The sequence below is a fragment of the Cetorhinus maximus genome, chromosome 9, assembly GCF_964194155.1.
Source record: "Cetorhinus maximus chromosome 9, sCetMax3.hap1.1, whole genome shotgun sequence".
Lineage (NCBI taxonomy): Eukaryota > Metazoa > Chordata > Chondrichthyes > Lamniformes > Cetorhinidae > Cetorhinus > Cetorhinus maximus.
The window spans coordinates 61,932,591-62,214,590 of NC_135887.1; the positions used below are offsets into that span (position 1 = coordinate 61,932,591).

The following is a 282,000-nucleotide window of genomic DNA, read 5'->3' on the forward strand; positions in this document are numbered from 1 at the left end:
AGAGAGAGAGAGAGTCAAATGGAGAGAGAGAGAGTGTTAAATGGAGACAGAGAGAGAGTCAAATGGAGAGAGAGAGAGAGTCTAATGGAGAGAGAGAGAGAGTCAAATGGAGAGAGAGAGAGTCAAATGGCGAGAGAGAGAGAGTCAAATGGTGAGAGAGAGAGAGTGAATTGGAGATAGAGAGAGAGTCAAATGGAGAGAGAGAGAGAGTCAAATGGAGAGAGAGATATTCAAATGGAGAGAGAGAGAGTCAAATGGAGAGAGATAGATTCAAATGGAGAGAGAGAGAGAGTCAAATGGAGAGAGAGAGAGTCAAATGGAGAGAAAGAGAGTCAAATGGAGAGAGAGAGATTCAAATGGAGAGAGAGAGAGAGTCAAATGGAGAGAGAGATAGTTTCAAATAGAGAGAGAGAGTCAAATGGAGAGAGAGAGAGAGTAAATTTGGAGAGAGAGAGAGTCAAATGGAGAGAGAGAGAGTCAAATGGAGAGAGAGAGAGTCAAATGGAGATAGAGAGTCAAATGGAGAGATACAGAGTCAAATGGAGAGAGAGAGAGAGTCAAATGGAGAGAGAGAGAGAGTCAAATGGAGAGAGAGAGAGAGTCAAATGGGGACAGAGAGAGAGTCAAAAGGATAGAGAGAAAGAGTCAAATGGGGAGAGAGAGAGAGAGAGAGTCAAATGGAGAGAGAGAGAGAGAGAGTCAAATGGAGAGAGAGAGAGAGAGAGAGAGAGTCTAATGGAGAGAGAGAGAGAGTCAAATGGAGAGAGAGAGATAGAGTCAAATGGAGAGAGAGAGAGAGAGAGAGTCAAATGGAGAGAGAGATAGAGAGAGTCAAATGGAGAGAGAGAGAGAGAGTTAAATGGAGAGACAGAGAGTCAAATAGAGAGAGAGAGAGTCAAACAGAGAGATGCAAACAGAGAGAGAGAGATTCAAATAGAGAGAGAGAGAGTCAAATAGAGAGAGAATGTGTCAAATAGAGAGAGAGAGAGAGTCAAACAGATAGAGAGAGAGTCAAACAGAGATAGAGAGAGAGTCAAATAGAGAGAAAGACAAATAGAGAGAGAAAGAGAGACAAAAAGAGAGAGAGAGAGTCAAATAGAGAGAGAGAGAGAGAGTCAAATAGAGAGAGAGACAAATAGAGAGAAAAATAGAGACAAATAGAGAGTGAGAGTCAAATGGAGAGATAGAGAGAGAGTCCAATAGAGAGAGAGATAGAGAGTGAAATAGAGAGAGAGAGTGTCAAATAGAGAGAGAGAGAGTCAGATAGAGAGAGAGAGTCAAACAGAGAGAGAGAGTGAAATAGAGAGAGAGAGAGAGAGTCAAATAGATAGAGAGAGAGAGAGTGAAATAGAGAGAGAGTGTGTCAAATAGAGAGAGAGAGAGTCAAATATAGAGAGAGAGAGTCAAATAGAGAGAGAGAGAGTGTCAAATGGAGTGACAGAGAGAGTCAAATGGAGAGAGAGAGAGTCAAATGGAGAGAGTGAGAGTCAAATGGAGAGAGAGAGTGAGTCAAATGGAGAGAGAGAGAGAGTCAAATGGAGAGAGAGAGTCAAATGGAGAGAGAGGGAGAGTCAAATGGAGAGAGAGAGAGTGTCAAATGGAGAGAGAGATAGTCAAATGGAGAGAGAGAGATAGTCAAATGGAGGGAAAGAGAGATTCAAATCGAGAGAGAGAGAGAGAGTCAAATGGATAGAGAGAGAGAGTCAAATGGAGAGAGAGAGAGAGAGTCAAATGGAGAGAGAGAGTGAGAGAAATGGAGAGAGAGAGAGGGAGAGTCAAATGGAGAGAGAGAGAGAAATGAAGAGACGAGAGAGAGTCAAATAGAGAGAGAGTCAAATAGAGAGAGAGAGAGTCAAATGGAGAGAGAGAGAGTCAAATGGAGAGAGAGTCAAATGGCGAGAGAGAGTCAAATGGAGAGAGTGAGAGACAAATGGAGAGAGAGAGAGTCAAATGGAGAGAGAGAGAGAGTCAAATGGAGAGAGAGAGAGTCAAATGGAGAGAGAGAGAGTGTTAAATGGAGACAGAGAGAGAGTCAAATGGAGAGAGAGAGAGTCTAATGCAGAGAGAGAGAGTCAAATGGAGAGAGAGAGAGAGTCAAATGGCGAGAGAGAGAGAGTCAAATGGTGAGAGAGAGAGAGTGAATTGGAGATAGAGAGAGAGTCAAATGGAGAGAGAGAGAGAGTCAAATGGAGAGAGAGAGATTCAAATGGAGAGAGAGAGAGTCAAATGGAGAGAGATAGATTCAAATGGAGAGAGAGAGAGAGTCAAATGGAGAGAGAGATAGTGTCAAATAGAGAGAGAGAGTCAAATGGAGAGAGAGAGAGTAAATTTGGAGAGAGAGAGAGTCAAATGGAGAGAGAGAGAGTCAAATGGAGAGAGAGAGAGTCAAATGGAGAGAGGGTCAAATGGAGAGATACAGAGTCAAATGGAGAGAGAGAGAGAGTCAAATGGAGAGAGAGAGAGAGTCAAATGGAGAGAGAGAGAGAGTCAAATGGGGACAGAGAGAGAGTCAAAAGGATAGAGAGAAAGAGTCAAATGGGGAGAGAGAGAGAGAGAGTCAAATGGAGAGAGAGAGAGAGAGAGTCAAATGGAGAGAGAGAGAGAGAGAGTCTAATGGAGAGAGAGAGAGAGTCAAATGGAGAGAGAGAAAGAGAGAGAGTCAAATGGAGAGAGAGAGAGAGAGAGTCAAATGGAGAGACAGAGAGTCAAATAGAGAGAGAGAGAGTCAAACAGAGAGATGCAAACAGAGAGAGAGAGAGTCAAATAGAGAGAGAGAGAGTCAAATAGAGAGAGAATGTGTCAAATAGAGAGAGAGAGAGAGTCAAACAGATAGAGAGAGAGAGAGTCAAACAGAGAGAGAGAGAGTCAAACAGAGATAGAGAGAGAGTCAAATAGAGAGAGAGAGAGAGTCAAATAGAGAGAGAGACAAATAGAGAGAGAAAGAGAGACAAAAGAGAGAGAGAGAGTCAAATAGAGAGAGAGACAAATAGAGAGAAAAATAGAGACAAATAGAGAGTGAGAGTCAAATGGAGAGATAGAGAGAGAGAGAGTCCAATAGAGAGAGAGATAGAGAGTGAAATAGAGAGAGAGAGTGTCAAATAGAGAGAGAGAGAGTCAGATAGAGAGAGAGAGTCAAACAGAGAGAGAGAGTGAAATAGAGAGAGAGAGAGAGAGTCAAATAGATAGAGAGAGAGAGAGTGAAATAGAGAGAGAGTGTGTCAAATAGAGAGAGAGAGAGTCAAATATAGAGAGAGAGAGTCAAATAGAGAGAGAGAGAGTGTCAAATGGAGAGACAGAGAGAGTCAAATGAAGAGAGAGAGAGTCAAATGGAGAGAGAGAGAGTCAAATGGAGAGAGAGAGTGAGTCAAATGGAGAGAGAGAGAGAGTCAAATGGAGAGAGAGAGTCAAATGGAGAGAGAGAGAGTCAGATAGAGAGAGAGAGTCAAACAGAGAGAGAGAGTGAAATAGAGAGAGAGAGAGAGTCAAATAAATAGAGAGAGAGAGAGTGAAATAGAGAGAGAGTGTGTCAAATAGAGAGAGAGAGAGTCAAATATAGAGAGAGAGAGTCAAATGGAGAGAGAGAGAGTCAAATGGAGAGAGAGAGTGAGTCAAATGGAGAGAGAGAGAGAGTCAAATGGAGAGAGAGAGTCAAATGGAGAAAGAGGGAGAGTCAAATGGAGAGAGAGAGAGTGTCAAATGGAGAGAGAGATAGTCAAATGGAGAGAGAGAGATAGTCAAATGGAGGGAAAGAGAGATTCAAATCGAGAGGGAGAGAGAGAGTCAAATGGATAGAGAGAGAGAGTCAAAGGAGAGAGAGAGAGAGAGAGTCAAATGGAGAGAGAGAGTGAGAGAAATGGAGAGACGAGAGAGAGTCAAATAGAGAGAGAGTCAAATAGAGAGAGAGAGAGTCAAATGGAGAGAGAGAGAGTCAAATGGAGAGAGAGTCAAATGGCGAGGAGAGAGTCAAATGGAGAGAGTGAGAGACAAATGTAGAGAGAGAGAGTCAAATGGAGAGAGAGAGAGAGTCAAATGGAGAGAGAGAGAGTCAAATGGAGAGAGAGAGAGTGTTAAATGGAGACAGAGAGAGAGTCAAATGGAGAGAGAGAGACAGTCTAATGCAGAGAGAGAGAGTCAAATGGAGAGAGAGAGAGAGTCAAATGGCGAGAGAGAGAGAGTCAAATGGTGAGAGAGAGAGAGTGAATTGGAGATAGAGAGAGAGTCAAATGGAGAGAGAGAGAGAGTCAAATGGAGAGAGAGAGATTCAAATGGAGAGAGAGAGAGTCAAATGGAGAGAGATAGATTCAAATGGAGAGAGAGAGAGAGTCAAATGGAGAGAGAGAGAGTCAAATGGAGAGAAAGAGAGTCAAATGGAGAGAGAGAGATTCAAATGGAGAGAGAGAGAGAGTCAAATGGAGAGAGAGATAGTGTCAAATAGAGAGAGAGAGTCAAATGGAGAGAGAGAGAGTAAATATGGAGAGAGAGAGAGAGTCAAATGGAGAGAGAGAGAGTCAAATGGAGATAGAGAGTCAAATGGAGAGATACAGAGTCAAATGGAGAGAGAGAGAGTCAAATGGAGAGAGAGAGAGAGTCAAATGGAGAGAGAGAGAGAGTCAAATGGGGAGAGAGAGAGAGAGTCAAATGGAGAGAGAGAGAGAGAGAGAGTCAAATGGAGAGAGAGAGAGAGTCAAATGGAGAGAGAGAGAGAGTCAAATGGAGAGAGAGAGTGAGAGAGAGTCAAATGGAGAGAGAGAAAGAGAGAGAGTCAAATGGAGAGAGAGAGAGAGAGAGTCAAATGGAGAGAGAGATAGAGAGAGTCAAATGGAGAAAGAGAGAGAGAGAGTTAAATGGAGAGACGGAGAGTCAAATAGAGAGTGAGAGAGTCAAACAGAGAGATGCAAACAGAGAGAGAGAGAGTCAAATGGAGAGAGAGAGAGTCAAATAGAGAGAGAATGTGTGAAATAGAGAGAGAGAGAGAGTCAAATAGAGAGAGAGACAAATAGAGAGAGAAAGAGAGTCAAAAAGAGAGAGAGAGAGTCAAATAGAGAGAGAGAGAGAGAGAGAGTGAAATAGAGAGAGAGACAAATAGAGAGAAAAATAGAGACAAATAGAGAGTGAGAGTCAAATGGAGAGATAGAGAGAGAGAGAGTCCAATAGAGAGAGAGATAGAGAGTGAAATAGAGAGAGAGAGTGTGTCAAATAGAGAGAGAGAGAGTCAGATAGAGAGAGAGAGTCAAATAGAGAGAGAGAGTGAAATAGAGAGAGAGAGAGAGAGTCAAATAGATAGAGAGAGAGAGAGTGAAATAGAGAGAGAGTGTGTCAAATAGAGAGAGAGAGAGTCAAATATAGAGAGAGAGAGTCAAATAGAGAGAGAGAGAGTGTCAAATAGAGAGAGAGAGTCAAATAGAGAGAGAGAATCAAATAGAGAGTGAGAGTCAAATAGAAAGAGAGAGAGAGAGTCAAATAGAGAGAGAGAATCAAATAGAGAGTGAGAGTCAAATAGAAAGAGAGAGAGAGAGTCAAATAGAGAGAGGGAGAGTCAAATGGGGAGAGAGAGAGTCAAATGGAGAGAGAGAGAGTCAAATGGAGAGAGAGAGAGTCAAATATTGAGAGAGAGAGTCAAATGATGGGAGAGAGAGTCAAATGGATAGAGAGAGAGAGTCAAATGGAGAGAGAGAAAGAGAGAGAGTCAAATGGAGAGAGAGAGAGAGAGAGTCAAATGGAGAGACAGAGAGTCAAATAGAGAGAGAGAGAGTCAAACAGAGAGATGCAAACAGAGAGAGAGAGAGTCAAATAGAGAGAGAGAGAGTCAAATAGAGAGAGAATGTGTCAAATAGAGAGAGAGAGAGAGTCAAACAGATAGAGAGAGAGAGAGTCAAACAGAGAGAGAGAGAGTCAAACAGAGATAGAGAGAGAGTCAAATAGAGAGAGAGAGAGAGTCAAATAGAGAGAGAGACAAATAGAGAGAGAAAGAGAGACAAAAAGAGAGAGAGAGAGTCAAATAGAGAGAGAGACAAATAGAGAGAAAAATAGAGACAAATAGAGAGTGAGAGTCAAATGGAGAGATAGAGAGAGAGAGAGTCCAATAGAGAGAGAGATAGAGAGTGAAATAGAGAGAGAGAGTGTCAAATAGAGAGAGAGAGAGTCAGATAGAGAGAGAGAGTCAAACAGAGAGAGAGAGTGAAATAGAGAGAGAGAGAGAGAGTCAAATAGATAGAGAGAGAGAGAGTGAAATAGAGAGAGAGTGTGTCAAATAGAGAGAGAGAGAGTCAAATATAGAGAGAGAGAGTCAAATAGAGAGAGAGAGAGTGTCAAATGGAGAGACAGAGAGAGTCAAATGAAGAGAGAGAGAGTCAAATGGAGAGAGAGAGAGTCAAATGGAGAGAGAGAGTGAGTCAAATGGAGAGAGAGAGAGAGTCAAATGGAGAGAGAGAGTCAAATGGAGAGAGAGAGAGTCAGATAGAGAGAGAGAGTCAAACAGAGAGAGAGAGTGAAATAGAGAGAGAGAGAGAGTCAAATAAATAGAGAGAGAGAGAGTGAAATAGAGAGAGAGTGTGTCAAATAGAGAGAGAGAGAGTCAAATATAGAGAGAGAGAGTCAAATGGAGAGAGAGAGAGTCAAATGGAGAGAGAGAGTGAGTCAAATGGAGAGAGAGAGAGAGTCAAATGGAGAGAGAGAGTCAAATGGAGAAAGAGGGAGAGTCAAATGGAGAGAGAGAGAGTGTCAAATGGAGAGAGAGATAGTCAAATGGAGAGAGAGAGATAGTCAAATGGAGGGAAAGAGAGATTCAAATCGAGAGGGAGAGAGAGAGTCAAATGGATAGAGAGAGAGAGTCAAATGGAGAGAGAGAGAGAGAGAGTCAAATGGAGAGAGAGAGTGAGAGAAATGGAGAGACGAGAGAGAGTCAAATAGAGAGAGAGTCAAATAGAGAGAGAGAGAGTCAAATGGAGAGAGAGAGAGTCAAATGGAGAGAGAGTCAAATGGCGAGAGAGAGTCAAATGGAGAGAGTGAGAGACAAATGTAGAGAGAGAGAGTCAAATGGAGAGAGAGAGAGAGTCAAATGGAGAGAGAGAGAGTCAAATGGAGAGAGAGAGAGTGTTAAATGGAGACAGAGAGAGAGTCAAATGGAGAGAGAGAGACAGTCTAATGCAGAGAGAGAGAGTCAAATGGAGAGAGAGAGAGAGTCAAATGGCGAGAGAGAGAGAGTCAAATGGTGAGAGAGAGAGAGTGAATTGGAGATAGAGAGAGAGTCAAATGGAGAGAGAGAGAGAGTCAAATGGAGAGAGAGAGATTCAAATGGAGAGAGAGAGAGTCAAATGGAGAGAGATAGATTCAAATGGAGAGAGAGAGAGAGTCAAATGGAGAGAGAGAGAGTCAAATGGAGAGAAAGAGAGTCAAATGGAGAGAGAGAGATTCAAATGGAGAGAGAGAGAGAGTCAAATGGAGAGAGAGATAGTGTCAAATAGAGAGAGAGAGTCAAATGGAGAGAGAGAGAGCAAATATGGAGAGAGAGAGAGAGTCAAATGGAGAGAGAGAGAGTCAAATGGAGATAGAGAGTCAAATGGAGAGATACAGAGTCAAATGGAGAGAGAGAGAGTCAAATGGAGAGAGAGAGAGAGTCAAATGGAGAGAGAGAGAGAGTCAAATGGGGAGAGAGAGAGAGAGTCAAATGGAGAGAGAGAGAGAGAGAGAGTCAAATGGAGAGAGAGAGAGAGTCAAATGGAGAGAGAGAGAGAGTCAAATGGAGAGAGAGAGTGAGAGAGAGTCAAATGGAGAGAGAGAAAGAGAGAGAGTCAAATGGAGAGAGAGAGAGAGAGAGTCAAATGGAGAGAGAGATAGAGAGAGTCAAATGGAGAAAGAGAGAGAGAGAGTTAAATGGAGAGACGGAGAGTCAAATAGAGAGTGAGAGAGTCAAACAGAGAGATGCAAACAGAGAGAGAGAGAGTCAAATGGAGAGAGAGAGAGTCAAATAGAGAGAGAATGTGTGAAATAGAGAGAGAGAGAGAGTCAAATAGAGAGAGAGACAAATAGAGAGAGAAAGAGAGTCAAAAAGAGAGAGAGAGAGTCAAATAGAGAGAGAGAGAGAGAGAGAGTGAAATAGAGAGAGAGACAAATAGAGAGAAAAATAGAGACAAATAGAGAGTGAGAGTCAAATGGAGAGATAGAGAGAGAGAGAGTCCAATAGAGAGAGAGATAGAGAGTGAAATAGAGAGAGAGAGTGTGTCAAATAGAGAGAGAGAGAGTCAGATAGAGAGAGAGAGTCAAATAGAGAGAGAGAGTGAAATAGAGAGAGAGAGAGAGAGTCAAATAGATAGAGAGAGAGAGAGTGAAATAGAGAGAGAGTGTGTCAAATAGAGAGAGAGAGAGTCAAATATAGAGAGAGAGAGTCAAATAGAGAGAGAGAGAGTGTCAAATAGAGAGAGAGAGTCAAATAGAGAGAGAGAATCAAATAGAGAGTGAGAGTCAAATAGAAAGAGAGAGAGAGAGTCAAATAGAGAGAGAGAATCAAATAGAGAGTGAGAGTCAAATAGAAAGAGAGAGAGAGAGTCAAATAGAGAGAGGGAGAGTCAAATGGGGAGAGAGAGAGTCAAATGGAGAGAGAGAGAGTCAAATGGAGAGAGAGAGAGTCAAATATTGAGAGAGAGAGTCAAATGATGGGAGAGAGAGTCAAATGGATAGAGAGAGAGAGTCAAATGGAGAGAGAGAGATTCAAATGGAGAGAGAGAGAGTCAAATGGAGAGAGATAGATTCAAATGGAGAGAGAGAGAGAGTCAAATGGAGAGAGAGAGAGTCAAATGGAGAGAAAGAGAGTCAAATGGAGAGAGAGAGATTCAAATGGAGAGAGAGAGAGAGTCAAATGGAGAGAGAGATAGTGTCAAATAGAGAGAGAGAGTCAAATGGAGAGAGAGAGAGTAAATATGGAGAGAGAGAGAGAGTCAAATGGAGAGAGAGAGAGTCAAATGGAGATAGAGAGTCAAATGGAGAGATACAGAGTCAAATGGAGAGAGAGAGAGAGTCAAATGGAGAGAGAGAGAGTCAAATGGAGAGAGAGAGAGAGTCAAATGGGGAGAGAGAGAGAGAGTCAAATGGAGAGAGAGAGAGAGAGAGAGTCAAATGGAGAGAGAGAGAGAGTCAAATGGAGAGAGAGAGAGAGTCAAATGGAGAGAGAGAGTGAGAGAGAGTCAAATGGAGAGAGAGAAAGAGAGAGAGTCAAATGGAGAGAGAGAGAGAGAGAGTCAAATGGAGAGAGAGATAGAGAGAGTCAAATGGAGAGAGAGAGAGAGAGAGTTAAATGGAGAGACGGAGAGTCAAATAGAGAGTGAGAGAGTCAAACAGAGAGATGCAAACAGAGAGAGAGAGAGTCAAATGGAGAGAGAGAGAGTCAAATAGAGAGAGAATGTGTGAAATAGAGAGAGAGAGAGAGTCAAATAGAGAGAGAGACAAATAGAGAGAGAAAGAGAGTCAAAAAGAGAGAGAGAGTCAAATAGAGAGAGAGAGAGAGAGTGAAATAGAGAGAGAGACAAATAGAGAGAAAAATAGAGACAAATAGAGAGTGAGAGTCAAATGGAGAGATAGAGAGAGAGAGAGTCCAATAGAGAGAGAGATAGAGAGTGAAATAGAGAGAGAGAGTGTCAAATAGAGAGAGAGAGAGTCAGATAGAGAGAGAGAGTCAAATAGAGAGAGAGAGTGAAATAGAGAGAGAGAGAGAGAGTCAAATAGATAGAGAGAGAGAGAGTGAAATAGAGAGAGAGTGTGTAAAATAGAGAGAGAGAGAGTCAAATATAGAGAGAGAGAGTCAAATAGAGAGAGAGAGAGTGTCAAATAGAGAGAGAGAGTCAAATAGAGAGAGAGAATCAAATAGAGAGTGAGAGTCAAATAGAAAGAGAGAGAGAGAGTCAAATAGAGAGAGAGAATCAAATAGAGAGTGAGAGTCAAATAGAAAGAGAGAGAGAGAGTAAAATAGAGAGAGGGAGAGTCAAATGGGGAGAGAGAGAGTCAAATGGAGAGAGAGAGAGTCAAATGGAGAGAGAGAGAGTCAAATATTGAGAGAGAGAGTCAAATGATGGGAGAGAGAGTCAAATGGATAGAGAGAGAGTCAAATGGAGAGAGACAGAGTCAAATGGAGAGAGACAGAGTCAAATGGAGAGAGAGTCAAATGGAGAGAGAGAGAGTGTCAAATGGAGAGAGAGAGAGTCAAATGGAGAGAGAGAGAATCAATAGGGAGAGAGAGATAGTCAAATGGAGAGAGAGAGAGTCAAATGGAGAGAGAGAGAGTCAAATGGAGAGAGATAGATTCAAATGGAGAGAGAGAGAGAGTCAAATGGAGAGAGAGAGAGTCAAATGGAGAGAAAGAGAGTCAAATGGAGAGAGAGAGAGAGTCAATTGGAGAGAGAGAGAGAGTCAAATGGAGAGAGAGCGAGAGTCAAATGGAGAGAGAGAGAGAGTCAAATGGGGACAGAGAGAGAGTCAAATGGATAGAGAGAGAGAGTCAAATGGGGAGAGAGAGAGAGAGAGTCAAATGGAGAGAGAGAGGGTCAAATGGAGAGACAGAGAGAGTCAAATGGAGAGAGAGAGAGTCAAATGGAGAGAGAGAGAGTCAAATGGAGAGAGAGAGTGAGTCAAATGGAGAGAGAGAGAGAGTCAAATGGAGAGAGAGAGTCAAATGGAGAGAGAGGGAGAGTCAAATGGAGAGAGAGAGAGTGTCAAATGGAGAGAGAGATAGTCAAATGGAGAGAGAGAGATAGTCAAATGGAGGGAAAGAGAGAGTCAAATCGAGAGAGAGAGAGAGAGTCAAATGGATAGAGAGAGAGAGTCAAATGGAGAGAGAGAGTGAGAGAAATGGAGAGAGAGAGAGGGAGAGTGAAATGGAGAGAGAGAGAGAGAGAGAAATGAAGAGACGAGAGAGAGTCAAATAGAGAGAGAGAGAGTCAAATGGAGAGTGAGAGAGTCAAATGGAGAGAGAGTCAAATGGCGAGAGAGAGTCAAATGGAGAGAGTGAGAGACAAATGGAGAGAGAGAGAGTCAAATGGAGAGAGAGAGAGAGTCAAATGGAGAGAGAGAGAGAGTCAAATGGAGAGAGAGAGAGTGTTAAATGGAGACAGAGAGAGAGTCAAATGGAGAGAGAGAGAGAGTCTAATGGAGAGAGAGAGAGAGTCAAATGGAGAGAGAGAGAGAGTCAAATGGCGAGAGAGAGAGAGTCAAATGGTGAGAGAGAGAGAGTGAATTGGAGATAGAGAGAGAGTCAAATGGAGATAGAGAGTCAAATGGAGAGATACAGAGTCAAATGGAGAGAGAGAGAGAGTCAAATGGAGAGAGAGAGAGAGTCAAATGGAGAGAGAGAGAGAGTCAAATGGGGACAGAGAGAGAGTCAAATGGAGAGAAAGAGAGTCAAATGGAGAGAGAGAGATTCAAATGGAGAGAGAGAGAGAGTCAAATGGAGAGAGAGATAGTGTCAAATAGAGAGAGAGAGTCAAATGGAGAGAGAGAGAGTAAATATGGAGAGAGAGACAGAGTCAAATGGAGAGAGAGAGAGTCAAATGGAGAGAGAGAGAGTCAAATGGAGATAGAGAGTCAAATGGAGAGATACAGAGTCAAATGGAGAGAGAGAGAGAGTCAAATGGGGACAGAGAGAGAGTCAAATGGATAGAGAGAAAGAGTCAAATGGGGAGAGAGAGAGAGAGAGAGTCAAATGGAGAGAGAGAGAGAGTCAAATGGAGAGAGAGAGAGAGAGAGACAGAGTCAAATGGAGAGAGAGAGAGAGTCAAATGGAGAGAGAGAGAGAGAGAGTCAAATGGAGAGAGAGAGTGAGAGAGAGTCAAATGGAGAGAGAGAAAGAGAGAGAGTCAAATGGAGAGAGAGAGCGAGAGAGTCAAATGGAGAGAGAGATAGAGAGAGTCAAATGGAGAGAGAGAGAGATAGTTAAATGGAGAGACAGAGAGTCAAATAGAGAGAGAGAGAGTCAAACAGAGAGATGCAAACAGAGAGAGAGAGAGTCAAATAGAGAGAGAATGTGTCAAATAGAGAGAGAGAGAGAGTCAAACAGATAGAGAGAGAGAGAGTCAAACAGAGAGAGAGAGAGTCAAACAGAGATAGAGAGAGAGTCAAATAGAGAGAGAGAGAGAGTCAAATAGAGAGAGAGACAAATAGAGAGAGAAAGAGAGACAAAAAGAGAGAGAGAGAGTCAAATAGAGAGAGAGAGAGTCAGATAGAGAGAGAGAGTCAAATAGAGAGAGAGAGTGAAATAGAGTGGGAGAGAGAGAGTCAAATAGATAGAGAGAGATAGAGAGTGAAATAGAGAGAGAGTGTGTCAAATAGAGAGAGAGAGAGTCAAATATAGAGAGAGAGAGTCAAATAGAGAGAGAGAGTGTGTCAAATGGAGAGACAGAGAGAGTCAAATGGAGAGAGAGAGAGTCAAATGGAGAGAGAGAGAGTCAAATGGAGAGAGAGAGTGAGTCAAATGGAGAGAGAGAGAGAGTCAAATGGAGAGAGAGAGTCAAATGGAGAGACAGGGAGAGTCAAATGGAGAGAGAGAGAGTGTCAAATGGAGAGAGAGATAGTCAAATGGAGAGAGAGAGATAGTCAAATGGAGGGAAAGAGAGATTCAAATCGAGAGAGAGAGAGAGAGTCAAATGGATAGAGAGAGAGAGTCAAATGGAGAGAGAGAGAGAGTCAAATGGAGAGAGAGAGTGAGAGAAATGGAGAGAGAGAGAGGGAGAGTCAAATGGAGAGAGAGAGAGAGAGAGAAATGAAGAGACGAGAGAGAGAAATAGAGAGAGAGTCAAATAGAGAGAGAGAGAGTCAAATGGAGAGAGAGAGAGTCAAATGGAGAGAGAGTCAAATGGCGAGAGAGAGTCTAATGGAGAGAGTGAGAGACAAATGGAGAGAGAGAGAGTCAAATGGAGAGAGAGAGAGTCAGATAGAGAGAGAGAGTCAAATAGAGAGAGAGAGTGAAATAGAGAGAGAGAGAGAGAGAGTCAAATAGATAGAGAGAGAGAGAGAGTGAAATAGAGAGAGAGTGTGTCAAATAGAGAGAGAGAGAGTCAAATATAGAGAGAGAGAGTCAAATAGAGAGAGAGAGTGTGTCAAATGGAGAGACAGAGAGAGTCAAATGGAGAGAGAGAGAGTCAAATGGAGAGAGAGAGAGTCAAATGGAGAGAGAGAGTGAGTCAAATGGAGAGAGAGAGAGAGTCAAATGGAGAGAGAGAGTCAAATGGAGAGACAGGGAGAGTCAAATGGAGAGAGAGAGAGTGTCAAATGGAGAGAGAGATAGTCAAATGGAGAGAGAGAGATAGTCAAATGGAGGGAAAGAGAGATTCAAATCGAGAGAGAGAGAGAGAGTCAAATGGATAGAGAGAGAGAGTCAAATGGAGAGAGAGAGAGAGAGAGTCAAATGGAGAGAGAGAGTGAGAGAAATGGAGAGAGAGAGAGGGAGAGTCAAATGGAGAGAGAGAGAGAGAGAGAAATGAAGAGACGAGAGAGAGTCAAATAGAGAGAGAGTCAAATAGAGAGAGAGAGAGTCAAATGGAGAGAGAGAGAGTCAAATGGAGAGAGAGTCAAATGGCGAGAGAGAGTCTAATGGAGAGAGTGAGAGACAAATGGAGAGAGAGAGAGTCAAATGGAGAGAGAGAGAGAGTCAAATGGAGAGAGAGAGTCAAATGGAGAGACAGGGAGAGTCAAATGGAGAGAGAGAGAGTGTCAAATGGAGAGAGAGATAGTCAAATGGAGAGAGAGAGATAGTCAAATGGAGGGAAAGAGAGATTCAAATCGAGAGAGAGAGAGAGAGTCAAATGGATAGAGAGAGAGAGTCAAATGGAGAGAGAGAGAGAGTCAAATGGAGAGAGAGAGTGAGAGAAATGGAGAGAGAGAGAGGGAGAGTCAAATGGAGAGAGAGAGAGAGAGAGAAATGAAGAGACGAGAGAGAGAAATAGAGAGAGAGTCAAATAGAGAGAGAGAGAGTCAAATGGAGAGTGAGAGAGTCAAATGGAGAGAGAGTCAAATGGCGAGAGAGAGTCAAATGGAGAGAGTGAGAGACAAATGGAGAGAGAGAGAGTCAAATGGAGAGAGAGAGAGAGTCAAATGGAGAGAGAGAGAGAGTCAAATGGAGAGAGAGAGAGTGTTAAATGGAGACAGAGAGAGAGTCAAATGGAGAGAGAGAGAGAGTCTAATGGAGAGAGAGAGAGAGTCAAATGGAGAGAGAGAGAGAGTCAAATGGCGAGAGAGAGAGAGTCAAATGGTGAGAGAGAGAGAGTGAATTGGAGATAGAGAGAGAGTCAAATGGAGATAGAGAGTCAAATGGAGAGATACAGAGTCAAATGGAGAGAGAGAGAGAGTCAAATGGAGAGAGAGAGAGAGTCAAATGGAGAGAGAGAGAGAGTCAAATGGGGACAGAGAGAGAGTCAAATGGAGAGAAAGAGAGTCAAATGGAGAGAGAGAGATTCAAATGGAGAGAGAGAGAGAGTCAAATGGAGAGAGAGATAGTGTCAAATAGAGAGAGAGAGTCAAATGGAGAGAGAGAGAGTAAATATGGAGAGAGAGACAGAGTCAAATGGAGAGAGAGAGAGTCAAATGGAGAGAGAGAGAGTCAAATGGAGATAGAGAGTCAAATGGAGAGATACAGAGTCAAATGGAGAGAGAGAGAGAGTCAAATGGGGACAGAGAGAGAGTCAAATGGATAGAGAGAAAGAGTCAAATGGGGAGAGAGAGAGAGAGAGAGTCAAATGGAGAGAGAGAGAGAGAGAGTCAAATGGAGAGAGAGAGAGAGAGAGACAGAGTCAAATGGAGAGAGAGAGAGAGTCAAATGGAGAGAGAGAGAGAGAGAGTCAAATGGAGAGAGAGAGTGAGAGAGAGTCAAATGGAGAGAGAGAAAGAGAGAGAGTCAAATGGAGAGAGAGAGCGACAGAGTCTAATGGAGAGAGAGATAGAGAGAGTGAAATAGAGAGAGAGAGAGAGAGTCAAATAGATAGAGAGAGAGAGAGAGTGAAATAGAGAGAGAGTGTGTCAAATAGAGAGAGAGAGAGTCAAATATAGAGAGAGAGAGTCAAATAGAGAGAGAGAGTGTGTCAAATGGAGAGACAGAGAGAGTCAAATGGAGAGAGAGAGAGTCAAATGGAGAGAGAGAGAGTCAAATGGAGAGAGAGAGTGAGTCAAATGGAGAGAGAGAGAGAGTCAAATGGAGAGAGAGAGTCAAATGGAGAGACAGGGAGAGTCAAATGGAGAGAGAGAGAGTGTCAAATGGAGAGAGAGATAGTCAAATGGAGAGTCAGAGTCAAATGGAGGGAGAGAGAGAGTCAAATGGATAGAGAGAGAGAGTCAAATGGAGAGAGAGAGAGAGTCAAATGGAGAGAGAGTGAGTGAGAGAAATGGAGAGAGAGAGAGGGAGAGTCAAATGGAGAGAGAGAGAGAGTCAAATGAAGAGGGAGAGAGAGAGTCAAATGGAGAGAGAGAGAGAGAGTCAAATAGAGAGAGAGAGAGAGGGAGAGTCAAATGGAGAGAGAAAGAGAGAGAGAGTCAAATGGAGAGAGAGAGTCAAATAGAGTGAGAGAGTCAAATAGAGAGAGAGAGTCAAATAGAGAGAGAGATTCAAATAGAGAGAGTGAGTCAAGAGTCAAATGGAGAGAGAGTCAAATAGAGAGAGAGAGAGAGAGTCAAACCGAGAGAGATGAAAACAGAGAGTGAGAGAGAGTCAAATAGAGAGAGAGAGTCAAATAGAGAGAGAGAGTCAAACAGAGATAGATGCAAACAGAGAGAGAGAGAGTCAGAGAGAGAGAGTCAAATAGAGAGAGAGAGAGTCAAATAGAGAGAGAGAGAGTCAAATAGAGAGAGAGAGAGAGAGAGAGGAGAGAGTCAAATAGATAGAGAGAGAGAGTGAAATAGAGAGAGAGTGTGTCAAATAGAGAGAGAGAGAGTCAAATATAGAGAGAGAGAGTCAAATAGAGAGAGTGAGAAAGTCAAATAGAGAGAGAGAGTCAAATAGAGAGAGAGAGTCAAATAGACAGAGAGCATCTAATAGAGAGAGAGAGTCAAATAGAGAGGGAGAGTCAAACAGAGAGAGAGAGTCAAATAGAGAGAGTGAGTCAAGAGTCAAATGGAGAGAGAGTCAAATAGAGAGAGATAGAGAGAGAGAGTAAAACCGAGAGAGATAAAAACAGAGAGAGAGAGAGAGTCAAATAGAGAGAGAGAGTCAAATAGAGAGAGATAGTCAAACAGAGATAGATGCAAACAGAGAGAGAGAGAGAGGGAGTCAGAGAGAAAGTGTCAAATAGTGAGAGAGAGAGTCAAATAGAGAGAGAGAGAGTCAAATAGAGAGAGAGAGAGTAAAATGGGGAGAGAGAGAGTCAAATAGAGAGAGAGAGAGTCAAATGGAGAGAGAGAGAGTCAAATGGAGAGAGTGAGAGTCAAATGGAGAGAGTGAGAGTCAAATGGAGAGAGAGAGAGTCAAATGGAGAGAGAGAGAGTCAAATGGAGAGAGAGAGAGTCAAATATTGAGAGAGAGTCAAATAGTGGGAGAGAGAGTCAAATGGAGAGAGAGAGAGAGTCAAATGGAGAGAGAGAGAGTCAAATGGAGAGAGACAGAGTCAAATGGAAAGAGAGAGAGACTCAAATGGAGAGAGAGAGAGTGTCAAATGGAGAGAGAGAGAGTCAAATGGAGAGAGAGAGAGTCAAATGGAGAGAGAGAGAATCAATAGGGAGAGAGAGAGAGTCAAATGGAGAGAGAGAGAGAGTCAAATGGAGAGAGAGAGAGTCAAATGGAGAGAGAGAGAGACAAATGGAGAGAGAGAGAGTCAAATGGAGAGAGAGAGAGTCAAATATTGAGAGAGAGTCAAATAGTGGGAGAGAGAGTCAAATGGAGAGAGAGAGAGCCAAATGGAGAGAGAGAGAGAGTCAAATGGAGAGAGAGAGAGTCAAATGGAGAGAGACAGAGTCAAATGGAAAGAGAGAGAGACTCAAATGGAGAGAGAGTGTCAAATGGAGAGAGAGAGAGTCAAATGGAGAGAGAGAGAGTCAAATGGAGAGAGAGAGAATCAATAGGGAGAGAGAGACAGTCAAATGGAGAGAGAGAGAGAGTCAAATGGAGAGAGAGAGTCAAATGGAGAGAGAGAGAGAGTCAAATGGAGAGAGACAGAGCGTCAAATGGAGAGAGAGAGAGTCAAATGGAGAGAGAGAGAGGGTCAAATGGAGAGAGAGAGAGAGTCAAATGGAGAGAGAAAGAATCAATAGGGAGAGAGAGAGAGTCAAATGGAGAGAGAGAGAGAGTCAAATGGAGAGAGAGAGAGAATCAAATGGAGAGAGAGAGAGAGTCAAATGGAGAGAGAGAGTCAAATGGAGAGAGAGAGAGGGTCAAATGGAGAGAGAGAGAGAGTCAAATGGAGAGAGATAGTCAAATGGAGAGAGAGAGAGAATCAAATGGAGAGAGAGAGAGAGGCAAATGGAGAGCGAGAGAGCCAAATGGAGAGAGAGAGAGTCAAATGGAGAGAGAGTGAGACAAATTGAGAGAGAGAGTCAAATGGAGAGAGAGAGAGAGTCAAATGGAGAGAGTCAAATGGAGAGAGAGAGAGAGAGTCAAATGGAGAGAGAGAGAGAGTCAAATGGAGAGAGAGAGAGAGTCAAATGGAGAGAGACAGAGTGTCAAATGGAGAGAGAGAGAGACAAATGGAGAGAGAGAGAGAGTCAAATGGAGAGAGAGAGAGAGTCAAATGGAGAGAGAGAGAGAGTCAAATGGAGAGAGAGAGTCAAATGGAGGGAGAGAGAGAGTCAAATGGATAGAGAGAGAGTCAAATGGAGAGAGAGAGAGAGAGTCAAATGGAGAGAGAGAGAGACTCAAATGGAGAGAGAGAGAGTGTCAAATGGAGAGAGAGAGTCAAATGGAGAGAGAGAGAGTCAAATGGAGAGAGAGAGAATCAATAGGGAGAGAGAGAGATTCAAATGGAGAGAGAGAGAGAGTCAAATGGAGAGAGAGAGAGAGTCAAATGGAGAGAGACAGAGCGTCAAATGGAGAGAGAGAGAGTCAAATGGAGAGAGAGAGAGGGTCAAATGGAGAGAGAGAGAGAGTCAAATGGAGAGAGAAAGAATCAATAGGGAGAGAGAGAGAGTCAAATGGAGAGAGAGAGAGAGTCAAATGGAGAGAGAGAGAGAGTCAAATGGAGAGAGAGAGTCAAATGGAGAGAGAGAGAGGGTCAAATGGAGAGAGAGAGAGAGTCAAATGGAGAGAGATAGTCAAATGGAGAGAGAGAGAGAATCAAATGGAGAGAGAGAGAGAGGCAAATGGAGAGCGAGAGAGCCAAATGGAGAGAGAGAGAGTCAAATGGAGAGAGAGTGAGTCAAATTGAGAGAGAGATTCAAATGGAGAGAGAGAGAGAGTCAAATGGAGAGAGTCAAATGGAGAGAGAGAGAGAGTCAAATGGAGAGAGAGAGAGAGTCAAATGGAGAGAGAGAGAGTGTCAAATGGAGAGAGAGAGAGACAAATGGAGAGAGAGAGAGAGTCAAATGGAGAGAGAGAGAGAGTCAAATGGAGAGAGAGAGAGAGTCAAATGGAGAGAGAGAGTCAAATGGAGGGAGAGAGAGAGTCAAATGGATAGAGAGAGAGTCAAATGGAGAGAGAGAGAGAGAGTCAAATGGAGAGAGAGAGTGAGAGAAATGGAGAGAGAGAGAGGGAGAGTCAAATGGAGAGAGAGAGAGAGAGTCAAATGAAGAGAGAGAGAGAGAGTCAAATGGAGAAAGAGAGAGAGAGTCAAATAGAGAGAGAGAGAGAGGGAGAGTCAAATGGAGAGAGAAAGAGAGAGAGAGTCAAATGGAGAGAGAGAGAGAGAGAGTCAAGTGGATAGAGAGAGAGAGAGAGTCAAATGGAGAGTGAGAGAGAGAGAGTCAAATGAAGAGAGAGAGTGTCAAATGGAGAGAGAGTGAGTCAAATGGAGAGAGAGAGAGAGTCAAATGGAGAGAGAGAGAGAGAGTCAAATGGAGAGAGAGAGAGAGTCAAATGGAGAGAGAGAGTGTGTCAAATGGAGAGAGAGAGCGAGTCAAATGGAGAGAGAGAAAGAGAGTCAAATGGAGAGAGAGTGAGTCAAATGGAGAGAGAGAGAGTCAAATGGAAAGAGAGAGAGAGTCAAATGGAGAGAGAGAGAGAGAGAGAGTCAAATGGAGATAGAGAGAGAGAGAGTTAAATGGAGAGAGAGAGAGAGAGAGTCAAATGGAGAGAGAGAGAGAGAGAGAGTCAAATGGAGAGAGAGAGAGAGAGAGTCAAGTGGATAGAGAGGGAGAGAGAGAGTCAAATGGAGAGAGAGAGAGTCAAATGGAGCGAGAGAGTCTAATGGAGAGAGAGAGAGAGTCTAATGGAGAGAGAGAGAGAGTCAAATGAAGAGAGGGAGAGTCAAAGTGACAGAGAGTGAGTCAAATGGAGAAAGAGAGAGAGTCAAATGGAGAGAGAGAGAGTCAAATGAAGAGAGAGAGTGAGTCAAATGGAGAGAGAGAGAGAGAGTCAAATGGAGAGAGAGAGAGAGAGTCAAATGGAGAGAGAGAGAGAGAGAGAGTCAAATGGAGAGAGAGAGAGAGAGTCAAATGGAGAGAGAGAGAGTCAAATGGAGCGAGAGAGACTAATGGAGAGAGAGAGAGAGTCTAATGGAGAGAGAGAGAGTCAAATGGAGCGAGAGAGTCGAATGGAGAGAGAGAGAAAGTCTAATGGAGAGAGAGAGAGAGTCAAATGAAGAGAGGGAGAGTCAAAGTGACAGAGAGTGAGTCAAATGGAGAGAGAGAGAGAGTCAAATGGAGAGAGAGAGAGAGTCAAATGGAGAGAGAGAGTGAGAGAGTCAAATGGGGAGAGAGAGCGTCAAATGGAGAGAGAGAGAGAGAGAGAGAGTCAAATGGAGAGAGAGAGAGAGAGAGTCAAGTGGATAGAGAGAGAGAGAGAGTCAAATGGAGAGTGAGAGAGAGAGAGTCAAATGAAGAGAGAGAGTGTCAAATGGAGAGAGAGTGAGTCAAATGGAGAGAGAGAGAGAGTCAAATGGAGAGAGAGAGAGAGAGTCAAATGGAGAGAGAGAGAGAGTCAAATGGAGAGAGAGAGTGTGTCAAATGGAGAGAGAGAGCGAGTCAAATGGAGAGAGAGAAAGAGAGTCAAATGGAGAGAGAGTGAGTCAAATGGAGAGAGAGAGAGTCAAATGGAAAGAGAGAGAGAGTCAAATGGAGAGAGAGAGAGAGAGAGAGTCAAATGGAGATAGAGAGAGAGAGAGTTAAATGGAGAGAGAGAGAGAGAGAGTCAAATGGAGAGAGAGAGAGAGAGAGAGTCAAATGGAGAGAGAGAGAGAGAGAGTCAAGTGGATAGAGAGGGAGAGAGAGAGTCAAATGGAGAGAGAGAGAGTCAAATGGAGCGAGAGAGTCTAATGGAGAGAGAGAGAGAGTCTAATGGAGAGAGAGAGAGAGTCAAATGAAGAGAGGGAGAGTCAAAGTGACAGAGAGTGAGTCAAATGGAGAAAGAGAGAGAGTCAAATGGAGAGAGAGAGAGTCAAATGAAGAGAGAGAGTGAGTCAAATGGAGAGAGAGAGAGAGAGTCAAATGGAGAGAGAGAGAGAGAGTCAAATGGAGAGAGAGAGAGAGAGAGTCAAATGGAGAGAGAGAGAGTCAAATGGAGCGAGAGAGACTAATGGAGAGAGAGAGAGAGTCTAATGGAGAGAGAGAGAGTCAAATGGAGCGAGAGAGTCGAATGGAGAGAGAGAGAAAGTCTAATGGAGAGAGAGAGAGAGTCAAATGAAGAGAGGGAGAGTCAAAGTGACAGAGAGTGAGTCAAATGGAGAGAGAGAGAGAGTCAAATGGAGAGAGAGAGAGAGTCAAATGGAGAGAGAGAGTGAGAGAGTCAAATGGGGAGAGAGAGCGTCAAATGGAGAGAGAGAGAGAGAGAGAGAGTCAAATGGAGAGAGAGAGAGAGAGTTAAATGGAGAGAGAGAGAGAGTCAAATGGAGAGAGTCAAATGTAGAGAGAGAGAGAGAGTCAAATGGGGAGAGAGAGAGAGTGAGAGAGAGAGTTAAATGGAGAGAGAGAGAGAGAGAGAGAGAGTCAAATGGAGAGAGTGAGAGTGAGTCAAATGGAGAGAGAGAGAGAGTGAGTCAAATTCAGAGAGAGAGAGAGAGAGTCAAATGGAGAGAGAGAGAGAGTCAAATGGAGAGAGAGAGAGTCAAATGGAGAGAGAGAGAGAGAGAGTCAAATGGAGAGAGGGAGAGAGAGAGTCAAATGGAGAGAGAGAGAGAGTCAAATGGAGAGAGAGAGAGTCCAATGGAGAGAGAGAGTCTAATGGAGAGAGAGAGAGAGTCTAATGGAGAGAGAGAGAGAGTCAAATGGAGAGAGGGAGAGTCAAATGGACAGAGAGTGAGTCAAATGGAGAGAGAGAGAGAGTCGAATGGAGAGAGAGAGAGAGAGAGAGTCAAATGGAGAGAGAGAGAGAGAGAGTTAAATGGAGGGAGAGAGAGGGTGAGCCTCAAATGGAGAGAGAGAGTCAAATGTAGAGAGAGAGAGAGAGAGAGTCAAATGGGGAGAGAGAGAGAGAGAGTGAGTCAAATGGAGAGAGAGAGAGAGTGAGTCAAATGGAGAGAGAGTGAGAGAGAGTCAAATGGAGAGAGAGGGAGTCAAATGGAGAGAGAGAGAGTCAAATGGGGAGAGAGAGAGAGAGAGTGAGTCAAATGGAGAGAGAGAGAGAGTGAGTCAAATGGAGAGAGAGTGAGAGAGATTCAAATGGACAGAGAGGGAGTCAAATGGAGAGAGAGTGAGTCAAATGGAGAGAGAGAGAGAGAGATTCAAATGGAGAGAGAGAGAGGGAGAGTCAAATGGAGAGAGAGAGAGAGTCAAATGGAGAGAGAGAGAGTGAAATGGAGAGAGAGAGAGAGTGAAATGGAGAGAGAGAGAGAGTTAAATGGAGAGAGAGAGAGAGAGATTCAAATGGAGAGAGATAGAGAGTCAAATGCAGAGAGAGAGAGAGTGAGTCAAATGGAGAGAGAGAGAGATTCAAATGGAGAGAGAGAGTCAAATGGAGAGAACAAGAGAGAGTGAAATGGAGAGAGAGAGAGAGAGTCAAATGGAGAGAGAGAGAGAGTCAAATACAGAGAGAGAGAGAGTCAAACAGAGAGATGCAAACAGAGAGAGAGAGAGTCAAATAGAGAGAGAGAGAGAGAGAGAGAGAGTCAAATAGATAGAGAGAATGAGTCAAATAGAGAGAGAGAGAGAGTCAAACAGAGAGAGAGAGAGAGAGAGTCAAACAGAGAGAGAGTCAAATAGAGAGAGAGTCAAATAGAGAGATAGAGAGTCAAATAGAGAGAGTGACAAATAGAGAGAGACAGAGAGACAAATAGTGAGAGAGAGAGAGTCAAATAGAGAGAGAGAGTCAAATAGAGCGAGAGTCAAATAGAGAGAGAGAGTCAAATAGAGAGAGAGAGTCAAATAGCGAGAGTGAGTCAAATGGAGAGAGAGTCAAATAGAGATAGAGAGAGAGAGAGAGTCAAACCGAGAGAGATGAAAACAGAGAGTGAGAGAGAGTCAAATAGAGAGAGAGAGTCAAATAGAGAGAGAGAGTCACACAGAGATAGATGCAAACAGAGAGAGAGAGAGTCAGAGAGAGAGAGTCAAATAGAGAGAGAGAGAGTCAAATAGAGAGAGAGAGGGTCAAATAGAGAGAGAGAGAATCAAATAGAGAGAGAGAGAGAGAGCGTCAAATAGATAGAGAGAGAGAGAGTGAAATAGAGAGAGAGTGTGTCAAATAGAGAGAGAGAGAGTCAAATAGAGAGAGAGAGTCAAATAGACAGAGAGAGTCTAATAGAGAGAGAGAGTCAAATAGAGAGAGAGAGTCAAACAGAGAGAGAGAGTCAAATAGAGAGAGTGAGTCAAGAGTCAAATGGAGAGAGAGTCAAATAGAGAGAGATAGAGAGAGAGAGTCAAACCGAGAGAGATGAAAACAGAGAGAGAGAGAGAGACAAATAGAGAGAGAGAGTCAAATAGAGAGAGATAGTCAAACAGAGATAGATGCAAACAGAGAGAGAGAGAGGGAGTCAGAGAGAAAGTGTCAAATAGAGAGAGAGAGAGTCAAATGGAGAGAGAGAGAGTCAAATGGAGAGAGAGAGAGTCAAATGAAGAGAGAGAGTCAAATGGAGAGAGAGAGAGTCAAATGAAGAGAGAGAGTCAAATGGAGAGAGTGAGAGTCAAATGGAGAGAGAGAGAGTCAAATGGAGAGAGAGAGAGAGTCAAATGGAGAGAGAGAGAGAATCAAATGGAGAGAGAGAGAGAGTCAAATGGAGAGAGACAGAGAGTCAAATGGATACAGAGAGCCAAATGGAGAGAGAGAGAGGGTCAAATGGAGAGAGAGAGAGAGTCAAATGGAGAGAGATAGAGTCAAATGGAGAGAGAGAGAGAATCAAATGGAGAAAGAGAGAGAGTCAAATGGAGAGCGAGAGAGCCAAATGGAGAGAGAGAGAGAGTCAAATGGAGAGAGAGTGAGTCAAATTGAGAGAGAGAGTCAAATGGAGAGAGAGAGAGAGTCAAATGGAGAGAGTCAAATGGAGAGAGAGAGAGAGTCAAATGGAGAGAGAGAGAGAGTCAAATGGAGAGAGAGAGAGTGTCAAATGGAGAGAGAGTGAGACAAATGGAGAGAGAGAGAGAGTCAAATGGAGAGAGAGAGAGAGTCAAATGGAGAGAGAGAGAGTGTCAAATGGAGAGACAGAGTCAAATGGAGGGAGAGAGAGAGTCAAATGAATAGAGAGAGAGAGTCAAATGGAGAGAGAGAGAGAGAGTCAAATGGAGAGAGAGTGAGTGAGAGAAATGGAGAGAGAGAGAGGGAGAGTCAAATGGAGAGAGAGAGAGAGTCAAATGAAGAGGGAGAGAGAGAGTCAAATGGAGAGAGAGAGAGAGGGAGAGTCAAATGGAGAGAGAAAGAGAGAGAGATTCAAATGGAGAGAGAGAGTCAAATAGAGTGAGAGAGTCAAATAGAGAGAGAGAGTCAAATAGAGAGAGAGATTCAAATAGAGAGAGTGAGTCAAGAGTCAAATGGAGAGAGAGTCAAATAGAGAGAGAGAGAGAGAGTCAAACCGAGAGAGATGAAAACAGAGAGTGAGAGAGAGTCAAATAGAGAGAGAGAGTCAAATAGAGAGAGAGAGTCAAACAGAGATAGATGCAAACAGAGAGAGAGAGAGTCAGAGAGAGAGAGTCAAATAGAGAGAGAGAGAGTCAAATAGAGAGAGAGAGAGTCAAATAGAGAGAGAGAGAGAGAGAGAGGGAGAGAGTCAAATAGATAGAGAGAGAGAGTGAAATAGAGAGAGAGTGTGTCAAATAGAGAGAGAGAGAGTCAAATATAGAGAGAGAGAGTCAAATAGAGAGAGTGAGAAAGTCAAATAGAGAGAGAGAGTCAAATAGAGAGAGAGAGTCAAATAGACAGAGAGCGTCTAATAGAGAGAGAGAGTCAAATAGAGAGGGAGAGTCAAACAGAGAGAGAGAGTCAAATAGAGAGAGTGAGTCAAGAGTCAAATGGAGAGAGAGTCAAATAGAGAGAGATAGAGAGAGAGAGTAAAACCGAGAGAGATAAAAACAGAGAGAGAGAGAGAGTCAAATAGAGAGAGAGAGTCAAATAGAGAGAGATAGTCAAACAGAGATAGATGCAAACAGAGAGAGAGAGAGAGGGAGTCAGAGAGAAAGTGTCAAATAGTGAGAGAGAGAGTCAAATAGAGAGAGAGAGAGTCAAATAGAGAGAGAGAGAGTCAAATGGAGAGAGAGAGAGTCAAATGGAGAGAGTGAGAGTCAAATGGAGAGAGTGAGAGTCAAATGGAGAGAGAGAGAGTCAAATGGAGAGAGAGAGAGTCAAATGGAGAGAGAGAGAGTCAAATATTGAGAGAGAGTCAAATAGTGGGAGAGAGAGTCAAATGGAGAGAGAGAGAGCCAAATGGAGAGAGAGAGAGAGTCAAATGGAGAGAGAGAGAGTCAAATGGAGAGAGACAGAGTCAAATGGAAAGAGAGAGAGACTCAAATGGAGAGAGAGAGAGTGTCAAATGGAGAGAGAGAGAGTCAAATGGAGAGAGAGAGAGTCAAATGGAGAGAGAGAGAATCAATAGGGAGAGAGAGAGAGTCAAATGGAAAGAGAGAGAGAGTCAAATGGAGAGAGAGAGAGAGTCAAATGGAGAGAGAGAGAGAGTCAAATGGAGAGAGACAGAGCGTCAAATGGAGAGAGAGAGAGTCAAATGGAGAGAGAGAGAGGGTCAAATGGAGAGAGAGAGAGAGTCAAATGGAGAGAGAAAGAATCAATAGGGAGAGAGAGAGAGTCAAATGGAGAGAGAGAGAGAGTCAAATGGAGAGAGAGAGAGAATCAAATGGAGAGAGAGAGAGAGTCAAATGGAGAGAGAGAGTCAAATGGAGAGAGAGAGAGGGTCAAATGGAGAGAGAGAGAGAGTCAAATGGAGAGAGATAGTCAAATGGAGAGAGAGAGAGAATCAAATGGAGAGAGAGAGAGAGGCAAATGGAGAGCGAGAGAGCCAAATGGAGAGAGAAAGAGTCAAATGGAGAGAGAGTGAGTCAAATTGAGAGAGAGTCAAATGGAGAGAGAGAGAGAGTCAAATGGAGAGAGTCAAATGGAGAGAGAGAGAGAGAGTCAAATGGAGAGAGAGAGAGAGTCAAATGGAGAGAGAGAGAGAGTCAAATGGAGAGAGAGAGAGTGTCAAATGGAGAGAGAGAGAGACAAATGGAGAGAGAGAGAGAGTCAAATGGAGAGAGAGAGAGAGTCAAATGGAGAGAGAGAGAGAGTCAAATGGAGAGAGAGAGTCAAATGGAGGGAGAGAGAGAGTCAAATGGATAGAGAGAGAGTCAAATGGAGAGAGAGAGAGAGAGTCAAATGGAGAGAGAGAGAGTGAGAGAAATGGAGAGAGAGAGAGGGAGAGTCAAATGGAGAGAGAGAGAGAGTCAAATGGAGAGAGAGAGAGTCAAATGGAGAGAGAGAGAGTCAAATATTGAGAGAGAGTCAAATAGTGGGAGAGAGAGTCAAATGGAGAGATAGAGAGCCAAATGGAGAGAGAGAGAGAGTCAAATGGAGAGAGAGAGAGTCAAATGGAGAGAGACAGAGTCAAATGGAAAGAGAGAGAGACTCAAATGGAGAGAGAGAGAGTGTCAAATGGAGAGAGAGAGTCAAATGGAGAGAGAGAGAGTCAAATGGAGAGAGAGAGAATCAATAGGGAGAGAGAGAGATTCAAATGGAGAGAGAGAGAGAGTCAAATGGAGAGAGAGAGAGAGTCAAATGGAGAGAGAGAGTCAAATGGAGAGAGACAGAGCGTCAAATGGAGAGAGAGAGAGTCAAATGGAGAGAGAGAGAGAGTCAAATGGAGAGAGAAAGAATCAATAGGGAGAGAGAGAGAGTCAAATGGAGAGAGAGAGAGAGTCAAATGGAGAGAGAGAGAGAATCAAATGGAGAGAGAGAGAGAGTCAAATGGAGAGAGAGAGTCAAATGGAGAGAGAGAGAGGGTCAAATGGAGAGAGAGAGAGAGTCAAATGGAGAGAGATAGTCAAATGGAGAGAGAGAGAGAATCAAATGGAGAGAGAGAGAGAGGCAAATGGAGAGCGAGAGAGCCAAATGGAGAGAGAGAGAGTCAAATGGAGAGAGAGTGAGTCAAATTGAGAGAGAGAGTCAAATGGAGAGAGAGAGAGTCAAATGGAGAGAGTCAAATGGAGAGAGAGAGAGAGTCAAATGGAGAGAGAGAGAGAGTCAAATGGAGAGAGAGAGAGTGTCAAATGGAGAGAGAGAGAGACAAATGGAGAGAGAGAGAGAGTCAAATGGAGAGAGAGAGAGAGTCAAATGGAGAGAGAGAGAGAGTCAAATGGAGAGAGACGCTGAAATGGAGGGAGAGAGAGAGTCAAATGGATAGAGAGAGAGTCAAATGGAGAGAGAGAGAGAGAGTCAAATGGAGAGAGAGAGAGTGAGAGAAATGGAGAGAGAGAGAGGGAGAGTCAAATGGAGAGAGAGAGAGAGAGTCAAATGAAGAGAGAGAGAGAGAGTCAAATGGAGAAAGAGAGAGAGAGTCAAATAGAGAGAGAGAGAGAGGGAGAGTCAAATGGAGAGAGAAAGAGAGAGAGAGTCAAATGGAGAGAGAGAGAGAGAGTCAAGTGGATAGAGAGAGAGAGAGAGTCAAATGGAGAGTGAGAGAGAGAGAGTCAAATGAAGAGAGAGAGTGTCAAATGGAGAGAGAGTGAGTCAAATGGAGAGAGAGAGAGAGTCAAATGGAGAGAGAGAGAGAGAGTCAAATGGAGAGAGAGAGAGAGTCAAATGGAGAGAGAGAGTGTGTCAAATGGAGAGAGAGAGCGAGTCAAATGGAGAGAGAGAAAGAGAGTCAAATGGAGAGAGAGTGAGTCAAATGGAGAGAGAGAGAGTCAAATGGAAAGAGAGAGAGAGTCAAATGGAGAGAGAGAGAGAGAGTCAAATGGAGATAGAGAGAGAGAGAGTTAAATGGAGAGAGAGAGAGAGAGAGTCAAATGGAGAGAGAGAGAGAGAGAGTCAAATGGAGAGAGAGAGAGAGAGAGTCAAGTGGATAGAGAGGGATAGAGAGAGTCAAATGGAGAGAGAGAGAGTCAAATGGAGCGAGAGAGTCTAATGGAGAGAGAGAGAGAGTCTAATGGAGAGAGAGAGAGAGTCAAATGAAGAGAGGGAGAGTCAAAGTGACAGAGAGTGAGTCAAATGGAGAAAGAGAGAGAGTCAAATGGAGAGAGAGAGAGTCAAATGAAGAGAGAGAGTGAGTCAAATGGAGAGAGAGAGAGAGAGTCAAATGGAGAGAGAGAGAGAGAGTCAAATGGAGAGAGAGAGAGAGAGAGAGTCAAATGGAGAGAGAGAGAGAGAGAGTCAAATGGAGAGAGAGAGAGAGAGTCAAATGGAGAGAGAGAGAGTCAAATGGAGCGAGAGAGACTAATGGAGAGAGAGAGAGAGTCTAATGGAGAGAGAGAGAGTCAAATGGAGCGAGAGAGTCTAATGGAGAGAGAGAGAAAGTCTAATGGAGAGAGAGAGAGAGTCAAATGAAGAGAGGGAGAGTCAAAGTGACAGAGAGTGAGTCAAATGGAGAGAGAGAGAGAGTCAAATGGAGAGAGAGAGAGAGTCAAATGGAGAGAGAGAGTGAGAGAGTCAAATGGGGAGAGAGAGCGTCAAATGGAGAGAGAGAGAGAGAGAGAGAGTCAAATGGAGAGAGAGAGAGAGAGTTAAATGGAGAGAGAGAGAGAGTCAAATGGAGAGAGTCAAATGTAGAGAGAGAGAGAGAGTCAAATGGGGAGAGAGAGAGAGTGAGAGAGAGAGTTAAATGGAGAGAGAGAGAGAGAGAGAGAGAGTCAAATGGAGAGAGTGAGAGTGAGTCAAATGGAGAGAGAGAGAGAGTGAGTCAAATTCAGAGAGAGAGAGAGAGAGTCAAATGGAGAGAGAGAGAGAGTCAAATGGAGAGAGAGAGAGTCAAATGGAGAGAGAGAGAGAGAGAGTCAAATGGAGAGAGGGAGAGAGAGAGTCAAATGGAGAGAGAGAGAGAGTCAAATGGAGAGAGAGAGAGTCCAATGGAGAGAGAGAGTCTAATGGAGAGAGAGAGAGAGTCTAATGGAGAGAGAGAGAGAGTCAAATGGAGAGAGGGAGAGTCAAATGGACAGAGAGTGAGTCAAATGGAGAGAGAGAGAGAGTCGAATGGAGAGAGAGAGAGAGAGAGAGTCAAATGGAGAGAGAGAGAGAGAGAGTTAAATGGAGGGAGAGAGAGGGTGAGCCTCAAATGGAGAGAGAGAGTCAAATGTAGAGAGAGAGAGAGAGAGAGTCAAATGGGGAGAGAGAGAGAGAGAGTGAGTCAAATGGAGAGAGAGAGAGAGTCAAATGGAGAGAGAGTCAAATGGAGAGAGAGAGAGAGAGAGTCAAATGGAGAGAGGGAGAGAGAGAGTCAAATGGAGAGAGAGAGAGAGTCAAATGGAGAGAGAGAGAGTCCAATGGAGAGAGAGAGTCTAATGGAGAGAGAGAGAGAGTCTAATGGAGAGAGAGAGAGAGTCAAATGGAGAGAGGGAGAGTCAAATGGACAGAGAGTGAGTCAAATGGAGAGAGAGAGAGAGTCGAATGGAGAGAGAGAGAGAGAGAGAGTCAAATGGAGAGAGAGAGAGAGAGAGTTAAATGGAGGGAGAGAGAGGGTGAGCCTCAAATGGAGAGAGAGAGTCAAATGTAGAGAGAGAGAGAGAGAGAGTCTAATGGAGAGAGAGAGAGAGTCTAATGGAGAGAGAGAGAGAGTCAAATGGAGAGAGGGAGAGTCAAATGGACAGAGAGTGAGTCAAATGGAGAGAGAGAGTCAAATGGAGAGAGAGAGAGAGTCAAATGGAGAGAGAGAGAGAGTCAAATGGAGAGGGAGAGAGAGTCAAATGGAGAGAGAGATTCATTTGGAGAGAGAGAGATAGTCAAATGGAGAGAGAGAGAGAGTCCAATAGAGAGAGAGAGAGAGTCCAATAGAGAGAGAGAGAGAGAGAGTCCAATAGTGATAAAGAGAGAGTCCAATAGAGAGAGAGAGAGAGTCCAATAGAGAGAGAGAGAGAGAGTGTCCAATAGAGAGAGAGAGAGTGTCCAATAGAGAGAGAGAGTGAGTCCAATACAGAGAGAGAGAGAGTCCAATAGATAGAGAGAGAGAGTCCAATAGAGAGAGAGAGAGAGTCCAATAGAGAGAGAGAGAGAGTCGAATAGTGAGAGATAGATAGAGTCCAATAGTGAGAGAGAGAGAGAGAGAGTCCAATAGAGAAAGAGAGAGAGTCCATAAGAGAGAGAGAGAGAGTCAAAGAGAGAGAGAGTCAGAGTCCAAGAGAGAGAGAGAGACAGAGTCCAATAGAGAGAGAGAGAGAGTCATAGAGAGAAAGAGACAGAGTCCAAGAGAGAGAGAGAGAGAGAGTCCAATAGAGAGAGAGAGAGAGTCCAATAGAGAGAGAGACAGAGTCCAATACAGAGAGTCAAATACAGAGAGATAGAGAGAGTCAAATTCAGAGAGATAGAGTGAGTCAAAGAGAGAGAGAGAGAGAGTCAAAGAGAGAGAGAGAGAGAGAGAGTCAAACAGAAAGAGGTACGGAAAGTCAGAGAGAGGTACGAAGAGTCAGAGAGAGAAATTCAGAGAGTCAGAGAGAGGGATTGAGAGAGTCAGAGAGAGGGATTGAGAGAGTCAGAGAGAGGGATTGAGAGAGTCAGAGAGAGGGATTGAGAGAGTCAGAGAGTGGGATTGAGAGAGTCAGAGAGAGGGATTGAGAGAGTCAGAGAGAGGGATTGAGAGAGTCAGAGAGAGGGATTGAGAGAGTCAGAGAGAGGGATTGAGAGAGTCAGAGAGAGGGATTGAAAGAGTCAGAGAGAGGGATTGAAAGAGTCAGAGAGAGGGATTGAGAGAGTCAGAGAGAGGGATTCAGAGAGTGCGATTCAGAGCATCAGAGAGAGGGAGATACAGTGAGTCAGAGAGAGAGAAGCCAGATAGAGAGATACAGTGAGTCAGAGAGCGAGAAGCCAGATAGAGAGATACAGAGAGCCAGAGCGAGAGAGAGATACAGAGGGATACAGAGAGTCTGAGAGAGAGATACGGAGAGATTCAGAGAGTCGGGGAGAGAGATACAGAGAGATTCAGAGAGTCGGGGAGAGAGATACAGATAGATTCAGAGAGTCGGGGAGAGGGAGATTCAGAGAGTCGGGGAGAGGGAGATTCAGAGAGATTCAGAGAGTCGGGGAGAGGGAGATTCAGAGAGATTCAGAGAGTCGGGGAGAGAGATACAGAGAGATTCAGAGAGTCGGGGAGAGAGATACAGATAGATTCAGAGAGTCGGGGAGAGGGAGATTCAGAGAGTCAGGGAGAGGGAGATTCAGAGAGATTCAGAGAGTCGGGGAGAGGGAGATTCAGAGAGATTCAGAGAGTCGGGGAGAGGGAGATTCAGAGAGATTCAGAGAGTCGGGGAGAGGGAGATTCAGAGAGATTCAGAGAGTCGGGGAGAGGGAGATACAGAGAGATTCAGAGAGTCGGGGAGAGGGAGATACAGAGAGATTCAGAGAGTCGGGGAGAAGGAGATACAGAGAGATTCAGAGAGTCGGGGAGAGGGAGATTCAGAGAGTCGGGGAGAGGGAGATACAGAGAGATTCAGAGAGTCGGGGAGAGGGAGATTCAGAGAGATTCAGAGAGTCGGGGAGAGGGAGATTCAGAGAGATTCAGAGAGTCGGGGAGAGGGAGATACAGAGAGTCGGGGAGAGGGAGATACAGAGAGTCGGGGAGAGGGAGATACAGAGAGTCGGGGAGAGGGAGATACAGAGAGTCGGGGAGAGGGAGATACAGAGAGTCGGGGAGAGGGAGATACAGAGAGTCGGGGAGAGGGAGATACAGAGTGTCGGGGAGAGGGAGTGTCGGGGAGAGGGAGTGTCGGGGAGAGGCAGTGTCGGGGAGAGGGAGTGTCGGGGAGAGGGAGTGTCGGGGAGGGGGAGATTCGGAGAGTCGGGGAGGGGGAGATTCGGAGAGTCGGGGAGGGGGAGATTCGGAGAGTCGGGGAGGGGGAGATTCAGAGAGACAGAGAGTCGGGGAGAGGGAGTCAGAGAGAAAGAGAGAGAATCAGGGGGAGAGAGAGTCAGGGAGAGGTACAGAGAGAAATAGAGAGAGCCAGTAAATACAGAGGAAGTCAGAGATAGATGCAGAGAAAAATCCACAGTCAGAGAGAGATACAGAGATGCAGAGAGAGTCAGAGAGCGATACAGAGAGAAATACAGAGAGAGCGAGTCAGAGTGAGATACAGAGAGCGCAGGGAAACTGACACAGACAGAGGGGCACAGAGACAGAGACTCCAAGAGACAGAGGGACACAGGCAGAGACAGAGACAGAGACAGAAGGACACAAACAGAGATACCGAGAGACAGAAGGACACAGACAGAGACACCAAGAGACAGAAGGACACAGACAGAGGCACCGAGAGACAGAGACACACAGTGACAGAGGGACACAGACAGAGACACTGAGAGACAGAGGGGCACAGATACAGAGGGGCATAGAGACACAGAGACAGAGGGGCACAGAGACAGAGGGGCACAGAGAGAGACAGAAGGACACAGACAGAGACATACAGAGACAGAGACATACAGAGACGTACAGACCAAGTCACACACAGACCGAGTCACACACAGACCGAGTCACACAGAGACAGAGCCACACAGAGACAGAAGGACACAGACAGAGATACCGAGAGACAGAGTGACACAGACAGAGACACCGAGAGACAGAAGGACAAAGACAAAGACACACAGAGACAGAGCGACACAGGCAGAGACACAGTGACGCAGGCAGAGACACTGAGAAAGAGAGGGACACAGACAGAGACACCGAGAGACAGAGGGACACAGACAGGCACCAAGAGACAGAGGCACACAGGGACACACAGTGACAGAGGGGCACAGAGACACTGAGGGACAGAGGGACACAGACAGAGTCACACAGAGACAGAGACACACACAGACAGAGGGACATGGCAGAGGTACAGAGAGACAGAGGGACACAGGCAGAAACACCGAGAAACAGAGCGACACAGACAGAGTCACAGAGATACAAAGTGTCACAGAGACGCCGAGAGATAGAGGGACACAGACAGTCACACAGAGACAGAGGGACACAGACAGAGACACCAAGAGACAGTGGAACACAGACAGAGACACCAAGAGACAAAGGGACACTGACAGAGATATAGAGACAGAGGGGCATAAACAGAGACACTGAGAAACAGAGATACAGAGGCAGATGTATACGTGCAGAGAATCAGAGGTAGAGACAAGCAGGCAGAGACACAGAGACAGAGGTACACAGACACAGAGAGACAAAGGCACACAGGCAGAGTTGGAGGCACACAGAGAAGGAGGTATATAGGCAGAGACTGTTATGGCACAGTGGATGGTAAATGCTGAGCTGCTCAAATCCCAGAGGGAAACTTGAAACAGCTGTTTGCAATTTGTACTATATTTTGAGATGTATTGAATTCAGTAGTAATGAACTCACCAAGACTTCGAGGTTTTTTACAAAACTAATTTAAACATTTATTTATAAAAGAAAAGATTTTAAGAACATACATAGGTCTACAAATTACTACTATGATAACTTCCAACTCTCCTAATTAACCTAGCTCCCAGTTACACCTCCGTTAAGGCAACAGTAAAAACAAGATAGGTTTCAACAGACCCAGGCAAACGCACAATACCCTGGACAGGGATATTCACAATGAGTTTTCTCAGCTTCAGTTCCTGTAGACAGCAGTTTGATGTATAGAAGCTGGAGGCTTTTCACACTTGTTAGATCTTAGAATGCCTTCCCCTTTTACACATAATCTCATCTCCTTTATATACGTTTCTCCCTTTTAATGTAAAGTCCATTGCTCCAATATGCTTTTGCAACTTTCCATTTCTCATGATATAAATCTTTTCATAGAACTAATTTTATCAGTAACCTTTGGGAAAAATAAACACACTGTTTGGCTTAGCTCCTTACGGCTATGTGTAACATCTCATCATTTCTTTGAAATTCAAACTTCTCTGGTTTATCTAAAAATGCAAATGTTCTTCACACCTCACATTCTAAAACTTCAGCCATGTTTACATATTTAGCATTTCAAACCTAGCTTCCCTTTTGATAACTCAAAAGCTCCAGACCAGCCGTCTGCAATTCAATTAACCCCTCCCCCCCCACCCCCAACACACACACACAGAAACTAATCCAAACACCACTATTAACCTATCTTTACCATAAATCACAATATTATGAAAATTATTATATTTTCATGACAGACACAGAGACAGAGGTACACAGAAATAGAGGTACACAGGCGGAGACACAAAGAGGCAGAGGTACACAGAAAGAGGTACACAGACAGAGCCAAAGGTACACAAACAGAGACACACAGAGACAGAGGTACACAAACATAGATTCATGGAGTCAAAGGTACACGGGCAGAGACACAGAGGTAGAGACATGCAGGCAAAGACACACAGGTAGAGACCTGCAGAGACAGAGGTACACAGACACAGACAAAGACACACAGGCAGAGAGAGACAGAGACACAGGCAGAGACACAAAGAGACAGAAGTACACAGACATAGGCACAGAGACAGGGGTACACAGAGATAGAGAGACAGAGGTACACATACATAGAGAGACAGAGGTACAGAGACAGAGAGATGGAGACACACAGGCGGAGAACACAGAGATGGAGGTACACAGGCAGAGACACAGAGACAGAGGTACACAGGCAGCCTCAAAAATTCGATGGGTTTTCCTTTCAATGCCTCCTTGTTTTCATTCAACTGCTTCTTCAGCTCTTCAGTATGTTTCTTGTAGCTTTCAGCTTCCTCCTAGAATATTGAACATTGCTGAGTCTCCTCTGCCAATTAGTTCTTCAGTTTGTTCAGAGTGACATTAAATTCATTTTGCCTCTCTTTGTAATTTTCCAGAAGAATAAACTTTGTACTGTGGGATTCTTAGGGTTCTTGTAACATGTAAAGATTCTTCAACAGGTTTTCTTTGTGAAGCTTGCTTGCTTCACCTCGAGCTTTCCTGTAATTCAGCAGCCTCCTCGAGTTTTTTCTGCCATGTTTCCACTCTGCTGTTTAAGACAGTCTTCATTTCTTCATGTTGCTGAATGGTCACGCATTCCTTTTGCATGTGATCTTGAAGGACAGTCTATTGTTCTCTCAACTGTTTATTTTCTTGTTGACTTCGGGCAAACTCACTCTGGGCTTCAGTGCATTGTTTCATTGCTCCTCATAGTTCCAAAGCAGCTTTTTTCTGAAGTAATATTCAGCGTCTTTTTTAGCTCCTCGTGTTTTTCCATGGCTACATATTGATTCTCCAAAGGGTCTTTCAGGGTCACAACTTCTTTGCATGCCTTTTCTGTTTGGCTGTACATCTGGTTGAGTTTTCCCAACTCCTGCTTTGATTTGCCAACTGTGGATTTGAGAGTCATTATTTCCTCCTGGTACCTTTGTGTCATCTGTTTGTCCAGCTCTTGAACAGCTTAGTTCATTGAAGACTTCAGTTTATCGTGCATTTTCAGAGGTATATACTCAACTTGAATCTTGCACTTCAAATCTTCCAGTTCACCTATGATGCCAACGTTTTCCTGTAGGACAGCTTCATTTACTTTTTGCACATTTTGCTTCTTTTGAGTTACCTCAGATAGCTTTCTTTCATTCACAGCCATCTGCTCACTCCACACTGCTATCTATGTCCCTCACTCCAGGGTCATTTGGCTCCCTCTCCCTGGAGTCATTTGTTGCCCTCAGTGTGATGTTTTTTTTGCCCACAGTGCCTTATTGGGTGTTGTGCCCTATATACCATGCCCCAGTCAGAAGTAAGTAAAGCTTTCTGTAATTCATGTTTTTATAGACTTGAATTAAATAATTAAGCTGTTGCATAATGGAATTCTAGCTATGCTAATGATTCAAAATACCACCTAATTCGAAATAAATTGCCTACCAGCACAAATATTTTTCACTTAAACATAGTTTTAATGATACAGATAAAGAAAATGCTGGAAAAACTCAACAGGTTTGTCAGCATCTGTGCAGAGGGAAACCGAGTTAACGTTTTGAGTCTATATGACTCTTCAGTGCTCTGAAGAAGAGCCATATGGACTCGAAACAGTAACTCGGTTTCTCTCTCCACAGATTCTGCCAGGCTTGCTGAGTTTTTCCAGCATTTTCTGTTTTTATTTCAGATTTCCAGCATCTGCAGTATTTTGATTTTATCATAATTTTATTGACATGATATTTCCTTTACAACTGACTGACAGACACACACACTGACTAACATGTGCACTGATTGACACACACAACTGACTGACACACGCTGACTGACACACACACTAACACATGTACTGATTGACACATATTGAGTGACACACAAAATGACAGACACACACATACACACACACTGACTCCACACACAATCTGATGCACATGCTGACACACACACACTGACTGACATGCACACTGACTGACACACACACACTGACTGACACATGGACTGACACACACAGACACACACACTGGGCTGAATTTTACGCTGATCTGGCAGGCACGCGCCCAACCCAATCGGACATGAAATCACATGATATTTCAGTCAGCGGGCACGCATGGGTATCAGAGCTGCACCAGCCATCAATTAAAAGGCCATTAAAAAGGCAATTGTCCAAGATGTGTGATTTTTTTCAGGCAAAACGGGCAGGCAGGCAGCTGACATTTTCACACACCTCATCCAAGAGCAGGATAAAAATGGTCAGCAGCATTGCCAGGGTGAGCAGTGAGCAGTTTTGCAGATAGTTTGCAGCTGGTTGCTTATTGGTATTTGGTAGCTTCATCTCTATCTGGAGCTTCATTCTTAGCATTTCCAGGCTTCATTTCAGGCTCATTAATGTCTGCCAGGCCCCCGGAGGATTCAGGCCATGTGGACCCTTCCAGGTATCAGACAATCTTCCCTTACCCTGGTAATGGGGATTGTGGTCTCTGCTGGAGGCACCTCCTCTGAGGGGGAAGAGAGGGACAGGAGGGAGAGAAGGTCAGGTGTCCCAATGCAGCTTCCAGGGAAGTGACCTGTGGGTGGAGAGACGCAGGCACAAGAGGGGCAGGGCCAGCAGGTAGTCCAAGGCAGAAGGAACTGCAGAAGATGCCACTATTCTGCTGCCAGGGTTTACAGGCAGCAATGCAGCTACCTCAATATGTCCGACATGCAGTGCCGAAGGAGGCTCTGCCTCTTAAGGGAGACTGTGACCTCCATTTGTCAGATGATCAGGCCTGAGATCAGCTCCGACTGTGTGGGTGGACACCCCATGCCAGTGGCTCTGAAGGTCACAGCTGCCCTCAGCTTCTATGCTTCTGGCTCCTTCCAGGGCTCGGTGGGTGATCTTTGCGGTGTCTCCCAATCAGCTGTCCACACTTGTGTCAAGCAGGTCACAGACGCTCTGTTCAGACAGGCATTGACCTTCATCCACTTCCGCTGCGATCAGGCAAGTCAGTCACAGCGAGCCAGAGGCTTTGCAGCCATTGCTGGCTTCCCCCGTGTCCAGGGTGCAATAGACTGCACACACGTGGCCATCAAGGCGTCAACAGGAAGGGCTTCCACTCCATAAACGTGCAGATAGTGTGTGATCACAGGATGCTGATTCTACAAGTCTGTGCAAGGTACCCAGGCAGCTCCCACAATGCCCACATCCTCAGACACTCCCAGGTGCCGGAGCTCTTCAGTGCTCCAGCCCGGCTGGATGGATGGCTGCTGGGTGACAAGGGCTATCCCCTCAGAAGGTGGCTCATGATGCCTCTCCGCCATCAAAGAACAGAGGCAGAGCAGTGTAATATTATGAATCATGCCACCACACAAGGGGGTGATAGAGAGGACCATAGGTCTTCTGAAAATGTGCTTGTGATGCCTGGACTATTCAGGTGGAGCACTACAATATCCCCCAGAGTGGGTGTCACTGAGTGGTTGCATGCTGCACTGTCTACAATCTGGCACTGGCAAGGGGGGGACCTACTGGAGGAAGAGGATCCTGACGCAGCTGCACAGGCCACAGATAATGAATCCAGTAGTGAGTCAGAAAAGGAGAACGGTGAGGAGAACGCTGAGGGCATGGAGCCGGACCTCAGTAACCTCCAGGGAGGCAGGGACACCAGGGATGCCTTGATCCAACACTCTTTCAGCCAAGCTACCAAAGATCATCTTCAAACTCATGTCAGGGCTGCTGCCTCCACCCCAAATGTCTGAAAGGACCCTTTCATTTGAACCCAAAGAACACTCAGTGCCTGTGCAGCAAAGTTCAGAGCCACATACGTCCAGCATTACATATTGGCGTTCCCCACACCAAAAGTAAAAAGTGAAGCATGCTCAGGCCATCACAAGCAAATTTAATATTATTGTCACATTGAAATCACATTGACATGACCATTACTGGTGTTGATGTCCACACCAGCAGACATATAAAACAAACATGATTAAACAGAAGATCTCCTGTGACCTATCCCTCTTGTGGTCATGGTGCCTTAAACTTATGTTTGCGGGTGCTACATCTAGGTGCTCCCCCCTCGCTGGCACCGGCAATGGAGACAGCCTGCTGTCCTGTTGGCCCTGATGACCTTGACGGGTATCCTCTGGCCATTGGAGTCTGTGCTGGCCCCGCCTGGAAGGGAGTGGCCAGTGCCACAGCTGGCATCTCCCCAGTCACCACAGCCTCATCAGATGCCACGGTTACTGGCAGAGGGACGGAGGAGCTGCTGCAGTCATCCAGAGTGCCCTGAGAGGAGCCCACAGAGACAACAAGCAGCTCGTGTGCCAACGTGAGGTCACTTCAGACCTCCCTGCTCACCACTGATGGATGGGCACCGAGCTGGGATACTGGGTACCACAACCATCTCACACACTGGGGACAGTGCTTGTGTGAGGGCTTGTAAGTCCGAGCACAACCCCAGGAACCCCTGATTCTGTCCTTGGAGCTGCCTCTCCATGAGAGTCGACACTCTCTCAATGGATGAGGCAGTGCGCTCTCCCATGAGGGTCAACGCAGTGCTCACAATCCGCATGGACTCCCCCATCACAAGGACCATGGCACGCACACCCTCATGAATCTCCACCAGATCCTCCCGCACGTCACGCTGGACATCAGCATCTGCCGCCTAATGGACGACTCCACAGGCTCATCAGCCTTAGACTGAGCATCGTCCTGGTCTCCAGCAGTCCTCTGACTGCCGGTGCCCTAGGCACTCTCTGCCTCCACCTGCTCCTCAAGCGAGTGTGAAGTGCCCTCACCGCTGTGTTCCGACATTCTAGCCAAAGATCTAATGCCCACCCGAGGTGCTGGTATCTGCGCTGGTGCCTGGTTCAGAGAGTGGGTGTGATGCAGGTGCATGTGAAGCCTGACGGCCCTCTGGCGTCAGGGGTGGCCCTTCAGGATCCTGCGATTGAGTGTGTGCTAGTGAAGCTAAGGGAGGACAAGGACATGTTATTCGTTTAAGTCATCACACTCTCACTGTGCATACCAGGCACCCTGGTGAGACAATGGAGATCTGCATCATGGTGCTATCTTCTTTCAATAATCAATGGAGACTCTAGTTTTGAGGCTCCCACCAATGATGAGACTGCACAATGTTTGCACAGTCTGACACACTCTTACCTCTGTGCACTCTTGCCTTCGTCTGACACCCCAGCCTCTCCGCGGCCGGTTGACCGAGGTGCGTGGCGGCTCTCCAGCTCCAAGGTGCCTTGCTTGAATCTGGTTAGGATTAGGAGGCTTGGGGGGGCCTCCGTCTGTCCGTGAACTTTCAGTGTTATGGGTCGTCTTCTCCTGAAAAGACAGAGGAGCATTGATTAGCCCACTCTCTACCTGCAGTGCCATTGCAGCCTGGCCAACCCCAGCTGAGGAACAGCTTGCAGGGCATACCCGAGTTGTGGCCCTTGAGCTGCAAGGCACTCAGTCCAAGCAGCCATGGCTCACCCCCTTGGCCAGCTCCGGTGCCATTAACAGATGGCACTCAGACTCCAACACCTCTGAGCTCCATGGGGGTGTGGACAGAGCTTAACACTTCACCACACTGACCCCATTCCAACATGATACTCATTCTTCCTGGGTGCAGCAGGTCATTGAAGCACTTCTGGCACTGTACCCATGTGCATTGCACCACATCATGGCTGCTCACCCAGGCTGCCACCTCCTCCTGTGCCCACTTGGTGAGGTGCAGTGGCCTCCTCCTCCCATCCTTGGGGACAAGGGTGTCCTTCCTGGCAGCCACCCCCTCCAGCAGAACCGTGAGACACTCATCCAAAAAGCAGGGGACAAAGTGCCCACAGGACCTGCCCTCGTGCCTAGTGTATCCAGCCACTACCGAGGCTGAAAGTACCATCTCCGCAATGCAGACTGTATGCTTCTTCACTGGCAGAATTCACCCGTGTCATTTTTAAACTTTCCGCCGGCTCACCATTCGTCCCGGCGGCCGAGGGGCCCACGCCAGCTCAGACTTGCCTGACCAATGGGAAGCTGCGCTTCACGCCGGGCTGGCATTAGTTAACCAGCCAGCATGAAACCGTGGTCATAGGTGATCGCATGTTTCACAGCCGCTCCAGGGCATGCCAATCACACAGGCCTGGCAAGCTGAAATTTCAGCTCACTGACTGAAACACACACACTGACTGAAAAACACACACTGATTGACACACACACTGACTGACACACACATGTTGACTGACACACACACGTTGAATGACATAGACACGTTGACTGACACACACACGTTGACTGACACACACACACTGACTGACACACACACACTGACTGACACACACACACACTGACTGAAAAACACACACTGGCTGAAACACACACACTGACTGACACACACACTGACTGACACACACACTGACTGACACACACATGTTGACAGACACACACATGTTGACTGACACACACACGTTGACTGACACACACACGTTGACTGACACACACATGTTGACTGACACACACACACTGACTGACACACACACACTGACTGACACACACACACTGACTGAAAAACACACACTGGCTGAAACAAACACTGGCTGACACACACACTGACTGAAACACACCCTAAATGACACACATTGAATGAAACACACTGACTGAAAAACACACTGACTGAAAAACACACTGACTGAAACACACACTGACTGAAACACACACTGACTGACACACACACTGACTGACACACACACTGACTGAAACACACACACACACTGACTGAAACACACACACACACTGACTGAAACACACACTGACTGACACACACACTGACTAACACACACATACTGACTGAAACACACACACTGACTGAAACACAAACACTGGCTGAAACGCAAACTGACAGACACACACACTGACTGAAACACACCCTAACTGACACACATTGAATGAAACACACACTGACTGAAACACACACTGACTGAATAACACATGATTCGTATTATAACGCTGCTCTGCCTCGGTTCCTGACTGGCTGAGAGGCGTCATGAGCCACCTCTTCAACAGATAACCCTTGTCACCCAGCAGCCATCCAGCTGGGCTGGAGCACTGAAAGCCCCGGTACCTGGGAGTGTCTGAGGATGTAGGCGTTGTGAGAGTTGCCTGGGTACTTTGCACAAAATGATAGAATCAGCATCCTGTGGTCACACACAATCTGCACATTCATGGAGTGGAAGCCCTTCCTGTTGACGAAGGCACTGGGCTCACCTACTGGCGCCTTGATGGCCACGTGTGTGCAGTCTATAGCACCCTGGACGCGGGGGAAGCCAGCAATGGCCGCGAAGCCCCTGGCTCACTCAGCCTGGCTGGCCTCGTCCGTACGGTAAAGAATAAAGGTCAGGACCCGCCTGAACAGAGCTTCTGTCACCAGCTTGACACAACTGTGGACAGCTGATTGGGAGACTCTACACAGATCTCCCACTGACCCCTGGAAAGAGCCGGAGGTATAAAAGTTGAGGACCACTGTGACCTTCAGGGCCATTGGCATGGGGTATCCACCTATACAGTTGGTGGTGATCTCAGGCCCAGTCATCTGACAGATTGAGATCACTGTCTCCCCTGAGAGTCAGAGCCACCTTTGGCACTCCATGTCGGACATATTGAGGTAGCTGCATCGCCGCCTGTAAACCCTGGCAGCAGAATAGTGGCATCTTCTGTGGCTCCTTCTGCCTTGGACTACCTGCTGGCCCTGCCCCTCTTGTGCCAGCGTCTCTCCACCCACAGGTCACTTCCCTGGAAGCTGCATTGGGACACCTGGCCTTCTCTCCCTCCTGCCCCTCTCTTCCTCCTCAGAGGAGGTGCCTCCAGCGGAGAGCACAATCCCATTACCAGGATAAGGGAAGACTGTCTGATACCTGGAAGGGTCCACATGGTCTGAATCATCCAGGGGCCTGGCAGACAGCAATGAGCCTGATTTGAAGCCTAGAAATGCTAAGAATGAAGCCCCAGACAGAGATGAAGCTGCCAAATACCAATAAGCAACCAGCTGCAAACTATCTCCAAAACTGCTCACTGCTCACCCTGGCAATGCTGCTGACCATTTTCAGCCCACCCTTGGATGAGGTGTGTGAAAATGTCAGCTGCCTGCCTGCCCGTTTTACCCGTGCAACGAGCATAAAATTGCACGGGTAAGGAAAAATCACATTCAATTGGACTGTTAAGGGCCTTAAGTGGCCTGTTAACTAATGATGGCGCCGCTCCGGCACCTGCGCGCACCTGCTGAACGAAATATCGCACGAGTGTGTGATGACATTGTGATGCTCACCCGCGCATCGCTCACTATTTTATTCCTGTTCGGGCCAGGCACACACCCGCTCGGTCTGTGCTGGCACCCGCCCGGTCTGTGCTGGTACCCGCCCAGTCTGTGCTGGTACCCGCCCGGTCTGTGCTGGTACCCGCCCGGTCTGTGCTGGTACCTGCCCGGTCTGTGCTGGTACCCGCCCGGTCTGTGCTGGCACCCGCCCGGTCTGTGCTGGTACTGGCCCGGTCTGTGCTGGTACTGGCCCGGTCTGAGATGGTAATGACCCGGTCTGTGCTGGTACCGGCCCGGTCTGTGCTGGTACTGGCCCAGTCTGTACTGGTACTGGCCCAGTCTGAGATGGTAATGACCCGGTCTGTGCTGGTACTGGCCCGGTCTGTGCTGGTAATGACACGGTCTGTGCTGGTACTGGCCCGGTCTGTGCTGGTACTGGCCCAGTCTGAGATGGTAATGACCCGGTCTGTGCTGGTAATGACCCGGTCTGTGCTGGTACTGGCCCAGTCTGAGTTGGTAATGGCCCGGTCTGTGCTGGTAATGACCCGGTCTGTGCTGGTACTGGCCCAGTCTGAGTTGGTAATGACCCGGTCTGTGCTGGTACTGGCCCGGTCTGTGCTGGTACTGGCCCAGTCTGAGTTGGTAATGACCCGGTCTGTGCTGGTACTGGCCCAGTCTGAGATGGTAATGACTCGGTCTGTGCTGGTACTGGCCCGGTCTGTGCTGGTACTGGCCCAGTCTGAATTGGTAATGACCCGGTCTGTGCTGGTACTGGCCCGGTCTGTGCTGGTACTGGCCCAGTCTGAGTTGGTAATGACCCGGTCTGTGCTGGTACTGGCCCAGTCTGAGATGGTAATGACTCGGTCTGTGCTGGTACTGGCCCGGTCTGTGCTGGTACTGGCCCAGTCTGAGATGGTAATGACCCGGTCTGTGCTGGTACTGGCCCGGTCTGTGCTGGTACTGGCCCAGTCTGAGATGGTAATGACCCGGTCTGTGCTGGTACCAGAAGTGTATGCGGTGATATCTCTTTAAGAGAATATGTAAATGATCAGGGAGCCGGGGTATAAAGCAGCTTGAGAGCAACAGCCAGTTAGGAATGTAAGAGTTGCAGCTGTTGCTGACATACCTGTTTGTTGAGCTGTCCTGTAATGCGTGTATAAATAATATACATTGGAGTCTTCCAAAACACTGAACTCATTGATAATTTACCAATCTCTGTGTTTGCATAAAGGAGTCAGAAATACACGAGTAAAGTCGAGGTGGCTGTGGGAGTCAGTGGGCTTACAGTGAATATTAGTTGATACCCTAGTTCCAGGAATGGAGACAGGGAAGCTCAGGAAAGGAAGGGAAGAATCTGAGATGGACCAGGTGGGGGTGATTCACACCGACCTCAGGTGGGAATTGCAACTCGCAATGGGGACCGGGAGCGGAAGATCCCGCTGTCATTTTCCACCAATGGGAAACTGGCTTTTCAGCTGGCACTGCACTGTCCACACCCAAACTCCCCGGGGCACTGGAAAATTCCCCCATGGTCTGCTGCACTCCCACTCCATTTAGCCCTCCCCCATTAACTCTTCAATCATTCAATCTCTCCAGCCTTCCACCCTATCACCCACCCTGCCTTTGTGTCCTTTCTCCTCTCCTGCCTATTCCACTTCTTTAAAACTGGTCACATTTCAAATCTATTCCTGTTTTGATGGACGATCACAGAACTGAAATGTCGGCCTAGATTCGATGGGCCACCTGTGGGCCGGGAAGCAGGCCATTGGTGTCTGCCTGCCCCCACCCTGCCATGATTTTACGAGCAGTGGGGTGGCATTAGGTGGGAAGCCTGCCCATGGCTCAGTCAAGCCGTTAAGTGGGCAATTAATCCCTGATTTAATGGGTGACGAGAGAGCCTGCTGCCCAATGTGCAGCCTGCCCAGTTTGACCCTGCGGGCTAGCGGTCACTTTAAGGGGGTGGGTAGCTGCTTTTGGGCCCCTGGTGCCAATCAGAGGAATCCCCCTTCCCCCTTTCCTGTCCAACAGCCCCTCACAGTCGTCCTGGCAAGATCTAGGACTTAGCCGGGGAACCCATCGTTCCCTCTTCATCCCGGGCCCCCCGCAGTACCAGCCTTGGCCACCACTCCCAGTGACGCTGCTGCTCCTACAGAGCTGCCAGCTTCTGATTGGCCAGCAGTTCTATGAGGTGGGACTTCCTTCTGGAGATGGGCAGAGGTCTCACCTCATAATAATTAAAAGCCCATCTGCCAAAAATTAAACTGGGGTGAACCAGCCAGGCAGAAGCGGGCTTGACCCCAACATTTACACTGGAGTACGGGAGTCCACACTCACCATATAGCCCAGTCCAATAACTCTCTCTCTCCACAGATGCTGTCAGACCTGCTGAGATTTTCCAGCATTTTCTGTTTTTGTTTCAGATTTCCAGCATCTGCAGGATTTTGCTCTGGTCTCTCTGTTATAAAAACTAGGAGCAGGAGCAGACCACTCGGCCCATCAATCCTGCACTGCCATTCAATACCATCATGGCTGATCATGGGCTTCACTCCACTTTCCCACCCACTCCCCAAGTCCCTTAATTCCCTGAAGCACCAAAAATCTGTCTATCCCTAAATGTATTCAACAATGAAGCATCCACAACTCTCTGGGGTAGAGAATTCCAAAGATTCACCAGCCTTTGATTGAAGTAATTTCTCCTCATCTCAGTCCTAAATGATTGGCCCTTAATCCTGAGACTGTGCCTCCGTGTTTTAGATTCCCTGACCAGCAGAAATAATCTCTCAGCGTCCACCCCATTAAAGCCCCTTCAGAATAGAGATCGCTTCTCATTCTTCAAAACTCCAGAGAATATAAGCCCATTTCTTCAGCCTCTCATCATAGGACAACCCTCTCATCCCAGGGGCCAGTTTAGTGAACCTTCGCTGTACCACCTCCAATGCAAGTATATCCTTTCTTAAATGTGGAGACAAAACTGCACAGTGGGCAGAATCTCCTGCCCTCTCCAGTGGTGTGCTTGGGGGTGGGAGGTGAACGCCCCACTGCCTTCTGCCTCCACCGCGATTAAGATGCCAATTGAGGCCCTTAAGTGGACAGTTATTGAGCAGCTGAGGGCCTCAGCCCATCCCCGCTGGTATTAACCCAGCTTTGGGTGACCTGTCGCCTTGTGGCCTGCACAATAAGTAAAGCTGTGTGGGCTGCTTGTTGCCTCCAGTGGGGAAAGATGTGGGGCGGGGGGGGAGGTAAATGTCTGATTGAGGGACCCAGCCTCGGGAAGGGGGTGCGCTGAGAGCCACTTCTCTGCCCTTGCTGCCTACCTCCTCCTACACCCCTACCTCACAATCCCCACCCCATGAAGCCTCTCCTCCGTAACTCAGCAGTGGTCTGCTCATGATCCTGGGTCACCAGCCGGCTGCCCCTGTGACACTGCACAGCACAAGAACTGCTGGTCTCTGATCTTCTGTCAGCTCTCCGGGGCTGATCATTACTCTGATATTGTCTCCCATTGCACCACTACCTTGGTTTGGAAATCCTTCCAGGCTCTCCCTATCTCTGGAATCTCTTTCAGCTCTAAACACATTTTGAAAGATCTTCCCGTTCAAGTCTGGCACTTTGAGCATCCTCAATTTTCATCACAACACCATTAGTGGGCGTGCCTTCATTGTATCCCTCTGTCTCTCTTACTCGTTTTCTCCTGTAAGATGCCCCTGAAAACCTATCTCTGTGACCAAGCTTTTGGTATTTGCTCACATATTTCATGTAGTTGGTTCAATATTTTCTTTGCTCTCTGTGATGGATCCTCCTCTTGGTGGGGAGGGGTTCGTATTCCATTTTCAAAGTGAAAGTGGTGATTGTCTTCAGGTTTTTTCTTCGAGTTAACTTGAGCTCCTGTGTAAGAGTGTGTTTCACAGCAAGGACAGGGAAAGATGTCAACCCATTTCACACATTGGAAAGAGAGAGCAAGTGAAAATGGAGATGGAGCCATTCCCAGACACACCACCAGAGAGCAGCAGACACCAACACTCACAATCATTGAGTCCAAACAGCAGGGCCTGGTCAGAGCTTGCAAAGAACCCAAAGTAGGTGCTAATTGGTCAGTTTAATAAGGGGAAAACCTCCCAAAACTATGCAAGAAAATGGCCTTATCATGTTGACTCACTCCCTCATGGAAAGGAAAGGGACCGTGTAGAGGGAGTTTTACTCTGTATCTAAGCCCGTGCTGTACTTGGCCTGGGAGTGTTTGATGGGGACAGTGTAGAGGGAGCTTTACTCTGTATCTAACCCCGTGCTGTACCTGTCCTGGGAGTGTTTGATGGGGACAGTGTAGAGGGAGCTTTACTCTGTATCTAACCCCGTGCTGTACCTGTCCTGGGAGTGTTTGATGGGGGCAGTGTAGAGGGAGCTTTACTCTGCATCTAACCCCGTGCTGTACCTGTCCTGGGAGTGTTTGATGGGGACAGTGTAGAGGGAGCTTTACTCTGCATCTAACCCCGTGCTGTACCTGTCCTGGGAGGATTTGAGGTGGGCAGTGTAGAGGGAGCTTTACTCTGCATCTAACCCCGTGCTGTACCTGTCCTGGGAGTGTTTGATGGGACAGTGTGGAGGGAGCTTTACTCTGTATCTAACCCCATGCTGTACCTGTCCTGGGAGTGTTTGATGGGGACAGTGTAGAGGGAGCTTTACTCTGTATCTAACCCCGTGCTCTTCCTGTCCTGGGAGTGTTTGATGGGGACAGTGTAGAGGGAGCTTTACTCTGTATCTAACCCTGTGCTGTAACCATCCTGGGAGTGTTTGAGGTGGGCAGTGTAGTGGGAGCTTTACTCTGTATCTAACCCCGTGCTGTACCTGTCCTGAGAGTGTTTGATGGGGACAGTGTAGAGGGAGCTTTACTCTGTATCTAACCCCGTGCTGTACCTGTCCTGGGAGTGTTTGATGGGGGCAGTGTAGCGGGAGCTTTACTCTGTATCTAACCCCGTGCTGTACCTGTCCTGGGAGTGTTTGAGGGGGGCAGTGTAGAGGGAGCTTTACTCTGCATCTAACCCCGTGCTGTACCTGTCCTGGGAGTGTTTGATGGGGACAGTGTAGAGGGAGCTTTACTCTGTATCTAACCCCGTGATGTACCTGTCCTGGGAGTGTTTGAGGGGGGCAGTGTAGAGGGAGCTTTACTCTGCATCTAACCCCGTGCTGTACCTGTCCTGGGAGTGTTTGATGGGGACAGTGTAGAGGGAGCCTTACTCTGCATCTAACCCCGTGCTGTACCTGTCCTGGGAGGATTTGAGGTGGGCAGTGTAGAGGGAGCTTTACTCTGCATCTAACCCCGTGCTGTACCTGTCCTGGGAGTGTTTGATGGGACAGTGTGGAGGGAGCTTTACTCTGTATCTAACCCCATGCTGTACCTGTCCTGGGAGTGTTTGATGGGGACAGTGTAGAGGGAGCTTTACTCTGTATCTAACCCCGTGCTCTTCCTGTCCTGGGAGTGTTTGATGGGGACAGTGTAGAGGGAGCTTTACTCTGTATCTAACCCTGTGCTGTAACCATCCTGGGAGTGTTTGAGGTGGGCAGTGTAGTGGGAGCTTTACTCTGTATCTAACCCCGTGCTGTACCTGTCCTGAGAGTGTTTGATGGGGACAGTGTAGAGGGAGCTTTACTCTGTATCTAACCCCGTGCTGTACCTGTCCTGGGAGTGTTTGATGGGGGCAGTGTAGCGGGAGCTTTACTCTGTATCTAACCCCGTGCTGTACCTGTCCTGGGAGTGTTTGAGGGGGGCAGTGTAGGGGGAGCTTTACTCTGCATCTAACCCCGTGCTGTACCGGTCCTGGGAGTGTTTGATGGGGACAGTGTAGAGGGAGCTTTACTCTGTATCTAACCCCGTGATGTACCTGTCCTGGGAGTGTTTGAGGGGGGCAGTGTAGAGGGAGCTTTACTCTGCATCTAACCCCGTGCTGTACCTGTCCTGGGAGTGTTTGATGGGGACAGTGTAGAGGGAGTTTTACTCTGCATCTAACCCCGTGCTGTACCTGTCCTGGGAGGATTTGAGGTGGGCAGTGTAGAGGGAGCTTTACTCTGCATCTAACCCCGTGCTGTACCTGTCCTGGGAGTGTTTGATGGGACAGTGTAGAGGGAGCTTTACTCTGTATCTAACCCCATGCTGTACCTGTCCTGGGAGTGTTTGATGGGGACAGTGTCGAGGGAGCTTTACTCTGTATCTAACCCCGTGTTGTACCTGTCCTGGGAGTGTTTGATGGGGACAGTGTGGAGGGAGCTTTACTCTGTATCTAACCCCATGCTGTACCTGTCCTGGGAGTGTTTGATGGGGACAGTGTCGAGGGAGCTTTACTCTGTATCTAACCCCGTGTTGTACCTGTCCTGGGAGTGTTTGATGGGGACAGTGTAGAGGGAGCTTTACTCTGTATCTAACCCCATGCTGTACCTGTCCTGGGAGTGTTTGATGGGGACAGTGTAGAGGGAGCTTTACTCTGTATCTAACCCCGTGTTGTACCTGTCCTGGGAGTGTTTGAGGTGGGCAGTGTAGTGGGAGCTTTACTCTGTATCTAACCCCGTGCTGTACCTGTCCTGAGAGTGTTTGATGGGGACAGTGTAGAGGGAGCTTTACTCTGTATCTAACCCCGTGCTGTACCTGTCCTGGGAGTGTTTGAGGGGGGCAGTGTAGTGGGAGCTTTACTCTGTATCTAACCCCGTGCTGTACCTGTCCTGGGAGTGTTTGATGGGGGCAGTGTAGAGGGAGCTTTACTCTGTATCTAACCCCGTGCTGTACCTGTCCTGGGAGTTTTTGAGGGGGGCAGTGTAGCGGGAGCTGTATTATTCTCGATATAAATCAGCGGATCCTCACAGTGAGATTCCAGATGGTCTCTTTGTTCCAGTGCCTGTGAGTGTCTCTATAAGCAAATGAAGCAGATTCACAAGATTGGAAGAGTTTATAGCCTCCACCCGTATCTTTTTGCTTCGAAAGTTCCCGAAAAATAACTGCGCTAAATATGGATGTGAACTGAAATAACTATGCCTGCCTTGTTTAATTTTTGCAGACTCCTCCTTTCAGGAGGAAGTGAGTGAACATTTCTCAAATGGCTCCTTCAGAAACTTTTCCTCTGACTGTGCATAGTGTGCCTCAGCGATTAAAAGAGGAACTCTCTGTCATTCCAATACCAGGGGAAGGAATGACCTCAGACACTCTAATAAACGAAGGGAAAAAATGGAACTAAGGTAGGAAAGGAATAAAAAAAAAGGACTTGCTTTTACCTATCTTTCATAGGAAAGAGGAGCAGTAGGCCATTCAGGCCATCAAGCCTTTTCCACAATTCAGTGAGATTATGGCTGATCTTCTCCCTCAACACCATCTTCCCGCACTATCCCCACATCCCTCTATGTCATTAGTATCTAGAACTCTATCGATCTTTGTCCCGAACATTCTCAATGACTGATACTCCACAACCCTCTGGGGTAGAGAATTCCGAAGATTCACCACCCTCCAAGTGGAGAAATTCCTCCTCATCTCAGTCTTCAATGGCCTTCCCCTTATTCTGAGACTGTCCCCCGGCCCTAGATCCCCCCAGCCAGGGGAAACATCTTATCCACATCTACCCTGTCGAGCCCTGTAAGTATTTTGTAAGTTTCAATGAGATCACCTCTCATTCTTTGAAACTCTAGAGAATACAGGCCCAGTCTCCTCAATCTCTCCTCATAGGACAATCCTGCCATTCCATGAATCAGTCTGGTGAACCTTCGTTGCACTCTGTCTATGGCATATATACCCTTCCTTAGGTAAGGAGACCAAAACAGTACACAATACTCCAAGTGTGGTCTCACCAAGACTCCATACAATTGCAGCATGACTTCCTTACCCCTGTACTCAAATCCTCTTATAAGAAAGGCCAAACACCATTAGCCTTCCTAATAGCTTGCTGCACCTGCATGTTAGCTTTCAGTGACTCATGAACATGGACACCCAGGTCCCTTCGGACATCAACAGTTCCAAATCTCTCACCATTTAATACTCTGCATTTCTGTTTTACTTACTCCACATTTTTCCATATTATATTCCATTGACATGTTCTTGCCCACTCATTTTGCCTGTCTAAATCCCCTTGAAGGCTCTTTGCATCTCCTCACAACTCACATTCTCACCTAGTTTTGTGTCATCAGCAAACTTGAAAATATTACATTTAATCCCCACATCCAAATCATTGATATAGATTGTGAGTAGCTGGGGCCCAAGCACTGATCCTTGCAGTACCCCACTAGTCACAGCCCGCCAACCCAAGAATGATCTGTTTATTCCTACTCTCTGTTTTCTGCCTGTAAACATATCCTCAATCCCATGGGACCTCATTTTGTTTACTAACCTCCTGTGTGGGACACCCTATGTAGATCCAAGTATACTCTGGTTCTCCATTATCTATGCTACAAGTAACATCCTGAAAAAACTCCAACTGGTTTTTTGAGCATGATTTCCCTTTCACAAATCCATGTCGACTCTGCCCAATCATATCATTATTTTCCAAGTGTCCAGTTATCAAATTCTTTATAATCAACATTTTCCCTACTACTTATGTCAAACTAACAGATCTGTAGTTCCCCATTTTCTCTCTCCCTCCCTTCTTAACAAGGTAGACTCAGGGGATTCCTGCACTACCTGCCTGGTCCTCCTAGACTTTCTTGTGGTTTTTCATTCCCACTCTGCTTGCATGCTCCTAAGCTGCAATGTGACCACCTCCCTGAACATGCTGTCCATGTCACCCTCCACCTCAGCAATGCCCCACAGTGACTCCAGCTACCACTTGAGTTCTGAAACCTGGAGCTCTAGCTTCTGCAATCAGTAACACTTCATGCATATGTGTTTGTCTCGGACATATGGTGTGCCCTTGACTTCCCACATGCCATAGGATGCACATTCCACTCGGCCAAGCTGCCCTGCCATACTTTAACTTTACAAGTTATTTATTATAAGTAAAATAAGTATCTTACCAGTTACTCACCAATGAGATTCTTCCCTTGTACTGGAGGTGGAAAAAGAAGAGAGCACCTCCTTCCCCTAACTCACTCACTTACCAAACTCCCAGCTGCTCACTCTGTCCAAGCCAGACTCCATTTGCAAGCTGAGACTCAGATGAGTCAATTTTGCTATAGCTACAGGAACCAGATTAAACTAGTTATCTAATTAACTAAATACAGCTCCTCTCTGGTACAGAGCTTGTTTATCCCTGCTTAAGACTGGATTTAGAAATTTAAACTGAACTTAAACAGTAATTTTTAATTAAATGCTATATGCAAACAAAACTAGATTTTTTAGAAAGATCTTAAGTGCCATGTTCCCTCAGCACTATGCCTCCAACAGTACTGTAGTACTGCACTCCCCCCTCAGTAGTACTGCAGCACTCCCTCAGTACTGCGCCTCTGACAGTGCAAGATGCCCTCAGTAGTGTATCAGAGTGTTGGCCTGTGTTCTGTGCTCTAGTCTGTGGAGTGGATGTTGAATCCAGAACTTTCTGATTCAGAGATGACAATGATACCACTGGGGGGATTGCTACCTCTGGCAGAGAGTGGGTGGGAAGTGTGGAGTCTGACCCACATCGATTGTAATTCTCTCAATCCTGACCTGTAAAAAATTGTAAGCTTCTCAGTTCTAACTTACACCAGAGAACTTGAATGTTTTGATGTTCCTTTAAATGTCAGTTCAGTGGTCAAGTTCAGAGTTCATCTAGTAGTTCCATTGTATCATTTAAAAATTATTGCTTGGGCTCCATGTAATGGGCCAGAGTCTCACCAAACCATATCGAGGAATAATATTATCACGTCTGCAATAAATTGTTTCTAATACAAACTAGACATCTGAAAGAAGTGTATAAGAAAGCAGTTTCAAAGTTAATTGAATGGTCTATGGACTGTTTTTTTTAGTCTTTACTGTACTTTAAGCAGGTGCCCTATCTTATTCATGAATCATCTTAATTTTTATGTGTAATTTTCTTACATATAAATAAATCTAGTTATTTGTTTTAACCTGCAAAGAACAGTCTGATATTATGATATCTCTTGTCTTTTAGAGCAGACAGGTTACAGACAGGCCTCCTAATTTAAAATATTAGTTGATCACACAATTGCTTTTTAAAAAATTTATTTTAATCTGAAGTTACTGCTGGGACAGGTACCTCTGATTAACAACGATCTCACATGAACACACATGGTCACATCTCGATTTACAGCAATTTCTTTCAAACAGAAAACATCTATTATTACAGTGAAAAAGCTAAAGCACTTCCTACGTCCAGACTTCACACACCTCTCTGAGGGGATTATTAAACCAGGCGAGGTTTACTGTCTCCAGGCTGCGCACAGGGTTGTTCTCCTCAGCAGGTGAAATACAGTCTTTGGCTCCAGTGGATTTTGATCCCAGTTGCTGAGGTTTCCACCCAGTGGAACATTGTGACATAACCACTGGTCCTGGAAGAAGCCAGTCCACCATCTACAAGGCACAAGTCAGAAGTGTGATGGAATACTCCCCACTTGCCTGGGTGAGTGCAGCTTCTGCAACACCCGAGAAGCTGGACACCATCCATTGAGGTGTACAAGATTATGAGGGGCATGGACAGGGTGGATAGGGAGCAGCTGTTCCCCTTAGTCGAAGGGTCAGTCACATGGGGGCATAAGTTCAAGGTGAGGGGCAGGAGGTTTAGGGGGAATGTGAGGAAAAACTTTTTGACCCAGAGGGTGGTGACGGTCTGGAATGCACTGCCTGGGAGGGTAGTGGAGGCGGGATGCCTTACATCCTTTAAAAAGTACCTGGATGAGCACTTGGCACGTCATAACATTCAAGGCTATGGGCCAAGTGCTGGTAAATGGAATTAGGTAGGAAGGTCAGGTGTTTCTCACGTGTTGGTGCAGACTCGATGGGCCGAAGGGCCTCTTCTGCACTCTGTGATTCTGTGAAGAGCTGTAAAATGGAAAATCATAACCTTTCCCCCTGCTCTTTCATCTTTCAATCTCTGAAATGAATCTGCTGCTGTGAAGCAACCCCTGTGGAGGGAGCTACATAAAAGTGAAAGAACTTATATTCTCTCTCGACCCTGAGACCAGTAGTGTTCAGATCTTGGCTAGGAGTCACAAACTGCCCCATCTTCATATCATGGTTCAGAAACAGAAGTTATTTTTTATTAATTCATGTGATGTGGACGTTGCTGGCTGGGCCAGCATTTATTGCCCATCCCTAATTGCCCTTGAGAAGGTGGTGGTGAGCTGCCTTCTTGAACCACTGCGGTCCTTGTGGTGTAGGTACACCCACAGTGCTGTTAGGGAGGGAGTTCCAGGATTTTGACCCAGTGACAGTGAAGGAACAGCAATATATTTCCAAGTCAGGATGGTGAGTGGCTTGGAGGGGAACTTCCAGGTGGTGGTGTTCCCATCTATCTGCTGCCCTTGTCCTTCTAGATGGTGGTGGCCGTGGGTTTGGAAGGTGCTGTCTAAGGAGCCTTGGTGAATTCCTGCAGCGCATCTTGTAGATGGTGCACACTGATGCCACTGTGTGTCAGTGTTGGAGGGAGTGAATGTTTGTGGATGTGGTGCCAATCAAGCAGGCTTCTTTGTCCTGGATGGTGTCAAGCTTCTCAAGTGTTGTTGGAGCTACACTCACCCAAGCAAGTGGAGAGTATTCCATCACACTCCTGACTTGTGCTTTGTAGATGGTGGACTGGCTTTGGGGAGTCAGGAGGCGAGTTACTCGCTGCAGGATTCCTAGCCTCTGACCTGCTCTTGTAGCCACAGTATTTATATGGCTAGCCCAGTTCAGTTTCTGGTCAATGGTAACCCCCAGGATGTTGATGGTGGGGGATTCAGTGATGGTAATGCCATTGAACATCAAGGGGCGATGGTTAGATTCTTTCTATTTGGAGATGGTCACTGCCTGACACTTTAGGAGGGTGTTGGTGCCACAAGGAAGAGGTTCCTGGCCTGTAGGCCCTTTGCAATGTTCCTAGAGTCAGGTGCCTCTGGGCCTTGTTGGGAGACTGATCGAAGAACTGGGTCAGAATCAGAGAGCTTTCCCTGCGGAGAGAGAGAAGTGGATGACACTCAGCAATGGATTGTGCCAAGATTAAAACTACGTAACGAGGGTTCTATTCCAGAGTAACATTCAGACACAATGTAGAACTGAAAGCAAAACACAGAGACAAGAGACAATGTCCTGCTCCCACTGCACCCTCCTGCCCAACCCCTATAGGAACACCTCAGTAATTGGGGAGCTCCCCTACCCACCCCACCAACCACAGCTATGAGCAAGCGTGTTGTGTCTGCAGGAAGTGGGAGGGGTAGACGAGGGGAGTGGAGCAGAGGTGAATGGCGAAGGAAGAGGAGGGAGGAGGGAGCAGAGAGATATGGGGAGAGGGAGGGCAAAGGGGGGAGTGGGGAAGGGAGGGTAGGTGAAAGAGGGAGGGGAAGGAGTGGAGGAGCTGTGAAGGGGAAGGAGAGGAGGAGGTGGAGGGGAGAGGAGGGACCGAAGAGGAGAGGAGGAGGTGGGAGGGAGGGAAGGGGAGAGGAGGAGGAGAGGTGGTGGGGATGGAGGGGAGGGGAGAGGATGAGGAGGTGGGGAGGGAGGGAGGGATGGGGAGAAGAGGTGGTGGGGAGGGAGGCATGGGGCGAGGAGGCAGTGGGGAGGGAGTGATGGGGAGAGGAGGTGGTGGGGAGGGAGGCATGGGGCGAGGAGGCGGTGGGGAGAGAGGGATGGGGAGAGGAGGCGGTGGGGTGGGAGGGATGGGGAGAGGAGGCGGTGGGGGGGGAGGGATGGGTCGAGGAGGCGGTGGTGGGGAGGGATGGGGAGAGGAGGAGGTGGTGGGGAGGGAGGGAGGGATGCGGAGAGGAGGCGGTGGGGAGGGAGGGAGGGAGGGATGCGGAGAGGAGGAGGTGGTGGGGAGGGAGGGAGGGATGCGGAGAGGAGGCGGTGGGGAGGGAGGGATGGGGAGAGGAGGAGGTGGTGGGGAGGGAGGGATGAGGAGAGGAGGCGGTGGGGAGGGTGGGATGGGGAGAGGAGGAGGTGGTGGGGAGGGAGGGAGGGATGCGGAGAGGAGGCGGTGGGGAGGGAGGGATGGGGAGAGGAGGAGGTGGTGGGGAGGGAGGGATGAGGAGAGGAGGCGGTGGGGAGGGAGGGATGGGGAGAGGAGGAGGTGGTGGGGAGGGAGGGAGGGATGCAGAGAGGAGGCGGTGGGGAGGGAGGGATGGGGAGAGGAGGAGGTGGTGGGGAGGGAGGGATGAGGAGAGGAGGCGGTGGGGAGGGTGGGATGGGGAGAGGAGGAGGTGGTGGGGAGGGAGGGAGGGATGCGGAGAGGAGGCGGTGGGGAGGGAAGGATGGGGAGAGGAGGAGGTGGTGGGGAGGGAGGGATGAGGAGAGGAGGCAGTGGGGAGGGAGGGATGGGGAGAGGAGGAGGTGATGAGGAGGGAGGTGGGGAGGGGGTGTTTGGTCAATATGATGTATTTCTGTTCCTGGGCAGTTCCGGCCGGTCCAGCCTTTTGCCTGGCTTGTCATGCTTCTCATTGCCTCTGAATGGTGGGGGGGCCACCCGTTCCTCATGAAAATGTCCAGACAGAGGGATGGAGAGTTGATCCTGCGAGAGTGACGGGGAGGTAGGGGGGAGATGGGGGTGGGGGGGCGGGGGGGGGTGGTGTGCGGGTAACCTTTCATTGCGTATAATGTTTCCACTCCCCTCTCCCCATCACCTCGCCACTGAATTGGTATGTGAGTTTCTTCTTGACCTTTCGCACCTCGCCCGTCTTGCCATAGTTTCTGAGAGCTCTGGCCATTTTCTGGTATGTCATCTTCTTGCGATTGCCTTTCTGTACCCCCCAGCGATTTGCTAATATCTCCTTGTGTTTGGAGGAGAATTGGAATGTCCCCTTGTCCTTATCCACCCACCAAATACTCTCCTTCATATCTCCACTTCGCAAGAGGTCCAGCAGAAACTGGTAGAGTCGGATTTTCTTCTTGTTCCCTGTTAGGGGAAATTAGCACAAGATAATTGTCAATGTCGGAATGGCAGCTAAACCACAACCCTCTTTCCCCACTGTTGTGTATAGCACTGAGTCAGACTAACACATGCTGAACTGCAGGCAGCCACTCTTGAACTAACTTTACTTACACCTCCCAAACTAAGAGGGCAGTATAACAAAATGCTCAGCTCTTACAATGTACTACACTTCCTCCCCACTTCAAATAATTTATATACTAAAATGTAAAATGGTGTATCTACATAATTTTTCAGAATACAACATGACTAAACCAATATCAAAAATACTCGAAAATTTAAGGTTTTAGCTGTTTATCTGTTTTTACTGTAATCATGACCAAAGCATACATGACTGATGCTGCCAAATTAATTAAAACATTAAAAAAATGCATTTGACAAAGAAGATGTTGCAAATCATGCGGTAGAGTCAAAGCAGGACAGCAAAACAGTAATATGGGAAATGAGGGTCAGAGAATGGCAGGAAAGGACAGAGTTAAAACCTAAGAATTCACCAATAGTCAAGGCTAGATGTTACAAACGTAACAAAAAGGCAAAACTAAAGGCTCTGTGTCTGAATGCGCATAGCATTCATAAAGTAAGTGAATTGATAGCGCACATTGAAGTAAATAAGTATGATCTGATATCTATTACGGAGACATGGCTGCAGGATGACAAGGATTGGGTCCTGAATATTGAGGGGTATATGACATTCAAGAAGAATAGGAAGCTAGGTAAAGGTGGAGGGGTAGCACTGTTAATTAAAGATGGCATTGGTACAATAGTTAGAGATGCCCTTGGTTCAGGAGATCAGGATGTAGAATCGGTTTGGGTGGAGATGAGGAGTAGTAAGGGAAAGAAGTCGCTAGTGGGAGTAGTCCACAGCCTCCCTAACAGTACCCATAACGTAGGTCAAAGAATGCAAGAAGAAATATTGTGTGCTTGTGATAAAGGGATGGCAATAATCATGGGTGATGTTAATCTACATATAAACTGGAAAAACCAGATTGGCAGTAGTAGCCTGGATGAGGAGTTCATAGAATTCTTTCGAGACAGTTTCTTGGAACAGCATGTCTTGGGACCAACCAGAGAGCAGGTTGAGTATAAAAGCTGGGAAGTCATGCTGCAGCTGTATAGAACCTTGGTTAGGCCACACTTGGAATATTGCATGCAATTCTGGTCGCCACATTACCAGAAGGATATGGAAGCATTGGAGAGGGTGCAGAGGAGGTTTACCAGGATGCTGCCTGGCCTGGAGGTTATTAGCTATGAGGAGAGGTTTGAGAAACTCGGATTGTTCTCACTAGAGCGACGGAGATTGAGGGGCGACTTGATAGAAGTTTACAAAATTATGAGTGGCATGGACAGAGTAGATAGTCAGAAGCTTTTTCCCAGGGTGGAAGAGTCAATTACCAGGGGACATAGATTTAAGGTGAGAGGAGAAAACTTTAGAGGAGATGTGTGGGGCAAGTTTTTTATGCAGAGGGTAGTGAGTGTCTGGAATTCGCTGCCAGAGGAGGTGGTGGAAGCAGGTACGATAGTGGTGTTTAAGAGGCAGCTTGACAAATACATGAATAGGATGGGAATAGAGGGATAGGAATCCCGGAAGTGCAAAATGTTTTAGTTTGACAGGCAATATGATTGGCGCAGGCTTGGAGGGCTGAAGGGTCTGTTCCTGTGCTGTGCTTTTCTTTGTATTCTTTGTAGGTTATATTAGACCTGGTATTGTGCAATCTGACAGGATTAATTAATGACCTCAGAGTAAAGGCACCCCTAGGTAGCAGCGACCACAATATGATTGAATTTTACATCCAGTTTGAAGGAGAAAAGAGTGGGTCTAAGACTAGTATCTTAAACTTAAATAAAGGCAACTATGTGGGCATGAAAGCTGAGCTAGCTGAAGTGAACTGGGTTACTAGGTTAGGGGATAGATCAATAGAGAGGCAGTGGCAGACATTTAAGGGGATATTTCAGAATATCCAGAATAAGTATATTCCTATTACAAAGAAATAATCCAAGGGGAGGACCCACCATTCTTGATTAACTAAAGAAGTTAAGGAAAAAGCATAAAACTGCGCAAAGTTGAGTGGCAGGTCAGACGGTTGGTCAGAATATAAAGAATGGCAGAAAACGACTAGAAGGTTAATCAGGAGAAAGAAATTAGAGTATGAGAGGAAGGTAGCTAGAAATGTAAAAGTAGATAGCAAGAGTTTCTACAGGTATTTAATATGGAAAAGAGGAAGTAAAGTGAGTGTTGGTCCTCTAGAGAGTGACAGTGGGGAGTTAATAGTAGATAATAAAGAAATGGTGGATGAAATGAACAAGTATTTTGCTTCTGTCTTTACTATAGAGGATACAAAAACATTCCAGTAAATCAGGAGGTGGAAGGGAGAGGGGAACTTGGTGAAATTATAATCACTAGGGAAACAGTATTGAGTAAACTGATGGAATTGCAGGCTGACAAGTCTCTGGGTCCTGAAGGACCTCATCCTAGGGTCTTAAAAGAGGTGGCTAATGAGGTAGTAGATACATTGATGTTAATTTTCCAAAATTCCCTAGATTCTGGAAAGGTTCCATCAGACCGGAAAGTAACAAATATAACCCCCCTGTTCAAGGAGGCAGGAAACTATTGGCCAGTTAGCCTGATGTCTGTTGTGGGCAAGTTGTTAGAATCGATCATTAAAGGTTATGGCTGGGCACTTAAAGAAACTCAAGGTCATCGGGAAGAGTCAGCATGGTTTTGTGAAAGGGAAATCATGTTTAACCAATTTATTGGAGTTTTTTGAAGGAGTAACGTGCATTGTGGATAAATGGGAACCTGTAGATATAATGTACTTGGATTTCCAGAAGGCATTTGATCAGGTGCCATATCAAAATTTATTGTGGAAAATAAAAGCTCACGGTGTGGGGCTGGGGTAACATATTAACGTGGATAGAAGATTGGCAGGCTGGCAGAAAACAGCGTATGCATAAATGGGCGTTTTTCTGATTGGCAGGATGTGACGAGTGGAGTCCCATTGGGGTCTGTGCTGGGGCCTCAACTTTTTCCAATTTATATCAATGTCTTAGATGAGGGGAGTGACGGTATGGTGGCTAAATTTACAGATGACACAAAGATAGGTAGGAAAATATGTTGTGAAGAGGACGTGAGGAGGTTGCAGATGGATATAGGGAGGTTGATAAGAGTGGGCAAAGATCTGGCAGATGGATTACAATGTGGGAAAATGTGAAGTTATTCACTTTGGCAGGAAGAATAAAAAGCAGAGTATTACTTAAACAGCGAACGACTGCAGAATTCCAAGGTGCAGAGGAATCTAGGTGTTCTAGTACATGAGTCACAAAAAGTTAGAATGCAGGTACAGCAAGTAATTAAGAAGGCTAATAGAATGCTATCGTTTATTATGAGAGGAATTGAACATAAAAGTAAGGATGTTATGCTTCAGTTATACAGGACATTGGTGAGACCGCACCTCGAATACTGTGTGTAGTTTTGGTCTCCTCATTTAAGGAACAATGTAAATGTGTTGGAGGCAGTTCAGAGGAGGTTTATTAGATTGATACCTAGAATGAGCAGGTTGTCTTATGAGGAAAGGTTGGACAGACTGGGCTTGTTTCCACTGGAGTTTAGAAGAGTGAGGAGGTGACTTGATTGAAGTATACAAGATCCTGAATGGCCTTGACAAAGTGGATGTGGAAAGGATGTTTCCTCTTGTGGGTGAGTCCAGGACTAGGAGGCACTGTTTTAAAATTAGGGGTCAACTTTTAGGACAGAGATGAGGAGAATTTTTTCTCTGATGGTTGTGTGACTTTGGAACTCTGCCTCAGAAGGCGGTGAAGACGGGGACATTGAATATTTTTAAGGTGGAAGCAGATAGATACCTTTGCCTAACAAGAATCAAGTGTTATCGGCAGTAGATGGGAATGTAGAATTCGAAACACAAACAGATCAGCCATGATCTTATTGAATGGCGGAGCAGCCTTGATGGGCTGAATGGCCTATTTGTGCTCCTATCTCGTATGTTTGTGTGTATGTTCATAAATAATGAAAGGAACATCTTTTTTTTCTTCTTCCTTCCCACATATCTATCTAATTAACCTCTCTGGCTTCTCTCTCTTTCTGTCTGGATATCTCCTTCCATTTCCATTCGCTTCACTCTGCTCTCTCAACATCTCTGACTGTGTCAACCCTGAAATTTATTGATTACCAACCTCACTTAATGGTTGGGACTGTGACATTGGTTGATTTACTTTAACCAAAGACCCTGGTTCACTTTGCTCTACCAGCGGGTTCTGTGATTCCGGCAAACATTCAGTTTCTTCATGACTTTCACTTTCCTTCTGACTTTCACTTTGGATTGTAGGAGGAATTTGGACGATATTTGTTTCTCATGCTCTCCCTTTGTCAGATTTCATCTTTCAAGCAAGTGATCTAAATGACACTGAAGGAGTCCCTCTCCAATCTTCACTAGATATGTGAATGTATCTGGTCTCTTTACAACTCCAATCACATACTTCTCCTTATCATCTGAGTGATTTTTCACCATAACATTCTGACCAGCACTGAACTCTCTAAGTTTTATGCTTGGTGTATCGTGACTAATCCTGTCTCACTTTTCTCTTACTTTGCGATTGATGCCAGACTTGAACAAACTCAACCTTGTCTTTGGAGTGTGTTCAAACACTAATTTGTGATCTATTGACTTATAGTGTTTAAAATCATATTGATGGGCGATCGAAATCAAAGCACATCTCTGAAGCTATGCTGTCGCTAGGGATGGTACTCACTTCTTTAAACCAAATATGACTGTAAGGGCTCGGGTAGTCAGTGGACAAAGTAAACTTCCTACTTGAAGGGTTCTCAAAATTCCCACAATTTTCATATCATCAACAAGGATATGACTTTCGGATTTTTATGGCAGAGGACCCAACTGCTGAGTTAAGTGTAGAACCCTGCAGACAGGAGGCTAGGCCCATGAAGGCCTGGGACTGGGCATGCCCGGGCTTGTTGAGTGCATTATGGACTGTTGCCTAAAACCAGACAACGAGAGGAAACAGAATACGCATTCTTCCCTTTAAAACAATCAACCCAGAGAAAGACTTCATCTTACACGATACTAAAGCCCATCAAAATCTTGCATAAATAATTGCTACTAACTACTAAGGCAGGAAGGCAGCAATCAATGCAATTATGCGAACCCATCAATACTCCACATATACAATGGCTTTCAGTTCAAGACTAGTTACGGGGACAGGAAGACAACGATAAACATCATGCGAGCCCATTGAAAACAACGAGACAACAATCACCTGAAGAATCCCAAATCAGACAAAGAACTAACCTTGATTTGGTTTCAGATAAGAAATTCGAAAAAACAGTATAACTGTTACGAAGGGAGGGGGGTGAGCAGTTTTTGGAGCGGTTGAAGCAGAGTTTAAGCAGGGAGGAGATCTGGAGGTTTGCAGGCCCGCAGGCAACATCACGGCGAGGGGCACTGCGTGGTAGGCTCAACCAAAGACAACAAGGCCACAACTGCAGCCCTCCACGAAGATCGACCACCCAAAACCGCGCCCTCCACCCAACTCAAGAACCTTCGCAAATTCCACAGACCAGGACCACATGGGGACGGAAGGCCCCAGAGGATACAAAGAGCGTACCCCAAAACTGCAACAGGCTTACCTGGCTGGATTTCGAACTGTCAAGGAACCCTGGTTGGTGAGCATGATCCCTGACCTCTCCTAGTTCAATTTAGTTAGGTTTTGGGGGTGGGACAAGGGTAAGGGGATTAGTAGCGTGATTTTACCTTGTTATGCCGTGTGTTCCCCATTCTTAACTAAGTGTACTTTGTAGGTCTGTATAATCTCAGTGTAATCCTAATGTTATAAGTTTATTTGTGACTTCAATAAACCCAGTTTTTTTTTTCTTGCACCAAAACCAGTTGTCTGCTGCACTTTGTCACAACCCACAAATAAGTCCACGGTCTAGAACCCAGGGAGTGGGAGCGATTCGGACCGCTCAGAAGTCAGAGCTGAAGCTGACACACACCACCAACCCCTACATAATGGCGACCGCGGCAGGACCTTGGCAAAAGGGATGCGATTCAGTGGACACTGATTTGGAAGAGAGAACTGTAATGGAAGAGAGGATTTCAAATTATGTGTTCAGTAGGTGAATATGGAAAAAAAATGTGTCACTAATCTGTTAAAGGCTGGGCGCCCGGTAGATGCTGCAGCTAAATGGACAGAAGGGAAGGATCATAAAAAGTCCATAGAAAAGGCCGTCTGGCTGATGTGCTTCAGGAAACAGATCCAGATTTTGGACAGGCTCGTTGAAGCACAGGCAGCTGAGATTCAGGAGTCAGCCCTGGAAGTCCAAACAAAGGCCCTAGCAGGGGAGAAGTTACTGTTAGCATTGCAGGCTCCGAACCAGGAAAGGGTGCAGTTAGTGGGGGAGCATAAGACCCAGCAGGAATATTTACAGTGTCAGGTCACCAAGGCCAAGAACAATGAGCTGGGGTTGCAGGAAAAGAATGCCCGCCTAGCAAGACAAGTAAGAGAGCAGGAGGAGAAAGTAAAAGGCTTACAGGCAGCCTAAAAGATAGTGAGCGCACAGGGGTTTGAGGATGCAGACCATGGCCCCTGCCAGAAGCAGATAGAGAGTCTGAACCTTGGTCTAAGGATGGCAAAAGGCATGGTGTGCCTCATAAGCCCTAGTGCAGCCCAGGTCGACTTCACAGGGAACCTGGGGAGGACGGTTCAGACACCACAGGTAGTGCCAAGGGACTACCCGGTTGAGGAGCAGGAGGGCCCATAACCACCACTCGTAGCGCCAAGCTTTAGCGAAATCTGGCAGGAGTGGGGGTGGAATTAGGGGCAGAAGTTGAGGAGGAAAACCCCCAGCAAGAGAGGCTGGGACTGGGGCCGATGTGCCCGGCCCAGCAGCAAATGTTCGGCCCACCCGCTGATAACGGGGATGAGGGACCCCTCCAAAACCAGTTTGTAGTTCCCCAAGGCACCCAACAGCTTAGGGCCATGGTAAGCCATTTAACTAAACTTGCAGCAAATGGGGATCCCTCGGTCCACTTCAGGGAAGTGGGACAAGCAGCAAGCGAATGCAATGATGCTGAACAGGCCAAAATGCTGCTATTCTCCCTGGAGAGTAAGCTCTTCCAGTCCCTCTCTGACCAATGTAAGATAGGACAGTGTGATTATGGGGAGCTCAAGGAGGAAGTTCTTGAGGCCATGGGGATGAATGAGGGAAGTCCTTTCTCCCAGGTGGAAAAAACAGTGCAGCTCGTAGGAGAACTCCCGCAGGCTTTTGCAGACAGGTTGTGACCGGTGTATAGGAGCGCATGCAGTGGGATGCCTACCCGGGCTAACCTGGACCAGGGTCAGCGGGCCCACTGGCTCCATTGTCTGGTGGCAAACAGCTTGCCACAGGTCAGGGCCTTGGCAGGAATGTGGTTTGACCCAAAGAATCCCCTGACTACCGAACTCACAGTGATCAGACAATTGACCATTGCTTACCGTAATGGTAAAGGAACCGATGCACACCCACCTGAAGGGAAAGTGCATGAAATGAAACCCGGCCAGGGTAGGAAGGAGTGGCATCAGGAAGGGAATAGCCCTTCCAGCACAAAGCTCAACTGTTATGGGTGTGGGAAGAATGGACACTGGAGGAAGGAGTGTAAAAATCCTTGGAAAGATAACAAGGGAAAGAATTCCTCAACCCCAGCCCAAAAGGCAGAGACAGGAATCCCTCCCGCCATGGTCGAGTCATGTTTGGACGCCATGTGAACCCTATTGACTGGCCCAGGGAAGGTAGCAGCCACCACTGACGCACTGACCCCATCAGCCCCATCTAACCCACAACCCTGACTAGAGCCAGCGCAGCCTGTTTACCTGTGTTCCCTTACCTATGACTTATGGAAGAGACCCCTCGTTGAGATGGAGGTAGAAGAGGTAAAGGGGACCTATCTGTTGGACATGGGAGCATCATGTACCGTGATCCATTCAGCTAACCCCACCACCTCACCTCTATCTAACGGGGTCCCATACAGTCTGTCGGGATCCACAGGTAAAGAACAGGCTGGCTCATTTTCCATCCCGCTGACCATTCGTTTAGGAACACTCCGCTCTAAGTGGACCTGTATCCTAATGAAGTGGGAAGTGGAGGGTGGAAAGGGATCCTGGGAGCTGACTTTATTGTGGGCCACGGGATCCTAGTGGATTTGAGGAATCACTGCCCATGGGGGACAAAAACAGGAAAGGAAGGCGGAGTAGTAGTCATCCCAGGGAAACAGGGGAAGGGGACCCTGTGCACCATGAAGCCTAAGGAGGGTTATAACCTTGAACTCATGGTCAGTAATACCCCAAGGGAGTTCCAGGCATTTGTGCGAGCCCACCTAGCCACATTTGCCACACACAAACACGACTGTGGGAGGGTCAATGGGTTCGAGGTCAGTGTAGATGGGGACCCTATGGCCCGACCACAAAAGCAATATAACTTCCCCAGGGAAGCGGAGCCAGACATGGAAGCAGCCATGTCCTCTTTAGTGCAGCAGGGGGTCCTGAGACCGATAGCCACCCACGTGAACTCTCCACTGTGGCCGGTTAGAAAACCGGACAAGTCCTGGAGGGCCACAGTGGATTATCAGGTGCTCAACAGTAACATCCCAGGCTGTGCACCTACGGTAGCAGCAGTTGCCGACCTGATAGGAAGTATCCCAGCATCCGCGACCACTTTCATGGTGCTGGATATCTCCAATGGGTTTTGGTCCATCCCTTTAAGGAGAGAGGATCAGTACAAGTTTGCCTTTACCTTTAAAGGGCAATAGTACACCTGGAACTGTCTGCCTCAGGGCTTCCACAATAGCCCCAGCATTTTCCACCAATGCATGGCAAACAGTTTAAAGGGCTTCAGCCAGCCCAGGCGGTTGGTACAATATGTGGATGACCTGCTCCTATTCACCGATTCGAGAGAGGAACATGGTCCACTTCTAGCTGAACTGCTGGAACTGCTCGGACAGGAAGGTTTTAAAGTGAACCCAAAGAAAGCACAGATCGGCCAGCAGGAGGTGAAATTCCTGGGCCTGACAATACGCGCTGGGGAAAGGGCCATAGATAAAGCTAGACGGGAAGCAGTACCAGTCCCCAACATAGTCAAGGGAATGAGTTTGTTTCTAGGACTAACCGGGTACTGCAGAGACTTCATTGAGGACTATGCAGCCACAGCAGCCCCTCTGCTCTGACTCCTGCAAAAGGGAGTGGAGTGGGTTTGGGATGAGGGGTGCCAGGCAGCATTTGTCAGGCTCAAGAAAGATCTGCAGACCGTACCAGCTCTAGGGGCTGTAGATGGAGGGAAAGAGTTCTTCCTGGAGGCAGCAGCCAGCGGGGACAGCCTGAGTGCTGTGCTGCTCCAAGAGCGGCATGGCAAGCTAAGACCGGTGGTCTACTCTTCCAGGATACTCACAGATGTGGAGAAGAGCTACTCCAATTGTGAAAAGCACCTCTTGGCCACACATTGGGCTGTGAAAAGATTGCTGGTCTTCACAGGTACCTCTCCCATCACGCTCCTCACCCATCACACGCCCACCCAGATGCTCCTGGACGGGAGAATCAAGGATGGGACAGTGAGCAGTGCCCGCATTGCTCGCTGGACCCTGCTTCTCTCAGAGGTGGACCTAAAAGTAAAAGGGCTCTGCGAGCCAAAGCTCACAGATAACCAGGTGTATCCTGGAACAGCCCACCGGTGTTCCATAGAAGGGGTTTGGGAAGTAGACATAGGTTTACAGGGCGAGATACACCCCACAGGCCGTGAAATCTATGTGGATGGCTCCAGCACAGTATCTGCTGGTGAGCGACTCACGGGGTGTGGAGTTTATGACCCAGTGGCAAACCTTGCCCTGGCAATGAAGCTCCCCAGCACCATGAGCGCCCAGCAGGCTGAACTGTCCACGGTAGTGTACGTGGTTACACACCCCGAGATCCTCCCCACCCCATACACGATTTGCTCGGACAGCATGTTCACATGCAATTCGTGTACGGAGTTCCTGGCCATCTGGTCCCCCGCGGATACACCTCCACTGACGGGAGACCCCTCACAGTGAAACCCTTGCTGGAGAAAATCTTAGCAGCGGTGGGGGAGGAAGGGGAGGTTTTCATCCATAAGGTGAAAGCCCATTCCTCCGCAGAACCCCAGAGTGAGGGCAACCGGCAGGTCGACATGCTAGCTAAGGAGGGTGCCCGCACAGGCATTTTCTGGGACCCATATGGGTCCCGTCCTATAGCAGCAGTCACAGGTCAGAATGGGACACGGTGGGGTGCAGGGGTAGCTTTAACCCCGGACCTTAAGACGGTCCAAACCCAAGACCCCGTCCTCAAGGCAGTCCTCAGTGCAGTGGCAGAAAGGAAAAGGGTAGAGGGCCCTTACAGCACAGCAGCCCTCTCTGTAAAGGGAGGCATGCTGTTTAAGGGAGAGCAATGGGTAGTACCACAGCAGCACAGGAGGGGATTCCTTCAACTGGCCCATGAGGGCCCAGGAGCAGGGCATCCCGGGCCTGAGACCACCTGGCAGCGGGTGGAACAGGCAGGATGGTGGCCAGGACTCAGGGAAGATGTCCGCGAGTTCTGTGCCAGCAGTCTGGTGTGTGCTGCTAACAACCCTGACCCGCACAAAAGGAAGGTACCTATGGGACACATCAGGAGGGTAGAGGGACCATGGCAGTCAATCCAGGTCGACTAAATCGGGCCCCTACCCACCACCCAGGGAGGCTATAAGTACTGCCTAGCCTTGGTGGATGTGTTCACAAAGTGGGTAGAAGCCTTCCCCTGCCGAACAGCCACGGCTCTGAGTACAGCCAGGAACCTGGTCAGGGAGGTGTTCTCATGATGGGGGCTACCACAGTACGTGGAGTCCGACCAAGGGAGCTACTTTACCGGGCAGGTCATGCAGAATACCCTCATGGTACTCGGCATAGAGAGGAAATGGCACGTTGCACACAATCCATAGTCCTCAGGGATTGTAGAGAGGATGAACAGAACCTTGAAAGAAAGGCTGAGGAAAGAGACCTAGAAAGTGGGTAGAAGTCTTACCGTTGGTCCTAATGGGGATCCGAGCCAGCCAGTCAAAAAGCACGGGGTATTCCCCACACCAGCTCATGACTGGTAGGGTTATGCGGACCCCCACCCATGTGCTAGCCCCGGTGTTCATGGAGGGTCAGCTCAGAGAGGTGAACCGGGACAGCTTTGTCAGGAATCTGTTTGAACACCTTAACAGGTTCACTGGCAGGCTGCTAGCAACATGGGAAAACAGCACCGGAGTAACCGACTGCTGCTAGAACCCCGTACGCACCACGAGTGGGAGATAGGGGATCAGGTTATGGTTAGGAATTTTGCTCGGGTAGGCAGTCTAGAACCATTATACATGGGGCCCTACAGCATTGTAGATAAGGCAAGCCCCATGGTATATGCCATAAAGCTGCCTCAGCGCACCAGATGGTTCCACATTAACCAATGTAAATTGTTTAAATCCGAGAGAAGGGAACAGCCAGTTGGGGCAAGGTCTGAGGATAAAAATCCTCAGCCTGCAGTAGGAGCAAACTCACAGACTGCACAAGCAGGTGCAGTGGCTTGTTTTAAGGGAAGGGCCATCCCACCCACCGTTTGGAACACTCCCCCGCTCATCTGGGACTCAGACGAGGTGGGACCTGAGGGCAGAGAGTTACCTGCCCCTGACACAGGTTTAGCAGAGGTACAGCCTGAGGATAGAAATCCCCAGCCAGCGGCAGTGGAGATTCCACAGACCGCACAAGAGGGGACAGTGGCTCGGGTTGAAGACCCACCAGCCAGAAAACCCCCACCAGCCAGAGTCCCTAGAAGGTCCCCACGAACGCCACGGCCAAAGAAACCGTGGTCACCGGCTCCCCAGTTTAGAAGGGCAGCCCCTCAAGTCAGGGATTGATCTGAGGACAGAAGTCCCCAGCCAGCAGCCGCAGGCTGCGAGGGACCAAAGGTACAGGACAAGGCGGCCACACCGAAGGGAGTAGTGTGCTGTAGCCCGAACAGGGATTAACCTGGCCGCCCGGGGACGGGCAGTGGATGTACATAGCTTCTGTTATTTAATTTTGAGATTAAGTTTGGGTGTTTTAGTTAAATTTTAAATAAGGTGGTTGGTAGTTTAAGTATTATTGTTTAAGAGTGTTTGTATTGAATTGAGGTAGCAAGACTCGACTGTGCTTTACCCAAGCCAGCAAATCTGTTCGGGACCTGGCTATATGCTCTTATGTCTCCCTACAGAAAGGATTTCGATAGGATGGGGTGCATACTCCTACTCCCCCTGATAGGAATGGCCGCTGGGAGGCGAGGTGACGTGGAGGACTCCCACATTTTTGGGTGCTCATGGGAGAGAGCACCGGTTGTGACTGCAAGGGGCAGCGATGGTAACGTGGAGGAGATCACTACCTATTCCCATGTGGGAAGATGACCAGGGTGGCTGGGATCTAACTCCACCCGATACTCCAGTCAGACCGGGTTCACCTCCGGGGAGGCCTCCCTCACCTGCCCCAGCATACAGGTTGTGGCCACACGGGTCAGGGTCACTGAGGGGAAACGCATGTGCCTGACCTGCAGAGATTCCCCTGGGAAGGTGGCGGTGGCTCAGGAAGCTGAGCAGAGACATGGGGGACGGTAAAGCAGACTGGGAGCGACTGGGGAACGACACCCATCGAACCATTACCGGGAACCATGGGGGGGTGAGCGTGTGCTGGGACAAGTGGTGGAAATCGGAACAGGGAATCTATGTCTGCATGTGGGGATTGTGGAAGACCTGCCCCACGGGCGTATTCATTATATTTTCCACAGCATGGCTGGGAAAGGGGAAGGGGGTGGAATGGGATTACCACCTACACATTTGCATAACCCCATCCTCTCCAGCTTCAGTTAAGGCCACTGAACTCGTGGCACACGCCCAAAAGCCCCTGCCCATGGCCCCGACAGTAAGGACACATATGGAGAAGAGCCCTGCCACCACCAAGGGACCAGGGAATGGGCTGGTACTAGTGCCGACCGAAAAGGTGCTATACCAGGGGGTACACTACGCAGTGGCTTCCGTGATTCTAAACCTCACAGAGGTACACTTACCTGAGTGGTGCCCCAAGGAGACAGAACAGCTATACCAGGCCCTGTTAAGAGAAATGTTCAGGAAATTCTACAAGTTCGATTTTGCCAATGTAGACAAAACAGAACTGTACACTACCCACACTGAGTACCTTAGCAATGTGGGGAGACAAAGAAGGGGAACCTGGAATGATGTTTTCACAGCATATAATACAGAATCCTCTGTGATAAACGGTCTGGATGACATAGAATTACAGACACAAATAAACGGTTTAAAAACACAATTACAAAAAATCTTAACAGAGGAGAACACAGTGATAAGCTCAGAGCTACACGAGGACCAGGCCATGACATGTCCATGGGTCCATTTAAAGGAGATTATTGCTGAGTTGGAAAGGCATGCCAAAACAGTGAATGCACTCATTCGAGAGGAGCTGTACGGGGCATGGTTGCTGGGCGAGGGCTGCAGCAACCTGGAGAATTTAAAGCGAGGTTTAGTCCCCTCCTGGATCAGCAACAAGCACCTCGCCGCCCTCCAACCACTTGAGAATTCACTAAGCCCGTGTCAGTTCCGCCTAGCCTCTGAAGCCTACCCTGTCCCAGTAGATTGTAGGCGCTCCAACCACACCATCGTGGGTATAGTAGTGAGGATGCCGGTCATGGATGGGACAGCCCGATCTGCACCGGTATATAGGGTGGAGAACATTGGAGTCATTCAAGGGGGTGCACACGTCCGTTTCGCAGCGGTCCCACCTTATGTCATAAAGTGGGAGCACATGATGACAGGTACACTCTCTGGGTGCCAGAGCCGGGGTGCACACGTAGTACTGTGTCCCCAGCACTTGAATGCCTATTCCAGACCACAATGCGGGTTTAAAACTGCTGGTGCACGGCCTATAAACTGTACCATGGAGGTAATGGCACAAGGCCATGTTCCCCCACAGGTAGCATATATAGGGGGTGGGACATATTCTATCACCACAAATGCGCCCCTCTACCAGCTTGGACAGCACATCCAGTGTCCGGTAAGTGACAGCAGTTTTTGTTTTAAACCCGAGGCAGAAGTTCAAGTGGCCCAGGAACGGATTGTGCCCATTCCTGAACCCTCCACTGTTCACCTCACTGTTAGGGAAAACATTACCAACCTGCAGAGCTCTGTCATACATTTCGGTTACGAAATTCCCCCTCGACCAGAACATCTTACTAAACTACTAAAAGCTGTAGAGTTATCACAAAAGTATTTCTATACTTTGGAACAGAAAACACACAAGATAGAGGGAGAGATTCAAGGTATCACAGTCCCAACCTGGTGGGACATTTTCGAAAACATAGAGGTCCCTTCATGGGTCAGAATGGCTTCGCACATCCTCGTGGTTTGCCAGCTGGGAATAGTGTTGTACCTGTTGTGCTCTCAGTGCAAGGGAAAAGGCAAAATCCTAGAGTTCCAAAACGAAAGGACCTGGAAAAAGCATTCTGCTAAGGTGGAGAGAGATAGACCTGTTTGAACCTTTCATATTTTTTTTTTGTGTGTTCCTGAATAAAGATTGTTGTTTTTTTTTGTGTTGTTATTTTTAAGAAAGACTTTTACGTGTTGTTTTCTTTTAATAAAGATGCATGTGCACCAAGTGGGGTGTTGGACCCCGTAAATATTTGGACGTATGTAAATAACTGTATTTTGCCTATGCATGCTTACGTACACCACATTTTAAAGAATGGGGAATGTATGTGTCATGAGATCTTATATAGGTAATTACAGGGGAAGACTGACTATGGAGGGTCGGGAATTTTGATTTTTTTTCCCCGTATGATACTTGAAGTAAGATTTAAGAATCAAGGGAAGGCTGAAGGGTTCTCAAAATTCCCACATTTTTCATATCATCAACAAGGATATGACTTTTGGATTTTTATGGCAGAGGACCCAACTGCTGAGTTAAGTGTAGAACCCTGCAGACAGGAGGCTAGGCCCATGAAGGCCTGGGACTGGGCATGCCCAGGCTTGTTGAGTGCAGTGTGGACTGTTGCCTAAAACCAGACAACGAGAGGAGACAGAATACGCATTCTTCCCTTTAAAACAATCAACCCAGAGAAAGACTTCATCTTACACGATACTAAAGCCCATCAAAATCTTGCATAAATAATTGCTACTAACTACTAAGGCAGGAAGGCAGCAATCAATGCAATTATGCGAACCCATCAATACTCCACATATACAATGGCTTTCAGTTCAAGACTAGTTAGGGGGACAGGAAGACAACGATAAACATCATGCGAGCCCATTGAAAACAACGAGACAACAATCACCTGAAGAATCCCAAATCAGACAAAGAACTAACCTTGATTTGGTTTCAGATAAGAAATTCGAAAAAACAGTATAACTGTTACGAAGGGAGGGGGGTGAGCAGTTTTTGGAGCGGTTGAAGCAGAGTTTAAGCAGGGAGGAGATCTGGAGGTTTGCAGGCCCGCAGGCAACATCATGGCGAGGGGCACTGCGTGGTAGGCTCAACCAAAGACAACAAGGCCACAACTGCAGCCCTCCACGAAGATCGACCACCCAAAACCGCGCCCTCCATCCAACTCAAGAGCCTTCACAAATTCCACAAACCAGGACCACGTGGGGACGGAAGGCCCCAGAGGATACAAAGAGCGTACCCCAAAACTGCAACCGGCTTACCTGGCTGGATTTCGAACTGTTAAGGAACCCTGGTTGGTGAGCATGATCCCTGACCTCTCCTAGTTCAATTTAATTAGATTTTGGGGGTGGGACAAGGGTAAGGGGATTAGTAGCGTGATTTTCCCTCGTTATGCCGTGTGTTCCCCATTCTTAACTAAGTGTACTTTGTAGGTCTGTATAATCTCAGTGTAATCCTAATGTTATAAGTTCATTTGTGACTTCAATAAACCCAGTTTTTTTTTCTTCCACCAAAACCAGTTGTCTGCTGCACTTTGTCACAACCCCCAAATAAGCCCAAGGTCTAGAACCCAGGGAGTGGGAGCAATTCAGACCGCTCAGAAGTCAGAGGTGAAGCTGACACACACCACCACCCCCTACATACTGTACAAGTATTTGTGGGACTTAGTAACACCATATATGATCGCTAATGCCTCTTTCTCAACTTGTGAGTAATTTTGCACTGACTTGGTTAAACTACATGAAGTATATGCCACAGGCTTCTCTACACCATCTCCCATTACATGAGATAACATTACACTGAACCCTGTGGTGAGGCATCGCATGCTAAAACCAATTTGACACTCAGTTTGGGTTCCGCCAGGGCCACTTAGCTCCTAACCTCATTACAGCCTTGGTTCAAACATAGATAAAAGAGCTGAACTTCTGAGGTAAGGTGAGAGTGACTGCCCTTGACACCAAGGCCGCATTTGACCGAGTGTGGCATCAAGGAGCCCTAGCAATACTGGAGTAAATGAGAATCAGGGGGAAAACTCCCTGCTGGTTGGAATCATACCAAGCACAAAGGAAGATGGTTGTGATTATTGGAGGTTAATCATCTCAGCTCCAGGACATCACTGCAGGAGTTCCTCAGGGTAGTGTCCAAGGCCCAACCATCTCCAGCTGCTTCATCAATGACCTTCCTTCCATCATTAGGTCAGAAGTGGGGATGTTCGCTGATGATTGCACAATGTTCAGCACCATTCACAACTCCTCAGATACTGAAGCAGTCCATGTCAAAATGCAGCAAGACCTGGACAATATCCAGGCTTGGGCTGACAAGTGGCAAGTAACATTCAAACCACACAAGTGCCAGCAATGACCATCTCCAAAAAGAGAAGAATCTAACCATTGCCTCTTGACATTCAATGGCATTACCATCACTGGATCCCCCATTATCAGCATCCTGGGGGTTACCATTGACCAGAAACTGAGCTGGACTAGCCATACAAATACTGTGGCTACAAAAGCATGTCAGAGGCTAGGAATCCTGTGATGAGTAACTTGCTTCCTGACTCCCCAAAGCTTGTCCACCATTTACAAGGCACAAGTCAGGAGTGTGATGGAATACTCTTCACTTGCCTGGATGAGTGCAGCTCCCACACACTCAAGAAGCTTGACACCATCCAGGACAAAGAAGTTGATTGGCACCATATCCACAAACATTCACTCCCTCCATTGCTGGCAAACAGTAGCAGCAGTGTGTACCATCTACAAGATGCATTGCAGGAATTCACCAAGGCTCCGTCAACAGCACCTTCCAAACCCACAACCACTACCACCTAGAAGGACAAGGGCATCAGATACAAAAACAGAATTACCTGGAAAAACTCAGCAAGTCTGGCAGCATCGGCGGAGAAGAAATCAGTTAACGTTTCGAGCCTTCATGGCCCTTCGGCAGAACTGCAGCATAGTTTCAACAAGGGAGAAATATAAATTGGTTTAAGGTGGGTGGGGGGTGGGGTGGGGGTGGGGGGGGGGGGGGGGAAGAGACACATTGAGGGTGTGGTGTGAGCAGATAATCAAAAGATGTCACAGACAAAAGGGTCAAAGAGGTGTTGAAGGTGGTGGTCTTTGTCTGAGAAAAGTGCTAATTAAGGATGGAAAACAGGATATTCAAAGTACAGCTCTAGTGGGGGTGGGGTGGAAAGACTAAAGGTTTTAGTTTTAGATTTAAAAATAATGGAAATAGGTGGGGAAAGAAGAATCTATATAAATTATTGAAAAAAAAGCGGGTGGGGGGTGGAAAAAAAACGGGGTGGGGATGGGGGGAGGGGGAGTTTAAGATCTAAAGTTGTTGAATTCAATATTCAGCCCGGAGGGCTGTAAAGTGCCTAGTCGGAAGATGAGGTGCTGTTCCTCCAGTTTGCGTTGGGCTTCACTGGAACAATGCAGCAAGCCAAGGACAGACATGTTGGCAAGAGAACAGGGTGGAGTGTTAAAATGGCAAGCGACAGGGAGGTTTGGGTCTTTCTTGCGGACAGACCGCAGGTGTTCCGCAAAACGGTCGCCCAGTTTGCGTTTGGTCTCTCCAATGTAGAGGAGACCGCATTGGGAGCAACGAATGCAGTAGACTAAGTTAGGGGAAATGCAAGTGAAATGCTGCTTCACTTGAAAGGAGTGTTTGGGCCCTTGGACGGTGAGGAGAGAGGAAGTGAAGGGGCAGGTGTTGCATCTTCTGCGTGGGCATGGGGAGGTGCCATAAGTGGGGGTTGAGGAGTAGGGGGTGATGGAGGAGTGGACCAGGGTGTCGCGGAGGGAACGATCCCTACGGAATGCCGTCAAGGGGGGTGAAGGGAAGATGTGTTTGGTGGTGGCATCATGCTGGAGTTGGCGGAAATGGCAGAGGATGATCCTTTGAATGCGGAGGCTGGTGGGGTGATAAGTGAGGACAAGGGGGACCCTATCATGTTTCTGGGAAGGAGGAGAAGGCGTGAGGGAGGATGCGCGGGATATGGGCCGGACACGGTTGAGGGCCCTGTCAACGACCGTGGATGGAAAACCTCAGTTAAGGAAGAAGGAGGACATGTCAGAGGAGCTGTTTTTGAAGGTAGCGTCATCAGAACAGATGCGACGGAGGCGAAGGAACTGAGAGAATGGGATGGAGTCTTTACAGGAAGCGGGGTGTGAGGAGCTGTAGTCGAGGTAGCTGTGGGAGTCGGTAGGCTTGTAATGGATATTGGTGGACAGTCTATCATCAGAAATTGAGACAGAGAGGTCAAGGAAGGGAAGAGAAGTGTCAGAGATGGACCATGTGAAGATGATGGAGGGGTGGAGATTGGAAGCAAAATTAATACATTTTTCCAGGTCCCGACGAGAGCATGAAGCAGCACCGAAGTAATCATCGATGTACCGGAGAAAGAGTTGTGGGAGGGGGCCGGAGTAGGACTGGAACAAGGAATGTTCCACATACCCCATAAAGAGACAGGCATAGCTGGGGCCCATGCGGGTACCCATAGCCACACCTTTTCTTTGGAGGAAGTGAGAGGAGTTAAAGGAGAAATTGTTCAGTGTGAGAACAAGTTCAGCCAGACGGAGGAGAGTAGTGGTGGATGGGGATTGTTGGGGCCTCTGTTCAAGGAAGAAGCTAAGGGCCCTCAGACCATCCTGGTGGGGGATGGAGGTGTAGAGGGATTGGACATCCATGGTGAAGAGGAAGCGGTTGGGGCCAGGGAACTGGAAATTGTTGATGTGACGTAAGGTGTCAGAGGAATCACGGATGTAGGTGGGAAGGGACTGGACAAGGGGAGAGAGAAGGGAGTCAAGATAACGAGAAATGAGTTCCGTGGGGCAGGAACAGGCTGACACGATCGGTCTGCCAGGACAGTTCTGTTTGTGGATTTTGGGTAGGAGGTAGAAGCGGGCCGTCCGAGGTTGGGCGACTATCAAGTTGGAAGCTGTGGGAGGAAGATCTCCAGAGGAGATGAGGTCAGTGACAGTCCTGGAAACAATGGCTTGATGTTCTGTGGTGGGGTCATGGTCCAGGGAGAGGTAGGAGGAAACGTCTGCGAGTTGACGCTCAGCCTCCGCGAGGTAGAGGTCAATGCGCCAGGCAACAACAGTACCACCCTTGTCAGCGGGTTTGATGACAATGTTGGGGTTGGACCTGAGAGAACGGAGTGCAGTGAGTTCAGAGAGAGACAGATTAGAATGGGTGAGAGGAGCAGAGAAATTGAGACGGCTAATGTCACGCCGACAGTTCTCAATGAAAAGATCAAGAGAAGGTAAGAATCCAGAGGGAGGGGTCCAAGTGGAGGGAGAAGTGGAGGGCATCAGATAGATGGGAACACCACCACCTGGAAGTTCCCCTCCAAGTCACTCACCATCCTGATTTGGAAATATATCGTCGTTCCTTCATTGTTACTGGGTCAAAATCCTGGAACTCCCTCCCTAACAGCACTGTGGGTGTACCTACACCACAAGGACCACAGCGGTTCAATAAGGCAGCTCATCACCACCTTATCAAGGGCAACTAGGGATGGGCAATAAATGCTGGCCCAGCCAGCGAAGCCTATATCCCATAAATGAATAAAAGTAAATGTTTCTTGGGATCGTAGTGGGTTAAAACAGCATCACTAGCCAGTACTGCCTCCATTTCTACAAATGGTTTTCACAGACCACTCCCAATCTATTCCACCTTTGTGCAGTTGGTCCATTGGAGTGAATGTAATTAACTGAATTGGGGATGACCTTGCAACAATACACAACAGTCCCTGTGAACTTTCCATGTTCTTCTCTGTTCCCTGGTCTCTTTGCTTTCAAAATCCCCTCAACCTTCTCCAGTATTCAGTGGATCCCTTCACTGTCTACTTTGTGACCAGGGATGTTCCACTTGACACCATGAAGCAACACGTTTGCCTTTCGGCTCTGATGCCATACTCTTGAAGTCAGTCTAGGGTCTTTTTCAAGCTTACAATGTGCTCTTTCTTTGTCTCACTGCTGATTAGAATGTGATTTAAGAAACAGACACTCCTTTCATCCTATTTGGCATCTGATCCATGATGCTCTGGGATACTGGGAGCAATGGGCACCCCAAAGAGTAACCTCTTGTCTTGGTACAACACTTTACATGTATGAATGGTAAGTAGCTCCTTGCTCTTGTCAGTTAATTCCAATTGCAAGTGTGTATTTGACAAATCTATCTAACTAAACACCCTCCCATTGGCTAAATTAGGAAACATATCTTCACTTGTAGGCAGTGGGTAAGTATCATTCTTGATCACCTTATTTACCGTTTGTTTATAACCTTCACAAATCTGAACAAACCCGTCTGTTTTCTGAATTATCACAATGGTTATGGCCCATTCAATGCTCTTCACCTTAATTGCCCCTGTTTTTTCTAATCTATCCAGCTCCTTCCTTACTGCTTTGAACTGCATAAGGAACTGACTAGCCTTGCAGTTAGCCAGCTGTACGTTGTCCTTTATCCTGACTTCGACCTTGTGATGGTTAATTTGATCATTTGATCCTCTTTGCTGAAAGACCACTTTGTGCTCTCTTAGCACTTTCTCAATGACAGACGTACTCTACTTACCCACACTGTAAATAGCTCGGCCCAGATTAACTGTATCTCCCTTCTCATCAAGGAGACTTTATTCCCCCCTCCTATTCCCAATGGCAAGTGTTAGGATGTAACATCATATTGCATTCGAACACTAACTTCACATCACATTGGAACACTGTTGTTGAACTAGTCAGTGTCACACCAGTTTTGAATTAGGGAATGTGACTTTGAGATTTCTTGTACTCTTCTCCAGAGACAACAGGCACAGCTGCAGCTGTATCAACGCTGAAAGTTAATTGTGAATCTCAGACTTTCATTTCCACTATGGGCACTGGAATTATTATCTCAGCCTGACCACTCTAACCTTCCTGCTGCTGTTTCTGTTGCTCTCTGACTGAGTACAACTCCTGATCTTCCTGCTCGATAATATCAATGGCCTCTTGTTCTGTAACAATTCTGTGGTCAACTTTTGTTTTCGTATCTATCAACATGCATTCGAGGATTTCCAGACTCCTGAACTAGCTTTCGATCTCCCATAACCTCGACCTGATGCATGGCTGTGACTGGAGCATTGTTGTTTCCTCTCCCCCTGCATGTTCTCTGGATATGACCAACTTTCCCACAGAGATAGCACTTAGACTGCAAATGGGGGTATTTAAATGGTTGGTGGCTACCATGGCAATGGTAACATCTACTTTTCTGACTCTGAGACTGTGATCTTGGCTACAGAACCTCCCATGCCAGCTCAGAAAAAGAGCTCTCTTGGAATTTGCATCTATCAGACGATGGGGGAGGTAGTCATGGGGGGTAGGGGTGGGGGAGGTAGTCGTGGAGGGAGGTAGTCGTGCAGGATGGGAGTAGGGGAGGTAGTCGTAGGGAGTGTGGGTGGGGGTGGGGGTGGGGGTAGTTGCAGTGTTCAGCGGGGGGGGTGAGGAATTGGGGTGGTAGTCGGGTGTAGGCAGGGTAGTCTGGGGGATGGTCGGAGGGAGGGGAATGGTGGGGTGGTCAGAGGTGCGGAGGATAGTCGGGGTAGTAGGGGATTGGTCAGTGGGTTCAGTGGGGGGCTGGGGAGGGTGGTCGAGATGGTAGTCAGTAGGGTGGGGGATAGTGGGGGGGGATGGGGGTAGTAAAGAGATGCAGGGGTGGTCAGGGGTGTAGTTGGGGCTAGTTGAGGGGTGGGGGTGGTCAGGGGTGTAGTTGGGGCTAGTCGAGGGGTGCGGGGTGGTCAAGGGAGTAGTTGGGATAGTCGAGGGGTGGGGGGTGGTCAGGAGTAGGGGGGTTGGTTGGGGGTGCGGGGGTTAGATAGTCAGAGGGATGTGGGGGGGGTGGTAGCCGGGCTGGTGGGGTGATTAAGGGTGTAGTTGGGACTAGCCGAGTGGGGCTGGTGGGATGGGGAGGTTAGTCGGGGGGTGATGGGATGATCAGGGGGGATGGGTGTGCTGTTGGGTGGATGGAGGGGGTCAGGTGGGGATCAGTACCATAGATACCCATGAGTTAGAAGTGGTTTAATCCTTTTCCTGGGTAACTATTCTTCCAAGACAGTCAGAACCATCTGAAATCTCCGATTTAAATTGGAGTATTGAATGATTCCATGGGATAATTCCCATGCAGTCCTTGCGTGGGGACATTCAGGGGGTCCCCCGGCTTATCTTCTGGGGTACGTCCCAGGTACGACCCCCTAGAGATTGGAAGTTCTAGGCCATTGTTATTCAGTCCATCGCTCTGTTGTCTTTGACTAACACAAGGTCATCTGCAGGCAGCCATTATTGAACCACTTCATATACACCTCCCCAGCAGAGAGGGCAATCAAACAAAATGCTCAGTGCTTCCAGTATACCCCACCCATGTCACCTCTCTCCCTTCTCACCTCACTCCACCTCCACCTCTCCCCTCCTCACCCCAACCCTCCATCTCTCCCCACCTCCACCTCTCCCCTCCTCATCCCTCCCCATCTCCACCTCTCCCCTCCTCACCTCCACCTCTCCCCTCCTCACCCCAACCCTCCATCCCTCCGCACCTCCACCTCTCCCCCTCCTCACCCCAACCCTCCATCTCTCCCCACCTCCACCTCTCTCCACCTCCTCCTCCTCACCCCAACCCTCCATCCCACCGCACCTCCACCTCTCCCCTCCTCACCCCAACCTTACATCCCTCCCCACCTCTCCCCTCCTCACCCCAACCTTACATCCCTCCCCACCTCTACCTCTCTCCCTCCTCATCCCTCCCCACCCCACCTCCATCCTTCCCCAACCCAACCCCATCCCTCCTCATCCCATCTCATCCCCATCCTTCTCCACCCTCACCTCTACACCCTCCTCACCCCACGAGGCAGGAAAAGAGTAACTTTGCATCTGTCTTCCCTGCAGAAGAGGATGCTGCCAATGTAAAGGAGGAGGTACTGGTGATATTAGATAGGATAAACATCGATAAAGAGTTTATTTAAAAGGTTAACCGTCCTCAAAAGAGAAAATTTACCCAGTGCAGATGGGATACATCCGGGGTTACTGGGGGAAGGAAGGATGGAAATTGTTGAGGTTCTGGCCACACTCTTCCAATATTCCTTCAGGAGGTGAGTGGTCCTGGAGGATGGTAAATGTTACCCTCCTGCTTAAAGGGGGAGAGGGATAAACCCAGCAATCACACACACACTGCTCTCACCTTCACTGCTTTCTGTGTCACATTAACATAAACATCCCAAACAATTCCTTGGTTTTGGCCTTACTCAATCCCATTGTTCCCATATCCACTACCCAGCTAACCAAGCTGCTCATTGCTGCTTCAGTTGCTCCCTGTTCATTCCCAGCAATGCCACCCTGGACCCACCTGAATCTGCACTGCCCATGTGGGGAATGGGTTCCGCTGCCTCTGTGTCTCCATCAGAAACTTCCAATGGTGGGCTTTGCCTCTCCAGGTCTTCCTCATCAGAGCTCCGCTCAGCCGAGGATGGGTACTGTGGGCACCAGTGTGGCACATACGGCACCTGCATCAAAGAGAGGAGCCATGAAGTAGACACAATTCCCAAACATTGGAAGACACTTATCAAGTGTGACATGTGACCACATCTTGAAGAAATATAAAAAGCCTCCATCCTGTCATAGCAACACAGAGAGAGCACTGTTCAAAACGCACTTTTAACATAGGAACACTTCCCAAGATACTGCACTGACTGACAACATCTGACACTGAGCCAGGGAAGGTGGTCTTAGGGCAGGCGAGAGACAGGGTTTTGTGTTTTGAAAGGAGGAGAGAGAGGCTGAGAGTTTAGGGAGGGAATTCCAGAGCTGAGGGCCATGGCAGCCAAGAGCACGGCCATCAGTGGCAGAGCGATTAAAATTTGGGATACTGCAGAGGCTGGAGTTGGAGGAGTGTAGGTATCTCAGAGGTTAATAGGGCTGGAGGAGGTGAGAGATAGGGAATTGACAAACGCACAGACAGTATGAAAATAAAGATGGGAATTTTAAAACGGAGGTGTTGTCAGACCTCCTCAGCACAGTGAATGTTCCTACACCTGGAACTCCCTCCCTCATAGCACTTTTGAGTATACCAACACCTGGAACATCAACCCTCAACATTGTATGTGCACTGACATCGGGAACTCCCTCCCTCACAGCACTGCGAGTGTCCCGACACCTGGAGCACCCTCCATCACAACACTGTGAGTGTACCTACATCTGGAAGCCCCTCCCTCAGCACTGTGAGTGAACCAACATCTGGAAAACCCTCCCTCAGCACTGTGAGTGTACCTACATCTGGAAAACCCTCCCTCAGCACTGTGAGTGTAGCTACATCTGGAACTCCCTCCCTCGGCACTGAGAGTGTATTTATATTTGGAACTCCCTCAGCACTGTGAGTATATCTACATCTGGAACTCCCTCCATCACAACACAGTGACTGTATCTACATCTGGAACTCCCGCCCTCAGCATTGTGAGTGTACCTACATCTGGAAAACCCTCCCTCAGCACTGTGAGTGTACCTACATCTGGAACTCACTCCCTCAGCACTGTGAGCGTACCTGCACCTGGAAGTCTCTCCCTCAACACTGTGAGTGTATCTACATGTGGAAGTTCCTCCATCACAACACTAAGAGTGTACCTACACCTGGAACACCCTCCATCACAACACAGTGACTGTATCTACATCTGGAACTCCCGCCCTCAGCATTGTGAGTGTACCTACATCTGGAACTCCCTCCCTCAGCACGGTGAGCGTACCTACATCTGTAACACCCCACCTCAACACTGTAAGTGTATTTACATCGGGAACTCCCTCAGCACTGTGAGCTTACCTGCACCTGGAAATCCCTCAGCACTGTGAGTGTATCAACATCTGGAACTCCCTCCCTCACAGCACTGTGGGTGTCCCTACAGCTGGAACTCCCTCCCTCATTTCACTGTGAGTAGAACTGCACCTGGAACACCCGCCCCCTCACCACTGTGAGTGTACCTACATCTAGAAAGCCCTCAGCACTGTGAGTATACCTACAACTGGAACTCCTTCCATCCCAGCACTGTGAATGTACCTACACCTGGAACTCCCTCCCTCCCAACACTGTGGCGCACCTACACCTGGAACTCCCTCCCTCAGCACTGTGGTGTACCTACACCTGGAAGTCCCGCGCTCACAGCACTGTGAATGTACCTACACCTGGAACTCCCTACCTCATGGCACTGTGAGTGCAGCTACACCTGGAACTCACTCCCTCAGCAATGTATGTGTACCGACATCTGGAACTCCCTCCCTCCCAGCACTGTGAGTGTATCTACACTTGGAACTTCCTCCCTCACAGCACTGTGAGTGTACCTACACCTAGAACTCCCACCCTCAGCATTGTATGTGTACCGATGTTGGGAACACCCTCCCTCAGCACTGTGAGTGTACCTACATGTGCAACACCCTCCAACACAACACTGTGAGTATACCTACATCTGGAACTCCCTCCCTGAGCACTGAGTGTTTACCGGCACCTGGAACCCCCTCCCTGAACAATGTGAGTGTACTTACATCTAGAACCCCCTCAGCACTGTGAGTGTTCCTACACCTGGAACCCCCTCCCTCACAGCACCTACACCCAGAACTCTCTCCCTCAGCAATGTGAGTGCACCTACATCTGGAACTCCCTCCCTCAGCACTCTGAATGTACCTACACCTGGAACTCCCCCCGTCAGCACTGTGAGTGTACCTACAACTGGAATTCCCTCCCTCCCAGCACTGTGTGAGTACCTACACCTGGAACTCCCACCCTCCCAGCACTGTGGGTTTCCTGCACCTGGAACTCCCTCCCTCACAGCACTGTGGGTTTCCTGCACCTGGAACTCCCACCCTCCCAGCACTGTGGGTTTCCTGCACCTGGAACTCCCTCCCTCACAGCACTGTGAGTGTACCTACATCTGGAACACCCTCCATCGCAACACTGTGAGCATACCTATATCTGGAACACCCTCCATCACAGCACTGTGAGTGTACCTACGTCTGGAACACCCTCCATCACAACACTGTGAGTGTATCTACATCTGGAACTTACTCCCTCAGCGCTGTGAGTGTACCGGCATCTGGAACCCCCTCCCTGAACAATGTGGGTATACCTACATCTAGAACCCCCTCAGCACTGTGAGTGCACCTACACCTGACACTCCCTCCCTCACAGCACCTACACCCAGAAATCTCTCCCTCAGCAATGTGAGTGTACCTACATCTGGAACTCCCTCCCTCAGCACTCTGAATGTACCTACATCTGGAACTCCCCCCGACAGCACTGTGAGTGTACCTACATCTGCAACGCCCTCCCTCAGCACCCTTGAGTGTAACTACAACTGGAACTCCCTCCCAGCACTGTGTGAGTATCTACACCTGGAACTCCCTCGCTCACAGCACTGTGGGTGTACCTGCATTTGGAGCTCCCTCCCTCACAGCACTGTGAGTGTACCTACACCTAGAAATCCCACCCTCAGCATTGTATGTGTACTGATGTTGGGAACACCCTCCTTCAGCACTGTGAGTGTACCTACATCTGGAACACCCTCCATCACAACACTGTGAGTATACCTATATCTGGAACTTATTCCCTCAGCGCTGTTAGTGTACACTCACACCTGGAACTACCTCCCCCCCAGCACTGTGGGCGTACCTACACCTGGAAGTCCCTCCCTCAGCACTGTGGTGTACCGACACCTGGAAGTCGCGCGTTCACAGCACTGTGAGTGTACCTACACCTGGAATTCCGTACCTCATGGCACTCTGATTGCACCTATACCTGGAACTCCCTCCCTCAGCACTGTGAGTGTACCTACACCTGGAACTCCCACCCTCAGCATTGGACGTGTACTGATGTGGGGAACACCCTCCCTCAGCACTGAGTGTATCTAAATCTGGAACACCCTCCATCACAACACTGTGAGTGTACCTACATCTGGAGCTCCCTCCCTTAGCACGGTGAGAATACCTACATCTGCAACCCCCACCCTCAGCGCTGTGAGCGTACCGACACCTGGATCCATCTCTCTGAACACTGTGAGTGTACTTACATCCAGAACCCCCTCAGCACTGTGAGTGTTCCTACACCTGGAACACCCTCGCTCACAGCACTGTGAGTGTAGCTACACCTGGAACTCCCTCGCTCACAGCACTGTGAGTGCACCTCCACCTGGAACTCCCTCCCTCACAGCACTGTGAGTGCACCTCCACCTGGAACTCTCTCCCTCAGCACTGTGAGAGTACCTACATATGTAACAACGTCCCTCAGCACTGTGGGTGTATTTACATCTGGAATTCCCTCCCTCTCAGCACTGTGAGAGCACCTACACCTGGAACTCCCTCCCTCACAGCACTGTGAGTGTACATACAACTATAATCTACAACCCTCAGCACTGTGGGTGCATTTACATCTGGACCTCCACCCTCCCAGAGCTGTGAGTGTACCTACACATGGAACTTCCTCCCTCAGCAATGAATGTGTCCCTACAGCTGGAGTTCACTCCCTCACAGCACTGAGTGCACCTAAACCTGGAAATCCCCTCCTCAGCACTGTGAGTTTACCTACATCTGGAACTCTCTCCCTCAGTACGCTAAGTGTACCTACATCTGGAACTCTCTCCCTCAGCACTGTGAGTGTATTTACATTGGGAACTCCCTCGCACTGTGAGCTTACCTGCACATGGAACTCCCTCCCTCAGCACTGTGAGTGTATCACCATCTGGAACTCCCTCCCTTAATTCACTGTGAGTTGAACTGCACCTGGAACTCCCTCCCTCAGCACTGTGAGTGTGCCTACACCTGGAACACCCACCCCGGCTCAGCACTGTGAGTTTACTTACACTTGGAACTCACCCCCATTCAGCACTGTGAGTGTACCTACATCTAGAAAGCCCGCAGCACTGTGAGTATACCTACAATTGGAACTCCTTCCGTCCCAGCACTGTGAGTGTACCTACACCTGGAACTACCTCCCCCCCAGCACTGTGGGCGTACCTACACCTGGAACTCCCTCCCTCAGCACTGTGGTGTACCGACACCTGGAAGTCGCGCGTTCACAGCACTGTGAGTGTACCTACACCTGGAATTCCGTACCTCATGGCACTCTGATTGCACCTATACCTGGAACTCCCTCCCTCAGCACTGTGAGTGTACCTACACCTGGAACTCCCACCCTCAGCATTGTACGTGTACTGATGTGGGGAACACCCTCCCTCAGCACTGAGTGTACCTAAATCTGGAACACCCTCCATCACAACACTGTGAGTGGACCTACATCTGGAGCTCCCTCCCTCAGCACTGTCAGTGTACCGACGCCTGGAACCCCATCCCTGAACACAGTGAGTGTACTTACATCCAGAACCCCCTCAGCACTGTAAGTGTTCCTACACCTGGAACATCCTCGCTCACAGCACTGTGAGTGTAGCTACACCTGGAACTCCCTCGCTCACAGCACTGAGTGTACCTACACCTGGAACTTTCTCCCTCCGCGCTGTGAGAGTACCTACATATGTAACAACATCCCTCAGCACTTTGGGTGTATTTACATCTGGAACTCCCACCCTCTCAGCACTGTGAGTGTATTTACACCTGGACCTCCCTCCCTTAAAGCACTGTGAGTGTATCTACACCTGCAACTCACTCCCTCGCAGCACTGTGAGTATACATACACCTGGAATTCTCTCCCTCAGCACTGTGAGAGTACCGACATATGGAACAACGTCCCTCAGCAGTGTGGATATATTTACATCTGGGACTCCCTCCCTCCCAATACTGTGAGTGTACCTACATCTGGAACTCCCTCCCTCACAGCACTGAGTGGACCAACATCTGGAATACCCTCCATCACACCACTGTGATTGTACCTACACCTGGAACTCCCACCCTCAGCACTGTGAGTGTACCTACACATGGAACTCACTACCTCACAGCACTGTGAGTGGACCGACATCTGGAACACCGTCCATCACAGCACTGTGAGTGTACCTACACCTGGAACTCTCCCCCTCAGCACTGTGAGTGTAGCTACATCTGGAACACCTTCCCTCAGCACTCTGAGTGTTCCTACACCTGGAACTCCCTCCCTCCCAGCACTGTCAGTGTACCTACAAGTGGAACTTCCTCCCTCACAGAACTGTGAGTGCAACTACACCTGGAACTCACTCCCTCACAGCACTGTGAGTGTATCTACATCAGGAACGTCCCCCAGCACTGTGGGTGTATTTACATCTGGAACTCCCTCCCTCCCACCACTGTGAGTGTGCCTACACCTGGAACTCCCTCCCTCACAGCACTGTGAGTGGACCGACATCTGGAATACCCTCCATCACACCACTGTGAGTGTACCTACACCTGGAACTCCCCCCCTCAGCACTGTGAGTGTACCTACACCTGGAACTCCCTCAATCACAGCACTGTGAGTGGACCAACATCTGGAACACCCTCCATCACAGCACTGTGTGTGTACCTACACCTGGAAATCCCTCCATCACAGCACTGTGAGTGTACCTACAACTGGAACTCCCTCTGGCCGAGCACTGTGGATGTACCTACACCTGGAACTCCCTCCCTCCCAGCACTGTCAGTGTACCTACACGTGGAACTTCCACCCTCACAGAACTGTGAGTGTACCTACACCTGGAACTCACTCCCTCATAGCACTGTGAGTGTACTTACATCTGAAACTCCCTCCCTCCTGTACTGTGGGTGTCCCTGCACCTGGAACACCCTCCTCCACTTCACTGTGAGCCGTCCTGCAGCTGGAAGTCACTCCCTCAGCACTATGAGCGTACCTGCACCTGGAATTCCGTCCCTCAGCACTGAGGGTGTATGTACACCTGGAACTCACTCCCTATCAGCACTGTGAGTGCACATACACCTGGAACTCACTCCCGCACAGCACTGTGAGTGTACCTCCACCTGGAACTCCCTCCCTCAGCAATGTATGTGTACCGACATCAGTAACTCCCTCCCTCCCAGCACTGTGAGTGTATTAACACCTGGAATTCACTCCCTCACAGCACTGTGGGTGTACTTACACGTGGAACTTCCTCCCTCACAGAACTGTGAGACTACCTGCACCTGGAACTCACTCCCTCACGGCACTGTGAGTGTACCCATGCCTGGAACTCCCTCCAGCCCAGCACTCTGGGTGTACCTACACCAGGAACACCCTCCCTCACAGCACTGTGAGTGTACCTAAACATGGAACTCGCTCCCTCACAGCACTGTGAGTGTACATACACCTGGAGTTCACTCCCTCACAGCACAGTGAGTGCTCCGAGATCTGGAACTCCCTCCATCACAGCATTGTGGGAGTACCTACAGCTGGAACTCCCTCCCTCAGCACTGTGAGTGTATGTAAACCTGGAGCTCCCTCCCTCACAGCACAGTGAGTGCTACGAGATCTGGAACTCCCTCCATCACAGCATTGTGGGAGTACCTACAGCTGGAATTCCCTCCCTCAGCACTGTGAGTGTATGTACACCAGGAACTCCCTCCCTCACAGCACTGTGAGTGTACATACACCTGGAACTCTCTCCCTCAGCACTGTGAGAGTACCTACATCTAGAACGACATCCCTCAGCATTGTGGGTGTATTTACATCTAGAACTCCCTCCCTCCCAGCACTGAGTGTACCTACATCTGGAAATCCCTCCCTCAGCACTGTGAGTGTACTGACATCTGGAACTCCCTCACTCACTTCAATGTGAGTGTATCTACACCTGGAACTCACACCCTCCCAGCACTGTGAGTGTACATACAGCTGGAACAACGTCCCTCAGCACTGTGGGCATATTTACATCTGGAACTCCCTCCGTCCCAGCACTGTGAGTGTACCTGTGGGAAACCAGGGTATTGGGAAGCCTACAAAGACCAACAGAGGACAACTAAAAAAGAAATAAGGAGGGAGAAGATTAAATATGAGGGTAAACTAGCGTAATATAAAAGAAGATTGCAAGAGTTTTTTTTAGATATATAAAGGGTAAGAGAGTGGACATTGGGCCGCTGGAAAATGACGCTGGAGAATTAGTAGTGGGGAACAAAGAAATGGCGGAGGAACTGAATAGGTACTTTGTGTCAGTCTTCACAGTGGAAGACATGAGTGACATCCCCAAAATTCAAGAGAGTCGGGGGCAGAGGTGAGTATGGTGGCCATTACCAAGGAGAAGGTGCTAGGAAATCTGTAAGGTCTGAAGGTGGATAAATCACCTGGGCCAGATGGATTACCCCCCAGAGTTCTGAAGGAGATAGCTGAAGAGATAGTGGAGGCGTTAGTGGTGATCTTTCAGGAATCACTGGAGTCAGGGAGGGTCCCAGAGAACTGGAAAATCGCTAATGTAACCCCCCTGTTTAAGAAGGGAGTGAGGCAAAATACGGGAAATTACAGGCCGATCAGCCTGACGTCAGTCGTTGGTAAGATTTTAGAGTCCATTATTAAGGATGAGATTTCAGAATACTTGGAAGTGCGTGGTAAAATTGGGCAAAGGCAGCATGGTTTCATCAAGGGGAGGTCATGCCTGACAAATCTGTTAGAATTCTTTGAGGAGGTAACGAGTAGGTTAGACAAAGGAGAGCCAATGGATGTTATCTACTTGGACTTCCAGAAGGCCTTTGACAAGGTGCCGCACAGGAGGCTGCTCAGTAAGATAAGAGCCCATGGTGTTAGAGGCAAGGTACTAGCATGGGTAGAAGGTTGGCTGTCTGGCAGGAGGCAGAGAGTGGGGATAAGGGATTCCTTCTCAGGATGGCGGCCGGTGACTAGTGGAGTTCCGCAGGGGTCAGTCAGTGTTGGGACCACAACTTTTCGCTTTATACATTAATGATCTAGATGAAGGAACTGAGGGCATCCTGGCTAAGTTTGCAGATGATACAAAGATAGGTGGAGGGACAGGTAGTATTGAGGAGGCGGGGAGGCTGCAGAAGGATTTGGACAGGTTAGGTGAATGGGCAAAAAAGTGGCAGATGGAATACAACGTGGGATAATGTGAGGTTATGCACTTTGGTAGGAAGAATAGAGGCATGAACTATTTTCTAAATGGGGAGATAATTCAGAAATCTGGAGTGCAAAGGGACTTGGGAGTCCTAGTCCAGGATTCTCTTAAGGTTAACTTGCAGGTTGAGTCGGTAGTTAGGAAGGCAAATGCAATGTTGGCATTTATTTTGAGAGGACTAGAATATAAAAGCAGGGATGAGCTACTGAGGCTTTATAAGGCTCTGGTCAGACCAGATTTAGAATATTGTGAGCAATTTTGGCCCCGTATCTCAGGAAGGATGTGCTGGCCCTGGAGACGGTCCAGAGGAGGTTCACGAGAATGATCCCAGGAATGAAAGGCTTAACTTATGAGGAACGTTTGAGGACTCTGGGTCTATACTCAATGGAGTTTAGCAGGATGAGGGGGGATCTGATTGAAACTTACAGAATACTGAGGGGCCTGGATAGAGTGGACGTGGGGAAGGTGTTTCCATTAGTAGGAGAGACTAGGACCTGAGGGCACAGCCTCAGAGTAAAGGGAGGACCTTTTAGAACAGAGATGAGGAGAAACTTCTTTAGCCAGAGAGTGGTGAATCTATGGAATTCATTGCCACAGAAGGCTGTGGAGGCCAGGTCATTGAGTGTATTTAAGACCGAGATAGATAGGTTCTTGTTTGGTAAGGGGATCAAAGGTTACGGGGAGAAGGTGGGAGAATGGGGTTGAGAAACTTATCAGCCATGATTGAATGGTGGAGCAGACTCGATGGGCCGATTGGCCTAATTTCTGCTCCTATGTCTTATGGTCCTATGGTCTTACCTACACCTGGAACTCCCTCCGTCACAGTACTGTGAGTGTACCTATATCTGGAACACTCTCCATCACAACACTGTGAGAGTACCAACATCTGGAACTCCATCCCTCAGCACTGTGAGTGTACCTACATCTGGAACTCACTCCCTCAGCACTGTGAGTGTACCAACATCTGGAACTCCCTTCCTAAGCACTGTGAGTGTAACTACATAGGAATTCCCTACCTCAGCACTGAATGTACCGACACCTGGATCTCCCTCCCTCACAGCACTGTGACTGTATGTACACCTGGAACTCCGTCCCTCACAACACTGTGAGTGTACTTACACCTGGAACTCCCTCCTTCCCAGCACTGTGAGTGTACCAACATCTGGAACACACTCAGCACTGTGAGCTTACCTGCACCTGGAACTCCCTCCCTCAGCATGGTGAGTGTACCTACATCTGGAACTCCCTCCCTCAGCACTGTGTGTGTACCTACATAGGAATTCCCTACCTCAGCACTGTGAGTGTACCGACACCTGGAACTCCCTCCCTGAACACTGTGAGTGTACCTACATCTGGAACATACTCAGCACTGTGAGCTTACCTGCACCTGGAACTCCCTCCCTCAGCATGGTGAGTGTACCTACATCTGGAACTCCCTCCCTCAGCACTGTGAGTGTATTTACATCTGGAACTCCCTCAGCGTTGAGAGCTTACCTGCACCTGGACCTCCCTCCCTCAGCACTGTGAGTGTATCTACATATGGAACTCCCATCCTCACAGCACTGTGAGTGTACCTACACCTGGAAGCCGCACCCTCAGCATTGTATGTGTACTGACTTCGGGAAATCCCTCCCCAGCACTGTGAGTGTACTCACACCTGGAATGACAGCACTGTGAGTGTACCTACACCTGGAACACCCTCGTTCACAACACTGTGAGTGTACCTACACCTGGAACTCCCTCCAGCCCAGCACTTTGGGTGTAACTACACCTGGAACTCCCTCCCTCACAGCACTGTGAGTGTACCTACACCTGCAACTCCCTCCCTCACAGCACTGTGAGTGTACCTACACATGGAACTCCTTACCTCAAGGCACTGTGAGTGCACCTACACCTGGAACTCCCTCCCTCAGCACTGTGAGTGTATGTACACCTGGAACCCCCTCCCTCACAGCACTGTGAGTGCACCTACATCTGGAACTCCCTCCATCACAGCATTGTGGGTGTACCTACACCTGGAACTCCCTCCCTCAGCACTGTGGGTGTTCCTGCACCTGCAACTCCCTTGCTCACAGCACTGTGAGTGTACCTACACCTGGAACTCCTTACCTCATGGCACTGTGAGTGCGCCTACACCTGGAACTCCCTCCCTCACAGCACTGTGAGTGTACCTACACCTGGAACTCCTTCCCTCACAGCACTGTGAGTGTACGTACACCTGGAACTCCCTCCCTCACAGCACTGTGAGTGTAAGTACACCTGGAACTCCATCCCTCACAGCACTGTGAGTGTACCTACACCTGGAACTCCTTACCTCACGGCACTGTGAGTGCACCTACACCAGGAACTCCCTCCCTCAGCATGTGAGTGCACCTACACTTGGAACTCCCTCCATCACAGCACTGTGAGTGTACTTACACCTGGAACTCCCTCCCTCACAGCACTGTGAGTGTACTTACACCTGGAACTCCCTCCTTCCCAGCACTGTGAGTGTACCAACATCTGGAACACACTCAGCACTGTGAGCTTACCTGCACCTGGAACTCCCTCCCTCAGAATGGTGAGTGTACCTACACCTGGAACTCCTTCCCTCACAGCACTGTGAGTGTACGTACACCTGGAACTCCCTCCCTCACAGCACTGTGAGTGTAAGTACACCTGGAACTCCATCCCTCACAGCACTGTGAGTGTACCTACACCTGGAACTCCTTACCTCACGGCACTGTGAGTGCACCTACACCAGGAACTCCCTCCCTCAGCACTGTGAGTGCACCTACACTTGGAACTCCCTCCATCACAGCACTGTGAGTGTGCCTACACCTGGAACCCGCACCCTCAGCACTGTATGTGTACTGACATCGGGAAGTCCCTCCCCAGCACTGTGAGTGTACTTACACCTGGAACGACTCCCTCACAGCACTGTGAGTGTACCTACACCTGGAACACCCTCGATCACAACACTGTGAGTGTACCTACACATGGAACTCCCTCCAACCCAGCACTGTGGGTGTAACTACACCTGGAACTTTCTCCCTCACAGCACTGTGACTGTACCTACACCTGGAACTCCCTCCCTCACAGCACTGTGAGTGTTCCTACATCTGGAACTCCCTCCATCACAGCATTGCGGGTGTAGCTACAGCTGGAACTCCCTCCCTCAGCACTGTGGGTGTACCTACACCTGCAACTCCCTCGCTTGCAGCACTGAGTGTATCTACACCTGGAACTCCTTACCTCACGGCACTGTGAGTGTATATAAGCAAGGAACTCCCTCCCTCACAGCACTGTGAGTGTACTTACACCGGGAACTCCCTCCTTCCTAGTACTGTGAGTGTACCTACACCTGGAACACACACAGCACTGTGAGTTTACCTGCACCTGGAACACACACAGCACTGTGAGTTCTGCACCTGGAACTCCCTCCCTCAGCATGGTGAGTGTACCTACATCTGGAACTCCCTCCCTCACAGCACTGTGTGTGTACCTACATAGGAATTCCCTACCTCAGCATGGTGAGTGTACCTACATCTGGAACTCCCTCCCTGAATACTGTGAGTGTACCGACACCTAGAACTCCCTCCCTGAACACTGTGAGTGTACCTACATCTGGAACACACTCAGCACTGTGAGCTTATCTGCACCTGGAACTCCCTCCCTCAGCATGGTGAGTGTACCTACATCTGGAACTCCCTCCCTCAGCACTGTGAGTGTACCTACATCTGGAAATCCCTCCCTCAGCATGGTGAGTGTACCTACATCTGGAACTCCCTCCCTCAGCACTGTGTACCGACATAGGAATTCCCTACCTCAGCACTGTGAGTGTACCAACACCTGGAACTCCCTCCCTGAACACTGTGAGCGTACTACATCTGGAACTCCTTCCCTCAGCACTGTGAGTGTATCTACATCTGGAACTCAGTCTCTCACAGCATTGTGAGTGTACCTCCACCTGGAACCCGCACCCTCAGCATTGTATGTGTACTGACATCGGGAACTCCCTCCCCAGCACAGTGAGTGTACTTACATCTGGAACGACACCCTCACAGAACTGTGAGATTACCTGCACCTGGAACTCCCTCCCTCAGCATGGTGTGTGTACCTACATCTGGAACTCCCTCCCTCAGCACTGTGTGTGTACCTACATCTGGAACTCCCTCCCTCAGCACTGTAAGCGTACTTACATCTGGAACGACATCCTCACAAAACTGTGAGTGTACCTACACCTTTAACACCCTCGATCACAACACTGTAAGTGTACCTACACATGGAACTCCCTCCAGCCCAGCACTGTGGGTGTAACTACAGCTGGAACTCCCTCCATCACAGCACTGTGAGTGTAGCTACACCTGGAACTCCCTCCCTTCCAGCACTGAGTGTACCTACACGTGGAACTTCCTTCCTCAGAGAACTGAGAGTGTACCTACACCTGGAACTCACTCCCGCACAGCACTGTGATTGTACTTACACCTGGAACTCCCTCCCTCCCAGCACTGTGAGTGTACCTACACGTGGAACTCCCTCCCTCACAGCACTGAGTGTGGACCTACAACTGGAACTCCCTCCGTCCCAGCACTGTGGGTGTACCTACACCTGGAACTCCCTCCCTCCCAGCACTGTCAGTGTATCTACACGTGGAACTTCCTCCCTCACAGAACTGTGGGTGTACCTACACCTGCAACTCCCTCGCTCGCAGCACTGTGAGTGTACCTACACCTGCAACTCCCTCGCTCGCAGCACATTGAGTGTACCTACACCTGGAACTCCTTACCTCACGGCACTGTGAGTGCACCTACACCTGGAACTCCCTCCCTCAGCACTGTGAGTGTACCTACACCTGGAACTCCTTACCTCACGGCACTGTGAATGCACCTACACCTGGAACTCCCTCCTGCAGCACTGTGAGTGCATCTACACCTGGAACTCCCTCCCTCACAGCACTGTGAGTGTATATAGACAAGGAACTCCCTTCCTCACAGCACTGTGAGTGTACTTACACCTGGAACTCCCTCCTTCCCAGTACTGTGAGTGTACCTACATCTGGAACACACTCAGCACTGTGAGCTTACCTGCACCTGGAACTCCCTCCCTCAGCATGGTGAGTGTACCTACATCTGGAACTCCCTCCCTCACAGCACTGTGTGTGTACCTACGTAGGAATTCCCTACCTCAGCACTGTGAGTGTACCGACAGCTGGAACTCCCTGCCCAAACACTGTGAGTGTACCTACATCTGGAACTCGCTCCCTCAGCACTGTGAGTGAACCTGCACCTGGAACTCGCTCCCTCAGCACTGTGAGCGAACCTGCACCTGGAACTCCCTCCCTCAGCACTGTGAGTGTACCTACATTTGGAACTCTCTCCCTCAGCACTGTGAGTTTACCTACATCTGGAACTCCCTTCCTCAGCACGGTGAGTGTACCTACATCTGGAACTCCTTCCCTCAGCACTGTGAGTGTATTTACATCGGGAACTCCCTCAGCACTGTGAGCTTACCTGCACCTGGAACTCCTTCCCTCAGCACTGTGAGTGTATTTACATCGGGAACTCCCTCAGCACGGTGAGTGCACCTACACCTGGAACTCCCTCCCTCAGCACTGTGAGTGTATCAACATTTGGAACTCCCTCCCTCACAGCACTGTGGGTGTTCCTACAGCTGGAACTCCCTCCCTCACTTCACTGTGAATGGGACTGCACCTGGAACTCCCTCCCTCAGCACTGTGAGTGTACTTACACCTGGAACTCACCTCCACTCAGCACTGTGAGTGTACCTACATCTAGAAAGCCATCAGCACTGTGAGTGTACCTACAACTGGAACTCCTTCCGTTCCAGCACTGAGTGTACCTACACCTGGAACTCCCTCCCTCACAGTACTGTGAGTGTTACTACATCTGGAACTCCCTCCATCACAGCATTGTGGGTGTACCTACATCTGGAAGTCCCTCCCTCAGCACTGTGGTGCACCTACACCTGGAAGTTCCATGCTCACAGCACTCTGAGTGTACCTACACCTGGAACTCCCTCCCTCAGCACTGTGAGCGTACTTTCACCTGGACATCCCTCCCTCAGCCCATCCACTGAACAAATGAAAAAACCTGTTACAGCACAGAAGGAGGCCATTTAGCCCAACACATCTAAATAACCAATATTGGGAGTTAGCTCGGTGCTGTGGAAGAGCATGTGATGGGGACAGCCTGACATTGTACTGAAAGTAACACATCAGCTGAAGAGGCTATACAGGAAGCTAATAGAACTGTAGGCTTTATCTCATGTTATAGCATAGAACAGGCAGGAGACAATGATGAGCATATATAAATCCAAATTAAGTTCGCAGTTGGAGGATGAAGTGCGGTATTGGGCTCCTCAGTAAAGGAAGGATATTGAGGGTTTTGACGAGGTACAGAATCACCGATCACTGTCTGGTACAAGGAAGTATAAATATTGAGAAATTGACTTTTTTTCTGATGGTGGATTATAGAATAGCGAGTGCTATGATTTGTTTAATGTTGTGGAAGGAATTATTGAAGCGGACTGTTTCAGGTAGTGGAGTCAAGACAAATGTCAGAGATTTCTGAGAGGGGACATAACAGACTGATTTCTGCACAGACTTATGAAGCTGTGGGATTCTCATTGGGAGGCCACGTGTTATCCGGATTAGGCGGGTGGAGAAAGAGAGGTTTTGGGGAGATGGTGGGCAAATGCGATTAGAACTGTGTGTTCATCTTGAGGATAAATGCCGACATGGAGAGGGCAGGCTGGTGGACTCTGTTGTAATGTCTTTATTTCACATTGCGCTGGGAATGTTTGAGCTGATCTTAACACTCTCTGTTGGTGAGCACTTCCTGGGCTTTGCAATGTCCTGGGCTCAGACTGAAGTGAAACACTTCCTGACTTGGGGCAATATTACCGTTGTAATAGGAAACGCCTGACCTCCTACCGGCACTGCTGCCTCTTTTGAAATAGGACACCAAATATTTCCAACGGTTTGAATTACTTCTGCTTAAAGAATCATATCAAACATCGAGCTCACCATGTATTAAAGGTAAACTCACATTAGAGACATCCTCATGCAGCTAATGGATGAGACCTCAGAATGGATCATACAAACATAGGATGGTTACAGAATAAAAAGAGGCCATTCAACCCATTGTCTGTGCGTGGGCTCTCCTAGTCCCACTTCCCAACCTTTTCCCCGCAGCCCCACAAATTTTTCCTCTTCCAATAATGATCCAATTATCTTTTGAAAGCCATGATTGATATCAGGAAGGAAATTCCTCTGCAATGGATACATTTCCCATTAGATTCATATCCTTTAGTGACTTCAAAATCCACTCCCTTACCATCCTGCCTCAACACTTTATTGTGAGGAAGTGGATTTCTTTAACGTTTATCTCCCAATTGAGAGTTTTCCCCTGATTCCCACTGACTCGTTTTGCTAGGGCTCCTTGATGCCACATTCAGTCAAATGCTGCCTTGATGTCAAGGGCAGTCACTCTCACCTCACCTCGGGAGTTCAGCTCTTTTGTCCATGTTTGAACCAAGGCTGTAATGAGGTCAGGAGCTGAGTGGTCCTGGCGGAACTCAAACTGGGCGTCAGTGAGCAGGTTATTGCTAAGTAAGTGCCGCTTGATAGCACTGTTGATGACCCCTTCCATCACTTTACTGATGATCGAGAGTAGACTGATGGAGTGCTAATTGTCCAGGTTGGATTTGTCCTGCTTTTTGTGTACAGGGCATACCTGGGCAATTTTCCACATTGCCGGGTAGATGCCAGTATTGTAGCTGTACTGGAATAGCTTGGCTAGAGGCGCAGCAAGTTCTGGAGCACAAGTCTTCAGTACTATCGCCGGAATATTGTCAGGGCCCATAGCCTTTGCAGTATCCAGTGCCTTCAGCTGTTTCTTGATATCACATGGAGTGAATCGAATTGGCTGAAGACTGGCATCTGTGATGGTGGGAATCTCCGGAGGAGGCCAAGATGGATCATCCACCTGGCACTTCTGGCTGAAAATGGTTGCAAACAGTTTTGGTCTTTTGACCAATGCCTTGGTCTTTTGCAGTGACACTGGATTCTGACTTTATTTTAGTGGAGAATCACATTTACTAGTGATCTCACACTAGATGTGACTATATTTGCAGCATTGTGATATTAGAGAAGTGTTCACAGTAGATATGACTTCATGTTCGAGATGACCTGGTATTAGAAATGACCTGATATTCAGGGGACTTAAATTAAAGGCTGAATCATAATCAATGTGACCTCATACTGGATCTGACTTGTATTAAAGACATCTCATTTTGGAGGTGGTCACAAAATAGACATAACCCCAGATGTAATCAAATGAAATTCTTTCAAAAGCCATACCACACAACAAGTGTAACTGAGAGTCATTATGATAATTAATGGCAACTTGCTTCTAACACCAGGACAATTTTTTAATGCAGATTCTATCTCCAGTAGTGAGCCTTCTGACTGGATTGCAAATAAAGAACAAGGTGAGAAAAGTGTTTGTTAGTATGATGAGGCTTTCCTTCAGTATGGGCTCGAGTGCTTTTGCCAAGCCTGAAGAAAAGCCAAAAAGCCTCATTTGTCTCCAAGTGCTGCCTAGTGAAAGTTTGAAGCCAAATAAATTCAAATGACACTTGGAAACCGTTCACAAGGAATGCATCAGGAAACAAGGATTATTTTCCCAATGTCAAAAAGAGGAGTTTTTGCAGCAATGGGTTCCGGTTAAGAGGGCCTTGACTACCCCGCAACAAGATCAAAGAGCATCTTTGGAGGTGAGCTATAGGATTGCACAGGCAATAATACCTGCTGCAATCAATCTGGTTAAAATAATGTCTGAGGAGGCAGAGACAAATAAACTGACATCTGTAGCTCTCTTGAACAACACAGTGAAACCAGGAATTGTGGCATTTGCAGCTGATCAGGAAACCATGCCGGTGGAGCTGCTGAAATGCACACCTGTTTTTGCTCTTCAAATTCATGTGAGCACCAAGGGTTTGATGCATACACTGGGCTGGATTTTGCCCTCATCAGCTGGGCACGGCGGGTCACCCTTGTCCCCAGGGATGGGAAGAGGTGGCAGCACAGGTCAGCAGCCATGACGTGGTGCAGCACATCTGGGTGCAGTGCCAGATGTGCTGCGCTCAGGAAGGGTGAGTACCATGTTGGCATGAGTCAGTGTGCAGATATGTTAAGCTCTGGCCATCCCCCCGTGGACCTCAGGGGTGTTAGAGTCTGAGTGTCAACTGTCAATCACGCTGGAGCTGGTCAAGGGAGTGAGTCCTGGCTGCTTGGACTGAGTGCCTCGAGGGCCACGACTTGGATCTGCCCTGCCAGGTGTTCCTTAGCTGGGGCTGGCCAGGCTGCAATGGTGCTGCAGATACAGAGTGGACTAATCAATACCCCTCTGTCCTTTCAGGAGAATACGAGCCAAAACAATATTGAAAGGTTGCGGACCGGCGGAGCCTCCTAATCCTCTCAAGATATGAGCAAGCTGCCCTAGAGCTGGAGACCCAGCACGCTCCCCGTACAATCAGGCGTGCAGAAGCTGGGGTGTCAGGCGAAGGTAAGAGTGCAGTGCACGGAGGTGAGAATTTTAGCTTGTGCAACAATTCTAGTGTAGTCTTTTCATTGATGGGAGCCTCAAACCTGGAGTCCCCATTGATTATTGAAAGACCAGGGCACCATGATGCAGATTTCCATTGTCTCACCAGGGTGCCTGGTATGCACAGTGAGAGTGTGATGACTTAAACGAATAACATGTCCTTGTCCTCCCTTAGCTTCACTAGCACACACTCAATCACAGGACCCTGAAGGGCCACCCCTGACGCCAGAGGGCCGTCAGGCTTCACATGCACCTGCATCACACCCACTCTCTGAACCAGGCACCAGCGCAGATACCAGCACCTCGGGTGGGCATTAGATCTTTGGCTAGAATGTCGGTGCACATTGGTGAGGGCACTTCACACTCGCTTGAGGAGCAGGTGGAGGCAGTGAGTGCCTAGGGCACCGGCAGTCGGAGGACTGCTGGAGACCAGGACGATGCTCAGTCGAAGGCTGATGATGAGCCTCTGGAAGCGTCCATTAGGCAGCAGATGCTGGATGTCCAGCGGGGTGTGCGGGAGGATCTGGCGGAGATCCATGAGGGTGTGCGTTCCATGGTCTCCGTGATGGAGGAGTCCATGCGGAGTGTGAGCACTATGTTGACCCTTACGGCCGAGCGCACTGCCTCCTCCATGGAAAGAGTTGCGACTCTCATGGAGAGGCTGCTCCAGGAACAGAATCAGGGGTTCCTGGGGTTACTCACATAGGCACTGACCTCAGGTGGTCAGTGTCCATGTGTGAGATGGATGGAGCACCTTCCCAGTATCCCAGCTCGGTGCCCATCCATCAATGGTGAGCAGGGAGGACCAGAGCGACCTCATGTTGGTGCACAAGCTGCTTGTCGTCTCTGCGGGCTCCTTTCAGAACACTCCGTTCGGGGGCAGCAGTTCCTCCGCCCCTCTATCATGGCGTCCGATGAGGCTGCTATGACTGGGGAGATACCAGCTGTGGCACTGGCCACTCCCTCCCAGGCGGGGCCAGCACATGCTCCACTGGCCAGAGGACGACTGCCAAGGTCATCGAGGCCAGCAAGTCAGCGCAGCCAGTAGGCTGTCTCAGATGCCGGTGCCAGTGAGTGGGGGGCACCTAGACATAGCACTCGCAAACATAAGTTAAAGGCATCATGAGCACAAGAGGGATAGGTCACGGGTGATTTTATGTTCATTTTTGTTTACTTTATGTACACTGGTCTGATGTTGAATACCAGAAATGTTTCTGTTAAGATTATTGAACTGTCAGAATGACATAAATTGTGTTTTTGTCGTCACGGACTGAGTACGCTTCACCTTTTTATTTCATTGGTGTGGGGAACGCCAGTATGTAATGCTGGACGCAGGTGGCTCTGAACTTTATTGTACAGGCACTGAGTGTTCTTTGGGTTCAAATGAAAGGTTCCTTTCAGATATCTGGGGTGGGGGCAGCAGCCCTGGCATGTGGTTGAAGCTGATCTTTGGCAGCCTAGCTGAAGGACGGTTGGATCAAGGTGTCCCAGCCTCCCTGGAGCTTACTGAGGTCTGACGCCACACCCTCAGCATTCTCCTCACCATGCTCCTCTTCAGACTCACTACTGGATTCATCATCTGGGGACTGTGCAGCTGTGTCAGAATCCTCTTCCTCCAGCGGGTACCCCCCTTTCCAGTGCCAGATTGTGGAGAGCGCAGCATGCAACCATTCTCAGTGACACCCACTCTGGGGGGTATTGTAGTGCTCCCCCTTAACAGTCCAGGCATCGGAAGCGCATCTTGAGAAGACCTATGGTCCTCTCTATCCACAACCTTGTAAAGGTATGATTCGTAATATAACGCTTCTCTGCTTCTGTTCCTGACTGACGGAGAGGCGTCATGAGCCACCTCTTCAACAGATAACCCTTGTCACCCAGAAGCCATCCATCCAGTTGGGCTGGAGCACTGAAGAGCCCCGGTACCTGTGAGTGCCTAAGGATGTAGGCATCGTGGGAGTTGCCTGGGTACCTTGCACAAACTAATAGAATCAGCATCCCGTCTGCACACTATCTGCACATCCATGGAGTGGAAGCCTTTCCTGTTGACAAAGTCCCCCGGCTGACCCGCTGGCGCCTTAATGGCCACATGTGTGCAGTCTATTGCACCCTGGATGCGGGGGAAGCCAGCAATGGCCGCGAAGCCCCTGGCTCACTGTGCCTGGCTGGCCCCATCCGTACGGTAAAGAATAAAGGTCAGGACCCGCCTGAACAGAGCTTCTGTCACCAGCTTGATGAAACTGTGAACAGCTAATTGGGAGACTCTACACAGATCCCCCACTGACCCCTGGAAAGAGCCAGAGGCATAGAAGTTGAGGACCACTGTGACCTTCAGAGCCACTGGCATGGGTTATCCACCCACACAGTCAGAACTGATCTCAGGCTTAATCATCTGTCAGATGGAGGTCATGGTCTCCCTGGAAAGACGGAGCCTTCTTTGGCACTGCATCTCAGACATATTGAGGTAGCTGTATCGCTGCCCGTAAACCCTGGCAGCAGGATAGTGACCTGTTCTGTGGCCTCTTCCAGCTTGGACTACCTGCTGGCCCTGTCCCTCTTGTGCCTGCGCCTCTCCTCCCACGGGTCCCTTCCCTGGAAGCTGCATTGGGACACCTGGCCTCCTCTCCTTTCTGCCCCTCTCTTCCTCCTCAGAGGAGGTGCCTCCAGCAGAGAACACAATCCCATTACCAGGGAAAGGGAAGACTGTCTGATACCTGGAAGGGTCCACATGGTCTGAATCATCCGGGGGCCTGGCAGACATTAATGAGGCCTGAAATGAAGCCTGAAAATGCTAAGAATGAAGCCCCAGATAGAGATGAAGCAGCCAAATACCAGTAAGCAACCAGCTGCAAACTATCTCCAAAATTGCTCACTGCTCACACTGGCAATGCTGCTGACCCTTTTCAACCTGCCCTTGGATGAGGTGTGTGAAAACGTCGGCTGGCCAGCTGCCCGTTTTACCCGTGCGACGAGCAGAAAATTGCACAGGTAAGAAAAATCTCAGATAATTGGACTGTTAAGGGTCTTCAGTAACCTGTTGATTAATGGCGGCGCTGCCCCAGCACCCGCGCACATCGGTCGAGTGAAATATTGTACGAGTGCGCAATGATGTCAGGACACTCGCCCGACATTATTGTGCACAATTTCTGGCGCGCCCGCCTGCGGAACATAAAATTCTACCCATTGGCTGTGATGTGCTACATGTGGGAGAATAATATTCTTGAAGACATTCTGTTCTTTCTTCACTTCCTGACCATGAAATGTCACAGGGAACATTCGGTGTGCTACAGAGATACATGGAGGACAAAAGGATTCCCTTGGATCACATGGCTGGATTTTGTACTGATGGTGCTCCATCTATGGTAGGTCACAATTAAGTCAGGCATGTGTGCCATGGTGAAGAAAGTTGTTCCATCTACTATTTGGAACAACTGCATGACTCACAGGGAACAACTAGCAACTGATGAACTGAGTACGGAGTGAGGTGAAGTATTGCAGTGGGTCACATCAATTGTGAACTACATTCAACCTCACCCACTTGCTGTGTGAAGGCATAGGGTATAATCATGATGCTTCACTGACTGCTGGCTGTCAAGAGGAAGGGTATTACAAAGTTGTGTTTTGAATTGAGGGATCAGCTGCTTGTATTTGCAATGGATTGAAGAAAAACAGAATTTGTTGATTCTCTCTGTGACCAAACCAAGATTTTACTCCTTGCTTATGTCACAGAGATAATTGAGAAAATAGATGAACTGAACATGAATATGCAAGGACAGAACACAAATATCTTTCAACTGAATGATCGAATTGCAGCATTCATGAAGAAATGCGCATTTTGAAAGAGCAATATGCTGAAGTTGACCTACGACTCCTTCCCACAAGTTTCTGCCCAACAACAAAATGGAAGAGTGTTCCACGTGTGATAACTGACATCTCAGCTGCCTGGAGGCTTACTTTAAATTCTTTTCCCCGGTTTGGATGTGACGAAGTTTGATTAGGTCCAAAATCAATGTCAGCCTGATGACACAGATTTGCCCATAGCTGAAATTGAACAGCTTATTAAAATTTCATGTGATTGATTTTTGGGAGAAAAATCAAGTTCCAGAGTTTCTCTGTCAGGATTCTTGTTCAGTATGAAGACTAACTATCCTGACATCACACTACATGCATTGAAGGTGATAGTTCCTTTTGCCAGCAGGTATTTTTGTGAAGCTGGATCTAGCGCACTTCTCTGCATCAAATCTCAAAATTGATCAACCCTCGATGTCATATCTGAGATTAGATGTGCAGTGTCAACCACATGGCTAGATTTTGAGAAACTGTGTTGTAACATGCATGCCCACATGTCTCATTAGACCTAGTGAGTGCATAAATAATATTTTTACAAAATACTTCAAAAATACAGATTTTGTATTTATATGTTGAACTTTAATATTTACAGTAAGCTTTGTGTTATCCAGCACTCTACCACCCAGAATTCCCTACTAAACAGAATTTCTGATATTTCCCTAATATGAATAATCACTTTACCATTCAGAAGTTATTTGGAACCTGAAGATTCCCCTTGGTATATCTAGGCAATCTTCCGGTGAAGTTGCTGGTAGACCTTGTTTGTAGCCACAATTGTAGTTTTTACTTTGCTATTGTGTGAATTATAAAACCCATTCTGCAATTATGGTATCCAGTAAACCAGGGAAAAGCAGAGGTGAGAAATATAAAAGAGCAGTGTTGACACTAAAGCAGAAAATTGACATTAGTAGAAATATTGAAAAGGGTATGAATCTGAAAGAATATAATGTTGGTTCATCAACAATATACGATATCAGAGGCCAAAAGGAACAATAACTGAAGTTTCTTGCTAGTCCCAAATTGAATAATGCTGGTGGAGGACATTGTATTCTACATTTGACCAAGTTTCAGCAGCTAGACAGTGTTTTATATAAATAGTTTTGGTTGGAATGTTGGGTATCTCCAACCCAATGCTCATTGAAAAGGGAAAAGGGTGCATAAGGAAATGGAACTGAGTGAACCATGTACATTTTCTGATGGATGGTTTCTGTGTCTTAAACTTTATCATGGCATTGACAGGATGCACCTAACCCTCCAAAAAAAATCTGCTGACCATGAAGCTTCAGAAAAATACAGTGATTTTTTTTAACCAATTAATTGCTGCACATAATCTATCCCTTTGATCACATTTATAATGCAGACATAACTGGCTTCTGTTGACCATGTTTGCTGAATTCTACCCTGGCATTGCGAGTGAAGCTGGTTCTGCTGCTTTAAACAGAATAAAGACAGGATTACAATGTTTGTGTGTGCAAATGATGCAGCTTTGCATTCAGTGAAGTTTTTGATGGTTGGAAAGTTTAAGGGTCCCAGGGAATTTAAAGGTGTTGCACAGTTACCTGTAATTCACAATGTGCAGAGTAATGCACGATGGACAAAGGCATTTTTCCAGAATGGTTCCATCATGTTTTTACAGTGAAAAAACAGTTTAGGCAAATAGGCAAACCTGAAGTTAGTGACAATTTCTATTGTTAGACAACTGACCAGCTCACCCTCAGGATTTAGAGTTAGTGAACAGTAACAATTTTACCAATTTCCTGCCTCCCATTGTAACCTCATTTATTCAACCGATGGACCAGGGTGTCATCCAGAATGCGAAATGTTATAACAAAAGAGAGTTCATGAGAAAGTTCATGAATTACGAAAGCACCACATAGAATTTTCAATCTGTTTCTAACATAAAATATACTATTTTTATTGTGGCCTGAACCTGAAAATCAGTGAGAAGTGAAGCATTGAGGAAGCTGAAAGAAAATTGTTTCCTGGAGTTATGTTTGCAGAAGGTTCTTCTGATGAAGAGGATTCTGAAGGGTTTAATGTAAGGTCGAGAACAAATACAGTACCCACGATTAGGGAAATGGTGAATGATCCTCCTCCTATGCACCCAATCAGCAAGTTTTGTGAAAGTGAGATAGAAGAGTGGATTGAAGTGGATAAGGAGGCTGAAGTGACACATACTGTTAGTGATGCAGAAATTATGGAGAGTTTTGTGAATCCTCAAAAGCCAAAGAGACTGAAAAAGACTCCGAAGGAGAAGATTTCAGTGAAGAGGAGGAAATAACTTGGGCTAATGCTGCTTCAGCTTTTGATACTTTGATGAAATTTGCTGAAGCTTGTTACTCTGCACAAGAGATTATGCAATAGCACGTCCCGCACTTTCATGCAGAAAAGGCATAAGGCAAACAGGCAAGCTTTCATCAGGGATATATTCAAGAAAGCATCCAGGCCTTGTACTTGTGCCCTACGCCTTCTACCTCTATAGGGACAGTCATTGGAAATTCTGAGGATTAGATTGTGAGTACCTGCATATTATTTTATACTTTATTCTTTGAAAGGTTATGCTACAAGTATTGCTCTGTATTCCATTGGTAAATGTAACTCTCTGTTAATCAGCATGTGCCGGGAATGGCTGGTGCCAGTTAATCAAATATGCTGATTAATAAAGATTTTACTGTACATGCTACATGTTCATCATTGTCGTCATTCTCAGTTTCCCATTCTTATCAAAGATGGTTGTTTCTTGTGTGCGTAGAGTTAACTGTTGTGCGTTCTAATGAACCCGATTACAGACCTGCATGGCTTTCCGCAGTGTGGGCAAGGATAAATTGTCTGATCTTGTTGGGACTGCCCGGTCTTTCTAGCCTTTTGTCCTTATCTACCTGTATTTACTGCTGTTCAAAGGAAATAACACTTAGTTGAGCTCGCTGCCCAGGTGGTTCTTTTGTGTGCTTTTTTCTCCCAGTCTGTAGTGGACTTGTCACATTTCCTGATATTCGCATTCAAGGAGACCTTGAACCTTAACCTCAGCTTACCTCACAGGCTGTGTCCAAGTTTAAGTTGTGAATACATAACTGCCTTAGGAATTTTATCATCAGTCATACGTACTAAATGTCCACCTGAGCTGGGCTCTGATGGTGAGTGCTTCAAGTCCAGGCACTTCTGCTCTTTGAAGTACCTCAGTGTTGGCGGCTTTGTCCTTCCATTTGATCCTATGATGTTCTGAATGCATCTCATGTGGAAACTGTCCAACTGCTTTGGCATAGGTAGTCCATGTCTCATAGGTACATAGGGGGGGTAGTTATGAGCACAGCTTTGTACACAGCAAGTTTTGTTGTAAATTGGATACCTTGCTTCCTCTCTTGTGTAAACAGGTAAAAGCTGAGCTTGCTCTGGTAATTTGTTTTGAAACCTTGCTGTTGATGCAGACATTTCTGCAGATTGTGTTCCTGAGAGAGGGTAAGTTATTTACAGTCTTCAGGCTTGTGCTATTGATAGTTAAGGTAAGTTAAGGGTGTAGTCAGAAGTTGGTGGTGGTCGGTGGACTCTCTCGGTCTCCCTGAAGTTGTTGGTTAGCCCATAGTTGTCAGCTGCTTTTGAAAAACATTCCATGATCTGTTGAAGGCCAAGCTCACAGTGTGACATGATGACACAGTCATCGGCAAACAGCAATTCTCGTTTTATATCTCCAATACAGTGGTTTCAGTGGTTCTTTCATGTGCTTTTTTCTCCCAGTCTGTAGTGGACTTGTCACATTTCCTGATATTCGCATTCAAGAAGACCTTGAACCTTAACCTCAGCTTACCTCACAGGCTGTGTCCAAGTTTAAGTTGTGAATACATGACTGCCTTAGGGATTTTATCATCAGTCATACGTACTAAATGTCCACCTGAGCTGGGCTCTGATGAAGAGATTGCCTTCTGTTCTGAATTGGACGTGTATTCCATCAACATTTCCAAAAAATGCCCCAGAAAACCAGGCAGCAAAGAACATACTGAAGAGCATGGGAGCCATGACACACTCATGCTTCACACCACTTGTTACATCAAAGGGGTCAGTGTATTCACCACTGTCAGTGACTCTGGCTGTCATTCCTTGCTGAAACTGCTCAATCAGATTTACAGCTCTATCAGGACATCCAAGTTTGGCTCAAACTTTCCACAAAGCTTCCATGCACTGTCAAAGGCCTTCGTCAGGTGAACAAAGAGTCCCATCTGTTCTTAACTTAGGAATTAGGAGCAGGATTCGGCCTTTTGGCCACTTGAGCCTGCTCCGCTATTCAATAAGATCATGGCTGATTGGATTGTGGCCCCCAACTCCATATTCCACCCACCCCCGATAACCTTTGACTCCCTTGTTAGTAAAGAATCTATCTACCTTTGCCATAAAGATATTCAATGACCCTGCCTCCACTGCTCTCTGGGAAAGATAGTTCCAAAGACTCACAGCTCTCAGAAAAATATTGTTCTCATCCTCGTCTTAAAAGGGAGACCCCTTATTTTTAAATAGTGTCCCCTAGTTCTAGTCTCTCCCACAAGGTGAAACATCCTCTCAGCATCCACCCTGTCAAATTCCCTCAGGATCTTATATGTTTCAATAAGATCCCCTCTCATTCTTCTAAACTCCAATGGATACAGGCCCAACCTGTCCAACCTTTCCTCATAAGACAAACCCCCACCCCCACCCCACTCCAGATATCAGTCAAGTGAATCTTCTCTGAACTGCTGCTAATGCATTTATATCCTTTCTTAAATAAGGAGACCAAAACTGTACACAGTACTCCAGATGTGGTCTCATCAAGGCCCTGTACAGCTGTAGAAAAACATCCCTACTTCTGTAATCAGTTCCCGTAATTTCTTCCCAGAATTTCTCCTGTAGTTGCTGAAGGGTGAAGATCGTGTCACAGGTGCCTCTGCCTTACCATTCTGTTGAATAGAACTTTTGCTAAAGTCTTCCCAGTTGTCACAAACAGTGAGATTCCTCTATGGCTGTCACACACACAGATGGCTGTCCTTCTCCCTTGTACAAGTGAACAATTGTGATATCCTTAAACTCCAGAGGAAATGGTTTGTTGTTCCCTCATTTTGTGATATAATTGTGAGTTTGAAGACTGGCTGACAAACTTACCAACCTCACACAGGACGGGTAAATTCAATGTAGGTTCAGTTTATTTGAAGGTGTAGTACAGGATTGCTCAACAGACAGATTTACTATAAAGATTCAACAACTATTGTTAACAAGCAAGTACAGCTGTAAACATATGCTGCAACCAAACAGAAATCGCCTCTGAAAATATCTGCTGGTCACATGGTTTACATCCTGGCTACTTACTCATTAGCATATTCTCTCTTAAAGAAATATCACAATATCCCTTTTCTTTTCCCCAAGATAACATGTCATACATTGAGTGAAAATACATATACATTAGGGTAGTTGTGAAAACTATTTATAGAAAAAATAAATCTCTGTTCAAGAACTTAAGGACTTAAAAATGTAAGTCTATCTAATGTATGGATCGTTTAACAATCCCCCTGGATCTCATAATGATATATGCTTCCCAAGATCTAGACTTATCACTTGACTGCTCTTCACTTTATAGGTGTGTTGGTGTCTTCTGCATTGTCAGAGTGCTGATTGTTTTCATGGTGCTCTTCCACAGTTTCACTCTCCAAGTCCATCTTTAGATGTGTTCCAGACACAGTTAAACTGCTAGGTGTTATAGAGTTGTATAATTCCCTCAGAGGGTTTCTGTTCCTTCTTAATGCTGCTCCATTCAGTGTCGTGACTTCATAGGATCTAGACTCACTGCACACTTTGGATACTTCTGCAGATCACCAAGTTCCCTGGGCAGGATGTGTGACTTGCACTTTTTGTCCTACATACAGACTAGGCAGTTCCACACCTACATGTCGGTTGCACACAGTCTTCCCTCTCCCTTGTTTTGAGAAGTTTCTCCTGTATCCCTGAGAAACGGGACAGGTGATGGCTTGGCAAGGTTGTCCTAATCTGCCTTCCGAACATGATTGCCGCTGGTGACAGTAAGCCCATGTCTAACGGTGTTGCTCCTAAATATAACATGGTGATACGGAGATCTTTATGTTTAATGATATAACAGTGTGAAGCGTTCGCTCAGTGAGACCATTGGATCTGGGATAGTGTGGTGAGGTTGTCACATGGTTTATGTCCTGTTTTGCACATGTGTCCCTAAAAGGTCTGCCAGTATATTGAGGTTCATTGTCTGATATGATCCCTTCAGAAGGAATTTGAACTCATTGTGTCTGCCACGGATGCACTGGAGATATCCTTCGATTGTCTGATGATTGGAAACTTGGAAAAGTGGTCAGAGACTAGGAAAAAGTCATCACCGTGGATAGTGAATAAATCTGTTGTGATTTTAGACCAAGGGGACGATGGAACTTGGTGAAGATGTAAAGGTTCTTTGTGTTGATGTGACTGGCATCTCTGACATGCTTCACACATCCTCACTGTCTTCTTGATGTTGTTGTTGCTCCCTGGCCAAATCACAGTATATACCTTGCCAGGCACCTTGTTCACTCTCTGCCCATATACCCCTGGTGTAACTGTGACGACCTGAAGAGCTTCAGGTACCAGCACCTGTTTTACCTTGAAAATCACACCTCGTAAAATACCTCGTTCACCTCGTACGGCCAAAAATATCAAGAGTGTCAGGCGCTTCTCATATCGTATCAGGCCAACATTCTACACCGACTGTTCATGATGCCTTCAGTCGTGGGTCATTAATTGTTTCCTCATGAAGTTGGCTGCATTTGTGTTGACCAAAACCCATCAGATTGACATTGAGTATATCTTCTACATCAATGTCTACATCATCTATTTGTGGCTCTAGTGAGATGTTTGCAGTTTTTTTCAGATTGCGTAACCTGCTCAGTGCATCTGAATGACCGTTTTGCTCCCAGGTCTGTAATGGACATCGAATTCATAGCCTGGTATTTTATCAGAAGCTGAATACCAGAGCAAGTGATACCGAATAGCAGAGCGAGCGATACCGAAAACTAGAGCGAGCGACACCAAATACCAGAGCGAGTGCCTCACACTCTATGATCAAATAATCAGATTGCGCTTGTGATAGAATTTTGGAACTAAGTGCAATTGGTTTTGCCATCTTGCATAATGCATGCTCCTAATCCCGAGATGTGTTGATCTCTAAGATCGTCCCCTTTCTTGGATCATAGAACATGTCTCTTCTGATGTCTGTTTAAGTGACACGAACACGAGCAGCTCTCTGTGATGATGTTCCACCAGCAAAGCAGGGTATCTTTGGCGCTAAGAAATTGAAAAATCTGAGGAATCTCTGCAAGTTCTTTTTGTCCTGGGGAGTAGCCATGTGTCGTCCATCCTTGAATTTGCCTGGGTCAGGACGGATCCCGGAACTTGAGAAGATAGAGCAGAGAACGTGAATCTGACCTAAATTCACCTGGCATTTCTTACTGTTAAAGACAAGTTTTTTTATTCATTCACGGGATGTGGGCTTCGCTGGCTGGGCCAGCATTTATTGCCCATCCCTAATTGCCCTTGAGAAGGTGGTGGTGAGCTGCCTTCTTGAACCGCTGCAGTCCATGTGGTGTAGGTACACCCACAGTGCTGTTAGGAAGGGAGTTCCACGATTTTGACCCATCAACAGTGAAGGTACGGCGATATATTTCCAAGTCAGGATGGTGAGTGACTTGGAGGGGAACTTACAGGTGGCGGTGTTCCCATCTATCTGCTGCCCTTGTCTTTTTAGGTGGTAGTGGTTGTGGGTTTGAAAGGTGCTGTCGAAGGAGCCTTGATGGATTCCTGCTGTACATCTTGTAGATGGTACACTGCTGCTACTGTGCGTCGGGTTTGGAGGGAGTGAATGTTTGTGGATGTGGTGCCAATCAAGCGAGGTGCTTTGTCCTGGATAGTGTCAAGCTTCTACAGTGTTTTGGGAGCTGCACTCATCCAGGCAAGTGAAGAGTATTCCATCACACTCCTGCCTTGTGCCTTGTAGATGGTGGACAGGTTTCAGGGAGTCAGGAGGTGAGTTACTCATCACAGGCTTCCCAGCCTCTGGCCTGCTCTTGTAGCCACATTATTTATATGGCTAGTCCAGCTCAGTTTCTGGTCAATGGTAACCCCCCCAGGATGTTGATAGTGTGCGAGTCATTGAATGTCAAGGGGCGATGGCTGGATTCTCTCTTGTTGGAGGCAGTCATTGCCTGGCACTTGTGTGACGTGAATGTTACTTGCCACTTGTCAGCCCAAGCCTGGATATTGTCCAGGTCTTGCTGCATTTGGACATGGACTGCTTCAGTATCTGTGGAGTCGCGAATGGTGCTGAACATTGTGCAATCATCAGTGAACATCCCCACTTCTCACCTTATGTTGGAAGGAAGGTCATTGATGAAGCAGCTGAAGATGGTTGGGCTGAGGGCACTACCCTGAGGGACTCCTGTAGTGATGTGCTGGAGCTGAGATGACTGACCTCCAACAACCACAACCATCTTCCTGTATGCTAGGTATGACTCCAACCAGCAGAGAGTTTTCCCCCTGATTCCCATTAACTCCAGTTTTGCTAGGGCTCCTTGATGCCACACTCGGTCAAATGCTGCCTTGATGTTAAGGGCACTCTCACCTCACCTCGGGAGTTCAGCTCTTTTGTCTATGTTTGAACCAAGGTCAGGAGCTGAGTAGCCCTGGCAGAACCCAATCTGAGCATCAGTGAGCAGGTTATTGCTAAGCAAGTGCTGCTTGATAGCACTGTTGATGACCCCTTCCATCACTTTATTGATGATCGAGAGTAGCCTGATGGGGTGGTAATTGGCCAGGTTGGATTGGTCCTGCTTTTTGTGTCCAGGACATGTCTGGGCAATTTTCCACATAGCCGGGTAGATGCCAGTGTTGTAGCTGCACTGGAACAGCTTGGCTAGGGGTGCGGCCAGTTCTGGAGCACAAGTCTTCAGCACGATTGTCGGAATATTGTCAGGGCCCACCAGTGCCTTCAGCTGTTTCTTGATATCACATGGAGTGAATCCAATTGGCTGAAGACTGGCATCTGTGATGCTGGGGACATTGGAGGAGGCCAAGATGGATCATCCACTCGGCACATCTGGCTGAAGATTGTGGCAAATGCTTCAGCCTTATCTTTTGCACTGATGTGCTGGGCTCCTCCATCATTGAGGATGGGGATATTTGAGGAGCCTCCTCCAGTGAGTTGCTTAATTGTCCACCACCATTCATAACTGGATGTGGCAGTACTGCAGAGCTTAGATCTGATCCGTTGGTTGTGGAATCGCTTAGCCCTGTCTATCACTTGCTGCTTATGCTGTTTGACACACAAGCAGTCCTGTTTTATAGCTTCACCAGGTTGACACTTCATTTTTAGATATGCCTGGTGCTGCTCCTGGTACGCCCTCCTGCACTCTTCATTGAACCAGGGTTGATCCCCTGGCTTGTTGGTAATGGTAGATTGGGGGAATGCCGGGCCATGAGGTTACAAATTGTGTTCGAGTACAATTCTGCTGCTGATGGCCCACAGCGCCTCATGGATGCCCAGTCTTGATTTGCTGGATCTGTTCGAAATCTATCCCATTTAGCACGGTGGTAGTGCCACACAACACGATGGAGGGTATCCTCAATGTGAAGGTGAGACTTTGTCTCCACAACGACCATGCGGTGGTCACTCCTACTGATACTGTCATGGAGAGATACATCTGCAGCAGGCAGGTTGGTGAGGATGAGGTCAAATATGTTTTTCCCTCTTGTTGGTTCCCCCACCACCTATGTCATTTAGGACTCAGCCAGCTGAGTCAGTAGTGATGCTAACAAGCCACCCTTGGTGATGGACAATGAAGTCCCCCACCCAGAGTACATTCTGCACCCTTGCCACCTACAGTGCTTCTTCCAAGTGGTGTTCAACATGTAGGAGCACTGATTCATCAGCTGAGGAGAGCGGTACGTGGTAATCAGCAGGAGGTTTCCTTGCCCATGTTTGACCTGATGCCATGAGACTTCATGGGGTCTGGAGCTGATGTTGAGGGCCCCCAGGGCAACTCCCTCCCAACTGTTTACCACTGTGCCGCCACCTCTGCTGGGTCTGTCCTGCTGGTGGGACAGGACATACCTAGGGATGGTGATGTGGAGACTGGGACATTATCTGTAAGGGAGGTCAAACAGTTACAGGGATTACAAAATAAATGGGGATATACTAAGAGGGGTAGATGAAGTGAGAGATCTTGGTATACAAGTACACAGGTCCCTGAAGGCAGCAGTTCAAGTAGACAAGGTTGTAAAGAAGGCATATGGAAAGCCCTCCGTCATTGGCAGAGGTACAGAATATAAAAGTAAGGATATAATGTTGGAATTGTATAAAACACTGGTGAGGCCACAACTGGAGTATTGTGTGCAGTTCTGGTCACCACATTATAGGAAGGATGTAATAGCTCTGTAGAGAGCGCAGAGGAGGTTTATAAGAATGTTGCCAGGGTTAGAAAAGTGTAGCTATGAGGAGAGATTGGATAGGTTGGGGTTATTTTCCTTAGAACAAAGAAGGCTGAGAGGTGACTTGATTGAGGTGTACAAAATTATGAGGGGAATAGATAGAGTGGACAGGATAAAATTGTTTCCCTTGGTGGAGAATTCTAGAACCAGGGACATAGATTCAAGATAAATGGCAGAGGGTGTAGGGGGGACATGAGGAAGAACTTTTTTGCGCGGAGGGTAGTGGGTGTCTGGAATTCGCTGCCCAAGTTGGTGGTAGAGGCAGAAATTCTAAACTCTTTTAAAAAGTACCTGGATCTACCCCTTAAGTGCTGTAAGCTGCAGGGCTCTGGGCCGGGTGCAGGAAGGTAGGATTAGAAAGGGCACCTGGGTGTCCTCGGGCTGGCATGGACAAGATGGGCCGAATGGCTTCCTTCTGTGCTGTAACTTTTCTATGGTTCTATGGTATGATTCTGTGAGGACTATGAGACAGTTCTCCCAGATGTCAGATGTTAGTAATGAGGACTTAGCCATGTCGACCCTGCAGCGATTGCCGTTGTCATTTCCGGAGCCTCGGTCAATGCCAGGTAGTCCATCCGGTTTCATTCCTTTTTTGAGACTTTGTAGTGGTTTGATACAACTGAGTGGCTTGCTAGGCCATTTCAGAGGGCATTTAAGAGTCAACCACATTGCTCTGGATCTGGAGTCGCATGTAAGCCAGGCCAGGTAAGGACAGCAGATTTCCTTCCCTAAAGGACATTAGTGAACCAGATGGGTTTTTACAACAATCGACAATGGTTTCATTATCATCGTAAGGTTTTAATTCAAACTCCACCATCTGCCGTGGTCCCCAGATCATTACCCTGGGTCTCTGGATTACTAGTCCAGTGACAATACCGCTATGCTGTCACCTCCCCTGGTTGAGAGTCCGATTTCAGCCATGTCCTTCTTTGGTTTTGCCCATCATCCCAATATCATCGGCAATGCATATGCATCCAGGGATATTTTATGTAATTCTGTCCATATGCCACTGGAAGAGACCCTGGCTGATGGATAGATCCAAGGAGAATCTCTGGAAGCAATATATTCCCAATGGTGTCCTGAAAGTCGGGAATTCCTGAAATCCCTCTGCCAAATGAACCGACCAATATCCGTCTTTGTCGTCCAACTCGGAGAAAAACCCCACTCCTGTGAATTTGAGATTCAATTCCTTGAAATTTGAATCTTGTGTGCGTATCTCTTTAGAGCGAGATTTAGACGTTGTGTCTAAGCATACCCGGATTGGGCCATCTCTCTCTCAGTACTCACATGATGGAACTGCAGCAGCTGCTGTGCTGAAGCCATTATGCTCCATGTTATCCAGCTCCCTCTTTAGCTTCTCCTGTATTTGCACAGTCTCAGCGGGCAATTGGTGGGATTGCATCTTTTCTGACTCTAGTACAGCAGCACGTCTGGAGTTCCCGATGGTGCTGAATCAGTCTGGGTACATGTGTTGTTGGTCAGAGACTGACTCGATGCGACTGCTCTTGTCCTCTTCTGCTGCGGCTGGTACCTTGTTGGTCTCATGAACGCTCACAGTGTTGAGTTCCGTACGGGTCAGTAACTCTGCTACTGCTGGTCCGCCCGTGTCCTCCAGGTAGAATACTCCACGCAGACTTGCCTTAGCGGCATTTCCATGTCGATGTATCAATGTAACAAATGGCAACCCACTGTACACGGTTAGTTTGTCTCCCGTAGATTGTAACATTGATTTCCAATATTGCAGGTACATATCCCTCAGGATTCAGACTGGTAAGATATTCGCACGCGGCCCCGTGTTGACTTTGGCTGCCAGCGTGTTTGCTGCTTTGCTTTGGGTATATGATGTTGATATTAACACAGCCTCGAGCCCTTTGACCTCATCCGCATTGTGTCACATGACAATGTGGAAGGCCTATTTACTTTCCAGTTGAACAACATTCCGCTCTGCATCTTCACCCTGCTCTGACTCGCCACTAATCTCATGTATGTGCTTGTGTTTATGTGGGTCTCTCTTGTTGCGGCCAGTATGATGCACTTACTTTTGTTTAGTTGTATCTTACTGTGACCTCAGGTGGCCCCTTTGGAAGCAGATTTCCTGCAGAGGCCAGTCCAATGTCTTCTTACAGAACATAGCTTACCAAGATCCTGGAACACAGGGCAGCTTCACGCTGGGTGCAGACCACACTTCCCACATTCAGCTCTAAGATGTCGTCTAAAACTCACCTGTACACAAAGCTAATCCTCCAGCATGTTCCACAGCTGGGCAGGATCCTCTGACCCTCCTCTGACTCAATGCAATCCTCGTTTCCAATGACTACCTTTCTGTTCACCACTTGTTTGTCTGGTTCTGTGACGGATGAATCTAAAATGCTGCTGCTCGCTTTTCTTTTTCTCTCCCTCTTGAGGGTGGGTGAGTATTGGGAATGGGTGAGTATTGGGAATGGGTGAGTATTGGGGGTGGGTGAGTATTGGGGGTGGGTGAGTATTGGGAGTGGGTGAGTATTGGGAGTGGGTGAGTATTGGGAGTGGGTGAGTATTGGGCGTGGGTGAGTATTGGGGGTGGGTGAGTATTGGGGGGTGGGTGAGTATTGGGGGGTGGGTGAGTATTGGGGGGTGGGTGAGTATTGGGGGGTGGGTGAGTATTGGGGGTGGGTGAGTATTGGGGGTGGGTGAGTATTGGGAGTGGGTGAGTATTGGGAGTGGGTGAGTATTGGGAGTGGGTGAGTATTGGGAGTGGGTGAGTATTGGGGGTGGGTGAGTATTGGGAGTGGGTGAGTATTGGGAGTGGGTGAGTATTGAGGGTAGGTGAGTGGTGAGTATTGAAGGTGGGTGAGTGGTGAATATTGAGGGTGGATGAATATTGAGGGTGGGTGAATATTGGGGGTGGGTGAGTATTGGGGGTGGGTGAGTATTGGGGGTGGGTGAGTATTGGGGGTGGGTGAGTGTTGGGGGTGGGTGAGTATTGGGGGTGGGTGAGTATTGAGGGGTGGGTGAGTATTGGGGGGTGGGTGAGTATTGGGGGGTGAGTGAGTATTGGGGGTGGGTGAGTATTGGGGGTGGGTGAGTATTGGGAGTGGGTGAGTATTGGGAGTGGGTGAGTATTGGGAGTGGGTGAGTATTGGGAGTGGGTGAGTATTGGGGGTGGGTGAGTATTGGGAGTGGGTGAGTATTGGGAGTGGGTGAGTATTGGGAGTGGGTGAGTATTGGGTGTGGGTGAGTATTGGGAGTGGGTGAGTATTGAGGGAAGGTGAGTGGTGAGTATTGAGGGTGGGTGAGTGGTGAGTATTGAGGGTGGGTGAGTGGTGAGTATTGAGGGTGGATGAATATTGAAGGTGGGTGAATATTGGGTGTGGGTGAGTATTGGGGGTGGGTGAGTATTGGGGGTGGGTGAGTAACGAGGGTGGGTGAGTATTGAGGGTGGGTGAGTAACGAGGGTGGGTGAGTAACGAGGGTGGGTGAGTAACGAGGGTGGGGGAGTAACGAGGGTGGGGGAGTAATGAGGGTGGGGGAGTAATGAGGGTGGGGGAGTATTGAGGGTGGGTGAGTAACGAGGGTGGATGAGTAACGAGGGTGGGTGAGTAACGAGGGTGGGGGAGTAACGAGGGTGAGGGAGTATTGAGGGTGGGTGAGTATTGAGGGTGGGTGAGTAACGAGGGTGGGGGAGTAACGAGGGTGGGGGAGTAACGAGGGTGGGGGAGTAACGAGGGTGAGGGAGTATTGAGGGTGGGTGAGTATTGAGGGTGGGTGAGTAACGAGGGTGGGGGAGTAACGAGGGTGGGTGAGTAGAGGGTGGGTGAGTAACGAGGGTGGGTGAGTAACGAGGGTGGGTGAGTAATGAGGGTGGGTGAGTAACGAGGGTGGGTGAGTAACGAGGGTGGGTGAGTATCGAGGGTGGGTGAGTAACGAGGGTGGGTGAATAACGAGGGTGGGGGAGTAATGAGGGTGGGGGAGTATTGAGGGTGGGTGAGTAACGAGGGTGGGTGAGTAACGAGGGTGGGTGAGTATTGAGGGTGGGTGAGTAACGAGGGTGGGTGAGTAACGAGGGTGGGTGAGTATTGAGGGTGGGTGAGTAACGAGGGTGGGGGAGTAATGAGGGTGGGTGAGTAACGAGGGTGGGTGAGTATTGAGGGTGGGTGAGTATTGAGGGTGAGTAGCAGCACCAGTCCAGTCGGTGTGTTTGAGCACTGTTATCTTTGAGGTGACGTGTGTACATGGGAAATGAACAATAGAAAATGCTGGGAAATCTCTGGATGTCATGCACTACAGACGTGGAGGGAGAGAGTCCTTTCATTTCAGGTCAATGGCCTTTTATCAAAACTGGAATCATTTTATGGTTTTAACAGGTTTTAAGTAAGAACAGAGGTGAGGAATTGGAGGGAACAGGAAAAGAGAAGGCATTACTGTGTAACACCCGGTGAGAGGGTAATGTGACAAGTAAAGGTGGGTGAAGAGGATATGGAAAGGGGAATAGCAGAATCAACGCCAACAGCTGCCATCGAATAGGAAAAGGCAAGAAAATGTTGCATTCAACATTGAAGATGTGACCTACCTGGGGAGCGGTAAAGCTGGTGGTTGCTGAAGGCGGTGCTTTATTGTAATGAACCGCAGTGCCGATGGGAACGCTAGTCGCTGCGGAGGATTCCAACCCGTGCAGTTGTTCGAGCTCCATGTGCCGGTACAGCTGCTGCAGCTGGGGGGGTTGAACACTCTGTAACTCAGTGAAGTGATGGTCGCCAAATGACTCAAAGTCACCATGGATGTGGTTGCTGGTGTAATCCCAGTAATGGTCGGCTGGTGGGAGCAAGGAAAGGAGAGGGAATCGGATTAAATATTGAGAAAGCAAGTGGGGAGAGCTGTCAGAGGGAGAGATAGACAGAGAAAGGGAAAGAGAGACTTAGACTTGGAGATCAGGAAGAGAGAGGGAATGATGGTATGGTTAGAGAGAGACGAGAGGGGCAGAGAGGGACAGACAGAAAAAATATAGGAGGAAAGAGTCAGCGAATAACAGAAAGAGAGAGAGAAACAGAGAGAGGTCAATTTAGAGCCTAGCGTCCCCTACATCCTGCCCCACCACCCCAGCCTCACCGCCTCGCCCTGCCTCACCGCCCAACCTCACCGCCTCGCCCTGCCTCACCGCCCAACCTCACCGCCTCGCCCTGCCTCACCGCCCAACCTCACCGCCTCGCCCTGCCTCACCGCCCAACCTCACCGCCTCACCTTGCCTCACCGCCCAACCTCACCGCCTCACCCTGCCTTACCGCCCAAACTCACCGACCCGCACCGCCCTGCCTCACCGGCTCGCCCTGCCTCACCGCCCCGCCCTGCCTCACCGCCTCGCCCTGCCTCACCGCCCAACCTCACCGCCTCGCCCTGCCTCACCGCCCAACCTCACCGCCTCGCCCTGCCTCACCGCCCAACCTCACCGTCTCACATTGCCTCACCGCCCAACCTCACCGCCCAACCTCACCGACCCGCACCGCCCTGCCTCACCGCCCCGCCCTGCCTCACCGCCCCGCCCTGCCTCACCGCCTCGCCCTGCCCCACCACCCCAGCCTCACCACCTCGCCCTGCCTCACCGCCCCGCCCTGCCTCACCGCCCCGCCCTGCCTCACCGCCCCGCCCTGCCTCACCGCCTCGCCCTGCCCCACCACCCCAGCCTCACCACCTCGCCCTGCCCCACCGCCCCAGCCTCACCGCCTCGCCATGCCTCACCGCCCAACGTCACTGCCTTGCCCTGCCTCACCGCCCTGCACCGCCCTGCCCCACCGCCCCGCCCCAAACTCACCGCCCCGCCTCGCCCTGCCTCACCTTGCCTCACCGCGCCGCCTCGCCCTGCCTCACCGCCTCGCCCTGTCTCACCGCCCCGCCCTGCCTCACCATCCTGCCTCACCGCCCCGCCCCACCCTGCCTCATCGCCCCACCCTGCCTCACCGCCTCGCCCTACCTCACCGCCTCGCCCTGCCTCACCGCCTCGCCCTGCCTCAGCACCCCGCCCCAGCCTCACCGGCCTCGCCCCGCCCTGCCCCGGCCTGCATCACCGCCCCGCCCTGCCTCACCGCATCGCCCTGCCTCACCGCATCGCCCTGCCTCACCCTGCCTCACCGCCCCGGCCTGCCTCACCGCCTCGCCCTGCCTCACCGCCCTGCCCTGCCTCACCGCCTCGTCCTGCCTCACCGCCACACCCTGCCTCACCTCACCATACCTCACCGCCTCGCCCTGCCTCATCGCCTCGCCCTGCCTCACCGCCTCGCCCTGCCTCACCGCCCCGCCCTGCCTCACCACCTCGCCCCGCCTCACCGCCCCGCCCTGTCTCACCGCCCCGTCCCACCCCGCCTCACAGCCCCGCCCCGCCGCCCCGCCTCACCGCCTCGCCCCACCTCACCGCCCCACCCCACCCCGCCTCACCGCCCCGCCCCGCCTCACCGCCCCGCCTCACCGCCCCGCCCTGCCTCACCGCCCCGCCCCGCCTCACCGCCCCGCCCCGCCTCACCGTCCCGCCCTGCCTCACCGCCCCGCCCTGTCTCACCGCCCCGCCTCGCCTCGCCTCACACTGCCTCGGCCTGCCTCACCGCCTCGTCCTGCCTCACCGCCCCAGCCCTGCCTCACCACCCCGCCTCGCCCTGCCCTGCCGCACCGCCTCGCCCCGCCTCACCCTGCCCCGCCCTGCCTCACCGCCCCGCCCTGCCTCACCGCCCCGCCTCGCCCTGCCTCACCGCCCCGCCCTGCCTCACTGCCTTGCCCCGCCTCACCGCCCCGCCCTGCCTCACCGCCCCGCCCTGCCTCACCGCCCCGCCTCGCCTCGCCTCACACTGCCTCGGCCTGCCTCACCGCCTCGTCCTGCCTCACCGCCCCAGCCCTGCCTCACCGCCCCGCCTCGCCCTGCCTCACCGCCCCGCCTCGCCCTGCCTCACCGCCTCGCCCCGCCTCACCCTGCCCTGCCCTGCCTCACCGCCCTGCCTCACCGCCCCGCCCTGCCTCACCGCCCCGCCTCGCCCTGCCTCACCGCCCCGCCCTGCCTCACTGCCTTGCCCCGCCTCACCGCCCCGCCCTGCCTCACCGCCCCGCCCTGCCTCACCGCCCCGCCTCGCCTCGCCTCACACTGCCTCGGCCTGCCTCACCGCCTCGTCCTGCCTCACCGCCCCAGCCCTGCCTCACCGCCCCGCCTCGCCCTGCCTCACCGCCCCGCCTCGCCCTGCCTCACCGCCTCGCCCCGCCTCACCCTGCCCTGCCCTGCCTCACCGCCCTGCCTCACCGCCCCGCCCTGCCTCACCGCCCCGCCTCGCCCTGCCTCACCGCCCTGCCTCACCGCCCTGCCTCACCGCCCCGCCCTGCCTCACCGCCCCGCCCCGCCTCACCGCCCCGCCCCGCCTCACCGCCCCGCCTCACCGCCCCACCCTGCCTCACCGCCCTGCCCTGCCTCACCGCCCCGCCCCGCCTCACCGCCCCGCCCCGCCTCACCGCCCCGCCCTGCCTCACTGCCTCGCCCTGCCTCACCGCCCCACCTCGCCTCACCACCCCGCCTCGCCTCACCGCCCCGCCCCTCCCTGCCTCATCGCCTCGCCCTGCCTCACCGCCCCGCCTCACCCCGGCTTGATGCCCCGCCTTATCCTGTATTGTTGTCTTGCCAATATTCTTTTCCTGTCTTGTCATAGAAATAAAAAAAGATTTATAGCACAGAAGGGAGTCCATTGGGCTCATTATGTCTGTCCTGGTCAGAAAAGTGTGCTGCAGCTTAATCCCACATTCCAGCTCTTTGACTGAAGCTCTGTAATTTAAGGCTTACATATCTAGGAACTTTATACATGTTCTCAGGGTTTCTACCTCTACCAGACTTTCAGACAGAATTCCAGATCCCCACCACCCCCTGGTTAAAAAAATTGCTCCACAATCCCCTCCAATCTTTCTACCAATTACTTTAAATCTCTGCCCCTGGTTTTTGACCTTTCTGCCAACACAATAAGGTTCTTCCAAACCATTCTATCTAGACCCTCATCATTTTATGCAACCGGATTAGATTTCCCAACAGCCTCCTCTTTTACAAAGAAAACAACCCCTATGTAATCTGTCTCGTATCATCAGATCCTCTCTAGAATGGGCTGATCATGAACTGTACGCTGCTGCCTTAACCAGCTGATCCTGTGAACAGTCGCTCGTTCCATGGTGCCTTTGTTCCTCTACACCTCTCCGTATTCCACCATTTACTCTATATTCCTTTGCCCTCACCAAATGCATGACCTCAGACTTTCTGGTGACATTTCATTTGCTACTTTTCTGCTCACCTGACCAATCCTGCAGGCTACACCATTCTTCCTCACTATAAACCACATGGCCAATTTTTGAAGCGTCTGAAGGCTTTTTCATTATGGTCCCGCCATGTAAGTCTAAATCATTCATAAATCACCAAAAATGAGGGACCCACTAATGATCCCTGTGGAACCCCACAGGAAACAGCCTTCCAGTCACAAAAATACCCATTGATCATTACCCTGTCACTTGTGGTTCCAAAGTGTCACTTTCCCCATGACAGCAATACACAGGACGGGACAGCAATACACAGGACAGGACAGCAATACAGGATGGGCCAGCAATAAAGGGCAGGACAGCAATACAGAACGGGACAGCAGTACACAGGACGGGCCAGCAATAAAGGGCAGGACAGCAATACAGAACGGGACAGCAATACACAGGACGGGCCAGCAATAAAGGGCAGGACAGCAATACAGAACGGGACAGCAATACACAGGACGGGACAGCAATATAGGGCAGGGCAGCAATACAGAACGGGACAGCAATACACAGGACGGGACAGCAATACAGGGCGGGACAGCAATACAAGGGGTGCAATCAAACCAGAAATAGAAGGTAGAAAATTAGTGAGTATGGAAGACTGAGGGAACAAAAGCTAGAAAGTAGGTATCAAAGGAATTGTTCAGTATTTAATGACATATATTTCAATTTAAGGAATCTAGTGAATAAGGCAGATATGGGTACATATAGACACTTGAATGTATGATATCAAGTCAGAGGGTGGTGGGAATCTGGAACTCACTGACTGAAAGGCAGAAACCCTCATAACATTTAAGAAATATTTGGATGTGCACTTGCGATATCATGGCATACAGGGCTATGGGCCTAGTGCTGGGAAATGGGATTAGAATAGTTAGGTACTTGTTTGCCCAGCCCGTACACTATGGGCTGGAAGGCCTTCTTCTGTGCTGTGGACCGCTTTAACTCTATGACTCGATAATGTCACAGGACAGGACAACGACAAAGTCCTGCATTGCTGTCCTGCATTGCAGGTGAACAATGCAGCACAGGAGAACAATACAACGTTGGACTCCAAAACCGGGCAGGACAGCAACGCAGGGCAGGACAGCAATACAGGAGGGGATAGCAGCGCAGGACAGAACAGCGATGCAGGGCAAGAGAATGATACAGGACAGGACAATGACAAAGTCCTGCATTGCTGTCCTGCCCTGCATTGCTGACTTGCCCTGTATTGGTGTCCTGCACTGTGTTGGTGTCAGGTCCTGCATCGCAGGTCAGGACAGCAACGCAGGGCAGGACAGCAATGCAGGGCAGGACAGCAATACAGGGCAGGACAGCAATACAGTACAGGGCAATAATACAGGACAGCAAAACAACACACGGTAGGACAAGAATACAGGGCAGGATAGCAATGCAGGATGGGGCAGCAAAGCAGGACAAAACAGCAATGCAGGGTAGGTGGACAATGCAAGGCTGGAGAATGATACAGGGCAGGGCAACGACAAAGTCCTGCATTGCTGTCCTCTCCTGCATTGCTTTCCTGCCCTGTATTCTTGTCCTGCCCTGCATTGGTGTCCTGCCCTGTATTGATGTCCTGCCCTGCATTGGTGTCCTGCCCTGCATTGGTGTCCTGCCCTGCATTGTGGTCCCGCCCTGTATTGCCGTCCCGCTCTGTATTGTTGTCCCACCCTGTATTGTTGTCCCGCCCTGTATTGCAGTCCTGCCCCGTATTTCTCTCCTGTCCTGTATTATTGTTCTGCCCTGTATAGCTGTCCTGTATTTCTGTCCTGCCCTGTATTGTTGTCCTGTGTTGCTGTACTGCCCTGTGTTGCTGTCCTGCCTTGTACTGTTGTCCTGTGTTGCTGTCCTGCCCTGTATTGCTGTCCTGTCCTGTATTTCTGTCCTGCTCTGTATCGCTGTCCTGCTCTGTATCGCTGTCCCCTCCTGCATTGCTGTCCTCTCCTGCATTGCTGTCCTCTCCTGCATTGCTGTCCTCTCCTGCATATGTGTCCTGCCCTGCATTGCACTCCTGTCCTGCATTGCAGTCCTGTCCTGCATTGCGGTCCTCTCCTGCATTGCGATCCTGCCCTGCGTTGTGATCCTGCCCTGCGTTGTGATCCTGCCCTGCGTTGCGATCCTGCCCTGCGTTGCTGTCTTGCCCTGTATTGGTGTCCTGCCCTGTGTTGGTGTCCTCTCTTGCGTTGCTGTCCTCTCCTGCATTGCTGTCCTCTCTTGCATTGCTCTGCTCTCCTGCATTGCTGTCCTGCCCTGTATTGCTGTCTGGTCCTGCATTGCAGGGCGTGACAGCTACACAGGACAAGACAGGACAACAACCCAGGACCAGACAGTATCGCAGAGCAGGACAGCAATGCAGAGCATGTCAGGAATACAGGGCAGGACAGCAATGCAGGACGGGGCAGCAACGCAGGACAGAACAGCAATGCAGGGTAGATGGACAATGCTAGGTTGGAGAACGATACAGGGCAGGGCAACGACAAAGTCCTGCATTGCTGTCCTCTCCTGCATTGCTTTCCTGCCCTGTATTGCTGCACTGCCCTGCATTGGTGTCCTGCCCTGCATTGGTGTCCTGCCCTACATTATGGTCCTGCACTGCATTAGTGTCCTGTCCTTTGCCTTTGTCCTGCCCTATATTGCTGACCTGTCCTGCATTGCTGTCCTGCCCTGTGTTGCTGTCCTGCCCTGCCATATGGTCCTGCACTGCATTGCTGTCCTGTCCTTTGCATTGCTCTCCTGCACTATACTGTTGTCCTGCCCTGTATTCTTGTCCTGCTCTGCATTGGTGTCCTGCCCTGTATTGTTGTCCTGCCCTGTATTGTGGTTCCGCATTGTATTGCCGTCCCGCTCTGTATTGTTGTCCCACCCTGTATTGCTGACCTGCCCTGTATTGCAGTCCTGCCCTGTATTTCTCTCCTGTCCTGTATTTCTGTCCTGCCCTGTATTGTTGTTCTGTGTTGCGGTCCTGCCCTGTATTTCTGTCCTGCTCTGTATCGCTGTCCTCTCCTGCATTGCTGTCCTCTCCTGCATATGTGTCCTGCCCTGCATTGCACTCCTGTCCTGCATTGCAGTCCTGTCCTGCATAGCGGTCCTGTCCTGCATTGCAATCCTGCCCTGAGTTGCAATCCTGCCCTGCCCTGCGATCCTGCCCTGCGTTGCTGTCTTCCCCTGTATTGGTATCCTGCCTTGTGTTGGTGTCCTCTCTTGCGTTGCTGTCCTCTCCTGCATTGCTGTCCTCTCTTGCATTGCTCTGCTCTCCTGCATTGCTGTCCTGCCCTGTATTGCTGTCTGGTCCTGCATTGCAGGGCGTGACAGCTACCCAGGACAAGACAGGACAACAAACCGGGACCGGACGGTATCGCAGAGCAGGACAGCAATGCAGGGCAGGTCAGGAATACAGGGCAGGACAGCAATGCAGGACGGGGCAGCAACGCAGGACAGAACAGCCATGCAGCGTAGGTGGACAATGCTAGGCTGGAGAACGATACAGGGCAGGGCTTTCCTGCCCTGTATTGTTGTCCTGCCGTGTGTTCTTTTCCTGCCCTTTATTATTGTCCTGCCCTGCATTGCGATCAAGGCCTGCATTGCTGTCCCATTCTGCGTTGCTGTCCCGCCCTGTATTACTATCTAATCCTGCATTGCAGAACAGGGCAGCTACGCAGGACTGCACAGTAACGTAGGGCAGGACAGCAACGCAGGGCAGGACAGCAACGCAGAGCAGGACAGCAACGCAGGGCAGGACAGCAACGCAGGGCAGGATCGCAATGCAGGGCAGGACAACAACGCAGGGCAGGATCGCAATGCAGGGCAGGACAGCAACGCAGGGCAGGACAATAATACTGGACAGGAAAACAACACAGAGCAGGACAACAGTACAGGACGGGACAGCAACGCAGGACAGAACAGCAATTCAGGGCAGGAGAATGAGACAAGGCTGGAGAACGACATAGGGCAGGACAACGACACAGGGCAGGACAATGATACAGGGCAGGACAACGATACAGGGCAGGGCAATGGTAAAGTCCTGCATTGCTGTCCTCTCCTGCATTGCTTTCCTGCCCTGTATTGCTGCACTCCCCTGCATTGCAGTCCTGCCCTGCATTGCTGTCCTGTCCTTTGTCATTGTCCTGCCCTGCGTTGCTGTCCTGTCCTGTATTGTTGACCTGCTCTGTATTATTGTCCTGCCCTGCATTGCTGTCCAGCCCTGTGTTGCTGTCCTGCCCTGTGTTGCTGTCCTGCCCTGTGTTGCTGTCCTGCCCTGTATCGGTGTCCTGCCCTGTGTTGCTGTCCAGCCCTGTGTTGCTGTCCTGCCCTGTATTGTTGTCCTGCCCTGTGTTGCTGTCCTGCCCTGTATTGTTGTCCTGCCGTGTGTTGTTTTCCTGCCCTTTATTATTGCCCTGCCCTGCATTGCGATCAAGGCCTGCATTGCTGTCCCATTCTGCGTTGCTGTCCCGCCCTGCATTGCTGTCTGGTCCTGCATTGCAGAACTGAGCAGCTACGCAGGACTGCACAGTAACGTAGGGCAGGACAGCAATGCAGGGCAGGATCGCAATGCAGGGCAGGACAGCAACGCAGGGCAGGACAATAATACTGGACAGGAAAACAACACAGAGCAGGACAACAATACAGGATGGGACAGCAACGCAGGACAGGACAGCAATTCAGGGCAGGAGAATGATACAAGGCTGGAGAACGACATAGGGCAGGACAACGATACAGGGCAGGACAATGATACAGGGCAGGGCAATGACAAAGTCCTGCAGTGCTGTCCTAACCTGTATTGCTGTCCTTTCCTGCATTGCTGTCCTGCCCTGCATTGCTATCCTGTCCTGTATTGCCAACCTGCCCTGCATTGCGATCCTGTCCTGCATTGCTGTCTTGCCCTGTATTGGTGTCCTGCACTGTGTTGGTGTCCTCTCTTGCATTGCTGTCCTCTCCTGCATTGCTGTCCTCTCTTGCATTGCTGTCCTCTCCTGCATTGCTGCCCTGCCCTGTATTGCTGTCTAGTCCTGCTTTGCAGGGCGTGACAGCTACGTAGGACAGGACAATAGCCCAGGACCGGACAGCAACGCAGGGCAGGACAGCAGTGCTGGTTAGGACAGGAATACAGGGCAGGACAGCAATGCTGGGCAGGAGAACAATACATTGCAGGACAGCAATACAGTACAGGGCAATAATACAGGACAGCAAAACAACACACGGTAGGACAACAATACAGGGCAGGATAGAAATGCAGGATGGGGCAGCAAAGCAGGACAAAACAGCAATGCAGGGTAGGTGGACAATGCAAGGCTGGAGAACGATACAGGGCAGGGCAACGACAAAGTCCTGCATTGCTGTCCTCTCCTGCATTGCTTTCCTGCCCTGTGTTGCTGTCCTGCCCTGCATTGCGGTCCTGCCCTGCCATATGGTCCTGCGCTGCAATGCTGTCCTGTCCTTTGTCGTAGTCCTGTCCTCTGTCATTGTCCTACCCCGCATTGGTGTCCTGCCCTGTATTGTTGTCCTGCGCAGTATTGTTGTCCTGTCCTGTATTGGTGTCCTGCCCTGTATTGCTGTCCTGCCCTGTATTGCTGTCCTGTCCTGTATTATTATTCTGCCCTGTATAGCTGTCCTGTATTTCTGTCCTGCCCTGTATAGCTGTCCTGTGTTGCTGTCCTGCCCTGTGTTGCTGTCCTGCCCTGTGTTGCTATTCTTCCCTGTATTGTTGTCCTGTGTTGCTGTCCTGCCCTGTATTTCTGTCCAGCTCTGCATTTCTGTCCTGCTCTGCATTGCTGTCCTCTCCTGCATATGTGTCCTGCCCTGCATTGCAGTCCTGCCCTGCATTGCAGTCCTGTCCTGCATTGCGATCCTGCCCTGCGTTGCGATCCTGCCCTGCGTTGCTGTCTTGCCCTGTATTGGTGTCCTGCCCTGTGCTGGTGTCCTCTCTTGCATTGCTGTCCTCTCCTGCATTGCTGTCCTCTCTTGCATTGCTGTCCTCTCCTGCATCGCTGTCCTCTCCTGCATCGCTGTCCTCTCCTGCACTGCTGTCCTGCCCTGTATTGCTGTCTGGTCCTGCATTGCAGGGCGTGACAGCTACCCAGGACAAGACAGGACAACAACCCGGGACCGGACAGTATCGCAGGGCAGGACAGCAATGCAGAGCATGTCAGGGATACAGGGCAGGACAGCAATGCAGGACGGGGCAGCAACGCAGGACAGAACAGCCATGCAGGGTAAATGGACAATGCTAGGCTGGAGAACGATACAGGGCAGGGCAATGACAAAGTCCTGCATTGCTGTCCTATCCTGCATTGCTTTCCTGCCCTGTATTGCTGCACTGCCCTGCATTGCTGTCCTGCCCTGCATTGCTGTCCTGTCCTTTGTCATTGTCCTGCCCTGCGTTGCTGTCCTGTCCTGTATTGTTGACCTGCTCTGTGTTGCTGTCCTGCCCTCTGTTGCTGTCCTGCCCTGCGTTGCTGTCCTGCCCTGCGTTGCTGTCCTGCCCTGCGTTGCTGTGCTGCCCTGCGTTGCTGACCTGCCCTGTATTGTTGTCCTGCCGTGTGTTGTTGTCCTCCCTTTATTATTGTCCTGCCCTGCATTGCGATCAAGGCCTGCATTGCTGTCCCATTCTGCGTTGCTGTCCCGCCCTGTATTGCTGTCTGGTCCTGCATTGCAGAACAGAGCAGCTACGCCGGACTGCACAGTAACGTAGGGCAGGACAGCAACGCAGGGCAGAATCGCAATGCAGGGCAGGACAGCAACGCAGGGCAGGACAATAATACTGGACAGGAAAACAACACAGAGCAGGACAACAATACAGGACGGGACAGCAACGCAGGACAGGACAGCAATTCAGGGCAGGAGAATGATAAAAGGCTGGAGAACGACATAGGGCAGGACAACGATACAGGGCAGGACAACGATACAGGGCAGGACAATGACAAAGTCCTGCAGTGCTCTCCTAACCTGTATTGCTTTCCTCTCCTGCATTGCTGTCCTCTACTGCACTGCTGTCCTGCCCTACATTGCTGTACTGCCCTGTATTGGTGTCCTGCCCTGTGTCACTGCCTTGCCCTGCGTTGTTGTCCCGTCCTGAGTAGCTGTCCTGCCCTTTATTGCTCTCGTGTCCTGAATTGCCGACCTGTCTTGCACTGCTGTCCGTTCCTGCATTGCTGACCTCCCTGGCGTTGCTGACCTCCCTGCATTGCTGTCCTTCCTTGCGTTGCTGACCTCCCTCGCGTTGCTGACCTCCCTGCATTGCTGTCCTTCCTTGCGTTGCTGACCTCCCTGCATTGCTGACCTCCCTCGTGTTGCTGACCTCCCTCGCGTTGCTGACCTCCCTGCATTGCTGTCCTTCCTCGCGTTGCTGTCCTTCCTCGCGTTGCTGACCTCCCTCGCGTTGCTGACCTCCCTCGCGTTGCTGACCTCCCTCGCGTTGCTGACCTCCCTGTGTTGCTGACCTCCCTGCGTTGTTGACCTCCCTGCGTTGTTGTCCTTCCTCGCGTTGCTGACCTCCCTCGCGTTGCTGACCTCCCTCGCGTTGCTGACCTCCCTCGCGTTGCTGACCTCCCTGCATTGCTGACCTCCCTCGTGTTGCTGACCTCCCTCGCGTTGCTGACCTCCCTCGCGTTGCTGACCTCCCTCGCGTTGTTGTCCTTCCTCGCGTTGCTGACCTCCCTGCATTGCTGTCCTTCCTCACGTTGCTGACCTCCCTGCATTGCTGACCTCCCTCGCATTGCTGACCTCCCTCACGTTGCTGACCTCCCTCGCGTTGCTGACCTCCCTCGCGTTGCTGACCTCCCTCGCGTTGCTGACCTCCCTGGCATTGCTGACCTCCCTCGCGTTGCTGACCTCCCTGCATTGCTGTCCTTCCTCGCGTTGCTGACCTCCCCCGCGTTGCTGACCTCCCTGCGTTGCTGACCTCCCTGCATTGCTGACCTCCCTGTATTGCTGTCCTTCCTCGCGTTGCTGACCTCCCTCGCGTTGCTGACCTCCCTGGCGTTGCTGACCTCCCTAGCGTTGCTGACCTCCCTCGCGTTGCTGACCTCCCTGCATTGCTGTCCTCCCTCACGTTGCTGACCTCCCTCGCGTTGCTGACCTCCCTGCATTGCTGTCCTCCTTCGCGTTGCTGACCTCCCTCGCGTTGCTGACCTCCCTGCATTGCTGTCCTTCCTCGCGTTGCTGACCTCCCTCGCGTTGCTGACCTCCCTGCATTGCTGTCCTTCCTCACGTTGCTGACCTCCCTCGCGTTGCTGACCTCCCTCGCGTTGCTGACCTCCCTCGCGCTGCTGACCTCCCTCGTGTTGCTGTCCTGCACTGTGTTGCAGTCCTGCTCTGAATTGCTGACCTCTCCTGCATTGCTGACCTCTCAAAGAAAAAAAGAAAAGTACAGCACAGGATCCAGCCCTTCAGCCTTCGAAGCCTGCGTCGATCATATTGCCTGTCAAACTAAAACATTTTGCACTTCCGGGGTCCGTATCCCTATATTCCCATCCTATCATGTATTTGTCAAGCTGCCTCTTAAACACCACTATCGTACCTGCTTCCACCACCTCCTCTGGCAGCGAATTCCAGACACTCACTATCCTCTGTGTAAAAAACTTGCCCCGCACACCTCCTCTAAAGTTTTCTCCTCTCACCTTAATCTATGTCCCCTCATAATTGACTCTTCCACCCTGGGAAAAAGTTCCTATCTACTCTGTCCATGCCACTCATAATTTTGTAAACTTCTATCAAGTCGCCCCTCAATCTCCGTCGCTCTAGTGAGAACAATCCGAGTTTCTCCAACCTCTCCTCATAGCTAATAACCTCCAGACCAGGCAGCATCCTGGTAAACCTCCTCTGCACCCTCTCCAATGCCTCCATATACTTCTGGTAATGTGGCGACCAGAATTGCACTCAATGTTCCAAGTGTGGCCTAACCAAGGTTCTATACAGCTGCAGCATGACTTCCCTGCTTTTATACTCAATACCCCTGCCAATGAATGCAAGCATGCCATATGCCTTCCTTGACCACCTTATCCACTTGTGTTGCCACTTTCAGTGACCTGTGGACCTGTACACCCAGGTCCCTCTGCCCGTCGATGCACTTAAGGGTTCTGCCATTTACTGTATAATTCCTACCTGTATTAGACCTTCCAAAATGCATTATCTCACATTTGTCCGGATTAAACTCCATTTGCCATTTCTCCGCCCAAGTCTCCAACCGATCTATATCCTCTTGTATCCTTTGACAATCCTCTTCACTATCTGCAACTCCTCCAACCTTAGTGTCGTCTGCAAACTTACTAATTAGCCCAGTTACATTTTCCTCCAAATCATTTACGTATACTACAAACAACAAAGGTCCCAGCACTGATCCCTGCGGAACACCACTAGTCACAGCTCTCCATTCAGAAAAGCACCCTTCCACTGCTACCCTCTGTCTTCTATGACCTAGCCAATTCTGTATCCATCTTGCCAGCTCTCCTCTGATCCGATTTTACCTTCTGTACCAGTCTGCCATGAGGGACCTTGTCAAAGGTCTTACTGAAATCCAAGTAGATAACATCCACTGCCCTTCCATCGTCGATCATTTTTGTCATCTCCTGCATTGCTGACCTCTCCTGCATTGCTGTCCTGCCCTGCATTGCTGTCTGGTCCTGTATTGCTGTCTGGTCCTGTGTTGCTGTCTGGTCCTGCATTGCAGGATGGGACAGCTACGCAGGACAGCACAGCAACCCCGGACTGGACAGTAACGTAGGGCAGGACAGCAACGCAGGGCAGGACCATAATACAGGACAGGAAAACAACACACGGCAGGACAACATTACAGGGCAGGACAACAATGCAGGATGGGACAGCAATGCAGGACAGAACAGGAATGCAGGGCAGGAGAATGATACAGGGCAGGAGAATGATACAAGGCTGGAGAACGATACAAAGCTGGAGAACGATACAGGGCAGGACAACGATACAGGGCAGGACAATGATACAGGGCAGGACAACGATGCAGGGCAGGACAACGATACAGGGCAGGACAACGATACAGGGCAGGACAATGATACAGGGCAGGACAACGATGCAGGGCAGGACAACGATACAGGGCAGGACAACAACACAGGACAGGGCAACGACAAGGTCCTGCATTGCTATCCTGACCTGCATTGCTGTCCTCTCCCGCATTGCTGTCCTGTCCCGCATTGCTGTCCTCTCCCGCATTGCTGTCCTCCCCTGCATTGCTGTCCTCCCCTGCATTGCTGTCCTCTCTTGCATTACTGTCCTTTCTTGCATTGCTATCATCTGCTGCACTGCTATCCTGCCCTGTATTGCTGTAACACCCTGTATTGCAGTCCTACCCTGCACTGCGGTCCTGCCCTGCATTGCAGTCCTGCCCCGCATTATGGTCCTGCCCTATATTGTTGTACTGCCCTACGTTGCTGTCCCGCCCTGCGTTGCTGTCCTGTTCTGCATTGCTGCCTTGCCCTGCACTGCGTTGCTGTCCCATTTTTTATTGTCCTGCATCGTTGTCCTGCCCTATGTTGTTGCTCTGCACTGTGTTTCTGTCTTCCGCAGTATTGTTGTCCTGCCCAGTATTGATGTACTGCCCTGAACTACTGACCTCTCCTGCACTGCTGTCCTCTCCTGCACTGCTGACCTCTTCTGCATTGCTGACCTCTCTTGCATTGCTGTCCTGCCGTGTGTTGTTTTCCTGTCCTGTGTTGCAGTCCTGACCTACATTGCTGTCCTGTCCTTTGTCATTGTCCTGCCCTGAGTTGCTGTCCTGCCGTATGTTGCTTTCCTGTCCTGAATTGCTGACCTCTCCTGCATTGCTGACCTCTCCTGCATTGCTGTCTAATGCTGCATTGCAGGACAGGACAGCTACGCAGGACCAGACAGGAACCCAGTACCGGATGGCAATACAGGGCAGGACAGCAACACAGGGCAGGTCAGCAACGCAGGGCAGGACAATAATACAGGACAGGAAAATAACACATGGCAGGGCAGCAATGCAGGAGAGAGCAGGAATGCAGGGCAGGTGAACGATGCAGTGCTGGAGAACGATATAGGGCAGGGCAACGACAAAGTCCTACATTGCTGTCCCACCCTGCATTGTTGTCCTGCCCTGTGTTGTGGTTCCGCCCATTGTTGTTGTCCTGCACTGTATTGTGGCTCTGACCTGTGTTGTGGCACTGCTCTGTGTTGTTGTTCTGTGTTGTGACTCTGCCCTGTCGCCTGTTAATGGCCTGTCCTCGATTGCTGTCCTGCCCTGTATCGCCCTTCAGCCCTGTATCGCTCTCCAGCCCTGTCCTCTTCTGTATGGTTGTCCTGTTCTGTGTTATTGTCCTGCCCTGGGTTGTGGCTCTGCCCTGGGTTGTGGCTCTGCCCTGTATTGTGGTCCTGCCCTGTGTTGCAGTTCTGCCCTTTACTGTTGTCCTGCCCTGTGCTGTGGCTCTGCCCTGGGTTGTGGCTCTGCCCTGTATTGTGGTCCTGCCCTGTGTTGTGGCTCTGCCCTGGGTTGTGGCTCTGCCCTGTATTGTGGCTCTGCCCTGTGTTGTGGCTCTGCCCTGTGTTATGGTCCTGCCCTGTGTTGTGGCTCTGCCCTGTGTTGCAGTTCTGCCCTTTACTGTTGTCCTGCCCTGTGTTGTGGCTCTGCCCTGTGTTGTGGCTCTGCCCTGTGTTGTGGCTCTGCCCTGTGTTGTGGCTCTGTCCTGTGTTGTGGCTCTGCCCTGTGTTATGGTCCTGCCCTGTGTTGTGGCTCTGCCCTGTGTTGCAGTTCTGCCCTTTACTGTTGTCCTGCCCTGTGCTGTGGCTCTGCCCTGTGTTGTGGCTCTGTCATGTGTTGTGGCTCTGTCCTGTGTTGCAGTCGTGCCCTGCGTTGTTGTCCTGCCCTGGGTTGTGGCTCTGCCCTGTGTTGTGGTCCTGCCCTGTGTTATGGTCCTGCCCTGTGTTATGGTCCTGCCCTGTGTTGTGGCTCTGCCCTGTGTTGTGGCTCTGTCCTGTGTTGTGGCTCTGTCCTGTGTTGCGGATCTGCCATTTATTGTTGTCCTGCTGCCCTGTTTTGTGGTCGTGTCCTGTGTGGTTGTCCTGCCCTGTGTTGTGGTCGTGCCCTGTGTGGTTATCCTGCCCTGTGTTGTGGCTCTGCCCTGTGTTGTGACTCTGCGCTGTCGTCTGCTATTTTCCTGTCATCTGGTAATGGCATGTCCTTGATTGCTGTCCTGCCCTGTATCGCTTTCCTGCCCTGTCATCTTCTGAATGGTTGTCCTGTCCTATGTTGTTGTCCTGCCCTGTGTTGTGGCTCAGTCCTGTGTTGTGGATCTGCCCTGTGTTGTGGCTTCGTCCTGCCCCATGCTGTGGCTCTGCCCTGTGTTGTTGTCCTGCCCTGTGTTGTGACTCTGCCCTGTCGGCTGCTATTTTCCTGTCGTCTGGTAATGGCATGTCCTTGATTGCTGTCCTGCTCTGTATCGCACTCCGGCCCTGTATCGCTCTCCTGCTCTGTATCGCACTCCGGCCCTGTATCGCTCTCCGGCCCTGTATCGCACTCCGGCCCTGTATCGCACTCCGGCCCTGGCTTCTTCGGTATGGTTGTCATGTCCAGTATTGTTGTCCTGCCCTCTGTTGATGCCCTGTCCTGTGTCGTGGCTCTGCGCTGTCCTGTGTTGTGGCTCTGCTCTGCCCTGTGTCGTGGCTCTGTCCTGTGGCGTGGCTCTGCCCTGTGTCGTGGCTCTGCCTTGTGTCGTGGCTCTGCGCTGCCCAGTGTCGTGGCTCTGTCCTGTGTCATGGCTCTGCGCTGCGCAGTGTCGTGGCTCTGTCCTGTGTCGTGGCTCTGCGCTGCCCTGTGTCGTGGCTCTGCCCTGTGTCGTGGCTCTGCCATGTGTCGTGGCTCTGCACTGCCCTGTGTCGTGGCTCTGAGCTGTGTCGTGGCTCTGCGCTGCCCTGTGTCGTGGCTCTGTCCTGTGTCGTCGCTCTGGCCTGCCCTGTGTCGTGGCTCTGTCCTGTGTCGTGGCCCTGCCCTGCCCTGCCCTGTGTCGTGGCTCTGCCCTGCCCTGTGTCGTGGCTCTGCCCTGCCCTGTGTCGTGGCTCTGCACTGTGTAGTGGCTCTGCCCTGTCCTGTGTCGTGGCTCTGCCCTGCACTGTGTCGTGGCTCTGCCCTGCCCTGTGTCGTGGCTCTGCCCTGTGTAGTGCCTCTGCCCTGTCCTGTGTTGTGGCTCTGCCCTGTCCAGTGTCGTGGCTCTGCCCCGCCCTGTGTCGTCGCTCTGCCCTGCCCTGCGACGTGGCTCTGCCCTGTCCTGTGTCGTGGCTCTGCCCTGTCCTGTGTCGTGGCTCTGCCCTGCCCTGTGTCATGGCTCAGCCCTGTGTTGTGGCTCTGCCCTGTGTTGTGGCTCTGCCCTGTGTCGTGGCTCTGCCATGTGTCGTGGCCCTGCCCTGCCCTGTGTCGTGGCTCTGCCCTGTGTCGTGGCCCTGCTCTGTCCTGTGCCGTGGCTCTGCCCTGCCCTGTGTCGTGGCTCTGCCCTGCCCTGTGTCGTGGCCCTGCCCTGCCCTGTGTCGTGGCCCTGCCCTGCCCTGTGTCGTGGCTCTGCCCTGTGTTGTGGCTCTGCCCTGCCCTGTGTCGTGGCCCTGTCCTGTGTTGTGGCTCTGCCCTGCCCTGTGTCATGGCCCTGTCCTGTGTTGTGGCTCTGCCTTGCACTGTGTCGTGGCCCTGTCCTGTGTTGTGGCTCTGCGCTACCCTGTGTCGTGGCTCTGCCCTGCCCTGTGTCGTGGCTCTGCTCTGCCCTGTGTCGTGGCCCAGTCCTGTGTCGTGGCTCTGCCCTGCCCTGTGTGATGGCTCTGCCCTGCCCTGTGTCGTGGCTCTGCCCTGCGTTGTGGCTCTGTCCTGCGCTGTGTCGTGGCTCTGTCCTGCACTGTGTCGTGGCTCTGCCCTGTGTCGTGGATCTGCCCTGCCCTGTGTTGTGGCTCTACCCTGTGTCGTGGCTCTGCCCTGCCCTGTGTCTTGGCTCTGCCCTGCCCTGTGTCGTAGCCCTGCCCTGCCCTGTGTCGTGGCCCTGCCCTGCCCTGTGTCGTGGCTCTGCCCTGCCCTGTGTCGTGGCTCTGCCCTGTGTCGTGGCTCTGCCCTGTGCTGTGTCGTGGCTCTGCCCTGTCCTGTGTCGTGGCTCTACCCTGTCCTGTGTCGTGGCTCTGCCCTGCCCTGTATCGTGGCTCTGCCCTGCCCTGTGTCGTGGCTCTGCCCTGTGTCATGGCTCTGCCCTGTCCTGTGTTGTGACTCTGCCCTGCCCTGTGTCGTGGCTCTGCCCTGTGACGTGGCTCTGCCCTGTGTCGTGGCTCTGCCCTGCCCTGTGTCGTGGCTCTGCCCTGTGTCGTGGCTCTGTCCTGTGTCGTGGCTCCGCCCTGCCCTGTGTCGTGGCTCTGCCCAGTGTCGTGGCTCTGCCCTGTCATGTGTCGTGGCTCTGCCCTGTGTCGTGGCTCTGCGCTGCCCTGTGTCTTGCCTCTGTCCTGCCCTGTGTCGTGGCTCTGCCCTGTCATGTGTCGTGGCTCTGCCTGTGTCGTGGCTCTGCCCTGCCCTGTGTCGTGGCTCTGTCCTGTCCTGTGTTGTGGCCCTGCCCTGTGTCATGGCTCTGGCCCGCCCTGTGTCGTGGCTCGGCCCTGCCCTGTATCGTGGCTCTGCCCTGTCCTGTGTCATGGCTCTGCCCTGCCCTGTGTCATGGCTCTGCCCTGCCCTGTGTCGTGGCTCTGCCCTGTCCTGTGTCGTGGCTCTGCCCTGTCCTGTGTCGTGGCTCTGCCCTGCCCTGTGTCGTGGCTCTGTCCTGTGTCGTGGCTCTGCCCTGTCCTGTGTCGTGGCTCTGTCCTGCCCTGTGTCGTGGCTCTGCCCTGCCTTGTGTCGTGGCTCTGCCCTGTGTCGTGGCTCTGCCCTGTGTCGTGGCTCTGCCCTGTGTCATGGCTCTGCCCATTCCTGTGTCGTGGCTCGGCCCTGTCCTGTGTCGTGGCTCTGCCCTGTGTCGTGGCTCTGCCCTGTCCTGTGTCGTGGCTCTGCCCTGCCCTGTGTCGTGGCTCTGCCCTGTGTCATGGCTCTGCCCTGTGTCGTGGCTCTGCCCTGCCCTGTGTCGTGGCTCTGCTCTGTCCTGTGTCGTGGCTCTGCCCTGTGTCGTGGCTCTGCCCTGTCCTGTGTCATGGCTCTGCCCTGTGTCGTGGCTCTGCCCTGCCCTGTGTCGTGGCTCTGCCCTGTGTCGTGGCTCTGTCCTGTCCTGTGTCGTAGCTCTGCCCTGCCCTGTGTCGTGGCTCTGCCCTGCCCTGTGTCGTGGCGCTGCCCTGCCCTGTGTTGATGCCCTGTCCTGTGTCGTGGCTCTGCCCTGTCCTGTGTCGTGGCCCTGCTCTGCCCTGTGTCGTGGCTCTGCCCTGCCCTGTGTCGTGGCTTTGCCCTGCCCTGTGTCGTGGCTCTGCCCTGTCCTGTGTCATGGCCCTGCTCTGCCCTGTGTCGTAGCTCTGCCCTGTCCTGTGTCGTGGCTCTGCCCTGTCCTGTGTTGTGGCCCTGTCCTGTGTTATGGCTCTGCCCTGTCCTGTGTTGTGACTCTGCTCTGCCCTGTGTCGTGGCTCTACCCTGTGACGTGGCTCTGCCCTGTGTCGTGGCTCTGCCCTGCCCTGTGTCGTGGCTCTGCCCTGCCCTCTGTCGTGGCTCTGCCCTGTGTCGTGGCTCTGTCCTGTGTCGTGGCTCTGCCCTGCCCTGTGCCATGGCTCTGCCATGTGTCATGGCTCTGCCCTGTCCTGTGTTGTGGCCCTGCCCTGTGTCATGGCTCTGCCCCGCCCTGTTTCGTGGCTCTGCCCCACCCTGTGTCGTGGCTCTGCCCTGCCCTGTGTCGTGGCTCTGCCCTGTCCTGTGTCGTGGCTCTGCCCTGTGTCGTGACTCTGCCCTGTGTCGTGGCTCTGCCCTGCCCTGTTTCGTGGCTCTGCCCTGTCCTGTGTCATGGCTCTGCCCTGCCCTGTGTCATGGCTCTGCCCTGCCCTGTGTCGTGGCTCTGCCCTGTCCTGTGTCGTGGCTCTGCCCTGCCCTGTGTCGTGGCTCTGTCCTGTGTAGTGGCTCTGCCCTGTCCTGTGTCGTGGCTCTGTCCTGCCCTGTGTCGTGGCTCTGCCCTGCCCTGTGTCGTGGCTCTGCCCTGTGTCGTGGCTCTGCCCTGTGTCATGGCTCTGCCCTGTCCTGTGTCGTGGCTCTGCCCTGTCCTGTGTCGTGGCTCTGCTCTGTCCTGTGTCGTGGCTCTGCCCTGTGTCGTGGCTCTGTCCTGTCCTGTGTCGTGGCTCTGCCCTGTGTCGTGGCTCTGCCCTGTCCTGTGTAGTGGCTCTGCCCTGTGTCGTGGCTCTGCCCTGCCCTGTGTCGTGGCTCTGCCCTGTGTCGTGGCTCTGCCCTGTGTCGTGGCTCTGCCCTGCCCTGTGTCGTGGCTCTGCCCTGCCCTGTGTCGTGGCGCTGCCCTGCCCTGTGTTGTGGCCCTGTCCTGTGTCGTGGCTCTGTCCTGTGTCGTGGCTCTGCCCTGTGTCGTGGCTCAACCCTGTGACCTGGCTCTGCCCTGTGTCGTGGCTCGGCCCTGCCCTGTGTCGTGGCTCTGCCCTGCCCTGTGTCGTGGCTCTGCCCTGCCCTGTGTCGTGGCTCTGCCCTGTGTCGTGGCTCTGTCCTGTGTCGTGGCTCTGCCCTGCCCTGTGCCATGGCTCTGCCATGTGTCATGGCTCTGCCCTGTCCTGTGTTGTGGCCCTGCCCTGTGTCATGGCTCTGCCCCGCCCTGTGTCATGGCTCTGCCCTGCCCTGTGTCGTGGCTCTGCCCTGTCCTGTGTCGTGGCTCTGCCCTGCCCTGTGTCGTGGCTCTGTCCTGTGTCGTGGCTCTGCCCTGTCCTGTGTCGTGGCTCTGCCCTGTGTCGTGGCTCTGCCCTGCCCTGTTTCATGGCTCTGCCCTGTCCTGTGTCGTGGCTCTGCCCTGTCCTGTGTCGTGGTTCTGCCCTGTGTCGTGGCTCTGCCCTGTGTCGTGGCTCTGCCCTGCCCTGTGTCGTGGCTCTGCTCTGTCCTGTGTCGTGGCTCTGCCCTGTGTCGTGGCTCTGCCCTGTCCTGTGTCGTGGCTCTGCCCTGCCCTGTGTCGTGGCTCTGCCCTGCCCTGTGTCGTGGCTCTGCCCTGTCCTGTGTCGTGACGCTGCCCTGCCCTGTGTTGTGGCCCTGTCCTGTGTCGTGGCTCTGCCCTGTCCTGTGTCGTGGCCCTGCTCTGCCCTGTGTCGTGGATCTGCCCTGCCCTGTGTCGTGGCTCTGCCCTGTGTCGTGGCTCTGCCCTGCGATCTGTTGCGGCTCCGTCTTGTGTTGTGGTTCTGCCCGGCCCTGTGTCGTGGCTGTGCCCTGTGTCGTGGCACTGCCCTGTCCTGTGTCATGGCTCTGCCCTGCCCTGTGTCGTGGCTCTGCCCTGTCCTGTGTCCTGTCTCTGCCCTGCCCTGTGTCGTGGCTATGTCCTGCCCTGTGTCGTGGCTCTGCCCTGTGTCGTGGCTCTGCCCTGTCCTGTGTCGCGGCTCTGCCCTGTGTCGTGGCTCTGCCCTGTGTCGTGGCTCTGCGCTGCCCTGTGTCGTGGCTCTGCCCTGTGTCGTGGCTCTGGCCTGCCCTGTGTCGTGGCTCTGCCCTGCCCTGTGTCGTGGCTCTGTCCTGTCGTGGCCCTGCCCTGTCCTGTGTCGTGGCTCTGCCCTGCCCTGTGTCGTGGCTCTGCCCTGCCCTGTGTCGTGGCTCTGCCCTGTCCTGTGTCGTGGCGCTGCCCTGCCCTGTGTTGTGGCCCTGTCCTGTGTCGTGGCTCTGCCCTGTCCTGTGTCGTGGCCCTGCTCTGCCCTGTGTCGTGGATCTGCCCTGCCCTGTGTCGTGGCTCTGCCCTGTGTCGTGGCTCTGCCCTGCGCTCTGTTGCGGCTCCGTCTTGTGTTGTGGTTCTGCCCGGCCCTGTGTCGTGGCTGTGCCCTGTGTCGTGGCTCTGCCCTATCCTGTGTCGTGGCCCTGCCCTGTCCTGTGTCATGGCTCTGCCCTGCTCTGTGTCGTGGCTCTGCCCTGTCCTGTGTCCTGTCTCTGCCCTGCCCTGTGTCGTGGCTATGTCCTGCCCTGTGTCGTGGCTCTGTCCTTTGTCGTGGCTCTGCCCTGTCCTGTGTCGTGGCTCTGCGCTGCCCTGTGTCGTGGCTCCGCCCTGCCCTGTGTCGTGGCTCTGCCCTGGCCTGTGTCGTGGCCCTGCTCTGCCCTGTGTCGTGGCTCTGCCCTGCCCTGTGTCGTGACTCTGCCCTGCCCTGAGTCGTGGCTCTGCCCTGTGTCGTGGCTCTGCCCTGCGCTCTATTGCGGATCCGTCTTGTGTTGTGGTTCTGCCCTGCCCTGTGTCGTGGCTCTGCCCTGTGTCGTGGCTCTGCCCTGTCCTGTGTCGTGGCTCTGACCTGCCCTGTTTCGTGGCTCTGCCCTGTCCTGTGTCGTGGCTCTGCCCTGCCCTGTGTCGTGGCTCTGCCCTGTCCTGTGTCGTGTCTCTGCCCTGCCCTGTGTCGTGGCTCTGCCCTGTCCTGTGTCGTGGCTCTGCCCTGTCCTGTGTCGTGGCTCTGCGCTGTCCTGTGTCGTGTCTCTGCCCTGCCCTGTGTCGTGGCTCTGTCCTGCCCTGTGTCGTGGCTCTGTCCTGTGTCGTGGCTCTGCCCTGTCCTGTGTCGTGGCTCTGCCCTGTCCTGCGTCGTGGCCCTGCCCTGTGTCATGGCTCTGCCCTGTGTCATGGCTCTGCCCTGTCCTGTGTCGTGGCTCTGCCCTGTGTCGTGGCTCTGCGCTGCCCTGTGTCGTGGCTCTGCCCTGTGTCGTGGCTCTGGCCTGCCCGGTGTCGTGGCTCTGCCCTGCCCTGTGTCGTGGCTCTGTCCTGTCGTGGCGCTGCCCTGCCCTGTGTCGAGGCTCTGCCCTGTCCTGTGTCGTGGCTCTGCCCTTTCCTGTGTCGTGGCTCTGCCCTGTCCTGTGTCGTGGCTCTGCCCTGCCCTGTGTCGTGGCTCTGTCTGTGTCGTGTCTCTGCCCTGCCCTGTGTCGTGGCTCTGCCCTGTCCTGTGTCGTGGCTCTGCCCTGTCCTGTGTCGTGGCTCTGCCTTGTGTCATGGCTCTGCCCTGTGTCATGGCTCTGCCCTGTCCTGTGTCATGGCTCTGCCCTGCCCTGTGTCGTGGCCCTGCCCTGTGTTGTGGCTCTGCCCTGTGTTGTGGCCCTGCTCTGTGTTGTGGCTCTGCCCTGTGTTGTGGCCCTGCCCTGTGTCGTGGCTCTGCCCTGCCCTGTGCCGTGGCTCTGCCCTGCGTCGTGTCTCTGCCGTGTCCAGTGTCGTGGCTCTGCCCTGTACTGTGTCGTGGCTCTGTCCTGTGTCGTAACTCTGCCCTGCCCTGTGTCGTGGCTCTGCCCTGCCCTGTGTCGTGGCTCTGCCCTGCATTGTGTCGTGGCACTGCCCTGCCCTGTGTCGTGGCCCAGCCCTGTGTCGTGGCTCTGCCCTGTCATGTGTCGTGGCCCTGCCCTGCCCTGTGTCGTGGCTCTGCCCTGACCTGTGTCGTGGCGCTGCCCTGCCATGTGTCGTGGCTCTGCCCTGTGTTGTGGCTCTGCCCTGCCCTGTGTCGTGGCTCTGCCCTGCCCTGTGTCGTGGCCCTGCCCTGTGTCGTGGCCCTGCCCTGCCCTGTGTCGTGGCCCTACCCTGCCCTGTGTCGTGGCCCTGCCCTCTGTCGTGGCCCTGCCCTGCCCTGTGTCGTGGCCCTGCCCTGCCCTGTGTCGTGGCTCTGCCATGTGTCATGGCTCTGCCCTGTCATGTGTCGTGGCTCTGCCCTGTGTCGTGGCACTGCCCTGTCATGTGTCGTGGCTCTGCCCTGTGTCGTGGCTCTGCCCTGTCATGTGTCGTGGCTCTGCCCTGTGTCGTGGCTCTGCCATGTCATGTGTTGTGGCCCTGCCCAGTGTCGTGGCTGTGCCCTGCCCTGTGTCGTCGCTCTGCCCTGCCCTGTGTCGTGGCTCTGCCTTGACCTGTGTCGTGGCTCTGCCCTGCCCTGTGCCGTGGCTCTGTCCTGTGTCGTGGCTCTGCCCTGCGTCGTGTCTCTGCCCTGTCCTGTGTCGTGGCTCTGCCCTGCGTCGTGTCTCTGCCCTGTCCTGTGTCGTGGCTCTGCCCTGTACTGTGTCGTGGCTCTGTCGTGTCGTGACTGTGCCATGCCCTGTGTCGTGGCTCTGCCCTGCCCTGTGTCGTGGCTCTGCCCTGCCCTGTGTTGTGGCCCTGTCCTGTGTCATGGCTCTGCCCTGCCCAGTGTCGTTGCTGTGCCCTGCCCTGTGTCGTGGCTCTGCCCTGCCCTGTGTCGTGGCTCTGCCTTGACCTGTGTCGTGGCTCTGCCCTGCCCTGTGCCGTGGCTCTGTCCTGTGTCGTGGCTCTGCCCTGCCCTGTGTCGTGGCTCTGCCCTGTCATGTGTCGTGGCTCTGCCCCGTGTCGTGGCTCTGCCCTGTCATGTGTCGTGGCTCTGTCCTGTGTCGTGGCTCTGCCCTGCCCTGTGTCGTGGCTCTGCCCTGCCCTGTGTCGTGGCTCTGCCCTGTCCTGTGTCGTGGCTCTGCCCTGTGTCGTGGCTCTGCCCTGCCCTGTGCGTGGCTATGCCCTCTGTCGTGGCTCTGCCCTGTGTTGTGGCTCTGCCCTGTCCTGTGTTGTGGCTCTGCCCTGTCCTGTGTTGTGGCTCTGCCCTGCCCTGTGTCGTGGCACTGCCCTGTCCTGTGTCGTGGCTCTGCCCGTCCTGTGTCGTGGCTCTGCCCTGTCCTGTGCCGTGGCTCTGCCCTGTGTCGTGGCTCTGCCCTGCCCTGTGTCGTGGCTATGCCCTGTTTCGTGGCTCTGCCCTGTGTCGTGGCTCTGCCCTGTCCTGTGTCGTGGCTCTGCCCTGTCCAGTGTCGTGGCTCTGCCCTGCCCTGTGTCGTGGCCCTGCCCTGTGTTGTGGCTCTGCCCTGTGTTGTGGCTCTGCCCTGTCCTGTGTCGTGGCTCTGCCCTGCCCTGTGTCGTGGCTCTGCCCTGTCCTGTGTCGTGGCTCTGCCCTGCCCTGTGTCATGGCTCTGCCCTGTGTCGTGGCTCTGCCCTGTCCTGTGTCATGGCTCTGCCCTGCCCTGTGTCATGGCCCTGCCCTGTGTTGTGGCTCTGCCCTGTGTTGTGGCTCTTCTCTGTGTTGTGGCTCTGCCCTGTCCTGTGTCGTGGCTCTGCCCTGTCCTGCGTCGTGGCTCTGCCCTGTGTCGTGGCTCTGCGCTGCCCTGTGTCGTGGCTCTGCCCTGTGTCGTGGCTCTGGCCTCCCCTGTGTCGCGGCTCTGCCCTGCCCTGTGTCGTGGCTCTGTCCTGTCGTGGCCCTGCCCTGCCCTGTGTCGTGGCTCTGCCCTGTCCTGTGTCGTGGCTCTGCCCTGCCCTGTGTCATGGCTCTTTCCTGTGTCGTGGCTCTGCCCTGTCCTGTGTCATGGCTCTGCCCTGTCCTGTGTCGTGGCTCTGCCCTGTGTCATGGCTCTGCCCTGTGTCATCGCTCTGCCCTGTCCTGTGTCAAGGCTCTGCCCTGCCCTGTGTCGTGGCCCTGCCCTGTGTTGTGGCTCTGCCCTGTGTTGTGGCCCTGCTCTGTGTTGTGGCTCTGCCCTGTGTTGTGGCCCTGCCCTGTGTCGTGGCTCTGCCCTGCCCTGCGCCGTGGCTCTGCCCTGCGTCGTGTCTCTGCCCTGTCCTGTGTCATGGCTCTGCCCTGTACTGTGTCGTGGCTCTGTCCTGTGTCGCGGCTCTGCCCTGCCCTGTGTCGTGGCTCTGCCCTGCCCTGTGTCGTGGCTCTGCCCTGCCCTGTGTCGTGGCACTGCCCTGCCCTGTGTCATGGCCCTGCCCTGTGTCATGGCTCTGCCCTGTCCTGTGTCGTGGCCCTGCCCTGCCCTGTGTCGTGGCCCTGCCCTGACCTGTATCGTGGCCCTGCCCTGCCATGTGTCGTGGCTCTGCCCTGTGTTGTGGCTCTGCCCAGGCCTCTGTCGTGGCTCAGCCCTGCCCTGTGTCGTGGCTCTGCCCTGCCCTGTGTCGTGGCTCTGCGCTGTGTCGTGGCTCTGCCCTGCCCTGTGTCGTGGCTCTGCCCTGCCCTGTGTCGTGGCACTGCCCTGTGTCGTGCCCCAGCCCTGCCCTGTGTCGTGGCCCTGCCCTGCCCTGTGTCGTGGCCCTGCCCTGTGTCGTGGCCCTGCCCTGCCCTGTGTCGCGGCCCTGCCCTGCCCTGTGTCGTGGCTCTGCCATGTGTCATGGCTCTGCCTTGTCATGTGTCGTGGCTCTGCCCTGTGTCGTGGCACTACCCTGTCATGTGTCGTGGCTCTGCCCTGTGTCGTGGATCTGCCCTGTCATGTGTCGTGGCTCTGCCCCGTGTCGTGGCTCTGCCCTGTCATGTGTCGTGGCTCTGCCCTGTGTCGTGGCACTACCCTGTCATGTGTCGTGGCTGTGCCCTGCGTCGTGTCTCTGCCCTGTCCTGTGTTGTGGCTCTGCCCTGTACTGTGTCGTGGCTCTGTCCTGTGTCGCGGCTCTGCCCTGCCCTGTGTCGTGGCTCTGCCCTGCCCTGTGTCGTGGCACTGCCCTGCCCTGTGTCGTGGCTCTGCCTTGTGTCATGGCTCTGCCCGGTGTCATGGCTCTGCCCTGTCCTGTGTCATGGCTCTGCCCTGCCCTGTGTCGTGGGCCTGCCCTGTGTTGTGGCTCTGCCCTGTGTTGTGGCCCTGCTCTGTGTTGTTGCTCTGCCCTGTGTTGTGGCCCTGCCCTGTGTCGTGGCTCTGCCCTGCCCTGTGCCGTGGCTCTGCCCTGCGTCGTGTCTCTACCCTGTCCTGTGTCGTGGCTCTGCCTTGTACTGTGTCGTGGCTCTGTCCTGTGTCGCGGCTCTGCCCTGCCCTGTGTCGTGGCTCTGCCCTGCCCTGTGTCGTGGCTCTGCCTTGTGTCATGGCTCTGCCCTGTGTCATGGCTCTGCCCTGTCCTGTGTCATGGCTCTGCCCTGCCCTGTGTCGTGGCCCTGCCCTGTGTTGTGGCCCTGCCCTGTGTTGTGGCCCTGCTCTGTGTTGTGGCTCTGCCCTTTGTTGTGGCCCTGCACTGTGTCGTGGCTCTGCCCTGCCCTGTGCCTTGGCTCTGCCCTGCGTCGTGTCTCTGCCCTGTCCTGTGTCGTGGCTCTGCCCTGCCCTGTGTCGTGGCTCTGCCCTGCCCTGTGTTGTGGCTCTGCCCTGTGTCGTGGGTCTGCCCTGTCATGTGTCGTGGCTCTGTCCTGTGTCGTGGCTCTGCCCTGCCCTGTGTCGTGGCTCTGCCCTGCCCTGTGTCGTGGCTCTGCCCTGTCCTGTGTCGTGGTTCTGCCATGTCCTGTGTTGTGGCTCTGCCCTGTCCTGTGTCGTGGCTCTGCCCTGTGTCGTGGCTCTGCCCTGCCCTGTGTGTGGCTATGCCCTGTGTCATGGCTCTGCCCTGTGTTGTGGCTCTGCCCTGTCCTGTGTCGTGGCTCTGCCCTGTCCAGTGTTGTGCCTCTGCCCTGTCCTGTGTTGTGGCTCTGCCCTGCCCTGTGTCATGGCTCTGCCCTGTCCTGTGTCGTGGCTCTGCCCTGTCCTGTGTCGTGGCTCTGCCCTGTCCTGTGTCGTGGCTCTGCCCTGTGTCGTGGCTCTGCCCTGCCCTGTGTTGTGGCTATGCCCTGTGTCGTGGCTCTGCCCTGTGTTTTGGCTCTGCCCTGTCCTGTGTCGTGGCTCTGCCCTGCCCTGTGTCGTGGCTCTGCTCTGTGTTGTGGCTCTGCCCTGTGTCGTGGCTCTGCCCTGCCCTGTGTCATGGCTCTGCCCTGTCCTGTGTCGTGGCTCTGCCCTGCACTGTGTCATGGCTCTGCCCTGTGTCGTGGCTCTGCCCTGTCCTGAGTCATGGCTCTGCCCTGCCCTGTGTCATGGCCCTGCCCTGTGTTGTGGCTCTGCCCTGTGTTGTAGCTCTGCTCTGTGTTGTGGCTCTGTCCTGTGTCGTAGCTCTGCCCTGTCCTGTGTCGTGGCTCTGCCCTGTCCTGCGTCGTGGCCCTGCCCTGTGTCGTGGCTCTGCCCTGTGTCGTGGCTCTGCCCTGTCCTGTGTCGTGGCTCTGCCCTGTGTCGTGGCTCTGCGCTGCCCTGTGTCGTGGCTCTGCCCTGTGTCGTGGCTCCGTCCTGCCCTGTGTCGTGGCTCTGCCCTGCCCTGTGTCGTGGCTCTGTCCTGTCGTGGCCCTGCCCTGCCCTGTGTCGTGGCTCTGCCCTGTCCTGTGTCGTGGCTCTGCCCTGTCCTGTGTCGTGTCTCTGCCCTGCCCTGTGTCGTGGCTCTGTCCTGCCCTGTGTCGTGGCTCTGTCCTGTGTCGTGGCTCTGCCCTGTCCTGTGTCGTGGCTCTGCCCTGTCCTGCGTCGTGGCCCTGCCCTGTGTCATGGCTCTGCCCTGTGTCGTGGCTCTGCCCTGTCCTGTGTCCTGGCTCTGCCCTGTGTCGTGGCTCTGCGCTGCCCTGTGTCGTGGCTCTGCCCTGTGTCGTGGCTCTGGCCTGCCCTGTGTCGTGGCTCTGCCCTGCCCTGTGTCGTGGCTCTGTCCTGTCATGGCCCTGCCCTGCCCTGTGTCGAGGCTCTGCCCTGTCCTGTGTCGTGGCTCTGCCCTTTCCTGTGTCGTGGCTCTGCCCTGTCCTGTGTCGTGGCTCTGCACTGCCCTGTGACGTGGCTCTGTCCTGTGTCGTGGCTCTGCCCTGCCCTGTGTCGTGGCTCTGCCCTGTCCTGTGTCGTGGCTCTGCCCTGTCCTGTGTCGTGGCTCTGCCTTGTGTCATGGCTCTGCCCTGTGTCATGGCTCTGCCCTGTCCTGTGTCATGGCTCTGCCCTGCCCTGTGTCGTGGCCCTGCCCTGTGTTGTGGCTCTGCCCTGTGTTGTGGCCCTGCTCTGTGTTGTGGCTCTGCCCTGTGTTGTGGCCCAGCACTGTATCGTGGCTATGCCCTGCCCTGTGCCGTGGCTCTGCCCTGCGTCGTGTCTCTGCCCTGTCCTGTGTCGTGGCTCTGCCCTGTACTGTGTCGTGGCTCTGTCCTGTGTCGTGACTCTGCCCTGCCCTGTGTCGTGGCTCTGCCCTGCCCTGTGTGTGGCTCTGCCCTGTGTCGTGGCTCTGCCCTGCCCTGTGTGTGGCTATGCCCTGTGTCGTGGCTCTGCCCTGTGTTGTGGCTCTGCCCTGTCCTGTGTAGTGGCTCTGCCCTGTCCAGTGTTGTGCCTCTGCCCTGTCCTGTGTTGTGGCTCTGCCCTGCCCTGTGTCGTGGCTCTCCCCTGCCCTCTGTCATGGCTCTGCCCTGTCCTGTGTCGTGGCTCTGCCCTGTCCTGTGTCGTGGCTCTGCCCTGTGTCGTGGCTCTGCCCTGCCCTGTGTCGTGGCTCTGCCCTGTGTCGTGGCTCTGCCCTGTGTCGTGTCTCTGCCCTGCCCTGTGTCGTGGCTCTGCCCTGTCCTGTGTCGTGGCTCTGCCCTGCCCTGTGTCATGGCTCTGCCCTGTGTCGTGGCTCTGCCCTGTCCTGTGTCATGGCTCTGCCCTGCCCTGTGTCATGGCCCTGCCCTGTGTTGTGGCTCTGCCCTGTGTTGTGGCTCTTCTCTGTGTTGTGGCTCTGCCCTGTCCTGTGTCGTGGCTCTGCCCTGTCCTGCGTCGTGGCTCTGCCCTGTGTCGTGGCTCTGCGCTGCCCTGTGTCGTGGCTCTGCCCTGTGTCGTGGCTCTGGCCTCCCCTGTGTCGTGGCTCTGCCCTGCCCTGTGTCGTGGCTCTGTCCTGTCGTGGCCCTGCCCTGCCCTGTGTCGTGGCTCTGCCCTGTCCTGTGTCGTGGCTCTGCCCTGCCCTGTGTCGTGGCTCTGTCCTGTGTCGTGGCTCTGCCCTGTCCTGTGTCGTGGCTGTGCCCTGCGTCGTGTCTCTGCCCTGTCCTGTGTTGTGGCTCTGCCCTGTACTGTGTCGTGGCTCTGTCCTGTGTCGCGGCTCTGCCCTGCCCTGTGTCGTGGCTCTGCCCTGCCCTGTGTCGTGGCACTGCCCTGCCCTGTGTCGTGGCTCTGCCCTGTGTCGTGGCTCTGCCCTGTGTCATGGCTCTGCCCTGTCCTGTGTCATGGCTCTGCCCTGCCCTGTGTCGTGGCCCTGCCCTGTGTTGTGGCTCTGCCCTGTGTTGTGGCCCTGCTCTGTGTTGTTGCTCTGCCCTGTGTTGTGGCCCTGCCCTGTGTCGTGGCTCTGCCCTGCCCTGTGCCGTGGCTCTGCCCTTCGTCGTGTATCTGCCCTGTCCTGTGTCGTGGCTCTGCCTTGTACTGAGTCGTGGCTCTGTCCTGTGTCGCGGCTCTGCCCTGCCCTGTGTCGTGGCTCTGCCCTGCCCTGTGTCGTGGCTCTGCCTTGTGTCATGGCTCTGCCCTGTGTCATGGCTCTGCCCTGTCCTGTGTCATGGCTCTGCCCTGCCCTGTGTCGTGGCCCTGCCCTGTGTTGTGGCTCTGCCCTGTGTTGTGGCCCTGCACTGTGTTGTGGCTCTGCCCTGTGTTGTGGCCCTGCCCTGTGTCGTGGCTCTGCCCTGCCCTGTGCCTTGGCTCTGCCCTGCGTCGTGTCTCTGCCCTGTCCTGTGTCGTGGCTCTGCCCTGACCTGTGTCGTGGCTCTGCCCTGCCCTGTGTTGTGGCTCTGCCCTGTGTCGTGGGTCTGCCCTGTCATGTGTCGTGGCTCTGTCCTGTGTCGTGGCTCTACCCTGCCCTGTGTCGTGGCTCTGCCCTGCCCTGTGTCGTGGCTCTGCCCTGTCCTGTGTCGTGGTTCTGCCATGTCCTGTGTCGTGGCTCTGCCCTGTCCTGTGTCGTGGCTCTGCCCTGTGTCGTGGCTCTGCCCTGCCCTGTGTGTGGCTATGCCCTGTGTCCTGGCTCTGCCTTGTGTTGTGGCTCTGCCCTGTCCTGTGTCGTGGCTCTGCCCTGTCCAGTGTCATGCCTCTGCCCTGTCCTGTGTTGTGGCTCTGCCCTGCCCTGTGTCGTGGCTCTCCCCTGCCCTCTGTCATGGCTCTGCCCTGTCCTGTGTCGTGGCTCTGCCCTGTCCTGTGTCGTGGCTCTGCCCTGTCCTGTGTCGTGGCTCTGCCCTGTGTCGTGGCTCTGCCCTGCCCTGTGTCGTGGCTATGCCCTGTGTCGTGGCTCTGCCCTGTGTTTTGGCTCTGCCCTGTCCTGTGTCGTGGCTCTGCCCTGTCCTGTGTCGTGGCTCTGCCCTGCCCTGTGTCGTGGCTCTGCCCTGTGTTGTGGCTCTGCCCTTTCCTGTGTCGTGACTCTGCCCTGTCCAGTGTTGTGCCTCTGCCCTGTCCTGTGTTGTGGCTCTGCCCTGCCCTGTGTCGTGGCTCTGCCCTGTCCTGTGTCGTGGCTATGCCCTGTGTCGTGGCTCTGCCCTGCCCTGTGTCGTGGCAATGCCCTGTGTCGTGGCTCTGCCCTGTGTTTTGGCTCTGCCCTGTCCTGTGTCGTGGCTCTGCCCTGTCCTGTGTCGTGGCTCTGCCCTGCCCTGTGTCGTGGCTCTGCCCTGCCCTGTGTCGTGGCTCTGCCCTGTGTTGTGGCTCTGCCCTGTGTCGTGGCTCTGCCCTGCCCTGTGTCATGACTCTGCCCTGTCCTGTGTCGTGGCTCTGCCCTGTGTTGTGGCTCTGCCCTGTGTCGTGGCTCTGCCCTGCCCTGTGTCATGGCTCTGCCCTGTCCTGTGTCGTGGCTCTGCCCTGCACTGTGTCATGGCTCTGCCCTGTGTCGTGGCTCTGCCCTGTCCTGAGTCATGGCTCTGCCCTGCCCTGTGCCATGGCCCTGCCCTGTGTTGTGGCTCTGCCCTGTGTTGTAGCTCTGCTCTGTGTTGTGGCTCTGTCCTGTGTCGTAGCTCTGCACTGTCCTGTGTCGTGGCTCTGCCCTGTCCTGCGTCGTGGCCCTGCCCTGTGTCGTGGCTCTGCCCTGCCCTGTGTCGTGGCTCTGCCCTGCCCTGTGTCGTGGCTCTGCCCTGTCCTGTGTCGTGGCTCTGCCCTGTGTCGTGGCTCTGCCCTGCCCTGTGCGTGGCTATGCCCTCTGTCGTGGCTCTGCCCTGTGTTGTGGCTCTGCCCTGTCCTGTGTTGTGGCTCTGCCCTGTCCTGTGTTGTGGCTCTGCCCTGCCCTGTGTCGTGGCACTGCCCTGTCCTGTGTCGTGGCTCTGCCCGTCCTGTGTCGTGGCTCTGCCCTGTCCTGTGCCGTGGCTCTGCCCTGTGTCGTGGCTCTGCCCTGCCCTGTGTCGTGGCTATGCCCTGTTTCGTGGCTCTGCCCTGTGTCGTGGCTCTGCCCTGTCCTGTGTCGTGGCTCTGCCCTGTCCAGTGTCGTGGCTCTGCCCTGCCCTGTGTCGTGGCCCTGCCCTGTGTTGTGGCTCTGCCCTGTGTTGCGGCTCTGCCCTGTCCTGTGTCGTGGCTCTGCCCTGCCCTGTGTCGTGGCTCTGCCCTGTCCTGTGTCGTGGCTCTGCCCTGCCCTGTGTCATGGCTCTGCCCTGTGTCGTGGCTCTGCCCTGTCCTGTGTCATGGCTCTGCCCTGCCCTGTGTCATGGCCCTGCCCTGTGTTGTGGCTCTGCCCTGTGTTGTGGCTCTTCTCTGTGTTGTGGCTCTGCCCTGTCCTGTGTCGTGGCTCTGCCCTGTCCTGCGTCGTGGCTCTGCCCTGTGTCGTGGCTCTGCGCTGCCCTGTGTCGTGGCTCTGCCCTGTGTCGTGGCTCTGGCCTCCCCTGTGTCGCGGCTCTGCCCTGCCCTGTGTCGTGGCTCTGTCCTGTCGTGGCCCTGCCCTGCCCTGTGTCGTGGCTCTGCCCTGTCCTGTGTCGTGGCTCTGCCCTGCCCTGTGTCATGGCTCTTTCCTGTGTCGTGGCTCTGCCCTGTCCTGTGTCATGGCTCTGCCCTGTGTCATGGCTCTGCCCTGTGTCATCGCTCTGCCCTGTCCTGTGTCAAGGCTCTGCCCTGCCCTGTGTCGTGGCCCTGCCCTGTGTTGTGGCTCTGCCCTGTGTTGTGGCCCTGCTCTGTGTTGTGGCTCTGCCCTGTGTTGTGGCCCTGCCCTGTGTCGTGGCTCTGCCCTGCCCTGTGCCGTGGCTCTGCCCTGCGTCGTGTCTCTGCCCTGTCCTGTGTCATGGCTCTGCCCTGTACTGTGTCGTGGCTCTGTCCTGTGTCGCGGCTCTGCCCTGCCCTGTGTCGTGGCTCTGCCCTGCCCTGTGTCGTGGCTCTGCCCTGCCCTGTGTCGTGGCACTGCCCTGCCCTGTGTCATGGCCCTGCCCTGTGTCATGGCTCTGCCCTGTCCTGTGTCGTGGCCCTGCCCTGCCCTGTGTCGTGGCCCTGCCCTGACCTGTATCGTGGCCCTGCCCTGCCATGTGTCGTGGCTCTGCCCTGTGTTGTGGCTCTGCCCAGGCCTCTGTCGTGGCTCAGCCCTGCCCTGTGTCGTGGCTCTGCCCTGCCCTGTGTCGTGGCTCTGCGCTGTGTCGTGGCTCTGCCCTGCCCTGTGTCGTGGCTCTGCCCTGCCCTGTGTCGTGGCACTGCCCTGTGTCGTGCCCCAGCCCTGCCCTGTGTCGTGGCCCTGCCCTGCCCTGTGTCGTGGCCCTGCCCTGTGTCGTGGCCCTGCCCTGCCCTGTGTCGCGGCCCTGCCCTGCCCTGTGTCGTGGCTCTGCCATGTGTCATGGCTCTGCCTTGTCATGTGTCGTGGCTCTGCCCTGTGTCGTGGCACTACCCTGTCATGTGTCGTGGCTCTGCCCTGTGTCGTGGATCTGCCCTGTCATGTGTCGTGGCTCTGCCCCGTGTCGTGGCTCTGCCCTGTCATGTGTCGTGGCTCTGCCCTGTGTCGTGGCACTACCCTGTCATGTGTCGTGGCTGTGCCCTGCGTCGTGTCTCTGCCCTGTCCTGTGTTGTGGCTCTGCCCTGTACTGTGTCGTGGCTCTGTCCTGTGTCGCGGCTCTGCCCTGCCCTGTGTCGTGGCTCTGCCCTGCCCTGTGTCGTGGCACTGCCCTGCCCTGTGTCGTGGCTCTGCCTTGTGTCATGGCTCTGCCCGGTGTCATGGCTCTGCCCTGTCCTGTGTCATGGCTCTGCCCTGCCCTGTGTCGTGGGCCTGCCCTGTGTTGTGGCTCTGCCCTGTGTTGTGGCCCTGCTCTGTGTTGTTGCTCTGCCCTGTGTTGTGGCCCTGCCCTGTGTCGTGGCTCTGCCCTGCCCTGTGCCGTGGCTCTGCCCTGCGTCGTGTCTCTACCCTGTCCTGTGTCGTGGCTCTGCCTTGTACTGTGTCGCGGCTCTGTCCTGTGTCGCGGCTCTGCCCTGCCCTGTGTCGTGGCTCTGCCCTGCCCTGTGTCGTGGCTCTGCCTTGTGTCATGGCTCTGCCCTGTGTCATGGCTCTGCCCTGTCCTGTGTCATGGCTCTGCCCTGCCCTGTGTCGTGGCCCTGCCCTGTGTTGTGGCTCTGCCCTGTGTTGTGGCCCTGCTCTGTGTTGTGGCTCTGCCCTTTGTGTGGCCCTGCACTGTGTCGTGGCTCTGCCCTGCCCTGTGCCTTGGCTCTGCCCTGCGTCGTGTCTCTGCCCTGTCCTGTGTCGTGGCTCTGCCCTGCCCTGTGTCGTGGCTCTGCCCTGCCCTGTGTTGTGGCTCTGCCCTGTGTCGTGGGTCTGCCCTGTCATGTGTCGTGGCTCTGTCCTGTGTCGTGGCTCTGCCCTGCCCTGTGTCGTGGCTCTGCCCTGCCCTGTGTCGTGGCTCTGCCCTGTCCTGTGTCGTGGTTCTGCCATGTCCTGTGTTGTGGCTCTGCCCTGTCCTGTGTCGTGGCTCTGCCCTGTGTCGTGGCTCTGCCCTGCCCTGTGTGTGGCTATGCCCTGTGTCATGGCTCTGCCCTGTGTTGTGGCTCTGCCCTGTCCTGTGTCGTGGCTCTGCCCTGTCCAGTGTTGTGCCTCTGCCCTGTCCTGTGTTGTGGCTCTGCCCTGCCCTGTGTCATGGCTCTGCCCTGTCCTGTGTCGTGGCTCTGCCCTGTCCTGTGTCGTGGCTCTGCCCTGTCCTGTGTCGTGGCTCTGCCCTGTGTCGTGGCTCTGCCCTGCCCTGTGTTGTGGCTATGCCCTGTGTCGTGGCTCTGCCCTGTGTTTTGGCTCTGCCCTGTCCTGTGTCGTGGCTCTGCCCTGCCCTGTGTCGTGGCTCTGCCCTGCCCTGTGTCGTGGCTCTGCTCTGTGTTGTGGCTCTGCCCTGTGTCGTGGCTCTGCCCTGCCCTGTGTCATGGCTCTGCCCTGTCCTGTGTCGTGGCTCTGCCCTGCACTGTGTCATGGCTCTGCCCTGTGTCGTGGCTCTGCCCTGTCCTGAGTCATGGCTCTGCCCTGCCCTGTGTCATGGCCCTGCCCTGTGTTGTGGCTCTGCCCTGTGTTGTAGCTCTGCTCTGTGTTGTGGCTCTGTCCTGTGTCGTAGCTCTGCCCTGTCCTGTGTCGTGGCTCTGCCCTGTCCTGCGTCGTGGCCCTGCCCTGTGTCGTGGCTCTGCCCTGTGTCGTGGCTCTGCCCTGTCCTGTGTCGTGGCTCTGCCCTGTGTCGTGGCTCTGCGCTGCCCTGTGTCGTGGCTCTGCCCTGTGTCGTGGCTCCGTCCTGCCCTGTGTCGTGGCTCTGCCCTGCCCTGTGTCGTGGCTCTGTCCTGTCGTGGCCCTGCCCTGCCCTGTGTCGTGGCTCTGCCCTGTCCTGTGTCGTGTCTCTGCCCTGCCCTGTGTCGTGGCTCTGTCCTGCCCTGTGTCGTGGCTCTGTCCTGTGTCGTGGCTCTGCCCTGTCCTGTGTCGTGGCTCTGCCCTGTCCTGCGTCGTGGCCCTGCCCTGTGTCATGGCTCTGCCCTGTGTCGTGGCTCTGCCCTGTCCTGTGTCCTGGCTCTGCCCTGTGTCGTGGCTCTGCGCTGCCCTGTGTCGTGGCTCTGCCCTGTGTCGTGGCTCTGGCCTGCCCTGTGTCGTGGCTCTGCCCTGCCCTGTGTCGTGGCTCTGTCCTGTCGTGGCCCTGCCCTGCCCTGTGTCGAGGCTCTGCCCTGTCCTGTGTCGTGGCTCTGCCCTTTCCTGTGTCGTGGCTCTGCCCTGTCCTGTGTCGTGGCTCTGCACTGCCCTGTGACGTGGCTCTGTCCTGTGTCGTGGCTCTGCCCTGCCCTGTGTCGTGGCTCTGCCCAGTCCTGTGTCGTGGCTCTGCCCTGTCCTGTGTCGTGGCTCTGCCTTGTGTCATGGCTCTGCCCTGTGTCATGGCTCTGCCCTGTCCTGTGTCATGGCTCTGCCCTGCCCTGTGTCGTGGCCCTGCCCTGTGTTGTGGCTCTGCCCTGTGTTGTGGCCCTGCTCTGTGTTGTGGCTCTGCCCTGTGTTGTGGCCCAGCCCTGTATCGTGGCTATGCCCTGCCCTGTGCCGTGGCTCTGCCCTGCGTCGTGTCTCTGCCCTGTCCTGTGTCGTGGCTCTGCCCTGTACTGTGTCGTGGCTCTGTCCTGTGTCGTGACTCTGCCCTGCCCTGTGTCGTGGCTCTGCCCTGCCCTGTGTGTGGCTCTGCCCTGTGTCGTGGCTCTGCCCTGCCCTGTGTGTGGCTATGCCCTGTGTCGTGGCTCTGCCCTGTGTTGTGGCTCTGCCCTGTCCTGTGTCGTGGCTCTGCCCTGTCCAGTGTTGTGCCTCTGCCCTGTCCTGTGTTGTGGCTCTGCCCTGCCCTGTGTCGTGGCTCTCCCCTGCCCTCTGTCATGGCTCTGCCCTGTCCTGTGTCGTGGCTCTGCCCTGTCCTGTGTCGTGGCTCTGCCCTGTCCTGTGTCGTGGCTCTGCCCTGTGTCGTGGCTCTGCCCTGCCCTGTGTCGTGGCTCTGCCCTGTGTCGTGGCTCTGCCCTGTGTCGTGGCTCTGCCCTGCCCTGTGTCGTGGCTCTGCCCTGTCCTGTGTCGTGGCTCTGCCCTGCCCTGTGTCATGGCTCTGCCCTGTGTCGTGGCTCTGCCCTGTCCTGTGTCATGGCTCTGCCCTGCCCTGTGTCATGGCCCTGCCCTGTGTTGTGGCTCTGCCCTGTGTTGTGGCTCTTCTCTGTGTTGTGGCTCTGCCCTGTCCTGTGTCGTGGCTCTGCCCTGTCCTGCGTCGTGGCTCTGCCCTGTGTCGTGGCTCTGCGCTGCCCTGTGTCGTGGCTCTGCCCTGTGTCGTGGCTCTGGCCTCCCCTGTGTCGTGGCTCTGCCCTGCCCTGTGTCGTGGCTCTGTCCTGTCGTGGCCCTGCCCTGCCCTGTGTCGTGGCTCTGCCCTGTCCTGTGTCGTGGCTCTGCCCTGCCCTGTGTCGTGGCTCTGTCCTGTGTCGTGGCTCTGCCCTGTCCTGTGTCGTGGCTGTGCCCTGCGTCGTGTCTCTGCCCTGTCCTGTGTTGTGGCTCTGCCCTGTACTGTGTCGTGGCTCTGTCCTGTGTCGCGGCTCTGCCCTGCCCTGTGTCGTGGCTCTGCCCTGCCCTGTGTCGTGGCACTGCCCTGCCCTGTGTCGTGGCTCTGCCTTGTGTCATGGCTCTGCCCTGTGTCATGGCTCTGCCCTGTCCTGTGTCATGGCTCTGCCCTGCCCTGTGTCGTGGCCCTGCCCTGTGTTGTGGCTCTGCCCTGTGTTGTGGCCCTGCTCTGTGTTGTTGCTCTGCCCTGTGTTGTGGCCCTGCCCTGTGTCGTGGCTCTGCCCTGCCCTGTGCCGTGGCTCTGCCCTTCGTCGTGTATCTGCCCTGTCCTGTGTCGTGGCTCTGCCTTGTACTGTGTCGTGGCTCTGTCCTGTGTCGCGGCTCTGCCCTGCCCTGTGTCGTGGCTCTGCCCTGCCCTGTGTCGTGGCTCTGCCTTGTGTCATGGCTCTGCCCTGTGTCATGGCTCTGCCCTGTCCTGTGTCATGGCTCTGCCCTGCCCTGTGTCGTGGCCCTGCCCTGTGTTGTGGCTCTGCCCTGTGTTGTGGCCCTGCACTGTGTTGTGGCTCTGCCCTGTGTTGTGGCCCTGCCCTGTGTCGTGGCTCTGCCCTGCCCTGTGCCTTGGCTCTGCCCTGCGTCGTGTCTCTGCCCTGTCCTGTGTCGTGGCTCTGCCCTGACCTGTGTCGTGGCTCTGCCCTGCCCTGTGTTGTGGCTCTGCCCTGTGTCGTGGGTCTGCCCTGTCATGTGTCGTGGCTCTGTCCTGTGTCGTGGCTCTACCCTGCCCTGTGTCGTGGCTCTGCCCTGCCCTGTGTCGTGGCTCTGCCCTGTCCTGTGTCGTGGTTCTGCCATGTCCTGTGTCGTGGCTCTGACCTGTCCTGTGTCGTGGCTCTGCCCTGTGTCGTGGCTCTGCCCTGCCCTGTGTGTGGCTATGCCCTGTGTCCTGGCTCTGCCTTGTGTTGTGGCTCTGCCCTGTCCTGTGTCGTGGCTCTGCCCTGTCCAGTGTCATGCCTCTGCCCTGTCCTGTGTTGTGGCTCTGCCCTGTCCTGTGTCGTGGCTCTGCCCTGTCCTGTGTCGTGGCTCTGCCCTGTCCTGTGTCGTGGCTCTGCCCTGTGTCGTGGCTCTGCCCTGCCCTGTGTCGTGGCTATGCCCTGTGTCGTGGCTCTGCCCTGTGTTTTGGCTCTGCCCTGTCCTGTGTCGTGGCTCTGCCCTGTCCTGTGTCGTGGCTCTGCCCTGCCCTGTGTCGTGGCTCTGCCCTGTGTTGTGGCTCTGCCCTTTCCTGTGTCGTGGCTCTGCCCTGTCCAGTGTTGTGCCTCTGCCCTGTCCTGTGTTGTGGCTCTGCCCTGCCCTGTGTCGTGGCTCTGCCCTGTCCTGTGTCGTGGCTATGCCCTGTGTCGTGGCTCTGCCCTGCCCTGTGTCGTGGCAATGCCCTGTGTCGTGGCTCTGCCCTGTGTTTTGGCTCTGCCCTGTCCTGTGTCGTGGCTCTGCCCTGTCCTGTGTCGTGGCTCTGCCCTGCCCTGTGTCGTGGCTCTGCCCTGTGTTGTGGCTCTGCCCTGTGTCGTGGCTCTGCCCTGCCCTGTGTCATGACTCTGCCCTGTCCTGTGTCGTGGCTCTGCCCTGTGTTGTGGCTCTGCCCTGTGTCGTGGCTCTGCCCTGCCCTGTGTCATGGCTCTGCCCTGTCCTGTGTCGTGGCTCTGCCCTGCACTGTGTCATGGCTCTGCCCTGTGTCGTGGCTCTGCCCTGTCCTGAGTCATGGCTCTGCCCTGCCCTGTGTCATGGCCCTGCCCTGTGTTGTGGCTCTGCCCTGTGTTGTAGCTCTGCTCTGTGTTGTGGCTCTGTCCCGTGTCGTAGCTCTGCCCTGTCCTGTGTCGTGGCTCTGCCCTGTCCTGCGTCGTGGCCCTGCCCTGTGTCGTGGCTCTGCCCTGTGTCGTGGCTCTGCCCTGTCCTGTGTCGTGGCTCTGCCCTGTGTCGTGGCTCTGCGCTGCCCTGTGTCGTGGCTCTGCCCTGTGTCGTGGCTCCGTCCTGCCCTGTGTCGTGGCTCTGCCCTGCCCTGCGTCGTGTCTCTGCCCTGTCCTGTGTCGTGGCTCTGCCCTGTACTGTGTCGTGGCTCTGTCCTGTGTCGTGACTCTGCCCTGCCCTGTGTCGTGGCTCTGCCCTGCCCTGTGTGTGGCTCTGCCCTGTGTCGTGGCTCTGCCCTGCCCTGTGTGTGGCTATGCCCTGTGTCGTGGCTCTGCCCTGTGTTGTGGCTCTGCCCTGTCCTGTGTCGTGGCTCTGCCCTGTCCAGTGTTGTGCCTCTGCCCTGTCCTGTGTTGTGGCTCTGCCCTGCCCTGTGTCGTGGCTCTCCCCTGCCCTCTGTCATGGCTCTGCCCTGTCCTGTGTCGTGGCTCTGCCCTGTCCTGTGTCGTGGCTCTGCCCTGTCCTGTGTCGTGGCTCTGCCCTGTGTCGTGGCTCTGCCCTGCCCTGTGTCGTGGCTCTGCCCTGTGTCGTGGCTCTGCCCTGTGTCGTGGCTCTGCCCTGCCCTGTGTCGTGGCTCTGCCCTGTCCTGTGTCGTGGCTCTGCCCTGCCCTGTGTCATGGCTCTGCCCTGTGTCGTGGCTCTGCCCTGTCCTGTGTCATGGCTCTGCCCTGCCCTGTGTCATGGCCCTGCCCTGTGTTGTGGCTCTGCCCTGTGTTGTGGCTCTTCTCTGTGTTGTGGCTCTGCCCTGTCCTGTGTCGTGGCTCTGCCCTGTCCTGCGTCGTGGCTCTGCCCTGTGTCGTGGCTCTGCGCTGCCCTGTGTCGTGGCTCTGCCCTGTGTCGTGGCTCTGGCCTCCCCTGTGTCGTGGCTCTGCCCTGCCCTGTGTCGTGGCTCTGTCCTGTCGTGGCCCTGCCCTGCCCTGTGTCGTGGCTCTGCCCTGTCCTGTGTCGTGGCTCTGCCCTGCCCTGTGTCGTGGCTCTGTCCTGTGTCGTGGCTCTGCCCTGTCCTGTGTCGTGGCTGTGCCCTGCGTCGTGTCTCTGCCCTGTCCTGTGTTGTGGCTCTGCCCTGTACTGTGTCGTGGCTCTGTCCTGTGTCGCGGCTCTGCCCTGCCCTGTGTCGTGGCTCTGCCCTGCCCTGTGTCGTGGCACTGCCCTGCCCTGTGTCGTGGCTCTGCCTTGTGTCATGGCTCTGCCCTGTGTCATGGCTCTGCCCTGTCCTGTGTCATGGCTCTGCCCTGCCCTGTGTCGTGGCCCTGCCCTGTGTTGTGGCTCTGCCCTGTGTTGTGGCCCTGCTCTGTGTTGTTGCTCTGCCCTGTGTTGTGGCCCTGCCCTGTGTCGTGGCTCTGCCCTGCCCTGTGCCGTGGCTCTGCCCTTCGTCGTGTATCTGCCCTGTCCTGTGTCGTGGCTCTGCCTTGTACTGTGTCGTGGCTCTGTCCTGTGTCGCGGCTCTGCCCTGCCCTGTGTCGTGGCTCTGCCCTGCCCTGTGTCGTGGCTCTGCCTTGTGTCATGGCTCTGCCCTGTGTCATGGCTCTGCCCTGTCCTGTGTCATGGCTCTGCCCTGCCCTGTGTCGTGGCCCTGCCCTGTGTTGTGGCTCTGCCCTGTGTTGTGGCCCTGCACTGTGTTGTGGCTCTGCCCTGTGTTGTGGCCCTGCCCTGTGTCGTGGCTCTGCCCTGCCCTGTGCCTTGGCTCTGCCCTGCGTCGTGTCTCTGCCCTGTCCTGTGTCGTGGCTCTGCCCTGACCTGTGTCGTGGCTCTGCCCTGCCCTGTGTTGTGGCTCTGCCCTGTGTCGTGGGTCTGCCCTGTCATGTGTCGTGGCTCTGTCCTGTGTCGTGGCTCTACCCTGCCCTGTGTCGTGGCTCTGCCCTGCCCTGTGTCGTGGCTCTGCCCTGTCCTGTGTCGTGGTTCTGCCATGTCCTGTGTCGTGGCTCTGACCTGTCCTGTGTCGTGGCTCTGCCCTGTGTCGTGGCTCTGCCCTGCCCTGTGTGTGGCTATGCCCTGTGTCCTGGCTCTGCCTTGTGTTGTGGCTCTGCCCTGTCCTGTGTCGTGGCTCTGCCCTGTCCAGTGTCATGCCTCTGCCCTGTCCTGTGTTGTGGCTCTGCCCTGTCCTGTGTCGTGGCTCTGCCCTGTCCTGTGTCGTGGCTCTGCCCTGTCCTGTGTCGTGGCTCTGCCCTGTGTCGTGGCTCTGCCCTGCCCTGTGTCGTGGCTATGCCCTGTGTCGTGGCTCTGCCCTGTGTTTTGGCTCTGCCCTGTCCTGTGTCGTGGCTCTGCCCTGTCCTGTGTCGTGGCTCTGCCCTGCCCTGTGTCGTGGCTCTGCCCTGTGTTGTGGCTCTGCCCTTTCCTGTGTCGTGGCTCTGCCCTGTCCAGTGTTGTGCCTCTGCCCTGTCCTGTGTTGTGGCTCTGCCCTGCCCTGTGTCGTGGCTCTGCCCTGTCCTGTGTCGTGGCTATGCCCTGTGTCGTGGCTCTGCCCTGCCCTGTGTCGTGGCAATGCCCTGTGTCGTGGCTCTGCCCTGTGTTTTGGCTCTGCCCTGTCCTGTGTCGTGGCTCTGCCCTGTCCTGTGTCGTGGCTCTGCCCTGCCCTGTGTCGTGGCTCTGCCCTGTGTTGTGGCTCTGCCCTGTGTCGTGGCTCTGCCCTGCCCTGTGTCATGACTCTGCCCTGTCCTGTGTCGTGGCTCTGCCCTGTGTTGTGGCTCTGCCCTGTGTCGTGGCTCTGCCCTGCCCTGTGTCATGGCTCTGCCCTGTCCTGTGTCGTGGCTCTGCCCTGCACTGTGTCATGGCTCTGCCCTGTGTCGTGGCTCTGCCCTGTCCTGAGTCATGGCTCTGCCCTGCCCTGTGTCATGGCCCTGCCCTGTGTTGTGGCTCTGCCCTGTGTTGTAGCTCTGCTCTGTGTTGTGGCTCTGTCCCGTGTCGTAGCTCTGCCCTGTCCTGTGTCGTGGCTCTGCCCTGTCCTGCGTCGTGGCCCTGCCCTGTGTCGTGGCTCTGCCCTGTGTCGTGGCTCTGCCCTGTCCTGTGTCGTGGCTCTGCCCTGTGTCGTGGCTCTGCGCTGCCCTGTGTCGTGGCTCTGCCCTGTGTCGTGGCTCCGTCCTGCCCTGTGTCGTGGCTCTGCCCTGCCCTGTGTCGTGGCTCTGTCCTGTCGTGGCCCTGCCCTGCCCTGTGTCGTGGCTCTGCCCTGCTCTGTGTCGTGGCTCTGCCCTGTCCTGTGTCGTGGCTCTGCGCTGTCCTGTGTCGTGTCTCTGCCCTGCCCTGTGTCGTGGCTCTGTCCTGCCCTGTGTCGTGGCTCTGTCCTGTGTCGTGGCTCTGCCCTGTCCTGTGTCGTGGCTCTGCCCTGTCCTGCGTCGTGGCCCTGCCCTGTGTCATGGCTCTGCCCTGTGTCGTGGCTCTGCCCTGTCCTGTGTCGTGGCTCTGCCCTGTGTCGTGGCTCTGCGCTGCCCTGTGTCGTGGCTCTGCCCTGTGTCGTGGCTCTGGCCTGCCCTGTGTCGTGGCTCTGCCCTGCCCTGTGTCGTGGCTCTGTCCTGTCGTGGCCCTGCCCTGCCCTGTGTCGAGGCTCTGCCCTGTCCTGTGTCGTGGCTCTGCCCTTTCCTGTGTCGTGGCTCTGCCCTGTCCTGTGTCGTGGCTCTGCACTGCCCTGTGACGTGGCTCTGTCCTGTGTCGTGGCTCTGCCCTGCCCTGTGTCGTGGCTCTGCCCTGTCCTGTGTCGTGGCTCTGCCTTGTGTCATGGCTCTGCCCGGTGTCATGGCTCTGCCCTGTCCTGTGTCATGGCTCTGCCCTGCCCTGTGTCGTGGCCCTGCCCTGTGTTGTGGCTCTGCCCTGTGTTGTGGCCCTGCTCTGTGTTGTGGCTCTGCCCTGTGTTGTGGCCCAGCCCTGTATCGTGGCTCTGCCCTGCCCTGTGCCGTGGCTCTGCCCTGCGTCGTGTCTCTGCCCTGTCCTGTGTCGTGGCTCTGCCCTGTACTGTGTCGTGGCTCTGTCCTGTGTCGTGACTCTGCCCTGCCCTGTGTCGTGGCTCTGCCCTGCCCTGTGTGTGGCTCTGCCCTGCCCTGTGTGTGGCTATGCCCTGTGTCGTGGCTCTGCCCTGTGTTGTGGCTCTGCCCTTTCCTGTGTCGTGGCTCTGCCCTGTCCAGTGTTGTGCCTCTGCCCTGTCCTGTGTTGTGGCTCTGCCCTGCCCTGTGTCGTGGCTCTGCCCTGTCCTGTGTCGTGGCTCTGCCCTGTGTCGTGGCTCTGCCCTGCCCTGTGTCGTGGCTATGCCCTGTGTCGTGGCTCTGCCCTGTGTTTTGGCTCTGCCCTGTCCTGTGTCGTGGCTCTGCCCTGTCCTGTGTCGTGGCTCTGCCCTGCCCTGTGTCGTGGCTCTGCCCTGCCCTGTGTTGTGGCTCTGCCCTGTGTCGTGGCTCTGCCCTGCCCTGTGTCATGACTCTGCCCTGTCCTGTGTCGTGGCTCTGCCCTGCACTGTGTCATGGCTCTGCCCTGTGTCGTGGCTCTGCCCTGTCCTGAGTCATGGCTCTGCCCTGCCCTGTGTCATGGCCCTGCCCTGTGTTGTGGCTCTGCCCTGTGTTGTAGCTCTGCTCTGTGTTGTGGCTCTGTCCTGTGTCGTGGCTCTGCCCTGTCCTGTGTCGTGGCTCTGCCCTGTCCTGCGTCGTGGCCCTGCCCAGTGTCGTGGCTCTGCCCTGTGTCGTGGCTCTGCCCTGTCCTGTGTCGTCGCTCTGCCCTGTGTCGTGGCTCTGCGCTACCCTGTGTCGTGGCTCTGCCCTGTGTCGTGGCTCCGTCCTGCCCTGTGTCGTGGCTCTGCCCTGCCCTGTGTCGTGGCTCTGTCCTGTCGTGGCCCTGCCCTGCCCTGTGTCGTGGCTCTGCCCTGTCCTGTGTCGTGGCTCTGCCCTGTCCTGTGTCGTGGCTCTGCGCTGTCCTGTGTCGTGTCTCTGCCCTGCCCTGTGTCGTGGTTCTGTCCTGCCCTGTGTCGTGGCTCTGTCCTGTGTCGTGGCTCTGCCCTGTCCTGTGTCATGGCTCTGCCCTGTCCTGCGTCGTGGCCCTGCCCTGTGCCATGGCTCTGCCCTGTGTTGTGGCTCTGCCCTGTCCTGTGTCGTGGCTCTGCCCTGTGTTGTGGCTCTGCCCTGTGTTGTGGCCCTGCTCTGTGTTGTGGCTCTGCCCTGTGTTGTGGCCCTGCCCTGTGTCGTGGCTCTGCCCTGCCCTGTGTCGTGGCTCTGCCCTGCGTCGTGTCTCTGCCCTGTCCTGTGTCGTGGCTCTGCCCTGTACTGTGTCGTGGCTCCGTCCTGTGTCGCGGCTCTGCCCTGCCCTGTGTCGTGGCTCTGCCCTGCCCTGTGTCGTGGCTCTGCCTTGTGTCATGGCTCTGCCCTGTGTCATGGCTCTGCCCTGTCCTGTGTCATGGCTCTGCCCTGCCCTGTGTCATGGCCCTGCCCTGTGTTGTGGCTCTGCCCTGTGTTGTGGCCCTGCTCTGTGTTGTTGCTCTGCCCTGTGTTGTGGCCCTGCCCTGTGTCGTGGCTCTGCCCTGCCCTGTGCCGTGGCTCTGCCCTGCGTCGTGTCACTGCCCTGTCCTGTGTCATGGCTCTGCCCTGTACTGTGTCGTGGCTCTGTCCTGTGTCGCGGCTCTGCCCTGCCCTGTGTCGTGGCTCTGCCCTGCCCTGTGTCGTGGCACTGCCCTGCCCTGTGTCGTGGCTCTGCCTTGTGTCATGGCTCTGCCCTGTGTCATGGCTCTGCCCTGTCCTGTGTCATCGCTCTGCCCTGCCCTGTGTCGTGGCCCTGCCCTGTGTTGTGGCTCTGCCCTGTGTTGTGGCCCTGCTCTGTGTTGTGGCTCTGCCCTGTGTTGTGGCCCTGCCCTGTGTCGTGGCTCTGCCCTGCCCAGTGCCGTGGCTCTGCCCTGCGTCGTGTCTCTGCCCTGTCCTGTGTCGTGGCTCTGCCCTGTACTGTGTCGTGGCTCTGTCGTGTCATGGCTCTGCCCTGCCCTGTGTCGTGGCTCTGCCCTGCCCTGTGTCGTGGCCCTGCCCTGTGTCGTGGCTCTGCCCTGTCCTGTGTCGTGGCCCTGCCCTGCCCAGTGTCGTGGCCCTGCCCTGACCTGTGTCGTGGCCCTGCCCTGCCATGTGTCGTGGCTCTGCCCTGTGTTGTGGCTCTGCCCTGCCCTGTGTCGTGGCTCTGCGCTGTGTCGTGGCTCTGCCCTCCCCTGTGTCGTGGCTCTGCGCTGTGTCGTGGTTCTGCCCTGCCCTGTGTCGTGGCTCTGCCCTGCCCTGTGTCGTGACACTGCCCTGTGTCGTGCCCCAGCCCTGCCCTGTGTCGTGGCCCAGACCTGCCCTGTGTCGTGGCCCTGCCCTGTGTCGTGGCCCTGCCCTGCCCTGTGTCGCGGCCCTGCCCTGCCCTGTGTCGTGGCTCTGCCATGTGTCATGGCTCTGCCTTGTCATGTGTCGTGGCTCTGCCCTGTGTCGTGGCACTACCCTGTCATGTGTCGTGGCTCTGCCCTGTGTCGTGGATCTGCCCTGTCATGTGTCGTGGCTCTGCCCTGTGTCGTGGCACTACCCTGTCATGTATCGTGGCTGTGCCCTGTACTGTGTCGTGGCTCTGTCCTGTGTCGCGGCTCTGCCCTGCCCTGTGTCGTGGCTCTGCCCTGCCCTGTGTCGTGGCACTGCCCTGCCCTGTGTCGTGGCTCTGCCTTGTGTCATGGCTCTGCCCTGTGTCATGGCTCTGCCCTGTCCTGTGTCATGGCTCTGCCCTGCCCTGTGTCGTGGCCCTGCCCTGTGTCGTGGCTCTGCCCTGTCATGTGTCGTGGCTCTGCCCCGTGTGGTGGCTCTGCCCTGTCATGTGTTGTGGCCCTGTCCTGTGTCATGGCTCTGCCCTGCCCTGTGTCGTGGCTCTGCCCTGCCATGTGTTGTGGCCCTGCCCTGTGTCGTGGCTCTGCCCTGTCCTGTGTCGTGGTTCTGCCATGTCCTGTGTCGTGGCTCTGCCCTGTCATGTGTCGTGGCTCTGCCCTGTGTCGTGGCTCTGCCCTGCCCTGTGTGTGGCTATGCCCTGTGTCGTGGCACTGCCCTGTGTTGTGGCTCTGCCCTGTCCTGTGTCGTGGCTCTGCCCTGTCCTGTGTTGTGCCTCTGCCCTGTCCTGTGTTGTGGCTCTGCCCTGCCCTGTGTCGTGGCTCTCCCCTGCCCTCTGTCATGGCTCTGCCCTGTCCTGTGTCGTGGCTCTGCCCTGTCCTGTGTCGTGGCTCTGCCCTGTCCTGTGTCGTGGCTCTGCCCTGTGTCGTGGCTCTGCCCTGCCCTGTGTCGTGGCTCTGCCCTGCCCTGTGTCGTGGCTCTGCCCTGTGTTTTGGCTCTGCCCTGTCCTGTGTCGTGGCTCTGCCCTATCCTGTGTCGTGGCTCTGCCCTGCCCTGTGTCATGGCTCTGCCCTGCCCTGTGTCGTGGCTCTGCCCTGTGTTGTGGCTCTGTCCTTTCGTGGCCCTGCCCTGCCCTGTGTCGTGGCTCTGCCCTGTCCTGTGTCGTGGCTCTGCCCTTCCCTGTGTCGTGGCTCTGTCCTGTGTCGTGGCTCTGCCCTGTCCTGTGTCGTGGCTCTGCCCTGTGTCATGGCTCTGCCCTGTGTCATGGCTCTGCCCTGTCCTGTGTCATGGCTCTGCCCTGCCCTGTGTCGTGGCCCTGCCCTGTGTTGAGGCTCTGCCCTGTGTTGTGGCCCTGCTCTGTGTTGTGGCTCTGCCCTGTGTTGTGGCCCTGCCCTGTGTCGTGGCTCTGCCCTGCCCTGTTCCGTGGCTCTGCCCTGCGTCGTGTCTCTGCACTGTCCTGTGTCGTGGCTCTGCCCTGTACTGTGTCGTGGCTCTGTCCTGTGTCGTGGCCCTGCCCTGCCCTGTGTCGTGGCCCTGCCCTGCCCTGTGTCGTGGCCCTGCCCTGCCATGTGTCATGGCGCTGCCCTGTGTTGTGGCTCTGCCCTGCCCTGTGTCGTGGCCCGGCCCTGTGTCGTGGCTCTGCCCTGCCCTGTGTCGTGGCTCTGCCCTGCCCTGTGTCGTGGCCCTGCCCTGTGTCGTGCCCCTGCCCTACCCTATGTCGTGGCCCTGCCCTGCCCTGTGTCGTGGCCCTGCCCTGTGTCGTGGCCCTGCCCTGCCCTGTGTCGTGGCCCTGCCCTGCCCTGTGTCGTGGCTCTGCCATGTGTCATGGCTCTTCCCTGTCATGTGTCGTGGCTCTGCCCTGTGTCGTGGCTCTGCCCTGTCATGTGTTGTGGCCCTGTCCTGTGTCATGCCTCTGCCCTGCCCTGTGTCGTGGCTCTGCCCTGCCCTGTGTTGTGGCCCTGTCCTGTGTCATGGCTCTGCCCTGCCCTGTGTCGTGGCTCTGCCCTGCCCTGTGTCGTGTCTCTGCCCTGCCCTGTGTCGTGGCTCTGCCTTGCCCTGTGTCGTGGCCCTGCCCTATGTCGTGGCTCTGCCCTGTCTGTGTCGTGGCCCTGCCCTGTGTCATGGCTCTGCCCTGTCCTGTGTCGTGGCTCTGCCCTGTCCTGTGTCGTGGCTCTGCCCTGTCCTGTGTCGTGGCTCCGCCCTGTGTCGTGGCTCTGCCCTGCCCTGTGTCGTGGCTATGCCCTGTGTCGTGGCTCTGCCCTGTGTTGTGGCTCTGCCCTGTCCTGTGTCGTGGCTCTGCCCTGTCCTGTGTCATGGCTCTGACCTGCCCTGTGTCGTGGCTCTGCCCTGCCCTGTGTCGTGGCTCTGCCCTGCCCTGAGTCATGGCTCTGCCCTGTGTCGTGGCTCTGCCCTGTCCTGTGTCATGGCTCTGACCTGCCCTGTGTCGTGGCCTTGCCCTGTGTTGTGGCTCTGCCCTGTGTTGTGGCCCTGCCCTGTGTCGTGCCTCTGCCCAGTCCTGTGTTGTGTGTCTGCCCTGTGTTGTGGCTCTGCCCTGTGTTGTGGTCCTGCCCTGTGTTGTGGCTCTGCCCTGACCTGTGTCGTGGCTCTGCCCTGCCCTGTGCCGTGGCTCTGCCCTGTGTCGTGTCTCTGCCCTGTCCTGTGTCATGGCTTTGCCCTGTACTGTGTCGTGGCTCTGTCCTGTGTCGTGGCTCTGCCCTGCCCTGTGTCGTGGCTCTGCCCTGTCCTGTGTCGTGGCTCATCCCTGCCCTGTGTCGTGGCTCTGCCCTGCCCTGTGTCGTGGCCCTGCCCTGTGTCGTGGCTCTGCCCTGTCCTGTGTCGTGGCCCTGCCCTGTGTCGTGGCCCTGCCCTGCCCTGTGTCGTGGCTCTGCCCTGTGTCGTGGCTCTGCCCTGTCATGTGTCGTGGCTCTGCCCTGTGTCGTGGCTCTGCCCTGTCCTGTGTCGCGGCTCTGCCCTGCCCTGTGTCGTGGCTCTGCCCTGTCCTGTGTCCTGTCTCTGCCCTGCCCTGTGTCGTGGCTATGTCCTGTCCTGTGTCGTGGCTCTGCGCTGCCCTGTGTCGTGGCTCTGCCCTGCCCTGTGTCGTGGCTCTGCCCTGGCCTGTGTCGTGGCCCTGCTCTGCCCTGTGTCGTGGCTCTGCCCTGCCCTGTGTCGTGACTCTGCCCTGCCCTGTGTCGTGGCTCTGCCCTGTGTCGTGGCTCTGCCCAGCGCTCTATTGCGGCTCCGTCTTGTGTTGTGGTTCTGCCCTGCCCTGTGTCGTGGCTCTGCCCTGTGTCGTGGCTCTGCCCTGTCCTGTGTCGTGGCTCTACCCTGCCCTGTTTCGTAGCTCTGCCCTGTCCTGAGTCGTGGCTCTGCCCTGTCCTGTGTCGTGGCTCTGCCCTGCCCTGTGTCGTGGCTCTGCCCTGTCCTGTGTCGTGTCTCTGCCCTGCCCTGTGTCGTGGCTCTGCCCTACCCTGTGTCGTGGCTCTGCCCTGTCCTGTGTCGTGGCTCTGCCCTGTCCTGTGTCGTGTCTCTGCCCTGCCCTGTGTCGTGGCTCTGTCCTGCCCTGTGTCGTGGCTCTGTCCTGTGTCGTGGCTCTGTCCTGTCCTGTGTCGTGGCTCTGCCCTGTCCTGCGTCGTGGCCCTGCCCTGTGTCATGGCTCTGCCCTGTGTCGTGGCTCTGCCCTGTCCTGTGTCGTGGCTCTGCCCTGTGTCGTGGCTCTGCGCTGCCCTGTGTCGTGGCTCTGCCCTGTGTCGTGGCCATGGCCTGCCCTGTGTCGTGGCTCTGCCCTGCCCTGTGTCGTGGCTCTGTCCTGTCGTGGCCCTGCCCTGCCCTGTGTCGTGGCTCTGCCCTGTCCTGTGTCGTGGCTCTGCCCTTTCCTGTGTCGTGGCTCTGCCCTGCCCTGTGTCGTGGCTCTGCCCTGTCCTGTGTCGTGGCTCTGCCCTGTCCTGTGTCGTAGCTCTGCCTTGTGTCATGGCTCTGCCCTGTGTCATGGCTCTGCCCTGTCCTGTGTCATGGCTCTGCCCTGCCCAGTGTCGTGGCCCTGCCCTGTCATGTGTCGTGGCTCTGCCCTGTGTCGTGGCTCTGCCCTGCCATGTGTCGTGGCTCTGTCCCGCGTTGTGGCTCTGCCCTGTCCTGTGTCGTAGCTCTGCCCTGCCCTGTGTCGTGGCTCTGCCCTGTCATGTGTCGTGGCTCTGCCCTGTGTCATGGCTCTGCCCTGCCATGTGTCGTGGCTCTGTCCTGTCCTGTGTTGTGGCCCTGTCCTGTGTCATGGCTCTGCCCTGCCCTGTGTCGTGGCTCTGCCCTGCCCTGTGTCGTGGCTCTGCCCTGCCCTGTGTCGTGGCTCTGTCCTGTGTCGTGGCTCTGCCCTGCCCTGTGTCGTGGTTCTGCCCTGTCATGTGTCGTGGCTCTGCCCTGTGTCGTGGCTCTGCCCTGTCCTGTGTCGTGGCTCTGCCCTGTACTGTGTCGTGGCTCTGTCCTGTGTCGTGGCTCTGCCCTGCCCTGTGTCGTGGCTCTGCCCTGCCCTGTGTCGTGGCTCTGCCCTGCCCTGTGTCGTGGCACTGCCCTGCCCTGTGTCGTGGCCCTGCCCTGCCCTGTGTCGTGGCCCTGCCCTGCCATGTGTCGTGGCGCTGCCCTGTGTTGTGGCTCTGCCCTGCCCTGTGTTGTGGCTCTGCCCTGCCCTGTGTCGTGGCTCTGCCCTGCCCTTTGTCGTGGCCCTGCGCTGTGTCTTGCCCCTGCCCTGCCCTGTGTCGTGGCCCTGCCCTGCCCTGTGTCGTGGCCCTGCCCTGCCCTGTGTCGTGGACCTGCCCTGCCCTGTGTCGTGGCTCTGCCATGTGTCATGGCTCTGCCCTGTGTTATGGATCTACCCTGTCATGTGTCGTGGCTCTGCCCTGTGTCGTGGCTCTGCCCTGTGTCGTGGCTCTGTCCTGTGTCGTGGCTCTGCTCTGTCCTGTGTCGTGGCTGTCCTGTGTCGTGGCTCTGCTCTGCCCTGTGTCATGGCTCTGGCCTGTGTCGTGGCTCTGCTCTGCCCTGTGTCGTGGCTCTGTCCTGTGTCATGGCTCTGCCCTGCCCTGTGTCGTGGCTCTGCCCTGTCCTGTTTCGTGGCTCTGCCCTGTCCTGTGTCGTGGCTCTGCCCTGCCCTGTGTCATGGCTCTGCCCTGTGTCGTGGCTCTGCCCTGTCCTGTGTCATGGCTCTGCCCTGCCCTGTGTCCTGGCCCTGCCCTGTGTTGTGGCTCTGCCCTCTGTTGTGGCTCTGCTCTGTGTTGTGGCTCTGTCCTGTGTTGTGGCTCTGCGTTGTGCTGTGGCTCTGCCCTGTGTTGTGGCTCTGCCCTGCCCTGTGTCTTGGCTCTGCCCTGTGCCGTGGCTCTGCCCTGTGTCGTGTCTCTGCCCTGTCCTGTGTCATGGCTCTGCCCTGTGTTGTGGCTCTGCCCTGTGTTGTGGCTCTGCCCTGCCCTGTGTCGTGGCTCTGCCCTGTACTGTGTCGTGGCTCTGCCCTGTGTCGTGGCTCTGCCCTGTGTCGTGGCGCTGCCCTGTGTCGTGGCTCTGCCCTGTCCTGTGTTGTGGCTCTGCCCTGTGTCGTGGCTCTGCCCTGTGTCATGGCTCTACCCTGTCATGTGTCGTGGCTCTGCCCTGTGTCGTGGCTCTGCCCTGTGTCGTGGCTCTGCGCTGCCCTGTGTCGTGGCTCTGCCCTGCCCTGTGTCGTGGCTCTGCCCTGCCCTGTGTCGTGGCTCTGTCCTGTGTCGTGGCTCTGCTCTGTCCTGTGTCGTGGCTGTCCTGTGTCGTGGCTCTGCTCTGCCCTGTGTCGTGGCTCTGTCCTGTGTCGTGGCTCTGCCCTGTCCTGTGTCGTGGCTCTGCCCTGCGTCATGGCTATGCCCTGCCCTGTGTCGTGGCTCTGCCCTGTCCTGTTTCGTGGCTCTGCCCTGTCCTGTGTCGTGGCTCTGCCCTGCCCTGTGTCATGGCTCCGCCCTGTGTCATGGCTCTGCCCTGTCCTGTGTCATGTCTCTGCCCTGCCCCGTGTCGTGGCCCTGCCCTGTGTTGTGGCTCTGCCCTCTGTTGTGGCTCCGCTCTGTGTTGTGGCTCTGTCCTGTGCTGTGGCTCTGCGTTGTGCTGTGGCTCTGCCCTGTGTTGTGGCTCTGCCCTGCCCTGTGTCTTGGCTCTGCCCTGTGCCGTGGCTGTGCCCTGTGTCGTGGCTCTGCCCTGTCCTGTGTCGTGTCTCTGCCCTGTCCTGTGTCATGGCTCTGCCCTGTGTTGTGGCTCTGCCCTGTGTTGTGGCTCTGCCCTGCCCTGTGTCGTGGCTCTGCCCTGTACTGTGTCGTGGCTCTGTCCTGTGTCGTGGCTCTGCCCTGCCCTGTGTCGTGGCTCTGCCCTGTCCTGTGTCGTGGCGCTGCCCTGCCCTGTGTCGTGGCCCTGCCCTGTGTTGTGGCTCTGCCCTGTCCTGTGTCGTGGCTCTGCCCTGTGTCGTGGCTCTGCCCTGCCCTGTGTCGTGGCTATGCCCTGTGTCGTGGCTCTGCCCTGTGTTGTGGCTCTGCCCTGTCCTGTGTCGTGGCTCTGCCCTGTCCTGTGTTGTGGCTCTGCCCTGTCCTGTGTTGTGGCTCTGCCCTGCCCTGTGTCATGGCCCAGCCCTGCCCTGTCTCGTGGCTCTGCCCTCCCCTGTGTCGTGGCTCTGCCCTGCCCTGTGTCGTGGCTCTGCCCTGTGTCGTGGCTCTGCCCTGTCATGTGTCGTGGCTCTGTCCCGCGTTGTGGCTCTGCCCTGCCCTGTGTCGTGGCTCTGCCCTGCCCTGTGTCGTGGCTCTGCCCTGTCATGTGTCGTGGCTCTGCCCTGTGTCGTGGCTCTGCCCTGCCATGTGTCGCGGCTCTGTCCTGTCCTGTGTTGTGGCCCTGTCCTGTGTCATGGCTCTGCCCTGCCCTGTGTCGTGGCTCTGCCCTGCCCTGTGTCGTGGCTCTGTCCTGTGTCGTGGCTCTGCCCTGCCCTGTGTCGTGGTTCTGCCCTGTCATGTGTCGTGGCTCTGCCCTGTGTCGTGGCTCTGCCCTGTCCTGTGTCGTGGCTCTGCCCTGTACTGTGTCGCGGCTCTGTCCTGTGTCGTGGCTCTGCCCTGCCCTGTGTCGTGACTCTGCCCTGCCCTGTGTCATGGCTCTGCCCTGCCCTGTGTCGTGGCACTGCCCTGCCCTGTGTCGTGGCCCTGCCCTGCCCTGTGTCGTGGCCCTGCCCTGCCCTGCCATGTGTCGTGGCGCTGCCCTGTGTTGTGGGTCTGCCCTGCCCTGTGTCGTGGCTCTGCCCTGTGTCGTGGCTCTGCCCTGCCCTGTGTCGTGGCTCTGCCCTGCCCTTTGTCGTGGCCCTGCGCTGTGTCGTGCCCCTGCCCTGCCCTGTGTCGTGGCCCTGCCCTGTGTCGTGGCCCTGCCCTGCCCTGTGTCGTGGACCTGCCCTGCCCTGTGTCGTGGCTCTGCCATGTGTCATGGCTCTGCCCTGTCATGTGTCGTGGCTCTGCCCTGTCATGTGTCGTGGCTCTGCCCTGTCATGTGTCGTGGCTCTGCCCTGTGTCGTGGCTCTGCCCTGTCATGTGTCGTGGCTCTGCCCTGTGTCGTGGCTCTGCCCTGTCATGTGTTGTGGCCCTGTCCTGTGTCATGGCTCTGCCCTGCCCTGTGTCGTGGCTCTGCCCTGCCCTGTGTTGTGGCCCTGTCCTGTGTCATGGCTCTGCCCTGCCCTGTGTCGTGGCTCTGCCCTGCCCTGTGTCGTGGCTCTGACTTGCCCTGTGTCGTGGCCCTGCCCTGTGTCGTGGCTCTGCCCTGTCCTGTGTCGTGGCCCTGCCCTGTGTCGTGGCCCTGCCCTGCCCTGTGTCGTGGCCCTGCCCTGCCCTGTGTCGTGGCCCTGCCCTATGTCGTGGCTCTGCCCTGTCCTGTGTCGTGGCCCTGCCCTGTGTCGAGGCCAAGCCCTGCCCTGTGTCGTGGCCCTGCCCTGCCCTGTGTCCAGGCCCTGCCCAGTGTCGTGGCACTGCCCTGCCCTGTGTCGTGGCCCTGCCCTGCCCTGTGTCGTGGTCCTGCCCTGACCTGTGTCGTGGCTCTGCCCCGTGTTGTGGCTCTGCCCTGCCCTGTGTCATTGCTCTGCCCTGTGTCGTGGCTCTGCCCTGTCATGTGTCGTGGCTCTGCCCTGTGTCGTGGCTCTGCCCTGTCATGTGTCGTGGCTCTGCCCTGTGTCGTGGCTCTTCCCTGCCCTGTGTCGTGGCTCTGCCCTGCCCTGTGTCGTGGCTCTGCCTTGCCCTGTGTCGTGGCTCTGCCCTGCCCTGTGTCGTGGCTCTGTCCTGAGTCGTGGCTCTGCCCTGCCCTGTCTCGTGGCTCTGCCCTGTCATGTGTCGTGGCTCTGCCCTGTGTCGTGGCCCTGCCCTGTCATGTGTCGTGGCTCTGTCCCGCGTTGTGGCTCTGCCCTGCCCTGTGTCGTGGCTCTGCCCTGCCCTGTGTCGTGGCTCTGCCCTGTCATATGTCGTGGCTCTGCCCTGTGTCATGGCTCTGCCCTGCCATGTGTCGTGGCTCTGTCCTGTCCTGTGTTGTGGCCCTGTCCTGTGTCATGGCTCTGCCCTGCCCTGTGTCGTGGCTCTGCCCTACCCTGTGTCGTGGCTCTGCCCTGCCCTGTGTCGTGGCTCTGTCCTGTGTCGTGGCTCTGCCCTGCCCTGTGTCGTGGCTCTGCCCTGTCCTGTGTCGTGGCTCTGCCCTGTCCTGTGTCGTGGCTCTGCCCTGTCCTGTGTCGTGGCTCAGCCCTGCCCTGTGTCGTGGCTCTGCCCTGCCCTGTGTCGTGGCTCTGCCTTGCCCTGTGTCGTGGCTCTGCCCTGTGTTGTGGCTCTGCCCTGTCCTGTGTCGTGGCTCCGCCCTGCCCTGTGTGTGGCTATGCCCTGTGTCGTGGATCTGCCCTGTGTCGTGGCTCTGCCCTGTCCTGTGTCGTGGCTCTGCCCTGTCCTGTGTTGTGGCTCTGCCCTGCCCTGTGTCATGCCTCTGCCCTGTCCTGTGTCGTGGCTCTGCCCTGTCCTGTGTCGTGGCTCCGCCCTGTGTCGTGGCTCTGCCCTGCCCTGTGTCGTGGCTATGCCCTGTGTCGTGGCTCTTCCCTGTGTCGTGGCTCTGCCCTGTGTCGTGGCGCTGCCCTGTGTCGTGGCTCTGCCCTGTCCTGTGTCGTGGCTCTGCCCTGTGTCGTGGCTCTGCCCTGTGTCGTGGCTCTGCACTGCCCTGTGTCGTGGCTCTGCCCTGCCCTGTGTCGTGGCTCAGCCCTGCCCTGTGTCGTGGCTCTGTCCTGTGTCGTGGCTCTGCTCTGTCCTGTGTCGTGGCTGTCCTGTGTCGTGGCTCTGCTCTGCCCTGTGTCGTGGCTCTGCTCTGCCCTGTGTCGTGGCTCTGTCCTGTGTCATGGCTTTGCCCTGCCCTGTGTCGTGGCTCTGCCCTGTCCTGTGTCGTGGCTCTGCCCTGCCCTGTGTCATGGCTCTGCCCTGTCCTGTGTCATGGCTCTGCCCTGCCCTGTGTCCTGGCCCTGCCCTGTGTTGTGGCTCTGCCCTCTGTTGTGGCTCTGTTCTGTGTTGTGGCTCTGTCCTGTGTTGTGGCTCTGCGTTGTGCTGTGGCTCTGCCCTGTGTTGTGGCTCTGCCCTGCCCTGTGTCTTGGCTCTGCCCTGTGCCGTGGCTCTGCCCTGTGTCGTGTCTCTGCCCTGTCCTGTGTCATGGCTCTGCCCTGTGTTGTGGCTCTGCCCTGTGTTGTGGCTCTGCCCTGCCCTGTGTCGTGGCTCTGCCCTGTCATGTGTCGTGGCTCTGCCCTGTGTCGTGGCGCTGCCCTGTGTCGTGGCTCTGCCCTGTCCTGTGTTGTGGCTCTGTCCTGTGTCGTGGCTCTGCCCTGCCCTGTGTCATGGCTCTGCCCTGTGTCATGGCTCTACCCTGTCATGTGTCGTGGCTCTGCCCTGTGTCGTGGCTCTGCCCTGTGTCGTGGCTCTGCGCTGCCCTGTGTCGTGGCTCTGCCCTGCCCTGTGTCGTGGCTCTGCCCTGCCCTGTGTCGTGGCTCTGTCCTGTGTCGTGGCTCTGCTCTGTCCTGTGTCGTGGCTGTCCTGTGTCGTGGCTCTGCTCTGCCCTGTGTCGTGGCTCAGTCCTGTGTCGTGGCTCTGCCCTGTCCTGTGTCGTGGCTCTGCCCTGTGTCATGGCTTTGCCCTGCCCTGTGTCGTAGCTCTGCCCTGTCCTGTTTCGTGGCTCTGCCCTGTCCTGTGTCGTGGCTCTGCCCTGCCCTGTGTCGTGGCTCTGCCCTGCCCTGTGTCATGGCTCTGCCCTGTGTCGTGGCTCTGCCCTGTCCTGTGTCGTGGCTCTGCCCTGTCCTGTGTCGTGGCTCTGTCCTGTGTCGTGGCTCTGCCCTGTCCTGTGTCGAGGCTCTGCCCTGTCCTGTGTCGTGGCTCTGTCCTGCCCTGTGTCGTGGCTCTGCCCTGCCCTGTGTCGTGGCTCTGCCCTGTGTTGTGGCTCTGCCCTGTGTCATGGCTCTGCCCTGCCCTGTTTCATGGCTCTGCCCTGTCCTGTGTCGTGGCTCTGCCCTGTCCTGTGTCGTGGCTCTGCCCTGTGTCGTGGCTCTGTCCAGCCCTGTGTCTTGGCTCTGCCCTGCCCTGTGTCGTGGTTCTGCCCTGTGTCGTGGCTCTGCCCTGTGTCGTGGCTCTGCCCTGCCCTGTGTCGTGGCTCTGCTCTGTCCTGTGTCGTGGCTCTGCCCTGTGTCGTGGCTCTGCCCTGCCCTGTTTCATGGCTCTGCCCTGTCCTGTGTCGTGGCTCTGCCCTGTCCTGTGTCGTGGCGCTGCCCTGCCCTGTGTTGTGGCCCTGTCCTGTGTCGTGGCTCTGCCCTGTCCTGTGTCGTGGCCCTGCTCTGCCCTGTGTCGTGGCTCTGCCCTGTCCTGTGTCGTGGCTCTGCCCTGTGTCGTGGCTCTGCCCTGCGCTCTGTTGCGGCTCCGTCTTGTGTTGTGGTTCTGCTCGGCCCTGTGTCGTGGCTGTGCCCTGTGTCGTGGCTCTGCCCTATCCTGTGTCGTGGCTCTGCCCTGCCCTGTGTCACGGCTCTGCCCTGCCCTGTGTCGTGGCTCTGCCCTGTCCTGTGTCGTGGCTCTGCCCTGCCCTGTGTCGTTAATCTGCCCTGTGTTGAGGCTCTGCCCTGCCCTGTGTCGTGGCTCCGCCCTGCCCTGTGTCGTGGCTCTGCCCTGTCCTGTGTCGTGGCTCCGCCCTGTCCTGTGTCGTGGCTCCGCCCTGTCCTGTGTCGTGGCTCTGCCCTGCCCTGTGTCGTGGCTCTGCCCTGCCCTGTGCCGTGGCTCTGCCCTGCCCTGTGTCGTTGCTCTGCCCTGCCCTGTGTCGTGGCTCTGCCCTGCCCTGTGTCGTGCCTCTGCCCTGCCCTGTGTCGTGGCTCTGCCCTGTCCTGTAACGTGGCCCTGCCCTGTCCTGTGTCGTGGCTCTGCCCTGTGTCGTGGCTCTGCCCTGCCCTGTGTTGTGGCTCTGTCCTGTGTCGTGGTTCTGCCCTGCCCTGTGTCTTGGCTCTGCCCTGTGTCGTGGCTCTGCCCTGTCCTGTGTCGTGGCTCTGTCCTGCCCTGTGTCGTGGCTCTGCCCTGTGTGGTGGCTCTGCCCTGCCCTGTGTCGTCGCTCTGCCCTGTCCTGTGTCGTGGCTCTGCCCTGTCCTGTGTCGTGGCTTTGCCCTGCCTTGTGTCGTGCCTCTGCCCTGCCCTGTGTCGTGGCTCTGCCCTGTGTCGTGGCTCTGCCCTGCCCTGTGTTGTGGCCCTGCCCTGTCCTGTGTCGTGGCTCTGCCCTGTCCTGTGTCGTGGCTCTGCTCTGCCCTGTGTCGTGGCTCTGCCCTGCCCTGTGTCGTGGCTCTGCCCTGCCCTGTGTCGTGACTCTGCCCTGCCCTGTGTCATGGCTCTGCCCTGCCCTGTCCTGTATCGTGGCTCTGCCCTGCCCTGTGTCGTGGCTCTGCCCTGTCCTGTGTCGTGGCTCTGCCCTGCCCTGTGTCGCGGCTCTGCCCTGTTCTGTGTCGTGGCTCTGCCCTGCCCTGTGTATGGCTCTGCCCTGTTCTGTGTCGTGGCTCTGCCCTGCCCTGTGTCGTGGCTCTGCCCTGCGCTCTATTGCGGCTCCGTCTTGTGTTGTGGTTCTGCCCTGCACTGTGTCGTGGCTCTGCCCTGTCCTGTGTCGTGACTCTGCCCTGCCCTGTGTCGTGGCTCTGCCCTGACCTGTATCGTGGCTCTGTCCTGTGTCGTGGCTCTGCCCTGTCCTGTGTCGTGTCTCTGCCCTGCCCTGTGTCGTGGCTCTGCCCTGCCCTGTGTCGTGGCTCTGCCCTGTGTCGTGGCTCTTCCCTGCCCTGTGTCATGGCTCTGCCATGTGTCATGGCTCTGCCCTGCCATTTGTCATGGCTCTGCCCTGTCCTGTGTGATGGCTCTGCCCTGCCCTGTGTCGTGGCTCTGTCCTGTCCTGTGTTGTGGCCCTGTCCTGTGTCATTGCTCTGCCCTGCCCTGTGTCGTGGCTCTGCCCTGTGTTGTGGCTCTGCCCTGTGTCGTGGCTCTGTCCTGTGACGTGGCACTGCCCTGTCCTGCGTCGTGGCTCTGCCCTGTCCTGTGTCGTGGCTCTGCCCTGTGTCGTGTCTCTGCCCTATGTCGTGGCTCTGTCCTGTGTCATGGCTCTGCCCTGTGTGCTGGCTCTGTCCTGTGCTCTGGCTCTGCCCTGTGTTCTGGCTCTGCCCTGTATGCTTGCTCTGTCCTGTGTTCTGGCTCCGTCCTGTGTTCTGGCTCCGTCCTGTGTTCTGGCTCTGTCCTGTGTTCTTGGTCTGCCCTGTGTTCTGGGTCTGTCCTGTGTTGTGGTTCTAACCTGTGTTGTGGCTCTGCCCTGTGTTGTGGCTCTGCCCTGTGTTGTGGCTCTGCCCTGTGTTGTGGCTCTGCTCTGCGTCTAGGCTCTGCCCTGTGTTGATGTTCTGCCCTGTGTTGTGACTGTGCCCTGTCGTGTGCTGTTGTCCTGTCGTCAGTATCCCTCTCCTGGCCTGTCCTATTTGGTATGGTTGTCCTGTCCTGTGTTGTTGTCCTGCCCTGTGTTGTTGTCCGGCCCTGTGTTGTCCGGCCCTGTGTTGTTGCTCTGCCCTGTTTGGTTGTCCTGTCCTGTGTTGTTGTCCGGTCCTGTTTTGTGACTCTCCTGTCCTGTATCGCTCTTCTTCCTCGTCCTCTTCTGTACAGTTGTCCTGCCCTGTGTTGTGCCTCTGCCCTGTGTTGTGCATCTACTCTGTGTTGTGGCTCTGCCCTGTGTTGTGGGTCTACCCTGTGTTGTGGCTCTGCCCTGTGTTCTGGCTCTGCCCTGTGTTATGGCCAGTCTGGTAGTCTGCTGTTGTCCTCTCGTCTATTAATGGCCTGTCCTAGATTGCTGTCCTGCCCAGCATCAATCCCCTGCTCTGTATCTCTCTCCTGCCCTGTCCTCTTCTGTATGGTTGTCCTGTCCTGTGTTGTTATCCTGTCTTGTATTGTTCTACTGTCCTGTGTTCTGGCTCTGCCCTGTGTTCAGGCTCTGCCCTGTGTTCTGGCTCTGCCCTGTGTGCTGGCCCTGTCCTGTGTTCTCGCTCTGTCCTGTGTTCTGGCTTTGTCCTGTGTTCTGGCTCTGTCCTGTTTTGTTGTCCTGTCCGGTGCTGTGGCTCTGTCCTCTGTTGAGGCTCTGTCCTGTTTTGTGACTCTCCTGCCCTGTATCGCTCTCCTACCTTGTCCTCTTCTGTATGGTTGTCCTGTCCTGTGTTGTTGTCCTGACCTGTGTTATGGCTCTGCCCTGTGTTCTGACTCTGCCCTGTGCTGTCGCTCTGCCCTGTATCACTCTCCTGACCAGTATCGCTCTCCTGCCCTTACCTCTTAACATGGTTGTCCTGTGTTGTTATCCTGTCTTGTGTTGTTCTCTTGTCCTGTGTTCTGGCTGTGTTCTGTGTTATGGCTGTGCCCTGGGCTGTGGCTCTGTCCAGTGTTGTGGCTCGGCCCTGTTTGTGCTTTAGCAATGTGTTGTTGTCCTGTCCTGTGTTGTGGCTCTGCCCTGTGTTGAGGCTCTGTCCAGTGTTGTGGCTCTGTCCTGTGTTGTGGCTCTGCCCTGTGTTGTGGCTCTGTCCTTTGTTGTGGCCCTGCCCTGTCGTCTGCCATTGTCCTGTCGTTTATTAATGGCCTGTCGTCGATTGCTCTCCTGCCCATTATCACTCTGCTGCCCAGTATCGCTCTCCTGCCCTGTCCGCTTCTGTATTGTTGTCCTGTCCTGTGTCGTTCTTCTGTCCGGTGTCCTGGCTGTGTCTGGTGCTCTGGCTCTGCCCTGTGCTGTGGCTCTGCCCTGTGCTGTGGATCTGCCCTGTGTTGTGGATCTGCCATGTGTTGTGGCTATGCCCTGTGTTCTGGCTCTGCCCTGTGTTCTGGCTCTGTCCTGTGTTCTGGCTCTGTCCTGTGTTCTGGCTCTGTCCTGTGTTCTGGCTAGGCCCTATGTTCTGGATCTGCCCCGTGTTGTGGCTCTGTCCTGTGTCGGGCATCTGTCCTGTGTCTTGGCTCTGCCCTGTGTCGTGACTCTACCCTCTGTTGTTGTTTAGCCCTGTGTTGTAGTCCTGCCCTGTGTTGTTGTCCTGCCCTGTGTTGTGGTCCTGCCCTGTGTTGATGTCCTGCCTTGTGTTGTGGTTCTGCCCTGTGTTGTGACTCTGTGCTGTGTTGTGACTCTGTGCTGTGATGTGGCTCTGCCCTGTGTCAGGGCTCTGCCCAGTGTTGATGTTCTGCCCTGTGTTATGACTGTGCCCTGACGTGTGCTGTTGTCCTGTCGTCAGTATCCTTCTCCTGCCCTGTCCTCTTCGGTATGGTTGTCCTGTCCTGTGTTGTTGTCCTGCCCTGTGTTGTTGTCCAGCCCTGTGTTGTGGCTCTGTCCTCTGTTGAGGCTCTGTCCTGTTTTGTGACTCTCCTGCCCTGTATCGCTCTCCTACCTTGTCCTCTTCTGTATGGTTGTCCTGTCCTGTGTTGTTGTCCTGACCTGTGTTATGGCTCTGCCCTATGTTCTGGCTCTGCCCTGTGCTGTCGCTCTGCCCTGTATCACTCTCCTGACCAGTATCGCTCTCCTGCCCTGTCCTCTTAATATGGTTGTCATGTCCTGTGTTGTTATCCTGTCTTGTGTTGTTCTCCTGTCTTGTGTTATGGCTGTGCCCTGGGCTTTGGCTCTGTCCAGTGTTGTGGCTCGGCCCTGTTTGTGCTTTAGCAATGTGTTGTTGTCCTGTCCTGTGTTGTGGCTCTGCCCTGTGTTGAGGCTCTGTCCGGTGTTGTGGCTCTGTCCTGTGTTGTGGTTCTCCCCTGTGTTGAGGCTCTGTCCTTTGTTGTGGCCCTGCCCTGTCATCTGCCGTTGTCCTGTAGTTTATTAATGGCCTGTCATCGATTGCTTTCCTGCCCATTTTCACTCTGCTGCCCTGTATTGCTCTCCTACCCTGTCCGCTTCTGTATTGTTGTCCTGTCCTGTGTTGTTCTCCTGTGTGTTCTGGCTGTGTCTGGTGCTCTGGCTCTGCCCTGTGTTCTGGCTCTGCCCTGTGCTGTGGATCTGCCCTGTGTTCGTGGTCTGCCCTGTGTTCTGGGTTTTCCTTTGTGTTGTGGCTCTAACCTGTGTTGTGGCTCTGCCCTGTGTTGTGGCTCTGCTCTGTGTCTGGGCTCTGCCCTGTGTTGATGTGCTGCCCTGTGTTGTGACTGTGCCCTGTCGTGTGCTGTTGTCCTGTCGTTAGTATCCCTCTCCTGCCCTGTCCTCTTCGGTATGGTTGTCCAGTCCTGTGTTGTTGTCCTGCCCTGTGTTGTTGTCCGGCCCTGTGTTGTCCGGCCCTGTGTTGTTGCTCTGCCCTGTTTTGTTGTCCTGTCCTGTGTTGTTGTCCGGTCATGTTTTGTGACTCTCCTGTCCTGTATCGCTCTCCTTCCTTGTCCTCTTCTGTACGGTTGTCCAGCCCTGTGTTGTGCCTCTGCCCTGTGTTGTGGTTCTACCCTGTGTTGTGGCTCTGCCCTGTGTTCTGGCTCTGCCCTGTGTTATGGCTCTGCCCTGTGTTATGGCTCTGCCCTGTGTTGTGGATCTACTCTGTGTTGTGGCTCTGCCCTGTGTTGTGGATCTACCCTGTGTTGTGGCTCTGCCCTGTGTTCTGGCTCTGCCCTGTGTTATGGCCTGTCTGGTAGTCTGCTGTTGTCCTCTCGTCTTTTAATGGCCTGTCCTAGATTGCTGTCCTGCCCAGCATCAATCCCCTGCTCTGTATCTCTCTCCCGCCCTGTTCTCTTCTGTATGGTTGTCCTGTCCTGTGTTGTTACCCTGTCTTGTGTTGTTCTACTGTCCTGTGTTCTGGCTCCGCCCTGTCTTCAGGCTCTGCCCTGTGTTCTGGCTCTGCCCTGTGTGCTGGCCCTGTCCTGTGTGCTGGCCCTGTCCTGTGTTCTGGCTCTGTCCTGTGTTCTGGCTCAGTCCTGTGTTCTGGCTCTGTCTTGTGTTGTGGCTCTACCCTGTGTTCTGGCTCTGCCCTGTGTTGTGACTCTGCTCTGTGTCTGGGCTCTGCCCTGTGTTGATGTTCTGCCCTGTGTTGTGACTGTGCCCTGTCATGTGCTGTTGTCCTGTCGTCAGTATCCCTCTCCTGCCCTGTCCTCTTCGGTATGGTTGTCCTGTCCTGTGTTGTTGTCCTGTCCTGTGTTGTTGTCCGGCCATGTGTTGTAGCTCTGCCCTGTTTTGTTGTCCTGTCCGGTGCTGTGGCTCTGTCCTCTGTTGAGGCTCTGTCCTGTTTTGTGACTCTCCTGCCCTGTATCGCTCTCCTTCCTTGTCCTCTTCTGTATGGTTGTCCTGTCCTGTGTTGTTGTCCTGGCCTGTGTTATGGCTCTGCCCTGTGTTCTGACTCTGCCCTGTGCTGTCGCTCTGCCCTGTATCACTCTCCTGACCAGTATCGCTCTCCTGCCCTTACCTCTTAATATGGTTGTCCTGTGTTGTTATCCTGTCTTGTGTTGTTCTCTTGTCCTCTGTTCTGGCTGTATCCTGTGTTATGGCTCTGCCCTGGGCTGTGGCTCTGTCCAGTGTTGTGGCTCGGCCCTGGTTGTGCTTTAGCAATGTGTTGTTGTCCTGTCCTGTGTTGTGGCTCTGCCCTGTGTTGAGGCTCTGTCCAGTGTTTGTGGCTCTGTCCTGTGTTGTGGCTCTGCCCTGTGTTGTGGCTCTGTCCTTTGTTGTGGCCCTGCCCTGTCATCTGCCGTTGTCCTGTCGTTTATTAATGCCCTGTCGTCAATTGCTCTCCTGCCCATTATCACTCTGCTGCCCAGTATCGCTCTCCTGCCCTGTCCGCTTCTGTATTGTTGTCCTGTCCTGTGTCGTTCTCCTGTCCGGTGTCCTGGCTGTGTCTGGTGCTCTGGCTCTGCCCTGTGCTGTGGCTCTGCCCTGTGCTATGGATCTGCCCTGTGTTGTGGCACTGCCCTGTGTTGTGGCTCTGCCCTGTGTTCTGGCTCTGTCCTGTGTTCTGGCTCTGTCCTGTGTTCTGGCTCTGTCCTGTGTTCTGGCTCTGTCCTGTGTTCTGGCTCTGTCCTGTGTTCTGGCTTTGTCCTGTGTTCTGGCTAGGCCCTATGTTCTGGCTAGGCCCTATGTTCTGGATCTGCCCCGGGTTGTGCCTCTGTCCTGTGTCGGGCATCTGTCCTGTGACTTGGCTTTGCCCTGTGTCGTGACTCTACCCTCTGTTGTTGTTTAGCCCTGTGTTGTAGTCCTGCCCTGTGTTGTGGTCCTGCCCTCTGTTGTGGTCCTGCCCTCTGTTGTGGTTCTCCCCTGTGTTGTGGTTCTCCCCTGTGTTGTGGTCCTGCCCTGTGTTGATGTCCTGCCCTGTGTTGATGTCCTGCCCTGTGTTGATGTCCTGCCCTGTGTTGATGTCCTGCCCTGTGTTGTGGTTCTGTCCTGTGTTGTGACTCTGTGCTGTGATGTGACTCTGTGCTGTGATGTGACTCTGTGCTGTGATGTGACTCTGCCCTGTGTCAGGGCTCTGCCCAGTGTTAATGTTCTGCCCTGTGTTATGACTGTGCCCTCTCGTGTGCTGTTGTCCTGTCGTCAGTATCCTTCTCCTGCCCTGTCCTCTTCGGTATGGTTGTCCTGTCCTGTGTTGTTGTCCTGCCCTGTGTTGTTGTCCAGCCCTGTGTTGTGGCTCTGCCCTGTTTTGTTGTCCTGTCCGAAGTTGTGGCTCCGTCCTCTGTTGTGGCTCTGTCCTGTTTTGTGACTCTCCTGCCCTGTATCGCTCTCCTTCCTTGTCCTCTTCTGTATGGTTGTCCTGTCCTGTGTTGTTGTCCTGACCTGTGTTATGGTTCTGCCCTATGTTCTGGCTCTGCCCTGTGCTGTCGCTCTGCCCAGTATCACTTTCCTGACCAGTATCGCTCTCCTGCCCTGTCCTCTTAATATAGTTGTCCTGTCCTGTGTTGTTATGCTGTCTTGTGTTGTTCTCCTGATCTGTGTTATGGCTGTGCCCTGGACTTTGGCTCTGTCCAGTGTCGCGGCTCGGCCCTGTTTGTGCTTTAGCAATGTGTTGTTGTCCTGTCCTGTGTTGTTGTCCTGTCCTGTGTTGAGGCTCTGTCCAGTGTTGTGGTTCTGCCCAGTGTTGTGGTTCTGCCCTGTGTTGGGGCTGTGTCCTTTGTTGTGGCCCTGCCCTGTCGTCTGCTGTTGTCCTGTCGTTTATTAATGGCCTGTCGTCGATTTCTCTCCTGCCCATTATCACTCTGCTGCCCTGTATCGCTCTCCTGCCCTGTCCGCTTCTGTATTGTTGTCCTGTCCTGTGTCGTTCTCCTGTCCGGTGTTCTGGCTGTGTCTGGTGCTCTGGCTCTGCCCTGTGCTGTGGCTCTGCCCTGTGCTGTGGATCTGCCCTGTGTTCTGGCTCTGTCCTGTGTTCTGGCTCTGTCCTGTGTTCTGGTTCTGTCCTGTGTTCTGGCGAGGCCCTGTGTTCTGGATCTGCCCTGTGTTGTGGCTCTGTCCAGTGTTGTGCCTCTGCCCTGTGTTCTGGCTCTGCCCTGTGTTGTTCTCCTGTGCTGTGTTGTGGCTCTGTCCTGTGTTGTGGCCCTCCCCTGTCATCTGCCATTGTCCTGTCGTCTATTAATGGCCTGTCCTCGATTGCTGTCCTGCCCAGTATCACTCTCCTGCCCAGTATTGCTTTCCTGCCCTGTCCTCTTCTGTATGGGTGTCCTGTCCTGTGTTCTGGCTGTGCCCTGTGCTGTGGATCTGCCCTGTGCTGTGGATCTGCCCTGTGTTCAGGCTCTGCCCTGTGTTCTGGCTCTGTCCTGTGTTCTGGCTCTGTCCTGTGTTCTGGCTCTGTCCTGTGTTCTGGTTCTGTCCTGTGTTCTGGCGAGGCCCTGTGTTCTGGATCTGCCCTGTGTTGTGGCTCTGTCCAGTGTTGTGCCTCTGCCCTGTGTTCTGGCTCTGCCCTGTGTTGTTGTCCTGCGCTGTGTTGTGGCTCTGTCCTGTGTTGTGGCCCTGCCCTGTCGTCTGCCGTTGTCCTGTCGTCTATTAATGGCCTGTCCTTGATTGCTGTCCTGCCCAGTATCACTCTCCTGCCCAGTATTGCTTTCCTGCCCTGTCCTCTTCTGTATGGGTGTCCTGTCCTGTGTTCTGGCTGTGCCCTGTGCTGTGGATCTGCCCTTTGTTCAGGCTCTGCCCTGTGTTCTGGCTCTGTCCTGTGTTGTGGCTCTGTCCTGTTTTGTGGCTATGCCCTATGTTCTGGCTCTGTCCTGTCTTGATGGTCTGCCCTGTGTTGTGACTCTGCCCTGTGTTCTGGCACTGTCCTGTGTTCTGGCCCTGTCCTGTGTTCTGGCTCTGTCCTGTGTTCTGGCTCTGCCCTGTGTTGTGGCTCCCCCCTGTCTTGATGTTCTGCCCTGTTTTGTGGCTCTGCCCTGTTTTGATGTTCTGCCCTGTGTTGTGACTGCACTGTCGACTGCTGTTGTCCTGTCGTCTGTATCACTCTCTTGCCCTGTCCGCATCGGAATGATTGTCCTGTCCTGTGTTGTTGTCCTGCCCTGTGTTGTTTTCTTGCCCTGTATTGATGTCATGCCCTGTGTTGTGGCTCTGCCCTGTGTTGTGGCTCTGTCCAGTATTGTGACTCTGTCCTGTGTTGTGGCTCCCCCCTGTCTTGATGTTCTGCCCTGTGTTGTGACTCTGCACTGTCGACTGCTGTTGTCCTGTCGTCTGTATCACTCTCTTGCCCTGTCCTCATCGGAATGGTTGTCCTGTCCTGTGTTATTGTCCTGCCCTGTGTTGTTTTCCTGCCCTGTATTGATGTCCTGCCCTGTGTTGTGACTCTGCACTGTCGACTGCTGTTGTCCTGTCATCTGTATCACTCTCTTGCCCTGTCCTCATCGGAATGGTTGTCCTGTCCTGTGTTATTGTCCTGCCCTGTGTTGTTTTCCTGCCCTGTATTGATGTCCTGCCCTGTGTTGTTTTCCTGCCCTGTATTGATGTCCTGCCCTGTATTGATGCCCTGCCCTGTGTTGTGGTTCTCCCCTGTGTTGTGGTTCTCCCCTGTGTTGTGGTTCTGTGCTGTGTTGTTGTCCTGCCCTGCGTTCTGGCTCTGTCCTGTGTTCTGGCTCTGTCCTGTCTTCTGGCTCTGCCCGGTGTTGTGGCTCTGACCTGTGTCGTGGTTCTGTCCTGTGTTGTGGCTCTGCCCGGTGTTGTGGCTCTGTCCTGTGTCGTGGTTCTGTCCTGTTTCGTGGCTCTGCCCTGTGTTGTGGCTCTGTCCTGTATCGTGGCACTGTCCTCTATTGTGGCTCGGCCCTGTGTGTGGTTTAGCAATGTGTTGTTGTCCTGTCCAATGTTGTGGCTCTGCCCTGTGTTCTGGCTCTGTCCTGTATCGTGGCACTGTCCTCTATTGTGGCTCGGCCCTGTGTGTGGTTTAGCAATGTGTTGTTGTCCTGTCCTATGTTGTGGCTCTGCCCTGTGTTCTGGCTCTGTCCTGTATCGTGGCACTGTCCAGTATTGTGGCTCTGTCCTGTGTTGTGGTTCTGTCCTGTGTTGTGGGTCTGTCCTGTTTTGTGACTCCGCCCTGTCGTCTGCCGTTATCCTGTCCTCTATTAATGGCCTGTCCTCGATTGCTGTCCTGCCCAGTATCACTCTCCTGCCCAGTATTGCTTTCCTGCCTTGTCCTCTTCTGTATGGTTGTCCCGTCCTGTGTTGTTCTCCTCTCCATTGTTCTGGCTCTGCCCTGTGCTGTGGCTCTGCCCTGTGCTGTGGCTCTGCCCTGTGTCGTGGCTCTGCCCTGTGTCGTGGCTCTGCCCTGTGTTGTGGCTCTGCCCTGTGTTGTGGCTCTGCCCTGTGTTGTGGCTCTGTCCTGTGTCGTGGCTCTACCCTGTGCTGAGGCTCTGCCCTGTTTTCTGGCTCTGCCCTGTGTTCTGGCTCTGCCCTGTGTTCTGGCTCTGCCCTGTGTGCTGGCTCTGCCCTGTGTACTGGCTATGTCTTAAGTACTGGCTCCGTCCTGTGTTCTGGCTCTGCCCTGTGTTCTGGCTCTGCCCTGTGTTGTGGCTCTGCTCTATGTCAGGGCTCTGCCCTGTGTAGTGGTTCTTCCCTGTGTTGTGGTTCTGCCCTGTGTTGTCCTGCGCCGTGTCGTGGTCCTGCCCTGTGTACTGATCTTCCCCTGTGTTGTGGTTCTGCCCTTTGTTGTGGTTCTGCCCTGTGTTGTGGTTCCACGCTGTGTTGTGGTTCCGCGCTGTGTTGTGGTTCTGCCCTGCGTTGTGGCTCTGCCCTGTGTTGAGGCTCTGTCCAGTGTTGTGGCTCTGCCCTGTGTTGTGGCTCTGTCCTGTGTTGTGGCCCTGCGCCTTCGTCTGCCGTTGCCCTGTCGTCTATTAATGGCTTCTCCTCGATTGTGTCCTGCCCAGTATCACTCTCCTTCCCAGTATTGATTTCCTGCCCTGTCCTCTTCTGTATGGATGTCCTGTCCTGTGTTGTGGTTCTGCCCTGTGTTGTGGCTCTGCCCTGTGTTGAGGCTCTGTCCAGTGCTGTGGCTCTGCCCTGTGTTGTGGCCCTGTCCTGTGTTGTGACCCTGCCCTGTCGTCTGCCGTTGCCCTGTTGTCTATTAATGGCCTGTCCTCAATTGCTGTCCTGCCCAGTATCACTCTCCTGCCCGGTATCGCTCTCCTGCCCTGTTCCTCTTCTGTATGGTTGTCCCGTCCTGTGTTGTTATCCTGCCTTGTGTTGTTCTACTGTCCTGTGTTCTGGCTGTGTACTGTGTGCTGGCTCTGCCCTGTGTGCTGGCTCTGCCCTGTGTGCTGGCTCTGCCCTGTGTGCTGGCTCTGCCCTGTGTTCCGGCTCTGTCCTGTGTTCCGGCTCTGCCCTGTGTTCCGGCTCTGCCCTGTGTGCCGGCTCTGCCCTGTGTTCCGGCTCTGCCCTGTGTTCTGGCTCTGTCCGGGGTTCTGGCTCTGCCCTGTGTTCTGGCTCTGCCCTGTGTTCTGGCTCTGCTCTGTGTCAGTGCTCTGCCCTGTGTTGTGGTTCTGTCCTGTGTTGTTGTCCTGCCCTGTGTTGTGGTCCTGCCCTGTGTTGTGGTCCTGCCCTGTGTTGTTGCCCTGCCCTGTGTTGTTGTCCTGCCCTGTATTGTTGTCCTGTCCTGTATTGTTGTCCTGCCCTGTATTGTTGTCCTGCCCTGTGTTGTGACTCTGTCCTGTGTTCTGGCTCTGTCCTGAAATGTGGCTCTGTCCTGTGTCGTGACTCTGCCCTCTGTGTAGTTTAGCACTGTTGTTATCCTGCCCTGTATTGTGTTTCCACCCTGTGTTGTTGTCCTGTCCAGTGTTTTGGCTTTGCCCTGTGTTGAGGCTCTGTCCAGTGTTGGGGCTTTGTCCAGTGTTGTGGCTTTGTCCAATGTTGTGGCTCTGCCCTGTGTTTTGGCTCTGTCCTGTGTTGTGGCCCTGGCCTGCCGTCTGCTGTTGTCCTGTTGTCTATTTAGGGCAAATCCTCGATTACTGTCCTGCCCAATATCACTCTCCTGCCCAGTCTCGCTCTCCTGCCCTTTCCTCTTCTGTATGGTTGTCCTGTCCTGTGTTGTTATCTTGTCTTGTGTTGTTCTACTGTCCTGTCTTCAGACTCTGTCCTGTGTTCTGACTCTGCCCTGTGTTCTGACTCTGCCCTGTGCTGTGGCTCTGCCCTGTGTTGTGGATCTGCTATGTGTCTTGGCTCCGCCCTGTGTCGTGCATCCGCCCTGTGTCGTGGCTCTGCCCTCTGTCGTGGCTACGTCCTGTTTTGTTCTCCTGCCCCGTGTTGTTGTCCTGCACTGTGTTGTTGTCCTGCCTTGTGTTGTGGCTCTGTCCTGTGTTGTGGCTCTGTCCTGTGTTGTGGCTCTGTCCTGTGTTGTGGCCCTGTCCTGTGTTGTAGCCCTGTCCTGTGTTGTGGCACTGTCCTGTGTTGTGGCACTGTCCTGTGTTGTGGCTTTGTCCTGTGTTGTGGCCCTGCCCTATCGTCTGCTGTTGTCCTGTCATCAATTAATGGCCTGTCCTCGATAGCTGTCCAGCCCAGTATCACTCTCCTGCCCAGTATCCCTCTCCTGCCCTGTTCTTCTTCTGTATGGTTGTCCCATCCTGTGTTGTTATCCTGTCTTGTGTTGTTCTACTGTCCTGTGTTCTGGCTGAGTCCTGTGTTCCGGCTCTGCCCTGTGTTGTAGATCTGCCCTGTTTTCTGGCTCTGCCCTGTGTTCTGGCTTTGCCCTGTGTTCTGGCTTAGCCCTGTGTGCTGGCTCTGCCCTGTGTGCTGGCTCTGCCCTGTGTGCTGGCTCTGTCCTGTGTGCTGGCTCTGTCCTGTGTGCTGGCTCTGCCCTGTGTTGTGGCACTGACCTGTGTTCTAGCTTTGTCCTGTGTTCTGGCTCTGTCCTGTGTTGTGGCCCTGCCCTGTCATCTGCTGTTGCCCTGTCGTATATTTATGGCAAGTCCTCGATTACTGTCCTGCCCAGTAGCACTCTCCTGCCCAGAATCGCTCTCCTGCCCTGTCCTCTTCTATATGGTTGTCTTGTCCTGTGTTGTTATCCTGTCTTGTGTTGTTCTCCTGTCCTGTGTTCTGGCTCTGCCCTGTGTTCTGGCTCTGTCCTGTGTTCTAGCTCTGTCCTGTGTTCTGGCTTTGTCCTGTGTTCTGGCTCTGCCCTGTGTTCTGGCTCTGCCCTGTGTTGTGGCCTGTCCGGTAGCCTGCTGTTGTCCTGTCGTTTAGTAATGGCCTGTCATCGATTGCTTTCCTGCCCATTATCACTCTGCTGCCCTGTATCACTCTCCTGCCCTGTCCGCTTCTGTATTGTTGTCCTGTCCTGTGTTGTTCTCCTGTCCGGTGTCCTGGCTGTGTCTGGTGCTCTGGCTCTGCCCTGTGCTGTGGCTCTGCCCTGTGCTGTGGATCTGCCCTGTGTTGTGGCACTGACCTGTGTTGTGGCTCTGTCCTGTGTTCTGGCTCTGTCCTGTGTTCTGGCTTTGTCCTGTGTTCTGGCTCTGTCCTGTATTGTGTCCCTCCCCTGTCGTCTGCCGTTGTCCTGTCATATATTAATGGCCTGTCCTCGATTGCTGTCCTGCCCAGTATCACTCTCCTGCCCAGTATTGCTTTCCTGCCCTGTCCTCTTCTGTATGGGTGTCCTGTCCTGTGTTCTGGCTGTGCCCTTTGCTGTGGATCTGCCCTGTGCTGTGGATCTGCCCTGTGTTCAGGCTCTGCCCTGTGTTCAGGCTCTGCCCTGTGTTCTGGCTCTGTCCTGTGTTCTGGCTCTGTCCTGTGTTCTGGCTCTGTCCTGTGTTCTGGCTCTGTCCTGTTTTGTGGCTCTGTCTTGTGTTCTGGCTCTGTCCTGTGTTCTGGCTTTGTCCTGTGTTCTGGCGAGGCCCTATGTTCTGGATCTGCCCTGTGTTGTGGCTCTGCCCTGTGTTGTGGCTCTGTCCTGTATTATGGCCCTCCTCTGTCGTCTGCCGTTGTCCTGTCATCTATTAATGGCCTGTCCTCGATTGCTGTCCTGCCCAGTATCATTCTCCTGCCCAGTATTGCTTTCCTGCCCTGTTCTCTTCTGTATGGGTGTCCTGTCCTGTGTTCTGGCTGTGCCCTTTGCTGTGGATCTGCCCTGTGTTCAGGCTCTGCCCTGTGTTCTGGCTCTGTCCTGTGTTCTTGCTCTGTCCTGTGTTCTGGCTCTGTCCTGTCTTGATGTTCTGCCCTGCGTTGTGACTCCGTCCTGTGTTGTGGCTCTGTCCTGTGTTCTGGCTCTGTCCTGTGTTCTGGCTCTGTCCTGTGTTCTGGCTCTGTCCTGTGTTCTGGCTCTGCCCTGTTTTGTGGCTCTGCCCTGTCTTGATGTTCTGCCCTGTGTTGTGACTGCACTGTCGACTGCTGTTGTCCTGTCGTCTGTATCACTCTCTCGCCCTGTCCTCATCGGAACGGTTGTACTGTCCTGTGTTGTTGTCCTGCCCCGTGTTGTTTTCCTGCCCTGTATTGATGTCCTGCCCTGTATTGGTGTCCTGCCCTGTATTGTGGTTCTGTCCTGTGTTGTTGTTCTGTCCTGTGTTGTTGTCCTGCCCTGTGTTCTGGCTCTGTCCTGTGTTCTTGCTCTGTCCTGTGTTGTGGCTCTGTCCTGTGTCGTGGTTCTGTCCTGTGTTGTGGCTCTGCCCTGTGTTGTGGCTCTGTCCTGTGTCGTGGCACTGTCCTCTATTGTGGCTCGGTCCTGTGTGTGGTTTAGCAATGTGTTGTTGTCCTGTCCTATGTTGTGGCTCTGCCCTGTGTTGTGGCTCTGCCCTGTGTTGTGGCTCTGCCCTGTGTTGTGGCTCAGTCCTGTGTTGTGGCTCTGCCCTGTGTTGTGGCTCTGCCCTGTGTTGTGGCTCTGTCCTGTGTCGTGGTTCTGTCCTGTGTTGAGGCCCTGTCCTTTGTTGTGACTCTGCCCTGTCGTCTGCCGTGGTCCTGTCCTCTATTAATGGCCTGTCCTCGATTGCTGTCCTGCCCAGTATGACTCTCCTGCCCAGTATAGCTTTCCTGCCTTGTCCTCTTCTGTATGGTTGTCCTGTCCTGTGTTGATCTCCTGTCCATTGTTCTGGCTCTGCCCTGTGCTGTGGCTCTGCCCTGTGCTGTGGATCTGCCCTGTGCTCTGGCTCTGCCCTGTGTTGTGGCTCTGTCCTGTGTCGTGGCTCTGCCCTGTGTTGTGGCTCTGCCCTGTGTTGTGGCTCTGCCCTGTGTTGTGGCTCTGTCCTGTATCGTGGCACTGCCCTGTGTTGTGGCTCGGCCCTGTATGTGGTTTAGCAATGTGTTGTTGTCCTGTCCTATGCTGTCACTCTGCCCTGTGTTGTGGCTCTGTCCAGTATTGTGGCTCTGCGTTGTGTTGTGGCTCTGCCCTGCCTTGATGTTCTGCCCTGTGTTGTGACTCTGCACTGTCGACTGCTGTTGTCCTGTCGTCTGTATCACTCTCTTGCCCTGTCCTCATCAGAATGGTTGTCCTGTCCTGTGTTGTTGTCCTGCCCTGTGTCGTTTTCCTGCCCTGTATTGATGTCCAGCCCTGTATTGATGTCCTGCCCTGTATTGTGGTTCTGCCCTGTGTTGTGGTTCTGCCCTGTGTTGTGGTTCTGTCCTGTGTTGTTGTCCTGCCCTGTGTTGTTGTCCTGCCCTGTGTTCTGGCTCTGTCCTGTGTTCTGGCACTGTCCTGTGTTCTGGCTCTGCCCTGTGTTGTGGCTGTGTCCTGTATCGTGGCACGGTCCTTTATTGTGGCTCGGCCCTGTGTGTGGTTTAGCAATGTGTTGTTGTCCTGTCCTATGTTGTGGCTCTGCCCTGTGTTGTGGCTCTGTCCTATGTTGTGGCTCTGTCCTGTGTTGTGGCTCTGCCCTGTGTTGAGGCCCTGTCCTGTGTTGTGGCCTTGCCCTGTCGTCTGCCATTGTCCTGTCGTCTATTAATGGCCTGTCCTCGATTGCTGTCCTGCCCAGTATCACTCTCCTGCCCAGTTTCGCTCTCCTGCCCTGTTCCTCTTCTGTATGGTTGTCCTGTCCTGTGTTGTTATCCTGCCTTGTGTTGTTCTACTGTCCTGTGTTCTGGCTGTGTCCTGTGTTCTGGCTCTTCCCTGTGCTGAGGCTCTGCCTTGTGTTGTGGATCTGCCCTGTGTCCTGGCTCTGCCCTGTTTCCTGGCTCTGCCCTGTGTGCTGGCTCTGCCCTGTGTGCTGGCTCTGCCCTGTGTGCTGGCTCTGTCCTGTGTACTGGCTCCGTCCTGTGTTCTGGCTTTGTCCTGTGTTGTGGTTCTTCCCTGTGTTGTTGTCCAACCCAGTATTGTGGTTCTGCCCTGTGTTGTCCTGCGCCTTGTCGTGGTCCTGCCCTGTGTTGTGGTCTTCCCCTGTGTTGTGGATCTGCCCTTTGTTGTCGATCTGCCCTGTGTTGTGGTTCTGCCCTGTGTTGTGGTTCCGCGCTGTGTTGTGGTTCTGCCCTGTGTTGAGGCTCTGTCCAGTGTTGTGGCTCTGCCCTGTGTTGTGGCTCTGCCCAGTGTTGTGGCTCTGCCCTGTGTTGTGGCTCTGCCATGTGTTCTGGCTCTGTCCTGTGTTCTGGCTCTGTCCTGTGTTGTGGCCCTGTCCTGTGTTGTGACTCTGCCCTGTCGTCTGCCGTTGTCCTGTCATCTATTAATGGCCTGTCCTCGATTGCTGTCCTGCCCAGTATTACTCTCCTGCCCAGTATCGCTCTCCTGCCCTGTTCCTCTTCTGTACGGTTGTCCTGTCCTGTGTTGTTATCCTGCCTTGTGTTGTTCGACTGTCCTGTGTTCTGGCTGTGTCCTTTTGTTCTGGCTCAACCCTGTGCTGAGGCTCTGCCTTGTGTTGTGGATCTGCCCTGTGTTCTGGTTTTGCCCTGTGTTCTGGCTCTGCCCTGTGTTCTGGCTCTGCCCTGTGTTCTGGCTCTGTCCTGTGTTCTGGCTCTGTCCTGTGTTCTGGCTCTGTCCTGTGTTCTGGCTCTGACTTGTGTTGTGGCTCTGCTCTATGTCAGGGCACTGCCCTGTGTTGTGGTCCTCGATTGTGGCCCTGCGCCGTCGTCTGCCGTTGCCCTGTCGACTTTTAATGGCTTGTCCTCGATTGCTGTCCTGCCCAGTATCACTCTCCTTCCCAGTATTGATTTCCTGCCCTGTCCTCTTCTGTATGGGTGTCCTGTCCTGTGTTGTTCTCCTGTCCTTTGTTCTGGCTCTGCCCTGTGTTGTGGCTCTGCCCTGTGCTGTAGCTCTGCCCTGTGTCATGGCACTGCCCTCTATTGTGTCTCGCCCCTGTGTGTGGTTTAGCAACGTGTTGTTGTCCTGTCCTATGTTGTGGCTCTGCCCTGTGTTGTAGCTCTGCCCTGTGTTGTGGCTCTGCCCTGTGTTGTGGCTCTGTCCAGTATTGTGGCTCTGTCCAGTATTGTGGCTCTGTCCTGTGTCGTGGTTCTGTCCTTGTTGTGGCTCTGTCCTGTGTTGTGGCTCTGTCCTTGTTGAGGCCCTGTCCTGTGTTGTGGCCTTGCCCTGTCGTCTGCCATTGTCCTGTCCTCTATTAATGGCCTGTCCTCGATTGCTGTCCTGCCCAGTATCACTCTCCTGCCCAGTATAGCTTTCCTGCCTTGTCCTCTTCTGTATGGTTGTCCTGTCCTGTGTTGATCTCCTGTCCATTGTTCTGGCTCTGCCCTGTGCTGTGGCTCTGCCCTGTGCTGTGGATCTGCCCTGTGTTCTGGCTCTGCCCTGTGTTCTGGCTCTGTCCTGTGCTCTGGCTCTGCTCTGTGTTGTGGCTCTGTCCTGTGTCGTGGCTCTGCCCTGTGTTGTGGCTCTGTCCTGTGTTGTGGCACTGTCCTGTATCGTGGCACTGTCCTGTATCGTGGCACTGTCCTCTATTGTGGCTCGGCCCTGTATGTGGTTTAGCAATGTGTTGTTGTCCTGTCCTATGTTGTGACTCTGCCCTGTGTTGTGGCTCTGCCCTGTGTTGTGGCTCGGCCCTGTGTGTGGTTTAGCAATGTGTTGTTGTCCTGTCCTATGCTGTCACTCTGCCCTGTGTTGTGGCTCTGTCCAGTATTGTGGCTCTGTGTTGTGTTGTGGCTCTGCCCTGCCTTGATGTTCTGCCCTGTGTTGTGACTCTGCACTGTTGACTGCTGTTGTCCTGTCGCCTGTATCACTCTCTTGCCCTGTCCTCATCGGAATGGTTGTCCTGTCCTGTGTTGTTGTCCTGCCCTGTGTTGTTTTCCTGCCCTGTATTGATGTCCAGCCCTGTATTGATGTCCTGCCCTGTGTTGTGGTTCTGCCCTGTGTTATGGTTCTGCCCTGTGTTATGGTTCTGCCCTGTGTTGTGGTTCTGTCCTGTGTTGTTGTCCTGCCCTGTGTTCTGGCTCTGTCCTGTGTTCTGGCACTGTCCTGTGTTCTGGCTCTGCCCTGTGTTGTGGCTGTGTCCTGTATCATGGCACGGTCCTTTATTGTGGCTCGGCCCTGTGTGTGGTTTAGCAATGTGTTGTTGTCCTGTCCTATGTTGTGGCTCTGCCCTGTGTTGTGGCTCTGTCCTATGTTGTGGCCCTGTCCTGTGTTGTGGCTCTGTCCTGTGTTGTGGCCCTGTCCTGTGTTGTGGCCTTGCCCTGTCGTCTGCCATTGTCCTGTCGTCTATTAATGGCCTGTCCTCGATTGCTGTCCTGCCCAGTATCACTCTCCTGCCCAGTTTCGCTCTCCTGCCCTGTTCCTCTTCTGTATGGTTGTCCTGTCCTGTGTTGTTATCCTGCCTTGTGTTGTTCTACTGTCCTGTGCTTTGGCTGTGTCCTGTGTTCTGGCTCTTCCCTGTGCTGAGGCTCTGCCTTGTGTTGTGGATCTGCCCTGTGTTCTGGCTCTGCCCTGTTTTCTGGCTCTGCCCTGTGTCCTGGCTCTGCCCTGTGTCCTGGCTCTGCCCTGTGTCCTGGCTCTGCCCTGTGTTCTGGCTCTGACCTGTGTTCTGGCTCTGCCCTGTGTGCTGGCTCTGCCCTGTGTGCTGGCTCTGCCCTGTGTACTGGCTCTGTCCTGTGTACTGGCTCTGTCCTGTGTACTGGCTCCGTCCTGTGTTCTGGCTTTGCCCTGTGTTGTGGTTCTTCCCTGTGTTGTTGTCCAACCCAGTGTTGTGGTTCTGCCCTGTGTTGTCCTGCGCCTTGTCGTGGTCCTGCCCTGTGTTGTGGTCTTCCCCTGTGTTGTGGATCTGCCCTTTGTTGTCGATCTGCCCTGTGTTGTGGTTCTGCCCTGTGTTGTGGTTCCGCGCTGTGTTGTGGTTCTGCCCTGTGTTGAGGCTCTGTCCAGTGTTGTGGCTCTGCCCTGTGTTGTGGCTCTGCCCAGTGTTGTGGCTCTGTCCTGTGTTGTGGCCCTGCGCCGTCATCTGCCGTTGCCCTGTCATCTTTTAATGGCTTGTCCTCGATTGCTGTCCTGCCCAGTATCACTCTCCTTCCCAGTATTGATTTCCTGCCCTGTCCTCTTCTGTATGGGTGTCTATCCTGTGTTGTTCTCCTGTCCTTTGTTCTGGCTCTGCCCTGTGTTGTGGCTCTGCCCTGTGCTGTGGCTCTGCCCTGTGCTGTGGCTCTGTCCTGTGTTGTGGCTCTGTCCTGTGTCATGGCACTGCCCTCTATTGTGGCTTGCCCCTGTGTGTGGTTTAGCAACGTGTTGTTGTCCTGTCCAATGTTGTGGCTCTGCCCTGTGTTGAGGCTCTGTCCAGTATTTTGGCTCTGCGTTGTGTTGTGCCTCTGCCCTGTGTTGTGGCTCTGTCCTATGTTATGGGTCTGTCCTGTGTTGTGGCTCTGTCCTGAGTTGAGGCCCTCTCCTGTGTTGTGGCTCTGCCCTGTCGTCTGCCGTTGTCCTATCGTCTATTAATGGCCTGTCCTCGATAGCTGTCCTGCCCAGTATCACTCTCCTGCCCAGTTCCTCTTCTGTATGGTTGTCCCGTCCTGTGTTGTTATCCTGTCTTGTGTTGTACTACTGTCCTGTGTTCTGGCTCTGCCCTGTGTGCTGGCTCTGTCCTGTTTTCTGGATCTGCCCTGTGTTGTGCCTCTGTCCTGTGTCGGGCCTCTGTCCTGTGTCTTGGCTCTGCCCTGTGTCGTGGCTCTATCCTCTGTTGTTGTTTAGCCCCGTGTTGTTGTCCTGCCCTGTGTTGTGGTCCTGCCCTGTGTTGATGTCCTGCCCTGTGTTGATGTCCTGCCCTGTGTTGATGTCCTGCCCTGTGTTGTGGTTCTGCCCTGTGTTGTGGTTCTGCCCTGTGTCGTGGTCCTGCCCTGTGTTGTGGTCCTGCCCTGTTTTGTTATCCTGTCCTGTGTTGTGGCTCTGTCCTGTGTTGTAGCTCTGTCCTGTGTTTTGACTCTGCCCTGTTGTCTGCTGTTGTCCTGTTGTTTGGTAATGGCCTGTCCGCGATTGCTGTCCTGCCCTGTATCGCTCTCCTGCCTTGTCCTCTTCTGTATGGTTGTCCTGTCCTGTGTTGTTGTCCTGACCTGTGTTATGACTCTGCACTGTGTTCTGGCTAGGCCCTATGTTCTGGATCTGCCCTGTGTTGTGGCTCTGTCCTGTATCGGGCCTCTGTCCTGTGTCTTGGCTCTGCCCTGTGCCGTGGCTCTACCCTCTGTTGTGGTTCTCCCCTGTGTTGTAGTTCTGCCCTGTGTTGTTGTTCTGCCCTGTGTTGTGGTGCTGCCCTGTTTTGATGTCCTGCCCTGTGTTGATGTTCTGCCCTGTGTTGATGTCCTGCCCTGTGCTGATGTCCTGCCCTGTGCTGATGTCCTGCCCTGTGTTGATGTCCTGCCCTGTGTTGTGGTTCTGCCCTGTGTTGTGATTCTGCCCTGTGTTGAGGCTCTGTCCAGTGTTGGGGCTTTGTCCAGTGTTGTGGCTCTGCCCTGTGTTGTGGCTCTGTCCTGTGTTGTGGCCCTGCCCTGTCGTCTATTTATGGCAAGTCCTCGATTACTGTCCTGCCCAGTATCACTCTCCTGCCCAGTATCGCTCTTCTGCCCTTTCTTCTTCTGTATGGTTGTCCTGTCCTGTGTTGTTATCTTGTCTTGTGTTGTTCTCCTGTCCTGTCTTCAGACTCTGTCCTGTGTCCTGGCTCTGCCTGTGCTGTGGCTCTGCCCCGTGTTGTGGATCTGCCATGTGTCTTGGCTCCGCCCTGTGTCGTGCATCCGCCCTGTGTCGTGGCTCTGCCCTCTGTCGTGGCTACGTCCTGTTTTGTTCTCCTGCCCTGTGTTGTGGTTCCGCCCAGTTTTGTTGTCCTGCCCTGTGTTGTGGCCCTGTCCTGTGTTGTGGCTCTGTCCTGAGATGTGGCTCTGCCCTCTGTTTTGGCTCGGCCCTGTGTGTGGTTTAGCACTGTGTTGTTGTCTGCCCTGAGTTGTGGTTACACCCTGTGTTGTTGTCCTGTCCTGTGTTGTGGCCCTGCCCTGTCGTCTGCTGATGTCCTGTCATCTATTTATGGCAAGTCCTCGATTGCTGTCCTGCCCAGTATCACTCTCCTGCCCAGTACTGCTCTCCTGCCCTGTCCTCTTCGGTATGGTTGTCCTGTCCTGTGTTGTTGTCCTGCCCTGTGTTGTGGATCTGCCCTGTTTTGTTGACCTGTGCTGTGTTGTGGCTCTGTCCTGTGTTATGACTCTGCCCTGTCGTTTGGTAATGGCCTGTCCGCGATTGCTGTCCTGCCCTGTATCGCCCTCCTGCCCTGTCCTCTTCTGTATGGTTGTCCAGTCCTGTGTTGTTGTCCTGACCTGTGTTATGACTCTGCCCTGTGTTCTGGCTAGGCCCTGTGTTCTGCATGTGCCTTGTGTTGTGGCTCTGTCCTGTGTCGTAGCTCTACCCTCTGTTGTTGTTTAGCCCTGTGTTGTTGTCCTGCCCTGTGCTGTGATTCTGCCCTGTGTTGTGTTTCTACCCTGTGTTGTGGTTCTGCCCTGTGTTGTGGTTCTGCCCTGTGATGTGGTCCTGCCCTGTGTTGTGGTCCTGCCCTGTGTTGTGGTCCTGCCCTGTGTTGTGGTCCTGCCCTGTGTTGATGTCCTGCCCTATGTTGATGTCCTGCCCTGTGTTGATGTCTTGCCCTGTGTTGATCTCCTGCCCTGTGTTGATCTCCTGCCCTGCGTTGTTGTCCTGCCCTGTGTTGTTGTCCTGGCCTCTGTTGTTCGCCTGCCTTGTGTTGTGGTTCTGCCCTGTGTTTTGGCCCTGCCCTGTGTTGTTGTCCTGCCCTGTGTTGTGGCTCTGCCCTTGTGTTGTGGCTCTGTCCTGTGTTGTGGCTCTGTCCTGTGTTGTGGCTCTGTCCTGTCTTGTGGCTCTATCCTGTGTTGTGGCCCTGCCCTGTCGTCTGCCGTTGTCCTGTCGTCTATTAATAGCCTGTCCTCAATTGCTGTCCTGCCCAGTATCAATCTCCTGCCCAGTATCGCTCTCCTGCCCTGTCCTCTTCTGTATGGTTGTCCTGTCCTGTGCTGTTATTCTGTCTTGTGTTGTTCTCCTGTCCCGTGCGCTGGCTCTGCCCTGTGCTGTCGCTCTGCCCTGTGTTGTGCCTCTGCCCTAACTTGTGGATCTGCTCTGTGTTTTGGTTCCGCCCTGTGTTGTGGTTCCGCCCTGCTTTGATGTCATGCCCTGTGTTGTGGTTCTGTCCTGTGTTGTTGTCCTGCCCTGTGTATTTGTCCAGCACTGTGTTGTGGCTCTGCCCTGTGTTGTGGTTCCACCCTGTTTTGTCGTCCTACCGCGTGTTGTGGTTCTGCCCTATGTTGTTGTCCTGCCCTGTGTTGTTGTCCTGCCCTGTGTTGTTGTCCTGGCCTGTGTTGTTCGCCTGCCTTGTATTATGGTTCTGCACTGTGCTGTGGTCCTGCCCTGTGTTGTGGACCTGGCCTGTGTCGATGTCCTGCCCTGTGTGGTGGTCCTGCCCTGTGTTGATGTCCTTCCCTGTGCTGATGTCTTGCCCTGCGTTGATGTCCTGCCCTGCGTTGATGGCCTGCCCTGTGTTATGCTTCTGCCCTGTGTTGTGGTTCCACCCTGTTTTTTTGTCCTGCCCTGTGTTGTGGTTCTGCCCTGTGTTGTTGTCCTGCCCTGTGTTGTTGTCCTGGCTTGTGTTGTGGTTCTGCACTGTGTTTTGGCTCTGTCCTGTGTTGTTGTCTTGCCCTGTGTTGTGGTTCTGCCTTGTGATGTTGCCCTGCCCCGTGTTGTGTTTCTGCCCTATGTTGTGCTTTCGCCCTGACTTGTTGTCCTCCCCTGTCTTGTTGTCCTGTGCTGTGTTCTTGTCCTGCGCTGTGTTCTTGTCCTGTCCTGTGTTGTTAAATTGCCTTGTGTTGTGGTTCTGCCCTGTGTTGTGTCCTGACCTGTGTTGTTGTCCTGTCCTGTGTTGTTGCCTGCTCTGTGTTTTGGCTCTGTCCTGTGTCATGCCTCTGTCCTGTGTCGTGGCTCTGCCCTGTGTTGTGGCTCTGCCCTGTGTTGTGTTGTGGCTCTGCCCTGTGTTGTGTTGTGGCTCTGCCCTGTGTTGTGTTGTGGCTCTGCCCTGTGTTGTGTTGTGGCTCTGCCCTTGTGTTGTGGCTCTGTCCTGTGTTGTGGCTCTGTCCTGTGTTGTGGCTCTGTCCTGTGTTGTGGCCCTGCCCTGTCGTCTGCCATTGTCCTGTCGTCTATTAATAGCCTGTCCTCGAATGCTATCCTGCCCAGTATCGCTCTCCTGCCCTGTCCTCTTCTGTATGGTTGTCCTGTCCTGTGTTGTTATCCTGTCTTGTGTTGTTCTCCTGTCCCGTGCTCTGGCTCTGCCCTGTGCAGTCGCTCTGCCCTGTGTTGTGGATCTGCCCTGTGTTTTGGTTCTGCCCTGTGTTGTGGTTCCGCCCTGTTTTGTTGTCCTGCCCTGTGTTGTGGTTCTGTCCTGTGTTGTTGTCCTGCACTGTGTTGTTGTCCTGCACTGTGTTGTGGCTCTGCCGTGTGTTGTTGTCCTGCCCTGTGTTGTGGTTCTGCAATGTGTTATTGTCCTCCCCTGTTTTGTTGTCCTGCGCTGTGTTCTTGTCCTGTCCTGTGTTGTTAAACTTCCTTGTGTTGTGGTTCCACCCCGTTTTGTTGTCCTGCCCTGTGTTGTGGTTCTGCCCTGTGTTGTTTTCTTGCCCTGCGTTGTTGTCCTGCCCTGTGTTGTTGTCCTGCCCTGTGTTGTTGTCCTGCCCTGTGTTGTTGTCCTGCCCTCTGTTGTGATCCTGCCCTGTGTTGTTTTCCTGCCCTGCGTTCTTGTCCTGCCCTGTGTTGTTGCCCTGGCCTGTGTTGTTGCCCTGGCCTGTGTTGTTGCCCTGGCCTGTGTTGTTGTCCTGTCTTGTGTTGTGGTCCTGCCCTGTGTTGTGGTCCTGCCCTGTGTTGTGGTCCTGCCCTGGTTTGATCTCCTGCCCTGTGTTGATGTCTTGCCCTGTGTTGATGTCCTGCCCTGTGTTGATGTCCTGCCTTGTGTTGTGCTTCAGCCCTGTGTTGTGCTTCTGCCCTGTTTTGTGGTTCTGCCCTGTGTTGTTGTCCTGCCCTGTGTTGTTGTCCTGGCCTGTGTTATTGTCCTGGCCTGTGTTGTTCGCCTGCCTTGTGTTGTGGTTCTGCATTGTGTTTTGGCTCTGCCCTGTGTTGTCCTGCCCTGTGTTGTGGTTCTGCCTTGTGTTGTTGCCCTGCCCCGTGTTGTGTTTCTGCCCTGTCTTGTGCTTCTGCCCTGACTTGTTGTCCTCCCCTGTCTTGTTGTCCGGCGCTGTGTTCTTATCCTGTCCTGTGTTGTTAAACTGCCTTGTGTTGTGGTTCTGCCCTGTGTTGTTGTCCTGCCCTGTGGTTTTGTCCTGCCCTGTGTTGTGTTTCCGCCCTGTGTTGTTGTCCTGATCTGTGTTTTGGCTCTGTCCTGTGTCGCGCCTCTGTACTGTGTCATGCCTCTGACCTGTGTCGTGGCTCTGCCCTGTGTTGTGGCTCTGTCCTGTGCTGTGGCTCTGCCATTGTGTTGTGGCTCTGTCCTGTGTTCTGGCTCTGTCCTGTGTTCTGGCTCTGTCCTGAGTTGTGTTATGTCCTGTGTTGTGTTTCTGTCCTATCTTGTGGTTCTGTCCTATCTTGTGGTTCTGTCCTGCGTTTTGGCTCTGCCCTGTGTTGATGTCCTGCTCTGTGCTGTTGTCCTGACCTCTGTTGTTGTCCTGACCTCTGTTGTTGTCCTGACCTCTGTTGTTGTGCTGACCTCTGTTGTTGTCCTGACCTCTGTTGTGGTTCCGCCTTTGTTGTCGTTCTGCCCTGTGCTGTTGTCCTGCATTGTGTTCTGTCCTGTCCTGTGTTGTGGCTCTGCCCTGTGTTTTGACTCTGCCCTGTCAACTGCTATTGTCCTGTTTTCTGTCAATGGCCTGTCATTGATTGCAGTCCTGCCCTGTATCCCTCTCCTGCCCTGCATTGCCCTCCTGCCCTGGGTCGCTCTCCTGCCCTGTCCTTTTCGATACGGTTGCCCTGTCCTGTTCTGTTGTCCTGTCCTGTGTTGTTGTCCTGTGCTGCGTTCTGCCACTGTCCTGTGCTCTGGCTCTGCCCTGTGTTCTGGCTCTGCCCTGTGTTCTGGCTCTGCCCTGTGTTCTGGCTCTGCCCTTTGTCCTGGCTCTGTCCTGTGTTCTGTCTCTGCCCTGTGTTCTGGCTCTGCCCTGCGTTGTTATCCTTCCCTGTGTTGTTGGTCTGCCCTGTGTTCTGGCTCTGCCCTGTGTTGTTATCCTTCCCTGTGTTGTGGCTCTGCCCTGTGTTGTTCTCCTGTCCTGTGTTGTGACTCTGCCCTGTCGTCTGCTGTAGTCCAGTTGTCTGTTAATGGCCTGTCCTCGATTGCTGTCCTGCCCTATATCGCTCTCCTGCCCTGTCCTCTTCTGTATAGTTATCCTGTCCAGTGTTGTTGTCCTGCCCTGTGTTATGGCTCTGCCCTGTATTGTGATGTGTCCCGTGTTGTGGCTCTGTCCTGAGTTGTGGTTTGTCCTGTGTTATGGCTCTGTCCTGTGTTGTGGCTCTGTCCTGTGTTGTGGCTCTGTCCTGTGTTGTGGTTTGTCCTGTGTTGTGGCTCTGTCCTGTGTTGTGACTATGCCCTGTGTTGTTCTCCTGTGCTGTGTTGCGGCTCTGTCTTGTGTTGTGGCTCTGCCCTGTCGTCTGCTGTTGTCCTGACATCTGTTAATGGCCTGTCCTCGATTGTTGTCCTGCCCTGTATTGCTCTCCTGCCCTCTCATTTTCTGTATGGTTGTCCTGTCCTGTGTTCAGGCTCTGTCCTGTGTTCTGCCTCTGCCCTGTGTTCTGCCTCTGCCCTGTGTTGTTGTCCTGCCCTGTGTTGTGGCTTTGCCCTGTGTTGTTCTCCTGTCCTGTGTTGTGACTCTGCCCTGTCATCTGCTGTAGTCCGGTTGTCTGTTAATGGCCTGTCCTCGATTGCTCTCCTGCCCTATATCGTTCTCCTACCCTGTCCTCTTCTGTATGGTTAGCCTGTCCTATGTTGTTGTCCTGCCCTGTATTGTGGCTCTGCCTTGTCTTGTGATTTGTCCTGTGTTGTGGCTCTGTCCTGTGTTGTGGCTCTGTCCTGTGTTGTGCTTTGTGCTCTGTCGTGGTTCTGTCCTATGTTGTTGTCCTACTCTGTGTTGTTGTCCTGCTCTGTGTTACAGAGCCGCCCTGTGTTTTTGTCCTGCCCTGTGTTGTGGTTCCGCACTGTGTTGTTGTCCTGCACTGTGTTTTTGTTCAGTCCAGTGCTGTGGCTCAGTCCTGTGCTTGGCTCTGCCCTGCGTTCTGGCTCTTGCCCTGCGTTCTGGCTCTTGCCCTGCGTTCTGGCTCTGCCCTGCGTTCTGGCTCTGCCCTGCGTTCTGGCTCTGCCCTGCGTTCTGGCTCTGCCCTGCGTTCTGGCTCTGCCCTGCGTTCTGGCTCTGCCCTGCGTTCTGGCTCTGACCTGCGTTCTGGCTCTGACCTGCGTTCTGGCTCTGACCTGCGTTCTGGCTCTGACCTGCGTTCTGGCTCTGTCCTGTGTTGTGCTTCTGTTCTGTGTTGTGGCTCTGCCATGTGTTGTAGCTCTGCCCTGTGTTGTCCTGCCCTGTGTTGTTGTCCTACCCTGCGTTGTTGTCCTGCCCTTTGTTGTTGTCCTGCCCTGTGTTGTGATTCTGCCCTGTGTTGTGATTCTGCCCTGTGTTGTTGTCCTGGCCTGTTTTGTTCGCGTTCCTTTGCTTTGTGGTTCTGCCCCGTGTTGTTGTCCTGCCCTGTGTTGTGGTCCTGCCCTGTGTTGTGGTCCTGCCCTGTGTTGTGGTCCTGCCCCGAATTGTGGTCCTGCCCCGAATTGTGGTCCTGCCCTGAGTTGTGGTCCTGCCCTGAGTTTTAGTCCTGGCTTGTGTTTATGTCCTGCCCTGTGTTGATGTCCTGCCCTGTGTTGATGTCCTGCCCTGTGTTGATGTCCTGCCCTGTGTTGATGTCCTGCCCTGTGTTGTGCTTCCACCCTGACTTGTTGTCCTCCCCTGTCTTGTTGTCCTGCGCTGTGTTCTTGTCCTGTCCTGTGTTGTTAAACTGCCTCGTGTTGTGGTTCTGTCCTGTGTTGTGTCCTGACCTGTGTTATTGTCCTGCCCTGTGTTGTTGTCCTGCTCTGTGTTTTGGCTCTGTCCTGTGTCGCGCCTCTGTCCTGTGTCATGCCTCTGACCTGTGTCGTGGCTCTGCCCTGTGTTGTGGCTCTGTCCTGTGTTGTGGCTCTGTCCTATGTTGTGGCCCTGCCCTAACATCTGCTTTTGTCCTGTCGTCTATTAATAGCCTCTCCTCGATTGCTGTCCTGCTCAGTATCAATCTCCTGCGCAGTATCGCTCTCCTGCCCTGTCCTCTTCTGTATGGTTGTGCTGTCCTGTGTGGTTATCCTGTCTTGTGTTGTTCTCCTGTCCCTTGCTCTGGCTCTGCCCTGTGCAGTCGCTCTGCCCTGTGTTGTGCCTCTGCCCTAACTTCTGGATCTGCCGTGTGTTGTGGTTCCGCCCTGTTTTGTTGTCCTGCCCTGTGTTGTAGTTCTGCCCTGTGTTGTTGTCCTGCCCTGTGTTGTTATCCTGCCCTGTGTTGTGGTTCTGCCCTCTGTTGCTGTCCTGCCCTCTGTTGTTGTCCTGGCCTGTGTTGTTTGCCTGCCTTGTGTTGTGGTTCTGCACTGTGTTGTGGTCCTGCCCTGTGTTGTGGTCCCACACTGTTGTTGTCCTGCCCTGTGTTGTTGTCCTGGCCTGTGTTGTTGTCCTGGCCTGTGTTGTTCGCCTGCTTTGTGTTGTGGTTCTGCAATGTGTTGTGCCTCTGCCCTGTGTTGTGGTCCGGCCCTGTGTTGTGGTCCGGCCCTGTGTTGTGGTCCTGCCCTGTGTTGTGGTCCTGCCCTGTGTTGTGGTCCTGCCCTGTGTTGTGGTCCTGCCCTGTGTTGTGGTCCTGCCCTGTGTTGTGGTCCTGCCCTGGTTAGATCTCCTGCCCTGTGTTGATGTCCTGCCCTGTGTTGATGTCCTGCCCTGTGTTGATGTCCTGCCTTGTGTTGTGCTTCTGCCCTGTGTTGTGCTTCTGCCCTGTGTTGTGGTTCCACCTGTTTTTCTGTCCTGCCCTGTGTTGTTGTTCTGCCCTGTGTTGTGTTTCCGCCCTGTGTTGTTGTCCTGCTCTGTGTTTTGGCTCTGTCCTGTGTCGCGCCTCTGCACTGTGTCATGCCTCTGACCTGTGTCGTGGCTCTGCCCTGTGTTGTGGCTCTGCGTTGTGGCTCTGTCCTGTGTTGTGGCTCTGTCCTGTGTTGTGGCTCTGTCCTGTGTTATGGCTCTGTCCTGTGTTGTGGCCCTGCCCTGTCGTCTGCCGTTGTCCTGTCGTCTATTAATGGCCTCTCCTCGATTGCTGTCCTGCCCAGTATCACTCTCCTGCCCAGTATCGCTCTCCTGCCCTGTCCTCTTCTGTATGGTAGTCCTGTCCTGTGTTGTTGTCCTGCCCTGTGTTATTGTCCTGCCCTGTGTTGTTGTCCTGCCCTGTGTTGTGATTCTGCCCTGTGTTGTTTTCCTGCCCTGCGTTTTTGTCCTGCCCTTTGTTGTTGTCCTGCCCTGTGTTGTGATTCTGCCCTGTGTTGTTGTCCTGCCCTGTGTTGTTGTCCTGGCCTATTTTGTTCGCTTGCCTTTGCTTTGTGGTTCTGCACTGTGTTGTGGCTCTGCCCTGTGTTGTTGTCCTGCCCTGTGTTGTGGCTTTGCCCTGTGTTCTTCTCCTGTACTGTGTTGTGACTCTATCCTTTGTTGTGACTCTGCACTGTCGTCTGCTGTAGTCCGGTTGTCTGTTAATGGCCTGTCCTCGATTGCTGTCCTGCCCTATATCGCTCTCCTGCCCTGTATCGTTCTTCTACCCTGTCCTCTTCTGTATGGTTATCCTGTCCAGTGTTGTTGTCCTGCCCTGTGTTCTGGCTCTGTCCTGTGTTCTGGCTCTGTCCTGTGTTCTGGCTCTGTCCTGTGTTTTGGCTCTGCTCTGTGTTGCTGTCCTGCCCTGTGTTGCTGTCCTGCCCTGTGTTGTGGCTCTGCCCTGTGTCGTTGTCCTGTCCTGTGTTGTGGTTCTGACCTGTGTTGTGGCTCTGTCCTGAGTTTTGTTATGTCCTGTGTTGTGTTTCTGTCCTGTCTTGTGGTTCTGTCCTGTGTTTTGGCTCTGCCCTGTGTTGATGTCCTGCTCTGTGTTGTTGTCCTGACCTCTGTTGTTGTCCTGACCTCTGTTGTTGTCCTGACCTCTGTTGTTGTCCTGACCTCTGTTGTTGTCCTGACCTCTGTTGTGGTTCCGCCTTTGTTGTGGTTCTGCCCTGTGCTGTTGTCCTGCACTGTGTTGTTCTGTCCTGTGTTGTGGTTCTGCCCTGTGTTGTGGCTCTGTCCTGTGTTGTTGTGCTGCCCTGTGTTGTGTCTCTGCCTTCTGTTGTGGCTCTCTCCTGTGTTGTGGCTCTCTCCTGTGTTGTGGCTCTGCCCTGTTGCCTGCGGTTGTCCTGACGTCTGTTAATGGCCTGTCCTCGATTGCTGTCCTACCCTGTATCACTCTCCTGCCCTGTCTTCTTTTGTATGGTTGTCCTGTCCTGTGTTCAGGCTCTGTCATGTGTTCTGGCTCTGCCATGTGTTGTGGCCGTGCCCTGTGTTGTTATCCTGCCCTGTGTGGTGGCTCTGCCCTGTGTGCTCTCCTGTCCTGTGTTGTGGCTCTATCCTGTGTTGTGACTCTGCTCTGTTATCTGCTGTTGTCCGGTTGTCTGTTAATGGCCTGTCCTCGATTGCTCTCCTGCCCTGTATTGCTCTCCTGCCCTGTATCATTCTCCTGCCCTGTCCTCTTCTGTATGGTTAGCCTGTCCTATGTTGTTGTCCTGCCCTGTGTTGTGGATCTGTCCAGAGTTGTGGTTTGTCCTGTGTTGTGGCTCTGTCCTGTGTTATGCTTTGTGCTCTGTTGTGGTTCTGTCCTGTGTTGTGACTTTGCCCTGTGTTGTTGTCCTGCGCTGTGTTGTGGCTCTGTCCTGTGTTGTGGCTCTGCCCTGTGTTGTTGTGCGGCACTGTGTTGTTGTCCTGCCCTGTGTTGTTCGCCTGCCTTGTGTTGTGGCTCTGCATTGTGTTTTGGCTCTGCCCTGTGTTGTTGTCCTGCCCTGTGTTGTGGTTCTGCCTTGTGTTGTTGCCCTGCCCGTGTTGTGTTTCTGCCCTGTCTTGTACTTCCGCCCTGACTTGTTGTCCTCCCCTGTCTTGTTGTCCGGCGCTGTGTTCTTATCCTGTCCTGTGTTGTTAAACTGCCTTGTGTTGTGGTTCTGCCCTGTGTTGTTGTCCTGCCCTGTGTTGTTCGCCTGCCTTGTGTTGTGGCTCTGCATTGTGTTTTGGCTCTGCCCTGTGTTGTTGTCCTGCCCTGTGTTGTGGTTCTGCCTTGTGTTGTTGCCCTGCCCCGTGTTGTGTTTCTGCCCTGTCTTGTACTTCCGCCCTGACTTGTTGTCCTCCCCTGTCTTGTTGTCCGGCGCTGTGTTCTTATCCTGTCCTGTGTTGTTAAACTGCCTTGTGTTGTGGTTCTGCCCTGTGTTGTTGTCCTGCCGTGTGTTGTTGTCCTGCCCTGTGTTGTGTTTCCGCCCTGTGTTGTTGTCCTGCTCTGTGTTTTGGCTCTGTCCTGTGTCGCGCCTCTGCACTGTGTCATGCCTCTGACCTGTGTCGTGGCTCTGCCCTGTGTTGTGGCTCTGCATTGTGGCTCTGCCATTGTGTTGTGGCTCTGTCCTGTGCTGTGGCCCTGCCCTGTCGTCTACCGTTGTCCTGTCGTCTATTAATGGCCTCTCCTCGATTGCTGTCCTGCCCAGTATCACTCTCCTGCCCAGTATCGCTCTCCTGCCCTGTCCTCTTCTGTATGGTTGTCCTGTCCTGTGTTGTTGTCCTGCCCTGTGTTATTGTCCTGCCCTGTGTTTTGTCCTGCCCTGTGTTGTGATTATGCCCTGTGTTGTTTTCCTGCCCTGCGTTTTTGTCCTGCCCTTTGTTGTTGTCCTGCCCTGTGTTGTGATTCTGCCCTGTGTTGTTGTCCTGCCCTGTGTTGTTGTCCTGGCCTGTTTTGTTCGCGTGCCTTTGCTTTGTGGTTCTGCACTGTGTTGTTGTCCTGCCCTGTGTTGTGGCTTTGCCCTGTGTTCTTCTCCTGTACTGTGTTGTGACTCTATCCTTTGTTGTGACTCTGCACTGTCGTCTGCTGTAGTCCGGTTGTCTGTTAATGGCCTGTCCTCGATTGCTGTCCTGCCCTATATTGCTCTCCTGCCCTGTATCGTTCTTCTACCCTGTCCTCTTCTGTATGGTTATCCTGTCCAGTGTTGTTGTCCTGCCCTGTGCTCTGGCTCTGTCCTGTGTTCTGGCTCTGTCCTGTGTTCTGGCTCTGTCCTGTGTTCTGGCTCTGCTCTGTGTTGCTATCCTGCCCTGTGTTGTTGTCCTGCCCTGTGTTGTGGCTCTGCCCTGTGTCGTTGTCCTGTCCTGTGTCATGGTTCTGACCTGTGTCGTGGCTCTGTCCTGAGTTGTGTTTCTGTCCTGTCTTGTGGTTCTGTCCTGTGTTTTGGCTCTGCCCTGTGTTGATGTCCTGCTCTGTGTTGTTGTCCTGACCTCTGTTGTTGTCCTGACCTCTGTTGTTGTCCTGACCTCTGTTGTTGTCCTGACCTCTGTTGTTGTCCTGACCTCTGTTGTTGTCCTGACCTGTGTTGTGGTCCTGACCTCTGTTGTGGTTCTGCCCTGTGCTGTTGTCCTGACCTGTGTTGTGTCTCTGCCCTGTGTTGTGGCTCTGTCCTGTGTTGTGTCTCTGCCCTGTGTTGTGGCTCTCTCCTGTATTGTGGCTCTCTCCTGTGTTGTGGCTCTGCCCTGTTGCCTGCAGTTGTCCTGACGTCTGTTAATGGCCTGTCCTCGATTGCTGTCCTACCCTGTATCGCTCTCCTGCCCTGTCTTCTTTTGTATGGTTGTCCTGTCATGTGTTCTGGCTCTGCCATGTGTTGTGGCTCTGCCCTGTGTTGTTATCCTGCCTTGTGTGGTGGCTCTGCCCTGTGTTGTTCTCCTGTCCTGTGTTGTGGCTCTATCCTGTGTTGTGACTCTGCTCTGTCATCTGCTGTTGTCCGGTTGTCTGTTAATGGCCTGTCCTCGATTGCTCTCCTGCCCTATATTGCTCTCCTGCCCTGTATCGTTCTCCTGCCCTGTCCTCTTCTGTATGGTTAGCCTGTCCTATGTTGTTGTCCTGCCCTGTGTTGTGGATCTGTCCTGAGTTGTGGTTTGTCCTGTGTTGTGGCTCTGTCCTGTGTTATGCTTTGTGCTCTGTTGTGGTTCTGTCCTGTGTTGTGACTTTGCCCTGTGTTGTTGTCCTGCGCTGTGTTGTGGCTCTGTCCTGTGTTGTGGCTCTGCCCTGTGTTGTTGTGCTGCACTGTATTGTTGTCCTGCCCTGTGTTGTGACTCTGCCCTGAGTTGTGGTCCTGCCCTGAGTTTTAGTCCTGGCTTGTGTTTATGTCCTGCCCTGTGTTGATGTCCTGCCCTGTGTTGATGTCCTGCCCTGTGTTGATGTCCTGCCCTGTGTTGTGCTTCCACCCTGACTTGTTGTCCTCCCCTGTCTTGTTGTCCTGCGCTGTGTTCTTGTCCTGTCCTGTGTTGTTAAACTGCCTCGTGTTGTGGTTCTGTCCTGTGTTGTGTCCTGACCTGTGTTATTGTCCTGCCCTGTGTTGTTGTCCTGCTCTGTGTTTTGGCTCTGTCCTGTGTCGCGCCTCTGCACTGTGTCATGCCTCTGACCTGTGTCGTGGCTCTGCCCTGTGTTGTGGCTCTGCATTGTGGCTCTGCCATTGTGTTGTGGCTCTGTCCTGTGCTGTGGCCCTGCCCTGTCGTCTACCGTTGTCCTGTCGTCTATTAATGGCCTCTCCTCGATTGCTGTCCTGCCCAGTATCACTCTCCTGCCCAGTATCGCTCTCCTGCCCTGTCCTCTTCTGTATGGTTGTCCTGTCCTGTGTTGTTGTCCTGCCCTGTGTTATTGTCCTGCCCTGTGTTTTGTCCTGCCCTGTGTTGTGATTATGCCCTGTGTTGTTTTCCTGCCCTGCGTTTTTGTCCTGCCCTTTGTTGTTGTCCTGCCCGGTGTTGTGATTCTGCCCTGTGTTGTTGTCCTGCCCTGTGTTGTTGTCCTGGCCTGTTTTGTTCGCGTGCCTTTGCTTTGTGGTTCTGCACTGTGTTGTTGTCCTGCCCTGTGTTGTGGCTTTGCCCTGTGTTCTTCTCCTGTACTGTGTTGTGACTCTATCCTTTGTTGTGACTCTGCACTGTCGTCTGCTGTAGTCCGGTTGTCTGTTAATGGCCTGTCCTCGATTGCTGTCCTGCCCTATATTGCTCTCCTGCCCTGTATCGTTCTTCTACCCTGTCCTCTTCTGTATGGTTATCCTGCCCTGTGTTGTTGTCCTGCCCTGTGTTGTGGCTCTGCCCTGTGTCGTTGTCCTGTCCTGTGTCGTGGTTCTGACCTGTGTCGTGGCTCTGTCCTGAGTTGTGTTTCTGTCCTGTCTTGTGGTTCTGTCCTGTGTTTTGGCTCTGCCCTGTGTTGATGTCCTGCTCTGTGTTGTTGTCCTGACCTCTGTTGTTGTCCTGACCTCTGTTGTTGTCCTGACCTCTGTTGTTGTCCTGACCTGTGTTGTTGTCCTGACCTCTGTTGTTGTCCTGACCTCTGTTGTGGTTCTGCCCTGTGCTGTTGTCCTGCACTGTGTTGTTGTTCTGTCCTGTGTTGTTGTTCTGTCCTGTGTTGTGTCTCTGCCCTGTGTTGTGGCTCTCTCCTGTATTGTGGCTCTCTCCTGTGTTGTGGCTCTGCCCTGTTGCCTGCAGTTGTCCTGACGTCTGTTAATGGCCTGTCCTCGATTGCTGTCCTACCCTGTATCGCTCTCCTGCCCTGTCTTCTTTTGTATGGTTGTCCTGTCATGTGTTCTGGCTCTGCCATGTGTTGTGGCTCTGCCCTGTGTTGTTATCCTGCCTTGTGTGGTGGCTCTGCCCTGTGTTGTTCTCCTGTCCTGTGTTGTGGCTCTATCCTGTGTTGTGACTCTGCTCTGTCATCTGCTGTTGTCCGGTTGTCTGTTAATGGCCTGTCCTCGATTGCTCTCCTGCCCTATATTGCTCTCCTGCCCTGTATCGTTCTCCTGCCCTGTCCTCTTCTGTATGGTTAGCCTGTCCTATGTTGTTGTCCTGCCCTGTGTTGTGGATCTGTCCTGAGTTGTGGTTTGTCCTGTGTTGTGGCTCTGTCCTGTGTTATGCTTTGTGCTCTGTTGTGGTTCTGTCCTGTGTTGTGACTTTGCCCTGTGTTGTTGTCCTGCGCTGTGTTGTGGCTCTGTCCTGTGTTGTGGCTCTGCCCTGTGTTGTTGTGCTGCACTGTATTGTTGTCCTGCCCTGTGTTGTGACTCTGCCCTGAGTTGTGGTCCTGCCCTGAGTTTTAGTCCTGGCTTGTGTTTATGTCCTGCCCTGTGTTGATGTCCTGCCCTGTGTTGATGTCCTGCCCTGTGTTGATGTCCTGCCCTGTGTTGTGCTTCCACCCTGACTTGTTGTCCTCCCCTGTCTTGTTGTCCTGCGCTGTGTTCTTGTCCTGTCCTGTGTTGTTAAACTGCCTCGTGTTGTGGTTCTGTCCTGTGTTGTGTCCTGACCTGTGTTATTGTCCTGCCCTGTGTTGTTGTCCTGCTCTGTGTTTTGGCTCTGTCCTGTGTCGCGCCTCTGTCCTGTGTCATGCCTCTGACCTGTGTCGTGGCTCTGCCCTGTGTTGTGGCTCTGTCCTGTGTTGTGGCTCTGTCCTATGTTGTGGCCCTGCCCTAACATCTGCTTTTGTCCTGTCGTCTATTAATAGCCTCTCCTCGATTGCTGTCCTGCTCAGTATCAATCTCCTGCGCAGTATCGCTCTCCTGCCCTGTCCTCTTCTGTATGGTTATGCTGTCCTGTGTGGTTATCCTGTCTTGTGTTGTTCTCCTGTCCCTTGCTCTGGCTCTGCCCTGTGCAGTCGCTCTGCCCTGTGTTGTGCCTCTGCCCTAACTTCTGGATCTGCCGTGTGTTGTGGTTCCGCCCTGTTTTGTTGTCCTGCCCTGTGTTGTAGTTCTGCCCTGTGTTGTTGTCCTGCCCTGTGTTGTTATCCTGCCCTGTGTTGTGGTTCTGCCCTCTGTTGCTGTCCTGCCCTCTGTTGTTGTCCTGGCCTGTGTTGTTTGCCTGCCTTGTGTTGTGGTTCTGCACTGTGTTGTGGTCCTGCACTGTGTTGTGGTCCCACACTGTTGTTGTCCTGCCCTGTGTTGTTGTCCTGGCCTGTGTTGTTGTCCTGGCCTGTGTTGTTCGCCTGCTTTGTGTTGTGGTTCTGCAATGTGTTGTGCCTCTGCCCTGTGTTGTGGTCCGGCCCTGTGTTGTGGTCCGGCCCTGTGTTGTGGTCCTGCCCTGTGTTGTGGTCCTGCCCTGTGTTGTGGTCCTGCCCTGTGTTGTGGTCCTGCCCTGTGTTGTGGTCCTGCCCTGTGTTGTGGTCCTGCCCTGTGTTGTGGTCCTGCCCTGGTTAGATCTCCTGCCCTGTGTTGATGTCCTGCCCTGTGTTGATGTCCTGCCCTGTGTTGATGTCCTGCCTTGTGTTGTGCTTCTGCCCTGTGTTGTGCTTCTGCCCTGTGTTGTGGTTCCACCCTGTTTTTCTGTCCTGCCCTGTGTTGTGGTTCTGCCCTGTGTTGTTGTCCTGCCCTGTGTTGTTGTCCTGCCCTGTGTTGTTGTCCTGCCCTGTGCTGTTGTCCTGCCCTGTGTTGTTTTCCTGCCCTGTGTTGTTGTCCTGCCCTGTGTTGTTTTCCTGCCCTGTGTTGTTTTCCTGCCCTGTGTTGTTCGCCTGCCTTGTGTTGTGGCTCTGCATTGTGTTTTGGCTCTGCCCTGTGTTGTTGTCCTGCCCTGTGTTGTGGTTCTGCCTTGTGTTGTTGCCCTGCCCCGTGTTGTGTTTCTGCCCTGTCTTGTACTTCCGCCCTGACTTGTTGTCCTCCCCTGTCTTGTTGTCCGGCGCTGTGTTCTTATCCTGTCCTGTGTTGTTAAACTGCCTTGTGTTGTGGTTCTGCCCTGTGTTGTTGTCCTGCCCTGTGTTGTTGTTCTGCCCTGTGTTGTGTTTCCGCCCTGTGTTGTTGTCCTGCTCTGTGTTTTGGCTCTGTCCTGTGTCGCGCCTCTGCACTGTGTCATGCCTCTGACCTGTGTCGTGGCTCTGCCCTGTGTTGTGGCTCTGCGTTGTGGCTCTGTCCTGTGTTGTGGCTCTGTCCTGTGTTGTGGCTCTGTCCTGTGTTATGGCTCTGTCCTGTGTTATGGCCCTGCCCTGTCGTCTGCCGTTGTCCTGTCGTCTATTAATGGCCTCTCCTCGATTGCTGTCCTGCCCAGTATCACTCTCCTGCCCAGTATCGCTCTCCTGCCCTGTCCTCTTCTGTATGGTAGTCCTGTCCTGTGTTGTTGTCCTGCCCTGTGTTATTGTCCTGCCCTGTGTTGTTGTCCTGCCCTGTGTTGTGATTCTGCCCTGTGTTGTTTTCCTGCCCTGCGTTTTTGTCCTGCCCTTTGTTGTTGTCCTGCCCTGTGTTGTGATTCTGCCCTGTGTTGTTGTCCTGCCCTGTGTTGTTGTCCTGGCCTATTTTGTTCGCTTGCCTTTGCTTTGTGGTTCTGCACTGTGTTGTGGCTCTGCCCTGTGTTGTTGTCCTGCCCTGTGTTGTGGCTTTGCCCTGTGTTCTTCTCCTGTACTGTGTTGTGACTCTATCCTTTGTTGTGACTCTGCACTGTCGTCTGCTGTAGTCCGGTTGTCTGTTAATGGCCTGTCCTCGATTGCTGTCCTGCCCTATATCGCTCTCCTGCCCTGTATCGTTCTTCTACCCTGTCCTCTTCTGTATGGTTATCCTGTCCAGTGTTGTTGTCCTGCCCTGTGTTCTGGCTCTGTCCTGTGTTCTGGCTCTGTCCTGTGTTCTGGCTCTGTCCTGTGTTTTGGCTCTGCTCTGTGTTGCTGTCCTGCCCTGTGTTGCTGTCCTGCCCTGTGTTGTGGCTCTGCCCTGTGTCGTTGTCCTGTCCTGTGTTGTGGTTCTGACCTGTGTTGTGGCTCTGTCCTGAGTTTTGTTATGTCCTGTGTTGTGTTTCTGTCCTGTCTTGTGGTTCTGTCCTGTGTTTTGGCTCTGCCCTGTGTTGATGTCCTGCTCTGTGTTGTTGTCCTGACCTCTGTTGTTGTCCTGACCTCTGTTGTTGTCCTGACCTCTGTTGTTGTCCTGACCTCTGTTGTTGTCCTGACCTCTGTTGTTGTCCTGACCTCTGTTGTTGTCCTGACCTCTGTTGTTGTCCTGACCTCTGTTGTTGTCCTGACCTCTGTTGTGGTTCCGCCTTTGTTGTGGTTCTGCCCTGTGCTGTTGTCCTGCACTGTGTTGTTCTGTCCTGTGTTGTGGTTCTGCCCTGTGTTGTGGCTCTGTCCTGTGTTGTTGTGCTGCCCTGTGTTGTGTCTCTGCCTTCTGTTGTGGCTCTCTCCTGTGTTGTGGCTCTCTCCTGTGTTGTGGCTCTGCCCTGTTGCCTGCGGTTGTCCTGACGTCTGTTAATGGCCTGTCCTCGATTGCTGTCCTACCCTGTATCGCTCTCCTGCCCTGTCTTCTTTTGTATGGTTGTCCTGTCCTGTGTTCAGGCTCTGTCATGTGTTCTGGCTCTGCCATGTGTTGTGGCCGTGCCCTGTGTTGTTATCCTGCCTTGTGTGGTGGCTCTGCCCTGTGTGCTCTCCTGTCCTGTGTTGTGGCTCTATCCTGTGTTGTGACTCTGCTCTGTTATCTGCTGTTGTCCGGTTGTCTGTTAATGGCCTGTCCTCGATTGCTCTCCTGCCCTATATTGCTCTCCTGCCCTGTATCATTCTCCTGCCCTGTCCTCTTCTGTATGGTTAGCCTGTCCTATGTTGTTGTCCTGCCCTGTGTTGTGGATCTGTCCAGAGTTGTGGTTTGTCCTGTGTTGTGGCTCTGTCCTGTGTTATGCTTTGTGCTCTGTTGTGGTTCTGTCCTGTGTTGTGACTTTGCCCTGTGTTGTTGTCCTGCGCTGTGTTGTGGCTCTGTCCTGTGTTGTGGCTCTGCCCTGTGTTGTTGTGCGGCACTGTGTTGTTGTCCTGCCCTGTGTTGTTCGCCTGCCTTGTGTTGTGGCTCTGCATTGTGTTTTGGCTCTGCCCTGTGTTGTTGTCCTGCCCTGTGTTGTGGTTCTGCCTTGTGTTGTTGCCCTGCCCCGTGTTGTGTTTCTGCCCTGTCTTGTACTTCCGCCCTGACTTGTTGTCCTCCCCTGTCTTGTTGTCCGGCGCTGTGTTCTTATCCTGTCCTGTGTTGTTAAACTGCCTTGTGTTGTGGTTCTGCCCTGTGTTGTTGTCCTGCCGTGTGTTGTTGTCCTGCCCTGTGTTGTGTTTCCGCCCTGTGTTGTTGTCCTGCTCTGTGTTTTGGCTCTGTCCTGTGTCGCGCCTCTGCACTGTGTCATGCCTCTGACCTGTGTCGTGGCTCTGCCCTGTGTTGTGGCTCTGCATTGTGGCTCTGCCATTGTGTTGTGGCTCTGTCCTGTGCTGTGGCCCTGCCCTGTCGTCTACCGTTGTCCTGTCGTCTATTAATGGCCTCTCCTCGATTGCTGTCCTGCCCAGTATCACTCTCCTGCCCAGTATCGCTCTCCTGCCCTGTCCTCTTCTGTATGGTTGTCCTGTCCTGTGTTGTTGTCCTGCCCTGTGTTATTGTCCTGCCCTGTGTTTTGTCCTGCCCTGTGTTGTGATTATGCCCTGTGTTGTTTTCCTGCCCTGCGTTTTTGTCCTGCCCTTTGTTGTTGTCCTGCCCTGTGTTGTGATTCTGCCCTGTGTTGTTGTCCTGCCCTGTGTTGTTGTCCTGGCCTGTTTTGTTCGCGTGCCTTTGCTTTGTGGTTCTGCACTGTGTTGTTGTCCTGCCCTGTGTTGTGGCTTTGCCCTGTGTTCTTCTCCTGTACTGTGTTGTGACTCTATCCTTTGTTGTGACTCTGCACTGTCGTCTGCTGTAGTCCGGTTGTCTGTTAATGGCCTGTCCTCGATTGCTGTCCTGCCCTATATTGCTCTCCTGCCCTGTATCGTTCTTCTACCCTGTCCTCTTCTGTATGGTTATCCTGTCCAGTGTTGTTGTCCTGCCCTGTGCTCTGGCTCTGTCCTGTGTTCTGGCTCTGTCCTGTGTTCTGGCTCTGTCCTGTGTTCTGGCTCTGCTCTGTGTTGCTATCCTGCCCTGTGTTGTTGTCCTGCCCTGTGTTGTGGCTCTGCCCTGTGTCGTTGTCCTGTCCTGTGTCGTGGTTCTGACCTGTGTCGTGGCTCTGTCCTGAGTTGTGTTTCTGTCCTGTCTTGTGGTTCTGTCCTGTGTTTTGGCTCTGCCCTGTGTTGATGTCCTGCTCTGTGTTGTTGTCCTGACCTCTGTTGTTGTCCTGACCTCTGTTGTTGTCCTGACCTCTGTTGTTGTCCTGACCTCTGTTGTTGTCCTGACCTCTGTTGTTGTCCTGACCTGTGTTGTTGTCCTGACCTCTGTTGTTGTCCTGACCTCTGTTGTGGTTCTGCCCTGTGCTGTTGTCCTGACCTGTGTTGTTGTTCTGTCCTGTGTTGTTGTTCTGTCCTGTGTTGTGTCTCTGCCCTGTGTTGTGGCTCTGTCCTGTGTTGTGTCTCTGCCCTGTGTTGTGGCTCTCTCCTGTATTGTGGCTCTCTCCTGTGTTGTGGCTCTGCCCTGTTGCCTGCAGTTGTCCTGACGTCTGTTAATGGCCTGTCCTCGATTGCTGTCCTACCCTGTATCGCTCTCCTGCCCTGTCTTCTTTTGTATGGTTGTCCTGTCATGTGTTCTGGCTCTGCCATGTGTTGTGGCTCTGCCCTGTGTTGTTATCCTGCCTTGTGTGGTGGCTCTGCCCTGTGTTGTTCTCCTGTCCTGTGTTGTGGCTCTATCCTGTGTTGTGACTCTGCTCTGTCATCTGCTGTTGTCCGGTTGTCTGTTAATGGCCTGTCCTCGATTGCTCTCCTGCCCTATATTGCTCTCCTGCCCTGTATCGTTCTCCTGCCCTGTCCTCTTCTGTATGGTTAGCCTGTCCTATGTTGTTGTCCTGCCCTGTGTTGTGGATCTGTCCTGAGTTGTGGTTTGTCCTGTGTTGTGGCTCTGTCCTGTGTTATGCTTTGTGCTCTGTTGTGGTTCTGTCCTGTGTTGTGACTTTGCCCTGTGTTGTTGTCCTGCGCTGTGTTGTGGCTCTGTTCTGTGTTGTGGCTCTGCCCTGTGTTGTTGTGCTGCACTGTATTGTTGTCCTGCCCTGTGTTGTGACTCTGCCCTGTGTTGTGGCTCTGCCCTGTGTTGCGGCTCTGCCCTGTGTTGCGGCTCTGCCCTGTGTTGCGGCTCTGCCCTGTGTTGCGGCTCTGCCCTGTGTTGCGGCTCTGTCCTGTGTTGCGGCTCTGCCCTGTGTTGCGGCTCTGTCCTGTGTTGCGGCTCTGTCCTGTGTTGTGGCTCTGCCCTCTGTTGTGGCTCTGTTCTGTGTTGTGGCTCTGCCCTGTGTTGTTGTCCTGCCCGGTATTGTTGTCCATCCCTGTGTTGTGGCTTTGCGCCCTGTTGTGGCTCTGCCCTCTGTTGTGGCTCTGCCCTCTGTTGTGGCTCTGCCCTGTCGACTGCTGGCTCTGCCCTGTGTTGTTATCCTTCCCTGTGTTGTGGCTCTGCCCTGTGTTGTTCTCCTGTCCTGTCATGTGGCTCTGTCCTGTGTTGTGGCTTTGCCCTGTGTTGTTCTCCTGCCCTGTGTTGTGACTCTATCCTGTGTTGTGACTCTGCCCTGTCGTCTGCTGTAGTCCGGTTGTCTGTTAATGGCCTGTCCTCGATTGCTGTCCTGCCCCTGTATCGTTCTCCTGCCCAGTATCGTTCTCCTGCCCTGTCCTCTTCTGTATGGTTATCCTGTCCTGTGTTGTTGTCCTGCCCTGTGTTATGGCTCTGCCCTGTATTGTGATGTGTCCCGTGTTGTGGCTCTGTCCTGAGTTGTGGTTTGTCCTGTGTTATGGCTCTGTCCTGTGTTGTGGCTCTGTCCTGTGTTGTGGCTCTGTCCTGTGTTGTGGTTTGTCCTGTGTTGTGGCTCTGTCCTGTGTTGTGACTTTGCCCTGTGTTGTTCTCCTGCGCTGTGTTGCGGCTCTGTCTTGTGTTGTGGCTCTGCCCTGTCGTCTGCTGTTGTCCTGACATCTGTTAATGGCCTGTCCTCGATTGTTGTCCTGCCCTGTATCGCTCTCCTGCCCTGTCATTTTCTGTATGGTTGTCCTGTCCTGTGTTCAGGCTCTGTCCTGTGTTCTGCCTCTGTCCTGTGTTCTGCCTCTGCCCTGTGTTCAGGCTCTGCCCTGTGTTCAGGCTCTGCCCTGTGTTCTGCCTCTGCCCTGTGTTCTGCCTCTGTCCTGTGTTCTGCCTCTGCCCTGTGTTCTGCCTCTGCCCTGTGTTGTTATCCTGCCCTGTGTTGTGGCTTTGCCCTGTGTTGTTCTCCTGTACTGTGTTGTGACTGTCCTTTGTTGTGACTCTGCCCTGTCGTCTGCTGTAGTCCGGTTGTCTGTTAATGGCCTGTCCTCGATTGGTGTCCTGCCCTATATTGCTCTCCTGCCCTGTATCGTTCTCCTACCCTGTCCTCTTCTGTATGGTTATCCTGTCCAGTGTTGTTGTCCTGTCCTGTGTTGTGGCTCTGTCCTGTGTTGTGGTTCTGTCCTGTGTTGTGGCTCTGCTCTGTGTTGTGACTTTGCCCTGTGTTGTTGTCCTGTGCTCTGTTGTGGCTCTGCCCTGTGTTGTGGCTCTGCCCTGTGTTGTGGCTCTGCCCTGTGTTGTGGCTCTTCCCTGTGTTGTGGCTCTGTCCTGTGTTGTGGCTCTGTCCTGTGTTCTTGTCCAGCCCTTTGTTGTGGCTCTGCCCTGTGTTGTTGTCCTACTCTGTGTTGTTGTCCTGCTTTGTGTTGTGGAGCCGCCCTGTGTTTTTGTCCTGCCCTGTGTAGTGGTTCCGCACTGTGTTGTTGTCCTGCGCTGTGTTTTTGTTCAGTCCAGTGCTGTGGCTCAGTCCTGTGCTTGGCTCTGCCCTGCGTTCTGGCTCTGACCTGCGTTCTGGCTCTGCCCTGCGTTCTGGCTCTGCCCTGCGTTCTGGCTCTGACCTGCGTTCTGGCTCTGACCTGCGTTCTGGCTTTGACCTGCGTTCTGGCTCTGACCTGCGTTCTGGCTCTGACCTGCGTTGTGCTTCTGTTCTGTCTTGTGGCTCTGCCCTGTGTTGTTGTCCTGCCCTGTGTTGTTGTCCTGCCCTGTGTTGTGGCTCTGCCCTGTATTGTTGTCCGGCACTATGTTGTGGGTCTGTCTTGTGTGGTGGCTCGGTCCTGTATTGTTGTCCTACCCTGTGTTCTGGCTCTGCCCTGTGTTGTAGTTCTCTCCTGTGTTGTGGTTCTGCCCTGTGTTGTTGTCCTGCCCTGTGTTTTTGTCCTACTCTGTGTTGTTGTCCTGCTCTGTGTTGTGGAGCCGCCCTGTGTTTTTCTCCTTCCCTGTGTTGTGGTTCCGCACTGTGTTGTTTTCCTGCATTGTGTTGTTGTCCTGTCCTGTGTTGTGGCTCTGCCCTGTGTTTTGGCTCTGCCCTGTCGACTACTATTGTCCTGTTTTCTGTCATTGGCCTGTTATTGATTGCAGTCCTGCCCTGTATTGCTCTCCTGCCCTGCACTGCCCTCCTGCCCTGGGTCGCTCTCCTGCTCTATCCTCTTCTGTACGGTTGTCCTGTCCTGTGCTGTTATCCTGTCCTGTGCTGTTATCCTGTCCTGTGCTGTTGTCCTGTCCTGTGTTCTGCCTCTGCCCTGTGTTCTGCCTCTGCCCTGTGTTCTGCCTCTGCCCTGTGTTCTGCCTCTGCCCTGTGTTCTGCCTCTGCCCTGTGTTCTGCCTCTGCCCTGTGTTCTGCCTCTGCCCTTTGTTCTGCCTCTGCCCTGTGTTCTGCCTCTGCCCTGTGTTCTGCCTCTGCCCTGTGTTCTGCCTCTACCCTGTGTTCTGCCTCTGCCATGTGTTGTGCCTCTGCCCTGTGATGTTATCCTGCCCTGTGTTGTGGCTTTGCCCTGTGTTGTTCTCCTGTACTGTGTTGTGACTCTCTCCTTTGTTGTGACTCTGCCCTGTCATCTGCTGTAGTCCGGTTGTCTGTTAATGGCCTGTCCTCGATTGCGGTCCTGCCCTATATCGCTCTCCTGCCCTGTATCATTCTCCTGCACTGTCCTCTTCTGTATGGTTATCCTGTCCTGTGTTGTTGTCCTGCCCTGTGTTGTTGTCTGCACTGTGTTGTTGTCCTGTCCTGTGTTGTGGTTCCGCACTGTGTTTTTGTTCAGTCCAGTGCTGTGGCTCAGTCCTGTGCTTGGCTCTGCCCTGCGTTCTGGCTCTGCCCTGCGTTCTGGCTCTGACCTGCGTTCTGGCTCTGACCTGCGTTCTGGCTCTGACCTGCGTTCTGGCTCTGACCTGCGTTCTGGCTCTGACCTGCGTTCTGGCTCTGCCCTGCGTTCTGGCTCTGCCCTGCGTTTTGGCTCTGTCCTGCGTTCTGGCTCTGTCCTGTGTTGTGCTTCTGTTCTGTGTTGTGGCTCTGCCATGTGTTGTGGCTCTGCCCTGTGTTGTTGTCCTGCCCTGTGTTGTTGTCCTGCCCTGTCTTGTGGCTCTGCCCTGTATTGTTGTCCAGCACTATGTTGTGGGTCTGTCCTGTGTGGTGGCTCGGTCCTGTATTGTTGTCCTACCCTGTGTTCTTGCTCTGCCCTGTGTTGTAGTTCTCTCCTGTGTTGTGGTTCAGCCCTGTGTTGTTGTCCTGCCCTGTGTTTTTGTCCTGCCCTGTGTTTTTGTCCTACTCTGTGTTGTTGTCCTGCTCTGTGTTGTGGAGCCGCCCTGTGTTTTTCTCCTTCCCCGTGTTGTGGTTCCGCACTGTGTTGTTTTCCTGCATTGTGTTCTGTCCTGTCCTGTGTTGTGGCTCTGCCCTGTGTTTTGACTCTGCCCTGTCGACTACTATTGTCCTGTTTTCTGTCAATGGCCTGTTATTGATTGCAGTCCTGCCCTGTATTGCTCTCCTGCCCTGCATTGCCCTCCTGCCCTGGGTCGCTCTCCTGCCCTATCCTCTTCTGTATGGTTGTCCTGTCCTGTGCTGTTATCCTGTCCTGTGCTGTTGTCCTGTCCTGTGCTGTTGTCCAGCCCTGTGTTCTGCCTCTGCCCTGTGTTCTGCCTCTGCCCTGTGATGTTATCCTGGGTTGTGGCTTTACCCTGTGTTGTTCTCCTGTCCTGTGTTGTGACTCTCTCCTTTGTTGTGACTCTGCCCTGTCATCTGCTGTAGTCTGGTTGTCTGTTAATGGCCTGTCCTCGATTGCTGTCCTGCCCTATATCGCTCTCCTGCCTTGTATCGTTCTCCTGCACTGTCCTCTTCTGTATGGTTATCCTGTCCTGTGTTGTTGTCCTGCCCTGTGTTTTTGTCCTACTCTGTGTTGTTGTCCTGCTCTGTGTTGTGGAGCCGCCCTGTGTTTTTCTTCTTCCCTGTGTTGTGGTTCCGCACTGTGTTGTTTTCCTGCATTGTGTTGTTGTCCTGTCCTGTGTTGTGGCTCTGCCCTGTGTTTTGGCTCTGCCCTGTCGACTACTATTGTCCTGTTTTCTGTCATTGGCCTGTTATTGATTGCAGTCCTGCCCTGTATTGCTCTACTGCCCTCCTGCCCTGGGTCGCTCTCCTGCTCTATCCTCTTCTGTACGGTTGTCCTGTCCTGTGCTGTTATCCTGTCCTGTGCTGTTGTCCTGTCCTGTGCTGTTGTCCTGTCCTGTGTTCTGCCTCTGCCCTGTGTTCTGCCTCTGCCCTGTGTTCTGCCTCTGCCCTGTGTTCTGCCTCTGCCCTGTGTTCTGGCTCTGCCCTTTGTTCTGCCTCTGCCCTGTGTTCTGCCTCTGCCCTGTGTTCTGCCTCTGCCCTGTGTTCTGCCTCTACCCTGTGTTCTGCCTCTGCCATGTGTTGTGCCTCTGCCCTGTGATGTTATCCTGCCCTGTGTTGTGGCTCTGTCCCGTGTTATGCTTTGTGCTCTGTTGTGGTTCTGTCCTGTGTTGTGACTTTGCCCTGTGTTGTTGTCCTGTGCTGTGTTGTGGCTCTGCCCTGTGTTGTGGCTCTGCCCTGTATTGTTGTCCTGCCCTGTGTTGTGCCTCTGCCCTCTGTTGTGCCTCTGCCCTCTGTTGTGCCTCTGCCCTCTGTTGTGCCTCTGCCCTCTGTTGTGCCTCTGCCCTCTGTTGTGCCTCTGCCCTCTGTTGTGTCTCTGCCCTCTGTTGTGTCTCTGCCCTCTGTTTGTGCCTCTGTTCTGTGCTGTGGCTCTGCCCTGTGCTGTGGCTCTACCTGTGCTGTGGCTCTACCTGTGCTGTGGCTCTGCCCTGTGCTGTGGTTCTACCTGTGCTGTGGCTCTACCTGTGCTGTGGCTCTGCCCTGTGCTGTGGCTCTGCCCTGTGTTGCTGTCCTGGTCAGTATTGTTCTGCTATTCTGTTTTGCTGTCCTGTCCTGAATTTGTGTTTTACTGTGTATTGCTTTCCTGTACAGTCAGATTATCCGGTCCTGTACTTTTGTCCTGCCTTTTAATGTTGTTCTGTCCTGTATTGTTGTTCTGTCATGCCATGTTGTCCTGTCCTGTGATATTATTCTGTCCAGTTACTGTCATTTACCCTGTGTCGAATTGTCGCCCTGCGTCATTGCCCCGCCTTGCGTACTGTTTTAATAGTGACAGGTTAGTGGTGACTGAGACACATCACTCCCCAGTCTTTGTTTCAGATTGCATTCTGATCTAACATACCAAAGATCCTGGAGTCACTGACTGAAATCAATCTCGCTAAAGAAAGGAAGGCCTGCCCTTTACTTCCACAAGCTGTGCTGAACATGCTTTGTAGCCAGTTAAATGGTTTCAAAGTGCAATCACTGTGTTATATGTGAAACACAGCAGCCAATGTATACAAATCAAGATCCCACACACAGCAATAATGACCTAATAATCTATGTTTAGTGGTTGACATATAAATATTGACTGGGGCACCAGGAAGAACATTGCTACTCAGTTTCCAATTGTGCAGGAGGACTTTACCTTCACCTGAGAATGCAGAAAGGCTCTCAGTTCACATGAAGCTTGCAGGCTGGGCTCAATTGGATATTTGTGATACGACATGAATTCTCAGACTCCTGTCAGATGTTAAGATGGTTTTATTTTCCTCTGGAGATGAACCCAGAATTGCCCCATCCTAGCCGACCATCTGATACTGTCTCTGTCACACACAGCTTGGTGGCTGCACACTTGCATTTCTCACCACCAGCTCTGACTTGCAAAATTTACTAACAGATGTCAAAAGGAAACAAAACTCTGGACAACCACAAAGCTGTTGCTGACCCCATATCTGCTTGAGAGGTGGAAGTGATTAATATCCTGAACGCCTGACAGTTCAAAAGGGCCCTTTTGATCTTGAAATGTTCCTGCCTGGATCACAGCAGGATTTTTAACTGATGGGAGTCCTGTATTAACAGTGAGGTGATGAGAAATGCAAACTACTTTACTCCACAACGTTCGCATAAATGAATTTCCAAAGATCCAGCTCTCTGCTTTTCATTTTGAGGCAGTTTATGAACATAGGAGCAGAAGTAGGCCATTCAGCCCCTCAAGCTCAGCCATTCGGTTAGATCATGGCTGATCTTCTCCCTCAACACCATCTTCCCGCACTATCCCCGCATCCCTCTATGTCATCGGTATCTAGAAATCTATCGATCTCTGTCTTGAACGTACTCAATGACTGAGACTCCACAGCCCTCTGGGTAGAGAATTCCAAAGATTTCCCACCCTCTGGGTGGAGAAATTCCTCCTCATCTCAATATGAAATGGCCTACCCCTAACTCTGAGACTGTGTCCCCTAGTTGTCAACCACCCCCCACCCCTCTAGCCAGGGGAAACATCTTTCCTGCATCTATCCTGTTGAGCCCTATAGGAATTTTATAAGTTGCAATGAGTTTGCATCGAATCAGAATGATACAGCACAGATCAGCCCGTTCTGCCCGCGCTGAGCTATCTGAAGACCTATACAATTAGCCCCACTTTCCTGCTCTTTCCCCTTAGCCCTGCAATATTTTCAAGTATTTATCCAATTCCCTTTTGAAAATGACTGTTGAATCTGCTTCCCTCACCCTTTCAGGCAGTATGTTTCAGATCTGGCACAAGTGCTAGACAGCAGCTTTGTTTGTCTGCTTCCAAATAATTATCTTATGTGGAGATAAATTGCACTGGCAATTCAGCCTGTAGTGCACTGCCAGTTTGGTTTGCACTGCCAGTTTGGTGTGCATACGGAATGTGTAAGACCAAACCGAAGGATAGCTATGAGATGCTAGCTCATGCCAAAGTCTCAGTCCGCAGCAGGACATGGATCTGCTTATAGAAACTCGCTTTTAGGTATGAACATGAATGAAAATTTTCATTTCTACTGGGTAGCTCTGCCCTGTGTGGTGGTCTTACTCTGCACTGTGGTCAGGCTAACCTCAAGCCTCTTCCTTTTATCTTGATTCTGATAACTAACACTTTCATGAGAGCTGTGAAGCCGAGTCTTGGGGAGCAACAATTCGGGACTCTCAGCTTCCCACCAGGATTTGAAACTTAGCCGCAGATTCAACTTGGAAAATTGTCTAATCGGGAGTCAATTGGAACATGTGCAAATAAATATCTCTGACTTATGAAACCGGCCAGTCCTGTCGCCACACACCGACTCACTGAGCCAACCCTGTCCCGGGAAACGTCCAGGTGCTGTGGCCAGAGATGAGATAGAGAGAGGGCAACTCACCGCTATGGCTCTCTCCATCGCTGCTCAGGTAGGTGTAATATTCATGTGGCTGTCTGCAAACATCGCTATCGTAAGCAACAATATCCTCGGGATACTGCAATTAATTCAAAGAAACACACTCACAACTAAGAACCGAGGAGCAGGTCACAATATCCCCAAGAGAATCAATGGTGGGTACCCAAAGGCGAGGTTGTACTTACTGGAGCGATGAGATAACCTTCCATAGCTGTGGGGTTGCTAAACCGGGAGCAATCCCTCTGGGGAAGCTGGTAGGATGCACCTCAGACAGCCAGAAACATACTTTTTGTTTTATCCCCAAGACCTGTCCAGCAGCAGAAACAGTGGCCGCACCTTCTCCAGTTGTTCTGCCAATGAGGGATTTCCTGCAACCGGGCTCACCAGAGTGAGCGCTTGGTCAACTTTGGCAAGTTTTGGGCGCGCCTATCACTTGGCTAGAAGCCGCTGCCTCAGAGCGCTAGTAACCAGCACCCAGAGAAACAGGAACCTCCTGATCAGGGCTGGTGTCAGCAGACTCCACCTCTCTCTCTCTTGAGTGTACTCCACTCATCCACAGAGGAGACAGAAGCAAGCCCTTAGTGGCCAGGCCAAGCAGACAGGGCCCTGATGTCTAGGGTTGCTGCTCCAGCTAGCTTGTCAGGGCTGAGGAAGATGCCCTGTGGGGTGGGCCAGAGTCCTCTTCACCAACAGCTCCTTTCTCAAATGTTGGCAGCTAGATAAATTCCCCATAAGGCTTCCCCCTGGGCTAACAATGGGAGAGAAAAGAGTGGATGACAGAAGCTGAGGCTGTGTCTTCCAGGATGGTTTGCAAAATGGAGGGAGAGTTGCTTTTCAAATTGACACAATCGACACCTGTTATCCCATTGCCCAACAGAGGGTGCGACGGAGTACAAGAGAGAGAAGACAGACCATAGAATGCAGCACCAAAGGAGGCCACTCAGCCCATTGTGTCTGTGCTGGCTCTCTGCAAGCACAACTCACCTAGTCGTCGTCCACCACCCCCCCCCCCCCCCTTTTTTTAACAATGTCTTATTATTATACCATTTCTGTTACAGTAGTGTTTCAAATTCAGCTGCCCAAAAACTGAACATTTTAGAATGTGCCATGCATGAATTTTAATTGAGTAAAATAAAAATAACTTACCTGGACAGTTCGGCTAGGTGCTGCATTGGCATGGTGTGGCATCAGACTTGTTAACCCTTTTAGCGTTTGCATGCCTGGGTATTCCCGCACTCTTAGCGACCTTCGATCCTACTCGAACCAGCTTGGCCTGAAACACCTGACCCAAAGTCCGGCAAGATCTGAAATCTGGGACAGCCTCAGCCCCAAGGTTGTCAGTTTTGAGACACCTGCACCTGTATTACAATCCTGTTAGTATGATTCACCTCGATTACAATGCAAATACTTATTTTGGCCAAAAGCGGAAATCAGGCACTCAGTGGGTGTTGTGTTAATAAGGCACAACTATCTGAAAGTCAGGACTGAATGTACAATTTTGAACCTAACTGCAGATGACCATAATTTGTACTTAATTGAAACTAAGGACAGGTAGAGCGATAGGGTTCCAGAAAGAGGAAAGTCAAAAGCAGCAAGGGAAGTGTCAAAGTTCTGGAACAGAGCAGTGTTTTGGGTTAAAATAAGCCGGGTGGGTAAGGATGGGTTTGTGAGTGAGTCATCAGTGATGTCAGGGAATTTTAGCAAAATCATAGCTCTAAAGAAGGGTCATACAGACTTGAAATGTTAACTCTGTTTCTCTCTCCACAGATGCTGTCAGACCTGCTGAGTTTTTACAGCATTTTCTGTTTGTTTCAGATTTCCAATATCTGCAGTATTTTGCTTTTATCATAATGTTAGAAAAATGTCAAAGCTAAAGACACAAAGCTTTCACAACAAATTAGATGTTAACAGCATAGATAGAAATGAATAGGGGGATGGGTGGCTTGGTGGTGCAGTGGTTAGCACTGGGTCTCACAGCTCCAAGGACCCAGGTTTGATTCTAATGTCAGGTGTCTGTGTGGAGTTTGCATGTTCCCCCCCCATGTCTGTGTGGGTTTCCACTGGGTGCTTCAATTTACTCCCACCATCCAGAGACATGCTGGTTAGGTGGATTGGCTATAGTAAATTGTCCCCCAGTGTGTGTGTGTGTGTGTGTGTGTGTGCCCTGTGATGGACTGGCATCCCACCCAGGGTGTACCCATTGCCTGCCAGGATAGGCTCTGATTTCCCACAACCCTGAATTGGATGAAGCAGTTCCAGAAAAGTGAGTGAGAAATGTTGAGTTTGATCTAAAGCCATCGCAGAGACATGGTTGCAAAGTGTCCAAGGTTGGGAACTACATTTTCCAGGATTCCTAACTTTTGTGGAATAGCTGGGCAAAATAGACACGGGGGAGGTGTGGCCCTATTAATAAAAGGCAGGATAAAGACAGGAGAAAGAAAGGGTCTTAGCTCAAGAAATAGATTCAACTTGGCTGGAGGTAAGAACAGCAAGGAGCAGAATACATTGGTGGGAGTTGTTTCTAGGTCCCCTAAGAGTAGTTATAGTGTACGGTAGAGTATAAATCAGGAATTTCAAGGCACACATCACATAGGGGACTTGAATCTTCATATCTGGGCAAACCAAATTTGCAGTAATAATGTTGAAGATGTGTTGTCATGGAATATATACAAGATAGTTCTTGAAATCAGTATTTCGAGGAACCAGCAAGGGAACAAGCTATTTTGGAGCTAGTATTTTGCAATGAGAAAGGGTTCATTAGTTGCCTTGCAGTACATTGTGAAACAATGCACAGGTTGGTGGTCACCACACTGGGAATTCTGCAAAAGGGGAGGTCCAAAGGGGGAGGGACATCCTGTGCCTGCAGCGGGGAGGTGTCCACCTCATCCTCCTGTACCTCTCTCTCTCTGCCTGCCCTCATCTCCCCCTCACATTTCTTATCCAGACCATGGGGGGACCCTAAGAAAGATGGTCTCTTTCTCCTGCTAACTCCTAGAAAGTGCAATAGTACAACCCTCACTCCTTTTAGGTGAAGCCCTCAGAGAGTTTCCAGCGTGACTGTTTCTCAGGTGTTGGTGAAGTCTCAACAAAGTGGCTCAGAGCTCCAGCAGCAAGTGAATATGAAATGATAAAGTATCCTTTTAAGTAGCATCTAAAATCTGCATTATTGTCATGTTTACTGGCAAACAGTTCCTTATCAATCCTCTGGATGGCCATTCCGAGTATATATTCCCACTTCTTTAACAAGGTGGTGTCTTGCTTTAAACAGAGGCTAAAATCAATGTTTCAGATTAAGCTCCCATCTCGGCCAGCTTGGAGGCTCTTTAGTGCTTCAAATATTCAGTGAAAATAGCCCACTGTTGTTTAAAATCTGGCTTTTGCAATCATGCAATTATTGCAAACTTATCAGTAGAATCCCATTATTACAATCTTACTGTTATTACAATCTTACTGTTATTACAGTCTTACTGTTGTTATTCTCCTTTTATTCCAAATATTTCGGTCATTAGAGTCCAAATGCTATTACAATGCTCCTATTACTACAGGCTTGCTATTACAGTCCTGTTATTACAACATTGGATGATTGCGATCCCTTGATTGTGTTAGTGCCTTGAAGAGGGGTGTTAGAATAGGTTGGAGCTCTGATGCCCTCATTCCGGCCAGCTCATCACCTGAGCCCTGGTCACACATGGAACAGGTCGATGCCGTAGCCTAAACATAGAATCAAAGCTTGGTGGCCAAGGCTGCTGACACTCTGGCACCAGCCTGGCAATAGGTTAGCCATCTACCAAACTGATTAAGAGAATAGAAGGAAAAGATGGTTTGGGAGAGGGACTTTATCCTGAAAGGAAATGAACTTCCTGCCACTGTGAGACGGTGCGAGTGAGTTGACACATCACCCAATCCCACACACACTGGAACTGAAAGAAACACAAAGTTTTGATTTGAGTAAGATATCGTGACATTAACAGGAGAAATATTGACTCATTCTCAGTGTTCTCTGTGAATTGTAACATTTGCAATTTGCATCATTGCAAATAGAGAAAGGCAAGAGAGGGAGCCATTTGAGAACAGTTGCTGATAGGAATTGCAAAACTACAGTAAACCCACTGTCTCCTCAAAACTCCGTCCACCAGAATATATCATCAGTTCAGAGATTTCCATTTCTCTTTAAACAGGACAGATATTTGGGTAAATGAGCAGAAGACCAGGAGCAGAATTTTCCCTCAATTGCACTAAGTGCGGTTTTATGGCGGGTTGTCACGCTGTATTGTCCCAAGCCCGTCTCATTATTTATGCAAATCCAGGAAACACACTGTTTCCATGGCAAGCGGACCCTCTTTCGCCCGCCTGCCATTACTCTGCTGTTGCATCACACCAGCCACCATGTTTAAAAGGCACAATAACAAAATTAGCTGAAAAAACTCAGCAGGTCTGACAGCATCTGCGGAGAGGAATACAGTTAACGTTTCAAATCCATATGACTCTTCATCAGAACTGAAGGGAAATAGAAATGAGGTGAAATATAAGCTGTTTGAGGGGGGTAGGACAGGTAGAGCTGGATAGAGGGCCAGTGATAGGTGGAGGCAAAGGAGAGATTGCCAAAGATATCATAGACAAAAGGACAAAGGGGTGTTGACGGTGGTGATATTATCTAAAGGATGTGCTAATGGTGACATTAAGGGTGGAAATCAGGAGGAGCAAGTGACAGATAGCCCTAATGGGGTAGGGGGAAGGGATCGAAATAGGCTAAAAGCTGGAGATAAAACAATAGATGGAAATAAATTTAAAAATAATAATAGAAATAGGTGGGAAAAGAAAAATATATATTTTTTAAAATTACATATAATAATTATTAGAAAAAAGGGGGTCGGAAAGGTGGTGGGGATGGAGGAGAAAGTCATGGTCTGAGGTTGTTGAACTCAATGTTAAGTCCGGAAGGCTGTAAAGTGCCTAATCGGAAGATGAGGTCCTGTTCCTCCAGTTTGCGTTGAGCTTCACTTGAACAATGCAGCAGGCCAAGGATGGACATGTGGGCATGAGAGCAGGGTGGTGTGTTGAAATAGCAAGCGACAGGGAGGTCTGGGTCATGCTTGCGGACAGACCGAAGGTGTTCCGCAAAGCGGTCACCCAATCTGCGTTTGGTCAGATGCTGTCAGACCTGCTGAGTTTTTCCAGTTATTTTTGTTTTTGTTTCAGATTTCCAGCATCCACAGTATTTTGCTTTTATCTTAATGTATAAAAGGCAGCCGCCAACACACCGCTCATCACTACCAGCTCACCACCGCTGCCTGAGAGACATGGCCAGTAAAGGGAAAAAAGACTGCAGCCCCCTGCTTCAACAACGGGTTCCTCGAGCGACTGCTGGATGCCGTGGAGGCCCCCGGGATGTGCTATACCCCCGCTCTGGCTGCAGGACGGGCAGCAACATGAACAATCCGGCTTGGGAGGCGGTGGCAGTGGTGGTCAGTGCCAACGCCCTTCAGAAGAGGACATGGACCGAGTGCCTCAAGAGGATGAATGATCTCCTCTGTTCCACCAGAATAAGTCACTCTTTTCATCACCCTCAACTCACACACTCACAAACCCATCACACGCCCACAGGGTCCTCACTCACTGCCAGTGCAAGGGACAACACCATTCACTCTTTCACACACACCTTCATTGCCCTCATCCCATCCATGGGAGCACTCACCACCCACACAGGCCAGGCATACTTATCATCTGGCCTGGCAGGCATCCTGCTTACACTCTCCATCTCTATACATGCAGGACAAGCTGGCACACAACAAAACGGAGAGGTTGCAGACCAGTGAGAGAATGCCCGAAATCAAGGTCCTTACGCACTTTGAAAACATCCACCCAGCTGGCTGGCGAGGATCTGGACCGATCCTGTGCTGACGGTGAGGTCAGCTCTGCTCCACCAAGTAAGGATCCAGAAGTGCAACATCCATCAGATGACCATGCTGTGAGTGATGTGTCCTGTTTCACAGGCCACTGCCATGCACTAATTATCTCTCCTTGCTTTCACAGGTACATCTGGAGAACAGCCGACGGAGTCCACAACCCGGGGCCTCCAATCAAGTCTTGAAGAAACCTCTGAAGAGGAATCTGAAGGCACGCTCTCTGAAGTCCCGTGACAGCGCTCACCCACACCCTCCCCCAATGCAGAGACACACAGCTCAGTGGGACCTAGCTTTAGAGTAGCCTCAGGATCACAATCTGGTGACCACATCGCACTGTCTGATCCACTGCAGGCGGCGGCAGGGACTTCCCAGGTTTCCGGCACTCGGAGGACCACTGGAGGCCAGAACATTGCTGAGTCCGAGTCAGATGACGAGTCTCTGGACTCAGTCATGTCACAGTTGCTGGAGCTGCAAAGGCAAGCTCAGGAACATCAGGAAGGGATGTCCGATGCGCTCCTCAGATTGCAAGGCACGATGGAGGAGTCTGTCCGCCTTCAGGCTGAGGTGATTGCGCCGGCATGCCAATGCACCGAGGTCAACACTGGTAGGATAGCAGCCGCCATGGAGACCTTGGTCCAGGACATCATTCCTGCACAGCTGCGTGGGCTCAACTCCATCGCTGATACCATAGTTGGCCTCCAACACTGAGTATGCGAGAGGGGTGCCGTGCAGCTCGATCTCACTCCAGCTACCCCTTCCGCTCATGGGGTCAGCCAGGGGCCCTCGGGCACCCATAGGGAGGAGGTCAGCAGGTGCACGCTCCTGGGCCATCCACCCAGGTGACTCTGGGAGTGACTGGTCCGTCCGAATCCCCTCTTCCTGTGACCTCAACAGCTCCAGCTTCACAGGTCGAAGAGGGTGCCACTGCCACACAGCAGGACCCCGAAAGCAGGCGGGGGCCCACCAGGTCTCAGCCCTCCAGAGGACGCCCGCCAAAGTCACCACAGACAGGGCATCACAGTCAGCGGGCTGCCTCCACCTCCACTGTAGATGTCCGGGGAGCACCAAGACGTAGCGGCAGGGTTGGGAAAGTTAGGTAAAAGTAGTTGCACAGTCTGGACACTTGTACATAATGTTCACTATTGTCAATAAACTCCTAAGAGCCTGTGGCTCCTTGTTCTGATGAGCAGTGTTCTTGTCACTCAGATGTGAAACCTTTCTGCACAAGATAAAAGACAGGTGTCTCAGTCCAGGGCCTCTTCCCTGTGCTCTCTGCAGCCTTCAGACCACAGTGATGGTCTGGCCTTACACTCCCTGGAAACATTACTGATGCCTGCACCTCGGCAGTGCTCACCATTGCTGCGGACTGTAGTGGACAGGTGCCACAGAGTACCGTCATTCTCTCTGTGTGCTCTCAGCACCTTTAAGGTGGGGCTGCCCCCATCACACCAGCATCTGCGACCAGTGATGCTGTGCACCAGTTCCTGAAGGGCTGAGGTCCTGAAGGTGGACACAGCATCAGATGCATCTATAGTTTCATGGCTGCGTCTCTGAGATTACCCTGATCACAGAGCACAAACAAGCAAGCTGCCCTCAGCCAGACAGGAGTCAGACATTCTCAGAGGCTGTGTGAAGATCAATGGTGTGTCCTCACTACATGTCGTCATCATCATCGTCCTGCAATCGAGCGACTATTAGGGCCTCCACTGCGTCTTCATGACAGGAACAGTCTCACAGAGGGTACTGGCACTGCCATAAGCCAAACTGGAGTCAAGGGGGGAGGTGATGGCGTAGTGGTATTGTCACTGGACTAATAATCCAGAGGCCCCCAGGGTAAGGCCCTGGGGACCTGGATTCGAATCCCGCCATGGCAGATGGTGAAATTTGAAGTCCATAAAAAATCTGGAATTAAAAGTCCAATGATGACCATGAAACCATTGCCAATTGTTGTAAAATCCCATCCGGTTCTCTAATGTCCTTTAGGGAAGGAAATCTGCCATCCTTACCTGGTCTGGTCTGGCCTGGCCTATATGTGACTCCAGACCCACAGCAATGTGGTTGCCTCTTAACCGCTCTCTGAAATGGCTGAGCAAGCTACTCAGTTGTAACAAACTGCTACAAAGTCACAAAAACTGGACGGACCACCCGGCATCGAATGAGGCACCGGAAACAACGGCAATCACAGCCTTGTTGACCCTGCAAAGTCCTCCTTACCAACATCTGGGGGCTAGTGCCAAAATTGGGAAAGCTGTCTCCTAGACTAGTCAAGCAACAGCCTGATTATCTTACAGATAATGTCCCAGACTCCACCATCACCATCCCTGGCTATGGTGATGAATCAGTGCTCCTCCAAGTTGAACACCACTTGGAAGAAGCACTGAGGGGGACAAGGGTGCACAATGTTCCCTGGATGGGGACTTCAATGGCCATCACCAAGAGTGGCTCGGTAGCACCGCTACTGGCCGAGTCCTAAAGGACATAGCTGCTAGACTGGGTCTGCGGCAGGTGGTGAAGGAACAAACAAGAGGGGGAAACATACTTGACCTAATTCTCACCGACCTGTCTGCCGCAAATGCATTTGTCAATGACAGTATCAGTAGGAGTGACCACCGCACACTCATTGTGGAGACGAAGTCTAGTTTTCACATTGAGGATACCCTCCATCGTGTTGTGTGGCACCACCACCATGCTAAATGGGATAGATTTCGAACAGATCCAGCAACTCAAGACTGGGCATTCATGAGGCACTGTGGAGCAGCAGCAGAGTTGTACTCGAACACAAGTTGTAACCTCATGGCCCAGCATATCCCCCACTCTACTATTACTATCAAGCCAGGGGATCAACCCTGGTTCAATGAAGAGTGCAGGAGGGCATGCCAGGAGCAGCACCAGGCATACCTAAAAATGAGGTGTCAACCTGGTGAAGCTATAAAACAGGACTACTTGCATGCCAAACAGCATTAGCAGCAAGTGATAGACAGAGCTAACCACAAGATCCACAACCAACGGATCAGATCTAAGCTCTGCAGTCCTGCCACATCCAGTTGTGAATGGTGGTGGACAATTAAACAACTCAATGGAGGAGGAGGCTCCACAAATATTCCCATCCTCAATGATGGAGGAGCCGAGCATCTGTGCAAAAGATAAGGCTGAAGCATTTGCTACAATCTTCAGCCGGAAGTGCCAAGTGGATGATCCATCTCAGCCTCCTCCGGAGGTCCCCAGCATCACAGATGTCAGTCCTCATCCAATTCAATTCACTCCACATGATATCAAGAAATGGCTGAAGGCACTGGGTAATGCAAAGGCAATGGACCCTGACAATATTCCGGTAATGGTACTGAAGACTTGTGCTCCAGAACTTGCCGCACCCCTAGCCAAGCTGTTCCAGTACAGCTACAACACTGGCATCTACCCGTCTATGTGGAAAATTGCCCAGGTATGTCCTGTACACAAAAAGCAGGACAAATCCAACCTGGCCAATTACCACTCCATCGGTCTACTCTCGATAATCAGTATAGTAATGGAAGGGGTCATCAACAGTGCTATCAAGCAGCACTTGCTTAGCAACAACCTGCTCACCGATGCCCAGTTTGGGTTCTGCCAGGGCCACTCAGCTCCTGACCTCGTTACAGCCTTGGTTCAAACATGGACAAAAGAGCTGAACGTCCGAGATGAGGTGAGAGTGGCTGCACTTGACATCAAGGCAGCATTTGACTGAGTGTGGCATCAAGGAGCCATAGCAAAATTGGAGTCAATGGGAATCATGGGGAAAACTCTCGCTGGTTGGAGTCATACCTAGCACAAAGGAAAATAGTTGTGGTCGTTGGAGGTCAGTCATCTCAGCTTCAGGACATCACTGCAGGAGTTCCTCGGTAGAGTACTAGGCCCAGCCATCTTCAGCAGCTTCACCAATGACCTTCCTTCCATCATAAGGTCAGAAGCGGGGATGTTCGCTGATGATTGCACAATGTTCAGCCCCATTCACGACTCCTCAGATACTGAAGCAGTCCATGTCCAAATGCAGCAAGACCTGGACAATATCCAGGCTTGGGCTGACAAGTGGCAAGTAACATTCGCGCCACACAGGTGTCAAGCAATGAACATCTCCAACAAGAGAGAATCCAACCATCGCTCCTTGATGTTCAATGGCATTACCATATCTGAATCCCCCCACTATCAACACCCTGGGGGTTACCATTGACCAGAAAGTGAACTGGACTAGCCATATAAATACTGTGACTACAAGAGCAGGTCAGAGGCTGGGAATCATGCAATGAGTAACTCACCTCCTGACTCCTCAAAGCCTGTCCACCATCTACAAGGCACAAGTCAGGAGCGTGATGGAATACTCCCCGCTTACCTGGATGAGTGCAGCTCCTACAACACTGAAGAAGCTGGACACCATCCAGGACAAAGCAGTCCGCTTCATTGCCACCACATCCACAAACATTCACTCCCTACACCACCGATGCACAGTAGCAGCAGTGTGTATCATCTACAAGATGCACTGCAGGAATTCACCAAGGCTCCTTTAACAGCACCTTCCAAACCCACGACCGCTACCACCTAGAAGGCCAAGGACAGCAGATAGATGGGAACAGCACCACCTGGAAGAACCCCTCCAAGTCACTCATCATCCTGATTTGGAAATATACCGCCGTTCCTTCACTGTCGCTGGGTCAAAATCCTGGAACTCCCTTCCTAACAACACTGTGGGTGTACCTACACCACATGGACTGCAGCGGTTCAAGAAGGCAGCTCATCACCACCTTATCAAGGGGAACTAGGGACGGGCAATAAATGCTGGCCCAGCCAGCGAAGCCCACATCCCATGAATGAATAAAAAAGAAAGTTCACAAATGCGATGTGAGTTTAATATTTACTGGGTTTCCCCAGGAGTTTAATATTTACGGGGTTTCCCCAGGAGTTTAATATTTACAGGTTTTCTCCAGGAGTTTAAAATTTACTGGATTTTCTGTGGTAATTGTAAGTTAAATCTTTCATACTCTTATGTGGATCATATGACCGTACAGATGAATCAGCCCTAAGCGATGGTAATCTTAGGGGTGGGGCTTTCTAGCCTTGGTCTCGGAACAAGCATGTTGCTTCATCAGGGGCTCCATAGATAAAATTTACTGTTTCTTACAAGAAACCTACCTGGTAACCCAAGTTTATTACAATTGGCGACAAGGGTAAATAGCTCCAGAACTGCACCTCGTCTCTTGAATGTGAGTATTACAATTTCTAAGGGAAAAAAGGAAAGTATACTAACGATGCCACTCTTTGGCAAATTTGACCCATACAACTCATCAGGCAGAATTTAGCCCTTGGCTGTCGGGCGGGCCCCACAGGCTCGGCGGCGGGCGGATAGCCAAACCCCGCCACTGAAACGGGGCCCGCCGCCGTTTTGAGTGGGTGGGCCAGCTAAGGCCCGCCCAGCGGCCTGCCCGACAGGAAGCACTATGTGCTTCCTGTGCAGGGGGGGAGGGAATCCCCAGCTGTCAAAGTGTGCTCTTTCGCGCATGCGCACAAAAGGGCACACTGCTCCCTGAGGCAATGTGCTGTCTTAGTAAGTGAAAGGTACGTAAAGTCAAGAAATAGAGACATTTTAAAATTATTAACATGTCACCCTCATGTGACAATGTCACACGAGATGGGACATGTTGATAACAAACTCATAAAATTTATTAAATTAAATTACATTTTTACAAAACGGTAATGAAACTTCATCCCGCCGGTTGCGAAGTTTCTTGCTGGGGATGATGGCAATCTCCTCGCAGACCCTTTTGTTGGTGTGGAAGTCATTGCCAAGGCGGGTGTAGTATTTCTCAATGATCACTGGGGCGGCTTTCTTGACCGTCTTAGTCCTGACAGGACCCATCTTGGATTCCAGCCGAGAGAAGGCCGCTGGGGCTCCTGGCCTGCTCGCCAACCATAACGTTGGGCGGGCAGGGCATTTAACTATCTTAATGAGCCTTAATGGCCATTGACAGGTCGGCGAGCGGACAGCTGATTTCGCTGTCCGCCCGCCTTCCTTAAGATTTAAATGGCCTGGGATGACGTCGGGGATTCCTCCCGATGTCATCCCGCGTCATTTTCCCCTCGGCGAGCGGGCCCTGCCCCCAAATCGCCGAGGGGAAAATCCTGGCCATCCAACGAGAACTGGGGCTGAATTTTGCGCTTGATGGGCGGGCAGCTGATCACCGCCGCTGAAACGGGCCGTGCCGCCATTTTGCATGGGCTGGCCAATTAAGGCCCACCCAGCGGGTTTGCGACTCCCGTGTCGAACGGGAATATCCAATCGGCGGGAGGCGTGTTCAGGCCACTGGTTCCAATGGGGACTGGCAGTCTGTATAAAGAGCGGCCAGGCTGTTCACCATGGACAGTCATCGGGCAGCACAAGAGGTGAGGGCAGAGGAGGAGGGGGGCAAGCTGCAGGATAAGGCAGCGGGGGGCCACTGTGCCCCTCGGTTCTCTGATGCCTGCCTTGCTGTCCTCCTCCAAGAGGCGTCCAACCATCGGGATGTCTTGTTTCCGGAGGATGGGAGGAGGAGGGCCCCCCACGTGACCAGGCAGGCGTGGCAGGAGGTGGCGGAGACTGTTAGCTCCCATGACGATGTGCGGCGCACTGGAACCCAGTGCCACGAGTGCTTCAATGATTTGCTGCGCTTTTGAAGGGTGAGTACCGTGTCAGCCTTGGACATTTGACCCAGCAGGTAGCCTTAGTCTTTGAGACCCCACCCACCCCCCCACCGCCTTAGTTTCGTTACTGCATTGGGCAATTGGTGCACGCTGGGTGGGCAAACATATAGTGACCATGCTTACATGGCTATGCCTTAGTGGTTGAGGAGAAGATGGGTTCTCCCTGCAGCATAAGTTTGTCACATTTGAGTAGTCTGGGGGCAACCTGCAGAGAAGGCAGCTAGACACATTCTCAGAACTGCAACGCATGTCTCATTGATGGTGATGAGATGGTGGAAGGGGAGCCTCAAGGTGTCATGGCCAAGAGCCATCTGCTGACCTCAGCGCCGCACCTAGTTGCGCCTCTTTGCCATGGGCGCTAAGACCCGTGTGTTATTCAAAGTGATGGACGCCGAATGTGTCCAAGGTGTTCGTTGGAGGAGGGGGTTGGGAGCAACCAAACTATCTTCTGGGGACTGATCAACAGTAGTGCGGACAGGAGCCGCTGGAGGCCTCAGATGGGCCACTGTAGTTGGGGTGTGGCATGCGCGTGCAGACTACATGAGCGATCAGCCCCAATAAATGCTCTTCTATGTTCTGCAGGCAAAAACTGAGAGCAATATGAGGCAGTGGCAGCGGACTGGTGGTGGGCACACTGTGCTGCAGCTCATCACCACGCATGAGGAGCAGGCCATGGAGCTGGGGAGGAGGCAGGCGGCCAAGTTGGCAGGTATTGGCGAGGCTGGGGTGCAGTGGCCAGGTATTTGAGGGCCACAGTGCCATCCACTCTGTCTGCCCACCATCCAAACTATTGATGGTTGCTGCAATCATTAATGCAGCAACACTGTTCAATCACAGACTGATACAGTCAGATGTGTGGGTCATACACGAAGGTCCCTTGACCCCTTGAGGATGCGCGTCTCTAGCATCTTCCAAAGTCGCCTTATCCCGTTTGTGACCACTATCCCCATGGCCTAACATGCCATGGCATGCACATGATGGCTGCACATCCAAATACTTAGTGCATCTTAGGAGGATTTGTATCTCCGCCACCCTTTCAGCTAGTGCGTCCCACATTACTCTGTCCAAAAGGTCCTCAGCACCTCACCTGTCAACCCCATGGTACTCAACTTAAATAAATGCCACCACGTTAGTCATCCCTGTGCCAAGGGGAAATGTTGCATTCTGTCCACCCATTCTATGCCCCTCCTAACGGTATGAAGGTCAATAATGTGACCTGTCAATCTCCTGTGCTCCACGGCAAATGTCGCAAGTGTATGCAATGTTTCCTCATCACTCCAACCCTCCAGGCCACCATGCATCCAGGTCAGGAACCTCTGCACTCTCCCCACTCCAATGCCATCCCTCCCATGAAGCGCAGGTCACAACTGAATGCAGAATTGTAGCTGTGGCCTCAACAGTGTTTTCTGCACTTGCAACATGACCTCCCTTTTCCGACATTCTATTCCTCGGCTAAGAAGGCATGTCTGGCTTCGAACACCTTATGTTCCTATTCTGCTATCTTAACGGGTCTGCCCAGCAAGGTCCCTGTAATCGTCGTGACTTTCCACGGTCCTACCGTTACTCATGTATTCCTGTACCTTGCTTGTCTTGCCCAAGTGCTTAACCGAACACTTATCCACATAACGTTCCTTGTGGCATTCCTTAGGCCATCTGACCAGCCTGCCTGTATGCGCGTGTAATGTTTGGGCCTCCTCTTGACTATTTACCACCCCACTAATGTTCGTCTCCTTAGGTTCTTGAAGGGTGAGCGACTTATGAGGCTGGGGGGGAAAGTAGTGAAAGGTGTTACTGACTGAATGCTAACTGATGCACTTTTCCTATTGTTAATTTTAGCATCACCATTGCATGGCCGCCCCCAACACGTCCAGAGCCCCCCTTCCACACCTGAGGGCCAAGACTTGCACCAGCGAGCCAGGCACTAGCGCAGCGACAAACACTTCGGTCGGGATTATGACGTCGGCTAGTGTCCCGGGGCACAATGGAGAGGGTACTTCACAATCGCTGGAGGAGATGGCATGGACAGAGTGCCGATGGCGCCAGCAGCCGGAGGACTGCACGGTACCAGGCACATGCTGAGTCCGGCAGTGATGATGTGCCTCTGGAGATGTCAGCCATGCAACAGCTGCAGGACAAGCGGCAGGGTGCGCGGGAGAAGCTGGCAGGGTTGCATGAGGGTATGCTTCAGTTGGTCTCTGTGGTGGAGGAGTCCAGGAAGAGTGTCAGTGAAGGCATGAACCTCAGGACAGAGCTTCAGGCTTCCTCCACTGAGAGATTGGCGACTCTCATGGAGGGGGGCTTCAATCGGATTGAGAATCTTTTGATTGGGTTACGCTCTGACCTGCAAGCCCTCACAGCGCTATTGGCCACAGGTGGTCACTCCCAGTGTGGGAGATGTTCTGGGCACCAAGTGTCGCCGATCGGTGCCCATCCATCTGCGGTGAGCAGGGAGGTCCAATATGACCTCACGTTGGCGCAGCAGCTGCCTGTCGTCGCTGCAAGCTCCTCTCAGGGCACTACGGATGAGGGCAGCAGCTCCTCCAACCCTCTACCAATGACCGTTGCATCCGTTGAGGTTGCAACAACTGGGGAGGTGCCAGTTCTGGAACTGGCCACTCCCTCCCAGGCGGGGCCATCACAGGCTCCACGGGCCAGAGGATGGCCGCCAACGTCATTGAGACCAACAGGACAGCAGAGTCAGCAGGCTGTCTCATAAGCCACTCCGAGCGATGGAGCGACACCTAGACATAGCACCCGCAAATGTAAGCGTAAGGCACGTTAAGCACTCAACGGGTATGTCACTGATGATTTTGTGTTAGCCCTAGATTTGGGAATATATAATTAAGTATGTCTGAGTGACGTTTGTGGTTTATTTTGGTGGGAATAAAGTCCACTTTCCTGACCATGGCTGTGGGTGTTTCCTTTGTGCTGCATTTGTATGTTTCACAGACATATCATGAGTGTTTGAGTGGACATTGATATTTCTGTACTAAGCCCTTAGTTGCAGCTGATAAGGTGGAAGATGTAGCACCTAAGAGCCACATGTGGAAGCGCCTGGCAATGCTTGTCCTGCTGATCCATGTGTGTGGAGCGAGCTGAAGGTTTGTTGCATTAAATTGTCCCGGGAGTCCCTGCCTCCTTGGTGTAATAGCGGGTTGGCTTGCTGCCCCTCATCATCACCCTGTGCTTCCTCATCCTCTGAGGCACTGCTGGATTCATCATGTGCAGCCTCATCCACTGCATCAAGGTCTTCATCGTCAACTCCATCCCCCCTTTCAAGCGCAAGATTGTGCAGAGCGCAGCACGCTACAACTATCACAGAAACGTGATCTGGGGATACTGGAGTGCGCCCCCTGAGCGGTCCAGGCAACGGAAGCGCACCTTGAGAAGACTGATGGTTCTCTCCACCACAGCCCTTGTGGTGCCCTGGCTCCCATTGTAGCGCTGCTCAGCTTCTGTTCTTGGATGCCGGAGAGGCGTCCATAGCCACCTTCTGAGGAGATAGCCCTTGTCACCCAGCAACCAACCATCCAGCCGAGCTGGAGCACTGAAGAGCCCCAGCACCTGGGGGTGTCTGAGGACGTAGGCGTCGTGGGAGCTGCCTGGGTACCTTGCACAGAGTTGCAGAATCTGCATCCTGTGATCACACACTATCTGCACGTTCATGGAGTGGAAGCCCTTCCTGTTGACGAAGGCTCACCTGCTGGTGCCTTGATGGCCACGTGTGTGCAGTCTATAGCACCCTGGACGCGGGGGAAACCAGCAATGGCCGCAAAGCCTCTGGCTCACTGTGCCTGGCTTGCCTGGTCCCAGCGGAAGTGGATGAAGGCCAATGCCGTCTGAACAGAGCGTCTGTAACCTGCTTGACACAAGTGTGGAGAGCTGATCGGGAGACACCACAAAGATCACCCACCGAGCCCTGGAAGGAGCCAGATGCATAGAAATGGAGAGCAACTGTGAGCTTCAGAGCCGCTGGCATGGGGTGTCCACCCACACAGTTAGGGGAGATCTCAGGGCCAATCATCTGACAGATATAGTTGACTGTCTACCTTGACAGACGGAGCCTCCTTCGACACTGCACCTCAGTTATATTGTGGTAGCTGCTTCGCCGCCTGTATACCCTGGCAGTAGGATAGTGGCGTCTTCTGCGGCCCCTTCCACCTTGGACAACCTCTTGGCTCTGCGCCCCTTGTGCCTGCGCCTGGCCTCCCAAAGGTGGCTCCCCGGAGGCTGATTGTCAACTCCTGGCCTTCTCCTTATTCTATCCCTCCCTTCCTCCTCAGAGGAGCTGCCTCCAGTGGAGATGTCAGAACCCATACCCAGGCTACATGGAGGCCTCCGGAAAGCTGCAGGCCTGAGAAAGATCATTGTCTGCAGACTGGTTTCAAAGTACACAAAAAGCTCTTGGGAATCGATGTGAACTGCTAACAACAAAACAGGCAACTTTAAAACACTTTCTGCAATTAAAACTTTGTGGAAAACATGAACAACCCCCCTGTGTCCACATATGCCGCAAGTGCATGACTTTCATGAAAAAATCTCCTACCCGCCTGCCCGTTGGGCCCGTGCGCCGACCTGAAACGGGCACCTCAAAATCCTGGACAATTGGCAAGTTAAGGGCCTTAACGAGGCCTGTAATTAATGGTGGGCGCACGTTCCACTGACCGAAATATCATGATGCCACACGCTGACCCATCTTCTCATCAACCACTCAGGCTGATGTAAGCATGGTCACTACCTGTTTGCCCACCCAGCGTGCGCCAAATGCCCAATGCAGTAACGACACTAAGACGTGCGGGGAAGTGGGGGCCTCAAAGGCTAAGGCTACCTGCTGGGTTAAATGGCGAAGGCCAACATGGTACTCAACCTTCCAGAGCGCAAAAAATCATTGAAGCGCTTGCGGCACTGGGTCCCTGGGTGACAGACAGCACCTTGGGAGCTGACCACCTCTGCCACCTCCTGCCAGGTGGTGGTGACGTGGGGGGTCCTCCTCCTCCCATCCTCGGGAAACAGGACCTCTCGACGTGCTGACATCTCTTCAAGAAGAGCAGCAAGGCAGGCATCAGAGACGCGAGGGGCACATTGGCCCCCCACTGGCCTACCCTGCAGCCTGCCCTCCTCTGCTGGCCTGCCCTCCTCCGGAGCCTGCTGTGCAGACATCCTGCACCTGGAGCTGGCCATGGTGATCAGCCCAAAGGAGGCTGCCTGGCCTTTCTTTATACAGACTGCCGGTTCCCCATTTGAATTTTAAAAATCCCTCTCTCCACAGGAGTGTGAAACGCGCTGGGCGGGCCTTAATTGGCACTCCCGTGCAAAATGATGGCACGGCCCGGATCGCCGGCGGCAATCGGCTCCGCGCCCACCCGATGAACGGAAAATTCAGCCCCTGAAGAGCCCTGCAAATATTAAACTCCTGAGGAAACCCTGTAACTATTAAACTCCTGGGGAAACCCTGTAAATGTTAACCTCTTGGAGAAATCCTGTAAATATTAAACTCCTGGGGAAACCCTGTAAATATTAAACTCCTGGGGAAACCCTGTAAATATTAAACTCCTGGGGAAACCCTGTAAATATTAAACTCCTGGGGAAACCCTGTAAATATTAAACTCCCGAGGAAACCCTGTAAATATTAAACTCCTGGGGAAACCCTGTAAATATTAAACTCCTGGGGAAACCCTGTAGATATTAAACTCCTGGAGAATCCCTGTAAATATTAAACTCCTGGAGAAACCCGGTAAATATTAAACTCCTGGGGAAACCCTGGAAATATTAAACTCCTGGGGAAACCCTGTAAATATTAAACTCTTGGGGAAACCCTGTAAATATTAAACTCCTGGGGCAGAATTTTACGGGTTGGCGAGCCAGGGGCGGGGCCCACTCGCCGACACATAAAATGACGCGGGATAACGTTGGGCAGAACCCCCGACGTCATCCCGCCGCATTTAAATTTTCAGGAAGCCGGCGGCGCAGCAAAATCAGCTGTCCCCCCACCGACCTGTCAATGGTCAATTGAGACCATGGCAGGATCATTTAAACAATTAAAGGACGTGCCCGTCCAACCTTAACCCTGGCGGGGAATAGAAAAAAACATGAAACCTCATCCAGCGGCGTGACCCAATCTCCGGCGGGCGGGGAGCCGATTCCCGCCGGAGAAATGGGCCCCGCCGCTATTTTAAGTGGGTGGGCCAATTAAGGCCCGCCCAGCATGACGTCCGGCGGGAAGTGCTATGCGATCCCTGTGCGGGCGGGGGGGCCATTTCCCAAATGCGAGCACGAAAGAGCGCACATCTCCCTGAGGCTAAGTGCTGCCTCAGGGAGATCACTGACAGTTGTACAAACATTAAAAATAGAAAAAAAAAATCCTTAACATGTCCCCCTCATGTGACAATGTCACACAAGATGGGACCTGTTAATAAATTTCACAAAAACTTTATTAAACTTTTTTAAACCCAACATGATACCTCATCCCACCAGTGGATGAGGTTTCATGTTTTTTCTATTCTCCGCCGGGGCTCCTGGCCTGCCCGCCAACCTTAAGGCCGGTAAGGAGAGCCCCAGGCCTGGTAGTACGAGTTCAGTTGCTTGGAAAGAGCACTTCTCTTTTTTCAAACGTATGCCCGCCTCCAAAAATCTCTTCAGAACCTCCTCTAGGTTGGCCAAATGTTCTGCTTGGGTGGATCCTGTGAGCAGGACATTGTCCAGGTACACTATAACTCGGGGAAGTCCCTGTAGCAGTGGTTCTTTAGAAAATCGCACAGGCAGATGACACAACAAAGGGTATACATGTATATTGGTATAGGCCCTTGTGTGCATTTATGGACATACCCTCCAGGTATGTTGTCCAACTCTAGCTGTTGATATCCATGGCTCATGTCCAGTTTAGTGTCGGATCTTCCTCCTGCAAGTTTAGTGTACAGATCTTCAAAACCTTGGGATTGGGTCTTTGTCTAATTTGGTTAATTTGTAATCTCCGCACATGTGAATGGGTTTCATCACAGAGATTATGGGCAGAATTTTCCGGCTGACGTACAGGTGGTGTAGCCTGCACGTCAGCGCGTAAAATGTTGCGCGAGCGTCCCGACGTCAGCATGCGGCATCGCGATATTTCGATATTTTGGTGGGCGGGCATTCGCCTGTCATTAATTGAAGGGCTTGTTAAGGCCCTTATCTTGCCAATTGTCCAGGATTTTGAGGGGCCCGTGCGAACTTCGGGTCGGCGCACGGGCCCAACGGGCAGGCGGGTAGGAGAATTTTTTAAGAAAACTCATGCACTGGCGGGATATGTGGACTCAGAGGGGTTGTTTGTGTTTTATACAAAGTTTTAATTGCTGAAAGTGTTTAAAATTTGCTTGTGTGATTGTTAGTAGTTCTCATCGATTTCCAAGAGCTTCTTGTGTACTTTGAAACCAGTCTGCAGACAGTAATCTTTCTCAGGCCTGCAGCTTTCTGGTGGCCTCCATTTAGCCTGGGGATATGGGTTCTGACATCTCCACTGGAGGCAGCTCCCCTGAGGAGGAAGGGAGGGATAGAATAAGGAGGAGGCCAGGACAGGACAATCAGCCTCCAGGGGAGCCACCTTTGGGTTGCCAGGCGCAGGCACAAGGTGCACAGGGCCAAGAGGTTGTCCAAGGTGGAAGGGGCCGCAGAAGACGCCACTATCCTGCTGCCAGGGTGTACAGGCGGCGAAGCAGCTACCACAATATGACTGAGGTGCAGTGCCGAAGGAGGCTCCGATTCTCAAGGGAGACAGTCAACTATATCTGTCAGATGATTGGCCCTGAGATCAGCTGCTGCACCGACGTGAGGTCCCTTTCAACCTCCCTGCTCGCCGCAGATGGATGGGCACCGAGTGCCAACGCTTGGTGACCACAACATCTCCCACATTGGGAATGACCACCTGTGGCCAGTGCCACTGTGAGGGCTTGCAGGTCAGAGCGTATTCCAATCATGAAATATTCCATTCGATTGAAGCCCCGCTCTATGAGGGTCACCAATCTCTCATTGGAGGAAGCCTGAAGCTCTGCCCTGAGGGCCAAACCTTCACGTGCACTCTGCCTGGACTCCTCCGTCGCAGAGAGCAACTGAACCATTCCCTCATGCAACCCTGCCAGATGCAAACGCACTTCCTGCCGCCTGTCCTGCAGCTGCTGCATTGGGGACGACTCCAGAGGCACATCATCAGTGCCGGACTCAGCATGTGCCTCGTCCCCTGCAACCCTCTGGCTGCTGTCACCATCGGTACTCTCTGCCCCTGCCATCTCCTCCAGCGATTGTGAAGTGCCCTCTCCACTGTGACCCGGGATACTAGCCGATGGTAAAGTCCCCACCGAGGTTTGTGTGTCTGCGCTGGTGCCTGGCTGGCTGAAATTATATGCTGCAAGGTGCACTTGTTGGCCCTCAGATGTGGAGGGGGGGCCGCGGGGTCGAGGTGCAGGTCGCTCTGGTGGTGATGCTGAAATTAACAACAAGGTCAGTGCATCAGTTAGCGTACAGTCAGTTCAACCTTTCATCCCTTTCCCCCCCCAGCCTCATAAGTCACTCACCCTTCAAGACCCTAAGGAGAAGAACATTGGTGAGGTGGAAAAGAGTCAAGACGAGCCCCAACCATTAAACGCACATGCAGAAAGGCTGGTCAGATGGCCTCAGGAATGCCACATGGCTTGTTATGAACCATTGGATTGGGGAGAGTGCAGAGGTACCTGTCCTGGATGCATTGTGGCCTAGATAGTTGCGGGACTGAGGAAACATCGCAAACAGTAGCGACATTTGCCGTCGATCACAGGAAATTGAGAGGTCACGTTATTGGCCTTAATTCCATAAGGAGAGGCATAGACCGGGTGGGCAAAAGGCAACATTTCCCCTTGGCGCAGGGATGAGTAATGTGGTGGCATTCATCTAAGTTGAGTGCCATGAGGTTCACGGCTGAGGTGCTGAGGACCTTTTGGACAGAGTAATGTGGGGCACACAAGCTGAAAGGGTGCTGGAGGTCCCAAAACCCCTCAGATGAAATAAGTCTTAGGCTGTGCAGCAGCGATCCAATGGCATGATAGACCATGGTGATAGTGGTCACAAATGGGATAAGGTGACTTTGGAAGGTGGTGGAGACGTGATTCCTAAGGGGACGAGGGTCTCTTCTGTATGACCCACACGTCAGAATGTCTCAGTCTGTGAATGAGCATTGTTTCAGCATTAACGATTACAGCAACCATCAGTGGTTTGGATGGTGTGCAGACAGAGTGGATGGGACTGTGGACCGCAAATACCTGGCCGCTGGACGCCGGTCTCGCCGCACCCGGCCACCTGACTCCTGTCCAGCTCCATGGCCTGCTCTTCAAAAGGCATGAGGCGCTGCAGGAGGGCACGCCCACCTCCAGTCCTCTAGCGCTCCCGGGCACTGTGCTGACTTTTTGCCTGCAAAACAGAGAAGAGGATTTATTGGGGCTGCTCGCTCATATAGTCTGCACGTGCACACGCCGCACCCCAACCACAGTGGCCCATCTGAGGCCTCCAGCAGCTCCTGTCCACACGACTGGTGATCAGTCCCCAGAAGACAGTATGGCTGGTCCCAACCCCCTCCCCTAACGGCCACCTTGGACACATTCGGCGTCCATCACTTTGAATATCACACGGGTCTTAGTGCCCAAGGCAAAGAGGCGCAACTAGGTGAGGTGCCGATGCCAGCAGATGGCACTTGCCCAAAACACCTTGAGGCACCCCTTGCACCATCTCATCACCATCAATATGACATGTGTTGGAGTTCTGATTATGTGTCGTGTGGCCTCCCCTGCAGGTCACCCCCAGACTACTCAAATGCCACAAAGACCAACATATGCTGCGGGGAGAACCCTTTTCCTCAACCACTAAGGCTGGTGTAAGCATGGTCAGTACCCATTTGCCCACCCAGCGAGCAACAGATGCCCTATGCCGTAACGACAGCAAGACATGGTGTGGGGGGTCAAAGGCTAAGGCTGCCTTCTGGGTTCAAATGGCCAAGACAGACATGATACTCACCCGTCCAGAGCGCAGCAAATCATTGAATCTTTTCCTGCACTGTGTGCCAGTGCGCCACACATCATCATGGGTGCTTATAGTATCACCCACTTCCTCCCACGCCTGGGTGGTGACATGGGAGGCCCTCCTCCCCCCATCCTCAGGATACAGAAGTTGCCGACGGATGCCCACCTCTTGCAGGAGGACAGCAGGACATGCATCTGAAAATTGGGGGCACAGTGGCCCTCCCGCTGGCCTCTCCTGCAGCCTGCCCCTCTCCTCCTGCTCATGTTGCTCTGCATTCGCACCTCCCTCCCTCTCTCCACGATTGGCCATGGTGCACTGCCTCAAGCCGGCTGCCTGGCCACTCTTTATACAGGCTGCCAGCTCCCCATTGGAACCGGCAGTCTGAGGCCGCCCGCCCCCGCAACTATTTTCCCGTTCTCCACACGAGTTACTTACCCGCGGGGCGGGCCTTAATTGGCCTGCCCACGGAAAATGGCGGCGGGGCCCGTTTCACCAGTGGCAGTTGGCCACCTGCCCACCGCCAAGCCGGACGGGCCTGCCCGACTGACAAACAGAAAATTCTGGCCTATGGGTGCTGCCCATTCTGAAAATTGGACTGGTTGGATTATACCTAACTTCTCCAAACGGGACAATTCCACATCCACCTTCTCCTTTAAGGCGTAAGGCACAGGTCTTGCCTTAAAGAACTGGGATGTTGCTTCAGAATCAACGTATATTTTAGCTTGTAAGCCTTTCGTTTTCCCCAATTCATCTCAGAATATTCTGCCATTCTGCCACAACTCCTCCTGTTCTGACTTGAAACATTTCTGATCAGTTGAGTTTAATTTCTTTCAAACAATCCCGGCCCAGAAGGCTAGGCCCTTCACCTGTTACAATAGTCTCTGCCAGCTGGGCTGTCTGTTGCCTTTCAGATACAGATACAGAAGCACTGTCTTTCACCTGTATTGCCTCTCCAGTACATGTTTTTAGCTGAGCTGTGGTTTGCTCCAAACTCAATGGCTGGGCACCTTCTCTGAGGTATTTAAAGATGTGTTCTCCCAACACTGTGGTTGATGGTCCTGTGTCAACCTCCATCATTAGAGGCTTTCCATTTACTTGAAGGGTAACAGTGATTGGTTCAGTTTTCCTGGCCTTCAGAATGTGTAGGGAATAGATATCAGAATCAGCTGCTTCTGGTTCATCCATATTGTGCATTTCATTCGACTGGGCCTGCTGTCTGAATGGCTGTCTTGTTCTTGCCCTGCACTGTTTTACAAACCCCCTTTTTTGTGACAGTAGTGGCATTCTGCCTCTTTAAATCTGCAGGTTTCAGGTACATGATTACCCCCACATCAGTAACACGTTAATTCCGCAATTACTGGTGAGCTGTTTCCAGTATTTCTTTTCACTTTTCGAGTGGTAGGGACCGTGTGCTGCTTTGCCATTGTCTCCCTGGTCTTTGCGCCACACCCGCCCGCCGGCAGGTTCCTCCCCTAACTGCAGAATGTCGCCATGTTGCACACTCTGCAAAGCCTGCGAGTCCCTCTCAGTGCTCTCCATTGCGAGCGCTATCTCCACAGCGCGCTTCAAATCAATGTTAACTTCTGCAAGTAAACGGCACTGAATGGTATCGTCGTGTACACTGCAAACCAAACAATCTCGCAGCATGTCATTTAGAGTATCACCAAAGTCATAGTGCTTCGTTAACTGTTTTAACTTTACGATGTACATTGTGATCGACTCACCGGGGGCACCTACTCAAGGGCTGAACTTGAATCTTTGCAGGATCACCGAAGGTTTAGGCTGCAAATGTCCCTTCACAAGGTCGACTAGCTCGGTGAAGGATCTGGAATTTGGAGCGTTCTGGACCATCAGACTAGGGATTAGGTTATATGTTTCGCTCCCACAGACACTTAGAAGAATTGCCCTCAGTTTCTGCTCCGCCATTAATTCAGTCGCCACAAAATAGAAACCAAGGTGCTCTATGTACTGACTCCAGGGGCAGAATTTTATGGCTGACGTGCAGATGGCAGAGCCCGCACTCAGCGCTTAAAATGTCGCGCTAGCGTCCCGCGTCAGTGCACGGCATCATGATATTTAGGTGGGCGGGCGCGCTGCGTAGCGTGCCCGCCATTAATTAAAGGCCTTGTTAAGATCCTTAACTTGGCAAGTGAAGCCGATTTTGAGGAGCCTGTGCGATCTTCACCTGACTTTTTAACAAACCTCATCCACGGGCGGGATATGTGGGCTCAGAGGGGTTGTTCGTGTTTTTTCTGAAGTATTTAATGCAGAAAGTGTTTTAAACTTGCCTGTGTGATTGTTAGCAATTCAGATCGATTTCCAACAGCTTTCTCTGTACTTTGAAGCTTCAGCTCACCAGTCTGCAGACAGTAATATTTATCGAGCCTGCAGTTTTCCGGAGGCCTCAATTTAGCCTGGGCATGGCTTCTGACAGCTCCACTGGAGGCAGCTCCCCTGAGGAGGAAGGGAGGGATAGAATAAGAAGGAGGTCAGGAGTGGACAATCAGCCTCCAGGGGAGCCACCTTTGGGAGGCCAGGCGCAGGCACAAGGGGCGTAGGGCCAAGAGGTTGTCCAAGGTGGAAGGGGCCGCAGAAGACGCCACTATCCTGCTGCCAGGGTATACAGGCAGCGAAGCAGCTACCACAATATGACTGAGGTGCAGTGCCGAAGGAGGCTCCGATTCTGAAGGGAGACAGTCAACTATATCTGTCAGATGATTGACCCTGAGATCTCCCCTAACTGTGTCGGTGGACACCCCATGCCAGCGGCTCTGAAGCTCACAGTTGCTCTCCACATCTATGCCTCTGGCTCCTACCAGGGCTCGGTGGGTGATCTTTGCGGTGTCTCCCAATCAGCTGTCCACACTTGTGTCAAGCAGGTTACAGACACTCTGTTCAGATGGGCATTGACCTTCATCCACTTCCGCCGTGACCAGGCAAGCCAGGCGCAGCAAGCCAGAGGTTTCACGGCCATTGCTGGCTTCCCCCATGTCCAGGGTGCTATAGACTGCACACATGTGGCCATCAAGGTGCCGGCGGGTGAGCCCAGTGCCTTCATCAACAGGAAGGGCTTCCACTCCATGAACGTGCAGATAGTGTGTGATCACAGGATGCAGATTCTACAAGTCTGTGCAAGGTACCCAGGCAGCTCCCACGACACCTACATCCACAGACACTCCCAGGTGCCGGGGCTCTTCAGTGCTCCCGTCCGGCTGGATGGTTGGCTGCTTGGTGACAAGGGTTATTCCCTCAGAAGGTGGCTCATGACGCCTCTCCGCCATCAAAGAACAGTCACTGAGCAGCGGTACAATAGGAGCCAGGGCACCTCAAGGGCTGTGGTGGAGAGAGCCATCGGTCTTCTCAAGATGCGCTTCCATTGCCTGGACCGCTCAGGGGGAGCACTCCAGTACCCCCCAGATCGCGTCTCTCTGATAGTGGTAGAATGCTGTGCTCTGCACAATCTTGCGCTGGAAGGGGGGGATGCAGTTGACGATGGAGACCTTGACGCCCTGGATGAGGCTGCACATGATGAATCCAGCAGTGGCTAGAGGATGAGGAAGCACAGGGTGATGATGAGGGGCAGCACGCCAACCCGCATTTACACCAAGGAGGCAGGGACACCCAGGACAATTTAATCCAACAAACCTTCAGCTAGCTCCACACACATGGATCAGCAGGACCAGCATTGCCTGGCGCTTCCACGCGTGGCACTTAGGTGCAACATCTTCCACCTTATCAGCTGCAACTAAGGGCTTAGTACAGAAACATCAATGTTCACTCAAACACTCATGATATGTCTGCGAAACATACAAATGCAGCAAAAAGGAAACACCCTCAGCCATGGTCAGTAAAGTGGACTTTATTCCGTCCAAAATAAGCCACAAACGTCGCTCAGACGAACACAATTATATATTCCCAAATCTAAGGCCGACACAAAATCACCAGTGACATACCCATTGAGTGCCTAATGTGCCTTATGCTTACGTTTGCAGGTGCTATGTCTAGGTGCCGCCCCATCGCTCGGAGTGGCTTGTGAGACAGCCTGCTGACTCTGTTGCCCTGTTGGCGCCGATGACCTTGGCAGGCGTCTTCTGGCCCGTGGAGCCTGTGATGGCCCTGCCTGGGAGGGAGTGGCCAGTTCCAGAACTGGCACCTCCCCAGTTGTTGCAGCCTCAACGGATGCAACAGTCACTGGCAGAGGGGCAGAGGAGATGCTGCCCTCATCCGGAGCGCCTTGAGAGGAGCTTGCAGTGACAACAGGCAGCTGCTGCACCGACGTGAGGTCACATTGGACCTCCCTGCTCACCGCAGATGGATGGGCACCGATCGGCGACACTTGGTGCCCAGAACACCTCCCACATTGCCAATGACCACCTGTGGCCATTAGCGCTGTGAGGGCTTGCAAGTCAGAGCGTAACCCAATCAGATGATTCTCAATCTGTTGGAAGCCCCTCTCCATGACAGATGCCAATCTCTCAGTGGAGGAAGCCTGAAGCTCTGTCCTGAGGTTCATGCCTTCACTGACACTCTGCCTGGACTCCTCCACCACAGAGACCAAGTGAAGCACACCCTCATGCAACCCTGCCAGATGCTCCCACGCATCCTGCCGCTTGTCCTGTAGCTGCTGCATTGCTGACATCTCCAGAGGCACATCATCACTGCCTGACTCAGCATGTGTCTGGTCCCCTGCAGTCCTCCAGCTGCTGGCGCCATCGGCACTCCCTGTCCGTGCCATCTCCTCCAGTGATTGTGAAGTGCCCTCTCCACCGTGACCCGGGACACTAGCCGACGTTATAGTCCCCACCGAAGTGTTTGTCGCTGCGCTGGTGCCTGGCTGGCTGAAATGATGTGATGCAAGTCTTGGCCCTCCGGTGTGGAGGAGGGGCTCCGGAAGTGTTGGAGTGGCCATGCGGTGGTGATGCTGAAAATAACAACAAGGACAGTGCATCAGTTAGTGTTCAGTCAGTAACACCTTTCATTACTTTCCCCCCCAGCCTCATAAGTCGCTCACCCTTCAAGAACCTAAGGAGATGAACATTGGTGGGGTGTTAAATAGTCAAGAGGAGGCCCAAACATTACACGCACATACAGACAGGCTGGTCAGATGGCCTAAGGAATGCCACATGGAATGATATGTGGTTAAGAGTTCGGTTAAGCACTTGGGCAAGACATGCAAGGTACGGAAATATATGAGTAATGGTAGGACCGTGGAAAGTCACGACGATTACAGGGACCTTGCGGGCAGACCCGTTAAGGTAGCAGAACAGGAACATAAGGCGTTTAACAAGGTCAAAGCCAGTCATGCCTTCATTAGCCAAGGAATAGAATATAGCAAAAGGGAGGTCATGTTGCAAGTGCAGAAAACACAGTCGAGGCCACATCTACACTTCTGCGTTCAGTTGTGACCTGCACTTCATGGGAGGGATGGCACTGGAGTGGGGAGAGTGCAGAGGTTCCTGACCCCGATGCATGCTGGCCTGGAGAGTTGGAGTGATGAGGAAGCATTGCATACACTTGCGACATTTGCCGTGGAGCACAGGAGATTGACAGGTCACATTATTGACCTTCATACCGTTATGAGGTGCCAGCGGTGGACACAAGGCAACATTTCCCCTTGGCGCAGGGATGACTAACGTGGTGGCATTTATTTAAGCTGAGTACCATGAGGTGAGCTGCTGAGGACCTTTTGGACAGAATAATGTGGGACGCACTGGCTGAAAGGGTGGTGGAGGTATAAACCCTCCTAAGATGCAATAAGTCTTTGGATGTGCAGCAGCGATGCCATGGCATGTTAGGCCATGGGGATAGTGGTCACAAATGGGATAAGGCGACTTTGGAAGGTGCTAGAGACGCGCATCCTCAAAGGGCGAAGGGACCTTTGTGTATGACCCACACGTCAGAGTGTCTCAGTCTGTGAATGAGCATTGTTGCTGCATTAACGATTGCAGCAGCCATCAGTGCTTTGGATGGTGGGGAGACAGAGTGGATGGAACTTTGATCCTCAAATACCTGGCCGCTGCACCCCAGCCTCACCGGCACCTGCCGACCTGGCCGCCTGCCTCCGCCCCAGCTCCATGGCCCGCTCCTCATTGGTGGTGATGCGCTGCAGCATGGCGTGCCCACCACCAGCCCACAAATGCTCCCTCAAATTGCTCTCAGTTTTTGCCTGCAGAACATAGAAGAGCATTTATTGGGGCTGATCGCTCATGTAGTCTGCACGCGCACGCCACACCCCAACCACAGTGGCCCATCTGAGGCCTCCAGTGGCTCCTGTCCACACTACTGGTGATCAGTCACCAGAAGACAGTACGGCTGCTCCCAACCCCCTCCCCCAATGGACACATTCGGCATCCATCACTTTGAATAATACACGGGTCTTAGCGCCCATGGCAAGGAGGCGCAACTAGGCGTGGTGCCAAGGCCAGCAGATGGCTCTTGGCCACGCCACCTTTAAGGTCCCCTTCCACCATCTCATCACCATCAATAAGACATGTGTTGGAGTTCTGAGTATGTGTCTAGCGGCCTCCCCTGCAGGTTGCCCCCAGACTATTCAAATGCGACGAACACCAACATATGCTGCAAGGAGAACCCATCTTCTCCTCATCCACTAAGGCTGATGTAAGCATGGTAACTACCTGTTTGCCCACCCAGCGTGCACCAATTGCAGTAACGACACTAAGACATGGGGGGTGGGTGGCCTCAAAGGCTAAGGCTACCTGCTGGGTTAAATGGCCAAGGCCGACCTGGTACTCACCCTTCAAAAGCGCAGCAAATCATTGAAGCACTCATGGCACTGGGTTCCAGTGCGCCGCACATCGTCATGGGAGCTAACCGCCTCCGCCACCTCCTGCCACGCCTGCCTGGTCACGTGGGGGGCCCTCCTTCTCCCATCCTCCGGAAACAAGACATCCCGATGGTTGGACGCCTCTTGGAGGAGGACAGCAAGGCAGGCATCAGAGAACCGAGGGGCACAGTGGCCCCCCGCTGGCTTATCCTGCAGCTTGCCCCCCTCCTCCTCTGCCCTCACCTCTTGTGCTGCCCGATGACTGTCCATGGTGAACAGCCTGGCCGCTCTTTATACAGACTGCCGGTTGCCCATTGGAACCAGTGGCCTGAACACGCCTCCCGCCGATTGGATTTTCCCGTTCGACACGTGAGTCGCAAACCTGCTGGGCAGGCCTTAATTGGCCCGCCCACACAAAATGGCGGTGCAGCCCGTTTCAGCAGCGGCGATCGGCTGCCCGCCTGACGCCGAGTCGGTGTGGCCCACCCGCCTGTCAAGTGCAAAATTCAGCCCCAGCAGTTTAATATTTACAGGGTTTCCTCAGGAGTTTAATATTTACAGGGTTTCCCCCAGAGTTTAATATTTATAGGGATTCCCCAGGAGTTTAATATTTACAGGGTTTCCTCACGAGTTTAATATTTGCAAGGTTTCCTCAGGAGTTTAATATTTGCAGAGTTTCCTCAGGAGTTTAATATTTACAGGGATTCCTCAGGAGCTTAATATTTACAGGGATTCCCCAGGAGTTTAATATTTACAGGGTTTCCCCAGGAGTTTAATATTTACAGTGTTTCCTCAGGAGTTTAATATTTACAGTGTTTCCTCAGGAGTTTAATATTTACAGGGATTCCCCAGGAGTTTAATATTTACAGGGTTTCCCCGGGAGTTTAGTATTTACAGGGATTCCCCAGGAGTTTAATATTTTCAGGGTTTCCCCGGGAGTTTAGTATTTACAGGGATTCCCCAGGAGTTTAATATTTACAGGGTTTCCCCGGGAGTTTAGTATTTACAGGGTTTCCCCGGGAGTTTAATATTTACAGGGGCCAGAATTTTGCCCTTGATGGGCGGGTGGGCCCGACCGACTCAGTGGTAGGCTGGCAGCCGATGGCCGCCACCGAAATGGGCCACGCTGCTATTTTCAGCGGGCGGGCCAAAGACTCCCATGGAGAATGGGAATATAGTCGCGGTGGCGGGCGTGCTCAAACCGCCGGTTCCAATGGGGAACCAGCAGCCTGTATAAAGTGTGGCCAGGCAGCCTGCTTGAGGCAGTGCACCATGGCCACTCAGGGAGAGAGAGAAGCAGCTGTGGTTCCACAGGAGCATGAGCAGGAGGAGGGGGGCAGGCTGCTGAAGAGGCCAACGGGGGGCCACTGTGCCCCTCGATTCTCCAATGCATGCCTTGTTGTCCTCCTCCAAGAGGTTTCCAGCCATCTGGATGTATTGTATCCGGATGATGGGAGGAGCAGGGCCCCCCCATGTCACCAGGCAGGCGTGGGAGGAGGTTGGTGATGCTGTCAGCGCCCATGATGACGTGCGGCGCACAGGCACGCAGTACCACAAGAGATTCCATGGTTTGCTGCGTTCTGGAAGGGTGAGTATCATGACGTACTTGGCCATTTGACTCAGCAGATAGCCTTAGTCTTTGAGCTCCCCACACCACCCGCCACCATGTCGTGCTGTCGTTACTGCATTGGGCATTTGGCGCATGCTGGGTGGGCAAACGGGTACTGACCATGCTTACATCAGCCTCAGTGGATGAGGAGAAGATGGGTTCTCCCCGCAGCAGATGTTGATGTTTGTCGCATTTGAATAGTCTGGGGGCAACCTGCAGGGGAGGCCGCTAGACACATACTCAGAACTCCAACACATGTCATATTGATGGTGGTGAGATGGTGCAAGGGGAGCCTCAAGGTATCCTGGCCAAGAGCCATCTGCTGGCCTCGGCGCCACACCTAGTTGCGCCTCTTTACAATGGGCGCTAAGACCCGTGTGCTATTCAAAGTCATGGATGCCGAATGTGTCCATTGGGGAAGTAGGTTAGGACCAGCCGTGCTATCTTCTGGGGACTGATCACCAGTAGTGTGGACAGGAGCCGCTGGAGGCCTCAGATGGGCCACTGTGGTTGGGGTGCGGTGTGCACGTGCAGGGTACATGAGTGATCAGCCCCAATAAATCCTCTTCTCTGTTCTGCAGGGAAAAAGTGATCACAATCAGCGGGAGTGCCAGAGGACTGGAGGTGGGCACGCCCTGCTCCAGTGGCTCACGACCTTTGAAGAGCAGACCATGGAGCTGGGGAGGAGGCAGGCGGCCAGGGTGGCAGGTGGCGGCGAGGCTGAGGTCCAGTGGCCAGGTATTTGAGGTCCAGAGTCCCATTCACTCTGCCCACCATCCAAACCACTGATGGCTGCTGCAATCGCAAATGCTGCAACACTGCTCATTCACAGACTGAGACACTCTGACATGTGGGTCATACACAAAGGTCCCTCGTCCACTTGAGGATTCGCGCCTCCACCACCTTCCAAAGTCACCTTATCCCATTTGTGACCACTATCCCCATGGCCTAACATGCCATGACATCGCTGCTGCACAGCCAAAGACTTATTGCATCTTAGGGGGTTTGGGACCTCCACCACCCTTTCAGCTAGTGTGCCCCACATTACTCTGCCAAAAGGTCCTCAGCACCTCAGCTGTGAACCTCATGGCACTCAAATAAATGCCACCATGTTACTCATCCCTGCGCCAAGGGCAAATGTTGCCTTCTGCCCGCCCAGTTTATGCCCCTTCTAACGGTATGAAGGTCAATAATGTGACCTGTCAATCTCCTGTGATCCGCGGCAAATGTTGCAAGTGTTTGCGATTTTCCTCAGCACCGCAATTATCCAGGCTAGCATGCATCCAGGTCAGGTACCTCTGCACTCTCCCACTCCAATGGTACATAACATGCCATGTGGCATTCCTGAGGCCATCTGACCAGCCTGTCTGCATGCGCATCTGATGTTTGGGCCTCCTCTTGACTCTTTTCCACCCCACCAATGTTCGTCTCCTTAGGGTCTTGAAGGGTGAGCGACTTATGAGGCTGGGGGGGAAAGGGATGAAAGGTTTAACGGACTGTAGGCTAACTGACCTTGTTGTTAATTTTAGCATCACCACAACATGGCCGCGCCCATAGACACCGCAGCCCCCCATTCACACCTGAGGCCCAAGACGTGCAAATTGCGGCACATCATTTCAGCCAGCCAGACACCAGCACAGACACAAACACCTTGGTGGGGACTTTACCTTCGGCTTGTGTCCCGGGTCACAGTGGAGAGGGCACTTCACAATCGCTGGAGGAGATGGTAGGGACAGAGAGTGACGATGGCGACAGCAGCCGGAGGGCTGCAGGGGACGAGGCACATGCTGAATCCGGCACTGATGATGTGCTCTGGAGTTGTCACCAATGCAGCAGCTGCAGGACAAGCGGCAGGAATCGCGTTTGCATCTGGCAGGGTTGCATGAGGGTATGCTTCAGTTGGTCTCTGTGATGGAGGAGTCCAGGCAGAGTACACATGAAGGCATGAACCTCAGGGCAGAGCTTCAGGCTTCCTCCACTGAGAGTTTGGCAACTTTCATGGAGAGGGGGTTCGATCGGATGGAGACTCTTCTGATTGGGTTACGCTCTGAAGCTGCAAGCCCTCACAGCGGTACTGGCCATGGGTGGTCATTCCCAATGTGGGAGATGTTGTGGGCACCAAGCTTCGGTGCCCATCCATCTGCGGTGAGCAGGGAGGTCCAATGGGACCTCACGTCGGGGCAGCATCTGCCTGTCGTCGCTGCGAGCTCCTCTCAGAGTGCTCCAGATGAGGGCAGCAGCTCTTCCAACCCTCTGCAAGTCAACGTTGCTTCCATTCAGGCTGGGACAACTGGGGATGTGCCAGTTCTGGAACTGGCCACTCCCTCCCAGGCGGGGCCATCACAGGCTCCACGGGCCAGAGGACAGCCACCAAGGTCATCGACGCCAAAAGGACAGCAGAGTCAGCAGGCTGTCTCACAAGTCACTCCAAGCGATTGGGTGGCACCTAGACATAGCACCCGCAAACGTAAGCATAAGGCACGTTAGGCACTCAACGGGTATGTCACTGGTGATTTTGTGTTGGCCTTAGAATAGGGTATAATATACTTATCTTTGCAATGAAGAAGTTTCTGTTATATTTTGGACAGAATAAAGTCCACTTTTCTGACCATGGCTGAGGGTGTTTCCTTTGTGCTGCATTTGTATGGTTCACAGACATATCATGAGTGTTTGAGTGGACGTTGATGTTTCTGTACTGAGCCCTTAGTTGCAGCTGATGAGGTGGAAGATGTAGCACCTAAGTGCCACGTGTGGAAGCACCTGGCAATGCTGGTCCTGCTGATCCATGTGTGTGGAGCTAGCTGAAGGTTCGTTGGATTAAATTGTCCCGGGTGTCCCTGCCTCCTTGGTGTAAATGCGGGTCGGCGTGCTGCCCCTCATCATCACCCTGTGCTTCCTCATCCTCTGAAGCACTGCTGGATTCATCATGTACAACCTCATCCACTGCATCAAGGTATTCATCGTCAACTGCATCCCCCCTTTCCAGTGCAAGATTGTGCAGAGTGCAGCATGCTACCACTATCAGAAAGACGCGATCTGGGGGTACTGGAGTGCGCCCCCAAGCGGTCCAGGCAACGGAAGCGCATCTTGAGAAGACCAATGGCTCTCTCCATCACAGCCCTTGTGGTGCCGTGGCTCCTATTGTAGCGCTCCTCAGCTTCTGTTCTTGGATGACGGAGAGGCGTCATGAGCCACCTTCTGAGGGGATAGCCCTTGTCACCCAGCAGCCATCCATCCAGCCGAGCCGGAGCACTGAAGAACCCGGGCACCTGGGAGTGTCTGAGGATGTAGGCATCGTGGGAGCTGCCTGGGTACCTTGCACAGACTTGTAGAATCTGCATCCTGTGATCACACACTATCTGCACATTCATGGAGTGGAAGCCCTTCCTGTTGACGAAGGCACCGGGGCTCACCTGCTGGTGCCTTGATGGCCACGTGTGTGCAGTCTATTGCACCCTGGACACGGGGGAAGCCAGCAATGGCCGCGAAGCCTTTGGCTCGCTGTGCCTGACTTGCCTGGTCGCAGCAGAAGTGGATGAAGGTCAATGCCCATCTGAACAGAGCGTCTGTAACCTGCTTGACACAAGTGTGGAGAGCTGATTGGGAGACACCACAGAGATCACCCACCGAGCCCTGGAAGGAACCAAAGGCATAGAAGTGGAGGGCAACTGTGAACGTCAAAGCTGCTGGCATGGGGTGTCCTCCCACACAGTTAGGGAAGATCGGAGGTCCAATCATCTGACAGATATAGTTGACTGTCTCCCTTGACAGACGGAGCCTCCTTCGGCACTGCACCTCAGTCATATTGAGGTTGCTGCTTCGCCGCCTGTATACCCTGGCAGCAGGATAGTGGCGTTTGAGTTCTCTGGGTCTATACTCGATGGAGTTTAGAAGGATGAGGGGGGATTTGATTGAAACTTACAGAATACTGAAAGGCCTGGATAGAGTGGACGTGGGGAAGATGTTTCCATTAGTAGGAGAGACTAGGACCCAAGGGCACAGCCTCAGAGTAAGGGAAGACCTTTTAGAACAGAGATGAGGAGAAACTTCTTTAGCCAGAGAGTGGTGAATCTATGGAATTCATTGCCACAGAAGGCTGTGGAGGCCAGGTCATTGAGTGTATTTAAGACCGAGATAGATAGGTTCTTGATTGGTAAGGGCATCAAAGGTTACGAGGAGAAGGCGGGAGAACGTGAGTGAGAAACTTATCAGCCATGATTGAATGGTAGAGCAGCCTCGATGGGCCGAATGGCCTAATTTCTGCTCCTATGTCTTATGGTGTCTTCTGCGGCCCCTTGCACCTTGGGCAACCTCTTGGCCCTGCACCCCTTGTGCTTGCGCCTGGCCTCCCAAAGCTGGCTCCCCTGGAGGCTGATTGTCCACTCCTGGCCTCCTACTTATTCTATCCCTCCCTTCCTCCTCAGAGGAGCTGCCTCCAGTGGAGATGTCAGAACCCATACCCCCAGGCTAAATGGAGGCCTCCGGAAAGCTGCAGGCCCGATAAAGATTACTGTCTGCAGACTGGTGAGCTGAAGCTTCAAAGTACAGAGAAAGATGTTGGAAATCAATCTGAACTGATAACAATCACACAGGCAAGTTTAAAACACTTTCTGCATTAAATACTTCAGAAAAAACATTGTCAACTTCTCTGAGCCTACATATCCCAGAAGTGCATGAGTTTTGTTAAAAAAATCACTTACCCACCTACCCGTTGGGCCCGTGTGCCGAGCCAAAGTTTGCACGGGCTCCTCAAAATCGGCATCAATTGCCGAGTTAAGGGCCCTTAATTAATGGCGGGTGTGCGTCGCGCTGCATAGCGCTCCCACCCACCTAAATATCACAATCACGCGCGCTGACGTCGGGACGCTCGCGCAACATCAGCGCGCAACATTTTAAGCACTGACGTGCGGGCTCCGCCACCCGTGCATCAGCCAGAAAATTCAGCCCCAGGAGTTTGATATTTACAGGGTTTCTCCAGGCCTTAAAATTTACGGGGTTTCCCCAGGAGTTTAATATTTACAGGGATTCTCCAGCAGTTTAATATTTACAGGGTTTCCCCAGGAGTTTAATATTTACAGGGATTCTCCAGGAGTTTAATATTTACAGGGATTCTCCAGGAGTTTAATATTTACAGGGTTTCCCCAGGAGTTTAATATGTACAGGGATTCTCCAGCAGTTTAATATTTACAGGGTTTCCCCAGGAGTTTAATATTTACAGGGATTCTCCAGGGGTTTAATATTTACAGGGTTTCCCCAGGAGTTTAATATTTACAGGGTTTCTCCAGGAGTTTAATATTTACAGGGTTTCCCCAGGGGTTTAATATTTACAGGGTTTCCCCAGGGGTTTAATATTTACAGGGTTTCCCCCAGGAGTTTAATATTTACAGGGTTTCCCCAGGAGTTTAATATTTACAGGGTTTCCCCAGGGGTTTAATATTTACAGGGTTTCCCCAGGGGTTTAATATTTACAGGGTTTCTCCAGGCCTTAAAATTTACAGGGTTTCCCCAGGGGTTTCATATTTACAGGGTTTCCCCAGGGGTTTAATATTTACAGGGTTTCTCCAGGCCTTAAAATTTACAGGGTTTCCCCAGGGGTTTAATATTTACAGGGTTTCCCCAGGAGTTTAATATTTACAGGGTTTCCCCAGGAGTTTAATATTTACAGGGATTCTCCAGGAGTTTAATATTTACAGGGTTTCCCCAGGAGTTTAATATTTACAGGGATTCTCCAGGAGTTTAATATTTACAGGGTTTCCCCAGGAGTTTAATATTTACAGGGTTTCCCCAGGGGTTTAATATTTACAGGGTGTCCCCAGGAGTTTAAAATTACCAGGTTTTCCCAGGAGTTTAATACTTACAGGGTTTTCCCAGGAGTTTAATATTTACAGGGTTTCCCCAGGGGCAGGATTTTATGTATGTCGGGCAGGTGGGCCTGACCCAATCAGCGGCAGGCGCGTAGCCGATCTCCACCGGCGAAACGGGCTGTGCCGCCATTTTGCGCGTACGGGCCAATTAAGGCCCGCCCAGCGCGTTTCAGAATCCCGTGTACAGCAGGAAATTCAAATGTGCAGAGGGTGTGTGCAGACCACCGGTTCCAATGGGGAACCGGCAGTCTGCATAAAGAAAGGCCAATCAGCCTCCTTTAGGCTGTTCACCGTGGCCAACGACCGGGCTCCAGAGGAGGTCAGGGCAGAGGAGGAGAGGAGCAGGCTGCAGGATAGGCCAGTGGGGGGCCAATGTGCCCCTCGGTTCTCTGATGCCTGCCTTGCTGCCCTCCTGGAAGAGGTGTCACATTGTCTGGAGGTGTTGTTTCCGGAGGATGGGAGGAGGAAGGCCCCCCACGTCACCAGGTAGGCGTGGCAGGAGGTGGCGGAGGCTGTTAGCTCCCATGACGATGTGTGACACACCAGAACGCAGTGCCACAAGCACTTCAATGATTTGCTGCGCTCGTGAAGGGTGAGTACCATGTCAGCCTTGGACATTTGACCCAGCAGGTAGCCTTAGTCTTTGAGACCCCACCCACCACCCACTGCCTTAGTTTCGTAACTGCATTGGGCATTTGGTGCACGCTGGGTGGGCAAACATATAGTGACCATGCTTACATCAGCCTTAGTGGTTGAGGAGAAGATGCATTCTCCCTGCTGCATATGTTGGTGTTTGTCGCATTTGAGTAGTCTGGGGGCAACCTGCAGGGGAGGCAGCTAGACACATACTCAGAACTGCAACACATGTCTTATTGATGGTGATGAGATGGTGGAAGGGGAGCCTCAAGGTATCCTGGCCAAGAGCCATCTGCTGGCCTCGGCGCCACACCTAGTTGCGCCTCCTTGCCATGGGCGCTAAGACCCGTGTGTTATTCAAAGTGACGGACGCCGGATGTGTCCAAGGTGTCCGTTGGGGGAGGGGATTGGGAGCAGCCGTACTATCTTCTGGTGACTTATCACCAGTAGTGTGGACAGGAGCCGCTGAAGGCCTCAGATGGGCCACTGTGGTTGGGGTGTGGCGTGCGCGTGCAGAGTACATGAGCGATCAGCCCCAATAAATCCTCTTCTCTGTTCTGTAGGCAAAAGCAGAGCACAATAGCCGGGAGCGTTTGCGGGCTGGTGGTGGGCACGCTGTGCTGCAGCGCCTCACCACCAACGAGGAGCAGGCCATGGAGCAAGGGAGGAGGCAAGCGGCCAGGTCGGCAGGTGTCGGCGAGGCTGGGCTGCAGTGGCCAGGTATTTTAGGCCCCTAGTCCCATCCACTCTGTCTCCCCACCATCCAAAGCACTGATGATTAATGCAATCGTTAATGCAGCAACACTGCTCATTCACAGACTGATATAGTCAGACGTGTGGGTCATACACAAAGGTCCCTCAGCCCCTTGAGGATGCGCGTCTCTAGCACCTTCCAAAGTTGCCTTATCCCATTTGTGACCACTATCCTAATGGCCTAACATGCCATGGCATTGCTGCTGCACATCCAAAGACTTATTGCATCTTAGGAGGGTTTGTACCTCCACCACCCTTTCAGCCAGAGCGTCCCACATTACTCTGTCCAAAAGATCCTCAGCACCTCACCTGTCAACCTCATGGCACTCAACTAAAATAAATGCCACCATGTTAGTCATCCCTGCGCCAAGGGGAAATGTTGCCTTGTGTCCGCCGCTGGCACCTCATAGTGGTTTGAAGGTCAATAATGTGACCTGTCAATCTCCTGTGCTCCATGGCAAATGTCGCAAGTGTATGCAACGTTACCTCATCACTCCAACTCTCCAGGCCAGCATGCATCCAGGTCAGGAACCTCTGCACTCTCCCCACTCCAATGCTATCCCTCCCATGAAGTGCAGGTCACAACTAAATGCAGAATTGTAGCTGTGGCCTCAACAGCGTTTTCTGCACTTGCAACATGACCTCCCTTTTCCAACATTCTATTATTCGGCTAATAAAGGCAAGTCTGGCTTTGAACTTGTTAAACGACTTATGTTCCTGTTCTGCTACCTTAACAGGTCTGCCCAGCAACGTCCCTGTAATCGTCGTGACTTTCCACGGTCCTACCATTACTCATGTATTCCTGTACCTTGCTTGTCTTGCCCAAGTGCTTAACCGAACTCTTATCCACATATCATTCCATGTGGTATTCCTGAGGCCATCTGACCAGCCTGTCTGTATGCATGTGTAATGCTTGGGCCTCCTCTTGACTATTTGCCACCCCACCTATGTTCATCTCATTAGGTTCTTGAAGGTTAAGTGCATGATGAGCCTGGGGGGGAAAGGGGTGAAAGGTGTTACTGACTGAATGCTAACTGATACATTGCCCTTGTTGTTAATTTCAGCATCACCACCACATGGCTGCCAGCAACAAGTCCAGAGTCCCCTCCACACCTGAGGGGCATCACTTGCAACTTACATCATTTCAGCCAGCCAGGCACCAGCGCAGCGACAAACACATCGGTAGGAATAATTACATCGTCTAGTGTCCCGTGGCACAGTGGAGAGGGTACTTCACAATCGCTGGAGGAGATGGCACGGACAGAGTGCCGATGGTGCCAGCAGCAGGAGGACTGCAGGGGACCAGGCACATGCTGAGTCCAGCAGTGATGATGTGCCTCTGGAGATGTCAGCCATGCAGCAGCTACAGGACAAGCGGCCGGGTGCACAGGAGCATTTGGCAAGGTTGCATGAGGGTGTGCTTCACTTGGTCTCAGTGGGGGAGGAATCCAGGCAGAGTGTCAGTGAAGGCATGAACCTCAGGACAGAGCTTCAGGCTTCCTCCATTGAGAGATTGGCTACTCTCATGGAGAGGGGCTTCCAACAGGTTGAGAATCATCTGATTGGGTTATGCTCGGACCTGCAAGCCCTCACAGCGCTAATGGCCACAGGTGGTCATTGGCAATGTGGGAGATGTTGTGGGCACTAAGCTTCGGCGATCGGTGCCCATGCATCTGCGGTGAGCAGGGAGGTCCAATGGGACCTCACGTCGGTGCTGCAGCTGCCTGTCGTCGCTGCGAGCTCCTCTCAGGGCGCTCCGGATGAGGGCAGCAGCTCCTCCACCACTCTGCCAGTGACCATTGCATCTGTTGAGGCTGCAACAACTGGGGAGGTGCCAGTTCTGGAACTGGCCACTCCCTCCCAGGCGGGGCCAGCACAGGCTGCACAGGCCAGAGGACGGCCGCCAAGGTCATTGAGGCCAACAGGACAGCAGAGTCAGCGGGCTGGCTCACAAGCCACTCCGAGCAATGGGGCGGCACCAAGACATAGCACCCGCAAATGTAAGCATAAAGCATGTTAGGTACACCACGGGTATGTCACTGGTGATTTTGTGTTGGCCCTAGATTAGGGAATGTTTCATTATCAGCGTCAGAGCGACGTCTGTAGTTTTTTTTGGTGGCGATAAAGTCCACTTTTCTGACCATGACTGAAGGTGTTTCCTTTCTGCTGCATTTGTATGGTTCACAGACATATCATGAGTGTTTGAGTGGACATTGATGTTTCTGTACTAAGCCCTTAGTTGCAGCTGATGAGGTGGAAGATGTAGCACATAAGTGCCATGTGTGGAAACACCAGGCAATGCTGGTCCTGCTGATCCATGTGTGTGGAGCTAGCTGAAGGTTCGTTGGATTAAATTGTCCCGGGTGTCCCTGCCTCCTTGGTGTAGTAGCGGGTCGGCGTGCTGCCCCTCATCATCGCCCTGTGCTTCGTCATCCTCTGAGGCGCTGCTGGATTCATCATGTGCAGCCTCATCCACTGCATCAAGATCTTCATCGTCAACTGCATCCCCCCCTTCCAGCGCAAGGTTGTGCAGAGCACAGCATGCTACCACTATCACAGAGACGCGATCTGGGGGATACTGGAGTGCGCCCCCGAGCGGTCCAGGCAACGGAAGCGTATCTTGAGAAGACCGATGGCTCTCTCTATCACAGCTCTTGTGGAGCCGTGGCTCCAATTGTACCACTGCTCAGCTTCTGTTCTTGGATGACGGAGAGGCGTCATGAGCCACCTTCTGAGGGGATAGCCCTTATCACCCACCAGGCATCCATCCAGCCGAGTCAGAGCACTGAAGAGCCCCGGCACCTGGGAGTGTCTGAGGATGTAGGCGTCGTGGGAGCTGCCTGGGTACCTTGCACAGACTTGTAGAATCAGCATCCTGTGATCACACACTATCTGCGCGTTCATGGAGTGGAAGCCCTTCCTGTTGACGAAGGCACCGGGCTCACCCGCTGGCCCCTTGATGGCCACATGTGTGCAGTCTATTGCACCCCGGACACGGGGGAAGCCAGCAATGGCCGCAAAGCCTCTGACTTGCTGTGCCTGATTTGCCTGGTCGCAGCGGAAGTGGATGAAGGTCAATGCCTGTCTGAACAGAGCGTTTGTAACCTGCTTGACACAAGTATGGACAGCTGATTGGGAGATACTGCAAAGATCACCCACCGAGCCCTGGAAGGAGCCATAGGCGTAGAGGGCAAATGTGAGCTTCAAAGCCGCTGGCATGGGGTGTCTGCCCACACAGTTAGGGGAGATCTCAGGGCCAATCATCTGACAGATATAGTTCACTGTTCACTTTGACAGTCGGAGCCTCCTTCGGCACTGCACCTCAGTCATATTGAGGTAGCTGCTTCGCCGCCTGTATACCCTGGCAGCAGGATAGTGGCGTCTTCTGCGGCCCCTTCCACCTTGGACAATCTCTTGGCCCTACGCCCCTTGTGCCTGCACCTGGCCTCCCAAAGGTGGCTCCCCTGGAGGCTGATTGTCCACTCCTGGCCTCCTCCTAATTCTATCCCTCCCTTCCTCCTCAGAGGAGCTGCCTCCAGTGGAGATATCAGAACCCATACCCCCAGGCTAAATGGAGGCCTCCGGAAAGCTGCAGGCCTGAGAAAGATTACTGTCTGCAGACTGGTGAGCTGAAGCTTCAAAGTACAGAGAAAGCTGTTGGAAATCGATCAGAACTGTAATAATCACACACGCAAGTTTAAAACATTTGCTGCAATAAATACTTCACATAAAACATTGACAACCCCACAGAGCCCACATATCCCGTCCGTGGATGAGGGTTGTTAAAAAGTCACTTACGCGCCAGCCCGTTGGGCCCGTGCGCCGAGCCGAAGATCGCATAGGCACCTTAAAATCGGCATCAATTGCCGATTAAGGGCCTTAAAAAGGTCTTTAAATAATGGCGGGCATGCGTCGCGCTTCTTAGCGCGCCCGTACAGCTAAATATCGCAATGACGGGCGCTGACGTTGGCACGCTGGCCCGGTGTCAAAGCGTGACATTATAAGCGCTGACGTGCAGGGTCCGACACCCGCACGACATGCGTAAAATTCTGCCCCAGGAGTTTAATGTTTACAGGGTTTCTCCAGGAGTTTAATATTTACAGGGATTTCCCAGGAGTTTAATATTAACAGGGTTTCCCCAAGAGTTTAATATTAACAGGGTTTCTCCAGGAGATTAATATTTACAGGGATTTCCCAGGAGTTTAATATTTACAGGGTTTCCCCAGGAGATTAATATTAACAAGGTTTCCCCAGGAGTTTAATATTTACAGGGTTTCTCCAGGAGATTAATATTTACAGGGATTCCCCAGGAGATTAATATTAACAAGGTTTCCCCAGGAGTTTAATATTTACAGGGTTTCTCCAGGAGATTAATATTTACAGGGTTTCCCCAGGAGTTTAATATTCACAGGGTTTCTCCAGGAGATTAATATTTGCAAGGTTTATCCAGGAGTTTAATATATACCGGGTTTATCCCGGAGTATAATATTTGTAGGGTATACTCAGGAGTTTAATATTTACAGGGCTTATCCAGGAGTTTCATATTTACAGGGTATACTCAGCAGTTTATTATATACCGGGTTTCTCCAGGAGATTAATATTTACAGTGTTTATCCAGGAGATTAATATTTACAGTGTTTATCCAGGAGTTTAATATTTCCAGTGTTTCACCAGGAGTTTAATATTTCCAGTGTTTCACCAGGAGTTTAATATTTACAGTGTTTATCCAGGAGATTAATATTTACAGTGTTTATCCAGGAGTTTAATATTTCCAGTGTTTATCCAGGAGATTAATATTTACAGGGTTTATCCAGGAGTTTAATATTTACAATGTTTATCCAGGAGTTTAATATTTACAGTGTTTATCCAGGAGTATAATATTTCCAGTGTTTCACCAGGAGTTTAATATTTACAGTGTTTATCCAGGAGATTAATAATTACAAGGTTTATCCAGGAGTTTAATATTTCCATTGTTTATCCAGGAGATTAATATTTCCAGTGTTTATCCAGGAGTTTAATATTTCCAGGGTTTATTCAGGAGTTTAATATTTCCAGTGTTTATCCAGGAGTTTAATATTTCCAGGGTTTATCCAGCAGTTTAATATTTCCAGTATTTATCCAGGAGTTTAATATTTCCAGTGCTTCACCAGGAGTTTAATATTTACAGAGTTTATCCAGGAGATTAATATTTACAGAGTTTCTCGAGGAGTTTAATATTTACAGGGTTTCTCCAGGAGTTTAATATTTACAGGGTTTCTCCAGGAGATTAATATTTACAGGGAATACCCAGGAGATTAATATTTACAGGGTTTCCCCAGGAGTTTAATATTCACAGGGTTTCTCCAGGACTTTAATATTTACAGGGTTTATCCAGGAGATTAATATTTACAGGGTTTCCCCAGGACTTTAATATTTACAGGGTTTCTCCAGGAGATTAATATTTACATGGTTTCCCCAGGAGATTAATATTTACAAGGTTTATCCAGGAGTTTAATATTTTGAGGGATTTCCCAGGAGATTAATATTTACAGGGTATACTCAGCAGTTAAATATATACCGGGTTTATCCAGGAGTATAATATTTGTAGGGTATACTCAGGAGTTTAATATTTACAAAATTTATCCAGGAGTTTAATATTTATAGGGTACACTCAGGAGTCTAATATTTACAGGGTTTCTCCAGGAGATTAATATTTACAAGGTTTATCCAGGAGATTAATATTTATATGTATTTCCCAGGAGTTTAATAATCACAGGGTTGCTGCAGGAAATTAATATTTACAGGGTTTCCCCAGGAGTTTAATATTTTCAGGGTTTCCTGAGGAGTTTAATTTTTACAGGGTTTCACCAGGAGATTAATATTTACTTTGTTTATCGAGGAGTTTAATATTTACAGTGTTTATCCAGGAGATTAATAATTACAATGTTTATCCAGGAGTTTAATATTTACAGTGTTTATCCAGGAGATTAATAATTACAAGGTTTATCCAGGAGTTTAATATTTACAGTGTTTATCCAGGAGATTAATATTTACAAGGATTTCCCAGGAGTTTAATATTTACAGGGTTTCCCCAGTGGTTTAATATTTACAGGGTTTCCCCAGGAGTTTAATACTTACAGGGTTTCCCCAAGGGTTTAATATTTAGCGGGTGTCCCCAGGAGTTTAATATTCACAGGGTTTCTCCAGGAGATTAATATTTACAGGGTTTATCCAGGAGATTAATATTTACAGGGTTTCCCCAGGAGATTAATATTTACAAGGTTTATCCAGGAGATTAATATTTACAGGGTTTATCCAGGAGATTAATATTTACAGGGTATCGCCCAGAGTTTAATATTTACAGGGTTTATCCAGGAGTTTAATATTTACAAGGTTTATCCAGGAGTTTAATATTTACCGGTTATACTCAGGAGTTTAATAAATACAGGGTTCATCCAGGAGTTTAATATTTACAGGTTATACTCAGGAGTTTAATAAGTACAGGGTTTATCCAGGAGTATAATATTTGCAGGGTATACTCAGGAGTTTAATATTTACAGGGTAATCTCAGGAGTTTAATATTTACAGGGTTTATCCAGGAGTATAATATTTGTAGGGTATACTCAGGAGCTTAATATTTACATGGTTTATCCAGGTGTTTAATATTTATAGGGTATGCTCAGGAGTCTAATATTTACAGGGTTTCTCCAGGAGATTAATATTCACAGGGTTTCTCCAGGAGATTAATATTTACAGGTATTTTCCAGGTGTTTAATATTTACAGGTTTTCCCCAGTAGTTTAATACTAACAGGGCTTCTCCAGGAATTTAATATTTACAGGGATTCCCCAGGTGTTTAATATTTACAGGGTATACTCAGGAGTTTAATATTTCCAGGGTTTTCCCAGGAGTTTAATATTTACAGGGTTACTCCAGGAGATTAATATTTACAGGGATTCCCCAGGAATTTAATATTTACAGGATATACTCAGGAGTTTAATAATTACAGTGATTTCCCAGGAGTTTATTATTTACAGGTTATACTCGAGTTTAATAAATACAGGGTTTATCCAGGAGTATAATGTTTGCAGTGTATACTCAGGAGTTTAATATTTACAGGGTTTATCCAGGAGTTTAATATTTATAGGGTATACTCAGGAGTCTAATATATATATGATTTCCCCGGAGATTAATATTCACAGGGTTTCTCCAGGAGATTAATATTTACAGGGATTCCCCAGTGGTTTAATATTTACAGTGTTTCTCCAGGAATTTAATATTTACAGGGATTTCCCAGGAGTTTAATATTTACAGGCTTTCTCCAGGAGATTAATATTTATAAGGTTTATCCAGGTGATTAATATTTACAAGGTTTATCCAGGAGTGTAATATTTACAAGGATTTCCCAGGAGTTTAATATTCACAGCGTTACTCCAGGAGATTAATATTTACAGGAAGTTCCCAGGAGTTTAATATTTACAGGATTTCCCCAGTGGTTTAATATTTACAGAGTATCCCCAGGAGTTTAATATTTACAGGGTTTATCCAGGAGATTAATATTTACAGGGTATCGCCCAGAGTTTAATATTTACAGGGATTTCCCAGGAGTTTAATAATCACAGGGTTTCTGCAGGAGATTAAAATTTACAGGGTTTCCCCAGGACTTTAATAATTGCAGGGTTTCTCCAAGAGATTAATATTTACAGGGATTCCCCAGGAGTTTAATATTCACAAGTTTCTCCAGGAGATTAATATTTACAAGGTTTATCCAGGAGATAAATATTTACAGGGTATCCCCCGGAGTTTAATATTTACAGGGTTTATCCAGGAGATTAATATTTACATGGTTTATCCAGGAGATTAATATTTACAGGGTTTCCCCAGGAGTTTAATATTTAAAGGGTAATCTCAGGAGTTTAATGTTTACAGGGTTTATCCAGGAGTATAATATTTGTAGGGTATACTCAGGAGTTTAATATTTACACAGTTTATCCAGGCATTTCATATTTATAGGGTATGCTCAGGAGTCTAATATTTACAGGGTTTCTCCAGGAGATTAATATTCACAGGGTTTCTCCAGGAGATTAATATTTACAGGTATTTTACTGGTGTTTAATATTTACAAGTTTTCCCCAGTAGTTTAATATTAACAGGGCTTCTCCAGGAGTTTAATATTTACAGGGATTCCCCAGGTGTTTATAATTAACAGGGTATGCTCAGGAGTTTAATATTTCCAGGGTTTTCCCAGGAGTTTAATATTTACAGGGTTACTCCAGGAGATTAATATTTACAGGGATTTCCCAGGAGTTTAATATTTACAGGGTTTCCCCAATGGTTTAATATTTACAGCGTTTCCCCAGGAGATTAATATTTACAAGGTTTATCCAGGAGATTAATATTTAAAGGGTATACTCAGGAGTCTAATATATATAGGATTTCCCAGGAGATTAATATTCACAGGGTTTCTCCAGGAGATTCATAGTTACAGGGATTCCCCAGTGGTTTAATATTCACAGAGTTTCTCCAAGAATTCAATATTTACAGGGATTTCCCAGGAGTTTGATATTTACAGGGTTTCTCCAGGAGATTAATATTTACAAGGTTTATCCAGGTGATTAATATTTACAAGGTTTATCCAGGAGTGTAATATTTACAAGGATTTCCCAGGAGTTTAATATTCACAGGGTTACTCCAGGAGATTAATATTTACAATGTTTATCCAGGAGATTAATATTTACAGGGATTTCCCAGGAGTTTAATATTCACAGGGTTTCTCCAGGAGATTAATATTTACAATGTTTATCCTGGAGATTAATATTTACAGGGTTTCCCCAGGAGATTAATATTTACAGGGTTTCTCCAGGAGATTAATATTTACAGGGATTCCCCAGGAGATTAATATTTACAGGGTCTCCCCAGGACATTAATATTTACAGGGTTTCCCCAGGAGTTTAATATTCACAGGGTTTCTCCAGGAGATTAATATTTACAATGTTTATCCTGGAGATTAATATTTACAGGGTTTCCCCAGGAGATTAATATTTACAGGGTTTCTCCAGGAGATTAATATTTACAGGGATTCCCCAGGAGATTAATATTTACAGGGTCTCCCCAGGACATTAATATTTACAGGGTTTCCCCAGGAGTTTAATATTCACAGGGTTTCTCCAGGAGATTAATATTTACAAGGTTTATCCAGGAGATTAATATTTACAGGGTATCCCCCGGAGTTTAATATTTACAGTGTTTATCCAGGAGTTTAATATTTACATGGTTTATCCAGGAGATTAATATTTACAGGGTATCCCCCGGAGTTTAATATTTACAAGGTTTATCCAGGAGATTAATATTTACAGGGTTTCCCCAGGAGTTTAATATTTACAGGGCATACTCAGGAGTTAAATATTTACAGGGATTTCCCAGGAGTTTAATATTTACAGGGTATACACAGCAGTTTAATATATACCGGGTTTATCCAGGAGTATAATATTTGTAGCGTATACTCAGGTGTTTAATATTTACAGGATTTATCCAGGAATTTAATATTTATAGTGTATACTCAGGAGTCTAATATTTACAGGGTTTCTCCAGGAGATTAATATTCACAGGGTTTCTCCAGGAGATTAATATTTACAGGTATTTTACTGGTGTTTAATATTTACAGGTTTTCCCCAGTAGTTTAATATTAACAGGGCTTCTCCAGGAGTTTAATATTTACAGGGATTCCCCAGGTGTTTATAATTAACAGGGTATGCTCAGGAGTTTAATATTTCCAGGGTTTTCCCAGGAGTTTAATATTTACAGGGTTACTCCAGGAGATTAATATTTACAGGGATTTCCCAGGAGTTTAATATTTACAGGGTTTCCCCAATGGTTTAATATTTACAGCGTTTCCCCAGGAGATTAATATTTACAAGGTTTATCCAGGAGATTAATATTTAAAGGGTATACTCAGGAGTCTAATATATATAGGATTTCCCAGGAGATTAATATTCACAGGGTTTCTCCAGGAGATTCATAGTTACAGGGATTCCCCAGTGGTTTAATATTCACAGAGTTTCTCCAGGAATTCAATATTTACAGGGATTTCCCAGGAGTTTGATATTTACAGGGTTTCTCCAGGAGATTAATATTTACAAGGTTTATCCAGGTGATTAATATTTACAAGGTTTATCCAGGAGTGTAATATTTACAAGGATTTCCCAGGAGTTTAATATTCACAGGGTTACTCCAGGAGATTAATATTTACAATGTTTATCCAGGAGATTAATATTTACAGGGATTTCCCAGGAGTTTAATATTCACAGGGTTTCTCCAGGAGATTAATATTTACAATGTTTATCCTGGAGATTAATATTTACAGGGTTTCCCCAGGAGATTAATATTTACAGGGTTTCTCCAGGAGATTAATATTTACAGGGATTCCCCAGGAGATTAATATTTACAGGGTCTCCCCAGGACATTAATATTTACAGGGTTTCCCCAGGAGTTTAATATTCACAGGGTTTCTCCAGGAGATTAATATTTACAAGGTTTATCCAGGAGATTAATATTTACAGGGTATCCCCCGGAGTTTAATATTTACAGTGTTTATCCAGGAGTTTAATATTTACATGGTTTATCCAGGAGATTAATATTTACAGGGTATCCCCCGGAGTTTAATATTTACAAGGTTTATCCAGGAGATTAATATTTACAGGGTTTCCCCAGGAGTTTAATATTTACAGGGCATACTCAGGAGTTAAATATTTACAGGGATTTCCCAGGAGTTTAATATTTACAGGGTATACACAGCAGTTTAATATATACCGGGTTTATCCAGGAGTATAATATTTGTAGCGTATACTCAGGTATTTAATATTTACAGGATTTATCCAGGAATTTAATATTTATAGTGTATACTCAGGAGTCTAATATTTACAGGGTTTCTCCAGGAGATTAATATTCACAGGGTTTCTCCAGGAGATTAATATTTACAGGTATTTTACTGGTGTTTAATATTTACAGGTTTTCCCCAGTAGTTTAATATTAACAGGGCTTCTCCAGGAGTTTAATATTTACAGGGATTCCCCAGGTGTTTATAATTAACAGGGTATGCTCAGGAGTTTAATATTTCCAGGGTTTTCCCAGGAGTTTAATATTTACAGGGTTACTCCAGGAGATTAATATTTACAGGGATTTCCCAGGAGTTTAATATTTACAGGGTTTCCCCAATGGTTTAATATTTACAGCGTTTCCCCAGGAGATTAATATTTACAAGGTTTATCCAGGAGATTAATATTTACAGGGTATACTCAGGAGTCTAATATATACAGGATTTCCCAGGAGATTAATATTCACAGGGTTTCTCCAGGAGATTCATAGTTACAGGGATTCCCCAGTGGTTTAATATTCACAGAGTTTCTCCAGGAATTCAATATTTACAGGGATTTCCCAGGAGTTTGATATTTACAGGGTTTCTCCAGGAGATTAATATTTACAAGGTTTATCCAGGTGATTAATATTTACAAGGTTTATCCAGGAGTGTAATATTTATAAGGATTTCCCAGGAGTTTAATATTCACAGGGTTACTCCAGGAGATTAATATTGACAATGTTTATCCAGGAGATTAATATTTACAGGGATTTCCCAGGAGTTTAATATTCACAGGGTTTCTCCAGGAGATTAATATTTACAATGTTTATCCAGGAGATTAATATTTACAGGGTTTCCCCAGGAGATTAATATTTACAGGGTTTCTCCAGGAGATTAATATTTACAGGGATTCCCCAGGAGATTAATATTTACAGGGTCTCCCCAGGACATTAATATTTACAGGGTTTCCCCAGGAGTTTAATATTCACAGGGTTTCTCCAGGAGATTAATATTTACAAGGTTTATCCAGGAGATTAATATTTACAGGGTATCCCCCGGAGTTTAATATTTACAGTGTTTATCCAGGAGTTTAATATTTACATGGTTTATCCAGGAGATTAATATTTACAGGGTATCCCCCGGAGTTTAATATTTACAAGGTTTATCCAGGAGATTAATATTTACAGGGTTTCCCCAGGAGTTTAATATTTACAGGGCATACTCAGGAGTTAAATATTTACAGGGATTTCCCAGGAGTTTAATATTTACAGGGTATACACAGCAGTTTAATATATACCGGGTTTATCCAGGAGTATAATATTTGTAGCGTATACTCAGGTGTTTAATATTTACAGGATTTATCCAGGAATTTAATATTTATAGTGTATACTCAGGAGTCTAATATTTACAGGGTTTCTCCAGGCGATTAATATTTACAGGGTTTCTCCAGGAGATTAATATTTACAGGGTTTCTCCAGGAGATTAATATTTACAGGGATTCCCCAGTGGTTTAATATTAACAGGGTTTCTCCAGGAGTTTAATATTTACAGGGAATTCCCAGGAGTTTAATAATCACAGGGTTTCTGCAGGAGATTAATATTTACAGGGTTTATCCAGGAGTGTAATATTTACAGGTATTTCCCAGGAGTTTAATATTCACAGGGTTTCCCCAGGAGTTTAATATTCACAGGGCTTCTCCAGGAAATTAATATTTACAAGGTTTATCCAGGAGATTAATACTTACAAGTTTTATCGAGAGGATTAATATTTACAGCGATTTCCCAGGAGATTAATATTTACAGGACTTCCCCAGGAGTTTAATATTCACAGGGTTTCTCCAGGAGATTAATATTTACAAGATTTATCCAGGAGATTAATATTTCCAGGGATTTCCCAGGAGTTTAATATTTACAGTGTATACTCAGCAATTTAATAAATACAGGGTTTATCCAGGAGATTAATATTTACAGGGTAGACTCAGGAGTTTAATATTTACAGGATTTATCCAGGAGTTTAATATTTATAGGGTATACTCAGGAGTCTAATATTTACAGGTTTTCTCCAGGAGATTAATATTTACAGGGTTTCTCCAGGAGATTAATATTTTCAGGGATTCCCAAGAGATTTAATATTTACAGAGTTTCTGCAGGAGTTTAATATTTACTGGGATTTCCCAGGAGTTTAACATTTACGGGGTTTCTCCAGGAGATTAATATTTTCAAGGTTTATCCAGGAGATTAATATTTACAAGGTTTATCCAGGAGTGTAATATTTACAGGGTTTCTCCAGGAGTTTAATATTTACAGGGTATACTCAGGAGTTTAATATTTACAGGGTTTCTGCAGGAGATTAATATTTAGAGGGTTTCAACCAGGAGATTAATATTTACAGGGTTTCCCCAGGAGGTTAATATTTTCAGGGTTTCCTGAGGAGTTTAATATTTACAGGGTTTCACCAGGAGATTAATATTTACCAGGTTTATCCAGGAATTTAATTTTTACAAGTTTTTTCCAGGAGATTAATATTTACAGAGTTTCCCCAGCAGTTTAATATTCACATGGTTTCTCGAGGAGATTAATATTTACAGGGTTTCTCCAGGTGTTTACTATTCACAGGGCTTCTCCAGGAGATTAATATTTACAAGGTTTATCCAGGAGATTAATATTTACAGGGTTTCCCCAGGTGTTTAATATTTACAGGGTATACTCAGGTGTTTAATATTTCCAGGGATTTCCCAGGAGTTTAATATTTACAGTGTATACTCAGCAGTTTAATAAATACAGGGTTTATCCAGGAGATTAATATTTACAGGGTATACTCAGGAGTTTAATATTTACAGGATTTATCCAGGAGTTTAATATTTATAGGGTATACTCAGGAGTCTAATATTTACAGGTTTTCTCCAGGAGATTAATATTTACAGGGTTTCTCCAGGAGATTAATATTTACAGGGATTCCCAAGAGATTTAATATTTACAGGGTTTCTGCAGGAGTTTAATATTTACTGGGATTTCCCAGGAGTTTAACATTTACAGGGTTTCTCCAGGAGATTAATATTTTCAAGGTTTATCCAGGAGATTAATATTTACAAGGTTTATCCAGGAGTGTAATATTTACAGGGTTTCTCCAGGAGTTTAATATTTACAGGGTATACTCAGGAGTTTAATATTTACAGGGTTTCTGCAGGAGATTAATATTTAGAGGGTTTCAACCAGGAGATTAATATTTACAGGGTTTCCCCAGGAGGTTAATATTTTCAGGGTTTCCTGAGGAGTTTAATATTTACAGGGTTTCACCAGGAGATTAATATTTACAAGGTTTATCCAGGAATTTAATTTTTACAAGTTTTTTCCAGGAGATTAATATTTACAGAGATTCCCCAGGATTTTAATATTCACATGGTTTCTCGAGGAGATTAATATTTACAGGGTTTCTCCAGGTGTTTACTATTCATAGGGCTTCTCCTGGAGATTAATATTTACAAGGTTTATCCAGGAGATTAATACTTACATGTTTTATCGAGAAGATTAATATTTACAGTGATTCCCCAGGTGATTAATATTTACAGGGTTTCCCCAGGTGTTTAATATTTACAGGGTATACTCAGGAGTTTAATATTTACAGGGTTTATCCAGGAGTATAATATTTGCAGGGTATACTCAGGAGTTTAATATTTACAGGGTTTATCCAGGAGTATAATATTTATAGGGTATACTCAGGAGTCTAATATATATAGGATTTCCCAGGAGATTAATATTCACAGGGTTTCTCCAGGAGATTAATATTTACAGGGATTACCCAGGAGTTTAATATTTACAGGGTTTCTGCAGGAGATTAATATTTACAGGGTTTCCCCAGGAGTTTAATATTTTCATGCTTTCCTGAGGAGTTTAATTTTTACAGGGTTTCCCCAGGAGATTAATATTTACAAGGTTTATCCAGGAGTGTAATATTTACAGGTATTTCCCAGGAGTTTAATATTCACAGGGTTTCCCCAGTGGTTTAATATTAACAGGGTTTCTCCAGGAGTTTAATATTTACAGGGATTTCCCAGGAGTTTAATAATCACAGGGTTTCTGCAGGAGATTAATATTTACAGGGTTTCCCCAAGAGTTTAATATTCACAGGGCTTCTCCAGGAGATTAATATTTACCAGGTTTAGCCAGGAGATTAATACTTACAAGTTTTATCGAGAGGATTAATATTTACAGCGATTCCCCAGGAGATTAATATTTACAGGGTTTCCCCAGCAGTTTAATATTCACAGGGCTTAACATGTCGATTAATATTTACAAGGTTTACCCAGGAGTTTAATATTCACAGGGTTTCTCCAGGAGATTAATATTTACAAGGTTTATCCGGAGATTAATATTTACAGGGTTTCCCCAGGTGTTTAATATTTACAGGGTATACTCAGGTGTTTAATATTTCCAGGGATTTCCCAGGAGTTTAATATTTACAGTGTATACTCAGCAGTTTAATAAATACAGGGTTTATCCAGGAGATTAATATTTACAGGGTATACTCAGGAGTTTAATATTTATAGGATTTATCCAGGAGTTTAATATTTATAGGGTATACTCAGGAGTCTAATATTTACAGGTTTTCTCCAGGAGATTAATATTTACAGGGTTTCTCCAGGAGATTAATATTTACAGGGATTCCCAAGAGATTTAATATCTACAGGGTTTCTGCAGGAGTTTAATATTTACTGGGATTTCCCAGGAGTTTAATATTTACAGGGTTTCTCCAGGAGATTAATATTTTCAAGGTTTATCCAGGAGATTAATATTTACAAGGTTTATCCAGGAGTGTAATATTTACAGGGTTTCTCCAGGAGTTTAATATTTACAGGGTATCCCCCAGAGTTTAATATTTACAGTGTTTATCCAGGAGTTTAATATTTACATGGTTTATCCAGGAGATTAATATTTACAGGGTATCCCCCGGAGTTTCATATTTACAAGGTTTATCCAGGAGATTAATATTTACAGGGTTTCCCCAGGAGTTTAATATTTACAGGGCATACTCAGGAGTTAAATATTTACAGGGATTTCCCAGGAGTTTAATATTTACAGGGTATACACAGCAGTTTAATATATACCGGGTTTATCCAGGAGTATAATATTTGTAGCGTATACTCAGGTGTTTAATATTTACAGGATTTATCCAGGAATTTAATATTTATAGTGTATACTCAGGAGTCCAATATTTACAGAGTTTCTCCAGGAGATTAATATTCACAGGGTTTCTCCAGGAGATTAATATTTACAAGGTTTATCCGGAGATTAATATTTACAGGGTTTCCCCAGGTGTTTAATATTTACAGGGTATACTCAGGTGTTTAATATTTCCAGGGATTTCCCAGGAGTTTAATATTTACAGTGTATACTCAGCAGTTTAATAAATACAGGGTTTATCCAGGAGATTAATATTTACAGGGTATACTCAGGAGTTTAATATTTACAGGATTTATCCAGGAGTTTAATATTTATAGGGTATACTCAGGAGTCTAATATTTACAGGTTTTCTCCAGATTAATATTTACAGGGTTTCTCCAGGAGATTAATATTTACAGGGATTCCCAAGAGATTTAATATCTACAGGGTTTCTGCAGGAGTTTAATATTTACTGGGATTTCCCAGGAGTTTAATATTTACAGGGTTTCTCCAGGAGATTAATATTTTCAAGGTTTATCCAGGAGATTAATATTTACAAGGTTTATCCAGGAGTGTAATATTTACAGGGTTTCTCCAGGAGTTTAATATTTACAGGGTATCCCCCGGAGTTTAATATTTACAGTGTTTATCCAGGAGTTTAATATTTACATGGTTTATCCAGGAGATTAATATTTACAGGGTATCCCCCGGAGTTTAATATTTACAAGGTTTATCCAGGAGATTAATATTTACAGGGTTTCCCCAGGAGTTTAATATTTACAGGGCATACTCAGGAGTTAAATATTTACAGGGATTTCCCAGGAGTTTAATATTTACAGGGTATACACAGCAGTTTAATATATACCGGGTTTATCCAGGAGTATAATATTTGTAGCGTATACTCAGGTGTTTAATATTTACAGGATTTATCCAGGAATTTAATATTTATAGTGTATACTCAGGAGTCTAATATTTACAGGGTTTCTCCAGGAGATTAATATTCACAGGGTTTCTCCAGGAGATTAATATTTACAGGTATTTTACTGGTGTTTAATATTTACAGGTTTTCCCCAGTAGTTTAATATTAACAGGGCTTCTCCAGGAGTTTAATATTTACAGGGATTCCCCAGGTGTTTATAATTAACAGGGTATGCTCAGGAGTTTAATATTTCCAGGGTTTTCCCAGGAGTTTAATATTTACAGGGTTACTCCAGGAGATTAATATTTACAGGGATTTCCCAGGAGTTTAATATTTACAGGGTTTCCCCAATGGTTTAATATTTACAGCGTTTCCCCAGGAGATTAATATTTACAAGGTTTATCCAGGAGATTAATATTTACAGGGTATACTCAGGAGTCTAATATATATAGGATTTCCCAGGAGATTAATATTCGCAGGGTTTCTCCAGGAGATTCATAGTTACAGGGATTCCCCAGTGGTTTAATATTCACAGAGTTTCTCCAGGAATTCAATATTTACAGGGATTTCCCAGGAGTTTGATATTTACAGGGTTTCTCCAGGAGATTAATATTTACAAGGTTTATCCAGGTGATTAATATTTACAAGGTTTATCCAGGAGTGTAATATTTACAAGGATTTCCCAGGAGTTTAATATTCACAGGGTTACTCCAGGAGATTAATATTTACAATGTTTATCCAGGAGATTAATATTTACAGGGATTTCCCAGGAGTTTAATATTCACAGGGTTTCTCCAGGAGATTAATATTTACAATGTTTATCCTGGAGATTAATATTTACAGGGTTTCCCCAGGAGATTAATATTTACAGGGTTTCTCCAGGAGATTAATATTTACAGGGATTCCCCAGGAGATTAATATTTACAGGGTATACACAGCAGTTTAATATATACCGGGTTTATCCAGGAGTATAATATTTGTAGCGTATACTCAGGTGTTTAATATTTACAGGATTTATCCAGGAATTTAATATTTATAGTGTATACTCAGGAGTCTAATATTTACAGGGTTTCTCCAGGAGATTAATATTCACAGGGTTTCTCCAGGAGATTAATATTTACAGGTATTTTACTGGTGTTTAATATTTACAGGTTTTCCCCAGTAGTTTAATATTAACAGGGCTTCTCCAGGAGTTTAATATTTACAGGGATTCCCCAGGTGTTTATAATTAACAGGGTATGCTCAGGAGTTTAATATTTCCAGGGTTTTCCCAGGAGTTTAATATTTACAGGGTTACTCCAGGAGATTAATATTTACAGGGATTACCCAGGAGTTTAATATTTACAGGGTTTCCCCAATGGTTTAATATTTACAGCGTTTCCCCAGGAGATTAATATTTACAAGGTTTATCCAGGAGATTAATATTTACAGGGTATACTCAGGAGTCTAATATATACAGGATTTCCCAGGAGATTAATATTCACAGGGTTTCTCCAGGAGATTCATAGTTACAGGGATTCCCCAGTGGTTTAATATTCACAGAGTTTCTCCAGGAATTCAATATTTACAGGGATTTCCCAGGAGTTTGATATTTACAGGGTTTCTCCAGGAGATTAATATTTACAAGGTTTATCCAGGTGATTAATATTTACAAGGTTTATCCAGGAGTGTAATATTTACAAGGATTTCCCAGGAGTTTAATATTCACAGGGTTACTCCAGGAGATTAATATTTACAATGTTTATCCAGGAGATTAATATTTACAGGGATTTCCCAGGAGTTTAATATTCACAGGGTTTCTCCAGGAGATTAATATTTACAATGTTTATCCTGGAGATTAATATTTACAGGGTTTCCCCAGGAGATTAATATTTACAGGGTTTCTCCAGGAGATTAATATTTACAGGGATTCCCCAGGAGATTAATATTTACAGGGTCTCCCCAGGACATTAATATTTACAGGGTTTCCCCAGGAGTTTAATATTCACAGGGTTTCTCCAGGAGATTAATATTTACAAGGTTTATCCAGGAGATTAATATTTACAGGGTAACCCCCGGAGTTTAATATTTACAGTGTTTATCCAGGAGTTTAATATTTACATGGTTTATCCAGGAGATTAATATTTACAGGGTATCCCCCGGAGTTTAATATTTACAAGGTTTATCCAGGAGATTAATATTTACAGGGTTTCCCCAGGAGTTTAATATTTACAGGGCATACTCAGGAGTTAAATATTTACAGGGATTTCCCAGGAGTTTAATATTTACAGGGTATACACAGCAGTTTAATATATACCGGGTTTATCCAGGAGTATAATATTTGTAGCGTATACTCAAGTGTTTAATATTTACAGGATTTATCCAGGAATTTAATATTTATAGTGTATACTCAGGAGTCTAATATTTACAGGGTTTCTCCAGGCGATTAATATTTACAGGGTTTCTCCAGGAGATTAATATTTACAGGGTTTCTCCAGGAGATTAATATTTACAGGGATTCCCCAGTGGTTTAATATTTACAGGGTTTCTCCAGGAGATTAATATTTACAGAGTTTCCCCAGGAGTTTAATATTTTCATGCTTTCCTGAGGAGTTTAATTTTTACAGGGTTTCCCCAGGAGATTAATATTTACAAGGTTTATCCAGGAGTGTAATATTTACAGGTATTTCCCAGGAGTTTAATATTCACAGGGTTTCCCCAGTGGTTTAATATTAACAGGGTTTCTCCAGGAGTTTAATATTTACAGGGAATTCCCAGGAGTTTAATAATCACAGGGTTTCTGCAGGAGATTAATATTTACAGGGTTTATCCAGGAGTGTAATATTTACAGGTATTTCCCAGGAGTTTAATATTCACAGGGTTTCCCCAGGAGTTTAATATTCACAGGGCTTCTCCAGGAGATTAATATTTACAAGGTTTATCCAGGAGATTAATACTTACAAGTTTTATCGAGAGGATTAATATTTACAGCGATTTCCCAGGAGATTAATATTTACAGGACTTCCCCAGGAGTTTAATATTCACAGGGTTTCTCCAGGAGATTAATATTTACAAGATTTATCCAGGAGATTAATATTTCCAGGGATTTCCCAGGAGTTTAATATTTACAGTGTATACTCAGCAATTTAATAAATACAGGGTTTATCCAGGAGATTAATATTTACAGGGTAGACTCAGGAGTTTAATATTTACAGGATTTATCCAGGAGTTTAATATTTATAGGGTATACTCAGGAGTCTAATATTTACAGGTTTTCTCCAGGAGATTAATATTTACAGGGTTTCTCCAGGAGATTAATATTTTCAGGGATTCCCAAGAGATTTAATATTTACAGAGTTTCTGCAGGAGTTTAATATTTACTGGGATTTCCCAGGAGTTTAACATTTACGGGGTTTCTCCAGGAGATTAATATTTTCAAGGTTTATCCAGGAGATTAATATTTACAAGGTTTATCCAGGAGTGTAATATTTACAGGGTTTCTCCAGGAGTTTAATATTTACAGGGTATACTCAGGAGTTTAATATTTACAGGGTTTCTGCAGGAGATTAATATTTAGAGGGTTTCAACCAGGAGATTAATATTTACAGGGTTTCCCCAGGAGGTTAATATTTTCAGGGTTTCCTGAGGAGTTTAATATTTACAGGGTTTCACCAGGAGATTAATATTTACCAGGTTTATCCAGGAATTTAATTTTTACAAGTTTTTTCCAGGAGATTAATATTTACAGAGTTTCCCCAGCAGTTTAATATTCACATGGTTTCTCGAGGAGATTAATATTTACAGGGTTTCTCCAGGTGTTTACTATTCACAGGGCTTCTCCAGGAGATTAATATTTACAAGGTTTATCCAGGAGATTAATATTTACAGGGTTTCCCCAGGTGTTTAATATTTACAGGGTATACTCAGGTGTTTAATATTTCCAGGGATTTCCCAGGAGTTTAATATTTACAGTGTATACTCAGCAGTTTAATAAATACAGGGTTTATCCAGGAGATTAATATTTACAGGGTATACTCAGGAGTTTAATATTTACAGGATTTATCCAGGAGTTTAATATTTATAGGGTATACTCAGGAGTCTAATATTTACAGGTTTTCTCCAGGAGATTAATATTTACAGGGTTTCTCCAGGAGATTAATATTTACAGGGATTCCCAAGAGATTTAATATTTACAGGGTTTCTGCAGGAGTTTAATATTTACTGGGATTTCCCAGGAGTTTAACATTTACAGGGTTTCTCCAGGAGATTAATATTTTCAAGGTTTATCCAGGAGATTAATATTTACAAGGTTTATCCAGGAGTGTAATATTTACAGGGTTTCTCCAGGAGTTTAATATTTACAGGGTATACTCAGGAGTTTAATATTTACAGGGTTTCTGCAGGAGATTAATATTTAGAGGGTTTCAACCAGGAGATTAATATTTACAGGGTTTCCCCAGGAGGTTAATATTTTCAGGGTTTCCTGAGGAGTTTAATATTTACAGGGTTTCACCAGGAGATTAATATTTACAAGGTTTATCCAGGAATTTAATTTTTACAAGTTTTTTCCAGGAGATTAATATTTACAGAGATTCCCCAGGATTTTAATATTCACATGGTTTCTCGAGGAGATTAATATTTACAGGGTTTCTCCAGGTGTTTACTATTCACAGGGCTTCTCCAGGAGATTAATATTTACAAGGTTTATCCAGGAGATTAATACTTACATGTTTTATCGAGAAGATTAATATTTACAGTGATTCCCCAGGTGATTAATATTTACAGGGTTTCCCCAGGTGTTTAATATTTACAGGGTATACTCAGGAGTTTAATATTTACAGGGTTTATCCAGGAGTATAATATTTGCAGGGTATACTCAGGAGTTTAATATTTACAGGGTTTATCCAGGAGTATAATATTTATAGGGTATACTCAGGAGTCTAATATATATAGGATTTCCCAGGAGATTAATATTCACAGGGTTTCTCCAGGAGATTAATATTTACAGGGATTACCCAGGAGTTTAATATTTACAGGGTTTCTGCAGGAGATTAATATTCACAGGGTTTCCCCAGGAGTTTAATATTTTCATGCTTTCCTGAGGAGTTTAATTTTTACAGGGTTTCCCCAGGAGATTAATATTTACAAGGTTTATCCAGGAGTGTAATATTTACAGGTATTTCCCAGGAGTTTAATATTCACAGGGTTTCCCCAGTGGTTTAATATTAACAGGGTTTCTCCAGGAGTTTAATATTTACAGGGATTTCCCAGGAGTTTAATAAT

At 51.7% G+C, this 282,000-nt stretch overlaps 1 protein-coding gene across 1 annotated transcript; it reads right to left on the bottom strand.

Annotated features, from left to right (window-relative positions):
* Positions 1-53,959: 53,959 nt before the first annotated feature.
* On the bottom strand, positions 53,960-222,004 carry spi1b (Spi-1 proto-oncogene b). The gene is made up of 6 exons (XM_078548810.1): positions 221,738-222,004; positions 221,538-221,631; positions 117,298-117,539; positions 80,154-80,310; positions 56,027-56,253; positions 53,960-54,316 (listed from the first exon to the last, which is right to left on the bottom strand). Exons 1-6 carry the CDS (start codon positions 221,759-221,761, stop codon positions 54,185-54,187), a joined length of 876 nt encoding a protein of 291 aa, XP_078404936.1. The 5' UTR covers positions 221,762-222,004; the 3' UTR covers positions 53,960-54,184.
* Between the last annotated feature and the right edge of the window lie 59,996 nt (positions 222,005-282,000).

Excerpts from the sequence above, each read along its gene's own strand:
- spi1b (XM_078548810.1), bottom strand. The coding sequence starts at position 221,761 with ATGGAAGGTTATCTCATCGCTCCA. Across the intron at positions 221,632-221,737 it reads AAGGTTATCTCATCGCTCCA|TATCCCGAGGATATTGTTGC; the intron begins GTAAGTACAACC and ends AATTAATTGCAG. Across the intron at positions 80,311-117,297 it reads CCAGCTTTACCGCTCCCCAG|GTGCCGTATGTGCCACACTG; the intron begins GTAGGTCACATC and ends TCTTTGATGCAG.